General features: G+C 46.2%; 1 protein-coding gene, 1 non-coding gene and 1 pseudogene across 4 annotated transcripts; 1 reads left to right on the plus strand and 2 right to left on the minus strand.

The window, feature by feature from the left end:
* Nucleotides 1–30,699: 30,699 nt before the first annotated feature.
* Nucleotides 30,700–136,618, plus strand: LOC139277488 (sodium- and chloride-dependent neutral and basic amino acid transporter B(0+)-like). Of its 3 annotated transcripts, XM_070895996.1 has the most exons (10): nucleotides 30,700–30,986; nucleotides 33,129–33,261; nucleotides 54,286–54,426; nucleotides 65,940–66,168; nucleotides 85,295–85,420; nucleotides 107,950–108,068; nucleotides 124,811–124,910; nucleotides 125,913–126,022; nucleotides 129,372–129,542; nucleotides 136,305–136,618. In XM_070895996.1, the coding sequence occupies exons 1-10, from the start codon at nucleotides 30,733–30,735 to the stop codon at nucleotides 136,392–136,394; spliced, it is 1,473 nt and encodes a 490-aa protein (XP_070752097.1). In that variant the 5' UTR covers nucleotides 30,700–30,732; the 3' UTR covers nucleotides 136,395–136,618. The 3 variants fall into 3 exon arrangements, with proteins under 3 accessions (XP_070752097.1, XP_070752098.1, XP_070752099.1); XM_070895997.1 differs by lacking the exon at nucleotides 85,295–85,420; XM_070895998.1 differs by lacking the exons at nucleotides 107,950–108,068; nucleotides 124,811–124,910.
* A 46,891-nt stretch (nucleotides 136,619–183,509) lies between these two features.
* LOC139277757 (U2 spliceosomal RNA) lies at nucleotides 183,510–183,710 on the minus strand (annotated as a pseudogene).
* Nucleotides 183,711–184,114: 404 nt separating this feature from the next.
* Nucleotides 184,115–184,306, minus strand: LOC139277774 (U2 spliceosomal RNA). Its single transcript, XR_011596137.1, has one exon. It is a non-coding gene; the product is annotated as a U2 spliceosomal RNA (small nuclear RNA).
* Nucleotides 184,307–284,963: the final 100,657 nt, after the last annotated feature.

Here is a 284,963-nt window from a genome sequence, read left to right on the forward strand (position 1 = left end):
AAGTATCATTTGCCAGTCTATTCTAGCCAATTCACGCCTCATGCCATCGAAGTTAGCTTTCCTTAAGGACCCTAGTTTCTGAATTAACTGTGTCACTCTCCATCTTAATAAAGAATTCTACCATATTATGGTCGCTCTTCCACAAGGGGCCTCGCACAACAAGATTGCTAATTAGTCCCTTCTCATTACACATCACCCAGTCTAGGATGGCCAGCTCTCTAGTTGGCTCCTCGACATATTGGTCAAGAAAACCATCCCTAATACACTACAGAGAATCCTCCTCCACCGCATTGCTACCAGTTTGGTTAGCCCAATCTGTATGTAAATTAAAGTCGCCCATGATAACTGCTGTACCTTTATTGCACACATCCCTTATTTCTTTTTTGATGCTGTCCCCAACCTCACTACTACTGTTTGGAGGTCTGTACACAATTCCCACCAGCATTTTCTGCCCTTTGTTATTCCGTAGCTCCACCCATACTGATTCCACATCATCCAAGCCAATGTCCTTCTTTACTATTGCATTAATTTCCTCTTTAACCAGTAATGCCACCCTGCCTCCTTTTCCTTTCTGTCTATCCTTCCTAAATGTTGAATACCCCTGGATGTTGAGTTCCCAGCCTTGGTCACCCTGGAGCCACGTCTCTGTGATCCCAATTACATCATATCCATTAACTGCTATCTGTGCAGTTAATTTGGCCACCTTATTCTGAATACTCCTCTCATTGAGAAAAATAAGAGCTACAAATCTCAACAAAGGGTATTACTTACAACTATAGCTTTAAGATATGTTTGGACATATGAAAATGGTCAAACAATGGGAAACAAAAAGTGCACATGAATAATAAATAATTATCTGATAAAGTGATGTTTACAAGAATTAATTGCACAAACCTAGGTTGAAAAAGAACGTTTATTTTCAGCAGATTAATTCAGTTAAAAATGTTAACATATAGGCAATGTTAACTCTTACAGTACTCATGATGCAAGGCTGTATTCTCATACATATGTGAATGGCCTGCTGACAAATATGTAGCTCTGTTCAATGATATTGCTTAAATATATTTTACACTGAAAAATCACAGTAAGAATTGATCTGGTTTCATCTATGATGTAATCAGATGAATTTTTGTAGATGTGGGCATTGGTTAAAAAAAGGTTTTGGAGCTGACTTTCAGCCAATTGGAGAGAAATTATTTGTAATATGGACCTCGTCTCTAACGTGCATCTTGATAGATTCAGAAAAAAGCAAAATATTTACTACAAATGTTTGTTAAAATAATGGACAAGGAGGAGAGTTAAAGTAATGTTACAATTTACATTTGATTGGAAAATGACCCCGGCCAAAAATAATATGTTTCCAAAATGGGCCTTATTTCCTGGCCCAATTATAAGAAGTAGGTCTGGTGACGTCACCGGATGACGTGATTCCTGCCGGTATATTTAAAGGGGCCATGTTTGCTGAAAGTTCATTTTTCAGACATTAACCTGATGTGAGTGAGTGCAGTCTTCACCATGACATCAGAGAGGCAGAGATTAGAGCCTAATTTTTGTGATGAGTCAGTCCCTCCATCAGCTTGTGGAGGGAGTGAGAGGACGTAGGGAGGCTCCCTAGCAGACAAAGGCAGCGTGGCTTCACATAGCCCGAGATATAACAACAACTTCAGTAGTGCCTCGCATGTGGGTCCAGTACCGCCAAAGGTTCAATGATCTTCTAAGATCAGGAAAAGTGAGTATAAAGCTCCACTTACCTTGCTGCTGTGCCTGTCATCACATCCCCACCACTGTGCATTGCCAGCCATACTCCTGCACAATGTTACTCACCCCAAGATCCCTTGGACCTTAATCCATCCCTCTCTCTCTATTGACATTATCAGGTCCCCATCTTGCTTTCCAACCCTCACACTCAGCCTCATCACATGACAGTAAGTAACAGCACAAAAGGTGGAAACTTGATATCGCCAAGTTTCATGTATGAATACTTGGGGTTACTAGCCACCAGGTGGTGCCACTGTCAGAGGTCATTGGACTGTACGCACGTGTGTGCAGCCCAGGTATAAAAGGCAAGCCATCCTGAAATGTAATTTTTTTTCAGCCCGAATAAAGCAGAGCCAGGTTTCTCCCTGTGTTAGTTTACAGTATTCAGTCAATCGAGTTATTACAAACATAACATTTGCCGACGAGGTAACTTAAGAACCTTCGCATGCAAAAATGAGCACAATTGGAATTCTGGAGAGAATTGTGGAGGGAGAGGATTGGTCGGATTTTATTGATCACTTGGACCAGTACTTTGTGGCAAACAAAATCAAGGAACCCACTGACGCAGTTAAGCGCAGGGCGGTATTCCTCACGGTTTGCAGTCCGAAAATCTATGGACTCAAAGAATCTTCTCTCGCCTGCAAGTCCAACAGACAAGGACTATGAGGAAATTGTGTGCTCTGGTACATGATCATCTCAAACCAGAAGAAGGCATCATCATCTCACGATATCGATTCTACACGCACGTTCGTTCTGAGGGCCAGGATGTGTCGGAATTAGTTGCCGACCGAAGACGTCTACCTGGACCGTGTAAGTTCGAAAACACATTGGGAGACATGCTGCAGGACTTCATTGCAATCTGCATCAACCACGAGGGTGATCCTGCGTAAGCTACTGGCGGCGGAGACATTGGATTTGAGCAAGGCCATCAAGATTGTTCAGGCATGCATGACGGCGTACAAAAACTTAAAGCAGATATCGAAAAATCTGAACTCGGCAAGTACTGTAAACAAGATTGTATCATTGTTTGGCAGAGCTGCATATGGCAGGGCCTACTCGACAGCATATGCGAAACCTGTGGCTGCTCAAAGTCCGCCAACGGGAATTAATCTGATTTCACTGTGTTGGCGTTGTGGGGGCAATCATCGGCCTCATCAGTGTCTGTTTAAACAGTACATTTATAAAGACTGTTCGAGATAGGGACATCTCCAGCGCATGTGTCTGCAACTGAGCAAGCGTGCTACGAAACACCATGTGGAGGATGATGATCCGGATATGCAATCCGAGATACCAGAGGAGGAAGTGTATGGACTGTATTCGTTCCTAACAAAGAGCCAACCGATAATGATGTGAAACTTAACGGTGTGCTGGTATCGATGGAATTGGACATGGGTGCGAGTCAATCAATAGTGAGTCAGAGGACATTCGACAAGCTGTGGGATACTAAGGCTGTGAGGCCTAAGCTGAGTCCAGTTAATGCCATGTTGCATATGTACACTAAAGAACTCATAGCGGTGATTGGCAGTACAGTAGTTAAGATGTCGTATGATGGTGCAGTTCATGATTTACCGTTATGGATTGTTCCAGGCAATGATCCATCACTATTCGGCAGGAATTGGCTAGAAAAAATCAAATGGAATTGGAACAATATCAAAGCGTTGTCGTCGGAGGATGATGCTCCATGTGCTCAAGTGCTGAGTAAGTGCCCCTCGCTGTTTGAACCAGGCATCGGCAATTTCACGGGAGCCAAGGTGCAGATCCACGTGGACTCGGATGCAAGACCCGTCCATCATAAAGCTCTGGCGGTTCCATACATGAAGAGGGAGAAGGTCGAAATCGAACTAGACAGATTCCAGCATGAAGGTCATATCACCAGTTGAATTTAACGAATGGGCCAGCCCCATTGTTCCTGTGTTGAAGAGTGATGGCACTGGCAGGATTTGTGGAGACTACAAGGTTACAATCAATCGAGTTTCGAAACAGGATCAATACCCGTTACTGAAGGCTGATGACCTGTTTGCAACGCTAACCAGAGGGAAGTCGTTCACTAAACTGGATCTGACGTCCGCCTACATGACACAGGAGCTGGCCGAGACATCGAAGAAACTTGCGTGCAATAACACTCAAAGAACTGTTTATCTACAACAGGTGTCCTTTTCGGAATTTGCTCGGCTGCAGCCATATTTCAGAGGAACGTGGAGAGTCTACTGAAGTCCGTCCCTAGAACCGTCATGTTCCAAGATGACATCCTGGTCACAGGTTGTGACACTGCCGAACATCTGAACAAACTGGAAGAGGATCTACATCATCTGGACAAAGTGGGACTCAGACTGAAACGTTCAAAGTGTGTCTTCATGGCACCGGAAGTCAAATTCCTGGGGAGAAAAATTACTGCTGAGGGCATCAGGCCTACGGATTCGAAAATCAAGGTCATCAAAAATGCACACAAGCCTCAGAATGTGACGGAGCTGCATTCGTTCCTTGGTCTACTCAACTACTTCGGTAATTTCTTACCTAGATTGAGCGCCTTATTAGAGGCACTGCACATGTTGCTAAGAAAAGGCGAGAACTGGGTTTGGGGTGCATCTCATGACACAGCTTTTGAGAAAGCTACTAATCTGCTTTGCTCTAACATGCTGCTGGTACATTATGATCTGTGCAAACATCAAGTATTGGCCTGTGATGCTTCATCATATGGAGTTGGTTGCGTGCTCCAACAAGCTAATGAGTCGGGTAAACTACAACCTGTTGCGTATGCTGCTAAAAGTTTGTCAAAGGTGGAAAGAGCCTACAGCATGGTAGGAAAAGAAGCATTAGCCTGTGTGTATGGGGTTAAAAAGATGCATCAGTACCTGTTTGGTCTTCGGTTTGAACTGGAAACAGATCACAAGCCACTCATTTCGGAAAAAAAGGTATCAATACCAATGGATCGTCCCGCATCCAGATGTGGACGCTGACATTATCTGCCTATGATTATGTCATTCGCCATAGACTTGGCACTGAGAATTGTGCCGATGCACTGAGCCGCCTGCTGTTGCCCACACTGGAGGTGGAGACGCCACAACCTGCAGACCTACTGTTAGTTATGGATGCTTTTGAAAGTGAAGGAACCCCTATCACAGCTCAACAAGTTAAGACCTGGACCAGCCAGGACCCGATATTATCTGTTGTGAAACGTTGTGTCCTTAGTGGTGATTGGTCTGCCATACCCAAGCAAATGGGTGATGAGACCAAACCTTACAACCATCGCAAAGACTAACTATCCATTCAGTCAGATTGTTTACTGTGGGTTAATCGTGTTGTTATACCTAAGAAAGGCAGAAAGAAATTTGTATATGATCTACATACCGGCTTTGTCATGATGAAAGCCATTGCCAGGTCTCATGTATGGTGGCCTGGAATTGACTCTGATCTGGAATCATATGTGTATTAGTGCAACACTTGCATGCAGCTAATTAAAGCACCAGCAGAATCGCTGCTGAGTCTGTGGTCATGGCCATCTAAACCATGGTCCAGGATCCACATCGACTTTGCAGGTCCCTTCCTGGGAAAGATGTTTTTAGTTGTGGTGGATGCATATTCCAAGTGAATAGAGTGTATAATCATGTAATCCAGTACATCCACAGCTACCATTGAGAGCCTTCGTGTCATGTTTGCCACTCATGGTCTGCCCGACATCGTTGTAAGCAACAACGGATCTTACTTCACTAGTCTGGAGTTTCAAGAATTCATGAAACTCAATGGTATCAAACGTGAGGTCAGCACCATTCAAACCCGCATTTAATGGTCAAGCAGAGCGTGCTGTCCAAACCATCAAGCAGAGTATGAAACGTGTAACTCAAGGTTCACTGCTGCTGTGCCACGCGACATTTCTGTTAACGATCCTGTGTATGCACTAAATTATGGTCAAGGTCCCAAGTGAATCGCCAGTACTGTTATGGCCAAGGAGGGTAACAGAGTGTTTATCGTCAAGCTCAAGAATGGGCAAAAGTGCAGGAAACATGTTGATCAGATAAAGCTGTGGCACACGGATGAACCGAAACAGTCTGAGGCAGACACATAGTGACCAACCAACCTACCCTTAGTCATCAGAGGACTCCGCTGTCATCAATGAATCTGAACTTTCAACTCCTGACAAGGTCATTGCCACTCCCATCAGATCAGCTACCCAGCCCCAGTCATAACAGACTCAGAACACTCGCCCAAGGCTGGAGCTGAACTGAGACGATCAACTCTGGAGCGGAAAACCTCGGACCATCTCAATTTGTAAAAAGACTGTTACTAATATCTTAAAGGGGAATATTGCCATGTATATATGCTTGGGGTTACTAGCCACCAGGTGGCGCCACTGTCAGAGATCATTGGGCTGTACGCACGTGTGTGCGGCCCAGGTATAAAAGGCAAGGCATCATGTAATGTAATAATTTGGGGCCCTAATAAAGCAGAGCCAGGTTTGTACCTGTGTTTGTTTACAGTATTCAGTCTATTGAGATATTACATACATAACACCAAGCCACTCCATCATAATCATAAATGGTCCCTCGAATGAGGATGACTTGCTTCCACATGAGTTCACAGATGTTGCAATGAAGGACCCGATATTGCACAAAGTCTCCCTGCAAAGCTGTATCCCATTCCATAAATTACACTAATTCCATCAGTTTCAATCACCTTTTCTTCTTTCCCTCCTTGCAGGAAAAGATTGCCCACAATAAGAGGGAAAGGCAGAGAACGGCAGGAGGCCCTCAATCAATTGATGAAAGGCAACACTGAAGATAGCTGGATAGGTGGAGCTTCTGGAAGTAGGGGATGGAGAGATGGGCTCAATAGAAAAAGCTGGTGACAGAATTATTAACCATACATTTGCATGCCTTTCATCAGTCACTCATATGGGGTGTTATGTGAACAGAAAATAAATGGTCATGCAGTGTACAATGGTATATGTCTGCACGTGACATTTCTTGCATCTCTTTTATATAACTCGTCTTTACTCTACCACAGGTCCATCAGGAGCTTCCCCCACGCCCCCACCCTCCCCGCACTGTCCACAAGCAACAGCAGCAAGACTCCTCAGAGGAGCCTTCTGCCTCTGAGGGCACAGCATCACGTCAGACAACGCAACCCAGCACCAGTACAGATATGCACACCTCGGTGGGTCCTTCGTGATATAGAGTAGTATTGTCACTTGGTGTCACACAGATCACTTGAGCAAAAGCAAAGGTTCATAGAGGTCTCTTGTAGGAGGGATGTCAGTATAGACATGGGCTCTCATAGCCCCACTGAAGTGCAGCAAGGTGCTCTCCAGGTCCATGCTAGCTGGGACGTGCGGGTGGTCCATGATGGGAGGGGTCATGGATGTGGGAGCTCCTCTCCAAGCACTCCAACTTTCACCCTCTTGCCAGCCCCTCAGTCAGAGCCCCAGATACCTCCCTGGAGAGTGATGGTCAAGTCTGCCCCTGCATAGTCGCAGGAGGAGCAGACTTTGGCGGGGCCCTCACAGGCTCCAAAACCCAGAGGATGACCACCAAAGGCATCTAAGAAGTCAGAGCAGGGAGATGAGTAGGTTCCTCTACCTCTGCTGAAGCCACTGGGATAGCACAACGTAGAAGCACCCGGAAAAGAATGATGCCACACAAGTGGTCACAGGAGTATTCACTCGGGCATTTTTCTCATTACAGGTTGAACATCCCTTATCCGGCACCCTCGGGACCTGGCCTGTGCCGAATGAGGGATTTTGCCGGATGAAGGGAAGTCATCGGCCCGATGGGGGGGAGAAGGAAGCCCTGGGGGGAGAGGGGGGTGAGGGAGAGGTCACCCGAGGGGTCGGAGGGGGTTGCCCGAGGTCAGGGTGGGTGGGGGGCGGCGGTTAGGTGGTGTCAGCAGGCCCTGAAGTGTCAGTGGGCCGGCAGGCCTCGAAGTTGGGCTCCTCAACCTTGAGCCTAATTAATAATTTAGCATCCACAACCAGCTCCCTTTCTTGACCCATTAAGCTGAAGAGAAAAGTATTGGTCATGAACCTTTCCCCATCCATTGCCCTGGACTCTGCCTGGCTGTGACACCGCCCTTTCTTGTCTTTGTTCCACTGAATGGTCATACACACACACACACACACACGTTATTTGTAAAGGAACAGTGTAACCCCACAGATTTCTGGTTTCTTTTTCCATATTGCGGATAGTAAAATAAATGAAATTATGCTGCCGTTACTTCGTACAGTAAAAGAAACAACCACTTAACTTCCCAAGTATAGCTGCAGTGTCGAGCCACACCAAGGTATCCCATTGAGAAATGTTTCTGTCACCCCACTCAGCACGATTTTGGGCTTCTTACCCTCACTCTGTATACTCTGATCACACTCTTCTCCTGCTGAGCAAGTTCTCCACCCAACTGAACAGGCCTTTGGCTAATCCTCCCCTCCCCCACTACCTTGGCATGTCCTCACGTTTACTGCTGCGTTCTGCACATAAGCCACCCGGCGGCCGGGAATGATGCCGGACGAGGGGTGGTGCTGGATAAGGGAGGTTCAAACTGTATCACTATGATGTTTGTAATATATGCACCAATGTTATTAAAGAATTTATTTGTCACACTTTGTGGTCGCAGCCAAATATGTGGGATGGAATGGAGGTGGCATAGTGTACAGTCAGGGCTGATTTGACTTCCAGCAGTGGTGGTGAGAATGAAAGCAAGGGACTGGTAAGTGTTTCTTTGGTTTATGTTGTTGGCATGACCCCACAGTCAAATGTGGCAGCCAAATGTGTGACCTCCACAAAGTTAGTTGAACCTGGCATGTATGAGGGCATTCCTGGTGTGACGAGTAGCAGTCATGTATTGGGCTTAATGACACTGCCAGCTCCTCCAGGTGTTCCTCATCATCGCTGCCGACATTATGGTGCTCCTCCTCTTCCAATGAGGCTCTGCACTGTCTTCCTCATCGAGCGCTAGTCCTCGCAGCTGTGCGATGTTGTGCAGTGCACAGCAGATCATGACTATTCTAGCGACCCTCGGTGCATACTGAAAGGCTCCTCCAGATTTATCCAGGCATCTGAACCCCATTTTCAGCAATCCTATTGTTTGCTCGATTACACTTCTGGTTGAGATGTAGCTCTGATTTTATCGTCCCTCAGCCTTGTTTGTTGGCCACCTCAAAGATGTCATGAACCAGGTCTTGACAGAATAGCCCTTGTCACCAAGCAGCCAGCTGGAAAGACTGTTTGGCAGAGTGAAGAGCTAAGGGATGGTGGAGTGGCGCAGGATGTATGAATCAAGGCAATTGGCAGGGAACTTGATGCACACATGGAAGATGATCTTCCTATGGTTGCACACCAGCTGAACGTTGAAGGAGTGGAAGCCCTTGCGGTTAACAAAAGCGATTGGGTTGTGCTGAGGTGCCCTGATAGCCACATGTGTGCAGTCAATGACACCCTGCACCGGTGGGAAGCTAGCCAGAGCGGCAAAGCCGAGTGCCCTCTGTCATGCTGGCTTAATCTGTGGTAAAACATATAATTGCCCGACTTGTTAAAGAGGGCATCAGTGATCTGTGGGCAGCCAACTGCGAAATAACACAAATATCTGCTACAGATGCCAGAAAGAAGCCTGAGCCTGTCAATAGCCATTTTGACAGTGGGCCCGCCTCCAAACCCGCACTCGCAGCTCCGGTAAGATTCCGGCCGTAGTGTGTGAACGGAAACCAAATTTGCTACCCTGTGGATACAGCCATTCCCCAGAGCTGATGGCCTTAGTTTAGGTTAAATATGACTTGAAACAAATCCATCATGGAGGAGACAGCGGAGCTTCGAGCGGGGAGTTCGTGAGGCGGCCTATAAAAGGCCAGAGATTGAGGAGCCAGCGGGACTTCGAGCGGGGAGTTCGTGAGGCTAGCCGTTGCAGTTGCAGGGGCAGAAGGTAAACAAAGAAGTAGAAAGAAATCAAAAGGTGATGTCACAGCCAAGGGGGTAAGTGATTGGCTGGTGATTGGTGAGTAGTTTTTCTTTTTCTTTTCCTTTATCAGTTGGTAACCTTTGTTATTGTGGCCAGTTAACTTAATGTAAGGGTTAAGTCATGGCAGGAGAGCTCGGACACGTGTTAAGCTCCTCCTGTATTATGTGGGAAGTTGGGGACGCTTCTAGTGTCCCTCACGACTATATGTGTGGGAAGTGTGTCCAGCAACAGCACCTGACAGACCGCATTGCGGCACTGGAGCTGCGGGTGGATTCATTCTGGAGCATCCACGATGCAGAGGATGCTGTGAATAGCACGTTTAGTGAGTTGGCCACATCGCAGGTAAAGGTTACACAGGCAGATAGCAAATGGATGACCAACAGGAAGAGCAGTGGAAGGAAGGTAGTGCAGGCGACCCTTGTGGTCATCCCCCTGCAAAACAGATACACTGCTTTGGGTACTGTTGACGGGGATGACTCTTCAGGGGAGAGCAGCAGCAACCAAGTTCATGGCACCTGCTGCACAGGAGGGCAGGAAAAAGAGTGGGAGAGCTAAAGTTGTAGGGGATTCTGTTGTAAGGGGAATAAATAGGCGTTTCTGTGGCCGCAATCTACACTCCAGGATGGTATGTTGCCTCCGAGGTGCAAGGGTCAAGAATGTCTCGGAGCGGCTGCAGGGCATTTTGAAGGGGGAGGGTGAATAGCCAGTTGCCGTGGTGCATATAGGTACCAATGACATAGGTGAAAAACGGGATGAGGTCCTACAAGCAGAATTTAGGGAGCTAGGAGTTAAATTAAAAAGGATCTCAAAGGTAGTCATCTCAGGATTGCTATCAGTGCCATGTGCTAGTCAGAGTAGGAATCGCAGGATAGCTCAGATGAATATGTGGATTGAGGAGTGGTGCTGAAGGGAGGGATTCAAATTGCTGGGACATTGGAACCGGTTCTGGGGGAGGTGGGACCAGCACAAACCGGATGGTCTTCACCTGGGTGGGACTGGAACCAATGTCCTAGGGGGAGTGTTTGCTGGCACTGTTGGGGAGGAGTTAAACTAACATGGCAGAGGGATGGGAACCTATGCAGGGAGACAGAGGGAAGAAGAATTGGGGCAGAAGCAAAAGATAGAAAGAAGGTAAAAGTGGAGGGCAGAGAAACCCAAGGCAAAAATCAAAAAGGTCCATAATACAGCAAAACTCTAAAAGGGAAAAGTGTGTTAAAAGGACAAGCCTGAAGGCTCTGCCTCAATGCGAGGAGTATTCATAATAAGGTGGACGAATTAACTGCACATGCAGCAATTAATGAATATGGCTCCAGGGTGACTAAGGCTGGGAGCGCAACATTCAGAAGTATTCAACATTCAGGAAGGATAGACAGGAACGAAAAGAGGTGGGTAGCGTTGCTGGTTAAAGAGGAAATTAACGCAATAGTAAAGCAGAACATTAGCTTGGATGATGTGGAATCTGTATGGGTGGAGCTGCGGAATACCAAGGGGCAGAAAACGCTGGTGGGAGTTGTGTACAGACCACCAAACAGTAGTAGCGAGCTTGGGGACCACATCAAACAAGAAATTAGGGAGGCATGCAATAAAGGTTACAGCAGTTACCATGGGCGACTTTAATCGACATATTGATTGGGCTAACCAAACTGGCATCAATATGGTGGAGGAGGATTTCCTGGAATGTATTAGGGATGGTTTTCCAGACCAATATGTCAAGGAACCAACTAGAGGTCTGGCCATCCTAGACTGGGTGAAGTGTAATGAGAAAGGACTAATTAGCAATCTTGTTGTGCGAGGCTCCTTGGAGAAGAGTGACCGTAATATGGTAGAATTCTTTATTAAGATGGAGAGTGACACAGTTAATTCAGAGACAAGGGTCCTGAACTTAAGGAAAGGTAATTTCGATGGTATGAGACGTGAATTGGCTAGAATAGACTGGCAAATGATACTTAAAGTGTTGACGGTAGATAGGCAATGGCAAACATTTAAGGATCACGTGGATGAGCTTCAACAATTGTACATCTCTGGAGTAAAAATAAAACGGGGAAGGTGGCTCAACCGTGGCTAACAAGGGAAATTAAGGATAGTGTTAAGTCCAAAGAAGAGGCATATAAATTGGCCAGAAAAAGCAGCAAACCTGAGGACTGGGGGAAATTTAGAATTCAGCAGAGGAGGACAAAGGGTTTAATTAGGAGGGGGAAAATAGAGTATGCGAGGAAGCTTGCCGGGAACATAAAAACTGACTGCAAAAGCTTCTATAGATATGTGAAGGGAAAAAGATTAGTGAAGACAAATGTAGGTCCCTTGCAGTCAGATTCAGGTGAATTTGTAATGGGGAACAAAGAAATGGCAGACCAGTTGAACAAATACTTTGGTTCTGTCTTCACGAAGGAAGACACAAATAACCTTCCGGAAGTACTAGGGGACCGAGGGTCTAGTGAGAAGGAGGAACTGAAGGATATCCTTATTAGGAGGGAAATTGTGTTAGGGAAATTGATGGGATTGAAGGCTGATAAATCCCCGGGGTCTGATAGTCTGCATCTCAGAGTACTTAAGGAAGTGGCCCTAGAAATAGTGGATGCACTGGTGATCATTTTCTAACAGTCTATCAACTCTGGATCAGTCCCTATGGACTGGAGGGTAGCTAATGTAACACCACTTTTTAAAAGGAGAGGGAGAGAAAACAGGTAATTATTAGACCGGTTAGCCTGACATCAGGAGCGGGGAAAATGTTGGAATCAATTATTAACGATGACATAGCAGCGCATTTGGAAAGCAGTGACAGGATCGGTCCAAGTCAGCATGGATTTATGAAAGGGAAATCATGCTTGACAAATCTTCTGGAATAGTTTGAGGATGTAACTAGTAGAGTAGACAAGGGAGAACCAGTGGATGTGGTGTATTTGGACTTTCAAAAGGCTTTTGACAAGGTCCCACACAAGAGATTGGTGTGCAAAATTAAAACACATGGTATTGGGGGTAATGTACTAACGTGGATGGACAACTGGTAGACAGACAGAAAGCAGAGAGTCGGGATAAACGGGTCCTTTTCAGAATGGCAGGCATTGACTACTGGGGTGCTGCAGGGCTCAGTGCTGGGACCCCAGCTATTTACAATATACATTAATGATTTAGATGAAAGAATTGAGTGTAATATCTCCAAGTTTGCAGATGTCACTAAACTGGGTGGCAGTGTGAGCTGTGAGGAGGATGTTAAGAGGCTGCAGGGTGACTCGGACAGGTTAGGTTAGTGGGCAAATGCATGGCAGATGCAGTATAATGTGGATAAATGTGATCTTATCCACTTTAATAACTTAGGAACAGGAGTAGGCCATCTAGCCCCTCGAGCCTGCTCCGCCATGCAATAAGATCATGGCTGATCTGGCCGTGGACTCAGCTCCACTTACCAGCCCGCACCCCATAACCCTTAATTCCCTTATTGGTTAAAAATCTATCTATTTGTGACTTGAATACATTCAATGAGCTAGCCTCAACTGCTTCCTTGGGCAGAGAATTCCACAGATTCACAACCCTCTGGGAGAAGAAATTCCTTCTCAACTCGGTTTTAAATTGGCTCCCCCATATTTTGAGGCTGTGCCCCCTAGTTCTAGTCTCCCCGACCAGTGGGAAACAACCTCTCTGTCTCTATCTTGTCTATCCCTTTCATTATTTTAAATGTTTCCATAAGATCACCCCTCATCCTTCTGAACTCCAACGAGTAAAGACCCGTCTACTCAATCTATCATCATAAGGTAACCCCCTCATCTCTGGAATCAGCCTAGTGAATCGTCTCTGTACCCCCTCCAAAGCCAGTATATCCTCCCTTAAGTAAGGTGACCAAAACTGCACGCAGTACTCCAAGTGCAGCCTTACCAATATCCTATACAGTTGCAGCAGGACCTCCCTGCTTTTGTACTCCATCCCTCTCGCAATGAAGGACAACATTCCATTTGCCTTCCTGATTACCTGCTGCATCTGCAAACTAACTTTTTGGGATTCTTGCACAAGGACCCCAAGGTCCCTTTGCACCTCAGCATGTTGTAATTTCTCCCCATTCAAATAATATTCCCTTTTACTGTTTTTTTTTCCCCCAAGGTGGATGACCTCACACTTTCCGACATTGTATTCCATCTGCCAAACCTTAGCCCATTCGCTTAACCTATCCAAATCCCTTTGCAGCCTCTCTGTGTCCTCGACACAACCGGCTTTTCCACTAATCTTTGTGTCATCTGCAAATTTTATTGCACTACACTCTGTCCCCTCTTCCAGGTCATCTATGTATATTGTAAACAGTTGTGGTCCCAGCACCGATCCCTGTGGCACACCACTAACCACCGATTTCCAACCCGAAAAGGACCCATTTATCTCGACTCTCTGCTTTCTGTTAGCCAGCCAATTCTCTATCCATGCTAATACATTTCCTCTGACTCCGCGTACCTCTATCTTCTGCAGTAACCTTTTGTGTGGCACCTTATCGAATGCCTTTTGAAAATCTAAATACACCACATCCATCGGTACACCTCTATCCACCATGCTCGTTATATCCTCAAAGAATTCCAGTAAATTAGTTAAGCATGATTTCCCCTTCATGAATCCATGCTGCGTCTGCTTGATTGCACTATTCCTGTCTAGATGTCCCGCTATTTCTTCCTTAATGATAATTTCAAGAATTTTCCCCACTACAGATGTTAAACTAACCGGCCTATAGTTACCTGCCTTTTGTCTGCCCCCTTTTTTAAACAGAGGCGTTACATTAGCAGCTTTCCAATCCGCTGGTACCTCCCTCGAGTCCAGAATTTTGGTAGGTTATAACGAATGCATCTGCTATAACTTCTGCCATCTCTTTTAATACCCTGGGATGCATTTCATCAGGAACAGGGGAATTATCTACCTTGAGTCCCATTAGCCTGTCCAGCACTACCCCCCTAGTGATAGTGATTGTCTCAAGGTCCTCCCTTCCCACATTCCTGTGACCAGCAATTTTTGGCATGGGTTTTGTGTCTTCCACTGTGAAGACCAAAGCAAAATAATTGTTTAAAGTCTGAGCCATTTCCACATTTCCAATTATTAAATCCCTCTTCTCATCTTCTAAGGGACCAACATTTACTTTAGTCACTCTTTTCCATTTTATATATTGGTAAAAGCTTTTACTATCTGTTTTTATGTTTTGCGCAAGTTTACCTTCATAACCTATCTTTCCTTTCTTTATTGCTTTTTTTGAGGGCAAAAACACGAAGGCAGAATATTCACTGAATGGTGGCAGATTAGGAAAAGGGGAGGTGCAACGAGACCTGGGTGTCATGGTACATCAGTCATTGAAAGTTGGCATGCAGGCACAGCAGGCGGTGAAGGCGGCAAATGGTATGTTGGCCTTCATAGCTAGGGGATTTGAGTGTAGGAGCAGGAAGGTCTTACTGCAGTTGTACAGGGCCTTCCTGAGGCCTCACCTGGAATATTGTATTCAGTTTTGGTCTCCTAATCTGAGGAAGGACACTTGCTATTGAGGGAGTGCAGTGAAGGTTCACTAGACTGATTCCCAGGATGGCTGGACTGACATATGAAGAGAGACTGGATCGACTGGGCCTGTATTCACTGGCGTTTAGAAGGATGAGAGGTGATCTCATAGAAACATATAAAATTCTGATGGGATTGGACAGGTTAGATGCAGGAAGAATGTTTCCAATTCTGCGGAAGTCCAGAACCAGGGGACACAGTCTAAGGATAAGGGGTAAGCCATTTAGGAATGTAATGAGGAGAAACTTCTTCACTGAGAATTGTGAACCTGTGGAATTCCCTACCGCAGGGAGTTGTTGATGCCCGTTCATTGGATATATTCAAGCGGGAGTTAGATATGGCCCTTATGGCTAAGGAGATCAAGGGGTATGGAGCGAAAGCAGGAAAGGGGTACTGAGGTGAAGGATCAGCCATGATCTTATTGAATGATGGTGCAGGCTCGAAGGACCGAATGGCTTACTCCTGCACCTATTTTCTAAGTTTCTAATGCTTTCTTGTTTATAGCAGCAAGGTGATTTATTCATTCTTAGCAGTTTAAATGCAGTTCCCCTACCTACCAACAAGCCTGCATCAGGAGTACCTCTCTCAAAAAGCCCATCTTCCAACTGGCAGTTGCAATTTCATACCTGGAAATAACAATGAAGATTACTGGATTGCATATGGCAGAACAGCTCAGGAAATATTGGGGCTGAAAATGCCCACCGCCCGAAACGAGGCTCACCTATCGCTTTTTAGCGTGCAATACTACTGCAATGGTCGCCATTAGAGCAAAATTCAGCAATTTTGCTTTAAAAAAAAAGGAGCGATGCGGTATTGGTGGCGGGAATGGGCCCTTTACAATGGTGTGGGGGTGGAATGGCCAATTAGGCTGCGAAATTCAACTGATGCTCATTTACTGATAATGAGGCAGCTGCTCCCTGGCCGCCTTAAAGGGCAGGTTTTGCAGCTCGGCCCTGAGCACTGAGTTTGTGTCTTGTTTGTGAAGGAATGGCTAATGAAAGAGGTTTAAGGATGGCCAGCCGCTTCTCGTATGTTGAACTTGAGACCCTGGTTCAAGCTGTGGAGGGAAGGAGGCGTGTTCTCTATCCCGACACAGAAAGAGCCAGCCGCATCGTCTTTGCCAATTCGTGGAGAGAGATAGTTGTGGAGGTGTCGGGGCCCTCCAATCATGACGACACCGCCACCCAATGCCGCAAAAGGCTGAACAACATCATTCGACTGATGAAACTAAGTACATGTTCAACCAACTCCTCGCCTTCCATCTGCGAGACTCTCCTTCACCTCTTATTTCCCACCTTCACTATATAGTCAGTGAAGCACCATTTGATTGCTGATATCTGTGTCCATACTCGCAATGGAGAGTCCCTTTCATGTTACACATGCATGTAATGAACCCACACTTGTACTCATTGCTAAGGCCTCATGACACTGCTGCTCAGCAACCCTTCCTTGCTTTGCAGGCCAAAGTCTTCCACAACCGTTTGGAGCAACAGGTGGAAGCGAGGCCGATATCCAGCAGCTGACTGATATAGAAGCAGCAGAGTAAGTCTCCAGTCGTCTTGGTTAATCCTTGTCATTGGACTAAGACCTAGCTCTGTCAAGCCTATGTGGCGGCTGGTGTGCAACGGCCACCACACATTTTTTTTTAAAATCCACGCACAGGCATCTTCTTCCCTACACTATGTAGTTCAGGACCTGGAATATTAGGTCCTTCATTGAAACATCTGTGAACTCATTCTTTTTTAGCGTGGAAGCAAGTCATTCTCGTTTCGAGGGATTGCCTATGATGATGATGATGATGATATAGAAGAGAGGATGCAGCAGCTAGTGGGCCCACATGTTGCCTTTCCTGTGGCCGCCGGTCGTGTGGACCCTGCTGGGAACAGTATCAGTAAGTGAAGGCCTTCCTTTAATGTCATCTCTCCTTGAAAGTCCAAGCGCCTACCAGTCAATTACTTATGATTGTGTGCAAGTTGCTTGCTGCATGGTGCAATGCCCTATCTCACTCTGCTGGAATCTTTTGTGCCATTCATGATTGCAGATGATACCCCGTGTGTGAGCCAGAGAGAGACCGAGGCCTTTGAGGCGAGCCAGAGTCAGGAAGAGACGCTTGAGACGAGTGCGAGCCAGAGTCAGGATGAGACCCTTGAGGCAAGTGTGAGCCAGAGCCAGAGCCAGAAGGAGACCCATGAGGCGAGTGAAAGCTAGTGTCAGGACGAGACCCATGAGCTGAATGCAGACGTTGGTGGCATGTCCGATGAAGGTGAGGAAGAGGGGGACACTGCTGTCAGCACCGCACCACTACTTCCTACACTCGCACGCGCCAGCGCAGATACTGGGAGTACGCAGTCGGGTCAGTTAGATTTAGCAGAAGGGTCTGCACTGGGTGATGCACCAGAGCCTAGCAGGCTGCAGCATGATCAAGGGCAAAGGCAACCTTGGGTGCCATCTCTCTGGGAGGTGAGTTCACACGCGATTTCTGCTGCAGAGGACTCAGATGAGCCCATCGATGTGCCGCTTACGAAACAAGGGTGGAGGCCGTGCATTCGCAGATGTTGGAGACAATGGCAAGGGTGCCTGAGCGCCTGTCGCACGTGGTTGGGAGCATGGAGGAGTCTGCCCCCCACATTGTGGACAGCTATATGCACACCATGGAGCCCATCATTACCAATGTGCAAGCGATGGTGGACTCCCAGATTGACCATGAAGATCCAGCTGTGATGCCACGTGTCGTGGACGATATGGCAGCTGCCATTACTGCACAAACACAAGGGAACAAACGTCTGAGTGCTACTTTGGTGGCTTTTGTTTGACTGCAGGTCAAGTGATTAACACTAGATTCATGTGATCACAGATTCTGGGTGCAATGGAATGAACACCCTGATGCAATTAGCGGAAACCTGCCATTCTGACCTGGGGTGTGGCCAGTTTTTCTGAAGAGGTCCTGCTTTGGTGAAAGGACTTTTGAATCCACGTCAAAGATCGCAAATACTGCAGAATAAAATGGTTATGGAAGAAACATAGAAAATAGGTGCAGAAGTAGGCCATTTGGTCCTTCGAGCCACACATCATTCAATAAGATCATGGCTGATCATTCACCTCAGTACCCCTTTCCTGCATTTATCCACATTATACTGCATCTGCCATGCATTTGCCCACTCACCTAACCTGTCCAAGTCACCCTGCAGCCTCTTAGCATCCTCCTCACAGCTCACACCGCCAACCTGCTTAGTGTCTTCTGCAAACTTGGAGACATTACACTCAATTCCTTCATCTAAATTATTAATGTATATTGTAAATAGCTGGGGTCCCAGCACTGAGCCCTGCGGCACCCCAGTAGTCAATGCCTGCCATTCTGAAAAGGACCCATTTATCCCAACTCTGCTTCCTGTCAGCCAACCAGTTCTCGATCCACGTCGGTACATTACCCCCAATACCATGTGCTTTAATTTTGCACACCAATCTCTTGTTTGGGACCTTGTCAAAAGCCTTTTGAAAGTCCAAATACACCACATCCACTGGTTCTCCCTTGCCCAGTCTACTAGTTACATCCTCACAAAATTCTAGAAGATTTGTCAAGCATGATTTCCCTTTCGTAAATCCATGCTGACTTGGACCGATCCTGTCACTGCTTTCCAAATGCGCTGCTATTTTATCTTTAACAATTGATTCCAACATTTTCACCACTACTGATGTCAGGCTAACTGGTCTATAATTACCCATTTTCTCTCTCCCTCCTTTCTTAAAAAGTGGTGTTACATCAGCTATCCTCCAATCCATAGGAACTGATCCAGAGTTGATAGGCTGTTGGAAAATGATCACCAATGCATCCACTATTTCTAGGGCCACTTCCTTAAGTACTCTGCGATGCAGACTATCAAGCCCTGGGGATTTATCAGCCTTCAATCCCATCAATTTCCCTAACACAATTTCCCTCCTAATAAGGATATCCTTCAGTTCCTCCTTCTCACTAGACGCTCAGTCCCCTAGTACTTCCGGAAGGTTATTTGTGTCTTCCTTCGTGAAGACAGAACCAAAGTATTTGTTCAACTGGTCTGCCATTTCTTTGTTCCCCATTATAAATTCACCTGCATCTGACTGCAAGGGACCTACATTTGACTTCACTAATCTTTTTCTCTTCACATACCTATAGAAGCTTTTGCAGTCAGTTTTTATGTTCCCAGCAAGTTTCCTCTCATACTCTATTTTCCCCCTCCTAATTCCACCCTCACGCTTAATATTCTGTGATCTGTTGCGTTATTTCATTGTATTCCTCTAGATTTTGCCGTTATCTGGGCAGAAATCATGTGAAGAATTCAGGTAAAAGTATCAATATTTTCATCAAATATATGCACCTGTAATTCCAAAATTTTATTCCAAGTTGTCCTTACATTAGTGTAAAAGTTTCAGGGTTTTTTTAATTCATTCACAGGATGTCGGCATCACTGGCAAGACTAGTATTTATTGCCCTTAAGAAAGTGGTGGTGAGCCGTATTCTTGAACCGCTGCAGTCCGTGTGTTGAAGGTACTCCCACAGTGCTGTTAGGGAGGGGATTCCAGGGTTTTGACACAGCGACAATGAAGGAACGGCAATATATTTCCAAGTCAGAATTGTGTGTGACTTGTAGGGGAACTTGGAGGTGGCGGTGTTCCCATGCACCTGCTGCACATGTTGTTCTAGGCAATAGAGGTTGCAAGTTTGGGAGGTGCTGACTCAGAAGCCTTGGCGAGTTGCTGTATTGCATCTTGTCAATGTTACACACTGCAGCCAGGGTTCGGGGTAGTGAAGGGAGTGAATGTTTAAGGTGGTGGGTGGGGTGCCAATCAAGTGAGCTGCTTTGTCCTGGATATTGTCGAGCTTCTTGAGTATTGTTGGAACTGCACTCATCCTGGCAAGTGGTGTATTCCATCACATTCCTGACTTGTGCCTTGCATATGGTGCTGACTCGCCACAGAACACCCAGCATCTGACCTGCTCTTATAGCCACAATATTTATATAGCTGGTCCAGTTAAGTTCCTGGTCAATCATGATCCCCCAGGATGTTGATAGTGGGGAATTCAGCAATGCGAATACAGTTGAATGTCAAGGGGAGGTGGTTTGACTTTTTCTTGTTAGAGATTGTCATTGCCTGGCACTTGTGTGTCACGAATGTTACTTGCCACTTCTCAGCCCAAGCCTGGTCTTGCTGCATGCGGGCTTGGACTGCTTCATTAACTGAGGAGTTGCGAATGTAACTGAACACTGTGCAATCATCAGTGGACATCCTCACTCTGACCCTATGATGGAGGGAAGGCCATTGATGAAGCAGCTAAAGATAGTTAGGCCTAGGGCACTGCCCTGAGGAAGTCCTGCAGCAATGTCCTGGGGCTAAGATTATTGACCTCCAACAACCACAATCAGGTATGACCCCAGTCAGTGGAGAATTTTCCCCCTGATTCCCATTGACTTCAAATTTACTAGGGCTCTTTGATGGCACACTCCATTAAATGTTGCCTGGATGTCAATGGCAGTTACACTCACCCCTGGAATTCAGAACTTTGTTCATGTTTGCTCAGTGTTGTATGAGGTCTGGAGCCTAGTGCTCCTGGCGGAACCGAAACTGAGCATCAGTGAGAAGTTTATTGTTGAGCAAGTGCTGCTTGATAGCACTGTCAACAACACCTTCCATCACTTTGTTGATGATTAAAAGTAGACTGATGGGACAGTAATTGGCCATATTGGGTTTGTCCTGCTTTTTGTGGACAGGACAAACATGGGCAATTTTCCACTTTTTCCGATAGATGCCAGTGTTGTAGCTGTACTGGAAGAGCTTGGCTAGAGGTGTGACTAGTTCTGGAGCACGAGTCTTTAGCATGACAGCTGGGATGTTGTGGGGGCCCATAGTCTTTCCTGTATTCAGTGCACTCAGTTGTTTCTTGCTATCATGTGGAGTGAATCAAATTGGCTGAAGACTGTATTCTGTGATGTTGAGGGTCTCGAGAGGAGGCTGATATAGATCATCCACTTGGCACTTTCGGCTGAAAAGGTTTCAAATGCTTCAGCCTTGTCTTTTGCCCTGATGTGGTGCTGGGTTTTGTCATCATTGAAGACGGGGATGTTCATGGAGCCTTCTCCCATTAGTTGTTTAATTGTCCACCACCATTCATGATCGGATGTGGCAGAACTGCAGAGCTTTGATCTGATCCATTGGTTGTGGGATCGCTTAGCACTGTCTAGAACATGCTGCTTCTGCCGTTTAGCATGTATGTAGTCCTGTGCTGTACCTTCATCAGGTTGCCATTTCATTTCTAGGTATGCCTGGTGCTGCTCCTGGCATGCACTTCTACACTCTTCATTGAACCAGGCTTGATGGTAATGGTAGAATGAGGGAAAGGTAGGGCCATGAGGTCACATATTGTGGTTGAATACAATTCTGCAGCTGTGCCTCAGGAATGTCCAGTTTTGAGCTGCTAGATCTGTTTTGATGGTAGTGCCACATAACACAATTCTTAGTTTGAAGATGGGACTTCGTCTCCACAAGGACTGTGCGGTGGTCACTCCTACCAATACTGTCCTGGACAGCTGCATCTGCGACAGGTAGATTGGTGAAAATGAGGTCAAGTAGGTTTTTCCCTCGTTGTTTCTCTCACCACCTGCCGCAGGGCTAGTCTGGCAGCTATGTCCATCAGGACTCGGCTAGCTTGGTCAGTAGTGGTGCCATTCTTGATGATAGACATTGAGGTCCCCCACCCAGTGTCCGTTCTGTGTCCTTGCTACCGTCAATGCTTCTTCCAAGTGGTGTTCAACATGGAGTATTGATTCATCAGCCGAAGGAGGGTGGTAGGTGATATTAAGCAGGAGGTTTCCTTGCCCTTGTTTGACCTCAAGCCATGAGACTTCATGGTGTCCTGAGTCAATGTTGAGGACGTCCACTCCCTCCTGATTGTATACCGCTGCGCTGCCACCACTGGTCTGACTCTCCTGCCGATGGGACAGGACTTGCCCAGGGATTGTGATGGAGGAGTCAATAAGGAATTATGAGGAAACTTCCTGATTCAAGAGTGGTGAGAATGTGAACTTGCTACCACACAGTGGTTGCGGCGAATAGCATAGATACATTTAAGGGGTAGTTAGATATGTACATGAGGGAGAAAGGAATAGACTGATATGTCGACAGGTTGAGATCAAGTAAGTAGAGTGGGAGGACACTCGTGTGGTGCATAAACACCAGCATTGAGCCAATGACCTTGTGCTTTAAATTTTAAATAATTCTATGTAGATCCTCCGTAGTGTTATTTGTGATGGGTTGGAAGATACTGTAAAGTGTGACAGGATGCAAGTGACATTTACAGGATATGCACACCATATGCAAGACTTTTTAATATAGGTATTTGCAATAATTAAATTCTGATTATATTCTTTGAGTTAGAAGAAAATAATGTTAAAGTATGGAACAAGAAAACTAATTTGCACCATCATGGTTGTTGCCTGCACAGATCATGTGAAATCTGCCTTATTAATGGATTAAATCCCATTATAGATAAGCCTCAAAGAAGTCACAAAGAAGCTTTGTGAAATTCATCTTCAACTCCCAAAAGCGATTGAGCAAAGCTCCAAAAGTTAATCCGACATTACTAGTAACAATTATAAACAAGCAGTAACCACAAAATATTCAGTTGATTTGCCATATATTCTCTGGACTATCTATTGATGCGCCATTAATAATGACTTATGATATATACAGCATTGTGTTCTATCATGCTGGTGACTAGCATTATATTCACCCAGAAGAGTGCGTGGCTTCGAATTGAAATGACAACTGACGGTGCACTGGGTCAGATGATATTTAGACTTTTCTAGCATTGGCTGGCAGTTTAGATAGGTGATCTTGTATCCACATTGGAAATGCTCAAACTACCTGCTGTCTTCTGCACTGATAACATTTTGTGCTGAGATTTCTGTTTGTTCAAATTAGGTCACATGATTGGTTCGGCAAAATTAAACACTATTAGGTTGATTGAAAGTGAATATATATACTTATACTTTAGCAATAACTAGATTTATAGTCTAAAATGTATGCTTATCGAAACAAATAATTAAAACAAATAAATTTATTGGCCCTTAATTTGCGGTCAATGGCGAAGCAAAGGTGTTCGCCGGTGGCCCTGAAGTAAGCTGGAGAGCCATAAAGGTCTCGTCATCTCTGATGAGAAATTCGGCTTTTCAACGTTCAGTTTAGATCCGTGTACGTTAATGGGGAATCTCTAGCATGATCTACTGTGACATCAGCAATCTGTCTAAGCAGCCAATCACAATGCAAAATTCTCACAGACCGGGGATCAGGAAGTGAATAAGCTCCTTTTATTCGAACTTTTAAAAAATATTATAGAGCATTAAATAAAGATTGGGCTCTCATATGTGGAAAAAGTAAACCTGAAATAAGGATGTTATTACCCACCACAAATTCTGGGCCATTACAGATTAAAGGCTCAATTTTCCCCGGTCATTTGCGCCGTTTTTTTGGCGCGCGCCATTTTTTCTAGCGTATTTTTTTCCAAGTTTCACTCTGTGATCTGTGCTGGCGTAACTGACTTAGCTACGATTTTTCTGTGGCTTTTTTTTGATGCCATACGGGGGAGTTCCCTCATGTCTATGCCGGGTTTTTTTTATTGTTTACGGTATGGCCAACATTTTTTCTCTTAGGTTGGCATATCTGGCCACTCCCGAAAAACCTTCTGGTGAGTTAAAACCAGCACACATTCACAAATCTGCGCTGAAAGACGCTATTGTTTTTAAATTGAAGACTTTGGAGGTCAAGAACACTGTTAAAATCTGTAATAAAGTTCAATTTTTTTTTAACCTGTCAATGTAGAAGTGTAAATTTGTTGGATTTCAGAAGTTTTCTCTTTTTTTTTACTCACTCACACGCCACCAGTGAACGTCTTGAAACAAGGCTGGAGGGTCGTAGGTTTGGCTGGCAGAATCGGCCTAGCGCCCGGACACATGGGCTCGGGGTTTGGCTACAAAACAAGCCGTGAGGGGAGGGGGAGGAGAGAGAGCAAGGTGCCGATCGGAAGACTTGGAGCCTGGGGAGGGAGAGAGTAAAGTCACTCCAATTATTAAAGGCTGGTGGGGGGAGGGGCAAGGAGAGAGAGAGAGAGAGAGAGGTGCTGATCAGAAGGCTTAGAGCCTGGAGAGGGAGAAATCACAAGACTCGGGGCGGGGGAAGAGGAGAAGTCACAAGACCTTTGGGTGTGGTCCATTCATACAGACCTGGAGAGATACAACTGCGAACCTGTGCTACCTGCTTTCCTGCCATTTTGAGCTTCTTTCAAAGGTTAAATTTAAGTATGGGGCAATACTGACAATGCCATATCTTGTGCGAGCCTTCTGCATCATGGTGATACGTAGGAGACAATTGATTCAACTTCATTCCATCAGGAACATCAGAGCTTGTAGGGTGCTGGGCAGGAGACCTTACCCACCTCGGGTATATCAAGATAGGCATTCGTATCTCCACCTGAGTGATGCATACTGTGTCAGAAAGCTGTGTTTCCGCAAAAAAGTGAGATTTGTGACTTGGTCAAAGCAGACCTGTACCCTAGAAGCATCAGGAGGAATGCTTTGTCAGTTGAAGTGACGGTTACAGCTGCAGTTTCATTCTATGCCTTTGGATCATTTCAAGCTACAACTGGGGATGTGTATGCCAACATATCTCAACATGCAACATATGTCTCCATTTGCCAGGTCACGGCTGCACTGTGTGTGCATAGGAATGACTTCATAAATTTCCCCATGACCCCCCAAGCAATCCATGACCGGGCTGTGGGCTTCTCCAGGATTGCTGGCTTCCAAAAGGTACAGGTTTGCATTGACTGTATCCACATTGCTTTGTGAGCACCTTTTGAAGGATTCTGAGATGTACAGGAACAGAAAAGGCTTCCACTCCATTAATGTGCAGCTTGTGTGTGACAACATGCATCATATCATGTCAGTCGATGCAAGATACTCTGGCAGCACCCATGATGTGTTCATCCTACGTGACAGCATTATATCTGCCATGTTTCAGTAGCAGCCAGAAGGGTGTACAGCCTTGCTCACCTGGCTCATGATGCCCTTATGCGTAACCCGGACAGAAGCTGACCATCAATACAACATGTCGTACATGGCAACATGCAGCATCATTGAGAGGACCATTGGCATATTGAAACAACGTTTCTGATGCCTGGACCATTTCGGAGGCTATTTGCTGTACTCCCCTGAGATTGTCAGTCAGTTCACTGTTGTGTGCTGCATGCTGCATAACTTGGCCATCATGAGACAGCAGCACCTGGTAGTGGAAGACCCACCTGCGGTGAGAGTGGTTGATGATAATGATGTGGAAGATGCAGGTGATGAGCAGGGAGGAGGAGGAGGGCGACGAGGATGAGGAAGCCATGAAAGTGCCTGAGGCCGGAGCCGATGGCAGAGGAGGGCGGGTCATCGTGCTCCTTTAACGATTGCTCGAGCCTTGCACCAGCAGCTCATCCGTAAGCGCTTTACTGATGCCTGAGGGCTCAGTGACAACTATTCCACATGGACATGTTTACTGTTTGGAGCTGTTCCGTAATGTGTTGTGTTAATGGAACATGATTCAATTTTAATGTAAAATATATTTTATTCAAAAGTTTAAAATGTACTTAACTTTAATAAAATTATTCTTGTATTAAACTTTACTTTAATATCACCCTTTAAGATCACTAAAAAAAACTTGATCACTTACAAACTTACAAAAAACTTTTAATTTGAGAACAGTAACAATAATAGTAACAACAATAGCAGCAAAGAAAGGCTGCACCCATCTCTCATCCCCTTTGTTCTAATACCGCCCGCTGCTCTTGGCCTTGGACACTCTGCACCACCGCCAGCGGTGGTAGTGTTTCTGGGCTTTATACCAACTTATTCTTTCTAATATCTCGGGTACTGTGCACCTCTTGAGGGTGGGGGCATCAGGCAGCAAGGAGGGCCCGGCTTTGGGCTCTTCAAAGGCTGGTGTGGGGATTGGAGTGGGAGTGACAGTTGACTCTGTCAATGGGCGCGGGGTCTGGACATGTTCCCTTATTGCAGCAGCTAACTCCAACATGCCATCCCTCATGTGCCTGACAGTGTCTCAACAATCTGCACATTCTTTCCCTCATGTTGAGCAAAACTGTCTGAACTACCTGCAGTATTCCCTCCCTCATGGTCAGTGACGTGGTTTGCAGTACCTCTGACATTCCCTCCCTCATGGTCACTATTCACTCACTGATGGTCGCAGATATCGTCCCCATTTCTCGTGTCATTGCTGTTACTTCTCCCGACAGTCCTGTTACCTCATCACTCGCCCTACTGATGGCGTCCAGGAGTGATGGGGTAAGGTAAATGCTCTCCGCACTCAATGACATAATCTGAACCACATCTGTTAGATTCTGCACCTCGAGAGCGCAGTCGAGCTCTTCTTCCCCTCCTTCCCATGGGTGTGGCTCGTACCCCAACACTGGGACCTGCAGCCTGAGATGGTGGGGCCCTAGGTATGCCTCGCTGCACCACACCACTGGGACCTGCAACCTCGGAAGGTGGGGCCCTGGGTGTGCCTCGCAGCACCACACCACTGTGACCAGCAACCTCGGAAGGTGTGAAACCATGGCATATCCCACCAACACTCAAACCAATAGTCACGGAAGGGGCTGTCACCTCCATGAGTGACACCTCCTCCAAAGTCAGTACAACAGCGGGAGCTTCATCCAGCTCCATCTCCTCTTCACCCCCATGGATGGGTTGGAAAATGTTCTCTTCAAACTCGTCCGTGTCTGAATCTTCTGCATCGTCAAGGTTAGCCTCAAGTTCTGAAAAATATAACAGAACAGTCAAATGTTTTTTAGTAGTGGAGGGGGCAGGATGGGTGGCATGAGTAGGCTCACACAGCACAGACCATGCAGCAGGTTGATTTGAAGGGCCATGATGAAGTTGCAGGACTTATCCTCCCTCGAGTGTGGACCCAGCTTGTGCAATACTGATTGCTTTTTTCCAGGCAGGACCTATCAAAGCAGCCAACCTATCTTCCAAGGGTGTCAGTGGGTGCAGATTTGCCGGGCCTCCTGTTCGACTTCTTTCCCTTTTATTATGTGCCACCTTCCTCTACAAAGATGAAAATGCAACTTTTTAGAGAGGGTGTGTTTCTGCTGGGTGGAACATACAGATGGTCACATTTACAATTGCAATTCCATTGAACAAATGAAAATATTACTTGCACTAACTACTTGACCAAGGTACTGCCACTTTTTATACTGGCCTCCAGACCTCGTAGTCATCACCATTGCACAGTAATCTTCTGCAACTTGATTCCAGCGCTTTTTCATTTCTTTTGGTGGAACTTTTCTGTGACCTCTGCTGGTGTCCACCTCCTGCCACCTGTTCTCAATCACAGTAATTAGTACCTCCACTTCTTCCTGCGCTGTGTTGCATCTTGTATAGCTGTAGCTGCAATTTTTCCAATGCTCTCACGCAGCACTTGTAACACACACAACTGGCTCTTTAAAAATGGCCAAATCCGAGCTGTACTGAGCTTGTGTGTCCATTGGAACGATGTTAAGAATGTAACTTTTTTTTCTGTGCATGCGCAGAAGGTGCGGCTTTGTATTTTGCCGCAGACAGCAGGCTCCACCTCCCCCCTCCCCCCCGAGACGTCTGGACATGCTGCGCGGTGCCAAATTTGAATTATACAAGGAGGAAACTTTGGCAAAATATTTTGCTACATTTCTGGCCTAGAAAAACAGGCGTAACTCTGGCAATACGCCAGAAATTGGGGAAAATTGAGCCATAAATCTGGTATGTGGTAAACTCATTTCAGTGAAAACTCATTAAAAGTACTTATTCAAGAAAAAGGTATTGCAGGTACTTATAATATTTAAGGTGTCACACTTCTCTGTCACAGGCTGTGTCACACACAATAGTTGCTATTTTATAGTCAGATTATATCGCCTTCTGATTGTGCTTTCTGGGCATTAAGTACCCAAAAAGCATGCAAAACAACTAATTTTTCATACATTTTTTGTTCTCAGCAACTGAAATCCCAAAATAAGGGTTTAAGGAATTAAAAAAAATTTTATTTTACAACAGTATGATTACCTTTATCTGTCATCTCAATTTTTGTATACTTTAATGTCTCATTAAAGTTTTTCTTGAAAGTTGCAAACTCTCCCACATGTTTGTGCTTGCATGTAATGGGGAAGAATTCTGCTCGTCTGCTATAACTTCAATGGAAACATAGAAACATAGAAAATAGGTGCAGGAGCAGGCCATTCAGCCCTTCTAGCCTGCACCGCCATTCAATGAGTTCATGGCTGAACATGAAACTTCAGTACCCCATTCCTGCTTTCTCGCCATACCCCTTGATCCCCCGAGTAGTAAGGACTTCATCTAACTCCCTTTTGAATATATTTAGTGAATTGGCCTCAACTACTTTCTGTGGTAGAGAATTCCACAGGTTCACCACTCTCTGGGTGAAGAAGTTTCTCCTCATCTCGGTCCTAAATGGCTTACCCCTTATCCTTAGACTGTGACCCCTGGTTCTGGACTTCCCCAACATTGGGAACATTCTTCCTGCATCCAACCTGTCCAAACCCGTCAGATTTTTAAACGTTTCTATGAGGTCCCCTCTCACTCTTCTGAACTCCAGTGAATACAAGCCCAGTTGATCCAGTCTTTCTTGATAGGTCAGTCCCACCATCCCGGGAATCAGTCTGGTGAATCTTCGCTGCGCTCCCTCAATAGCAAGAATGTCCTTCCTCAAGTTAGGAGACCAAAACTGTACACAATACTCCAGGTGTGGCCTCACCAAGGCCCTGTACAACTGTAGCAACACCTCCCTGCCCCTGTACTCAAATCCCCTCACTATGAAGGCCAACATGCCATTTGCTTTCTTAACCGCTACTGAAAGCCAGATGTACTGTGGAAATTTGTTCCCGATATTTTTTTTCCAGAGCAATGACTTTGAGGGGGTAAGTTTAACCCTCCAAAATAGGTGGGTTTGGTTTGGTGGGAGGTTTAAAAGCCGGAAATTGGAAATCATAACCAAACCCGCCTCGAACCTACCTACTTCCGGTTTTAGCGGAGGGGGGAGGGGGGGGCGAGCAATCTGTTTGCAGGAGGTGGTCATTTAAATACTTTGTGCCTTCATTTTAAGTGATTCTATTTTTAACCACAGTTGGCAGGGTTTCCCTGGTTCGGGAAACCGGCAGGTGAAATGAGACGAGAAGCGTTGAGTCCACAAGTAACTGCTTTTATTATACTGCATGTGGGCCAAGAGGAGCAGGAGTGTTTCCTCCAAGCTTAACAATTTAACCAGTAAACCGGCTCCACTCCGACCGTCTGCTTTCCTCCCTCCACCCCTCCCCCTCAACTAGACCTACACGCTCTCAGCCCAGGACTTGCACCGCCTGACAAGCAGCCAGCCTGGGTGGGAAACCTGCACAGAATAGATACAATTGTTAGAACTAGTTCAGTAATGATGGCCGCGGCACCTTCTCGGCTCCGCTTTGCACCCCAACCCAACCTACCCAGCTCTTAGAACCAATCCTTTTCCCGAACTTACGGATCTGACTTGCCGACTTCCACTAGCTACATTGTTGAACAGCCAGAGGCTGTTCATCTTAGAGACCTGCTGCAGATATGGGTATGGCTCCGTGTGAGAGCTAGACCATCTCCTCCTTATTTTTCAACGGCCAATGAGAGCTTATTAGATGCCACCAGAACCGCAACACTTTTCAAGGCATGGGTTCATTCACTCTGGGTGAACCCATTCCAGAGGCATGCCCGTCACAAAAAATAAGAGAAATCTCCCCAGATTTCCTGCGGCTTCTCTGGGATTGTTTGCGTTACCACATTGGACAACTACAGATTTGGAGATCTCAACCCAACACCCTTTCGATCAGCTGAGGGCAACAGAGGCCATAGCCCATTCCTTCAGAATGGCGATCGCCTGTCTCTTGGGACTGACTGACCTGTGTTCACATGGCCTTCAATTTGAATATTGGCTGTTTTACCATTGGCTTGTATTTGTGTAAATAGTTTACCTTGACAAGTTAGTTCTATAAAATATTTTAACTTAAAGTTCTGTTTGCATCTTGATAAGTAAATTTTATTTATAATGTTATTTTACAAGTATCTCACATTTTACAGATTTCTGCAATATTACATCGGATGATGGAACTTGCAAAAATGGAACTGCTTTCTCTAAAGTTACACAAAGCTCAAGTGAGCATTACTGGGAGTAAGTAGAACGGCTGTGAATAGCTGCATTGAGAACTGTTATCTTTTGTGAGGTTGGCAAAACTAAAGCTATTTGAATTTGTGTAAAGTTTGGTTTAGATATTTATATTATATATCTACTCCAAAATGAGGTTAAAATAATGACCCTATCATTCTGAAATTATTAAAATAGACTGATTAATACTGTAGGTTTGCTTCAATAGTTCAATATAGTAAACCTTTTATTACAATTTAATTATCTTAGCCTTCCACCATGTTTTTCTGCGGTATTTTCTCTCTTTCGGTGGAAAACCACCCGGTGGGAATTTCATCGAAGTGTCCCGCCAGCAGTTTCGAAATACCACTGGGGAGTGGACCACTGGCGTGCAACATGAAAAAAATCCACTTCCGCCCGAGTTTGGTGTTAGCGGTGATCCGTAGTTGGTGGGAAAAAAACCGCCGAAGAGAAACTAGCCGGAGCAGCCCTTCAATCGGTGGTAGGTATGAAACCCTGTTTTTAAAAAAAAGGTAAGTGAAAGCTTTTTTAAAAATTCTTTTGCAGCGATTCACTGGAAAAGGATCCTGTGAATGTTTTGCAATTTTTTTTGTTTATTTGAAAAATATTTTTTGTTTTCCCTCCTCCCTATGCCCAACTTTTAGCCTTGGACTAAATTTGATGAGGATCGCATTTTCCGCTGAGAATCCACGTACAACGGGCGGATTGTTTTCCATCTTTTTGATTAATTTTCAGCCATTCTTAATAGAATAATCCTAGCGGTTTTTTGGGCAGTAAACCGGTGGTGCGGGCTTTTGATCAAATTCCAGCCCCATGTTTTACAGGAGTCTTACTATCAGCACTACATTGTAAATTAAGGGGGAGAAATTCCCCCGCACGGTTACTGACTCAGGGCGAGACCTCCTGCGCCAGGCACGGAAGTCCTGCCCCGCGACCTATATTCGGGTTACCGCTAGCGAGAAGAAGGTGTTCCACTTCCTCAGTGGAGCGGGTCGCAAAGCCTCTGCAAAGTTTGCAGCGCTAGGTGGCGGAATACTTAGCGCTGGTGCATAGACAGAGCCCTCCCCTTCAATAAAACCGAGGGCTAAGCTGCTGACTCTGTGGGCGGGAAACGAGGCCATCCCTGGACCACCAGGGAGTAGAATGCTGTGGCTGCAGCCCGGCTCACAAGCGGACTGACAGGCTGCTAGATCATGGCACGGACCCTGCGATTAACTATCAAAAAGGGCCACGACCGATAAGTCGCCATTTTTTTAACCCTTCCCCATCTCCCCTTATTGCCCCGCAAGTGGCGTACAACCTACAACATTTTCGCTCCTGGGCAAAAACGGGTCGCTGCGCACGGTGATGACATTGTCATAACCAGCAGAGCGGAACATTACCAGTAGGAGCGGGGTACTACCGGTTACTACCACCACTAAATTATGTGGAATTTCGCTGGGGTTGGTAGCAGCACCGTGCCCGGGCAAAATGTCGTAAGAAATCTGGAGGCGCTAATGCTTCAAATTTCTCCTCCAAGTCTTATTGCTAAAAGGATTGAAGCTCCAAATCAAGTGCTAATGACCTAGCTCAGTGGCGTTACACTCAAAGCGCTAAGCAATATCAGATGCAGTCTAATCACTAGTCATCACTGCCACAGGCTCTTTCTAGTTCTTAAAGGGGAGGTTCATTGATGCTGTAGAGCCACATTCTAGTATAGCACTTTGATATGTTGTGAGAATAAAAATGTCACTAATTTTTAGTAACCACGACACTCTAGGAGATGAAACAACCTTTAAATGACTCTACAGTAGTTGAATTCAATGTCAAACTGACAACAAAACAGTGAAACAGCACTAACCGGACATCTGCGATTCATTACACATGATCCCTTTAAGTAACACAACTGGAGCTGGCACCTGCCTGATTGAGGTCGCCTCTCTGTGTCGCTGTTGGGACAAGGCTCTAAGGTGGTGGGCGACAATGAATTTTGAAGATTGGACCCCTGCTGATGTCATCATCTGCCTGGCGCTGAAGTCCCTGGTGCTAACTCATAGCGGTGGCATTACTAGGCGGGGGGGCTGATTTGTTGTGCATCACTGGATTCTCCTCACCGCGGCGCAACTGCCAGGTGCTAACTGCAGGCGCTAAGGTGCTGAATAACTCCCCGCCCCCCCCCACCCAAAGAAAAAATTCTCAATTAATTGAAACCTTTAAATGGAACTAGATCAAAATCTGCTGAGGAAGGAGATTAATGCTTATTAATAGATCTGTTTGAATCACATGGGTGTCAGGAAGCGGTTATAAACATCTTGGGTTGGAGAGAGGAAGGAAGGGGTAAGAATCCATGATTGAGATATTTGTGCATGGGCTGTGGAAGGAATAGCCCTGATGAGCTAAATGGGCTTTTCTCATTCCAAGTTTTTTTCAGCACTGTGTTTCAACAAATTTGTTTTTCTTTAAAAAAAAATAAACAGAAGCATTAGAAACATGTTAAATTTAATTTGGATTCTGTGGTAACAATTTAACTTCTAAAAGCGGTACCAATGATCTGAGCATCTTTCAAATCTATTTGTATTTAGCTAAAAACTAACAATTGTCATTACATATTGTATTTACTGGTAACTGTGTAATGAACATATCCTTACATTGGATGTTTTTGTCATTTTATTTAGTAAAGTTGTTTTGCGTCGTTCAAAGTCAATTAATGAGACTGGTGACGTCATCTGGTATTTGGCCCTCTGTCTGCTTCTGGCTTGGCTGATAGTTGGGATGGTACTATGTAAAGGAATCAGATCTTCAGGAAAGGTAAAAGTAGAATTCGGATTCTGCTAAGAAAGTATGGATTCTTGCAACAATATAACTAATTTATATACCAAAAATAAAGTAATTTTCTTTCCTTCATTCTCTCTCATTCTATCTCTCTCCAACTCAATCCCTATAACTATCTCGTTAGCTATCTCACTCGCTCATTCTCTAATTCTTTGTCCATCTTCCTATTAGTTTTTCTACTCTTTCTATCTTTCTCTTGTTGTCATCTCTATGTCTGCAACTTTCTTTCTCACTTTATTTCTCTGTCTTTTTGTGTAAGTCTCTCTTTCACTGACTCTCCTAGGTTCGGCTTTGGAGGGATTGGAACAGTTGGGGCAGAGCTATGTGAGAAAAGGGAAGGTGGTCACTACAGATTCAAAATATTACATTAGATAGATTAATTTAAGTTATAGCAGAATACAAATGTGATGCATTTAAATGTTACAATTACTGCTCTATATATAATTTATATTGTATGCTAACCATTCCAATTAGCAAAGATGGCAATTTTAAATATTAAATTACGAGTTGATCTCCTGTGGCATTGCTTATGGACAATTGCAAAAAGATTTCTGTTCCTGTGACCATTTCTGCCCATTGACAAAATAGACGGAAATTATAGCCTACATATGTCTTTTTATTTTCTTGTGTGTGTCTTTATGGCCCCAATATTTATTGGGAGACAGGTGAGGGAGTTGGAGGTGTGCCGAATTAACGGCAAGACCTCCTTTAAATTTTTGACTTAGTTTCCTGGTTGACAGCTGCGATTAAGAGGCTGGCTTCCTGTTGGGCGGGAAGGCCTATGGCAGCAGGCTGTAGCCGGGGAGCAGAGGGAGAGATCATGGAGGGTTGGAGAGGACATTGGGTGACGGGGTTGGGGAAAGGCAGAGAGGATATCGTGGGCCATGAATAGATTTGTTGGGGGGGGAGAGGGGTGGCGTATGGTGGCGAGGACATTGTAGGTCAGGAGGAGATAGGTGGAAGGTGGAGAGGAGATTGCAGACCGTGAGTAGATCGGAAGTCTGACTGTGGCTGTGGGTTTGGGAGGGGTGCTGGTGGCGCCGATTGCAGAGAGGGAAACAGGTTTGCTTGGGGAGCCGGTCTGAAGTCCTCCTGATCCACAAGCAGTGCTGTAAAGCCACTTACCTGATGAATCTGGCCCTTCTTGCCTCCCTTCAGCTGTTGAGTTTCACGAACCCTGGGAAACCTGGTCCGCAGGCGTTAAATGTAAAATTCTGGTTAAATTTGAGGCACGCAGCCTCATTAAAATAATTAAATGATGAAAAACCGCTTCTGAAGAGCAGGTTAGTCACTCTCCCCCAACCCTCTATTAAAACTGGATTGATGACAGGTTTCAAATTTTGAATTTTTAACACTTCATCGGTCCTGAAGGGTTAAATCCACGCCCCCACCATGTCTCTACATGTTCCACTCTATGCCTGTCTGTCATAGTTGGATAATTACAAACATAGAAATTGATGGCACAGAAGCAGGTCATTTGGCCCATCGTGTCAGTGCTGGGTTTATAGTCTGCACTCAAATGCTCCAAGTTTATAGTCTACTCTCAAAAATGATTTTATGTTTACAGTTTGCTTATGTACATATAGAATAAAAGACTGGAATTTAAAGTCAGAAACTAGTTGACAATGGCGAAAGTGATGCGGCTGGAGGTAGAGACAGTGGCATAAGCCTCAAAAGGGTCAAAGAATTGAGCTAGAGAAGGAGGCCTGCCAGATCCTGGCCCCACCAATGCTCTTGATTCCCCATCTTCAGGGCTGTTGGACTACAGGACTACCATCCTGGTAACTTTATTGTGCTCATCAATCCCTGCAATGCATCCCAGATTGCCTTAATTCTCCCAGAATCCTGGACCAGGGAGAATCACTTTTCCAAATTAATAAATTGAATTTAGTATTGTTTGTTACTGGGCAGCAGTTGGAGTCCATCTCTGACCCACGAGAAGTGAAAGTGGATAGACTAATTTGCAGCTCGAGATCCATCTCGTTTTTTACTTCTGTCCCATCCAGCAGGCCGCACAGAATGATTTGGCGGGCATTTTGCCTACCACTGCTGTAGGTGGATTGGCTCTCAATGAGGGAGAGGTGGTCAAAATCAGTGATTATTGAGTGGTGTCACTTTCTAGAAAAAGATCTTATTGATGGTTGGGAGCCAGCTTCATTTCAGGAAAACTTCCATGAACTAACTAGTTCCTAACTGAGATTACTCTGTACTTTCCTCTAGCCCTATAACTCTCCAAGAAATCTAAGTTCCTCCAACTCTGGCCCCTTGTCCATTACTGAGTGGGCCACAAACTCCTTTGAGCACAGTCTTTCTCCCGTAGGCAAATTCTGCAGCAACAACTTTTACACGACAGCAACAGCAACCATTTAAAAGCATATATACAGTAATGCCATATTGCCACCCCACCATCTTAAATCATGAGACAATCAGATAAACTCTTAAAAATCATGAAATCAATTGCTCTTTTTTGGTTTGTAAACCTCAGTAGTAGCTTTATTTAATATCTAACCGGTCACAGCTTTTACAAAATCTATATTGCACGTGTCTCGTGTTAGAATTTGCTCCGACAAGTGTCCCATCAAATTTAATCATAACATCTCAGGGTCATTGTCTGATTAGGATATGCTAATGTTGGAGATTAGTTGGGACAATTGGGGAGTAGGATGAAGCAGATTGGTCGGCAATATCCCACGTGAGATGTTAATAGTAGATTGGTCGGAACAATGGAGACACCAAAGCTAATACATAGTAACTATTAGCAAGTTCGCATTAACTATCTGGGATTGTCCAGGTCATCTCTTCTTTTATAAATTCAGTCAGGAAACATCTGGTTGAATTGATTAGCAGTTAAACCTGCTTTCTGTTTGTTTCCTTTCTCGTGTTTGATCAAGTATCTGCCAAGATTCGCTTTCACAGACACATCTCTTTCCTCAGTAACTGTCTCCGCCGCTGACTTAATTCACGTGGATTCCAACTAAAATTCCGCCCTTCAGAGAAACATACAAACATAGAAAGTAGGGACAGGAATAGGCCATTTGGCACTTCGAACCTGCACCACCATTCAATATGATCATGGCTGATTATGCAACTTCAGTACCCCATTCCTGCTTTCTCTCCATATTCATTGATCCCTTTAGCCGTAAGGGCCACATCTAACTCCATTTTGAATATATCTAACAAACTGGCCTCAACAACTTTCTGTGGTAGAGAATTCCACAGGTTCACAATTCTCTGCGTGAAGAAGTTTCTCCTCATCTCGGTCTTAAATGGCTTACCCCTTATCCTTAGACTGTGTCTCCTGGTTCTGGACTTCCCCAACATTGGGAACATTCTTCCTGCATCTAACCTGTCCAATCCCGTCAGCATTTTATATGTTTCTATGAGATCCCCTCTCATTCTTCTAAATTCCAATGAATATAAGCCTAGTCGATCCAGTCTTTCTTCATATGTCAGTCCTGCCATCCCAGGAATCAGTCTGGTGAACCTTCGCTGCACTCCCTCAATAGCAAGAATGTCCTTCCTCAGATTAGGAGACCAAAACTGTACACAATATTCAAGGTGTCGCTTCACCAAGGCCCTGTATAACTGCAGTAAGACCCCCCCCCCACCAGCTCCTATACTCAAATCCTCTCGCTATGAAGGCCAACATGCAATTTGCCTCCTTCATCGCCAGCTGTACCTGCATGCCAACTTTCAATGACTGATGTACCATGACACCCAGGACTCATTGCACCTCCCCTTTTCCTAATCTGTCACCATTCAGATAATAATCTGTCTTCCTGTTTTTGCCATCAAAGTGGATAACCTCACATTTACCTACATTATACTGCATCTGCCATGCATTTGTCCACTCAGCTAACCTGTTCAATTCACCCTGCAGCCTCTTAGCATCTTCCTCACAGCTCACACTGCCACCCAGCTTAGTGTCATCTGCAAACTTGGTGATATTACTTTCAATTCTTTCATCCAAATCATTAATGTATATTGTAAATAGCTGGGGTCCCAGTACTGAACCTTGCGGTACCCCACTAGTTACCGCCTGCCATTCTGAAAAGGACCGTTTATTCCTACTCTTTGCTTCATGTCTGCCAACCAGCTCTCTATCCACATCAATACATTAACCCCAATAGCATGTGCTTTAATTTTTCACACTAATCTCTTGTGTGGGACCTTATCAAAAGCCTTTTGAAAGTCCAAATACACCACATCCACTGGTTCTCCCTTGTCCACTCTACCAGTTACATCCTCAAAAAATTCTAGAAGATTTGTCAAGCATGATTTCTCTTTCATAAATCCATGTTGACTTGGACTGATCCTGTCACTGCTTTCTAAATGCGCTGCTATTTCATCTTTAATAATTGATTCCAACATTTTCACCACTACCGATGTCAAGCTAACCGGTCTATAATTCAGTGTTTTCTCTCCCTCCTTTTTTAAAAAGTGGGGTTATATTAGCTGCCCTCCAATCCATAGGAATTGATCCAGAATCTATAGAATGTTGGAAAATGACCACCAATGCATCCACTATTTCTAGGGCCACTTCCTTAAGTACTCTGGGATGCAGACTATCAGGCCCTGAGGATTTATCGGCCTTCAATCCCATCAATTTCCCTAATACAATTTTCTGACTAATAAGGATTTCTTTCAGTTTTTCCTTCTCACACTCCCTTCATTCCCCAGTATTTCCGGAAGGTTATTTATGCCTTCCTTGGTGAAGGCAGAACCAAAATATTTGTTCAATTGGTCTGCCATTTCTTTGTTCCCCATTATAAATTCACCTGATTCTGACTGCAAGGGGACCAACATTTGTCTTCACTAATCTTTTTCTCTTCACATATCTATAGAAGCTTCTGCAGTCAGTTTTTATGTTCCCTGCAAGGTTACTGTCATACTCTATTTTCCCCCTCCTAATTAAACCCTTTTTCCTCCTCTGTTGAATTATAAATTTCTCCCAGTCCTCTGGTTTGCTGCTTTTTCTAGCCAATTTATATGCCTCTTCCTTGGATTTAACACTATCCCTAATTTCCCTTGTTAGCCACGGTTGAGCCACCTTCCCTGTTTTATTTTTACGCCAGACAGGGATGTACAATTGTTGAAGTTTGTCCTTGTGATCTTTAAATGTTTGCCATTGCCTATCCACCGTCACCACTTTAAGTATTATTCGCCAGTCTATCCTAGCCAATTAATGTCTCATACCATCGAAGTTACCTTTCTTGAAGTTCAGGACCCTAGTTTCTGAATTAACTGTGTCGCTCTCCATCTTAATGAAGAATCCTACCATATTATGGTTACTCTTCCTCAAGGAGCCTCGCACAACAAGATTGCTAATTAATCCTCTCTCATTACACAACATCCAGTCTAGGATGGCCAACTCTCTTGTTGGTTCCTCGACATATTGGTCTATAAACCATCCCTTATACACTCCAAGAAATCCTCCTCCACCATATTGCTACCAGTTTGGTTAGCCCAATCTATATGCAGATTAAAGTCGCCCATGATAACTGCTGTACCTTTATTGCATCCCTAATTTCCTGTTTGATGCCATCCCCAACCTCACTACGACTGTTTGGTGGTCTTTACATAACTCCCACTAGAGTTTTCTGCCCTTTGGTGCTCTACCCATATAGGACCCAAGCTTCCGAGCTGGGCGCCCGTTTTTCGCGCCTAAAACGGCGCCTAAAAAAACACCTCGTGATTCTGGAGCGTTCTGCAGCTCCTTGTCTGCCTGGCGTGGCGCCCAGGGGGGCGGAGCCTACACTCGCGCCGATTTTGTAAGTGGGAGGGGGCGGGTACTACTTAAATTAGTTTTTTTCCTGCCGGCAATGCTGCGCGTGCACGTTGGAACGTTCGCGCATGCTCAGTATGAAAAAAACATTGGCACTCGGCCATTTTTGTAGTTCTTTGTAGCTGTTTAATTTTTGAACATTTTTTTAATAAAAGCGCATTGCCGTCAGCACTTGCAGCCTTCTCACTGTCTCCCCCCCCGCCCCCCCCCCAGGCGGGAAGAACGGGCGCCTCCTCTCCCCCCGCGGGAAGAACACGCGCCTCCTCTCCCCTCTTTCCCCCCCCCCCCCCCCCCCCCCCCGGCAGGAAGAACGGGCACCTCCTACCCCTCCCCCCGCGGGAAAGAATGGGCGCCTCCTTCTCCCCCCCCCCCCACAGCGGGAAGAACGGGCGCCTCAGGCTGACTGCAGCATTCTCCCTGGCTGAAGCACTTTCACACAGGTAGGAAGATGGTTTATTTAATCTTTTCTTTGCTTATAAATGTTTATTCAGGTTGGATTTATTTGTATAATATTTGTAGAAGTATAAATAAGGATTTATTGTAGAATTTAATGAGTTCCCTTCTTCCCCCCCCACCTTGTTCTGGACGCCTAATTTGTAACCTGCGCCTGATTTTTTAATGTGTAGAACAGGTTTTTTCAGTTCTACAAAAATCTTCACTTGCTCCATTCTAACTTAGTTTGGAGTACGTTTTCACTGTGGAAACTTTGAAATCAGGCGTCAGTGGCCGGACACGCCCCCTTTTGAAGAAAAAATTCTGTTCCAAAGTACAACTGTTCTACCTGACTAGAACTGCAGAAAAAAAAATGTGGAGAATTGCGATTTCTAAGATAGTCCGTTCTCCACCAGTTGCTCCTAAAAATCAGCCGCAAATCATGTGGAAACTTGGGCTCATAGATTCCACATCATCCAAGCTAATGTCGTCCCTTACTATTGCGTTATTCTCCTCTTTAACCAACAATGCTACCCCGCCTCCTTTTCCTTTCTGTCTATCCTTCCTGAATATTGAATACCCCTGGATGTTGAGTTCCCAGCCTTGGTCACCCTGGAGCCATGTCTCCATAATCCCAACTACATCATATCTGTTAACAGTTATCTGCACAGTTAATTCATCCACCTTATTACGAATGCTCCTCGCATTGAGACACAGAGCCTTCAGGCTTGTTTTTTTAACACTCTTTGTCCTTTTAGCATTATATTGTAATGTGGCCCTTTTTGATTTTTGACTTTGATTTCTCTGCCCTCCACTTTTCCTTATCTCTTTTCTACCTTTTGCTTCTGCCCCCATTTTACTTCCCTCTGTCTCCCTGCATAGATTTCCATCTCCCTGCCATATTAGTTTAAACCTTCCCCAACAGCACTAGCAAATACTCCCCCTAGGACATCGGTTCCGGTCTTGCCCAGGTGCAGACCGTCCAGTTTGTATTGGTCCCACCTGCCCCCAGAACCGGTTCCAATATCCCAGGAATTTGAATCCCTCTCTCTTGCACCATTCCTCAAGCCATGTATTCATCTTAACTATACTGCTATTCCAACACACTCCTGGCTGGCCTCCCACATCCTACCCTATGTAAACTTGAGATGATCCAAAACTCGGCTGCCCATGTAACTCGCACCAAGTCTAGCTCACCTATCACGATGTGCTTGCATTGGCTCCCTGTTAAGCAAGGCCTTGATTTGAAAATTATCATCCTTGTTGTCAAATCCCTCCATGGCCTCGCCCCTCCCTTTCTCTATAATCTCCTTCAGCCCCACAATCTCACAGCCACAGCCCCCAAGATATTTGTGTTCTTTTAATTCTGCCCTCTTGAGCATCCTTGATTATAATTGCTCAACCATTGGTGGCCATGCCTTCTGTTACCTAGGCCCTAAGCTTTGGAATTTCCTGCCTAAACCTCTCCGCCACTCTACCTCTTTCCTGCCCTAATTTCTCCTTATGTGGCTCAGTGTCAAATATTTTGTCTCATAATGCTCCTGTGAAGCACCTTAGGACGTTTTACTATGTTAAAGCTATATAAATACAAGTTGTTGATTTTGTTGTCTCCTGTCCCATACCCAATTATGTATCAAGTTACCACCGTCCCTTTAATACCATGTGCTTCTATTTTCCAAATAAGTCTGTTATGTGGGACTTCATTAAACATCTTTTGAAAGTCCATATATACATCTATTACACTACCTTCATCAACCCCATCTGATACTTCATCAAACAACTCAATCAGGTTAGTCAGACACAATTTGCCTTTAACAAATCTGTATTGGCTGTCCCTTTTAATCCAGCTGAATCGCAGGAGCAGATTTAAAATCCCATCCCAAAATCAGATACACTGGATATTGTTGGTGGAAGGAAAACACTTGATGAACTAAATGACTTATTCTGTTAGTTTTTGTGTTATTGCACCAGACATTAATGATGAGAAACTAAAGCTGGAGTTAATGAGCACTTAGTTCGCTCAATTATCTCTTGGGTTATACCAGCACTTTTTCATTGAAGTGCATTCAAAACCATTTTCCTGAAGATGCAGTCATGTGTGACTGCTCAGCCAATCAGGTAAGTATTTCATAGGTTCCCATTAATAGCACTGAGACTCGCGCAACTACGAGTTGTCAGTGCTATTAATGGGAACAAAAGCAATCACACAAATAATAAAAAATAAAAAACACCACACATATTTAAATAAACTGCGGCCTATTTTAAGACTACAAATGCTTCCATCCCCCTCCATCCTTGGTATTCAGTTTTGATGAGATACTCATTCACATCAACATTCACAGTTCAGCACTCTCTCCTTCGGTTACACATCAACAGCTCATATTTGTCCGCATTACACCGCATGAATTGAAATCAGAAGCATAAAAAAAGCATGCCTGAAATGGTTCACCAAGAGATCGGGAAAGTTCTGAAACATCATGGGCCCTGAAATTCCTCTGGGGGTCTTCCCGCGGGCAATTGCCTCTTCGCTGGATATTTTTTATGAATTTACCTGGTGGTCTACGAGGCGCCCTGATTTCCGATGGGGAGGTCTTCACCTCCTGCGCTGCGAAGTGCGCTCCCATGCAGAGGGTCCAAACACAGAAGATGCAGTCATGTGTGACTGCTCAGCCAATCAGGTAAGTATTTCATAGGTTCCCATTAATAGCACTGAGACGCGCGCAACTACGAGTTGTCAGTGCTATTAATGGGAACAAAAACAATCACACAAATAATAAAAAATAAAAAACAGACCATACATATTTAAAATTAATTGAAATTAAAGTTATTAGGTCTTAGAAAAATAAAATATTTTCCCGAATTTTTAAAAAGTTTTTTTAGTTATGGTTAAAAATAAACTTAGCATAATGGGAGGGCTTTTAACAATAAACTCTACGCCTGCTTTTTCAGGCGCAAGATTTTTGAGGATATTTGCCGGGTAAGATATGAGTAAATAGCCCAATCTTGCCCGTAGAAATGTCCTCACTCCCGATCTGGCTACAATCTATCAAGCTCCACATTGCGCACTGAAAACCGGCTTTTCCGATACCTTCCCGGGTCCGAAGAAACTTTGTAGGGGCCCGGGACATCAGAAATTCTGCCCCCATCCATTTGTCAATAGTCCACATTTCGCAAAGCTGCAACGCGTCGCTATCTTCCACGTGACTTCAATTTCAAAACCGAGGACATTTTCAAGATTTTAAAACACCTTTGCATGTTAACGTTTGTGTACTTAAAATAAACATTCACGTTAAATATTCACGATGGTAAAGCTGTGATTTTTTTTTTTAAAGTTAACCTAAAAATTTATGTATTCCAAACATAAGATCATAAAAATTTAACTGTATTCACTTTCCTGCTCGCCGCGCACATTGAGATCTTACAGCGGTTCGGTGAAACGACGTCTGTCGCCCTAGTTACTGTGAGAGCTTTTTTCTCAACTTTCTACGATCAACAACCATCTCCCATGATGTTTGGTTCCATAAGTGCCGCTGCCGCTCAGTCCCCAGAACCAACTACACGTGTCTCTGCGGAAAAAGGTACCGACAGAATCACGAGACAATGCTTGGCGGGTGCCAGGGCTCCATATCTTGGCAAACAACTCTCCCAGTGAGGATTCCTGGGCCATTCTCTCATCCCTATGACTTTTTCCCACTCGTGCTTAGGTATTGAGTCATGCCCCCGCTGAGCTCACTGTGAATTTAAGTGCATGGGACCCTACAGATCACCGCGCACCCATGGACCTTACAGGGAACATTGCCCCTCACCCCACTTTTCACAACTGTGCTTTCAGTTGTATGGGTCCAAGTTCTGGAATTTCCTCCCTAAATGTCTCATCCTCTCCATCTCTTGTTCCTCCTTTAAGATGCTCCTTAAAACCTAGATCTTTGTCCAAACATTTGTCAATCATCAAAATATCTCCTTCTTTGACTTGGTATAACATTTTTGTCTGATTGCATTCCTGTGAAGTGCCTTGGGATGTTTTCCAACATTCAAAGTTCGGTATAAATGCAAGCTGTTAACGTAATGTTTCCTTCAACCTTTTTGAAGGTGTGATTTGAAGTTTCTTACTTGGAAGACACCATACCGTTATTGGCATTATTTCAACTCACAGCGTTCGTGAGTTGCTGGCTTTAGTTGTAAATCAGCCTTTATTAGATTATCCATGCCTTTGTTAGCTCTAGACGACTATTCCAATGCACTCCTGGCTGGCCTCCCACTTTCTATCGTTTGTAAACTTGAGGTCATCCAAAACTCAGCTGCACAACTTGTTCCGCCCATCACCAATGTACTTACTTTATTGGCTCCCAGTTAAGCAAGGAATTTTAAAATTCTCATCCCTATTTTCAAATCTCTCCATGACCTCGCCCCTCCTTATCTTTAACCATCTCCAGCCCAAAAACTCAGATATCTGCACCTATTCAATTCTGGCCTCTTGCGCATCTCTGATTTCATAGAATCATTGGCCCCGAACCTGGTGGAAGCTAAGTCCCGCACAAAGTACCACTGAGATACCTGATCGTACTTTGGGCAGAAGTTTCATGAAAAAGTCCTGGAAAGACCGCTCGGAGGCAAAAAAAAAGGACTTATGCCATGAATCTGGGTGGCAGCGGGCGGGAGCTCCCAACCTCAGCGGCAAATTCAATCCTCGGCAAAGTACTGCTGAGGATTGAGTCGGGCCCAGGGACGGGGGAAACAGATAAAATTTACATTTCTAAAAAATAAAAAAACAAAAAACTAGAAAACCTTCAGGGGACCCCATCCACCTGAATCACTAGAAAAAAAATAGAAGTGTACTAACCTTTTTTTGCAGGTCTTCATACTTACCACTGAGGGTAGACCTGCCTCCACGTGGCGGTCCTTTCCCCTGCTGCAGCGGAGGACCGCCCTGACCAAACTGGCAGCTCGACGGGCGGGAGGACACTTACACGCATTGCACGTCAGCGGGCAGTCCCCAGCGGTCTTTCTCCTCGCCGGCAGGAGGCCTCCACCAAACTCGCTCAGAGGGGAGACCGCCCAGAAAACTCGGCGGTACGTTTGGCCCCATAGAATGGTTACAGCACAGAAGGAGGCCATTTGGCCCGTCGAGCCCATGCCAGTTTTCACAAGAGCACATCAGCTAGTCCCACTCCCCCGTCCTTTCCCCGTAGCCCTGTATTTTTTTAAATTTCAGTTGCTTACCAATTCCTGTTTGAAAGCCACAATTGAATCTGTCTCCACCACCCTTTCAGGCAGTGCATTCCAGATCCTAACCACTCGCTGCATAAAAAAGTTTTTCCTCTTTTCGCCTTTAGTTCTTCTGACAGTAGCCTTAAATCTGTGCCCTTGGTTATTGAACCTTCTGTTAATTGGAACAGTTTCTCTCTACTCTGTCTAGACTCATGATTTTGAACACCTCTATCAAATCTCCTTTCACCCTCATCTGCTCTAAGGAGAATAACCCCACCTTCTCTAGTCTATCCACGTAACTGAAGTCCATCATCCTAGGAACCATTCTTGTAAATCTTTTCTGCACCATCTCCAAGGCCTTCACATCCTTCCTAAAGTGCGGTGCCCAGAATTGGACACAATACTCCAGTTGAGGCCGAACCACTGTTTTATAAAAGCTTGTGATAATTTCCTTGCTTTTGTACTCTATGCCTTTATTTATGTAGCCCAATATCCTGTGTAAATGTAGATTCTTTTCTCTCAATCTGGTTCAGTAAAATTACTGAGTCGAATACCTCTTGTGCTTTAAACAAAGCAGTCTTTATTTTACCGGCCGGCAAGACTTATCAGACAGAAGATATACTTTCTCGATCGAGCGTACACACTCCCTACGGATAAGTGAAGTTACATCGTAAAACGACAACAGTTATACAGTTTTGAAAATAGATAACAAAATACAATTAGATTGACATTCTAACTCAGCCACTCATTAGTCAATCTATATGAGATGTTTTTACGAAAGCTCAAGCATTGCCTCTGAATGTTTCAATTTAGTGGTGTGACTACCAGCTGAGACCTTGCAATTCTGCAGATTTATCCATATATTCATTTCATGTTACAATTTATGTTATTGGCAGGATTAGTAACTTGAAACCTTGAGAAAGACTGTTAACTGTGCTGATGTTGCACTATTTGCAATCTGACATTCTCCTGGCTATTCTTCCATGGCTTTATACATTTTCATATATCCAGTTTACTTTACTGTCCTTAATTCCATATATTCTGTTCAGATATCCACACCTGTATGTTTTTTTTAAACTGCTTTCTCAACCTGCCCTGCCAGCTTCAATAATCTCTCTGTTCATGCACCCCCTTTAGAATTATACCCTTTGGTTTATATTGCCTCTCCTTGTTCTTCCTATCAAAATGTATCACTTCACACTTTTCTGCGTGACATTAAATCTTAAGTCATTAATGTATATCAAGAAAAGCAGTGATCCCAGTACCGACCCCTGGGGAACACCACTGTAAACCATCCTCCAGTCTGGAAAACAACCATTCACCAGTAATCTGTTTCCTGTCACTTAGCCAATTTCGTATCCATGCTGCCACTGCCCCTTTTATTCCATGGGCTTCAACTTTTCTGTCAAGCCTTTTATGTGGCACTTTACCAAATGCCTTTACCACGTCAACCGTATTGCCCTCATCAACCCTCTCTGTTACGTCATCCAAAAACTCATTCAATTAGTTAAACACAATTTGCCTTTAACAAATCATGCCGGCTTTCCGCAATGAATCCATACTTGTCCAAGTGACCACTGATTTTGTCCCTCATTATTGTTTCTCAAAACTTCCCCACTACCGAGGCTTTGGTTGTCCTACCTTTTCCCAGCGGGGGAATGTCCCTCGACTGTAGCCGAACCATCTCCTCTTTAAAGGCAGCCCATTGTACGATTACATTTTTGCCTGCCAGTCTTTGATTCCAGTTTATCTGGGCCAGATCCATTCTCAAATTACTGAAATTTGCCTTCCTCCAAGATTGCTTCCTGTCCTTTTCCATAACCTTTCTGCCTGCACACTCTTATGCTGCAGGATGACCACCTCCTGAATCATGTATCCACGTATCTCGCAGCCTCACAGATGTACCACAGTGACGCCAGCTGCTGCTCAAACTCCGAAACCTGGAGCTTGAGCTTCTCCAGTTGATGACACTTCCTACACATGTAGTTAACCAGGACACGGAAAGCATCCTGGAGTTCCCACATGGCACAAGATTTGCATTCCATGGGACTGAAGTGCCCTGCCATGTCTCTACTTAATAGACTATTAACTAACTTAACAGAAATAAACTTGAGACTTAAAAAAAAAATCACCAACTACTGACCAATTAACTCCTTCCCTTGGGCTGACGTCACTTAGATCACTCCCTGACATTCGCGTTCCTTCCGGGCTCTTGGGCCTACCTTTATCTGCGGCCGCTCCTATCGCTCTCCTGCGGGTCCACTCTCATGTCTATTAACTTAGAGACCAGGGTTCTGTGGCTCCACTGCTTTTCAGTAAGACGTCCCAATTGCCTTCCTACTCTCCTGATTCCTGTGCTCACAAAATTCCTCCACTCCGCTTGCAATCCACTCAGTTTATGATCTCTCAGCTCTGTGCTCAAGCTCTGTACTTTTGCAAACTAATGCCTAATATAACCTTTTGAGAGTCAAACAATCTACAACTGCTAAATCAGCTAGCTCACAACTCTCTTAAATACAGCGATTTGCCAATTTAATTAAATCCTGTGTCCTCTTGTAAAAGGGGCGAAACCACTAGAACTTGCAAACTAACCAAAACCTTCAAAGAAAACCTAACAAATCAAATCAAAATTTGGTTTCCGGGGATGATGCACTCCAGTTTCTCCAGTGCCCACTGGTCGCAGAAGGGCTCGAGCATACCGGTAGAGACCGCTTGATCCTTCTCCACACAGCTGGCTCACAGCTTTTACCACCTACTCCAGCAACCACTTACAGATGGTAGCTTCTAACTGCCGCTGACCATGCAGTTTCTTTTATGTTACAAGACAAAGCCAAATTCCAATCTGATGATTACTTGCCTAATTCACCTACCAGTGAATTTTTTCTCTCCACCAAATCCTGCGCTCACAAAATTCCTTCACTCTGCTTGCGATCTGTTATGTATGTGAACCTAACCTATGTGGCAGACTTGCCACTAGGGGGCACATCTGTGGGAGACCTATGGGTTACCTTTGTACCCTGAAGCAAGCAGGTATACAAGGCAGCCCACCATGCTGCTGCCTCACTTTGGAGTTATATTAAAGAGACCAAGGTCACAATGGTTTGAGCTTACAACACAGCCTCATGGAGTTATTCTGAACTTAACAACCGGCAACGAGTTACAGGGCATGAACTTTCACACGGAAATGGCTGCCGTTGGTATTCTTGAGAGATTTGTTAAGGGTGATGAATGGGAAGCCTTCGTTGAATGTCTCGACCAGTACGTCGTGGCAAACGAGCTGGACATGCTGAGATGGAGACCAAGCGCAGGGCGATTCTCCTCACTGCATGTGGACTGTTGGTATATGGCCTCCTCAAAAATCTACTGGTCCCAGACAAACCAATGGACAAGACTTACACAGAACTGTGTGCACTGGCTCGGGAATACCTCCAGCAAAAGGAGAACATCGTAATGGCCAGGTATCACTTTTACATGCACCATCGCTCCGAGGGCCAGAACGTGACGAGTTTTGTCGCCGACCTAAGATGCCTTGCGGGACAGTGCTAATTTACAGGATCTTTGGGGGAAATGTTACGGGACTTTTTCGTGCTCAGAATTGGCCATGAGGCCATCCTCCGCAAATTACTGTCTGCCGAACCCTTAGATCTGAGCAAGGCCATCACGATAGCCCAGGCCTTCATATCCACGAGCGACAACATGAAACAGATATGTTCACAAAATCGAAGCTCACCGGCAAGTACTGTGCATAAAATAATGCCTCAGCAGGCAGAACTGTACATGGTAGGACCCACACGACCGCAGAGGCCAGGCCGAGGGTGATTCAGAGGCCGCTGTGGAGTGCTAATATGAATCCATTAACACCATGCTGGCGCTGCGGGGGCAGTCTTAGAGCCCATCAATGTCGATTCAAGCACTATGTGTGCAAGGGCTGTGGAACAATGGGGCACCTCCAGTGAATGTGCAAGCGACCTCGGACTCACCACGTGGCAGAGTCAGCAACGAAAGACTGATCAAGCGCGGATCACGCTGAACGAGCAGGAGAGGCAACACACCCTGAGGATGAAGAGGAAGTGTATGGGGTACAGACCTTCACCACCAAAAGCCCTCCAATAATGTTAAGTTTAACTTTTAATGGCATTCCAGTCTCCATGGAACTGGACATGGGGCCAAGTCAATCGATTATGAGCCAGAAGGCTTTTGAGAAACTGTGGAGTAACAAGGCACAGAGGGCAAATCTGAACCTGATTCACACTACACTGCGCACTTACACCAAAGAACTCATACTTTCACTGCCGCACTGCCGATAATAGGTATAATATGATGGAATGGTGCATGACTTACCACTATGGATTGTACCAGGTAATGGCCCAATGCTTTTTGACAGGAGCTGGCTAGGCAAGATCCGGTGGAACTGGGACGACATCAAAGCACTGCCTTCGGTGGATGATGACCCGTACGCCCAGGTGCTAAACAAATTCCCGGCGTTATTTGAGCCAGGCATCGGTAATTTCACTGACGCCAAAGTGCAGATCCATCTTGTTCCTGGGGCACGGCCCGTTCATCACAAGGCCCGAGCAGTCCCATATATGATGCGAGAGAAAGTCGAAATCGAGCTGGACAATCGAGTTCAACGAATGGACCAGTCCAATCGTGCCGGTACTAGAGCGATGGGACAGTCAGAATCTGCGGGGACTACAAGGTGACGATTAACCGAGTCTCGTTAGAGGACCAGTACCTGTTATGTATGCAACACCTTGTAACCAGCATTCTACTGCCACCAGAGGGCGCATCTGTTGGCGTCCCAAGGGATCCCAGCATCCCTTGGGAGCACTGCACATAAGCAGGCCTCCCATGCTGTGCCAGCACTCTGAAGTCAGAATAAAGAGATTACGATCACACTCAAGTCTACAGTACTCAGTCACATTGCTTTATTTGAGACATAACAGTACTCACTACCCAAAGCGGAGGACTTATTCGCAACAGTAGCAGGGTAAAGTCATTCACCAAGCTAGACCTAACCTCTGCTTGCATGACACAGGAGGTGTCTGAACCGTCAAAGAAGTTGACATCCATCAACACGCACAAAGGACTATTCGTGTACCACAGATGCCTCTTTGGGATTCGCTCCGCTGCGGCCATCTTCCAGAGGAACATGGAGAGTCTGCTGAAATCAGTTCCATGCACCGTGGTGTTCCAAGATGACATTTTGATCATTGGTCAATACACCACCGAACACTTGCACAACCTGGAAGAGGTTCTAAAGCGACTGGACAGAATGGGACTCGGGCTGAAATGCTCCAAGTGTATTTTCCTAGCGCCAGAGGTCGAATTTCTGGGGAGGAAGATCGCGGCAGACGGCATCAGACCCACGGACGCCAAGATGGAGGCCATTAAGAACGTACCCAGACCACAGAATGTGACAGAGCTGCGTTCGTTCCTGGGACTCCTCAACTAATTTAGTAACTTTCTACCGGGGTTGAGCACACTGCTGGAGCCCTTGCATCTATTGCTACGCAAGGGTGACGACTGGGTTTGGGGTAAATCGCAAGAGACGGCCTTTAATAAGGTCAGAAATCTGCTATGCTCTAACAAGCTACTTGTATTGTATGACCCATGTAAATGTTTAGTACTAGCATGTGATGCGTTGTCGTACGGGGTCGGTTGTATGTTACAGCAAGCAAATGTGTCAGGCAAACTGCAACCGGTGGCATATGCGTCCAGGAGTTTATGCAAGGCTGAAAGAACCTACAGTATGGTTGAGAAAGAAGCGTTGGCTTACGTATATGGGATTTAGAAAATGCACCATCTATTTGGCTTCCGGTTCGAGCTCGAAACCGACCACAAACCGCTCACCTCACTGCTCGCAGAAAGAAAAGGTATCAACATCAATGCTTCGTCCGCATCCAAAGATGTGCACTAACATTGTCGTCTTATGACTATGTATTCCACCACGGACCAGGCACTGAGAACTGCGCTGACGCTCCCAGTCGGCTGCCATTGCCCACCACCCGGGTGGAAATGGCGCAATCCGCAGACGTGCTTCTGGTGATGGATGCTTTCGACAGCGAGGAGTCACCCGTCATGGCTCGCCAGATCAGGACCTGGACTAGCCAAGACCCTGTGCTATCACTAGTAAAAAGCTGCACCCTCAATAGGAGCTGGTCGGCGGTTCCCGGGGAAATGCAAGATGAAATCAAGCCATTTCACCGACTCAAGGATGAATTGTCCATCCAATCAGATTGTCTCCTATAGGGAGAATCGCGTGATCTTGCCCAAAAGAGGCAGGGAAGCGTTCAACTTTGGCACATTTATAAAATAAATATTGTGCATTTTTTGAAACTTTTAAAGATAATACCCTGAAATGATGCACTTAACGCACGTCACATGGGCCTTAAAAAAAAAAAAAAAAAAACAGGCGCTTTTTATAGGTGTACAATGTCCTACACAGTACCCACCCAGGCATAGTCATAATGAAGGCTATCGCCAGGTCGCACGTTTGGTGGCCCGGCATTGACTCCGAATGGGAATCGTGTACACCAATGCAACATTTGCTCACAGTTGTGCAACGCACCCAGGGAGACCCTCCTGAGCCTGTGGTCATGGCTCTCCAAGCCGTGGTCCAGGGTAGATTTCGCTGGCCCCTTTCTAGGGAAGCTGTTTCTAGTAGCAGTGGACGCTTATTCAAAATGGATTGAATATATAACAATGTCATCATGTACGTCCACTGCCACCATTGAAAGCCTTCGGGCCATGTTCGCCACCCATGGTTTGCCCAACGTCCTTGTCAGTGACAATGGACCATATTTCACCAACTCTGAATTCAACGAGTTCATGACCTGCAATGGCATTAAGCATGTTAGGGCTGTCCCATTTAAGCCCGCATCCAACAGCCAAGCAGAACGGGCAGTCCAAACCATCAAGCAAAGCTTGAAACGCATAACGGACGGCTCCTTGCAGACCCGGTTATCCAGGGTCCTGCTCAGCTACCGGACGCGCTCCCCACTCGCTCACTGGGTTTCCCCTTGCAAAATTGTTAATGAAGAGCACTCAAAACCAGGCTCTCCTTAGTCCACCCGGATCTTAATGATCACGTAGAAACCCGGCGGCACAGGCATAACGTGTACCATGATCGCGCAGCGGCATCACGTGACATTGAGGTTAATGATCCAGTGTTTGTTCTAAATTATGGTCACTGTCCCAAGTGGATTGATGGCATTGTCTTAGACAAGGAGGGGAATAGACGGTTTGTTGTAAAATTGTTGAATGGGCAAACGTGCAGAAAGCACCTGGATCAGACCAAACTGCGATTCATGGACAACCAAGAACAGTTTGAAGAAGACTTTACCATCTACGATCCACCAACACACACCCAACCAGCAATTGACCTCACTGTCAACCACGAGGATGAATCCACCAGGCCGATCAGACCAGCCATGCTGCTGTGCAGCAATGATCTGACCAACTCACCCATGCCAGGACTTCAACTCAGGCGATCGACCTGGGAACCAGAACGCCAGATCGCCTCAACCTGTAAATAACTTGTACTTAAGATTTTGGGGAGAAGTGATGTTATGTATGTGAACCTAACCTATGTGTCAGACTTGCCACTAGGGGGCACACCTGTGGGAGACCTATGGGTCACCTGTGTACCCTGGAGCAAGCAGATATAAAAGTCAGTCCACCATGCTGCTACCTCACTTTGGAGTTATATTAAAAAGACCAAGGTCACAATGGTTTGAGCTTACAACACAGCCTAGTGGAGTTATTCTGAACTTAACACGATCCACTCAGTTTGCGACCTCCCAGCTCTGCGGCCGTGTCTTCAGCTGCCAATGGCCTAAGCTCTGGAATTTCCTCCCTAAACCTTTCTGCCTCTCTACCTCTCTATCCTCCTTTAAGACACGCTTTTGGTCATCTGCCCTAATATTTCCTTAAGTGGCTCGGTGTCAAATTTTGTTTGAAAACGCTTCTGTGAAGCGCCTTGAGAGGGTTCAATTTGTTAAAAGTGCTATATAAATACAATTTGTTGTCATTGTAGATTTGGTATGTGGACAGAGTAGTTCTTAGGATACAACCAAGGGTTTTTCCGCAAGATGATATCAGAGTTTCATTTGAGTAAACTAATTATTTTATCAGCCTGCCCATTCATCAAATGAAGGTCACCAATTTCACTGTGTCGATGTATGCAGAATCCTTTATGTTCATTAAAGTCCGGACTTTACTTAAAGTCCATATTTATGTCATATGGAAAATAGACCTTGGGTAACTCAGTGGCCAAATAATAATGATCAAAATTGCCATTGTAACCATTTCCTGATAAATATCTGAGTTCACAGATGCTGTTGATGGGAGCAAGGGATCACATTGGGTTGGTCTGATGGTGATTTATAAGAGCCAGTAAAGATTAAATAGTTTCTTTATTGTGTGTCAGATGCTATTATTTGATGAATGATGAAAGACTACAAGATATGGGGCCCAAAATTCCACATTGCCATTTTTTGGTGTTATTTCAGATTAATGGCCATTTTTTTTTTAGTCCGAAATAACGCCAAAAAAAGTCCAAAGTTTCACCAAAATTATTATTAATTTTGTCGCAGCGCAGAAACACCTTTGGTTTTGAGGGTGGAGCTTATTTTTTGCGCCGAAAAAGTGAGGCCCATTCTGCGTATGCCCAAGCATTTAGGTTTCCAGGGTAACGTGAGGCACAAGAGGAGTGATAAACTAGTTAGCAGCCTGTAATTAGTGGCATGCCGCAAGGATCAGTGCTTGAGCCTCAGCTATTTACAATCTATATTAATAGAAACATAGAAAATAGATGCAGAAGTAGGCCATTCGGCCCTTCGAGCCTGCACCACCATTCGATAAGATCGTGGCTGATCATTCCCTCAGTACCCCTTTCCTGCTTTCTCTCCATACCCCTTGATTCCTTTAGCCATAAGGGCCATATCTAACTCCCTCTTGAATATAGCCAATGATCTGGCCTCAACAACTCTCTGCGGTAGGGAATTCCACAGGTTAACAACTCTCCGATTTGAAGAAATTTCTCCTCATCTCAGTCCTAAATGGCCTACCCCTTATCCTAAGACTGTGTCCCCTGGTTCTGGAAGGTGATCTCATTGAAACATACGATTCTCAGGGGGATTGACAAGGTAGATGCTGAGTGGTTGTTTCCCCTGGCTGGTGAGTCTAGAACTAGGGGGCATAGTCTTAGGATAAAGGTTCATCCATTTAAAACTCAGATGAAGAGAAATTTATTCACTTCGAAGGTTGTGAATCTTTGGAATTCTCTACTCCATAGGGCTGTGGATGCTCAATCATTGAATAAATTCAAGGCTGTGATGGATAGAATTTTGGACTCTAGGGGAATCAAGGGGTGTGGAGATCAGGTGACAAAGTGGAGTTCAGATTGAAGCTCAGCATGATCTTATTGAATGGCAGAGCAGACTTGAGGGGTCATATGGCCTACTCCTACTCCTAATTCTTATCTTATATTAGCTTGAAACGCAATTGGATTTATACAATTTTTTTGATCAACAGTGTGTGGGAAAACTTAACAGCTTGCTTTTTTTGGTTAGGTGGTTTATTTCACTGCCACCTTCCCTTATCTGGTTATACTTCTGCTTCTTATTCGAGGAGCTACTCTGGAGGGAGCCATGAATGGAATTGAGTACTACATTGGAAGGCAGTCTGATTTCTCCAAATTGTCTGAGGCTCAGGTAAACATACCTATAGACTTCACCCATATTTTTCAAAGAATTATACAATTTGCTTTATTTTCTTGTGTCTTTTGTTGCATATATTATTTATAAGGTACGCGTTTCAGTCATTCTAATCTACCTCAGAAGTAAGTTTTAATTTGAGACCTCGGGACAAAGGAGAGCAGGACGCAAGAAAATATCGAGGATGAGGGAGGTGCCATTCAGCCACTCATCCCTCGAGTACTCTAATTTACCCAGCCCATTACCCTACGGCTTTTCAATGCCCCTAATGGTTTCATTGGTTCAAAGTTACAAACCTACTATTAGTCCCAAATGCTTTCTAAGTTTACTTGTGCAGGTTTTATGTGTCAGCTGTGGCTCAGTGGGTAGCACTCGCCTCTGAGTCAGAAGGTTGTGGGTTCATGCTCCACACCAAAGACTTGAGCACAAAAATCTAGGTTGGTACTGAGGGATTGCAGCATGGTCGTCCGTGCCGTCTTTCGGATGAGACGTTAAACAGAGGCCCCATCCGCTCTCAGGTGGATGAAAAAGATTCCATGGCACTATTTCAGAGAAGAGCAGGGGAGTTATCCCCAGTGTCCTGAACAATATTTATCCCTCAATCAACATCACACAAAAAACCCAGATTATCTGGTCATTATCACATTGCTATTTGTGGAAGTTTGCTGGGTGCAAAGTGACTATCACGTTTCCTACATTACAACAGTGATTACACTTCAAAAAGTGCTTCATTGGCTGTATAGTACTTTGGTACATCCTGAGGTCATGAAAGGCACTATATAAATGCAAGTCTTTAATCAATGTCATTTTCATATGTTGCTCATGGTTTTATTATACATTATGAAATACGTCATACTCAGTTTTAAAGTTAATTTGCTATTTGTTTGGCCAATTGCATCCTTCGACAAATTGCTAACTGCATCTTTTGGTCCTATTTTACTGTCATCTGCAAATTTAACCAGTTTGCAATATATGTAGATACAAATGTCATTAAGACTCAATAGGTGTTATGGATAGGGATATCTGGGAAAATAATTCTTAATTAACATTAACATTTAGCTTGCTAATAAGAACATTTATAAAGATGAAGCTCGGGCACTGTGATCTGATTTTTATTTGGGTAGATTTAATTATGGTCTGTTGAAGGATTAAAAAAAAGTCCCTCTTCCTGTAGCTGTTTCTCTGCTTTCCCTCTCTCTCTCTCTCGTTTTAATCTCATTCCCCCGCTGTGCCCAGGTGGTCGAAAGCACCCAGGTGCTTTGAAGCATTCAGGTTCATGAGCCAGATAATCTGCCCACATATCCCCCCTCAATTACAGCTGCATGTCATTACTCTTTATTACTGTTTCTCTGAATGTCTCCTTCCTTTCGAATGTCTCACACTTCGGTAGAACCTGTGTGAGATAGAGAAGTATTTTCTGTATTGATACCAATTTCTCTGCAGGACTCATACACCTGCTCTTTTTCTATTTTAGGTAATTTGTATCTTTATTAAAACCTGGGCATGAAGGAAGATAGCAGACAACATGACTCTAATTTTTATCTTGGAGTCGGGTGGGGTGCGAGCAGGTCAGGAACGCAATGTTTTTCTCAAGGCCTTGTTCAATGCGACTTTAACTAAACGACCCCACTTAAAGCAATCATGTGCGTTTCTCGGCTAAATTAAATGGAGCAGGTCTGAAGACGTTATCGATGACTCATTTCCAGTGCCGATATTTAAAGCAGCCTTGCACACAACTTATTTGAAGGTTGTTAAAGGAGAGATCAAGGTCAATTATAAATGTCTGAGTACTATCCCAAAGATGGATACACAAAGGCAGAGGGCTGCACCCAGATTTAGTTAAGCAACTTTACATATTCTGATGGAGAAAGTGAGAGAATGCAGAGAGGTCTTGTTCCCTGCTGATAGGTGCAAGAGACCGCCCAAAGACACCAAGAGGGCCTGATTGGAGATAGCAGAGGAGATCAACAGCAGTGATGTTGTCAGGATGACACGGATACAGTGCAAGAAACGATTCAATGATTGCATGAGGTCAGGAAAGATGAGTGCAATGCCATAATCACCTTTATGCTGAAGTGCCTGTCAACACATCCCCATCACTCTGCCTTCCCAAGCCTATTCCTGCACATCATTCCTCACACCAAGATACTTTCCAGGTCCACCCATCTCTCTCTATGGATATACTCGCATCCCCATCTGTCTAATCATCCCTGATGCTCACCCTCATCCTAATGCAATCATCGCAAGTAACATCACAGAAGGAGGCCATTTGGCATTATCACCTCACTTACTCATAGTCACCCTCTACAGGTGTAACCCATTCATTCCTTACACTCATTCCATCACTCTCACTCAAAGTTCTCTTCTTTCCTTCTTTGCAGGAGAAAAGAGCCCAGAAAACGCAGGAGAGGAAGAGAACCAGAGGTGGCCCTCTAGTATTCGCACAACTTACTCCAGCAGAGCAGTTGGTTCTAGAGATATCGAGTTGCAGAACTTCTGGCAGTGGGAGACGGAGACAGGGGGATGTCCCAGTAACCTGACAGAATTACTTTTCATGCAGCCACATGACATACAACAGTCACTCATGTGAGGACTGATGTCAGCAGCCAGTGAATTTTCAACATGTGCAGATACGCACACCTTGGTGTGTAACATAGAAACATAGCAAATAGGTGGAGGAGAAGGCCATTCAGCCCTTCGAGCCTGCACCGCCATTCAATAAGATCATGGCTGATCATTCCCTCAGTACCCCTTTCCTGTTTTCTCTCCATACCTCTTGATCCCCTTAGCCGTAAGGGCCATAATCTAATTCCCTCTTGAATATATCCAATGAACTGGCATCAACAACTCTCTGCGGCAGGGAATTCCACAGGTTAACAACTCTCTGATTGAAGAAGTTTTTCCTCATCTCAGTCCTAAATGGCCTACCTCTTATCCTAAGACTATGTCCCCTGGTTCTGGACCTCCCCAACATCAGGAACATTCTTCCCGCACTAATCTGTCCAGTCCCGTCAGAATCTTATACGTTTCTATGAGATCATTCTTCCCGCATCTAATCTGTCCAGTCCCGTCAGAATCTTATACGTTTCTATGAGATCCCCTCTCATCCTTCTAAACTCCAGTGAATAAAGGCCCAGTTGATCCAGTCTCTCCTCATATGACAATCCAGCCATCCCTGGAATTAGTCTGGTGAACCTTCACTTCACTCCCTCAATAGCAAGAACGTCCTTCCTCAGACTAGGAGACCAAAACTGAACATAATATTCCAGGTGAGGCCTCACTAAGGCCCTGTACAACTGCAATAAGACCTCCCTGCTCCTGTACTCAAATCCCCTAGCTATGAAGGCCAACATACCATTTGCCTTCTTTACCGCCTGCTGTACCTGCATGCCAACCTTCAATGACTGATGAACCATGACACCTAGGTCTCGTTGCACCTCCCTTTTTCCTAATCTGCCGCCAGTCAGATAATAGGCTGCCTTCGTGTTTTTGCTTCCAAAATGGATAACCTCACATTTATCCACATGGTACTGCATCTGCCATGCATTTGCCCACTCACCTAACCTGTCCAAGTCACCCTGCAGCCTCTTGGCATCCTCCTCACAGCTCACACTGCCACCCAGTTTAGTGTCATCTGCAAACTTGGAGATATTACACTCTATTCCTTCATCCAAATCGTTAATGTATATTGTAAAGAGCTGGGGTCCCAGCACTGAGCCCTGCAGCACTCCACTAGTCACTGCCTGCCATTCTGAAAAGGACCTGTTTATCCCGACTCTCTGCTTCCTGTCTGCCAACCAGTTCTCCATCCACTGTCTTTTGAAAGTCCAAATACACCACATCCACTGGTTCTCCCTTGTCCACTCTGCTAGTTACAGCCTCAAAAAATTCCAGAAGATTCGTCAGGCATGATTTCCCTTTCATAAATCCATGCTGACTTGGACCAATCCTGTCACTGCTTTCCAAATGCACTGCTATTTCATCCTTAATGATTGATTCCAACATTTTCCCCACTACTGATATCAGGCTAACCGGTCTATAATTACCCATTTTCTCTCTCCTTTTTTAAAAAGTGGTGCTACCCTCCAGTCCATAGGAACTGATCCAGAGTCAATAGACTGTTGGAAAATGATCACCAATGCATCCACTATTTCTATGGCCACTTCCTTAAGTACTCTGGGGTGCAGACTATCAGGCCCCAGGGATTTATCAGCCTTCAATCCCATCAATTTCCCGAACACAATTTCCCGCCAAATAAGGATATCCCTCAGTTCCTCCTCCTCACTAGACCCACTGTCCCCTAGTACATTCGGAAGGTTATTCGTGTCTTCCTTTGTGAAGACAGAACCAAAGTATTTGTTCAATTGGTCTGCCATTTCTTTGTTCCCCATTATAAATTCACCTGAATCCAACTGCAAGGGACCTACATTTGTCTTCACTAATCTTTTTCTCTTCACATATATTTATAGAAGCTTTAGCAGTCAGTTTTTATGTTCCCTGCAAGCTTCCTCCCGTACTCTATTTCCCCGTCTTAATTAAACCCTCAGTCCTCCTCTGTTGAATTCTAAATTTCTCCCAGTCCTCAAATTTGCTACTTTTTCTAGCCAATTTAAATGCCTCTTCCTTGGTTTTAACACGATCCTTAATTTCCCTTGTTAGTTGAGCCACCTTCCCCATTTATTTTTACTCCAGACAGGGATGTACAATTGCTGAAGTTCATCCATATGATCTTTAAATGTTTGCCATTGCTTATCCACCGTCAACCCTTTAAGTATCATTGCCAGTCTATTCTAGCCAATTCACGCCTCATACCGTCGAAGTTACCTTTCCTTAAGTTCAGGACCCTAGTTTCCGAATTAACTGTGTCATCTCCATCTTAATAAAGAATTCTACCATATTTTGGTCACTCTTCCCCAAGGGGTTCGCACAACAAGAATGCTAATTAGTCCCTTCTCATTACACATCACCCAGTCTAGGATGGCCAGCTCTCTAGTTGGTTCCTCGACATATTGGTCGAGAAAACCATCCCAAATACACTCCAGGAAATCCTCCTCCACCGCATTACTACCAGTTTGGTTAGCCCAATCAATATGTAGATTAAAGTTGCCCATGATAACTGCTGTACCTTTATTGCACGCATCCCTTATTTCTTGTTTGATGCTGTCCCCAACCTCACTACTACTGTTTGGTGGTCTGTACACAACTCCCACAAGCGTTTTCTGCCCTTTGGTATTCCACAGCTCCACTTCCACAGCTCCACCCATACCGATTCCACATCATCCAGGCTAATGTCCCTCTTTACAATTGCATTAATTTCCTCTTTAACCAGCAATGCCACCCCGCCTCCTTTTCCTCTCTGCCTATCCTTCCTAAATGTTGAATACCCTTGGATGTTGAGTTCCCAGCCTTGATCACCCTGGAGCCATGTCTCCGTGATGCCAATTACATCATATCCGTTAACTGCTGTCTGCGCAGTTAATTCGTCCACCTTATTCCGAATACTCCTCACATTGAGGCGCAGAGCCTTGTCTTTTTAACACACTTTGCCCCTTTAGAATTTTGCTGTAATGTGGCCCTTTTTGTTTTTTGCCTTGAGTTTCTCTGCCCTCCACTTATACTATTCTCCTTTCTATCTTTTGTTTCTGCCTCCATTTTATTTCCCTCTGTCTCCCTGCATAGGTTCCCATCCCCCTGCCATGTTTGTTCAACTCCTCCCCAACAGCACTAGCAAACACTCCCCCTAAGACATTGGTTCCGGTCCTGCCCAGGTTTGTACTGGTCCCACCTCCCCCCGCCCCCAGAACCGTTTCTAATATCCTAGGAATTTGAATCCCTCCCTTTTGCACCACTCCTCAAACCATGTATTCATCTGAGCTATCCTGCGATTTCTACTCTGACTAGCACGTGGCACTAGTAGCAATCCTGAGATTACAACTTTTGAGGTCCTACTTTTTAATTTAGCTCCTAGCTCCCTAAATTCATCTCTTAGGACGTCATCCTGTTTTTTACCTATATCATTGGTACCTATGTGCACCACGACAACTGGCTGTTCATCCTCCCTTTTCAGAATGTCCTGCAACCGCTCCGAGACATCCTTGACCCTTGGACCAGGAGGCAACATACCATCCTGGAGTCTCTGTTGCGGTCGCAGAAACGCCTATCTATTCCCCTTACAATCGAATCCCCTATCACTATAGCTCTTCCACTCTTTTTCCTGCCCTCCTGTGCAGCAGAGCCACCCATGGTGCCATGAACTTGGCTGCTGCTGTCCTCCCCTGATGAGTCATCCCCCTCAACAGTACCCAAAGCGGTATATCTGGTTTGCAGGGGAATGACCGCAGGGGACCTCTGCACTACCTTCCTTCCACTGCTCTTCCTGTTGGTCATCCATTTACTATCTGGCTGTGTACCCTTTACCTGCGGTGAGACCAACTCACTAAACGTGCTATTCACGTCATTCTCAGCATCGTGCATGCTCCAGAGTGAATGCATTCGCAGCTCCAGTGCCGCAATGCGGTCCGTCAGAAGCACACGTAGTCGTCAGGGACACCGGAAGCGTCCCTGACTTCTCACATAGTACAGGAGGAGCATAAAACATATCCAAGCTCTCCTGCCATGTCTTAACCCTTAGATTAACTTAATTTGGCAACAACAAGGCTAAAGGTTACTTACTGATAAAGAAAAAGAAGTAGAAAAACTACTTACCAATCACTTACCACCTTGGCTGTGACGTCACCTTTCGATTTCTTTCTATCTCTTTTTTGCCTCCCCACTGCAGCTGCACCGGCTGGGCTCCTCGACGCTGCCAGTGCTCCCTGCAACTGCTGAGCCTCTTGTAGGTCTCACCAACATCCCGCTCCGCCTCCTTGACGCTGCAGCTGCTCCCTGCAACTGCTGGGCCTCTTGTAGGCCTCACCAACGTCCCGCTCCACCTCCTCGACGCTGACGCTGCTCCCTGCAACTGCTGGGCCTCTTGTAGGCCTCACCAACGTCTCGCTCTGCCCCCTCGACGTTGCCGCTGCTCCCTGCAACTGCTGTAAGGTTGCAAAATTCATGGCAAAACCCCCCAGTGTTTGGACTCATTGGAAAGGAAATTTAATTTGGAACTATCAACCAGAAAGTTCAAAATCCTAAAGTGCGAAGAAACTACGAGTTTTCATCGATTTTGGGATTTTACAAGACAGATTGAGTCTGTGTGGGAAGGGCTGAAAACTAAAGAATAGCAATCCTTCAAAAGAAACCAGTTTTGATATTGAAACTGTCTGGGGTATTGAAGCTAAGCAAATTGTCTGGGGAATTGTGTAAACTCGAAAACCCTTCTCCTCAGGAGACATTAACATCGCAACAATCAACCCAGAGATAGCCAGCCATCACCCTGCGCAAGAAACCAATCCAGCATATACATAATGACAATGGCACATCCAGCACACATGGAAAACCCAGGCCTAGGCAGACATTGCAAATACCAAAGCTAATTTTTCCCCATCAAGAAACAAATTTAAAGGATCGACACATCCGAGACAGGTTAACATTAATGGGCCCGCCAAAATATGACAGAGATATCAAGCCTGCCAAAAATTAAACAAAGAATCGGGGTTGATTTGGTGCGAAGATTAGAACAGCTCCAAAAGTATAACCGAGGCCCTGTTTTAATGAATACTGGCAATGCATCAGAGGGAGAAAGGAGAAAGACCACCGCAACAGTTTTAACGAGCCTCTCCAGCCTCGACGACACTCCCGGGGCCACACTGCCCTGCTATCGAAGAAGAAGAAAGAACATCACCACGGCAGAGGAAACAGCCCCAGGAACTCCGGACATCGCCATCGCGGCAGCAACCGACCACAGTCAACGTGGTACCATCGAAAACACCGCGATCAACCAACTCCGAAACAAAACTCCTCAAAGAGGAAACCGAAGATTCGAAAGTTTCCACTCTACAATCTAGTCCTGACTATCAACAGGTGAAGCATTATTTAAAGAGACTTTTGAAACCTATTTCTAACAAAAGAAAGTGGGTACTCACCCCATAAGTCCAATACGCGCCCTACTGCATCAGCGGACACCACCCAACTGAAGACTACCCAGCGAGAAATCCTCTACGACGTTCGGGGTACAACAAGCAGAACCTACAGAGTCCAACGAACCCTGAAATCGCGAACCACCACCAACTGACAATAAAGGATTGGTGAGCATAGTCCCTGTTTGCCCTGGAGTTTAACCTAGTCAGAGTTAGGCATTGGGAGGTGGGGGGTGTATTATTTTCTGTAACTCGTTCGAATGTGTGATATAGTGTTCTTTATTTGAATGATTACAAGTTTGACATTGTACTTTCTTGTCTTTAATAAAATCAAAGTTCTTTGCACCAAAACAGTTGTCTCTTGCACTTTGTCACATCCCCCAAATAAATCCAAAGTCGAGAACCCAGGGAGTGGGAGCGATTCGAACCGCTCAGGAGGTCAGAGGTGAACCTGACACCACACACCACTCCCTACAGGTGAGACCTGTGTGAGATATAGTAGTATTGTCACCTGGTGTCTCATACTTCACAAGTGAGCAAGAGCAGATAGTGTTGACAGGGACAGCAGTGGAGACTCCTCGCTGAAGGGCACAGGACGCTGCAGGCTCTGCTCAGCTACATCTGGATGCTGAGCCTCAGGAGCCATCGAGAAAGTGGGTGATCTTGTAGAGGTAGCAACAATTGCATGAGGCTCTGGCAGCTTTTGCAGCTGCAATGTGTGCAAATGTCAAGAGAATGGAGAAGTCCATCTCCAATGTGAACACCACCATGTTGCAGGCGATGGCGACGAAAGGGTGGCCACCTGCATGAAGCAGCAAATACGCCAGTCACCTGAGTACATGCTTGCTGTGAACAACAAATGGCAGACTCTCATAGACCTCATCTCTAGGAGGGATATAAATATAAACTTGAGCCTTTATTGACCCACTGCTGTGCAGCAAAGAGCTCTCGAGCTCCTTGCTAGCAGGAAGTACGGCTAGCCCATGAGAGGGATGATGCTGAGAGGGAACATGGAAGTGGGGTCTCTTCTCAAAGCCCTCCCACTTCTCCCCCGTTGCCTCCCCCTCAGTCAGAGCCCCAGGTGCTTCCTCAGATCCCGATGGTCAAGTCTGCTCCTACACAGTTGCAGGAGGAACAGTCTTTCATGGGGCCCTCACATGCTCCAAAACCCAGAGGACTTCCACCAAAAGTGTTTAACGAGTCGCAGCAGGGAATGAGCCTGCCTCTACCTCTGCTGAAGCCATGGGGGGTTGCACTTCGTAGAACCACCTGGAAAGAAAAAAAACACAAAATTAAATGCACAAGGGTACGCACATGGGTGCATGAAAAAATGTTTGTGCTAAGTTTCAGTTATTTTAATGACACAGATTAATGTATTTCTTTGTACCACTTTCCAGTCTTGACCATTTTTGCCTGCTACCTTGGAAGTGACTTTGTCACTTGGAGTGAATGGTGAGACACTACTTAACCTCGATCATTCAGGGTTTCGGTGAAAGGAATGGATTGGTCATTGTAGTGTGCTTAATGGTGTTGTTGGATGGGGATGTTAGTACAGTATGTGGCAGCCATATGGGTGCATTGGAGCAAGTTAAGTAAATCTGGCCATGATGAGGCTATCCCGGGCAGCAATGTGGATGGTGCTGGTGCCATTTCCAACTCGGGTTCCTCTTGCTCATCTTCCACCTGTTCCTTTTCCTCCTCCTCCTCTGAAGAGGCTGTGTGCTTTGTGGCTTGTTCCTCGTGGAACTCCAATTATTGCTATGTTGTGCAGAGCGCAGCAAACGACGATGATTCTGGAGACCCTGGCTAGTAGGTACTGAAGATGCCTTAAATATCTGCTGCAGATCCCTGGAAGGAGCCTGAGGAGAAGTTGAGGGCAGCCACTGGTAAGGCATAGCTACTAGGTCCTCTGGGCAGCAGGTTTTGATCCAGCAAGCTACAAATATGTGACAACCTGGTGTGATAGCCTGAGCCCCTGAAGCACTGCTGCATATTGAGGAAGCTCATATACTTCCTGTATACCTTGTGTTGGGTGTAAAGCCTCTGGCCACTGCAGCACTGTGGAGCCACCCCCTCTTGTGGAGCATCAAGTAATTGAGGAGAAGACTGCTGGTGGAGGGGCTCATTTTGGTCTGATTCTGAGGACCAAGGTGAGATAGTATAAGTGGCACTCATGCTGATGTAATAGATGGCAGGTACAGTGGAGATCAGAGGGCCAATCACTCAACATTGTGATAGTGAGTAGCACTGTGGTGAGAGTGGCTTCCGAGGTTGCGGAAATTACCTGCAAACTGCTGACACCTAATTCTGTGAACAAAATGGAGTCAGCAAGAGCCTTTCCATGAGGCAAGTAATGAGGTATAATGTGAGAGTATATATGTGCTTTTCCCAGTTCTCCATGAATGAACTCTCACAATGGAGACTGAACCTCCACCTCCCCTTCACAGGCGAGGTTCCCGAGCTGCGTGAATCCTGTGCACCTGCAGTTAAAGTCAAAAGCTGGTATTTAAAACCCTCCTTGAGGGTCTCTCAACAAACAAGAATAAAGTCGCTTGCATCTGCTGTGATGTTCCTCCAAATGTGCCCGAGTTAAATGCGCGAGGCGGCAGGGTGATGGCCGGTTCCTGCCTTGCTGGCAATTTCGAGGATTTTTACTACTGATCCACCCCCAAACCCGCATGCTGGACAACAGGACAATTGCAGCCAATATATTAGGTTGAAGGTGACTTTTGGGGTCTATTGAGAATGGGTTGTGTAGAAATTGAGACCAGAATCAGTATATAGTATGTGGGAGGAAGAGGGTTGGAAAGAAGGTGTGGCTTGGGATTTCAAACGAGAGCAGCTAATCTGGGACCTGGATAGACTCTGGAGAGACTAGGTTGAGAACTGATGGTGTCTCGGGCTTGGGATAGCCTGTGTGATGAGGTTTGGGAACACTCGGGGAGCGCTGTGGGAACAGAAACCAGTGCAAAGATGATCGATGAGAGGTGGGGGAAAGGAAGCAGAGAATCAAAGGACTGGAAGCAAATATAGTGTGACTGTGTCTGTCTTTCTTCTCTATCACTATCTTTATTAGAATACTGTGTGCCTGCTGCAATTAAGAAATTGAACCACACTTAAAGTATGCTGAAAATAAAATATCTAAGCTTTCTGTTCTAAGCATTTGCAGCAATAATAGGCTGAGAACGAATGCTGATCTTGTTATTTAGACAAGACATCAGGGAAGGCGGGGAAGTGGAGTTGAGGCCAGGATCAGATCAGCCTTGATCTTATTGAATGGCGGAGCAGGCTCCAGGGGCCAAATGGTCTACTCCTACAACTATTCCTTATGTTCTTACATCAATGATCAGAGGTAGTTTCATTCAGGATGAATGAACTGTGCTATTAATCCATTCCTTTATTATTAATTGTTAAAATAATTTGACTTGATGTATAGGAAAGAGTGCAACTAAGATGTTCCACTTCTAATTTATTGTATCTTGCATTCATCAGGTTTGGAAAGATGCTGCTACACAAATATTCTATTCTACCTCAGTGGCCTTTGGGGGCATAACTGGACTATCATCTTACAACAGATTCAACAACAACTGTTACAGAGATGCAATCATTATCACTCTTGTTAATTGCTCTACAAGTGTGTTTGCTGGATTTGCCACCTTCGCCATTCTTGGGCACATAGCTTATGAACTACAGAAGTCTGTTAGTGAAGTTGCAACTTCAGGTATCTTTCAGAATCAACATACTGGGTTGAATTTCCTCAAGTGTTCTCCTACTTGACCGTTGCAGCAGTAAGGGTGTGGAAATCTTTTTGTGGAATAGGTATTTGCATATCCAAACCTGAGCATTTTTTCTTGTTTTGTACTAAGCCGTCAGATGCTGTAAATGTTTCTGTCACTTCACATATTCTTTCTTTTGAACCTGGTGTTATTCGAGATGCTTTTCCTGAGATTAGCACCTTAGCTGTACTTGACCGGAAGGCACAGGACACTAGAAATATGAACAGGGACTGGTAAAACAAAGTCTCTGCTCCAATAGCACTGAATCTTCTGATATGATCTCTACAGGCCCCCATACTTCTGTGCCTGACTGAAGCACTGCAATGTAAATTAATCACTTTTGTTGTGTTCGTTACATTAACACAATGTAGAACCTGGTTTCCTGTTCCAGCACCAGACATAAGCCAATCGGCAAGGTGCCCCCATAAAAAGAAGGCACTCTGAATTTTCAGAGTTGCTTGTGGACTGGGAAACCAGAGTCATTCGGAATTGCAGCCAATATGGGTTCTTGAAGTGGATGTCTTTCCATTGCAACTTGCTGGTTTTCTTTGAGGATGTGACAAACAATCTTGATTGGGATAAGGTTGTGGTGGCAGTAATTGGCAGTAAGGATGTGGCCTTTGATACACAGAAACACAGACAATAGGCGCAGGAGTAGGCGATTCGGCTCTTCGAGCCTGCACAAGCATTCAATAAGATCATGACTGATCATTTACCTCTACCCCTTTCCTGCTTTCTCTCCATACCCCTTGATCCCTTTAGCCGTAAGGGCCATATCTAACTCCCACTTGAATATATCCAATGAACTGGCATCAAAAACTCTCTGCGGTAGGGAATGCCACAGGTTAACAACTCGCTGAGTGAAGAAGTTTCTCCTCATCTCAGTCTTAAATGGCTTACCCCTTATCCTTAGACTGTGTCCCCTGGTTCTGGACTTCTCCAACATCGGGAACATTCTTCCCGCATCTAACCTGTCCAGTCCCGTCAGAATTTTAGATGTTTCTATGCGATCCCCTCTCATCCTTCTAAATTCCAGTCAATAAAGGCCCAGTCTATCCAGTCTCTCCTCATATGTCAGTCTAAACATCCCGGGAATCAGTCTGGTGAACCTTCGCTGCACTCCCTCAATAGCAAGAATGTCCTTCCTCAGATTAGGAGACCAAAACTGTACACAATATTTCAGGTGTGGCCTCACCAAGGCCCTGTACAACTGTAGCAATACCTCCCTGCCCCTGTTCTCAAATCCCCTCGCTATGAAGGCCAACATGCCATTTGCCTTCTTCACCGCCTGCTGTACCTGCATGCCAACTTTCAATGACTGATGTACCATGACACCCAGGTCTCGTTGCACCTCCCCTTTTCCTAATTTGCCACCATTCAGATAATATTCTGCCTTTGTGTTTTTTCCCCCAAAGTGGATAACCTCACATTGATCCACATTATACTGCATCTGCCATGCATTTGCCCACTCACCTAACCTGTCCAAGCCATCCTGCGCCTCTTAGTGTCCTCCTCGCAGCTCACACCACCACCAAGTTTAGTGTCATCTGCAAACTTGGAGATATTACACTCAATTCCTTCATCTAAATCATTAATGTATATTGTGAATGGCTGGGGTCCCAGCACTGAGCCCTGCGGCACCCCACTAGTCACTGCCTGCCATTCTGAAAAGGACCCGTTTATCCCGACTCTCTGCTTCCTGTCTGCCAACCAGTTCTCTATCCACATCAGTACATTACCACCAATACCATGTGATTTAATTTTTCACACCAATCTCTTGTGTGGGACCTTGTCAAAAGCCTTTTGAAAGTCCAAAGACACCACATCCACTGGTTCTCCCTTGATCACTCTACTAATTACATCCTCAAAAAATTCCAGATTTGTCAAGCATGATTTCCCTTTTATAGAAACATAGAAAATAGGTGCAGGAGTAGGCCATTCGGCCCTTCGAGCCTGCACCGCCATTCAATGAGTTCATGGCTGAACATGCAATTTCAGTACCCCATTCCTGCTTTCTCGCCATACCCCTTGATCCCCCTAGTAGTAAGGACTTCATCTAACTCATTTCTGAATATATTTAGAGAATTGGCCTCAACAACTTCCTGTCGTAGAGAATTCCACAGGTTCACCACTCTTTGAGTGAAGAGGTTTCTCCTCATCTCGGTCCTAAATGGCTTACCCCTTATCCTTCGACTGTGACCCCTGGTTCTGGACTTCCCCAACATTGGGAACATTCTTCCTGCATCTAACCTGTCTAAACCCATCAGAATTTTAAACGTTTCTATGAGATCCCCTCTCATTCTTCTGAACTCCAGTGAATACAAGCCCAGTTGATCCAGTCTTTCTTGATATGTCAGTCCCACCATCCCAGGAATCAGTCTGGTGAACCTTCGCTTCACTCTCTCAATAGCAAGAATGTCCTTCCTCAAGTTAGGAGACCAAAACTGTACACAATACTCCAGGTGTGGCCTCACCAAGGCCCTGTACAACTGTAGTAACACCTCCCTGCCCCTGTACTCAAATCCCCTCGCTGTGAAGGCCCACATGCCATTTGCTTACTTAACCGCCTGCTGTACCTGCATGCCAACCTTCAATGACTGATGTACCATGACACCCAGGTCTCGTTGCACCTCCCCTTTTCCTAATCTGTCACCATTCAGATAATAGTCTGTCTCTCGGATTTTACCACCAAAGTGGATAACCTCACATTTATCCACATTAAACTTCATCTGCCATGCCTTTGCCCATTCACCTAACCTATCCAAATCACTCTGCAGCCTCATAGCATCCTCCTCGCAGCTCACACTGCCACTCAACTTAGTGTCATCTGCAAATTTGGAGATACTACATTTAATCCCCTCGTCTAAATCATTAATGTACAATGGTAAACAGCTGGGGCCCAGCACAGAACCTTGCGGTACCCCACTAGTCACTGCCTGCCATTCTGAAAAGTGCCCATTTACTCCTACTCTTTGCTTCCTGTCTGCCAACCAGTTCTCAATCCACGTCAGCACACTACCCCCAATCCCATGTGCTTTAACTTTGCACATTAACCTCTTGTGTGGAGATTCATGCTGACTTGGACCAATCCTGTCACTGCTTTCCAAATGCGCTGCTATTTCATTTCTAATAATTGATTCCAACATTTTCCCCACTACTGATGTCAAGCTTAATGGTGTATAATTACCCATTTTCTCTCTCCCTCCTTTTAAAAAGTGATGTTACAGTAACTACCTTCCATAGGAACTGATCCAGAGTCGACAGACTGTTGGAAAATGATCACCAATACATCCACTATTTCTAGGGTCACTTCCTTAAGTACTCTGGGATGCAGACTATCAGGCCCCGGGGATTTGTTGGCCTTCAATCCCATCAATTTCCCGAACACAATTTCCTGCCTGATAAGGATATCCTTCAGTTCCTTCTTCTCACTAGACCCTTGGTCCCCTAGTACTTCCGGAAGGTTATTTGTGTCTTCCTTCGTGAAGACAGAACCAAAGTATTTAAACTGGTCTGCCATTTCTTTGTTCCCCATTATAAATTCATCTGAATCTGACTGCAAGGGACCTATGTTTGTCTTCACTAATCTTTTTCTCCACATATCTATAGAAGCTTTTGCAGTCAGTTTTTATTTTCCCGGCAAGCTTCGTCTCATATTCTATTCTCCCTCTCCTAATTAAACTCTTCGTCCTCCCCTACTGTATTCTAAATTTCTCCCAGTCCTCAGGTTTGCTGCTTTTTCTGGCCAATTTCTAAGCCTCTTATTTGGATTTAACACTATCCTTAATTTCCCTAGTTAGCCACGGATGAGCCACCTTCCCCGTTTTATTTTTACTCCAGACAGGGATGTACAATTGTTGAAGTTCATCCATGTGATCTTTAATTGTTTGCCATTGCCTATTCACCGTCAACCCTTTAAGTATCAATTGCCAGTCTATTCTAGCCAATTCACATCTCGTACCATCGAAGTTATCTTTCCTTAAGTTCAGGACCCTAGTTTCTGAATTAACTGTGTCACTCTCCATCTTAATAAAGAATTCTACCATATTATGGTCACTCTTCCCCAAGGGGCCTTGCTCAACAAAATTGCTAATTAGTCCTTTCTCATTACACATCACCCAGTCTAGGATGGCCAGCCCTCTAGTTAGTTCTTCGACATATTGGTCTCTCAAACCATCCCTAATACACTCCTGGAAATCCTCCTCCGCCGTATTGCTACCACTTTGGTTAGCCCAATCTATAAGTAGGTTAAAGTCGCCATGATAACTGCTGTACCTTGATTGCATCCCTAATTTCTTGTCCCCAGCCTCACTGCTACTGTTTGGTGGTCTGTACACAACTCCCACTCGTGTTTTCTGCCCTTTGGAATTCTGCAGCTCCACCCATACAGATTCCACATCATCCAAGCTAATGTCCTTCCTTACTATTGCGTTAATTTCCTCTTTAACCAGCAACGCTACACCACCTCCTTTCCTTTCCGTCTATCCTTCCTGAATGTTGAATACCCCTAGATGTTGAGTTCCCAGCCTTGGTCACCCTAGAGCCATGTCTCATGCCAATTATATCATATTTATTAATTGCTACCGGTGCAGTTAATTCGTCCACCTTTTAACGAATACTCCTCGCATTGAGGCACAGCGTTGCCCTTTTAGAATTTTGCTGTAATGTGGCCCTTTTTGATTTTTGCCTTGGGTTTCTCTGCCCTCCACTTTCACTTTTCTTCTTTCTATCTTTTGCTTCTGCCTCCATTCTACTTCCCTCTCCCTCCCTGCATGGGTTCCCATCCCCCTGCCATAGAATAGGATGTCCTGCTATGGGAAAAGCAGTAGTTAGGAACTAAATATAAAAAACGGCACCTCACGGATGGTGATCTCGGGATTACTTCTTGAGTCACATGCCAATTGACATTGAGTCAGCCAGATCAGCAAGATGAATACATGGCAGTGGGACACTGACTGCAGTACTGGGACAGGCTGGGCGGGTTGCACCTGAATCCGGGTGGAACACCGCGGTGTCCTAGCGGAAATGATAATTAGGCCTGTCGATAGGACATTAAATTAGCAAGACGGGAGTGGCTGGCGGGAGTGAGGGGGAGGGATCTGGTGAAAACAGCACATGTCTGAAGATCAAAAAAAAAATAGGAGATGAGAGTAACGGTCAGAGAACAAATGCAGCTATAAAACATAAGTGAGGGGATAAATAAAGTGAGGGGAACAATGAATAAAAATGAACCTAAATACCTGTACAGCAATGTGTACAGCATCTGAAACAAAACGGGGGGACTGGAGGAATACTTCGGAGTGAGGGGTCAAGTGTAGTCAGAATCCTGTTCTTCTTAGGCAGTACCTCGAGTCGCGGATGACTTGCTTCCACAATAACATGAGTTCTCAGGTGACTGAGTCCGATGCGGGATCTACAGTCTCTATCACAGGTGGGGCAGTTGGTGGTTGGGGAGCTTGATTTGTCATATGCTCCTTCCGCTGTTTGTACTTGGCTTCCGCGTGCTCCTGTCGAAGACACTCGAAGTGTTCAGTGCCTTCTTGGATGCTTCTCCACTTTGAGCGGTCTTGGGCCAGGGATTCCCAAGAGTCAGTGGGGATGTTACATTTTTTTCAAGCAAGGCCACGAGAGATGGCAAGTTGGCTGTGAATATGGGTTGAGGATGTCACATGAAGGGAGCGATTAAGGGAGAACAGGAGGGTAGAGAACCAGAGGAGAGAGAACATGATGAATTGAGATTGAGGTTGAAATCACCGAGAATGAGAAGTCGCTCAGTGCAGAGGCTGAGGGAGGAAAGCAGTGAGGATATATCTGATAAAATTTTGATCATACTTGGGTGGGTGGTAGAGATGAGAATTTTAAATGAGAGGTAAGAGGAGTGGAATAAGGTGAGATGTTCAAAGGAGGAGAAAGTAACGGCAGAGCAGGGGGACAGACCGAGGCAAAATTTGTTGATGACAACGCCACCACGGCAGTCTGGTCGGGGCAAATGGTGGAAGGTATAGCAGGCGGGGAGGCTTCATTTAAAGGTAATGTGTCATCATCCCTGAGCCAGCACTGATCCCTGTGGCACCCCACTAGTTATAGTTTGCCAACCTGAAAATGACCCATTTATCCCGACTCTCTGTTTTCTGTTAGTTAGCCAATTCTCTATCCAAGCTAATACATTGCCCCCAACCCTGTGAGCTCTTATCTTGTGCAGTAACCTTTAAGTGGCACCTTATCGAATGCTTTCTAGAAATCCAAATACACGACATCTACTGGTTTCCCTTTATCCACCCTGCTCATTACATCCTCTAAGATCTCGAGCAAATTTGTCAAACATGACTTCCCTTTCATAAAAGCATGCTGACTCTGCTTGACTGCATTATGTGTTTCTAAATGTCCTGCTACTACTTCCTTTAATGATGGACTCGAGCATGTTCCCAATGACCGATGTTAGGCTAACTAGTCTATAGTTTCCTGCTTTGTGTCTCCTTTCTTTCTTAAATAGGGGCGTTACATTTGCGGTTTTTAATCCGCTGGGACCTCTCCAGAATCCAGAAAATATTTGTTGATTACAACCAATTCATGCATTATCTCTGCAGCCACCCTTTTTAAGACCCTAGGATGTAGTCCATCAGGTCCAGGGGACTTTTCCACCTTTAGTCCCATTAGTTTGCCTAGTACTTTTTCTCTAGTGATAGTGATTGTTTTAACTCCCCCCACCCCGCAATAGCCCTTTGATTATCAATTATTGGGATGCTTTTAGTGTCTTCTGCTGTGAAAACCGATACAAAATATTTGTTCATAGTTTCCACCATTTCTCTGTTTCCGATTATTAATTGCCCTGTCTCATCCTCTAAAGGACCAATGCTTACTTTAGGTACTCGCTTCCTTTTTATATTCCTGTAGAAGCTCTAACTGTCTTGCTAGTTTACTCTCATAAGCTAGCTTCTCTCTTTTTTAATCATCATTTGCTGGTTTCTAAAAATTTCCCAATCCTCTGGCCTTCCAATGTTCTTCACAACATTATTTTAATTTACTTCCTTAGTTAGCCACGGATGGTTCATCCTTCTCTAAGTCTTTCTTTCTCACTGGAATATATCTTTGCTGAGAGTTATGAAATATCTCCTTAAATGTTTGCCACTGCTTTTCTACAGTCTTACCCTTTAATATATTTTCCCAGTCCACTTAATCCAGCTCTAACTCATACCTTTGTAGTTACCTTTATTTTAGTTCAGGACACTAGTTTGAGGACTAGCTTTCTCGCCCTCAAACTGAATTTGAAATTCTACCATGCTATGATCATTCTTCCCAAGCAGATCCTTCACTATGAGATCATTCATTAATTTGGCCTCGTTACACATTACCAGATCTAAAATAGTTTTCTCCCTGGTTGGTTTCACAACATATTGTTCCAAGAAACCATCCCGCACACACTCAATGAACTCTTCCTCCAGTCTACCTTTGCCAATTTGATTTGTCCAATCAATATGAAGATTAAAATCGCCCATGATTATTGCCATACCTTTCTTACAATCCTCTTGATTTATACTCTGTCCTACAATGTGGCTACTGTTTGGAGCCCTGTACAACCACTCCCATGAGTGACTTCCTACCCTTAATGGCCCCAAATTTCGTCCCGCGGCGAAAACGGCACACCTCCGAGCTGGGCGCCTGTTTTTCGCGCCGAAAACTGCGCCTAAAAAAAAGTCCGATATTCTCGAGCTCCTTGGAGTTCAATGTCTGCTTGGCGCGGCGCGCTCTTCGCAGCAGGGGGCGGAGCCTAACACTCGTGCCGATTTTCTAAGTAGCAGGGGGCGGGTACAATTTAAATTAGCCTTCGTGGTGCCGGCAACCCTGCGCGTGCGCGTTGGAGCGTGCGCACACGCGCAGTCTCACACAAACATTGGCACTCGGCCATTTTTAAAAATACTGCAGAAAAAGTGAAGATTTGTTTCTTGAACCCCTGCAAAAGCTTGTAATTTAATTTTTTTTGATATTTCTGTGTGTGAGGGAGTGCTTTTAGCAGCACTGCTGAATAAATCACCTGCTGAAATCAGTGAGTTCAGCTTTTCACTGCTAAACTTGCAGAACCGGTGCTGCATTGGTGCATGCAAATTAAGGACTGTGTTTGGAGAAATAAGAGTGCCAATTCAACTTTGCAATAATACGTGGGCCCCAAGGTTCCACATGATTTGCTCCTGATTTTTAGGAGCAACTGGTGTAGAACGGAGTATCTTAGAAATCGGAATTCTCGTCATTTAGTTTGCTCCAGTTCTAGTCAGTTAGAACAGTTTCACTTTGGAACAGAATTTTTTTTTCAAAAGGGGGCGTGTCCGGCCACTTTCACGAAACTTTGAAATCAGGCGTGTGAAAACTTACTCCAAACTAACTTAGAATGGAGTAAGTGAAGATTTTTGTACGCTCGAAAAAACCTTGTCTACACTTTAGAAAATCAGGCGTAGGTTACAAATCAGGCGTAAGGAATGGTGGGGGGGGGTTGTTTAAAGGAAAGTTTACAAACATTAAACACTTTAGTTTTACAAATAAAAAGCCATCATCAATAATAAATGATAAATACATCAATAAATCAATCAAAAAAAATTAATAAGAAATAATTTTTTTTTTTAAATCAATAAATAAAACGTTTTCTACTTACCGACTGCAGCACCGGGAGCCCTCCAACAGCGTGCTGGGATGCCCCCTCCCCCCCCCCCCCCCCAGTGTGTCTCTGTCAGTGTCTCTATCTCTCTGTCTATCTGTGTGTCTCTCATTCTCTGTCAGTGTCTGTGTTTCTGACAGCGAGGGGAGGGGGAGGAGAGGGGTAGAGGGAGAGAGGGGGGGAGCAGAGGGAGGGAAGGGGGAGGGATGGGGAGAAGGGGGGGAGAAAGGAGATTGGGGGGTGTGGGGGAAGGAGATTGGGGGGTGGGGAGGAAGGAGATTTGGAGGTGGGAAGGAGATTGGGGGGGTGGGGGGAAAGGGGAAGGAGATTGGGGGGGTGGGGGGAAAGGGGAAGGAGATTGGGGGGGGAAGGGGAAGGGAGGCTGGCCGGGCCTAAGACTTAGGGCAGGGCCCATCCCCAGCACCAGATTTACAGGTAGGTGGCGTTGGGTCGGGTCGGGGGGGTGGTGGGAGGGAGGTCGGTTCGGTTCGGGTTGGGGGGAGGGAGGGAGAGGGAGGTCAGGTCAGGGGGAGGGAGGTCAGGTTGGATCCAGTCCGGATGCGGTGGGGTGGGGAGCGGGTGTCGGGTCCAGGTGGAGGGGGGGGGGAGGAGTGGGTGTCCGGTCCGGGAGCGGGTGTCGGGTCTGGTCCGGGGGCGGGAAGCGGGAGTCGAGTCCGGAGGCGGGGGGCGGGAAGTGGGAGTCGAGCCGGGTCGGGAGGAAGCAGGAGCTGACCGTGGAAGGAGCCTTATTCACGCAGCCCCAGTGAGGCCATTCGGCCAGGGCTAGGGGCTGCGTGCTTCGGGCCCCTCCCACACAGTTTTGGGCGCCTGGAGTTACTGCACTTGCGTGCCCACTGTAGCGCGCATGTGCAGAGATCCCGGCACTGTTTTCAGCGCAGGGACCTGGCTCCGCACCCGACAGCTCCTGCTGCGCTGCACCGAGGGCCAGAGGACCTGCAAGGAGGTGGAGAATACGGTTTTTTTAGGCGCACTTTGTGGCGCGAAAAACAGGCGTCCAGGTCGGGACTGCGCCGTTCTAGGTGCGGCTCGAAACTTGGTCCTGTGGTGTTGACAATGCAGCACCCATTCTGCAAATTTAAATATAAAACTGTCGATGTGGCTGCCTCTCCCTGTCCAAATGGCCTCAGTCCCCCTCACAGCTCGAAGGCTGCTGCTGTATTTTCGGCTGCCATCGAGCCACTGACGCCGCCCCTAAAGCGTGGCTGAATGGCCTCAAGCACCATAAAGAGCTGCGTGTGTCAGGTGTTGATTCTTCAGCTGCCGGCCAGCCACTGACGCCGCTGATATCCTATGGCCAAATGGCCTCACGTCGGTCCGCTGCTGATTCTTCGGCTGCCGGCCAGCCAGCCACTGACACCGCTGACATCTCATGGTCGAATGGCCTCGGGTCCGTCCGGTGCTGCTTCTTCGCGGCCAGCCACGAAGAGAATGAAGGCCTGCCTCAAGCACTGCAGCTCAGCTCGAAGCTTGCTGCCGCCGCTGCCATCGAGACACTGACTCCACACCGCTGCCTGTCTCCAACATGAAAGGCCTGCCTGAAGCACTTTCACACAGGTAGGAAGATGGTTTATTTAATCTTTTCTTTGCTTATAAATTTTTATTCAGATTGGATTTATTTGTATAAGTATAACTAAGGATTGATTGTAGAATTTAATGACTTCCCTTCCCCCCCCCCACCTCGTTCCCTACGCCTAATTTGTAACCTACGCCTGATTTTCTAAAGTGTAGACAAGGTTTTTTCGAGCGTACAAAAATCTTCACTTACTCCATTCTAAGTTAGTTTGGAGTAAGTTTTCACTCACGAAACTTTGAAATCAGGCGCAAGTGGCCGGACACGCCCCCTTTTGAAAAGAAAATTCTGTTCCAAAGTGAAACTGTTCTAACTGACTAGAACTGGAGCAAACTAAATGTGGAGAATTCCGATTTCTAAGATACTCCGTTCTACACCAGTTGCTCCTAAAAATCAGGAGCAAATCATGTGGAAACTTGGTGCCATTATTTCTTATCTCCACCCAAACTGATTCTACATCTTGATCTTCTGAGCTAATATCATTTCTCACTGCAGCACTAATCTCATCCTTTATTAACAGAGCGACCCCACTTCCTTTACCTTTCTGCCTATCCTTATAAAATGGCAAATACCCCTGACTATTCAGTTCCCCTCCTTGGTCACCTTGTCACCACCTGTAATGGCAATCAGATCAAACCCATTTAGTTCTACTTGTGCCATTAACTCATCTGTATTGTTAAAAAGGCTGCGTGGGTTCAGATATAGAGCTTTCAATTTTGTCTTACGTGTATACGTTCTGTCCCTTCCTGTCACACTCTGGTTATCATTACCGTGCACTTTTGTCTTCTCCTTCCTCTTTTTACATTTCCGTTCATCGGATCTCTTCCCCACCATCCCCCGTCCCCCACCTCCCACTATTTAGTTTCAAGTGCTATATTCAGCCCGAGTTATTCGATTCGCCAGTACTCTGGCCCCAGCCTGGTTCAAGTGAAGCCCGTCCCAACAGAACAGCTCACTCTTACCCCAGTACTCGTGCCAGTGCCCCATGAATTGAAACCCATTTCTCCCACATCAATCTTTGAGCCACGCGTTTATCTCTCTGATCTTTGTAAATTTGCTCGCGGCTCAGGTAGTAATCCACAGATTATTACCTTTGTGGTTCTGATTTTTAATTTAGTCCTAGATGTTCATACTCCCTCAGCAGAACTTCTTTCTTTGTCCTATCTATGTCATTGGTACCTACGTGGGCCACGACAACTGGATCTTTCCAAAGCAGAGGAGATGACCTTAACCCTGGCACCGGGCAGGCAACACAGCTTTCGGGGCTCACGCTCTCAGCTGAAGAGAACAGTATCTATCCCCCTAACTATACTGTCCCCTACCACTACTACATTTCTTTTTATTCCCCTCACTTGAATGGCCCCCTCTACCACGGTGCTGTGGTCAGTTTGCTCATCCTCCCTGCTGTACCTGCACTTGTCCAAACAGGGAGCAACAATCTCATACCTGTTGGACAAGTGCAAGGGCTAAGGCTCCTCCACTGCTTCATCCTGGGTCCCCATACCTGCCTCATTCGGAGTCAGAACCCTCCTGTTTCTGACCACGGTCCAAATTTGAATTAATTAATCAAAGGGGTCTGACTGCCTCCTGGAACACAGATCTAGGTAACTCTCCCCCTCCCTGATGTGTCACTGTGTCTACAGGTCGGACTCTAGTTCATCAATATGGAGCCGAAGTTCCTCGAGCTGCAGACACTTACTGCAGATGTGGTCACCATGGACTTCAATAGGGTCAACCAGCTCCCACATGCAGCAGCAGTAACGCACCACCTGCCCTGCCATCTCTAATGTATTTAATTAATTATGTTTTCATATTTTGAAAGTTTAGATTTTTAATCCCAGCTCTTAGCTTAAACCAATGCCCAAGAAAAAGAAAGAAATATAGACCAACCAATCACTTCCCTGCTTTCATGTGATGTCAAACGTTCAATATTTTTATTCCTTATTCTCTCAGGTCAGTTGGTGCTGGTTGGGCTGACTCTCACTGCTCCGGCTGACTCAGGCTGCTTTTATCTCCCGATCGGCTGGTGTGTTCTCACACTGGTTGGGATACTTTCAAAGAGGTAGAGATCCACAAGGTAGCAAATCAGCCCTTGTATCTCAGTTGATATGGACACAGTAGGTGCAGAGTTCTGATTTTTTGTAGTTAATGCAATATAATTTCTGTTGTTTCCTAAGTCTTCTCATCCCATATAAAAGATCCCTATTCCAATATAACACCTCTCCCTCACAACTGTTCAATTTGAGTAGGAATGTGAGTACATTTTATAGGTGTCCTTAAATCATCTGCTCTCAGGGAATAAGCTATCAAATAATAATCCAAAAGCAACATTTTGAGATGTAGTTTGAGAAAGCTTGCATTTCTTTACCATTTGGTGGAGAGTTTCACTTTTCTAACACGAGTGTTTATTCATGGTCTCAAAGAGGCAGAAATATCAGTACAGTGGATCGTGAATGCAATGAGAGGCACATGTTTGGTGCCCATACTGTTACAGGCAGAGATAGATTCATCCTCAAGTAATTCACTTTGCAAATGCAGCTCATAGCAGCAAGCCTTCCTGTTTTTGCCACCAAAATGGATAACCTCACATTTATCTACATTATACTGCATCTGCCATGCATGTGCCCACTCATTTAACCTGTCCGAGTCACCCTGCAGTCTCTTAGAATCCTCCTCACAGCTCACATTGTCACCCAGCTTAGTGTCATCTGCAAACTTGGAGATATTACATTCAATTCCTTCGTCTAAATCATTAATGTATATTGTAAATAGCTGGGGTCCCAACAATGAACCTTACGGTACCCCACTAGTCACTGCCTGCCATTCTGAAACGGACCCGTTTATTCCTACTCTTTGCTTCCTGTCTGCCAACCAGTTCTCTATCCACATCAATACATTACCCACAATACCATGTGCTTTAATTTTGCACACAAATTTCTTGTGTGGGACCTTGTCAAAAGTCTTCTGAAAGTCCAATTACACCACAGGGCATTGGTGAGGCCGCACCTTGAATATTGCGTAGTTTTTGTCTCCTAATCTGAGGAAGGACATTCTTGCTATTGAGCAAAGATTCACCAGACTGATGTCTGGGATGACAGGACTGACATAGGAAGAAAGACTCGATCGACTCGGCTTATTTTCAATGAATTTAGAAGAATAAGAGGGGATCTCATAGAAATATATAAAATTCTGACGGGATTGGACAGGTTAGATGCAGGAAGAATGTTCCCGATGTTGAGGAAGTCCAGAACCAGGGGTCACAGTCTAAGGATAAGGGGTAAGCCATTTAGGACCGAGATGAGGAGAAACTTCTTCACTCAGAGAGTTGTGAGCATGTGGAATTCTCTACCACAGAAAGTTGTTGAGGCCAATTGGATCGATATATTCTAAAGGGAGTTAGATGTGGCTCTTATGGCAAAAGGGATCAAGGGGTATGGAAAGAAAGCAGAAATGGGGTACTGAAGTGCATTATCAGCCATGATCATATTGCATGGTGGTGCAGGCTCAAAGGGCCGAATGGCCTACTCCTGCACCTATTTTCTATGTTTCTATGATTTCCCTTTCATAAATCCAAGCTGACTTGGACTGATCCTGTCACTTACATCTTTAATAATTGATTCCAACATTTTCCCCACTACTGATGTCAGGCTAACCGGTCTATAATTACCTGTTTTCTCTTTCCCTCCTTTCTTAAAAAGTGGTGTTACATTAGCTACCCTCCAGTCCATAGGAACTGTTGGAAAATGATCACCAATGCATCCACTATTTCGAGGACCACTTCCTTAAGTACTCTGGGATGTAGACTATCAGGCTCTGGGGATTTAGTGGCCTTCAATCCCATCAATTTCTTTAACACAATTTCCCGCCTAATAAGGATTTCTTTCAGTTCCTCCTTCTCACTAGACCCTCGGTCCCATAGTATTTCTCTTCCTCTCATACTCTTATTTTCCCCCTCCTAATTAAACCCTTTGTCCTCCTCTGCTGAATTATAAAATTCTCCCAGTCCTCAGGTTTGCTGCTTTTTCTGGCCAATTTATATGCCTCTTCCTTTAACACTATCCTTAATTTCCCTTATTAGCCACGGTTGAGCCACCTTCCCCATTTTATTTTTTTACTCCAGACAGGGATGTACAATTGTTGAAGTTCATCCATGTGATCTTTAAATGTTTGCCATTGCCTATCCACCGTCAACGCTTTAAGTTTTAGGCCAGTCTATTCGAGTCAATTCACCTCTCATACCATCTAAGTTATCTTTCCTTAAGTTCAGGACTCTAGTCTCTGAATTAACTGTGTCACTCTCCATCTTAATAAAGAATTCTACCATATTATGGTCACTCTTCCCCAAGGGGCCTCGCACAACAAGATTACTAATTAGTCCTTTCTCATTACACATCACCCAGTCTAGGATGGCCAGCCCTCTAGTTGGTTCCTCGACATGCGGGATAGTGCGAATTTGCAGGATCTTTGGGGGAAATGTTGCGGGACTTTTTCATGCTTGGAATCGGCCACGAGGTCATTCTTCGCAAACTGCTGTCTGCCAAATCCTTAGATCTGAGCAAGGCCATCACGATAGCCCAGGCTTTCATATCCACGAGCGACAACACGAAACAGGTATCTTCACAGCATTGAAGCTCCCCGGTAAGTACTGTGCATAAAATAATGCCTTCAGCAGGCAGAACTGTACATGATAGGGCCCACATGACGGCAGAGGCCAGACCTAGGGTGACTCAGAGGCCGCTATAGGAGTGCGAATATGAATCCATTAACACCATGTTGGTGCTGCGGGGGCAGTCATAGAGCCCATTAATGTCGATTCAAGCACTATGTGTGCAACGGCTGTGGAACAATGGGGCACCTCCAGTGAATGTGCAAGTGACCTCTGACTCACCACATGGCAGAGTCAGCAGAGGTCGACCGATCCAGCGCAGATCATGCTGAACGAGCAGGAGAGGCAACCCAACCTGAGGATGAAGAGGAAGTGTATGGGGTACACACCTTCACCACCAAAAGCCCTCTGATAATGTTAAAAGTTAAACTTAATGGCATTCCAGTCTCCATGGAATTGGACACGGGGGCGAGTCAATCAATCGTGGGCCAGAAGGCTTTTGAGAAACTGTGGGGCAACAAGGCACAGAGGCCAAAATGAGCCTGATTCACACAACGCTGCGCACTTACACCAAAGAACTCATACTTGTTATCGGCAGTGCGGCAGTGAAATTATCATACGACAGAATGGTGCGTGATTTACCAATATGGATTGTACCAGGCGATGGCCCAAAGCTGTTTGGCAGAAGCTGGCTAGGAAAGATCCGATGGAACTGGGACGACATCAAAGCACTGTCTTCGGTGGATGACGCCCCGTGCACCAAGGTGCTAAACAAATTCCCGGCGTTATTCGAGCCAGGCATAGGCAACTTCACAGGCGCCAAGGTGCAGATCCATCTTGTTCCTGGGGCACGGCTTGTTCATCACAAGGCCGGAGCAATCCCATATATGATGTGAGAAAGTCGAGATCGAGCTGGACAGACTTCAATGAGAGGTAATCATATTGCCAGTCGAGATCAACGAGTGGGCTAGTCCAATCGTGCCGGTGCTAAAGAGCGATGGGTCGGTCAGCATCTGTGGGGGGCTACAAGGTAACGATCAACTGAGTCTCGTTACAGGACCAGTACCCACTATCCAAAATGGAGGACTCAATCGCAACGCTAGCAGGGGGAAAGTTGTTCACCATGCTAGATCTAACCTCTGCTTACATGACACAGGAGCTGGTTGAATCATCAAAGAAATTGACGTGCATCAACACACACAAAGGACTGTTCGTGTACCACAGATGCCCCTTTGGGATTCGCTCCGCTGCAGCCATCTTCCAGAGGAACATGGAGAGTCTGCTGAAATCGGTTCCATCCACCGTGGTGTTCCAAGACAACATCTTGATCACTGGTCGCAACACCACTGAACACTTGCACAACCTGGAAGAGGTTCTAAAGCGACTGGACAGAATGGGACTCAGGCTGAAACGCTCTAAATGTGTTTTCCTGGCGCCAGAGGTCGAATTTCTGGGCAGAAAGATTGCGGCAGATGGCATCAGACCTACGGAGTCCAAGATGGAGCTCATCAAGAATGCACCCAGACCACAGAATGTGACGGAGCTGCGTTCATTCCTGGGGCTCCTCAACTATTTTGGTAACTTCCTACTGGGGTTGAGCACTTTGCTGGAACCCTTGCATTTATTGCTATGCAAGGGTGACGACTAGGTTTGGAGTAAATCTCAAGAGACGGCTTTAATAAGGCCATAAGCCAACTATGCTCCACCGAGTTACTTGTACCATGTAAACGTTTAGTACTGGCTTGTGATGTATCGTCGTACGCGGTCGGTTGTGTGTTGCAGCAAGCAAATGTGTCGGGCAAACTGCAACCGGTTGCATATGCATCCAGAAGTTTATCCAAGGCTGAAAGAGCCTACAGTATGGTTGAGAAAGAAGCATTGGTGTGTGAATACGGTGTTCAGAAAGTGCACCAATATCTATTTGGTCTCTGGTTCGAGCTCGAAACCGACCACAAACTGTTTACTTCACTGCTCGCAGAAAGCAAAGGTATCAACACCAATTCTTCATCCCGCATCCAAAGATGGGCGCTAACATTGTCTGCATATGGCTATGTAATCCGCCACAGACCAGGCACTGAGAACTGCGCTGATGCCCTCAGTCGGCTGCCATTGCCCACCACCAAGGTGAAAATGGCACAACCCGCAGACTTGCTTCTGGTAATTGATGCTTTTGAGAGCGAGGGGTCACCCGTCACGGCTCAACAGATCAGAACCTGGACTAGCCAAGACCCTGTGCTATCACTAGTAAAATGCTGCATCCTCAATGGGAACTGGTCGGCGGTTCCCGGGGAAATGCAAGATGAAATTAAGCCGTTTCACCAGTGTAAGGATGAACTGTCCATCCAATCAGATTGTCTCCTATGGGGGAATCGCGTGGTTTTGCGAAAGAAATGCAGGGAAACGTTTATGCGTAACCTACACAGTACCCACCCAGGCATAGTCACGATGAAGACTATCGCCAGGTCGCACGTTTGGTGGCCTGGCATTGACTCCGAATTGGTGTCATGTGTACACCAATGCAACACTTGCTCACAGTTGAGCAACACACCCAGGGAGGCCCCTCTGAGCCTGTGGTCATGGCCCTCCAAACCGTGGTGCAGGGTCCACGTAGATTTTGCTGGCCCTTTTCTAGGAAAGCTGTTTCTAGTAGCAGTAGACGCTTATTTCAAATGGATTGAATGTGTAATAATGTCATCACGTATGTCCACTGCCACCATTGAAATCCTCAGGGCCATGTTCACCACGCATGGTTTGCCCGACGTCCTTGCTAGTGACAATGGACCATGTTTTACCAGCTTGGAATTCAACGAGTTCATACCCCATTTAAGCCCGCGTCCAATGGTCAAGCAGAATAGCAGTCGAAACCATCAAGCAGAGCTTGAAATGCATAACAGATGACTCCTTGTGGTCCCGGTTATCTCGGGTCCTGCTCAGCTACCAGATGCGTCCCACTCACTCACCGGGGTTCCCCCTGAAAAATTGTTAATGAAGAGAGCATTCAAAACCAGGCTCTCCTTAGTCCACTCGAATCTGTGATCACGTAGAAACCCGGCGGCAGCGGCATAACATGTACCACGATCACGTGCTGGTATCGCGTGACATTGAGGTTAATGATCTGGTGTTTGTTCTAAATTACGGTCACGGTCCCAAATGGATTGCTGGCACGGTCTTTGCCAAGGAGGGGAATAGAGTGTTTGTTGTTAAATTGTTGAATGGACAAACGTGCAGAAAGCACTTGGATCAGACCAAACTGCAATCCATGGACAACCAAGAACAATTTGAAGAAGACTTTACCATCTATGATCCACCCACACACACCCGACCAGTAATTGACCTCGCTGTCAACCACGAGGATGAACCCACCATGCCCGATAGTCCGATCAGACCAGTCGCGCTGCCATGCAGCAATGATCCGATCAACTCACCTGTGCCAGGACTTCAACTCAGGCGATCGACCCGGGAACGCAGAGTGCCAGATCGCCTCAACCTGAAAATAACCTTTACATAGGACTTTGGAGGGAAGTGATGTTATGTATGCAAACCTCACTTTTGTGTAAGACTTGCCACTAAGGGGCACACCTGTGGGAGATCGATGGGTCACCTGCGCACCCTGGAGCAAGCAGGTATAAAAGGCAGTCCACCATGCTGTTGCCTCACTTTGGAGTTATATTAAAGAGACCAAGGTCACTGGTTTGAGCTTACAACAGTCTCATGGAGTTATTCTGAACTTAACAGTTATATTTATATGTTACCATTATCCATGGATACCTTGCCTAACTGGTCATTTGTTAGTTTTGTCTATGACTGTCAGCTAGCTATTCAAATAGCACGCTGCAGCCGAGTCAGATCCTGTACTCATTCAACGTCCACTTACTCACATTTATAACATGGGTAACTTGTCTCCTCTTTTAGAGGTGCACAGAGAGGAGATCAAACTTTGGATTTTCCTGGTATGTATGGCTCAGCTATCACTGGATAAACTTAATGAGCTATCAGGAAAGCAATAACATTTATATTTTTCGAATTATTTTTTAGTGCAGAGTAAAGTTATGTTGTAATTTGTTTATGTTCATTTATTGTTGAACTTTTGTTATATCGTATGAAAACTACAAAACAAGATTTCAGACATTTCTGATGGGCTGATTTCTGTTTAAATTAAATAACATTAGTTTACAGTATCTCTTAAACATTGCTAATTACACCATATTAATTTTATCCATGGTTTAGGTTTTGGTTTAGTTTTTATAACCTACCCCAGTGCCCTTGCACTCCTGCCAATACCTTCGTTATGGTCCGTATTATTTTTCAGCATGCTGATCACTCTGGGAATTGACAGTCAGTTTGCATTAGTAGGTAAGAAAAATATTTAATTTTGTCTACCTGTTGCTCACCTTTATGAAAGGAAACTATATAATTAGATTTCGTGCAGTATTATTTAGTTGAACTACTTTTGACTGTAGTCTTTTTTTAAACATCCTCAGTGTTAAAATGTGCATTGCATCTATTGGAAGTGCTATGGAAATTGCTACGAGATTGGAAATTGAATAAATTTATCTCAGCATTGAGTACTGTTAGATTTCAAACACTAAGGGCTCTATTTTCACCACCATTGGGCGCCGTTTTTTTGGCGTCCGCTGCTTTTTTTGAGCAATCATGATTTTGCAATTTTCCTCAAAGTTTGTATGCCAGTGACGACTGTCAACGTCGGTTTATTGTACGCAAGATTTTTTGGTGCAGGTCTGGTTGAAAACTGATTTCCGTGCCGTTTTTGGCCCTTTAACCGATTTTCGATAATAACAATTTTTTTCAGGGCGGCGCACAGTGCCTTTAATTGCCGATCAGAAAAAACCTGTGTTAATTTAAGGAGATCGGCACTGAGTGTATTTGAGTTTTTGGAGCGAGGGAAGAAGACAATTTAAAACACAAATTCATGTTGATTTTTGCAGTGGGAACTCGGAAAATAACTTGGAAAGTTCATTTTTCCCACAGAATGTTTTTGAGAATGGGAAAATTGCGACTTCACCCCACCAGACCACTGAATCTTTGCTCACGGGGCTCTGGGCACGGGTCAGAGGAGTGCCGGCCAGCCGCAGGATCGCTCCTTCAGCCAGACACAAGTACAGGAGCTCGGCGCTTGGATTCCCCCCCTCCACTGAATCTCTGCTGACGGGGCTCCAGGCACGAGTCGGAGGTGTGCCGCCCGGGAAAGAAGCTTGTAAAGAAGCCTGGGGCGGGTGAAATCCAAGCGCCGAGCTCTTGTGTTTCTGTCCGGCCAAGGAAGTAATCCTGCCGGCATGCTCTCCAAAGTGTGCATCGGGGATGGCACAACACAGCAGCAAAACATAGCCATTTCGGCACAAGCTATAATTAAAGTGCCATAAATCTCTGTGCGTTGCGTCTCCATAGAGACAGAGCTTATTGTTGCGCATGCGCGCAGACCAGGTTGTGGTCTGTTCTGCTGGGGCATCACCCAGCAAAGGTTTGTGTGCTGTGCTTCAGTAAGTCTCACATTAACAAGAATAACAAGGTTTAAGAATAATAATTATGGGTGCATATTTTACTATGCCTCATGTAGTAAGGTTGGTTTACGTGCATGACGTGGAGGTGATGGCTACGACGACACCATCGTCGCACAAACCAGATCGCTCGGGCATTAATGGGGAGGTGGCCATACCCTGATCGAACCTACAGGAACAGGCGCTCATACCTACTCCTGAGTAAGGCAGACTCCATTCGCAGGCTGTGATTTAGAAAGGAGGTATCACCGAGATCTGCCAGCTAATCAGGTTAGTGGCAGGAGGACTGTCCTACCTGTGGAAGTGAAGGTCAGTGCAGCACTTGTTTTCTATGCTTCTGGCTCATTTCAGCCAACTGGGGACATATGCTGCATCTAGCAGCACGCCACACATTGCTGCATTCGATAGGTGACTGCTGCACTGTATGCCAAAAGGGACCAGTTCATCAATTTCCCTATGACCATGCAGGCAAAGCGAGACAGGGCTGTGGGGTTCTCCAGAATTGCTGGCTTCCCAAAGGTACAGGGTGCGATTGACTGTACCCACATCGCCTTGAGAGCACCTTTGGACGACTCTGAGGTTTATCGCAACAGGAAAGGGTTCCATTCCCTAAATGTACAGCTCGTGTGCGACGATCTGCATCAGATCATAGAAGTGGATGCCAAATACCTAGCTAGTATCCATGACACTTTCAATCCCACCCAAGAGCATTATATCTACCGTGTTTCATACAGTTGGCATACAGGTAGAGCAGGCGGTGAAGAAGGCAAATGGCATGTTGGCCTTCATAGCGAGAGGATTTGTTTATAGGAGGGAGGTCTTACTACAGTTGTACAGGGCCTTGGTGAGGCCACACCTTGAATATTGTGTACAGTTTTGGTCTGCTAATCTGAGGAAGGACATTCTTGCTATTGAGGGAGTGCAGCAAAGGTTCACCAGACTGATTCCTGGGATGACAGGACTGATATATGAAGAAAGACTGGATCGACTAGGCTTACATTCAATGCAATTTAGAAGAATGAGAGGGGATCTCATAGAAACATATAAAATTCTGACGGGATTGGACAGGTTAGATGCAGGAAGAATGTTCCCGATATTGGGGAAGTCCAGAACCAGGGGTCACAGTCTAAGGATAAGGGGACCGCGATGAGGAGAAACTTCTTCACTCGGAGAGTTGTGAGCATGTGGAATTCTCTATCACAGAAAGTTATTGAGGCCAGTTCGTTAGATATATTCAAAAAGGAGTTAGATGTGGCCCTTACGGCTAAAGGGATCAAGGGGTATGGAGAGAAAGCAGGAATGGGGTACTGAAGTGCATGATCAGCCATGATCATATTGAATGGTGGTGCAGGCTCGAAGGACCGAATGGCCTACTCCTGCATCTATTTTCTATGTTTTTATGTTTCTATGTTTCAGGAGCTGCCAGAAGGGCACTGCTAGTTGCTTGGAGACAAAGGGTACGGGCTCCCCATTTGGCTTATGACCCCCCCCCCCCCCCCCCTACACAATCCCCACACTGAGCCAGAGCGTCGGTACAACATGTCGCACAAAATGACACGGAACATCATAGAGCGGACAATTGGCATACTGAAGCAGCGTGTCCAATGCCTGGACCACTCTGGAGGCTACCTGCAACACACCCCTCACCATGTCAGTCAGTTCACTGCCGTGTGCTGCATGCTGCACAATTTGGCCATCATGAGGGGCTCTTGACATTGAAGATCTTCCTGAGGGGAGAAGGGGGGGGGGTGAGGGAAGAAGAGGAGGACTTGCTCACACTCCCCCTCTCATTCACTCTCCCTCTCTCCCCTCCCACTCTCTCCCCCTCCCACCCTCTTGGCCGATGTACTCTGGGTTTTGGAGCCCATGAGGGCCCCGCCAAAGACTGCTCCACCTGCACCTGTGCAGGGGCAGACTTGACTATTCTGAGACGAGGCAGCATGTGGGCTACTTACTGGGGTGGGGGGGAGGTGGGGCAGTCGGTGAAGTCAGAATGGTCGAAGCATTTTGGGTGAAGTCTCCACTTCCATGTCCCCTTTTGCCATCATCCCTCTCATGGCCCAACTGCAATTCACTGCTACCACTTTGCTGGAGAACACTTTGGTTCAGATCAGTGGGGCTCTGTAAGGCCAAGACTACGGTATCTGTTAACCTATTTAAGATAGCAGACATGTTGACATCCAGAGTCTGCATGACGGTGGTTAAAGCGTGCATGACTCATTTGATGTTCCACAGCGCTGGCCACTTTGTCCACTAATGTATGAGGCAGACTCCTCCATTCTCTCTGCAATTGTGGCGAGTCTACTTTTGAAGGCCTGTCACTGCATCACACATTATCTGCTGCTGTTCAATGATTGTCTTTTTCATCGACAGCCCCCATTGTACAGCAACTGTGTCCAGCTGAGCAGACCTTGGAGAGGGATGTAGGTGAATGTGCCACTGTACTTGCCTTCCCTAACCTGTTAGATCTTTAAACCGCTTCCTACACTGAATCCAGGAGCATGCCACTACGCTTCTGCTGCTGACCTCTTCTGCTACCTCCAACCATGCCCTCTTGGTTTCAGCTGCAGGCTTCTTCTTCCTGTTGTTAGGGAAGAGTATCTCTCTGCTACTCCTCACAACCCCCAACAGCACATCCAGGGAGGCGTCTGTAAAACAGGGTGGACTCCATTCTGACACTTCCAATTCTCTGTCAGCCAACTCCATCTCCTTCAGCTGCCACCTTTAAGTGAAAGGGAGAGATATGGTGATTTGCTAGCACAATTATCTCATCAACGCTATGCTGATGAGTGACAGCGGTGGCACTCTTCCCACCCCGACTTTCACACCTCTAGTGTGCAAGCTTCTCCTTACCGCCGCACTTCCGCCCCCATTATAATTTCCGGGCCGCTGGAAAAAAAAGGCCAATGAGCAAAATTTCGCTCAAGAGGCCACCGCATCCATCAAAAACAACTGAAACAGGGTAAGTACGCCACGTTTCCAGCAGGTGGGTGGGGTGGGGGGGCAACTTCGGCTCCTTTATGGCCTCCTCACAGCTTACTTTACCACCTATCTTTGTATCGTCAGCAAATTTGGCTTGAAGATACAGGTACAGAACATTAAAGGCAGCAGCAGCTCAAGTTGATAACGGTGTAAAAAAAAACTGAACAAATGCTAGGTTTTATCTCGAGGTGTAGAGTATAAAAGCCAAGAGGTATTAGTGAGACATCAGTTAGAGTATTGTACAAAGTATTGGCCGTGATTTCTCCTACCAAGGCGGATCCAGTGCAGCGGAGGAAGGTGGTGGGATGCGACTCTATTCCTGGATTTATCCTGTTTTGTGAAAAGAATTTTACGTTGATGGGGCTTGTTAAGTCTGTCCTGCGTGGTTCCTGGCCAATTAAAAGGAAGCGGATCTGATTATGTCATTTGATAACACGTCATCAGCCGGTTTCCCTTAAAGGGACCATGTCCACATTGATTTTGACAGTTGTGCTGTCAGTGTTCTACAGCAATAAGGTGCTGCAAACACTGACAAGCATTGCACAAAGTTGCACGGCTGCACCCATGCTCTCTCATGTCTCCCTCATATGCTTCTCTTCCCTTCCAATGGGTGGAAGAGACCTCCCAAGGAGACCAATGCAGCTAGGTTGCACATTGCACAGCAGGGCACAAGCAGGGATGTCATCAGGAGGACTTGGCTGCAGTGGCGCAAATCTTTCAATGATCTCAGATTACGAAAGGTTACTTCAAAGCAACACTTAACCTCATTCTGCTGTGCCTCTCATCACATCCACATCACTCTGCCTTCCCTACCCTACTCCTGCACATCCTACTCACACCAATTTACCTTGCATCTCCACCCATCCCTCTCTCTCTATCTACATTATCACACCCCCATCTCACGAGCCACTCCTCACACTTATCCTCATCCTTGTCCAATAGTACCAACTAACATCACATAAGTGTAGGGACTTGGGTCTTTTAGCCAATGTTCATGTAAAGTTTCCGTTAATGTGTTGTCAAACATTAAAATCTTTATTTTCAACACTTTGTCTTCTTGGACAGATTTGTGTGTACCTTTGGAAGTGGCTCAGTGAATTGTAGTGAATCGTGAGACATAACAATGGTGATGAGAGTGAAAGGGAATGGCTTGGGCTTTGCAAGGATGCTTTAGGGTGCTGGTATGGGGTGGAGCCAACCAGGTGCATCATGTGGCAATCGGTGCACAGCATCAAGTAAAGCAAATCTGCTTATCGTGAGGCAGTTCCTGACCTCCCGAGCAGCAATGTCGTCAGGTGTAGATTACCTGTGTCCTGTGCAGCATTAGGTGATTGCGAAGAAGGTTGATGTTGTTGGTGTGCTTGGTGATGCTGCGGTGCCTTGTGGTGTTGGTGTTGGGGATGATCGTGGTGAGATTCTGAGGACGAAGGTGAGATTTTTTTCAAGGGCACTGATGTTGATGGAATAGATGGCAGCTGAAGTTGAGATGACAGAAGCGATCTGTCACTGATGAGAGAGGTTACTCCAAGGAGGTGACAATGGATAGAGAGTTTACTCCAAACACTTCCAAACTACATAAAGTTCAAAAGTGTCTTCCAAATCATAAAGGCTCCAACTTCTAAGATTGGAAAGTGAACAGCTATGAAATGGTAGCTTTTATACCACATTTATAGCTATCTCCTATTCAGAAGAATGGAGAGACATTGTAAACCTGACCTACTTAGCTGACGTGATTCCCGAGCACCGTGAAACTCGTCAAAAAGCTGGAAAAATGGTAAGTACATGGTAAAATGCTGTTTATATACCTTTTAACAAGCTGTTAATGATGTCGACTGCCTCCCCCGCTGCTTGGTGTTGGTTCTGTAAAATGCTTACAGAGCCGCCACTTGGGAAACTTATGTGGAGGTGGGTTGATAGCGGGCTGCCATCACGCTGTCAATCTTTTCTATTTTGACAGCGGGCCCACCTCCGAACCCACCCTCTCAGCACCGGCAAAATTCCAGGCATTGGATTTCATATTACAGGAAGGAAATTGAGATTTTAGACAGGGTGCAACACAGATTCATCTCCAATCAGGAAATACAAATATGAAGAAAGACTTGGAAAACTTGGATTTTTTTATCGTTTGAACAGCCCAGATTTTGGTACGATATAATAGAAGTGTTTCAAATTATGTAAGGATGGGACAGGTTAGATAGAAACAGACTGCTTCCAGTAGCTTAGTGGTCATGAATAAGAGGGCAGAGATACAAGATTAAACGCAAGTGATTAGAACAGAGGATAGGTGAAATATCCTCAATGACAATCATTGGGGCATGGAATTTACTTTAAGGAACTAAAGTAAATTCCACTAAAGTAGGGCTAGACTTTCCACTTAGATCACTAGTGCCCAAAAAAATGGGTGATGTTCCAGCTGAGCGATGTTTCAGCCTTCATGATCGCTGCAATATCGCCCATTTTTGGCATCGCGACTTTCAGCTTTTTGGGGACGATAGCCCAGCAATGTGAAATGGGCCTCAGCGATGTGGAAGGCAAGGCTTCCCTTGCAACAACCTTCTGTGAATGCTTTTTTTTTTGTAAACAGCTTTTCCTGCGATTCGGGAGGTCGGGTCATCCACACATGCGCAGAAGGCAAAGGGAAGCGTAGAGAGAGAGGAGGAAGGCAGAGACAGAGAGGAGAGAGAAGAGAGAGAGAAAGAGCAGTTTGAGTAAAAATAATAGAGAAAAAGAGCAGTTTCAAATGTCTGATTCTGATCATAGCTTGCAAGATGTGGAGGGGGGGAGGAGGAGGGCCAAACTGTTCTCTGATGAGGCGAACGAGGTCCTAGTCGCTGAGGTGCACTCCTGGTGGGCCCAAATAACCTGGGGTGGGTGTGAGAAACCTCCACCCCGGGTTTACAGAAAAATATGGGGCGTGATCGCCAACGTAGTCTCGTCTGCATCCCATGAGGCCAGGGGATCTGACCAGTGCCGGAAGCACTGGAACAGCCAGGTTGCTTTGGATTTAAGCCATATGTATTACCATGTGATGCGTTATTATGTAACGTCTCTTGGTCTCATTTATTGTAGTACTGCTGCTCCTGCCTTCATATGCCAGCGCAGTGCAAGAATGTGTACCCTTCTACTCTAATAAGCTCAATTGTATTTTGCAGGTCAAACAACACCCATGCGCAGCGAGGCATGACCGGAACCTCGACCTACAACTTTGACTGTGGTCCTCACCACGGGTGGGGAGAAGGAGGAACACGATGAGGATGATGGACAGACAATGGAGCAGGAGGAGGAGGAAGTCTTGGAAACGGAGGAGGATGTTCCTAGCATCGCTCCGATGGAACAATCACCTGTGGGATCTACAGCCATAACGTCAGCTTCGACAGAAGAGGTAGCGGGAGAAAACGGCTTGCAGCCGGTGACGCCAAGGCAGATGTTAGTGCTCACACCGACCCCACGGAGGTCGCGTCAGCGAGGTCAGCACATGTCTCCTCTGGCCAATTGTATCGAGAACTTGACCAGACTGTGCAGGGAGAGTGTCGCAATAAGTCGCGAGATCCTCCAGGCGTTTGTGGTATATGCGAGGGACATGTCCCGGGTGTCTGCTCGCAATTCAGAGGATATACAGCAGATAATCCGGGAGATGCGTGCGCAGAGCGCCTCCGTCGATGCCTTGTGGCATGCGACAGTGACTGGACACGGCACTGCACTCCAAGGTGCCGTTGTACATACCACCAGCACCAGCACACAAGCGAGTCAGGAGGAAGCACTTCCTTCTGACTCAGGAGGTGATTCCACAAGAATGTCTTCCCCCCCCCCCCCCCCCCCCCCCCCGTGCACACGGCAGGGAATTTTGCCGTCGCCTGCTGCATGCCAGACTCGTCTCTGTACCAGGGGACCAAAACGAGTGTGGGTAAAGTTAAGACACGGTGGGGTAAAGAACCTGGTGGGAAACGTAGCCGCAGGTAAGGCGGGGGGTGCTTTATTGTTGTTTTACTGTTGTTGTTATATTGTTCATTGTTGTTTTTTACATTTATTGTTGGTTCACGTTGGGGTGGGGTGGGGGTAGGGGGCGCTGGTGGGGGGGTAGGTGTTGCAGTTAAAATATTCTTAAATTTTGTTAAATCATTAAAAAAATTTATTTCACTTTACAATTGTTGTGCAGTGTCTTCTAATAACGTAAGGTAAGGTAAAACGTGAATACAACTGTTGGAAAACAGTTGGCCAGACCAGGCAAGGATGAAACATAATGCAATTGCAACTGTTGTCTTTCTGTAACTGTAACTTTGACTGTCCCCAATGTAAGTTCATGCAAAGCATTCATTTATGAGCTGCTGGCACAACAGCTTTGCCGCCACGGGGTTTTTCCAGTTTTGCGGGTGGGGGACATGGATTCATCGCCAGGCTGATTGTCCTCCCCGAGGTCCTCACCAGCCTCCTCCTCCTCCTCCTCCTCATCTGCCTCTTCCACCTCCACTCCTTCCTGAGGTGGACCAGCAGTCCCATCTGACAATTGTTGTCCTCTCCTTATAGCTAGGTTATGCAACATACAGCACACCACAATAAACTCAGCGACCTGGTCAGGGTGGTGTATTATAGGCTGCCTCCAGAGTGGTCCAGGCATCTGAAGCGCTGCTTCAGCACTCCAATTGTCTTTTCGATGATATTGCAGATGGCTATGTGGCTTTCGTTGTAATACTTCTTGGCTTCCGTCTCGGGATTACGTAGGGGAGGATCATGAGCCAGCTGCCAAGGCCATATCCTTTATCCCCCAGCACCCAACCATGACCTTGCGGCTGACTGTTAAACAGATCAGAGATAGCGCTCTCAAGCACGATGTGCGCATCATGGATGCTGCCTGGAAATTTAGCATTTACTGCCATGATTATTTGGTTGTGATCGACAACGAGCTGCACATTCAGGGAGTAGAATCATCTTTCGGTTACGAAACACCTCCGCATCCTGTAAAGGTGCTTTCAGGGCGATATACGCACAGTGTGTGGCTGATATGCCGAAAATTGCGCTGGGCGATGTGTGGGCAATCACCTCAGTGATCACCTCGGCGATGTGACATGAAAGTTGGGCCGGCAATTTTTTGCCGATGTTCCGTCCCAACTTTCCACTTTTAAAACGAAATGAGCGATAGCCTGCCTTTTTGGCCGATAAATGGGCAATAGCCCAGCGATCTCAAGTGGAAAGTCCAGTCCTATTTCTATATTCAAGATTAGACTGGATAGGTGGATGAAGGAAAAGAAGTTGAAGGGATGTCGGAACAGGGTATGTATATATGATGAGACCTATTTGTTTCAGTGTAGGGTAAACAGTGACACAGACGGAGTGGGCCGGATGGCCAGTTTCTGTGTTGTAACTTCTGTGTATTTCTTAACCTTCGAAGAAAATAAAACAGTTTTTCAATATCTCCTCAGAACTAAAGGCCTGAATTTTCTTTACCTGGGTGGCTCGGATGCAGGTGGTCAGCGTGGCGGATCACGACTCTGTTTTTGCTTCCATCACGCTGCAGAAATCAGCGTTGCGATAATGGGGCCTATTAAGCCCACCCTGCATTAAGCATTACCTGGCCCTATTAAATGGTGGGGGTCTGAAGACATCATTGATAATGTGATTTTTCAAGGAGCCATGGCCACATTGCATCTGGAGGTTCGATCTGGAATGTGTAGTCACTGCACTGAAGGGTTTGATTGCTCCAAACACTTGGAGACATGACTGCACAGAGGGTGAGGACTGCACCCAGGTTCTCCGATTACTCCCTCCATATCTGATATGTCCTTACTATACAGTATAAATGCACACGAGGCCCATACTTGAGAGAAGGTCACTCTGTGACCAGTTACCTTTATTACCAAGACCTCAAGTGATGAAGGTGGGTGGAGCTTTCCCCTTTTATACCTGAAAGTCCAGTTTCGGAGTGTCTCCCACAAGTTCACCCCCTTGTGGTCAATGTTCTCAAGGTGTACAACTTAGGTCAGCTTATACATGGGTTACACTGATAGCTGAATACTTGACAGTATCCTTGTGGAGGGAGTCAAAGCACGCAGGTAGCTCCTCTTCCCTTTGGGCGAAAGAGAACTCCCTAAAAGAGACAAAAAGTACCTGGCTCCAAGTGGCAGAGGAGGGATGTGTTCAGGAGGACCTGGGTGCAGTGCCAGAAATGTTTCAATTATCTCATTAGATCAGGAAAGGTGAGTAGAAAGCCACACTCAACTTTATCCTGCTGTGCCTCCTCATCACTCTGCCTTCCAACCCTACTCCTGCACATCCTTACTCACACCAACATACCTTGCATGTCCACCTATCCCTCTCTATCTACAGGATCACATCCCCATCTTACTAGTCACCCCTCACACTCACTCAAGAGCCCCGCCCACTATCCAGGAGAACGAGGACACCAACTCCTCAGAGGAGCCTCCCAGTCTGTCACAAATCACAAGGGTAGCCACTTGGGTGTTTTATTTAATGCGAATGTCAGGGTACCATTAATGTGGTCAACCATAAAAATCTTTATTTTCACCAATTTCCAGACTAGAACAAATTTGTGTGTACCTTTGGAAGTGGCTTAGTGAGTTGCAGTGAATGATGAGACATAACGTTAACTGCAGCAATGGTGGTCAATTGAAAGGAATGATTTGGTCATTGTAGGGATCCATTATGGTATTGCTGTGGGGTGGTGCCAACCTGGCGCAGCATGTAGCAGTCATATGGGTGCGCTGAGTAAAGTTAAATAAATCTGGCCATTATGAGGCCATCCCTGGCTTCCCGGGCAGCATTGTGCTCGGGTGCTGATGGGACCTGGGCCGCAGGTTCCTCCAGCTCCAGCTCCTCCTCGGCCTCCAGCTGCTGATCCTCCTACTCATCCCCCTGCTCCTTCTCCTCTGAAGAGACTGTGTGTTCAGTACCTTGCTCCTCATGCAACACTAATATTCGCTGCTGCGCTATGTTGTGCAGGGCGTAGCAGATCATAACAATTCTGGAGCTTCTGGCTGGTCATCATCAACAACATCATAGGCAGTCCCTCGAAATTGAGGAAGACTTGCTTCCACTCTGAAAGTGAGTTCTCAGGTGGCTGTAAAGTCCAAAGCGGGAATTAGAGTCTCTGTCACAGGTGGGGCAGACAGTGGTTGAAGGAAAGGGTGGGTGGGGAGTCTGGTTTGCCGCACGCTGCTTCCGCTGTCTGCGCTTGATTTCTGCATGCTTTCGGCAACAAGACTCGAGATGCTGAGCTCCCTCCCGGATGGTCTTCCTCCACTTTAGGAGGTCTTGGGCCAGGGATTCCCAGGTGCTGGTGGGGATGTTGCACTTTACCAAGAAGACTTTGAGGGTGTCGTTGAAATATTTTCTCTGCCCATCTCGGGCTCGTTGCTGTGTAGGAGTTCCGAGTAGAGCGCTTGCTTAGGGAGTCTCGTGTCGGGTCGAGTGTGGTCAGTGCTTTAGTGCTGGGATGTTGGCCTGCGCAAGAACACTGATGTTGATGCGTCTATCCTCGCTGTGGATTTGCAGGATCTTGCAGATGCATCACTGCTGGTACTTCTCCAGCACTTTGAGATGTCTGCTATATATAATCCACGTCTCTGAGCCATATAGGAGGGCAGGTATCACTACTGCCTTGTAGAACATAAGCTTGCTGCAAATTTGGTGTCATGGTGGAAAGTCTGGAGGAGCGAAGAGCTGAGGAAGGGTGGACTGGTGAAGGGCGATAGTCATGGCAAATGCCAGGGAATTTGACACACACATGCATGATGATCGTCCTGCACAGTGAGGGAGTGGAAGCCCTTGTGATAGACAAAGACTCCTGGGACATGATGGCATGCCTTGATGGCCACATGTGTACAGTCAATGACACCCTGCACCCCTGGCAAACCAGGCAGAGTGGCAAAGCCGAGCGCCCACTCAGTAACACTGGCTTCATCAGTGGCAAAGTTAATATAATTGGCTAATTTATCAAAGAGGGCATCAGTGACCTGTGTGGTGCACCTGTGGGAGACCGACTGCGAGATGTCACAAATGTCTGCTGCAAGAAGACGTTGAGGGTGCTGGAGACTTTAACAGTCACTGGCAAGATGTGTCCACCTGCTCCTCTAGGCTGCTGGCCTTGCTCGAGCGATGTGCAAATGTCTGCGATGACCTGGCATGATAGCATGAGCCTCCTTTGGCACTGCTGCTCAGTCATGTTGAGGAAGCTTATCCTCTGCCTGTATAACTGATATATTCTGTACTACAACACAAACTCACACATACAAAAGATGGCTCTACAGGAACTTTTCATGACCCTTTATTGTATTTATATCAGTAGTTGTAATACCACAGTAGTCCACGTCCACTAGGGGGAGCTCTATGTTACACTTCTCCCCCCTTAATGAAAAAGTAATCATAACAAAATAATCATCATACAACATCCATGGTTATACATAACAAAAGATATGAACTTTTTTTGCCATATCTCCAAATCAAACTTAACCACTTGTTTTCTGTTTCAAAGAGGATACCTTCGCTCTTGAACAGAGCCTTCCAAACATAGTGTCAAACTTAGACTCGTAGGACAACCCTTGATCTACATTTTGACTCTCTACAACTTCAGACTGTTTGTCTGCCTGACTCGGACTCGGACTTAATTTCTGACTTTCACTTGGACTTTTAGTACATCTGATGGAGGATTTGCTAATGGTACTCTACTTGTAACAAGACTATCTGCTTCATCAGAAATAATCAAATCTTTCCCATTTTCAACTCCTTCCACATCTGTAGATAAATTTTGAACAAACCTAACTGTTCCATGATCAAACCTGTTGACAAAATATGTGCGAGGGTCACATATCTTCACGACTCTTCCTGGTAACCATTCATAGTGATGGTGAGAGTGAATAACCTTCTGATTCAATTTCATACTTGTCTCTCTTGCTCTACTTTTATCATGATTCTCCTTCTGTCTTAATTGTTTCTCTTCTACTGATTGTGTCAAGTTTGGCTTTAACAACAAGAACTTGGTTTGTGGCTGTCGTTTGAGAAACAACTCTGCTGGTGTTCTACCAGTAGTTGTATGAGGAGTATTATGATAAGTAATTAGAAAATTTGCCAATGTGTGATCCAACGACAACTGATGTTTCTTTGGATTTGGATCCAACATTTGCTTAGAGCATGTTTTACAATTTGTACTGTGCGTTCTGTTGCACCATCTGAAGCAGGGGTTGTATGATTGAACCTTGGTATGTTACACACCATTTCTGCTCATGAACTGTGCAAATTCTTCTGAACAAAATAGTGGCCCATTATCAGACACAATTTCTTCTGGGAGGCTATATGAAGAAAATAATCTTCACAAATTATCTAGTGTTTTACTTGTTATTTTCCTCATCGGAAACACCTCTACTCACTTCGAATGGCTATCAATCATAATGAACAATTGTTGTCCTTCTAGCTCAGCAAAATCTACATGTAACCTTTGCCACACCCTGGGAGGCCATTTCTGTGGCAGTAATGGTGGTTTCTTGCTTACCAATTGCAATGTTGTACACTGAATAATGACATACTCTATTTCTTTATCTAAACCTGGCCGCCATAAGTAACTGCATGCAAAACTCTTGGTTGACCACATTCCCAGGTGCTGGACATGAAGATCTCCTAACACATTTGGACTTGAACTTATTTGGAATAACCACTCTTGCATCCCATATGATACAATCTTTATCCACTGATAATCCATTCCTACGAATGAAGTATGGATGAATATCTTCCTCTGATACCTGGTTTGGCCAGCCATTTGATATGTAATCATACACCTTTGACATAACTGGGTCACGTTTGGTTGCTCTACCAATCTCCTCAGCTGTGACTGCCATTCATCAATGTATGAAAAATAGAACACTTCTTCTACCGTAGAGATAATGTTCTCAGGCTCTAGTCTTTTGAATTCTTGCTCAACCTTCTCCTTTAGTGCGTATGGTACGGGACATGGCTTGCAGTAAACTGGTCTAAAGTCCTTCTGCACTCTGACACTTGCCTTGAAGCCTTGGATTAGATTGCTTGTTTAATGGAACATCTTTGGATATTGCTTGATGTTGTCAACTTTTGATGCAAATTTTGTTTCCCTATGAAAAATATTCCAATCCAGCTTCAGTGATCCCAACCAATTTCTACCTATTAAGACAGACTTGTTTCCTGCCATGACTGAGAGGCAAGTTCTGAAACTGATCTTTGTATTTCACTGGTACGATGATACGTCCTACAACAGGGATTTGCTCTCCTGTGTAGTCTCGCTACTCTATCTTCAACTTCTTCAGTGGAAAATCACTCAACTTGTCCAGATATAGCGATTCGAGTACTACGCTCACAGATACACCAGTGTTGATTTCCATGGGTATCCTGGTTCCTGCAACGTCTACTTGGATGACAATACTTTGCGAATCGCTGTTCGATATCCTTGTGCTCCTGATGACGTGTATCTCCAGAACCTCCTTGTCATATTGCTTCTTGTCAATCTATGTAGTCTCTGGTGATTTCTATTTCTAGCATTGAACATCTGTTTATTCTTCAGTCAGCATGCCTTCATAAGATGCCTTATTTTCTAGCAGAAGAAACACTCTGCTTTCATATATGGACAACTTTGAGCAATGTGTTCTCCCAGACACCAATAGCATGAGCTCAATGTGCTGTTACCTTGTCCAGTTGCTGAGGCCTTGGGGCCCAACTGCTTTTTCTTCGAACTGTAGGCAATTCACCTCGGTTGTCTGATGACTGGAAATGGCACAAAATTCTCAGGAGTATTGGTCGGACATATCCATAGACATAGCTGTCTGACAAGTTAAATCAAGTCAAGTTAGGGGTTGTCAACAACTTTCTTCTGAATGTGGGATGAAAAATGAAGCAAACAAAGTGGTCACGCAATGCTCGGTCCTGAAAGTTTCCAAAATGACAGTGAATGGATAGCTTTTTTAATCCTACAATCTACTCACTGATACTCTCATCAATTGATTGATCTCATATTCTAAAATGATAACTTTCAGCAATTTCTGGGGCTCAGGACTGTAGTGCTGTTCTAACTTTGTTAGCATCTCCGTCAGTGGCATGTCCTTCAGCTTGATGGTAACAAGCACATTTTTCAGGGTTTCATTCACCTCGGGGCATATTTCAGTCATAACACCATCCTGTTATGGTTTTCATCATCAAGGACTTTGACAATACTATTTGCAGTGAAAAATATTTCTAGCCACTCTGCATATGCTCCAAATGTCTCTGTCACAATGGAACTCACCCAAGCATCTTATTATTCCCAGAGGCACAACCATCTGGATTCTGGCAGTTCAGATAAGTGTGCTTGAATTGTACCTTGGATATTTAGCTGTGCTGCAAAACAAAGAACCTCTCAAAGTCTCTCTATTTTAGGGACTCTAGAAATCCTATCCTCGTTTGCCAATGTGATATATTCTGTACAACATCACAAACACATACATATGCAAGATGGCTCTACAGGAACTTGTCATGTGACCTTGTTAGAGCAGTAGTCCACTAGGGGGAGCTCTATATTGCAATAACCTGTGTTGGGGGTATCGCCTCTGGCGTGATGCAGTCCTGCACTGATGCCCTCTGTTCTGTGCAGCATCAGGTGTGTAAGTCCTTAGATGCTCTAGCAATGACGCCACGAGGCAGTGTGTTGTACTTGAACTGTAGTGATCTTAGTCCTTTATTAGTTAACTCCAGAGTTAGGATCATACCTGGTGGCCTGCCTTTTATACTAGGCCAGGCACACCTGTACAGGTAACCGGCGAGTCTCCCACTGCTGTGCCCTCTGGTGGCACACCTTGTGATAGTACCAACAGTAGCCATGTAGGAAACATGACATCACTCCCCCCTGAACTTTCAGTGCAAATCGCCTCTGCATTGACCGTGCTCTGGGCTTAGCTCTATGTGGGCTCTGTCTGGTTGACCCTTGGCGGGTCATTTCAACATTGGGTGAGTAGTTGGTGCAGTAGCATGCTGGTGGTTGCTATTTGTGTGTGTGTGTCCCTGACCACTCTATTCTCCCTCTCCCCGCGCCCCCACATCGATTATGGTGGGGGTTCCTGCCATTCATGTACATTCAAGTTCAGGCAAGTAGGTTTGCATTTTTTTTTGTGTGGTTCCGTGGTGCGACAAGTACGTTAGATGCCTTATCGATGCAGTGACCAGTGCGTGAGGATGAGCTAGTTCCAGAGCTGCTGGGTTGTGTCCCTGCAGTCTGGTGGCAGCTCAGTGCCCGGTGCTGGCAGTGGGAACTCGGTTGGCTCGCATGGCCTGCTTTCGGGGCTGTTGCCACAGTCACTAGCTTCGGGACAGCTCACAGATGCCTGCGCCCTCCCTGTCCTTTCTTTGCTGCATTGGCTGCGTGCAGTTGAAATCCTGCATCGCACAGCTTTTCCTTACTTATGATGGACACTCTGTACGTCCGATCGCGATCGCGCGACTTTTCCTCGCTGGTTGCAAGTGCACAGTTCAGATCATCAATTACACATTTTACATAATCACGTGACTTTTCCTCGCTGGTTGGATGTACACAATTCAGATTATCAGTTACACATTTTACATGATCAGTTACACATTTTGTCTCTGACTTGCAGTTCTTATTACATTGCTTGAGGGTGTGGAACTTTAATTGTAGTGGGTTGCAGGCCTCCTTTTAAGAGAGCCTTGCTTTCTTTACCCCAATCTTCTCCGTTTGGTGCCACGTGTTGCTCCATCAGCGCCGCACCTCGTGGTCTGGCCGCGGCCATCTTTGTCTTCAGCGCCTCACCTCATGGTTTGGGTGCCATCTTTCCTTCATAGAAACATAGAAAATAGATGCAGTGGTAGGCCATTCGGCCCTTTGAGCCTGCACCATCATTCAATATGATCATGGCTGATCATGCACTTCAGTACCCCATTCCTGCTTTCTCTCCCTTGATCCCTTTAACCGTAAGGGCCACATCTAACTCCCTTTTGAATATATCTAACAAACTGGCCTCAACAACTTTCTGTGGTAGAGAATTCCACATGCACACAACTCTCTGAGTGAAGAAGTTTCTCCTCATCTCGGTTCTAAATGGATTATCCCTTATCCTTAGATTGTGACCCCTGGTTCTGGACTTCCCCAACATCAGGAACATTCTTCCTGCATCTAACCTGCCCAATCCCATCAAAATGTTATATGTTTCTATGAAATCCCCTCTCATTCTTCTACATTCCATTGAATATAAGCCTAGTCGATCCAGTCTCTTCATATGTCAGTCCTGTCATCCCGGGAATCAATCTGGTGAACCTTCGCTGCACTCCCTCAATAGCAAGAATGTCCTTCCTCAGATTAGGAGACCAAAACTGTACACAATATTCACGGTGTGGCCTCACCAAGGCACTGTACAACTGTAATAAGACCTCCCTGCTCCTATGCTCAAATCCTCTCGCTATGAAGGCCAACATGCCATTTGCCGCCTTCACCTCCTGCTGTACCTGTATGCCAACTTTTAATGACTGATGTACTATGACACCCAGGTCTCGTTGCACCTCCCCTTTTACTAATCTGTCAACATTCAGATAATCTGCCTTCCTGTTTTTACCACCAAAGTGGATAACCTCACATTTATCTACATTATACTGCATCTGCCATGCATTTGCCCACTCACCTAACCTGTCCAAGTCACCTTGCAGCCTCTTAGCATCCTCATACTGCCACCCAGCTTAGTGTCATCTGCAAACTTGGAGATATTACATTCAATTCCTTCGTCTAAATCATTAATATATATTGTAAATAGCTGGGGTCCCAGCACTGAACCTTGCGGTACCCCACTAGTCACTGCCTGCCATTCTGAAAAGGACCCATTTATTCCTACTATCTGCTTCCTGTCTGCCAACCAGTTCTCTATCCACATCAGTACAATACCATGTGCTTTAATTTTGCACACTAATCTCTTGTGTGGGACCTTGTCAAAAGCCTTTTGAAAGTCTAAATTAACCACATCCATTGGCTCCTCCTTGTCCACTCTACTAGTTACCACCTCAAAAAAATTCTAGAAGATTTGTCAAGCATGATTTCCCTTTCATAAATCCATGCTGACTTGGACCGATCCTGTTACTGCTTTCCAAATGCGCTGCTATTAAATCTTTAATAATTGATTCCAACATTTTTCCCACCACCGATGTCAGGCTGACCGGTCTATAATTCCTTATTTTCTCTCTCCCTTTTTTAAAAAGTGATGTTACATTAGCTACCCTCTCGTCCAAAGGAACTGATCCAGAGTCTATAGAATGTTGGAAAATGACCACCAATGCATCCACTATTTCTAGGGCCACTTCCTTAAGTACTCTGGGATGCACACTGCGGTGATCCTCTTCTCCCCAGGTTCTCCCTCCGAAGTTGGGAAGTCGCTTTTGTATTCGATTTTCTTCCTCGGGAGTCCTGCCACTGGAGCCTGGAAGGTGTGTTCGGGTCGTCTCGGCTGGATGATCGCCATGCAGTCATGCTGTGCTGGTCTGCTCTACGGTGCTGGGTCCACTCTCAGGTGAGGGCTTGCTTTGCCTCTGAGCGCAGAGGACTTCGATCGCTGGAGGGGTAAAGTCTTCCAGTGGATCTTCTCCATCCACCTTCTGCTGAACAGCATTGGTCCATCACCTGCAACAATCCACAGAGGTAACTTGTGCACCGCGTCATCATGGAGTACCTTTGCATTCGCACTACCAACGACTGGGATAATTTCATTGGTGTAGGTGCGCAGCTTTGCCTGAACCACGACCAAGTCGGTTTGTTCAGCCTGATTGTCCCATAGCCTCTCAAAGGTTCCTTGATTCATCACTGACTGGCTCGGCCCCGTTTCCACTTCCATGAAGACTAAAACTCCCTCTATCTCAACTTCCATCTTCAGCAGGGAACACTCAGTGGTGCAGGTAACATACTATGTACCTTCCCGCAGGACTGGGCTACCTCTCTGCCTATCGATTCATAATCCACGCCAGATTCATGGCCATCTGAAGTCTCTTCATCGACACAGTGAGTCATATTTCTCTTACACATTCACTGGAGGTGGCCCTTTGTGTGCAGCCTTTGCATACATAGTCTTTAAAACAGCACTGGTGAGCCCTGTGATTCCCTCCGCAATGCCAGCATGGTGCTACTCGATTAGCCCTCCTCGGCGGACTCTGATTTAAGGGACTCGGGGGCCTGTTCTCTCTTCCCTGAGAGGGTTCGCACTCTACAGTCCAGTCTCTAAGCTGTGCAACTCTGAGCACAGTACCTGCCGGGTTTGAGTCCTGAGGGGGAAACATCTGCCTAGAGCTGCAGGTCGAGGTCATGAATGACTGGCTCACAGACATGGCCTTCTGCAGTGTGACTGTGGTATCCGTCGACAGTAGCTTGTGAAGAAGGCCCTCATGGCCAATTCCAATGACAAAAATGTCCCGCAGAGCTTCGTTGAGGTGGGTGCCGAACTCGCACGGTGCCGCCAGTTCCTGAGGTCTGCGGTGTACTTTGTGATTTTCTGGCCTTCGGGCCATCGGTGGGTGTAGAACCGGTGTCTGGCTGTGAGAATGCTCCTCTTGGGCTTGAGTTGCTCCTGGATCAGGGTTACGAGCTCCTTGTACGATTTGGCCGTTGTCTTCGCTGGTGCCAGCAAGTCCCTGACGAGGCCATAGATGGTGGGCCCACAACTGGTTAGCAAGATAGCTTTCCCAGTGGCCATATATAAAAGGCTGGCGCTGCTCCCTGCATTTTTCCTGCAGCTGTCGCGCTGCAAAGATCATGTCCGTTGTGCCCTGTAGGGAACAAAATCAACACTGTGATTCCGGGAGGAGCCATCAGCCAATGGGAAGATTGTCGCTAGAGTTCTCCTCAACCGTCTTCTCCCTGTGGCTAAGGAGCTCCTCCCAGAATCACAGTGCGGATTTCGTCCTCTACTGGGCACAACGGACATGATCTTTGCAGCGCGACAGCTGCAGGAAAAATGCAGGGAGCAGCCCTTATAGATGGCCTCCTTCGATCTTACAAAGGCCTTTGACACTGTCAACAGTGAGGGTCTATGGAGCGTTCTCCTCCGTTTCGGATGCCCCCAAAAGTTTGTCAACATCCTTCGCCTGCTTCACGACGACATGCAGGCCGTGATCCTTACCAACGGATCCATTACAGATCCAATTCACGTCCGGACTGGAGTCAAACAGGGCTGCATCATCGCTCCAACCCTCTTCTCAATCTTCCTCGCCGCCATGTTCCAACTCACAATCAACAAGTTCCCCGCTGGAGTGGAACTAAACTACAGAACCAGTGGGAAGCTGTTTAACCTTCGCCGCCTCCAGGCCAGGTCCAAGATCACCCCAACCCCTGTCGTTGAGCTGCAGTACGCGGACGATGCCTGCGTCTGCGCACATTCTGAGGCTGAACTCCAGGATATAGTCAGTGTATTCACTGAGGCATATGAAAGCATAGGCCTTACGCTTAACATCCCTAAGATAAAGGTCCTCCACCAGCCTGTCCCTGCTGCACAGCACTGCCCTCCAACCATCAAGATTCATGGCGCGGCCCTCGACAACGTGGACCATTTCCCATATCTCGGGAGCCTCTTATCAGTAAAGGCAGACATTGATGCGGAGATTCAACATCGCCTCCAGTGTGCCAGTGCAGCCTTTGGCCATCTGAGGAAAAGAGTGTTTGAAGACCTGGCCCTCAAATCTACCACCAAGTTCATGGTCTACAGGGCTGTAGTAATACCCGCCCTCCTGTATGGATCTGAGGCATGGACGATGTAAAGAAGGCACCTCAAGTCGCTGGAGATATATCACCAACGATGTCTCCGCAAGATCCTGCAAATCCCCTGGGAGGACAGGTGGACCAACATCAGTGTCCTCGTCCAGGCTAACATCCCAAGTATTGAAGCACTGACCACACTCGATCAGATTCGTTGGGCAGCCCACGTAGTTCGCATGCCAGATACGAGACTCCCTAAGCAAATGGTTTATGCGGAGCTCCGTCATGGTAAACGAGCCAAAGGTGGGCAGCGGAAGCATTACAAGGACACCCTCAAAGCCTCTCTGGTAAAGTGCGACATCACCTGGGAGACCCTGCCCGAAGATCGCTCGAGGTGGAGAAAGTGCACCCAGGAGGGCATTGAGTTCTTCAAGGCTCAACGCAAAGAGCGTGAAGAGGCCAAGCGCAGACAGCGGAAGGGGTGCGTGGCAAACCAGGCCCACCCCACCCCCTCCTTCGACGAATGTCTGTCCCGCCTGTGACTGGGTCTGTGGCTCTCGTATTGGACTGTTCAGCCACCAGAGAACTCACTTTGGGAGTGAAAGCAAGTCTTCCTCGATTCCGAGGGACTGCCTATGATGATGAGCAAGATAGCTCAGCGCTTATCAGCCAGTGTGGCCAGGTCGTCTCCTGCCAGGTCGTTTACTGTGAAGAAATGTTCTAGGCTCTCCACAAAGGCGTCCCATTCATCACCATCGGCGAACTGCTGCAACGTTCCAAGGGTAGCCATTTCCGCGTGAAAGTTCGTAATCTCGTTGCCAATTGTAATGTCCTTGGATGCTCTAGCAATGACTTCACGAGGCAGTGTGTTGTACTTGAACTGTAGTGACCTTAGTCCTTTATTAGTTAACTGCAGAGTGAAGATCACACCTGGTGGCCTGCCTTTTATACTAGGCCAGGCACATCTGTACAGGTAACCTACGAGTCTCCCACTGCTGTGCCCTCTGGTGGCACACCTTGTGATAGTACCAACAGTAACCATGTAGGATACATGACAAGGTGGTTGAGGAAAAGGTTGGAAAGTTGGTGTTGCTGGTGTTGGGGCTCATCATGGTCCAATTCTGAGGACCAAGGTGAGCCAGTATAAAAGGCACTCATGGTGATGTTATAGATGGCAGCTCAAGTAGCAATCAGAGGTCCAATCCCACAGTGCTGTGATAGTGGCTAGCAATCTGGTAAGAGTGGCCTCCCAGGTTGCCGAAATGACCTGCAAACTCCAGAAACCTAAATCTGTGCACAAACTGAAGTGAGCAACTAATGAAGTGTAAGGTTTGTGTATTCATCTGGTATTACCAGCTGTCGATTAATGCCCTCGCACAATGGTAGTTTAATTAGGTCGCCAGCCTCTCTCGATCGCATCTGTGGCGCGCTGATAAACGAACCCTAGCTAAAGGAACGAGGAGGACAGATGACGGCGGGTTCCCGACACATTGCTTTTTCTGCAATTTTAGCAGGCAACCACCTCCAAACCTACATGCATGGAATGGGAAAATTCCGGCCTTGATCACATTCATGCATCTCATTCTGCCTTCCTTTGTTCATTGCTTTGGATTATGCACTGACTCATTAAGAGGAGTAAATTTAGATAGTATTTAGAAAAGTAATTGATTTACTCATGTCATTTGATATTTTGTCTTCGCCAGAAACAATTACAACAACCATAATGGATCAGTTTCCGGATTCTGTGCGTAAAAATTACCTTTTTATGATAATCATCGTTTGCACATCATTCTATCTCATTGGTCTCATATTTGTAACAGAGGTATGGAGTTCATTCATTTTTACAAAATTTCTTTCTACCTTTTTTGTACAATAGTCCTTTGAAAATAAAAATGTCATTAACATGTTATATAGTACTCATTAATATATTTGTAAAAGTGGGCCTCATATTCCTCTTTTATTGAAAATTGAATATATGGCTTTGAAATGTATGATTCTTGAGAATGATTTCATTTGCAGAATTGAAAAAATTGCAGTAGATGAACTGATCAATGATCAGCTACAATAATAATGCCTTAACACTTCTCAAGCAGCTAATAAATCATTTAACTAGTATAAATAGCAAAAAGTTTGTTCATCCAATAGTAAGGTTCACATTTCTTGCGAAAGTGGCTGAATGACAAGTAAGTAAAAGCTGATTTAACAGTCACACTGGCAATCTCTAATGAAGCAACACAATTTTTTGGAGGGGAAGACAATTAAGGCTAAATGTCACTGATAGAGGGAACTTGGCCTCATAGGAAAATACATTGCATTACATGGTCAAAATCCTGGAATGCCCTACTTAACACCATCATGGCAGCACCATCAGCATGAAGACAGCAATGGCTCAAGGAGAATGCTCATCATTACCTTCTCAGAACAACTAGGGATGGGTAATATAATGTGGTTTGGCCAGCATCGCACACATCCAGAGAACAAATGAAAAAAATAAAAAGGGAAGGTGAGAAAAGACAATCTCATAAATGCATATCAAGTACCAGTAATGTTTACTCCTGGGAAGGCCAAATAAAATAGAAAAAAAAAAACCCCTGTGACCAATTTCAGGAAAACTGTGGAGAAAATCTTTCCCAATCACTCTGAAATTCTGGCTGGAGCTTTTAAAATGTTGGATGTCTTAAGGAAAAAACAAAGGTAAAACATGATTATCTTAGAGGAGTAGCACAGGACATAATATGGGCATGAAGTAAAATGGCAGTTGTTAATAATTCAGATAAAAGCTATTGTATCAACACAAAGAGCCAATTTTCAGGTATTAGTGCAAATCAGTTCCAATGTTTAAGAACTGATATAAATCTTGCCAGAATGGTAATCAAATTTAGAGTTTCACTTAATTTGCATAATTATTTACAGCTCTACAGGCAGATTTGAATTGGTGCAGTTAGGTGGTTGTAAGGAGGGATGTTACTCAGAACATTCCTGCAGGAGTTCCTCCGGGTGGTGCCCTAGGCCCAATCATCTTCAATTGCTTCATAAGGTCAGAAGTGCAGGTATTCGCTGATGATTACACAGTGTTCAGTTCCAGTCACAACTCCTCAGATAATGAAGCTATACCTACATGCAGCAATACCTGGGCAATCGTCATGCTTGGGCTGATGAGTGGCAAGTAACATTCACACGACACATGTACCAGGCAATGACTATCTCCAGCAAGAGAAAGTCTAACCACCTCCCCTTGACATTGAATGCCATAACCATCGTCAAAACTCCCACTATCAACATCCTGGGGTCACCATTGACCAGAAACTTAACTGCACCAGCCACAGGAATACTGTGGCTACAAGAGCAGGTCGGAGGCTAGGTATTCTGGGGCAAGTGACTCACCTCCAAATTCCCCAAAGCCTTTCCGCCATCTACATGGCACAAGTCAGAAGTATGATGGAATACTCTCCACTTGCCTAGATGAGGTACAGCTCCAACAGCACTGAAGAAGCTCGATACCATACAGGCAAAGCAGCTCATTTGATTGGCACTCCATCATCACCTAAAACATTCACTCCCTCGGCCACCAGCACACCATGGCTATAGTGTGTACCACCTCAAGATGCACTGCAGAAACTCACCAAGTCTTCAACAGCACCTCCCAAACCTGCGACCTATACCACCTAGAAGGACATGAGCTGCAAGCGCATGGGAACACCAGCAGCTGCAAGAAGTTCCCCTCCAAACCACACTCCATCTTGACTTGCAAATATATCACCATTCCTTCATTGACTGGGTCAAAATCCTGGAGCTCCCTACCTAATAGCATTGGGAGTATGTTCACCATACGGACTGCAATGATTGAAGAATGTGGCTTCTGAAGGACAATTAGGGATGGGCAATAAATGCTGGCCTTACCAACGCCACCCACATCCCATTAATTAATTTTTAAAACTGCCTCTTCAAGGCATAATCCCCAGATGTCTAATGTTGCCTGACTGGAAGGAAGTGAGACAGATTTCACTCCACAGCTTATCCAGTCACTGGCAGTACCAATCTGTCCTCGCAATAAATAGCACAGTTCTGTATCTGGCTCTGTTGACCCACAACCTGTAAATGCAGTTTATTTATTATTAGATAGGTGCAACAGTGCCTTCAAATTTGTTTTTGCTGACTGATGATCTCCTTAATATGCTTTACCTTTAACTTTACCTCTGGAGATCCCCAAGGATTTATCCTTGGCCCCCTCATTTCTCATCCACATGCTACCTCTTGGTGACATCATCTGAAAACATGTCAGGTTCCATATGTATGCTGACGACACCCAGCTCTACCTCACCACCATCTCTCTCCACCTCTCCTCTGTCTCTGATTTGTCAATCTGCTTGTCCAAGTAGAGGGGGGTCAGCAGAAATTTCCTCCAAATAAATATTGGGAAGACCAAAGCCATTGTCTACGGTACAAGCCACCAACTCCATCCCTCTCCCTGGCAACTGGCTGAGGCTGAACCAGACCATTCACAAACTTGGTGTCATATTGGACTCTGACATGAGCTTCCAACCACATATCTGCTCCATCACCCTGACCACCTACTTCCACCTCAGTAACATTACATAACTCTACCACTGCCTCAGCTTATCTCCTGTTGATAGTCTCATTCATTTAATCACTCCATCATTGACTAGGTTCACCAGGAGAGCAGTCAGACAATTTAGAGACAATGGAGGGGTCAAAAGAGGTGGTGGTGAGGTAGAATTGGGTGTCATCAACGTACATGTGGAACCTGACACGTTTTTGGATGTTGTCACTAAGCAGCGCATGTAGATCAGAAATAGGTTGAATCCCTCACCATCAACAACCTGAGTCTCACCATTTACCAGAAAATTAACTGCACCAGTCGCATAAATATGGTGGCTACAAGAGCAGGTCAGAGGCTGTGTATTCTGCATCCAGTGACTTATATCCTGACCCCCAAAGCCTTTCCACCAACTAAAAGGCACATGTCAGGAATATGATGGAATTCTCTCTACTTGCCTGGATGAGTGCAGCTCCAGCAACACTGAAGAAGCTTAACACCATCCATGACAATGCAGCCTACTTGATCAGCACCCCATCCACCACCTTAAGCATTCATTCCCTCCACCACCGGCATAATGTGCCTGCATTTTGCACCATCTACATTATCAACTGCTTGCCAAGACATATTCGACAGCAGATCCCAAACTTGTGACCTCTACCACCTAGAAGGATATAAGCACATAAGAAATAGGAGCAGGAGTAGGCCATATAGCCCCTCGAGCCTGCTCCGCCATTTAATAAGATCATGGCTGATATGATCTTGGGTTCAGCTCCACTTCCTTGCCCGCTCCCCATAACCTTTCACTCCCTTATCATTCAAAAATCTGTCCATCTCCACCTTAAATATATTCAATGACCGAGCCTCCACAGCTCTCTAGGGTAGAAAATTCCACAGATTTACGACCCTCTGAGAAGAGAAATTCCTCCTCACCTCAGTTCAAAGTGGGCGACCCTTTATTCTGAAAATATGCCCCCTGGTTCTAGATTCCCCCACAAGTGGAAACATCCTCTCTGCATCCACCTTGTCGAGCCCCCTCAGTATCTTATATGCTTCAATAAGATCACCTCTCATTCTTTCAAACTCAAATAAGTAGTTGCCCAACCTGCTCAAACTTTCTTCGTAAGTCAACCCTTTCATCTCAGGAATCAACCTAGTGAACTTCCTCTGAACTGCAAGTATATCGCTCATTAAATAAGACCAAAACTGTAAAGTCCTTACTCTACAGCATGAAACCACACGAGACACATTCCAGGGACATGGCCACTCTGTGACCTTAACTCTTTATTACAGGACTCCAGAAGCGATGACCCTGCGTGGGACCTCCTTTTATATACCTGAGTGATCAGGTAAGGAATGTCTCCCACAAGTTCACCCCCTGTGGTCAAGCTGTGTATCTAAATTGAGTGTACACAGTAATACAGTGGTGTTACATTATAGTTACAAACATGACATCACCGCAAAGTCTTTCTGGGATCATAGGTTTTGTCTTTCAGGTGGTCTGCGCTCCCTCGTGGAGCGCCACAGTTGGGGCTCTGGTTGTTGGACACTGACATGGGTGTCTGTCAACTGTGGTGGTTCCGGCCTGACCTCGGGGACTGTGCATTCTTCTGATTGCTCTTGTTGCACGTTCACTAGAGGTAGTGTGAGCTCTATCTCATGGTCTTCTTCAGGTTTCTCCGTGTCTGTGCTAAACCTTTTTTTTACTTGGTCCAGATGCTTACGGCATATCTGGCCATTGTTGAGTTTTACCACGATGACCCTATTCCCCTCTTTGTCAATTACAGTGCCCTCAAGCCATTTGGGCCCCATGGTGTGATTGAGGACGAATACCGGATCATTTATTTCTGTACATCTCCCCCTCGAATTGCGGTTATGGTACTCATTTTGTGACTTGCGCTTACCCTCAACTATGTCGGTCAGGACTGGGTGGATGAGGGAATACCGAGTTTTGAGTGTCCATTTCATTAGTAGCTCTGGGGGCAGGACCCCCATGAGCGAGTGCGGGCAGGATCTATAGGCCAGCATGATAGGCGGCATTATAAGGAGTGTCCTTGGATCCTGAGCATACCTTGTTTAATGATTTGGACTGCACATTCCGCCTGGCCATTGGAGGCCGGCTTGAACGACACAGTCCTAACGTGGTTGATGCCATTGCCCGACATAAACTCCCGGAATTCATAGCTCGTGAAACACGGGCCATTGTCACTGACCAGGATGTCCGGCAAGCCATGGGTTGCAAAGATCGCACATAGGCTTTCCACGGTGGTGAATGACGTGCATGAATTCAGGATGTTGCACTCGATTCATTTAGAGTATGCATCTACTACAATGAGGAACATCTTCCCCATGAACAGGCCCGCGTAGTCAACGTGAATGCGTGACCATGGCTTGGTGGGCGAGGGCCACAGGCTGAGCGAGGCCTCCCTGGGGTCATTACCCAGCTGGGCACATGTCGTGCACCTGCGAACACAGTGTTCCAGATCTGAATCAATTCTGGGCCACCAAACGTGTGACTGGGCAATGGCCTTCATCATCACGATGCCTGGGTGCTCGCTGTGGAGTTCCCTGATGAATGCCTCCCTGCCTTTCTCAGGCATGACTACCCGGCTGCCCATATTAGGCAGTCGGCTTTGATGGAGAGCTCATCCATCTGCCTGTGGAACGGTCTAACCTCAGGGCATGCTCCGTGTGTGGGCGCCTAATCTCCAGTCAGGACACATTTCTTAATCAGTGGATCTCTGTTTGTCCAGATTCGATCTGGCAGGCTGTGATGGGGGAGCCTGCACTGTCAAAGACATAAACAGCCATGACCATCTCAGCGCTTTGCTCAGCTGCGCCCTCAGTGGTGGCCAGTGGGAGGCTGCTGAGTGCGTCAGCGCAGTTTTCAGTGTCGGGCCGGTGCAGGATGGAGTAGCCATAAGCAACTAGCGTGAGAGCCCACCGCTGTATGTGAACTGATGTGTTGGCATTGACAGCCATGCTGTCTGACAACAGGGATGTGAGTGGCTTGTGGACCGTCTCTAATTCGAACTTCCTACCAAAGAGGTACTAATGCATTTTTTTTACGCCATAGACACATGCAAGCGCTTCTTTCTCGACCATCCCATAACCCCGTTCTGTTTGAGAGCGCGACCTGGAGGCATAAGCCACGAGTTGTAGCTGACCCTCAGCAATTACCCTGCTGCAACACGCACCCAACCCCATAGGACGATGCATCACATGTGAGAACGAAACTTTTACAAGGGTCGTACAATGTTAACAACTTGTTTGAACACAGTAGGTTTCGTGCCCGATTAAAAGCCCGTTCCTGACAGTCCCCCCAAAACCAATCGCAACCCTTATGCAGGAGCACATGTAGCAGTTCCAATAATGTGCTCAAGTTCGGCAGAAAGTTCCCGAAATAGTTAAACAGTCCCAGGAATGAACGCAGCTCCAATGTGTTGCAGGGCCTGGGTGCTCGTCGAATCGCCTCTGTTTTGGATTCGGTGGGCCAAATCCCATCTGCAGTAACCCTCCTGCCCAGAAATTCAACCTCAGGAGTTAAGAACATGCATTTGGACTTCTTGAGTCGCAGGCCTACCTGGTCTAGTCGGCGTAGCACCTCCTCCAGGTTGTGGAGGTGTTCTTCGGTGTCTCGACCCGTGATGAGGATGTCGTCCTGGAATACGATCGTTCCAAGAATGGATTTAAGCAGGCTTTCCATGTTGCATTGAAAAATTGTGGCCGCTGATCGAATGCCAAATGGGCACCTGTTGTACGCAAACAGTCCCTTGTGCGGGGTGATGGTCAGCAGTTTGGATTCGTCGGCCAGTTCCTGGGTCATGTAGGCTGAAGTGAGATCGAAATTGGTGAACAGCTTGCCGCCTGCCAAAGTGGCAAAGAGATCCTCTGCTCTTGGGAGCAGGTATTGGTCTTGTAGGGACACCCGATTGATTGTGGCCTTGTAGTCGCCACAGATCCTGACAGAACCATCTGCTTTGAGAACAGGACGATAGGGCTCGCCCAGTCGCTGAATTTAACATGCGAGATGATGCCCTCTCGCAACAGCCGGTCCAATTCGCTCTCGATTTTTCCCCGCGTCACATACGGCACCGCTCTGGCTTTGTGGTGCACCGGCCTGGCATCCGGGGTGATGAGTATCACCCTACTTTAGTGCCTTTGAAAGTCCTGATGCCCAGTTGAAAAAGTGACTCGAATTGTTGTAGGACTTGTGAGCATGAACTTCGCTCTACCGAGGACACTGCGTGAACATCCCCCCATTTCCAGTTCATCTCGGCTAACCAGCTCCTCCCCAACAGTGCGGGACCATTGCCCGGGACAATCCAGAGCGGCAGCCAATTCACTGACCCATTGTGTGTGACAGCCAACATTGCACTGCCTAGCACTGGAATGATTTCTTTGGTGTAAGTCCGTAATTGTGTCTCGATGCATGCTAGTTTGGGTCTGCTGGCTTTGAGTGGCCATAGCTTCTCAAATTGCTGAACGTCCATGAGTGACTGGCTGGCCCCAGTGTCCAGCTCCATGCGTACTGGGATACCATTCAATAAAACCCTCATCATCATCGGTGGCGTTTTGGTGTATGAACTGTGAATATTCGCCACATGGACCCGCTGAACCTCGGCGTCTATCGATTTGCCCCAAAGTCATCCTGCCTTAAAGGACCCTTTTTTGGTCCATCTGCCTCATATATTAGTCTGGTTGCAGGCTTTCTGCACATGTGAGCTAAATGGCCACTGAGATTGTAGTTTCTGCAGACAAAATGTTGGAATCTGCAAGATCTGGCTGAGTGTTTTCCCCCACACCTCCAGCAGTTAAAGTTTCCATTGTTGGTGACAAAGGGACTGTGGCCAGGAATTCTGCACTGACTGTCCCTGTGACTGCTCTTAAGTACCCTATTCGTGGATGTCAATGGCCCCATCCCGGGCCGCATTGTCCACTGTGATGGCGTGAACGGCCATTCAGCCTGCCATTGTCTCTGTTGAGGTCCTGCTCTGGAGTCTATTGTTGCCTGGTGAATGTCGGACTGCCCCTGCCTGCCCGCGAGGCTCTGAGTAGCATTGATGATGTTGACTCCTTGATCCATCACCGCGTTAGAGGCAGAATTGCGCACGTAAATCATTTTCATCTCTTCCTCCACCGCCATGAAGGTTTGAGCTAACAACACCGCCACTTCCAAGATCAAGTCCTTGGTCTCAATTAACTTGCAAAAAATTCCCGCATGACCGATACCCTCGATAAAGAAGTCCCTCAGCATCTCCCCCCTGCAGGTGTCTGTGAACCTACAGAGGCTTGCTAAACACCGGAGGTCCGCTACAAAGTCCGGTATGCTCTGTCCTTCATGACATCGGTGGGTGTAGAATCTGTGTCGAGCCATGTGTATGCTGCTCGCCGGTTTGAGGTGCTCCCTGATCAGTGTGCTAAGCTCTTCAAAGGTTTTGTCCGATGGCTTTTCGGGTGCCAGTAAGTCCTTCATGAGCGCATTGGTCTTTGGCCCGCAGCTGGTCAAGAGATGAGCCCGTCGCTTGTCGGCTGCTGCATCCCCCAGCCAGTCTTTAGTAACAAAGCTTTGCTGAAGCCTCTAGACAAAATCGTCCCAGTCTTCCCCAACACAGTACCATTCCTCTGTGCTACTGGTGGTCATTCTCGTGGGTTGTGAATTCCCATTTCTCGTCGCCAATGTAAAGTCCTTACTCTACAGCATGAAATCACACGAGGCACATTCCAAGGACACGGCCACTCTGTGACCTTAACTCTTTATTACAGGACTCCAGAAGTGATGACCCTGCGTGGAACCTCCCTTTATATACCTGAGTGATCAGGTAAGGAGTGTCTCCCACAAGTTCACCCCCTGTGGTCAAGCTGTGCATCTAAGTTGAGTACACATTAATACAGTGGTTTTACATTATAGTTACAAACATGACAAAAACTGTACTCAGTACTCTATGTGTAGTCTCACCAATAACCTGTACAGTTGTAGAAGGACTTCCCTGCTTTTATATGCCATTCCCCTTGCAATAAAGGCCAACATTCCATTTGCCTTCCTGAATATTTGCCGTACCTGCATACTAACTTTTTTAGTTAGTTTCATGCACAAGACCACCAGGTCTCTCTGTACTGCAGCATTTTGTAAATCTCTCCATTTAAATAATATTTTGATTTTTTCTGCCAAAGTGGATAACCTCACAATTTCCCACATTATACTCCATCTGCCAAAGCTTTGCCCACTCACTTAACCTATCTATATCCCTTTGCCGATTCTTTGTGTCCTCCTCACAACTTAGTTTCCCACCTATTTTTGTATTGTCAACAAATTTGGCTAGAATACACTCGGTCCCTGCTTCCAAGTCATTAATATAGATTGTAAATAATTGAGGTCCCAGCACTGATTTCTCTGGCATCCCACTAGTTACAGTTTGCCAATCTGTAAATGACCCATTTATCCCAACTGTCTGCTTTCTCTTAGTTAGCCAATCCTCTATCCATGCTAATATATTACCCCCAACCCTGTGAGCTCTTATCTTGTGCAGTAATCTTTTATGTTGCATCTTATTGAATGCCTTCTGGAAATCCAAATACACCACATCCACTAGTTCCCCCTTATCCACCCTGCTCGTTACAGTAAATTTGTCAAACATGATTCCCTTTCATAAAACCATACTGACTCTGCTTGACTGCATTATGTTTTTCAAAAATCCTGCTTCTGACCCCTTAATGATAATCTCCAGCATTTTCCCAACAACGGAAGTTAGGCTAACATGTCTATAGTTTCCTGCTTTCTGTCTCCCTCCATTTTTAAATAAGGGTGTTATATTTGCAGTTTTCCGATCTGCTGAGACTTTTCCACACTCCAGGGAATTTTGGTAAATTGCAACCAATGCATCCACTATCTTTGCAGCCACTTCTTTTAAGACCCTAGGATTTATGCCATCAGGTCCAGGGAACTTGTCCGCCTTTAGCCCCATTATTTTACAGAGTACTTTTTCTTTAGTGATGGTGATTGTTTTAAGTTTCCCCTTCCCTAACGCCCCTCGATTATCTATTATTGAGATGTTTTTGGTGTCTTCTACCATGAAGACCAATACAAAACATTTGTTCAAAGTCTCTGCCATTTCCCTGTTCCACATTATTAATTCCTCAGTCTCATCCTCTAAGAGACCAACAGTTACTTTAGCCATCCTCTTCCTTTTTCTATACCTGCAGAAGCTCTTACTATCTGTTTTTATATTTCTTGCTAGTTTACTCTCATAATCTATCTTCTCTCTTCTTCTTATTTTTTTAGACATTGTTTGTTGGTTATAAAAAATTCTCAATCCTCTGGCCTCCCACTAATCTTTGCCACTTTGTATGCCATTGTTTTCACTTTGATACCATTGCTAACTTCATTAGTTGCCACGGATGATTCTCCCTTCTCTTAAAGCCTTTCCTTCTCATTGAAACATATTTTTGTTAAGAGTTATGAAATATCTCCTTAAATGTCTGCCACTGCTCATCAACTGACTTACCCTTTTAATTTATTTTCGCAGTCCACTTGAGCCAACTCTGCCTTCATACCTTTGTAATCGCCTTAATTTAAGATCAAGACGCTGGTTTGAGACTCAACTTTCTCACCCTCCAACTAAATTTGAAATTCAACCATGCTATGATCACTCTTTCCTAGAGGATCCTCTACTATGAGATAATTTATTAATCATGTCTCATTACACAGTGTCAGATCTAAGATAGCGTGCTCCCTGGTTGGTTCCGCAACATACTATTCAAGGAAACCATCCCGGAGACACTCTATGAACTCTTCCTCAAGACTACCTTGGCCAATTTGATTTGTCCAATCAACATGAAGATTAAAATTGCCCACGATTATTGCCATACCTTTCTTACAAGCCTCCATTATTTCTTGATTTATACTCTGTCTAACAATATAGTCACTGTTAGGGGGCCTATAGGCTATGCCCACCAGGGACTTCTTTCCTTTATTATTTCTTATCTCCACCCAAACTAATTCTACATCTTGATCTTCTGAGCTAATATCCTTTTTCACTATTGTACCGATCTCATCCTTTATTAACAGAACTATCCCACCTCCTTTTCCTTTCTGTCTATCCTTCTGAATATCCCTGAATATTTAGTTCCCAGCTTTGTCACCTTCCAACCACATCTCTGTAATCGCTATCAGAATATACCCATTTATGTCTATTTGTGCCGTCAACTCATCTATCTTGATACGAAAATGCTGTGTGCGTTCAGATAAAGAACTATTAATGTTGTCTTTTTACTATTTTTCCCTGCTTTGAGCCCACTTTCTGATACACTCTTATTTTTATATATTCTGTAACTTTCTGTCACACTCTGATTGTCATCTCCCCCATTGCTACCCTTCTCTATTGCCTTCTCCTTTCTCTTTGACATTTTTAATTTCCTCTCACCTGAACCCTCCCCTCCCCCACGATTCCAATCCTTTCTGGCTACAGCTGTGGTGCCAGAGGACTGGAGGACTGCTAATGTTGTACCGTTGTTTAAAAAGGGAGAAAGGGATAGACTGAGCAATTACAGGCCAGTCAGCCTAATCTCACTGGTGGGAAAATTATTGGAAAATTTCTGAGGGACAGGGTAAATCTTCATTTGGAAAAACATGGATTACTCAAGGACAGTCAGCATGGATTTGTTAAGGGAAGTTTATGTCTGACTAACCTGTTTGAATTTTTCGAGGAGGTAACCAGGAGGGTTGATGAGGGCAGTGCTCATGATATAGTGTATCTGGAATTTCGCAAAGCTTTTCATAAGGTCCCACATGGCAGACTGGTCAAGAAAGTAATAGCCCATGGGATCCAGGGCAAAGTGGCAAGTAAAATTGGCTCAGAGGCGGGAAGCAAAGGGTAAAAGTTGATGGGTGTTTTTGTGACTGGAAGGCTGTATCCATTGGGGTTCTGCCGGGCTCAATGCTGGGTCTCCTGCTTTTTGTGGTATATAATCAATGATCTGGACTTAAATGTTGGGTGTATGTTTAATACATTTGCAGATGACACTAACATAGGCTGTGTGGTTGATAATAATGAAGAAGAAAGCTGCAAATGAAGAAGAACAGTACAACATTTGCAGTCTTTCAGTCCTCTGGCACCACAACTATAGCCAGAGAATAGTGGGGGAGGGGAGGGTTCAGGTGAGAGGAAATTAAAAATGTCAAAGAGAAAGGAGAAGGGTAGCGATGGGGGAGATGACAATCAGAGTGTGACAGGAAGGTAGAGAATATATAAAAATAAGAGTGTATCAGAAAGTGGCTCAAAGCAGGGAAAAATAGTCAAAATACAAAATTAAAAGCTCTTTTTCTGAATGCAGGAAAATATCAATAAACTGGTCAGGTGGACAGAATAGTGGCAAATGGAATTCAATCCGGTAAGTGTGAGGTAATACATTTGGGGAGGTCTATCAAGGGAATACACATTAAATGGAATGACACTGAAAAGTGTAGAGGAACAAATGGACCTTGGAGTGCAGGACCACAGATCCCTGAAGGTAGCAGGTCAGGTAGATAAGGTAGTTAAGAAGGCATATAGAATACTTGCCTTTATTAGTCGAGGCATGGAATACAAGAGCAAGGAGGTTATGCTTGATTAGACCACAGCTGGAATACTGCGAGCAGTTCTGGTCACCACATTACAGGAAAGATGTGATTGTACTGGAAAGGGTGCAAAGGAGACTTACAAGAATGTTCCCTGGACTGGAGAATTTTGTCTATGAGGAAAGATTGGAGATGCTGGGTCTGTTTTCTTTGGAACAGAGGTAGCTGTGGGGAGACCTGATTGAGGTGCATAAAATTATGAGAGGCCTGGATAGAATGGATAGGAAGGAACTGTTTCCCTTGGCAGAGGGGTCAACAACCAGAGGGTATAGATTTAAAGTAATTGGGGGGCGATTCACTGAGAGGATGGTGAGGGTCTGGAACTCACTGCCTGAAAGGATGATAGAGGCAGAAAGCCTCACCACATTTAAAAAATACTTGGATGTGCACTTAAAGTGACGTAACTTACAGGGCTACGGACCAAGAGCTGGAAAGTGGGATTAGGCTGGATAGCTCTTTGTCGGCTGGCGTGGACACAATGGCTTGAAATGGCCCCCTACCGTGCTGTAAATTTCTATGATTCTATGGGCCCGAACTTGGTCAAAGCCAAGGCCCGCCCAAGTGCCGTCCAAAAGACCGCTGAGAGACCTGCCAGGGAGATTCTTCTAAAAGATATACTAGTACCGCCCAATGGCAAAAATCGACTTGCGCCGTGAATCTGGGCGGCAGCAGGCGGGAGCTCCCAATCTCGGCAGGAAATGCGGTCCTCGCCAAAGTGCCGCCGAGGATTGAGTCGGGCCCAGGGAGGGGGGAACTGCTAAAAATCTATATTTTTTTAAAAACAATGAAAAATCTTCAGGAGACCCCATCCACATAAATCGCTTAAAAATAAATAATAAAAGAAGTGCACCAACCATTTTTTTTGCAGGTCTTCTTACTTACCGTCTGGGTTAGACTTGCCTTCACGCAGCGGTCCTTCCTGCTGCTGCCACCAACTCCCGCCCAGAGGAATCTGCCAGTTCGGCAGGCAGGAGGTCACTTATGCAACTTGCTGCCAGTGGGTGATTCCCACCGGTACTCCCCTCCACCGGTGGCAGACCTAGAGGAATCTGTCACCGAGGTTAGACCACTGAAAAAATTCGGCGGCAACCGACGGCAGTGGGCAGTAAGGCCACCAAGTTCGGGCGCTATGATTCTATGGGTGACTCACCTCCTGACTCCCCAAAGCCTTTCCACTATCTATATGGCACAAGTCAGGAGTGTGATGGAATACTCTTCACTTGACTGGATGAGTACAGCTCGGACAACATTCAAGAAGCTCAACACCATCCAGAATAAAGCAATCCGCTTGATTGACATCCCATCCACCACTTTAAACATTCACTCCCTCCACCACTGGTGCGGCGTGGCTGCAGTGTACCATCAACAACTTGCACTGCAGCACTCCAAGCTCCCCTCCAAATCACACACCATGCTGACTTGGAAATACATTGTCGTTCCTTCATTGTCTGTATTGGTTGGAGCGAGTTTAATTTTGGACATAGTAGGTGTCATGAAGTACTCCAGCCACAGGGTGGCATTTTTCCGATTGGTCAGAAAAGAACAAAGAGAAAGCAAGACAAAAGAGAAAACCAGAAGCAGCAAAGTTTTTTTAGTTTACACTGTCTGTAATATTAGTGGTTAAAAATGAACCTCCTGCTGTATTAAACCTTCCCAGAAGTACAGTGATGTAAATAATTTCCTCTCATCCAATTATTCTGGAATTTTATTTATATGTGATGTACAAAAAGAGATAAGTAACGTCTCTTGATTACTGCTTGTATTTGATAATGTTGAGTTACAAGAATGTTAGATCTGTCTTTTATTCTTTGTCAACAGTTTTCACATTACATTATTAAAGGATTTGGATTCTGAAGCTCTGACTTTTGGTCATATTTCTTGGTGTAGTTTTGAAGCTAGCTGGAAAATTAGAGCTACGCTCGCGGTACGCTATGCTCTGACTGAAACATTGTCATTTGGTCAGAATCCTGTAACTCCCTACCAAACAGTATTGTGGAGTACCTTCACCAGCACCTTTTGAAAGGCAATTAGGGATGGGCAATAAATGCTGGCATTGCAAGTGATGCCCACATCCCGTGTATGAGTTTTTAAAAAAGCTTCCTTTAGGTTTTGCAAAACCTCCATTGAAACCATCTGTGAATCATTAATGTTGCTCCACCTCCATGCAACAAAAGCAGCTTGTGAATTTACTGGTAAATTCCTGACTGTAACTTCCATTATTGCACTTGCTGCTGAACTTGGGAAGGTAAGATGATTTAGGATGAATTCCAGGATTTTGACCCAGTGAGGATGAAGTAACATGGCTATATTTCAAAGTCAAGATAGCGTGTGACTTGGAGGAAAACTTGGAGGTGGTAGTGTTTGTTGTGTATACATGCCTGTTTACTGTGTGATGTCTGTAACACTGTTATGCAACATTGAATATACCCTTACACTGTACACACCTTACCTGTATACCAGAGGGTGCTCTGCTGGAGACCTACGGGTTACCTGCACACTGCAGGTAACCCAGTATAAAAAGGAACTCACAACTTGTTGTCCTCACTCAGGAGCTGCAAATAAAGGACTACAGGTCTATACAGTTTAAGTAACATACCCTGCCTCGTGGAGTCATTTCGAAAGGTGCCTACATACACTACAACTGGCGGTTGGGCTGTGCTGGGGCCCCAGCTGCTTACACTGTATATTAATGATTTAGACGAGGGGATTAAATGTAGTATCTCCAAATTTGCGGATGACACTAAGTTAGGTGGCAGTGTGAGCTGCGAGGAGGATGCTATGAGGCTGCAGAGCGACTTGGATAGGTTAGGTGAGTGGGCAAATGCATGGCAGATGAAGTATAATGTGGATAAATGTGAGGTTGTCCACTTTGGTGGTAAAAACAGAGAGACAGACTATTATCTGAATGGTGACAGATTAGGAAAAGGGGAGGTGCAACGAGACCTGGGTGTCATGGTACATCAGTCATTGAAGGTTGGCATGCAGGTACAGCATGCGGTTAAGAAAGCAAATGGCATGTTGGCCTTCATAGCAAGGGGATTTGAGTATGGGGCAGGGAGGTGTTGCAACAGTTGTACAGGGCCTTGGTGAGGCCACACCTGGAGTATTGTGTACAGTTTTGGTCTCCTAACCTGAGGAAGGACATTCTTGTTATTGAGGGAGTGCAGCGAAGGTTCACCAGACTGATTCCCGGGATGGCGGGACTGACCTATCAAGAAAGACTGAATCAACTGGGCTTGTATTCACTGGAGTTTAGAAGAATGAGAGGGGACCTTATAGAAACTTTTAAAATTCTGATGGGTTTAGACAGGTTAGATGCAGGAAGAATGTTCACAATGTTGGGGAAGTCCAGAACCAGGGGTCACAGTCTAAGAATAAGGGGTAAGCCATTTAGGACCGAGATGAGGAGAAACTTCTTCACCCAGAGAGTGGTGAACCTGTGGAATTCTCTACCACAGAAAGTTGTTGAGGCCAATTCACTAAATATATTCAAAAAGGAGTTAGATGTAGTCCTTACTACTAGGGGGATCAAGGGGTATGGCAAGAAAGCAAGAATGGGGTACTGAAGTTGCATGTTCAGCCATGAACTCATTGAATGGCGGTGCAGGCTAGAAGGGCCGAATGGCCTACTCCTGCACCTATTTTCTATGTTTCTATGTCATCAACTACAAGCTCAGCATGTTGAATCTCAGCATCTTTCATCAATTTACCGATGGGGAAGATTGGGATGCTTTTGTAGAAAGAGTGGAACACTCAAAGAGACTGGCTGCACTGTGCGGCTTTGGCGACCACCTAAACGAAGCACTAAGGGACTCTAAACCGACGAGAGCAGTGCACCGCATTGATACTTCTAAGGGCAGAAACGCTGCCCCGAGTCCCGCAACCCTGAGCCCATCACATGGGGCAAACCGGCTAGCCCCGTGCTGGCGCTGTGGAGGAAACCACAGGGCCCACCAGTGCCGCTACAAAGACTATGCATGCAAAGAGAAAAGGCACCTTCAAAGGATGTGCAGAAAAAGCTTTAGTCACCACATCTCTGATGAGGTGGCTGATCACCGGGGCTCTGACACAGATGAAGGTGAAGTTGCTCAACCCCTGGAAGAAGAGTATGGCCTGTGCTGGTGATGAACATGGACTTAAATAGTCAGGCAGTCTAGTTAAATGTTTTGAGATTTATTTTTGCTCTGTTGTATATCAAAGGAAAATTGCAGCAAAATAATTTGAAACTGTAATGAAGACATATTACTCAAACAGAATGTGTCAAAAGATTCTACAGTGTAGCCTAATGAAGACTAGCTGGTTTTTAGTTAAGCAAAAGTAACTGTCAGCAATTTACAGTATTTTGAATAGTATGGTTTTCATAGTATTTTTGCCAATATTATCTTTCTAGGCTGGGATTTACTGGGTGCAAATAATTGATCATTTCTCTGTTGGTTTGACTCTACTTCTAATTGCTACGCTGGAACTCATCGGTATAATGTGGATCTATGGTAAATATGATGCAATGCCATTAAAGATAAATAACATTCTTAAATGCGAGTGCTTTTTCATCTCTTCAGAGGTGGACAAAACAAATGGATAGGATAAATATGATTGGTGACTGACAGGTGTTAGTTTGCACATTCTGTCTGAAATTATATAGATTTTGTTGGTATGGAGCATCTTGCGGCGTGCCCCATTAGGTGGTCTTATTCGTGCACTTTTTGGTTTTGAAATGTTTTTGCCCACAAAGTTGCTGTTAGGGTGAGCTGATAATGACGCAGCAAGGGCAACCGAGTATTTTTGACCTCAATGAACAATGGGAAAAACAATGAGATTAAAGGACTGAGAAATAAACAGAGGAAGGATTGAGAATGAGGGTCAATTAGAGTGGATGAATTCAATGTCAAATCAGGTGCAGAGAGAGAAATATAAAAAGAGGGAAAGAGATAGAATTAAGAGAGAGAAAAAAGACAGAAAGGAAAAAAATCAGAAAAAAAGGAAAATTGTAAAATTTGCCATTTTTAGAATCTCTTACAATTCACAGCCTGAAGGAATGAGATTCCACACATAATTGTTTACTTTCTGGGCAAGAGAGATTGATTGGCAATCATTAACAATTATCACATCATTAAAACACTTAATTACAAGACTTAACTTTCTGTCGCGCATTTAATAGGCAATTAATGTGCAAATGCAACAACTTCATGAAAATCCTGTTAATTTTTCACAAAGCTAAAGAAGCGCAGGAAATCATCCAGTAACTTGTGGCAGTTCGCAATTCACGGGGTATCTCTTCCTCGCTAAAAGTTGCTGGTCGACTTGCGCATTAATAACAGCATATGTTCTTCAGACACCATTAGTTTATCAACAAAATCTGGCCGATTGAATAACTGTTTTGTTGCATGTATATTTGTGTAATACAGAATAAGATGCACAACCACAGCAATCAAGCTACCTGGAAGAAATTATGGAAAAGTAATTTTTTATTGGTGTTTTCTTGTTATTCACAGGGGGAAACAGATTCATAAAGGACCTTGAGATGATGATTGGTGAAAAGAGCTGGCTCTTCTGGCTGTGGTGGAGAATATGTTGGTTTTTTGTTTCTCCTGTCATGATAGCAGTAAGTATAGATTATATTTTTTAGGGATTTAGGGCTAGACTTTCCATTAGTTTTGCATTGTTACCGCCCATTTAACATTCATTTTAATACTGAGATGAGGTATAACGCCCAGATAGCGCCCATTTAGCAAAAAAATGGAAACTTACGCCCATTTATCGCTCACTTATTGCCCAGCGTTACTCTCAACATTTCGTTAAGGCCAAGAATTAATAATATTGCCCGCCCATTTTTTTCTGCCGTAAAGGTCAGAATAGTCGGAACTAATGCCCATAATATTCCTGAGCGTTACTTTCGGCATCTGGCACACAGATCGCCGAAAATATCACTCGCCGAAACAAACGCTGAGAAAAAGTTGCTCTCACCTGAACTAAACCCAGTGGTATGGACGCCATGTTGTAAATCGGAGGAGTTTTCATAAAAAGGCTTCTTCACCTTCTGGGGAGTTTTGATGTACTCTAGAGTTATTTTAAGGTGATTGGAACATTTGAACAAACATCTTATCATACTGTGGACAAATTTAATTTATTTTAGGTGTTTTAGTAGATAAATTTATTGTTTGTGAACAATAATTATAATACTGATATTGTAATGGAGCCTGTAATTTCTCAACCTGTCTTGATGACTATGCACATGCTGCAGACTAGAGATGGCAGAAGGTATAGTGAAGAGCATTATGTGCCCAATCAAATAGGTGGCACACTGAGGAAGAGAAGGATGAGAACTTACAACTGACACACTTGCAGGGAGAAGCAGTCTTATCTGAGAAAATGTGCAACAATGTTATGTTAAATAAAATAAATTTAATGTGTATTAATTAATGCTGAGAACTGTACAAAACACCCCACCCTATCCCACAACAAAATTAAAACATTTACATCATCTATTACATTTTTAACACTTCTAACAAGATTTCAGAGAACACAAATGCAAAAAAACAAGGTACCCCCTCCCCCAAACCTCCCAACATTTATTCCATAGCAACAACATCAAAATACTCTCACAACTACAACATGCACCTCACTTTCTTTACCCACCACCCTACCACCCCCCGCTTCTCCACCCCACTTCTACCCCTTCCCCTCCCGACTCCAAGCCGCCTAGCCGAAGTGCTCCTAAGGCGCTGTTTATTTGGGGGTGAGGGGGGGGGCGATGATGGCAGATTCGCTGGTCGGCCGGATGCTGGAGAGGACGGTACCGAGGAGGGAACAGCCTCCAAGCCAGAAGCAAAAGCTTCCTCCTGCCTAGCATGTGTCATTGGCAATGGTGGTGCAGCACCTTGGGGTTCAGTGCCACGTTCCGGGAACACTGGTAGCCCTGTAGCACCAGTGTTCCTGGCTATCACCTCCAGGGCCACCGCTATCCACGGCACATACTCTGTCATGGTCGTGGATATGGTGGCCAGCTGTTGGGATATGCCCCCATTGGCTGGAGGATCTGCTGACCTATGTCAACACTCCTCCTGGACAAATGGACCATGTCCCCGCTTAGATCTGCCACTCGTGGAGCAGTCCTGCTTCGTCGAACCAACTTCCGTGGGGTCGGCGGCGGCAAAGTGCTTGGGCCCGCTACCTCCATGGTGGAGAAGGACATGGCCGCAGGAGCACTAAATGTCATCGGTGTTGTAGATATGATGGAGCTTGTCGCTACAGGCTCCTCAACTCTGAACTGTCGTCAGTGGAGATGGCACCCTGCAGCTCCATGGGCAAGATTCGGGGCTCCTCACCACTAGACTGACGATCCCTGCCGACGCTGGATCCACACCTTGCCTCAGTGGTGTTGCCTGTGACTATGCTGTTGGCTGCGCTACAAAACATAAATGAGGTTATTAGAGGAGAAGGGGGTGCTAGGGTCATAGGATGATTCAAACGCTACACACAGCATATGTACGAGAACAGCACTACCACTATCAAAATCATCACAGGCATCACATTTAATGAACATAACCAAATTCTGCATTACAATGATTTTTATGAGCCCATCATTAATTACATAACACTTTCATCAATCATCTATCATATATTGTTTGGATATGAGTGGGTGTGGCATCTATTGACTTTACAGCAATGGTGTATACTTTACTCACGTGGCATCACATCAGGTTCTGCTGCTGCACGCATGGCCGACCGGGGGGTGGCGCCCCACTATTGCCAGCGCCCGCTCCTCAAGGTCTGTCAGCTCGCTGATGACAGGTGGGCCACCTCCCGTGCGCTGCTGCTAGGCGCTATTCTTCGAAAACTTCTTCTGCATAAGGTAACAACAGCACAACATGGCATAAGATCATTGCTAGGTACTGTCACAGATACTGATACAACACATAACTGACAGATGTTATAATTATTATCATTATTAACCTAAAGATGTACACCGTAAACGTTGGCTTTGAGTTAAACATTCCCGGTCTAACTGCAATACATCAGATCTGAATTTATTCACTTATTACACTTACAATTCCAATTATATAAATATAGAAGTAAATGTAAATAAATGTAATACTTACTCTGCCGGATCCGACAAGGTAGTTCCAGCGATTGCGGCACTGGTTGCCCTCACGCACTTCATACGTCACCGAGGAGACCACCTCACCTATCTTGGCTCAAATTTTCTAGTAAACCTTCAGGATGGGCTTCCCACACCCACCCCAGGTAAATTGACCCCAACGTGACTCCACCTTCTGCAGGAGGGCAGCATTTGCCTCATCGGAGAATCTCCAAGCTCGTTTTCATCCTCCCAATTCGACTTCCTCTCCACCTTCACTGCTTTCACCAGCCTCCTTGCCCTCCACATCGTGCTGTCTTGCCTCCTCCATGCCTTCCATGTAATTATTTTTTTTATTTTGCCAAAATTTCGGTGTCAACAAACTAAATAGTGCTCTAAATTCTTCTTACTCCTTCCAAAAATTTTTACTACCTCCCACAACAGCCAAATAAATGACAAAGAACCAGACAAGAACCCACACACGCTTTCTGTTCCTCTCTGCTCTCTTTATCTCTCTCTCCTCTTCTGTGCATGTATTAATGACCCCTGACCTCCTGAAATGCGGGAAAAGACTGTTGCCATGGCGTTGCTATGGCTGGCGACATTTTACGGCAGAAGAAAAAAAATTTACCGCTAACGCCCATTTCACATCGCTTCCGCAAATGCCCATTTTATAAAATGGAAACAAGGGGTTTTGAAAATGGGCGATAATCCGGGGATCTCAAAATCTATAATAAACGCCAACGCTGGAAATATCGCCCATTTTGGGTGATGTGCACAATAATGGAAAGTCTAGCCCTTGAGCTTAATAAAACAAACATCATAAACTCTTATCTCATTCTGTTTCTGATCTTTGTGGAATAATTTCAAACAGGGAATCTTAATCTGGACTTTAGCAGATGACACAGCACCAAAATACGGAAATCTTCAATACCCAAAGTGGGCAATAGATTTTGGCTGGTGTATAACTTTCTCCTGTGTTGTTTGGATCCCCATTGTGGCAGTTCTGAAAGTAAGAAAAGCTAAGGGTTCCACCTTGTATCAGGTAAGGAAACAGCTATATATATATATATATATATATATATTTAAAAAAACAATTATGAATTTCATGCTCTTTAAGTTGACATCTGTCCGCTCCAGCCTCGCGGCCCGCGGGACACAAAGAGCTCCGCGTGGGGCGGTGAGGGGTCGGCGCGCACATTGCCGGTTGCACGCCGGCCCAGAGCACTAATCGTGGGGCACAACGTTGCTGGGACACAGCTCCCCAAACCTCCAGGGCAATTCCCTGGAGGCGCTAATCCCCAGGCGAAAATGCCATTGTGCCTCCCAGTTGTAACAAACAGTTAAGAAAAATAATAAGAATTTTTAATTTGTTTTTTTACTGGGAATTTGGGGTAACAATAGTGCTGAATAGAAAACTAAATACTGGAGTGTTAGAAGAGAAGCAGGTCCATCTCAAGAAGGATGATACTAACTTTCAGGTTATAAGTCTAGTAGCACAAAATTGGGACTTTTTCGGCACTACGAGTGCTGTTTGGTTCCAAAATGGCGTCCAGAGCAAACGTACACATGCCTGATGTGAGTTGTGCTGGACAGAAATTGGCGAGGACATTAGCAGGCGCACAATGAGTATTTGCTGGAAGTATGCAAAGTAGGCAGATCATGACATCAATGATTTGATGCTAGTGCTGCTACTTTGAAGCTCAACGTTCAAGCTCAATGCCCTCTTTTAAGCTCACACTGCTGGACATACTAAGGACATACTAAGGATGTCTACACTGGAATCTGCCACTTTCTGCTGCGACAACTGCAACCTCAGAGCAGGACAAGGCATTGCTAGTGGCTGTGAACATGATTGTGGCCCTGAACTTCTATGTGTCGCGCTGAAGCTGTAGAGATTTGAAACATTTTGCAGTTTGCCATCCACTGTTGCGTAAGGGAGGCCACTGAGGCTCTCTATTCCAAGAGAGCTGACTACTTTTCATCCTCTTTTGCCAGAGAACAGCAGGCTGAGCGAGCACAATGCTTCATGAGGATTGCAGGCTTCCCTTGGTGCAGGGTGTGATTGAGTGTATGCACATCGCTTTGCGGATGCCACATGTTAAATCTCAGATGTACCGCAACTGAAAGGGATTCTATTCTCTCAACATCCAGCTGGTGTACATTGATACGCAGCGAAACATGCAGGTCAAAGTCTGGTATCCTGGCAGCAGTTATGATGTCTTCATTCTGTGGCAGTCTACTGTGCCATCTTCATTTGAGCCACCACAAGGGTGGCTACTGGATGGCAAGGGCTATTCATTGACAGCATGGCTCATGACTCCGGTGCACAACCCATACACATGTTGACAGCATGCATACAACAAAAGCCATGCTGTCACATGAAATATGAAAGCAGACCTTTGATGTGCTGAAACAACGCTTTCGTTGCCTGGACCACTCTGGAGGAGCCCTACAGTACTCAGCAGAGCACGTGTCAAGATTTGTGGTGGTCTGCTGCATGCTGCACAACCTCGTTTTCATCAGCGAGCAGCCCTTGACACCAGTTATATGGCAAACAACTGAGGAGCAAGAGGAGGAAGAGGAAGGGAGGAGGCAATACAGACAGTCCTTTTCTGGCTGGGCACTGTTTGTGAACAACTCACCTGACTGTGACACCAGTAAACGCAACTAATGCCCTTTAGGGAATTAGATCTGTCGTTTAACCCGGTCAGCTCTATATGCGACTTCAGACCCACAGCAATGTGGTTGACTCTTAACTGCCCTCTGAAATGGCCTAACAAGCCACTCAATTGTAACAAACAACTAGGAAAAACAATAAGAATAAAATTGGATGGACCACCTGACATTGACCTAGTTACCGAATTCGGACATGGCAAAGGCACACCCAGCCCAATCAACCCCGCAAAGTCCTCCCCACTAAGAACTGGGAAAGCTGTCCCACAGACCAGTCACGCAACAGCCTGACACATTCATATTCACAAAATCATATCTTTCACCCAACGTCCCAGACTCCTCCATCACCATCTCTGGGTATGTGCTGTCCCACCAGTAGGACAGACCCACCAGAGATGCAGCACAGTCGCATACAATCGGGAGGGAGTGGCTCTGAAAGTTCTCAACATTGACTCCGGACCACATGAAGTCTCATGGCATCAGGTCAAACATGGGCAAGGCAGCCTACTGATTACCACCTACCGTCCTCGCTCTGCTGATGAATCAGTACTTCTCCACGTTGACAGTACTTGGAAGAAGCACTGAGGATAGCAGTGCACAGAATGTATTCTGAGTGGGGGACTTCAATGTTCATCATCAAAACTGGCTCGGTATCATCACTACTGACCAAGGTGGCTGAGTCCTGAAGGACATAGCTGCCAGACTGCCTGCGGCAGATGGTGAGAAGAGCAAAATGAGGGAAAAACCAACTTGAAATCATCCTCACCAATCTACCTGTCAGAGATGCATCTGTCTATGACAGTATTGGTAGGAGTGACCACGCACAGTGCTTATGGAGACAAAATCCTGTCTTCACACTGAGGACACCCTGCATTGTTTTGTGTGGTATTACACCGTGCTAAATGGGTTGATTCAGAACAGATCCTGCAGGTCAAAACTGGGCAACCAAGAGGTGCTATGGGCCATCAGCAGCAGCATAATTATATTCCACCACAATCTTTAATCTCAAGATTCAGCATAGCCCTCACTCTGCCATTACCATCAAGTCAGGGGACCAACCCTGGTTCAATGAGGACTGTAGAAGAACATGTCAGGAAACCATGCGTACCTAGAAATTAGGTGCCAACCTGGTGAAGCTACAATGCAATACATGTATACTAAACAGCGGGAGCAGCCTGCTATAGACAGAGCTAAGTGATCCCACAACCAACAGATCAGATTAAAGCTCTGCAGTTCTGCCACATCCAGCCGCAAATGGTGGTGGACAATTAAACAACTAGCAGGAGGAGGAGGCTCAATGATGGTGGAACCCAGCACGTGAGTGTAAAAGACAAGGCTAAAACGTTTGTAACCATCTTCAGTCAGATATGCCAAATAGATAATCCATTTCAGTTTCTTCCTGAGGTTCCCACCATAACAGAAGCCAGCCTTCAGCCAATTTGATTCACTCCACATGATATCAAGAATCAACTGAACGCACTGAATACAACAAAAGCTATGGGTGCTGACAACATCCTGCTGTAGTGCGGAAGACTAGCCAAGCTGTTCCAGTATAGCTACAACACTCGCATCTACTCAAGAAAGTGGAAAGAATTGCCCTCCCCATGACATTCAGTGGGATCACCATTGCCGATTACCCCACCATCAACATCCTGGGGGTCACAATTGCAGAGAAACTTAACTGGACAAACCACATATATACTGTGGCTACAAGAATAGGTAAGAGGCTGGGTATTCTGTCGTGAGTGACTCACCTCCTGATTCCCCAAAGCCTTTTCACCATCTACAAGGCAGAAGTTAGGAGTTTGATGGAATAGTACTCACTTGCCTGGATAAGTACATCTCCAACAACACTCAAGAAGATGAACATCATTCAGGACCAAGCAGTCTGCTTGATTAGCACCATCCCCCACCTTAAACATTCACTCCCTCCACCAATGGTACTCCGTGGCTGCTGTGTGTACCATGTACAAGATGCACTGCAGCAACTCACCAAGGCTTCTTCAGCAGCACCTCCCAAACCTGGGACCTCAACTGCCTCGAAGGACAAGGGCAGCAGGTTCTGGGGTACACCATCATTTTCAAGTTCCCTTCCAAGTCACACACCATCCTGACTGGAAATATATTGCCATTCCTTCATCATCGCTGGGTCAAAATCTTGGAACTTCCTACCTAACAGCACTGTGGGAGTACCTTCACCACATGGACTGCAACAGTTCAAGTAGGTGGCTCACCACTACCTTCTCAAGAATAATTAGGGATGGGCAATAAATACTGGTCTTGCCAGTGACAGCCACAACCCCTGAATGAAAAAAAACAATTCCCCATTCACCAAACGTCCCACTGTTACTGACCATCACAGTGTCCGCTTTATCACAATGCAAAAATAAAATCCAGCACAAAATAAACATTCCAAACCAAATTTATAACCCAAAGAATGCCATATTGCATATGAACGTCAACTAATCGCCCTTGTGCATTCCTTTAGTGCATGGCTTCCATGTGCCTTTGTCTGTGCTAGTGGTCCTATGCAGTGCTACTCCAGTGGCTGCAGCACGGTTTGTGAAAGGCTGCTAACTTTCAGGGGTTGGAGACTGCAGGATGACCTTGAGCAGCTCATGGCCTAGAAGGCCCGGCTTTGGACTGTACCATCTCGGCATGGCTGGTAGCAGTCTTGGCTAACTGACCGGCTGGCTGACATGGCAACAAGCTGACCTTGCATCTCAGGAGTCTAAGCTTCTCCTGTAGCACCCAAACATTGGGTGGCTTCTGCTTGTGCTGCAATGGAAGATGAGACATTGGCCATCAGACTCTGCATCTTGATTGGGCCCCCAAGTGTGCTAATGGAGTTGTGCACTACTTCCATGCTGGAAAGGATAGGCTCCAAGCAAAGCCCACTGACAAGCTGGAGCTGGACTCCTCCATACCCCTTGAGTTTGCACGTAGGCTTTTTGGCAGGCCTTTCCAATGCACCAAGCATTTCAATGTGCATATCCATCAGTCTTTTTCTGTAGCCTGCCCCATCAAAGTGCTTATCCTGAATCCTCTGCAGTAGAACCCGTATGCGACCTCGTCCTCCAACAAGTTGGCACCTGCGCCAACCATGTCCCTTGCCCTGGCTGCAGGCCACTTGTGTCCATGTCTCACCACATGCAGATCCCACCTCTAAGCTATCCTCTAAATTACACGTAGTGTCTGCATCTTATCTGGTGGCTGCGAGTGTGAAATCAAGTGATGATGCTTCTTCTTCATCACTGTCTTCTTGCTTTTCCACATGTTGCTATTCCACCACTGTCTGGCCAAGTTATTGTTTTGGGGAATCTGGAACAAAGTTTGGGTTGTAAAGAAAGGTTGTAAATGTTGTGGTGAGGGAAGTAAGGGAAAGTAAGACGTTCATCTGCAGCTTATAAATCAGAGGAAATTGTGGGATGAGGGGCAAGTGGGATGTGAGAAGGAGGATTAGGTATGAGGATGCCGCAATCTTCTCTGGTTTCAGCCCCACAAAAGCCACTCCAATGATGGAGAGCACCTTCTCTTCCATGGGGGTAAGGACATACAGCTGCACCTGTCCCCCACCGGTTATGTCCTGCTGCCTCTGGTTGTGCACCACCTTGTCCTGAGAGAGGGAAGTATGTCAGTGAGTGTGGTGCAATCTGTTTGGATGATATGACTGCCATGGTTAAATAGCTGGCAGTGTGTGCAAGCTGTGGGATGTTGGTGTTGTAATGGATTTGCTTCATGGGTTCTTTGTTAAAGAATTTATAGCAACACATTGCTTTTAAGAACTAGTTGGTTTATTAACAAAAGGTTTAACAATCACACCACAAATTAGCAGTTCATCAACCAGGCTCACAAACACCTGCCTCATTGTGGATTGTGAACATCATGTGACTGGCTAAGCCACTCCCAACAACAGCTCTACACTCTTTTTTCATATCTTTTCTTTTAAAGGGTATTAGTGAACCAGATGGGGTTTTACAGCAATCCAATAGTTTCATGGTCACCATTGCTATCAGTACTAGCTTTTTATTCCAGACTTATTTAATTAACTGAACTCAAATTCCCCAGCTGCCATGGTGGGATTTAAACTCATGTCTCTGGACCATTAGTCTAGGCCTCAGGATTACTAGCCCAGTAACATTACCACTATGCTACCATTCCCCCAGCAACAGCTCTACCAACCTGTGAGCATACTCACAGGTGGATACATTACAGGTGTGAGGCTTGCATCAGTGCTAATTATGTGAAGGTGAGGTAAAGCAATGAATGTTAGGTAGAGTTCTGATTGATAGAGATTATTTGTAGATGAGTGATGGGGATGTGGTGCATTGAGCAGTTGCTGAGGCAAGTGGTGCAGTTGGTGGAATATAGCATTTGAAGATACATTCACAGACCTTGATCACTCGTGAGGTAATTGAACTTTTTGCAGCATTACATTCAGGTCCTTGGGGCTTGACTCCTGGCATTGACCGCCAAGGCTATCTGCTCCCATTGCCTTCTGAGAGTTTGTCTGGAGGGCCTCCTGGACCTCTGTGAATAGAGCACCTCACTCCTCCTTTCTACCAAGTCCTCCAGTGCAGCGTCGGAAAATCTTGTAGCCCGCTCTCTGCCATGTGGTCCCATTATTCACTCTTTCCCAGGTTAGAATTTCTTCAACCACGATTTTCAGCATCTGTTCCAGCCACCTTGCACTACCTCTTTAAAAGGTAGAGGCTGGCTTTAAGTAGTGGAGATTAACCTCTCACGATTCTGGACCCCCTGCTGATGCATGCAGGAATGAATAGTGATTAACCTTGGTTGCATGCTTCAATCATTTAAATGAGCAGGTAGCACAAAGTTGCAGTGCTGCCTGCATCGTAATCAACAAGCACAGGTTAACCATGCATCGCGATCCCCACACCTGTTTTTGGTTGTTATTCAATTTCGTGCCTTAGGCCTTTGACAGTAAAAAAGAGTCACCTAGTAAGGGCAGAAAAAGCCTTTATTACGATTTGATTGTTGAAAGGCCTTTGAGAAATCAGTTGGAATAAATTACAATATAATCTGATTAAGATTCTTTTTGGATTGGGTTCTATAATGGGCAAACTTCAAGTATCAATCATTATCAACCATTTTCTTGTACTTTTCACAGAGATTTATTACAAGTTGTAGACCAGCACCTGACTGGGGTCCACGTTTGAAAATGAACAGAGGAGTGAGGTACAACAATCAGTCTGACTGAATAAAAACTGCATTCTTCTATTATCTGTGGAATAAAAATCAGAATTTAAGGATTTTATGTTTAATTTACATCAACTTTGTAAACAATTATTTTGAAGACTGAGAAGTTGTAAAGAAGTTGTAATAGTTTACTTCATAAGACTGAGTATAAAGTTTTTTTTGCAAAATAGTTCAAAGTCAAACATTACAATATGTTTCTATTCAAAAGCATATTTATGATACAATTAAAGAGGCAGCAGAAAATAAGACCTGTTTAAAGTACTTTTTAATTAATTCAGATGGCTTGATCGTCACTCGTATTTATGATTAATTCATTCCGTCCCAGTCGTTAGCCACATTTTATGTTGGGTATATCAAATCGAGAGCTCTTCATATAGAATAACACATTACCAATTCTTTAGTTGGTAAAAATCCAGAATATTGATTTATGAAAATGTAAATAAAAAATGGATTCCCGTACAGAGGCTAAAATCTTCCCTAAATCTGCTCGTAATAAGAACATAGAACATAAGAATTAGGAACAGGAGCAGGCCATCTAGCCCCTCGAGCCTGCTCCGCCGTTCAACAAGATCATGGCTGATCTGGCCGTGGACTCAGCTCCACTTACCCGCCCGCTCCCCGTAACCCTTAATTCCCTTATTGGTTAAAAATCTATCTATCTGTGATGAGCTAGCCTCAATTGCTTCCCTGGGCAGAGAATTCTACAGATTCACAACCCTCTGGGAGAAGAAATTCCTTCTCAACTCAGTTTTAAATTGGCTCCCCCGTATTTTGAGGTTGTGCCCCCAAGTTCTAGTCTCCCCGACCAGTGGAAACAACCTCTGCCTCGATCTTGTCTATCCCTTTCATTATTTTAAATGTTTCTATAAGATCACCCCTCATCCTTCTGAACTCCAACGAGTAAAGACCCAGTCTACTCAATTTATCATCATAAGGTAACCCCCTCATCTCCGGAATCAGCCTAGTGAATCGTCTCTGTACCCCCTCCAAAGCTAGTATATCCTTCCTTAAGTCAGGTGACCAAAACTGCATGCAGTACCCCAGGTGTGGCCTCACCAATACCCTGTACAGTTGCAGCAGGACCTCCCTGCTTTTGTACTCCATCCCTCTCGCAATGACATTCCATTCGCCTTCCTGATTACCTGCTGCACCTGCAAACTAACTTTTTGGGATTCATGCACAAGGAACCAATCGTGGAGCAGTGGAGGCGTGTCCTGCACAGTAGGAGCTGTGAGCAGTGAGGAGAGCTGCTATCAACTTGAGCTCCTGCCTGGAGAGCCCTGAGACCAGCCAGGAAAAGAAGGAAGGAAGGGGTTTCACCACCAACTTTCACCCAGAGGGAGAGGAGGAAAAAGCAGAAAACTTTCCAACATTTTTACCATTCTGCAAAGAGTTGGAGAGAGGGGGAAAAGACAAACAACATCCAGTGTGGAAGGAGGGAGACTCTACTATTTCTACAGGTGGGTGTGGGTGCATTTCCCAAAAGACTTTGTTATATCGGTGGGGGGAGGAAAGAAGACCACTGAGGGCCGGAACATCGCGGGGGGTGTGTGTGTGTGGAAGTGTGTGTGGGGGCCTTGCTACAACTAGGCCCCACACAAAACTGAACCCCCCCCCCCAATTGCCTAGCCTGGGATAGCTGGAGCTACCAGGCTGAAGATTGTTTAATCACCCTATTAACATCGTTAGGAGTGTGTGCCTGGTGGCTCTAGCTGCCCCAGGTGAAGACGTCTTCTCCCCCCACCTGAAGACCAATCCAAAGACTGTGTTTGTGTGTTTTGCCATCTGGGGAGTGCACCCACCCACAGCTGCGAGGGGAGACCTGCCCTCGCAGTTCCCCCCCTTCCCACCCCCCTCTCTCTTTCTCTGTTACTCTCTGTTTCTCCCCTCTCTCTCTGAGAGCCCGTCCTCCTAATTTTTTTCAAAAAAACAAAACAATTGAGACAACTGAGCAGAGGGAGCAAGGCCTCTCCCCAATTGCCAACGAGGGGAGAGGTGCCTCGTTAAGGGCTCCTCTGCTCAGTTAAATATACAAGGCCAATAAAGACCATTAAGGCCTGTGACTTTGGGGTGGGTGTAGCCCTTAAAGGGACCCCGTGATGGCGACCCTATCCACGCCGGTGGCAGGGCCAGCGAAGACGTATGCGCAGGTGGCAACCGCTTCCACGGCACCTCCTGCGCCACCCGCTGCCCTGCCACCTTTCAGACTTATAACCAGGAAACACGGGGTCAAGAGCTACACTCACCCCACAATGAGCATCGAGGAGTGCGTGCGGGCGATGGCTGGGGTAGTCGGCCCCTCGGCCATTGTCGCAGCCTCCAAGATGTCTGGGAAGGCCGTGTTCTTCCTGGGGTCGGAGCGGGCGGTGTCCCTGGCCCTCGAAAAGGGGCTCACGGTGGGCGGGACGTTCCTGCCGGTGGACCCTCTCGAGGCCACCGCGCAGAGGGTCATCATATCGAACGTCCCGCCCTTTGTTCCCGCTGAGCTCCTCCTCCCTCACCTACACCAACTGGGGGAGGTAAGGTCGGGGATCAACCCCATACCGCTCGGCCTCAGGGAGAGCAGCTTGCGCCACGTGTTCTCCTTCCGCCGCCAGCTCTTTGTCCGGCTGGCGCGGGAGGAGACGACGGAGGGGAACTTTAATGTGGTGCACGAGGGGACTGCCTACCGCGTCTTTTGGACGTCGGACGGCGTGCGGTGCCATGCCTGCAGGGAGGTGGGGCATGTTCGTAAGAACTGCCCCGCCTCCAAGGCCGCCAAACCATCGAAGGCGGCCAAGGCTGGCGCCGCCGCCACCCCTCCCCCTAGTTGCGTCCGCGTGCCGGGAGCCGTAGGTGCGCGGGCATCGTCGGAGGCCTTTGTTTTCAGGGCCTCCGGCGGGGGGGAGGGAGAGCGTCCGACCGGAAAGAAGGCGCGGAAGAAGGCAAAACATCAAGAGGCGGGTCCCCTCAGTGCGCCAGATAATTTGACCACCGCGCTCAGCCCAACCCCGTCACCGGCGAGCGCGGGGTGCCCCGAGCCCGTGCCCGAGCCCTTGAACAACACCACAGAGGGGCCCGGGCGCGGGCAAGAAAAGGAAAAGGGGGGGGCGGAGCGGGAGGCCTCGGCAGACATGGAGGTCTCCCTGACTCCGCGCGCCCCCAGGAACAAAAAGAGGCACCGCCCCAATGAGGCGGAGGGGGAACAACATCCCTCCGCGGAGGAGGCGGTGCCCGCCGCGTGTCCCGCGTCCCCCACCAGCGCCCCCAAATTGCGCTGCAGGCGCGAGGAGTCTTTCCCCGGGGAGGGTGAGGCAGTCGAGGCTGCCCAGCCGCTGCCTCCTGGGGAGGGCGTGGAAGATCTGCCTGTCGTGGGGGGCGTGGGGCCAGTGGAAGAATGCGTAGCCGCCGGGTCGAGCGTCCCGGGGACCGAGGCGGGCGGGGCCGAAAAGGCCGAACCTGAGCCCGCCCAGCTATTATCCAACTTCCCCCGGGAGTCGCTCGACCCGGCAGAAATACAAACTATTAAGAAATTTAATGACACTGTAGATGCTGGGCCGGGGGTTGGCAGCAAGAAGGGGGAGGAACACCCACCCTTGCCTCTTGCTGTGGAGCTGGAGCACTTGGAGAGCCTGGGGATTTCCTATGGCCGGGTCTCTCCTTGTTCCCCGGTTCCTGGGGCGGAGGGGGAACCCCTTCCGCTGTCATTTCCCGACCCAGCACCATTTTTAAAAGAGCCCAGTGGGGACTCCTCTGCCGACGATCCTGGGGGTGGGATCGGGGCAGAGCCAGGGCCGGTTGGAGCGGCCGGTTCATTTGCCGTACCTTGTGCGGTCGATGGGCCGGCTGCTGGCGGCCACCTCCCGGAGGAGGACGGGGACTCGGTGGGGGACGCGGGTGAAGACCTAGAGACCACCGCCAGCGAGGCGGTGGATCTGCTCGCGGCCGCCGCCGAGACCATCCTCATTCCTGCAAAGGAACTCCGGGACTTTTTGGCCCAGAGCCGGGGTCGCTGCTACCAAGCCCGACTGGCCCTGGAAAAATGGTCCGAGCCAGAGCTGATCAAGGGGTCCGTCTGCGCCGCCGTTAAAACCTTGGCCGCGGGCGGGCCCTTGACAAAGGCGCAACACCTTGAGCTGCGCGAGCTCGAGGGACTCCTCGCTGGGCTGCGGAGGGAGCGGAGTTCAACAAAAGACTCCGCTCCCTCCCCCACAATAGGTTAAGGTAGAGGTTGCACTATGCTTTTGCCATGAAGATAACCATAGCCAGTCTCAACATCAACGGCGGCAGAGGGGCACGCCGTAGATTTGACAATTTTTCGCTCCTGCGGGAGGGGAAATATGCGGTGTGCTTCCTGCAAGAAACCCACACCGTTCCGGGAGACGAAGCCACGTGGCTCCTGGAATGGCAAGGAGAGGTCCGCATGAGCCACCTCACCGCCATTTCTAGTGGGGTGGCCATCTTGCTGGGCCCGCATTTTCAGCCGGAGATCTTGGGGGTCGAGGAGCCAGTGCCAGGCCGCTTTCTGCACGTAACGGTTCGCATGGGGGACGTGCCGCTCCATCTCGTGAACGTGTACGCCCCTCAGCCCGGCCCGCAGCAAACGTGCTTCTTTGAAGAGGTGTCCGCTCTTCTTGGCTCCGTCGACGTCGGCGACTGCATTGTCCTCGGGGGGGATTTTAACTGCACCCTCGAGGCGAGGGACCGCTCCGGTGCCCCGCAGTGCATGACGGCGATGGAGAAGTTGAGGGACCTGGTCGGGTCCTTCGACTTGGTGGACGTCTGGCGAAATCTCCACCCCGACTCCAGCGCCTTTACTTGGGTGAGGCCTGGAGTTGGATGGTCTAGAGTCGACCGCCTTTACGTGTCTCGGGCGTACGTTTCCTGCGTCCCGGCGGCCTCCATGCGGCCGGTGCCGTGTTCGGACCACCACCTGGTGTGGGCGGAGCTCGCTTCGCTCCGCGCGAGGACGGGGTCCGCGTACTGGCACTTTAACAACCGGCTGCTGGAGGACGTGCGGTTCCAGGACTCGTTCCGTCGATTCTGGTCCGACTGGAGAAGGAAGCAGGGGGGCTTCCCCTCCTTGAGGCTATGGTGGGACGTGGGCAAGGCTCACGTCCGCGTCTTCTGTCAAGAGTACGCGAGGGGGTCGACCAAGAGGCGGGCGGCCAGAATCGGGCGCCTAGAAAAAGAGGTGCTCGACCTGGAAGCCCGTCTTGGTCAAGTCGTCCAGGACCCGGCCCTGCGGACGCTGTACGAAGCGAAGAAGGCCGCGCTGAAGGACCTGCAGCTCGTCGGGTTCCGAGGCGCGTTCGTGAGGTCGCGGATCTGGTTCCTGCGGGATCTGGACCGCGGCTCCCCCTTCTTCTACTCGCTGGAAAAAAGGCAGAGTGTCCGTAAGCAGCTCTTGACGCTGCTGGCCGACGACGGCTCTCTCGTCTCGGATCCGGAGGGCGTCAACAACAGGGCCCGTGAATATTACGGGGCTCTGTTCTCTCCGGATCCGTCCAGCGAGGAAGCGCGTAGAGTTTTGTGGGAGGACCTGCCGAAGGTCAGCCCGGAGGGCGCCGAAAATCTGGAAGCTCCGCTAAGCATGGCGGAGCTGACCGGTGCCCTCGCCCAGCTCTCGAGGGGAAAATCCCCGGGGCTGGACGGGCTGACCGTGGAGTTCCACAGGGCGTTCTGGGACGTCCTGGGGAGCGACTACGCGCGGGTCCTGGGGGAAAGTCTGGCGACCGGGGAGATGCCCCTCTCTTGGCGCAGGGCAGTCATCGTCCTGCTGCCTAAGAAGGGCAATCTCCGCCTCCTTAAGAACTGGCGCCCGGTCTCCCTCCTCAGCACGGACTACAAAATCTTCGCCAGGGCGATGTCTGCTCGCCTTGGTGCCGTGCTGGACCACATGATCCACCCCGACCAGTCCTACACGGTCCCGGGCCGGACAATCCACGATAACATCCATCTGGTCCGGGACCTCATCCATTGTTCCCAGGAGGCTGGTCTGTCGGTCGCCTTCCTATCCCTCGACCAAGAGAAGGCATTCGACAGGGTGGATCACGACTATCTGCTCGGAACTCTGCGCGCTTTCGGGTTCGGGACGCATTTCGTCGCCCGGATCCGACTTTTGTACGCCGCCGCGGAGTGTCTAATTAAGGTTAACGGGTCCTTGACGGCGCCCCTTCGCTTTAGGAGAGGGGTGCGCCAGGGATGCCCCATGTCCGGCCAGTTATATGCCGTTTGCGTGGAGCCTTTCCTGCGCCTCTTGCGGACGAGGTTGACGGGACTGGCTCTGCAAGGGCCGGGCGTGGAGGTCGTCCTCTCGGCTTACGCCGATGACGTGCTCCTCGCAATAGAGGATCCCGCTGACCTGCGGAGGATGCGTGAGTGCCAGGAGATTTACTCGGCCGCGTCCTCCGCCAGGATCAACTGGGAGAAATGTTCCGGACTCCTGGTGGGTCAGTGGCGGGTGGACTCCCTGCCGGAGGAGCTCAGGCCTTTTGCCTGGAGCACGACCCATCTCCTCTATCTGGGAGTCTACCTTAGCCCCGACGAGGGAGCCTGGCCGGCGAACTGGCAGGAGCTGGAGGCCAAGGTCGCCGCTCGCCTAGGGCGCTGGACAGGACTGCTCCGAGTGCTGTCCTACAGGGGTCGAACGCTAGTCATAAACCAGCTGGTGGCCGCAATGCTGTGGTACCGGCTGGTCACTTTGACCCCTCCCCCTGCGTTTGTCGCCAAGATACAGAAGAAGCTGGTGGACTTCTTCTGGAACAACAGGAAGCACTGGGTCTCTGCCGCGGTCTTGAGTCTCCCGCTTGAGGAGGGCGGTCAGTCGTTGGTGTGCGTCAGCGCCCAGCTCGCGACTTTCCGTCTTCAGACCCTGCAGAGATACCTTTACGTCGAGCTCCCTCCTAGGTGGTGCGCTCTGGCGAGGTATTTCTTCCGCCAGCAGCTCGACCTCAATTATGACACTCAGCTCCTGTTTGTGAACTTGGTGGGTGCCAGGACCGCCCTCCGGGAGCTGCCTGTCTTTTACAGGGAACTCATCAGGGTCTGGAACAAAGTCTCCACCAAGCGCAGCTCTCCGCCGGCTGGAGTGGCGGCCGTCCTGCAGGAACCGCTGCTCGGGAATCCGTACCTCCACGGCCGAGGTTTTATGTGGCGGTCGGAAGAGAGGGCTGTGGCTGGTGAGGTGACCAGGGTCAGGGACCTGCTCGATGGCGGAGGAGCGGGCTGGATGGCGCCAGACACGCTGGCGCGGCGCCTAAATTCTGCCAACGTCCGCCACGCGGCCGATGCCATCGAGTCGCTAAAAACAGCTCTGGGCCCTGACTCCGTTAGGTGCATCGAGGAGGCTCAAGCACGTGGGGAGATCCCGTCCGAACTGACCCCCGTCCGGACGGAATTCCTCATCGGCGCCAAACCCCGGAACCTCCCTCGGGGGCCGGCGCCTCACAACTTGAGCCGCCTCGGGGAAATCCCCTCCGTGCCTTTCAGTTCCGCGCGGAGGGGTTTCCTGTACGGGCTGCTCCTGCACACCCTCAACTTTGCCATCCTCGCCGGCCGTCCGGACACGCCATGGCGTACCATCTTGCCGTCCGGAGGAGGCGGGGGTCCCCGATGGAGGGCACTCTACGCAGGGGTCCTCCCACTATTCATCGGGGACTTGGCCTGGAGGGTGGTGCACGGAGCAGTGCCGTGCAACAAATTTTTAAGCCGGTTCACGGACTCCCAGGCCGCCTGCAATTTCTGCGGTCTGGAGGAGTCCGTGTTCCATGTTTTTATTGAGTGCACAAGGTTGCAGCCCCTGTTGCATTATTTGAAGGGGCTGCTCCTGAAATTCTGGCTGCACTTCAGTCCCACTCTCCTGATCTTTGGGCACCCTGTGCGGAGGGGAGCGGGTAGGTCCGAGGGCCTCCTCGTAGGACTGCTCCTGGGCACGGCCAAGGGTGCCATCAGCCGGTCCAGGCAGCGGGCGGTCGAGGGGGTCGTTCAACCTGACTGCCTGCCTCTCTTCCGCTCTTACATCCGGTCCAGGGTGTCCTTGGAGATGGAGCACGCGGTGTCCACCGGTACGCACGCGGCCTTCCGCGAGAGGTGGGCACCGGAGGGACTGGAGTGCATCATCACGCCCGGCAACCAAATTTTAATTTGATTTTACGTTTTTAAGTTTAATTTGTTTTAATTGCCGGTGCTTTTAGTGTCCCCCTTCCCTTTTATAGGGGCACTGGGGAAAATTGTGATTCTAGTGCCCAAAAAAAAAAAAGAAAAACACAAAAAAAAAAAGGGGGGAAAAAAAAAGGGCCTTGTAAATGTCTGGAGTGTCACCCAGGTCGGGTGGCACCGTTTAATGTTTTATGTTTTCGCAGGTAAACTCAAAAGAGTTTCATGCACAAGGACCCCCAGGTCCCTCTGCACCGATACGACATAAGTGACTACCTAAATGGCTGCAAAATAACTGTACACCTTGACCTGTTTTTTTCCTTGTTGCTCAAAATGAATGATTCTACAAACCTGCAGCCACCCTCTAATCATGAGAAGTTGCAACTGTGTTCGTGGTCAACATCGTATGATGCCTTTTCTGTATCCTGAGAAGTGAAAGTGCCTCAGTCATGAACTAACATAATTGTATGAAAGTATAGTAACATGGGCACACTTTTATTTGGACAACCAGCTTCTCTACATGCAATAGATTTAATGACTAACATAGTGAGAAATACTCTTACCTACTTACATGATCAGTGCTTCCTTTCTGTAGGGCTCCAATCTGTTCAATATTTAATTATCAAATATACTGTACCTTTGAACAGGTCCCAGACTGACCTAGCATACAGGACAATGCACAACATTTGAAGTCACATTTGGACTGTTTTCTTGACTATGATAGGCAGGATATTTTCTCCCATTCTCCTTATTTTAGACAGATGTGGGGCAGGCAGAGATGGAAAATTGGCTGGGGAACTGTTCTGCCAACTTCCTACCAATTGCAGTCACTCTTGAAATTTTCAGCCAGCACTTAAACTTTTGAACACGTCTGCTTAAATATGGGCAGATGTATTCAAAGTGGACATAACCTAGTGGCTAAAGTATTGGTAATTTGTGGGCTAGCTTGAAAGCTTCCAGATATTTGTAAAAACCCAACTAGGTTCACTAATGTCACGTATGTATGCTTGGGTTTACAAGCCGCCAGGTGGCGCCACCGTAGGAGGTCATTCGGCTGTGCGCACGTGTGTGCGGCCCAGGTATAAAAGGCCAGCCATCTTGTAATGTAATCACTTTTGGCCCTAATAAAGTAGAGCCAGGTTTGTACCTGTTCGGAGTTTACAGTATTCAGTCTTTTGAGTTATTGCATGCACAACATTTGGCGATGAGGTAAAAAGAACCTTCGCATGCAAAAATGAGCACAATTGAAATTCTGGAGCGATTCGTGGAGGGAGAAGATTGGGCAGACTTTGTAGCCCGCTTGAACCAGCAATTCGTGGCCAACAACATGGAGAAAGAGGCAGACGCAGTTCGGCGCCAGGCGGTCCTCCTCACGGTTTGCAGTCCAAAAATCTATGGACTCATGAAGAATCTCCTCTCGCCCTTAGGTCCAATGGACAAGGACTATGAAACATTGTGTGCTATGGTACGTGACCATCTCAAACCAGATGAAGGCATCATCATCTCAGGATATCGATTCTATACGCACGTTCGTTTTGAGGACCAGGATGTATCGGAATTCGTTGCCGACCTAAGACATCTAGTTGGACCATGTAAGTTCGAAACTGCGTTGGCAGACATGCTGCGGGACTTCTTTGTAATCGGCATCAACCACGAGGTGATCCTGCGTAAGCTTCTGGCGGCGGAGACGCTGGATTTGAGCAAGACCATCACGATTGCCCAATCATGCATGACGACGGACAAAAGTTTAAAGCAGATATCATTGAAAAATTGGAACTCGGCAAGTACTGTAAACAAGATAGTATCGTCGTTTGGCAGAACTGCATATGGCAGGACCTACATGACTCCGTACGTGAAAATTGTGGCTGCTCAAAGCCAACAAGATTGAATCCGATATCACTGTGTTGGCATTGTGGGGAAAATCATCGGCATCATCAGTGTCAGTTAAACAGTATATTTGTAAAGGCTGTTCGAGTGTGGGGCATCTTCAGCGCATGTGTAGATGAAGGAATTGAATGTAATATCTGCAAGTTTACAGATGACACTAAGCTGGGTGGTGGTGTGAGCTGTGAGGACGATACTAAGAGGCTGCAGGGTGACTTGGACAGGTTAGGTGAGTGGGCAAATGCATGGCAGTTGCAGTATAATGTGGATAAATGTGAGGTTATCCACTTTGATGGCAAAAACAAGAAGACAGAATATTATCTGAATGGTGGCAGATTATTAAAAGGGGAGGTGCAATGAGACCTGGTACATCAGTCATTGAAGTTTGGCATGCAGGTACAGCAGACGATGAAGAAGGCAAATGGCATGTTGGCTTTCATAGCTAGAGGATTTGAGTATAGGAGCAGGGAGGTCTTACTGCAGTTGTACAGAGCCTTGGTGAGGCCACACCTGGAATATTGTGTTCAGTTTTGGTCTCCTAATCTGAGGAAGGACATTCTTGCTATTGAGCGAAAGTTCACCAGATTGATTCCAGGGATGGCAGGAGTGACATATGAGGAGAGACTGGATCAACTGGGCTTGTATCCACTGGAGTTTAAAAGAATGAGAGGGAATCTCATAGAAACATATAAAATTCTGATGGGATTGGGCAGGTTAGAGGCAGGAAGAATGTTCCCGTTGTTGGGGAGTTCCAGAACCAGGGGTCACAGTCTAAGAATAAGAGGTAAGCCATTTAGGACCGAGATGAGGAGAAACTTCTTCACTCAGAGAGTGGTTAACCTGTGGAATTCTCTACCGCAGAAAGTTGTTGAGGCCAGTTCGTTAGATATATTCAAAAGGGAGTTAGATATGGCCCTTATGGCCAAAGGGATCAAGGGATGAAGTGTATGGACTGTATTCGTTCCTAACAAAGAGCCAACCGATAATGATTAATGTAAAACTTAATGGTGTGCAGGTATTGATGGAATTGGACACTGGTGCGCGTCAATCAATAATGAGCCAGAGGACATTCGACAGGCTGTGGGATACTAAGGCTGTGAGGCCTAAGCTGAGTCCAGTCAATGCCAAGCTGCGTACGTACGCTAAAGAACTCATAACGGTGATTCGCAGTGCATTAATCAAGGTGACGTATGATGGTACGGTTCACGATTTACCGTTATGGATTGTTCCAGGCAATGGTCCAACGCTGTTCGGCAGGAACTGGTTAGAAAAAATCAAATGAAACTGGAACGAGATCAAAGCGTTGTCGTCGGAGGAGGATACTCCATGTGCTCAAGTGCTGAGCAAGTTCCCCTCGTTGTTTGAACCAGGCATCGGCAATTTCACGGGAGCCAAGGTGCAGATCCATGTGGACTCAGATGCAAGATCCGACCATCATAAAGCTCGGGCAGTTTCGTACATGATGAGGGGAAAGGTCGAAATCGAACTGGACAGACTCCAGCGTGAAGGGATAATATCACCTGTCAAATTTAACGAATGGGCCAGTCCCATTGTTCCCATGTTGAAAAGTGATGGCACTGTCAGGATTTGTGGAGACTACAAGGTTATGATGAACTGAGTTTCGAAACAGGATCAATACCCATTACCGAAGGCTGATGACTTGTTTGCAACGTTGGCCGGAGGGAAGTCGTTCACAAAACTGGAGCTGATGTTGGCCTACATGACACTGGAGCTGGTCAATATATTAAAGAAACTTACATGCATCAACACTCATAAAGGACTGTTTATCTACAACAGGTGCCCTTTTGGAACTCGCTCAGCTGCAACCATATTTCAGAGGAACATGGAGAGTCTACTGAAGTCCATCCCCAGAACCGTCGTGTTCCAAGATGACATACTAGTCAGAGGTCGTGACTCCGCCGAATATCTGAAGAATGTGGAAGAGGTTCTACATTGTCTGGACAAAGTGGGACTCAGATTGAAATGCTCGAAGTGCATCTTCATGGCACCGGAAGTCGAATTCCTGGGGAGGAAAATTGCTGCTGACGGTATCAGGCCTACGGACTCGAAAACCAAGGCCATCAAAAATGCACCCAAGCCTTAGAATGTGACAGAGCTGCATTCATTCGTTGGTCTACTCAACTACTTCGATAATTTCTTACCTAGATTGAGCACTGCACATGCTGCTAAGAAAAGGCGATAACTGGGTTTGGGGTACGTCTCAAGATAGAACTTTTGAGAAAGCTACTAATCTGCTTTGCTCCAACAAGCTGCTGGTACATTATGATCTGTGTAAGCATCTAGTATTGGCCTGTGATACTTCGTCATATGGAGTTGGTTGCGTGCTCCAACAAGCTAATGAGTCAGGCAAATTACAAACTGTTGCATATGCTTCAAAAGGTTTGTCAAAGGCAGAAAGAGCCTGCAACATGATAGAGAAAAAAGTACTAGCCTGTGTGTATGGGGTTAAAAAGATGCATCAGTACCTGTTTGGTCTTCGGTTTGAACTGGAAACAGTTCACAAGCCACTCATTTCATTGTTTTCGGAAAACAAAGATATCAATACCAATGTATCGTCCTGCATCCAGAGGTGGGCGCTGACATTATCTGCCTATGATTATGTCATTCATCATAGACCTGGCACTGAGAATTGTGCTGATGCATTGAGTCATCTGCCGTTGCTCACACCGGAGGTGGAGATGCTACAACCGGTAGACCTACTGTTAGTCATGGATGCTTTTGAAAGAGAAGGAACCCCTGTCACGGCCCAATAAGTTAAGACCTGGATTAGCCAGGACCCGATATTATCGGTTGTGAAATGTTGTATCCTTAGTGGTGATTGTTCTGCCATACCCCAGCAAATGTGTGAGGAGACCAAACCTTACATCGTAGCAAAGACAAATTATCCTTTCAATCAGATTCTATGCTGTGGGGTAATCATGTTGTTATGCCCCAAGAAAGGCAGAGAGAAATTTGTGCATGATCTACATAGCATGCATCCCGGTATTGACATGATGAAAGCCATTACTAGGTCTCATGTATGGTGGCCTGGAATTGACTCTGATCTGGAATCATATGTTCATCAGGGCAACACTTGCATGCAGCTTAGTAAAGCACCAGCGGAATCGCCGCTGTGTCTGTGGTCGTGGCTGTCGTATATGTAGGCACCTTTAGTAATGACTCCACGTGGCAGGGTATGGTACTTAAACTGTGCAGACCTGCAGTCCTTTATTAGCAGCTCCTGAGTGCCCACAACAAGCTGTGAGAGCCCTTTTATACTGGGTTACCTGCTGTGTGCAGGCAACCCCTGCGTCTCCAGCAACAGTACCCTCTGGTGTACCGGTAAGGTGTGTACAGTACAAGGGTACATTTAATGTGGCATAACAGTGTTACAGACATCACACAGTGAACAGGCATGCCTACACAACAATACTCCCCCCTGTGCATTTTTCATATCCTTGTTGTCATGACCGGGGGAGGTGATCAGTGATGGGCTATGGGGGGTTGTGGTGAGGGTTGTGTGGTTGCCAGGTGTGACCCCTGTGCCTGAGGCTGGCCTTGTACGTTTCCCCTCCCTCACACACAAACCAATAGGTATCACTGTTGTGGGATCCCTCGGGGAGGTAGCCACGGCAGCAGTGGGTGGTGTGTATACTCTGTGATGTGGGTAGTTGTGGGGTGGTGGGCAGGGCCACAAGACGGGTGGGCTCCTTGTCCATCAATGGGGTTGAGGATCAGGTCATCCCAGGGTTTGCCAGGGAAGTTGGAGGGTATTGGCCAACTTCCAATAACCCTGATGGCCAGGGGTTGTAGGGCTGGTCTGGTGCAGGTTGCCATTGGTGGTGGCTGGGCTGCCCATTGACCACTGTCCCTGTAGTGGGTCTGCTCCCACTGCCTGTGTGTGTTTCCTGCAAGGGGCATCACATTCGTTCCAAAGGTCCAGGCTACATGGTCAGGTAGCCTGCTGGACCTGGGGGTCTCCCACAGGGGGATTCCATTGGCATCAGCATGGTCCCTGTAGGACCCAATGTCCTTTGGCAGTGTCCGACTGGTATACATGACACCTTGGCCGTGATCACACATAGTCGAGCCTGCATTATACATTCTAGCATTTGCATCACTTTTGGGTGTCCTGCTTTCAACAGACATGGTTACATTAGGCATTTCACATTCTTTATCATTATTGTTCAGCATAATAAAATTGTTCTTAACCTTACTGATACCTGCATTCATCTCATTTGTCACATTGGTTAAACCAGCATCACAATTCATGGTTACATTGCATACATTTTTGTACTTGCACCCTTTTATTGCATCTTTAGCTTTAAAGTCCGTGTACTCAAATAGTTGGAACTTCCCCTTTAAATTTTTTTGGTTACCTTTAAGGGAGCCTTCAAATCCGATTGGCCGCTCAATGTCACATGATGCTCCTCCGTGTTGACTCGTGGCATGGAGGAGGCCATTTTGATTACAGGTCTGCTGCTTGTGGTGCTGCAGCCATTTTGTGGTCTTGCTGCAGGTAGGCTCTGATGCTCTTTTCTTCCACATGCTTGTGGTGCTGAAGCCATCTTATGGTCTTGCTGCAGGTAGGCTGTGGTGCTCTTTTCTTCACATGCTTGTGGTGCTGCAGCCATTTTGTGGTCTTGCTGCAGGTAGGCTGTGGTGCTCTTTTCTTCCACAGTGCCACTTCGCCTGATGTGGACCCGGTTCATCCAATTCCTGCCCAGCAGCACGGGACCGTTGCCGGCTACAATCCACAGGGGGAGTTTGTGCAACACGCCGCCCTGGGAGACCTGGACGTCCACGCTGCCAACGATTTAGATTTTACCTTTGGTATAGGTGAGCAGCTTTGCCTGGACAGGAGACAGTTTTGGTCGAGTGGCAGGATTCCTCCAAATTTTTTCAAAGGTCTTTTGGCTCATCACAGATTGGCTCGCCCCTGTGTCGATCTCCATGGAGACTGGGACCCCATCGATGTCCACTTCCATTATCCACGGAGAACTTCCGGTGGAGCAGGTAAAGATTCCATACTCTTCTCCTAGGGTTTGAGCAGCTTCATCTTCATCTGTGTCGGAGCCCTGGTGATTAGCCAACTCATCAGAGACAGTGAGTACAGCCTTTTCTGCACATTCTCTGAAGGTGCCCTTTTTCTTTGCAGCCCTTGCGTGCATAGTCTTTGTAGTGGCACTGGTGGGCCCTGTGGTTTCCTCCACAGCACCAACACGGGGCCATCTGGTTTGCCCCATGTGGCGGACTCAGGGTTGCGGGACTCGGGGCAGCATTTCTGCCTTTAGAAGTATCCATGTGGTGCACTGCACTCGCCGGTTTAGAGTCCTGGGTCAGTGTTCACCTGGAGCTGCTGGCCGAAACCATGTAGGCCTGGCTCACTTGAACTGCTTTCTGCAGGGTGACCATGATGTCAGCCAAGAGCAATTTGTGTAGGAGGCCTTCGTGGCCAATTCCAATGACAAATATGTCCCTTAGTGCTTCATTAAGGCGGTCGCCAAACTCACATGGTGCAGCTAGTCTTCTTAAGTGTGCAGCATACTTGGCAATTTCTTGGCCCTCAGGTCGCCGGTAAGTGTAGAACCGGTGCCTGGCTGTGAGGATGCTTTCTTTCGGTTTTAGTTGTTCCTGTATGATTGTTACAAGTTTCTCATAGCTCTTGGTGGTTGTCTTCTCCAGGGCTAGTAAGTCCCTGACGAGACCGTAGATGGTGGGCCCACAACTGCTTAGCAGGATGGCCCTACGTTTGTTCGGTAGTGTGGCCGGTATGTTATGTCCCTGTCCCTGTCCCTGTCGTTGGCTATAAAGAAGTGTTCCAATCTTTCCACAAAAGCATCCCAATCTTCCCCCTCTGTAAATTGCTGAAAGTTGCTGAGGTTAGACATGTTGAGCGTGTAGTTCGTGATCTCGTATTCCTGTCGCCAGTTGTCGTATTTGTAGGCACCTTTAGTAATGACTCCACGAGACAAGGTATGGTATTTAAACTGTGCAGACCTGCAGTCCTTTATTAGCAGCTCCTGAGTGCCCACAACAAGCTGTGAGTTCCCTTTTATACTGGGTTATGCCGTGTGCAGGCAACCCCTGGGTCTCCAGGAACAGCACCCTCTGGTGTACTGGTAAGGTGTGTACAGTACAAGGGTACATTCAATGTGACATAACAGTGTTACAGACATCACACAGTGAACAGGCATGCCTACACAACAGTGGCCACCTAAACCATGGTCCAGGATCCACATCGACTTTGCAGGTCCCTTCCTGGGAAAGATGTTCTTAGTTGTGGTGGATGCTTATTCCAAGTGGATAGAGTGTACAATCATGTCATCCAGCACATCCACAGCTACCATTGAGAGCCTTCGTGTCATGTTTGCTATGCATGGTCTGCCTGACATCATTGTAAGCAACAACGGATCTTGCTTCATCAGTATGGAGTTTCAAGAGTTCATGAAACTCAATGGTATCAAACATGTGAGGTCAGCACCATTCAAACCCGCATCCAATGGACAAGCAGATCGGCGGTCCAAACCAAGGTTCACGTGTAACTCAAGGTTCACTGCAAACCCACTTGTTACACATATTGCTTAGTTACAGGACAAGACCCCATACGCTTACCGGGGTCTCCCCTGCTGAACTATTAATGGAGAGGTTTCAAGACCAGGCTCTCCCTTATCCACCCTGACTTGAATAATCGTGTCGAATACAGACGTTAATGTCAGCAAGGGTATCAGTATCGTGCTACTATGTGACGCGACATTTCTATCAATGATCCTTTGTATGTACTGAACTATGGTCAAGGTCTCAAATGGATCATCGGTACTGTTACGGCCAAGGAGGGTAACAGAGTATTTATCGTTAAGCTCAATAATGGGCAGACATGCAGGAAACATGTCGATCAATTAAAGCTGCGGCACACGGATGAATCGGAACAGTCTGACGAGGACACATTCAGTGACCAACCAACCTACCCTCAGTCATCAGAGGACTCCGCTATCATCAATGAATCTGGACTTTCAATCCCTGATGTAGTCATTGCCACTCCCATCAGATCGGCTACCCAGCCCCAGCCATAACAGACTCAGAACACTCGCCCAAGGCTGGAGTTGAACTGAGATGTTCGACTCGGGAGCGGAAAGCCCCGGACCGACTCAATTTGTAAAAGACCGTTAATAATATCTTAAAGGGGGTTATTGTCATGTATTTACGCTTTGGTTCACTCACCACCAGGTGGCGTCACTGTCAGAAGACATTCGGCTGTGCGCATGTGTGTTCGGCCCAGGTATAAAAGGCCAGCCATCTTTTAATGTAATCACTTTGATCTCTAATAATGTACAGCCAGGTTTGTACCTGTTCGGAGTTTACAGTTTTCAGTCTTTTGAGTTATTGCATACACAACAACTAATGCCCTTCAAAGAAGGAAACGTCAGTCTCTTACCCTGTCTGTGTTCTCATGTGGCTCCAGTACCACACTACAGGGCGAATTTTCTGATCTTCTGCTCCCCATTTTTCACCCCAGAGCCGTGGCAATGGCGGCGGTGTGGTCTTCTGGGCGGTAAGTCAGCCCAGAAGTCGGGATCGTCGGGTCCGGTTTCGCGGCAGCGCAGAGTAACACCGTCCGGAAGAGCTGCCCTGGTGTGCAATGCCCCTGGTTACAACACTGGCGCGAGTTTTGACTTCAGCCTGATCCATATGCCCCAAAGCGCGCACCGCAGTGAACACCTGGGAAATCCGTCAGTCCAACGATACTGACTGCAACAAGGTAAGTAATGGACTCCTTAGGTAAGTGTGATTGTTTTTTCTTTTAATTTATTTTGCAATTTATGTTGTGGTGGCATAGGCATTGTTTTGGGTATGTTTTTGTTGGGGTTTTTTTAGGCTATTTTTTCCTCCCCAGGCGTCTCTCGGAGCGCTTCCGGCCCGGTTTTATAGCTCAGGATTTTCCCATGCTAGCGCCCAAGAGAGGTGTACATCGCCTCCCTGAGCATTGCATCCCCTGACTCAGGGCCCAGCTGCCCAATTTTACTTACTGAGGCGCAAACTGTTCCCGGGCGCAAACTTTATTGCCCCACCATCCTTACCGCCCAAAACCATCAAAGCCGAAAATCTAGCCCATTATGGCTAAATTTTAATGCTTTCTGATGTGGCTAGCAAGCCACCTAGCCGTAAAGAATCAGCAACACCCAAGGCATCATATCAGGGTCAGACTAAGTCCATTTTAGCCCAGTTTACCCTATTATGTCCTCCTCACCAACACCTGGAGGCTAGTGCGTAGTTGGTCATGTTGGACAGCCTACTCAATCTGAAAGACTGACATAATCACATTGAGAATCGTATCTGTCAGCCAATGGCATAGAATCCTCCATCACCAGTGCTGGGTATGTCTTGTCACAGTGGCAGCATAGACCTACGAATGATATAGAATTGGATGGATGTGGCCGTGGGCGTCATCAACACTGACTCTGAACCGCATGAGGTCTCGTTGTTTCAGGTAAAATAAAGTCAAGGAACTCTCCTGCTGATCACCACATACAACTCTTTTGAAGTGACGAATTAGCACTCCTTCATGTTGAGCATCACTTGATGGAAGCAAGGATTCATACGTTTGTTGGATGGAAGATTTCAGTGGCTCAGTAATATTACCACTCATTGAACTGGCCGAGTCTGAAGCATATAGCTACCAGACTAGTCCGGCGTCAGGTGGTCATAGAATCATTGAATGATACAACACAGAAGGCGGCTATTTGGCTCATTGAGCCTGAGCTGCCTCTTTGGTAGAGCTATCCAATTAGTCCTACTCCCCTGCTCATTCCCCACAGCCTTGTAAATGTGTCCATTCAAATATTTATCCAATTCCCTTTTGAAGGTTACTATTGAATCTGCTTCCACACCCTTTCAGGCAGTGCATGCAAGATCACAACTACTCAATGTGTGAAAAAAATGTTTCCACACATCACCTCTGGTTCTTTTGCCAATCACCATAAATCTGTGGACTCTGTTTACTGATATTTCTGCCACTGGGAACAGTTTCTCCTTATTTACTCCATCAAAACTGTTCATGATTTTGAACACCACGAAAAGAAATCTCTTAACCTTAGAATCGTAGGCCTAGGAATTGGATATGGCCTGTAAACAGGCGGTATCACAGGCCAGCACTATTTGCCTGCGCTCTTGAAAGTGGTGCAGGAAGCAGGCAAAATTCGAGCTGCCTGCTCATTTTAATGATTGGAGTGCTGATCTCAGCGCTAAATGCGCTGCTGGTTGGCTTAGCGCTCAACAGGGGGGAAAGGGGAAATATTGGGTGCAGGTTCTCTGCACTATTTAAAGGGGAGGCGCTTTGTTGCTGAAGCACCTCATTGTCATTGTCCAGCAAGCTGTGGCACAGCAACCAAGGGAGTGAGCAAGAAGGTTCACATATTCTGAACTGGAGGCCTTGGTCCTGGCCATTCAACGAAGGCGGGCTGCCTTGTACCCGCTGGGTGGCAGGAGGCCATTTGCAAAGGCTGTGGGAAGAGATAGCTGACTCCATCACGGCCATCAATGTAGTCCCAAGGACCTAGATCCAAGTTTAATGGCCTCACACAGCAGGTCAAAGTGAGTGAAGGCTTCAGCAAATGCCATATCCCACCATCTGCACCAGAAGCCTCACACACTGCTCAATGCACCACAATGCATAATGTGGATAAATGTGAGGTTATTCACTTTGATGGTAAAAACAGAGAGACAGGCTATTATCTGAATGGTGACAGATTAGGAAAAGGGGAGGTGCAACGAGACCTGGGTGTCATGGTACATCAGTCATTGAAGGTTGGCATGCAGGTACAGCAGGCGGTTAAGAAAGCAAATGGCATGTTGGCCTTCATAGCGAGGGGATTTGAGTACAGGGGCAGGGAGGTGTTACTACAGTTGTACAGGGCCTTGGTGAGGCCACACCTGGAGTATTGTGTACAGTTTTGATCTCCTAACTCGAGGAAGGACATTCTTGCTATTGAGAGAGTGCAGTGAAGGTTCACCAGACTGATTCCCGGGATGGCGGGACTGACATATCAAGAAAGATTGGATCAACTGGGCTTGTATTCACTGGAGTTGAGAAGAATGAGAGGGGATCTCATAGAAACGTTTAAAATTCTGACGGGTTTAGACAGGTTAGACAGGTTAGATGCAGGAAGAATGTTCCCAATGTTGGGGAAGTCCAGAACCAGGGGTCACAGTCTAAGGATAAGGGGTAAGCCATTTAGGACCGAGATGAGGAGAAACTTCTTCACCCAGAGAGTGGTGAACCTGTGGAAGTCTCACAGAAAGTTGTTGAGGCCAATTCACTAAATATATTCAAAAAGGAGTTGGATGTAGTCCTTACTACTAGGGGGATCAAAGGGTATGGTGAGAAAGCAGGAATGGGGTACTGAAGTTGCATGTTCAGCCATGAACTCATTGAATGGCGGTGCAGGCTCGAAGGGCCGAATGGCCTACTCCTGCACCTATTTTCTATGTTTCTATGTCCCCATCACTCACCTACCAGCTTTCTCTAGCTATCACCTCTCATATCTCATATCTCACAATAATGGCTTAACTTCACACTCACAACCTTACCACTGCTGCAACACTTACACCACATCTTACATCATGTACACCCTGACAGCTATTCAACTACGGCAGGCACATCACCCAAAACCATTACATTACACTCACTGACACACTTCCCTTTCTTTTGCAGACAAAGATGGCGCATAACAGGAGGGGCCAACAGCAGATGGGAGGCGGCCAAGTCACAATACAAAACCTCATCGACCTGGTGGAATCAGTGCTTGAGGGCCAGTGACGGATTCCATGGCCTTCGGAGAAGTTGAAGCCGTTGCAGATAATGATGTAATGGTCATAACTTCTTCTCACATCCCACTCCCCCTCATCCACAATCTCTTCTCACTTACAAGATACTGATCGTGTATAGATGGATATCTTGCTTTCTCTCCTCTCCTCACCACAACCCGACCCTTGTGCCTTTCCGCTTTCACATATCCAAGAATGGTCAGCAGGCCAGCTTGTCCCTGAAATTGTGGAGGAGAGTGATCGAGGCAAAGAAGAAGACATATCAGCACTATGTCTGACACTCACAGACACAAGCTCAAAAAATGGCACTGCGCGGAATTTAGAGGGTAGTATAGAGGTAAAATCTGCACATGGTGAGGCACCGGGCACAAGTGGGCTGCAGGCAGACCAATGGGAAAGGGTAGCTTGGGTGGCAGCTCCCCAGAGATGGAGTTAGCTCATGTGTTCTGCTGCACACAACTCAGATGATGACCTCATTGGGGCGACCTTCAGTAGAAGGGTGATGGGCATGTACACAAAAATGCTAGGTGCAATGGGATGGCTGCCCGAGAGCCTCTTGTCGAGGAGCATGGAGGAGTCCAGCTCCAACATTGGACAGGGCTATGTGCAGAGCTTGGAGTCCAGGATTTTCAGGATGGAATTGATAGACAGCTCCAGAAGAGATCTTATGGACACTGCCATGATGCTACGTGTCTTGGGCAATATCGCGAATCCATTGCAGCACAGGCGGAAGCGACCCAGCATCTCAGTGCTGCAGTGGAAGTGTGACTGCTCTCTTGCAGGTTCAGCTTGCTGCTGTGCAAGCTCAGACTGCTGCCATCATCGCTGGGTTTACAAGTGTCAAAAGGGGCTTGTAGGGTGTGTTAGCAGGTCAGCAATCTGTCCTCCAACAGATTGCTTGTGCCACCCTGATGGAGTGGCAGTGGATCTGTGGAGCATGAATGACAGCATTCATACTTCCACCACTGCCCTTGCCACTGCCTATCAGCCAGCCAGCCCAGACTGCTGCCACCATGCTGAGGTGGTCGTGCAAGGTCATCTGTAGTCTCCCCCACTGAAAATCAGCAGTCTTCGACCAGCCATGTTGTAGCCACTGGGGAGCACTCCATAGGAGCACTAGGGTAGGTAAAGGCATATGAACGACATCCTAAGGGAATGCACAAAGTTGATTAGTTAATATTGTAATTTTGACTGGATTCAGATAAATTTATGATTTTGTTTGGAATGTGTTTTTTGTGATGGCCCTCATTTCAGTTTTGTGCCAAGCAGGACACTTCAATATTCCATGACAGGGATGGTATGATCGGGAAGTGCTGAGCAACATGGAACTGGGGTTTATTTCACTGGAATCAGGATGAGGCACTCACAGACAGCTTGTCCAAATGGGGATTTGCTGCCTGCCTCCTCACTCCCTCCGCTTCCTCTTCCTCCTCATCCTCGTCCTCTATCTCCTCCTCTCCCGCCTCCTCCTGAGGTGGTCCCACAATCCCTGGTGGCTAGGGCTACGCCCTCATGAGGGCTAAGTTATGGAGCATGCAGCAAGCCAACATGAAATGGGGCACCCACTCAGACGAGTACCGGAGGGCTCCTCCCGAACGATCAAGGCAGCAAAACCGTTGCTTCAGCAACCCGATGATCTACTCAATTAAGTTCCTGGGGGCAGCATGGCTATCATTATATGAGTGGTGGCCACCTGTGGTGGGGTTGCGAAGGGGAGTCATCAGCCAGGTGCAGAGCGGATAGCCCTTGTTTCTGAGCACCAACACTCAGTTTGATGTCGAGGCTGGAAGATTGCTGGCACACTGGACTGGTGCAGGATGAAGACATCATGACTGCTGTCAGGATAGCCGGCATTCACCGTTATGATGCGCTGGGTGTGGTCCCACAACAACTGTACATTAAGTGAGTGGTAGCCTTTGCAGTTACGGAACATCTCAGGATTGGAATATAGTGCTCTCAAAGCCACATGTGTGAGTTGATGGCGCCCTGCACAATGGCTGATGACTGGCAAAGTCACATGCATGCTCGCCCTGCACCTCTCTGTTCAGAAAGAAGACAATGAAGTCCCTTCTCCTGGAGTAGAGAGCCTCTGTGATCTCTTAGATGCAACGATGGACGGTGAACTGGGAGATGTTAGCTATGCCTCTTGCTGCAGATTTGAAGAATCTGCTGGCAAAGTAATTGAGGGCCACAGTGACTTTGAGGGCCACTGGGGGATTCGTGATCACCCAACTCTGAGGCTGCACGTTTGGTTGCAGGAAGAGTTCTGTGACCACCTCCTTGAAGCAGAGCCTCCTAATACACTGCTTCTCATTTAAGTGGAGGTAAGAAAAGATCTCAGAAGATGCTTGGTGGTGGGTAAGCCCTCGTGCCCCTCCTCCTATGAGCATCTTCTCCTCTTCTTCGTTGCCTCCGCTTTCTCTACTGAAGATAGTCGAGCTCAAGGGAAATTACAAGTAGAGCCGCCAAGACTGTGAGCAAGTGGTGTGAGCAGAAGCCTTTGAATGAGAATCAAGGCGCTCACCACTTGCAGCAACATTCCCTGTGACCTCAGGAACTTTAAACAAGTTTTGAAAGCTGCAAGAATTGCAGAAACTTAGACAGAGCCAGATAAATTTAGAAACCATGTCAACTGCAAGTTATTGTTGATTAAGCTTCTGAGGGCTCCTCGCTGCTGCTGAGCAGCTGTTAATCAGCTGGTCATGATTAAGAGAAGGTGGTAAATGGAGCGGCGACGTCGAAAATGTCAGATCATGCGTAAAATGAACATTGCACACTCATTGACTTCATGATAGGAAAAGGGTGGCTCAAGTAAATGTTGGTCCCTTAGAGGATGAGACCGGGGAATTGGTAATGGGGAACATGGAGATGGCAGAAACTCTGAACAAATATTTTATATCAGTCTTTACAGTAGAGAACAACTGGTCTATAGTTTCCTGCTTTTTGTCTGCCTCCTTTTTTAAATAGGGGCCTCTATCATGATTCTCTTTCTGTCTTTATTGTTTCTCCTCTACTGACTGTGCCAAGTTGGCATTAACAACGAGAACCTGGTTCATGGCTGTCGTTTGAGAAAAAACTCTGCTGGTGTTCTACCAGTAGTTGTATGAGGAGTATTACGATAAGTAATTAGAACATTTGCTAATTTGTGATCCAGCGACAACTGTCGTTTCTTTGGATTTGGATCCAATATTTGCTTGATGAGGGCACGTTTTACAATTTGTACTGTGCGCTCTGCTGCACCATTTGAAGCAGGGTGGTATGGTGAAATTTTGGTATGTTTCACACCGTTCTGCTCATGAAATGTGCAAATTCTTCTGAACAAAATAGTGGCCCATTATCAGACACAATTTCTTCTGGGAGGCCATATAAAGAAAATAATCTTTGTAAATTGTCTAATTGTTGTTATTTTACGCATCGGAAACCCATCTACCCACTTCGAATGACTATCAATCACAATGAATAATTGCTATCCTTCTAGCTCAGCAAAATCTACATGTAACCTTTGCTACACCTTGGGAGGTCATTTCCATGGCTGTAATGCTACTATTGGTGGTTTCTTGCTTTACCGATTGAAATGTTGTACAGTGACTAACGATGTACTCGATATCATTATCTAAGTCATGGCCACCATAAGTAACTGCATGCAAAACTCTTGGTCAAGCACATTCCCAGGTGCTGGTCATGAAGATCTCTTAACAATTTGGATATGAACTTATTTGGAATAACTAATCTTGCACCACACATGATACAATCTTTATCCACTGATAATTCATTTCTACGAATGAAGTATGGATGAATACCTTCCTCGGATACCTGGTTTGGCCAGCCATTTGCCATGTAATCATATACCTTTGACATAACTGGGTCACATTTGGTTTCTCTACCAATCTCTTCAGCTGTGTCTGGCAGCTTATCAAAATAGAACGCTTTTTCCATATTGGGTGTAACTTGTAATGGGGATGGCAACCTAGACATAGCATCAGCATTACTATCAAACTTAGGAACAATAACAATGGCTATAGCCCAATTACTTAGATCTACCTTACAGATAATGTTCACAGTCTCTAGTCTTTTGAGTTCTTGCTCAACTTTCTCCAAGAGTGCATATGGTACATGACGTGGCTTGCAGTAAATTGGTCTAGCAACCTTATTTGCCATGAAACCTTGGATCAGACTGCCTGTTTCGTGAAACACCTTTGGATACAGCTTGATGACATTATCCTTCGATGCAAATCTCATTTCAACATGAAAAATTTCATTCCAATGCAGCTTCAGTGATCCCAACCAATTTCCACCTATTAAGGCAGGCTTGTCCCCTGTCACCAGTAAGAGGCAAGCTCTGAAACTGATCCTTGTATTTCACCGGTATGGTGATACATCCTACAACATGCTCTCCTGAGTCACCTTGCAACTCTATCTTCAATTTTTCCAATGGAAAATCTCTCAACTTGTTGAGAATTAGCGATTCCGGTACTATGCTCACAGATACACCAGTGTCGATTTCCATGGGTATCCTGGTTCCTGCAACGTCTACTTGGATGACGATACTTTGCGAATCGCTGTTAGATACGCTTGTGCAGTGAAAAACATTTCTAGTCACTCCACATACGCTCCAAAAGTTTCTAGGTCGCGATGGAACTCACCCAAGCGCCCTATTATTCCCTTAGGCGTGGCCATCTGGACTCTTGAAAAGTCAACAGTGTGTTTGAAATTTACCTTAGATTTTTAGCTGTGCGGCAAAACAAATTACTTCTCAAAGTCTCTTTGTTGTTTGGCTGAATGATCCACCAACAAAAATTTCAGCTAGGGAATCCAATTATCCAATTTCATCGCCAATGTGATATATTCTTTACGACATCACAAATTCACACATTCTACAAGATTACTCCATTACATCAAGTCACCTAGTGGAATACTGTGGTAAAGCAGTAGTTGCTTTACCACAGTATTCTACTAGGTGGAGTAGTAGTCCACTAGGTGGAGCTCTATTACATCCCCCACCAACAGCATCCTGGATGTCACCATTGACCAGAGACTTAACTGGACCAGTCACATAAATACTGTAACTACACAGAGGCTGTGTGTTTTGTGGCAACTGCCTCATCTCCTTACTCTGCAAAGCCTTTCCAGCATCTACAAGGCACATGTCAGGAGTGTGATGGAATACTCTCTACTTGCCTGGATGAGTGAAGCTCCAACAACACTCAAGAAGCTTGACACCATCCAGGACATAGCAGCCCATTTTATTGACACCTCATCCACTACTTTAAACATTCACTCCCTCCACCACCGGCGCACCGTGGCTGCAGTATGTACCATCTACAAGTCTTGCCAAGGCTTCTTCGGTAGCACCTCCCAAACCCGCGACATCTACCACCTAGAAAGACAAGGCAGCAGGTGCTGGGGAACACCACCATTTGCAAGTTCCCCTCCAAGTCACTGACCATCATGATTGGAAATATATCGCTGTTCCTTCGCTGGGTCAAAATCCTGGAATTTCCTACCAGAAACTTAACTGGACCAGCCACATAAATAATGTGGTGAGTACCTTCACCACATGGACTGCAACAGTTCAAGAAGGTGGTTCACCACCACCTTCTCAAGAATAATTAGGGATCGGCAATAAATGCTGGTCTTGCCAGTGACGCCGACAACCCATGAATGAATTTAAAAAAACAATTGCCCATTCACCAAACATCCTACTGTTACAGACCATCACAGTGTCCACTTTACCTCAATTTTTTATTCTATGTTACTTCATCAAAGACCTCAATCAGACATGATTTGGCTGTCCCTTATTAACCCATGCTTCTTAAAGTGAGAATTAATTTTCTCCTTGACAATGGTCTCTAGTGATTTTCCCACCACTGACCTTAAACTGATTGGCCTGTAGTTATCAGGTTTATCCTGCTCCCATTTTTTTGAACGGATGTAACATTTGTAGTCCTCCAGTCCTCCGACAACACAACAATATGCAAGGAGACATTTTTTTTAATTCATTCGCGACATGTGGATGTCGCAGGTAAGGCCAGCCTTTATTGCCCATCCCTGATTGCCCTCGGGAAGGTGGTGGTGAGCCGCCTTCTTGAATACAACTGAGTGGTTTGCTAGATTATTTCAGAAGGCACAAAAAGATTTGTTGGGTTTCCTTTTATGTTGCCTGTTAATCTTTTCTCATATTCTCTCTTTGCCCTTCTTTTATCCTTTTTCAATTTCCCCCTGCATTCTATATTTGCCTGGTTTTTGATTGTATTCTGTACCTGATATTTGTCATGAACCATCTTTTTCTGTTTTATTTTAATCTCTATTTCCTTTGTCATCCAGGGAGCTCTAGCTTTGGATGCCCCCTTTGCTCCTGATAGGAATATGCTAGGTATGTACCTGAACTTTCTCCTACCATTCTCGAATGCCTACCATTACTCATTTATTGTTTTCCTGGCCAATCTTTTTTTCCAGTCCACCTGTGCTAAATCCCTTCTCAAATCACTGAAATTGTCTCAATTCAAGTTGGGTGTTTTCACCTCTGATTTTCATTTTCCGTTTACATAAAAACTTTAAACATAATTATATTCTGATCAATATTACCTAAATGTTCTCCCACTGAAACACACTCTACTTGCCCTACTTCATTCCCCAGAACGAAAGCCAGTACTGTGTCATCCCTCATTGGGCTGGAAACATTCTAATTAAAAAAGCTCTCCTTCTTAGGAATTCTTCATCCTCCTTGCTCTTTACTCTGTTTCTTTCCCCCAATTTATATTTGCGTAATTGAAGTCCCCTACTATTGCTGCTATATTATTCTTAAGAGATTTGCCTACAGATTTGTTCTTCACTCTCCTCACTATTAGGGGGTCTTTAGTAAACATCCAGCAATGTATCAGCTCCTTTTCTGTTCCTAAACTCTAACCTAATAGATTCAATCTTTGAACTTTCTAGCATATCATCCCTCTGTAGAACTGTAATATTATCCTTGATCAACACTGCCAGCCCCCTCCTTTCTTTTACCCATTCCTATCCCTCCTGAATACATTGTAAACAGAAATATTCAGTTCACATTCCTGCACATGTTTAAGCTAAATCTCCGTTAATAGCCACTATATCATAAACCAGTGTGGCAGCTTATGACTGTAGCTCACCAACCTTATTTTTAAGGATGCAACTCGTGGCAACTGTAATGTCCTTACACAATACTACAAATCCACACGAGGCACATTCTATGGACAAGGTCACTCCATGACCTGAACCTTTATTCACAGGACCAAGAAGTGATGACCCTGCGTGGGACCTACCTTTATATACCTGGATGACCAGGTGAGGAGTGTCTCCCACAAATTCACCCCTGTGGTCAAGGTGTGCATTTCTTACGTATATACAATATTGCAGTGTTGTTACATAAAGGTTACTTACATGACATCACCTCCCCCTCAACATCTTATTGGGATCATAGGTTAAGTCTCTCTGATGGTCTGCGCTCTCTCGTGGAGCGCTGCAGTTGGGGCTCTGGTTGTTGAGCCTTGGTATGCGTGTCTGTCACCTGTGGTGATTCCGGCCTGTCCGGGCTGACTGCAGGGACTGTGCATGCTGCTGAATGTTCTTGTTGCTTGTTTACTGGCGGTGGTGTGAATACCATATCATGATCTTCCTCAGGTTCCTCAGTGTCCATGCTGAACCTTTTTTTTACTTGGGCCAGATGCGGCATATCTGCCCATTGTTAAGTTTAACCACAATGACCCTATTCCCCTCTTTGTCTATTTCAGCACTCTCAAGCCATTTGGGCCCCAAAGCGTGATTGAGAAAAATACGGGATCATCAATTTCTATACATCTCCCCCTTGAATTTCAGTCATGGTACTCGTTTTGGGATTGGCGCTTGAGCTCAACAATGTCGGACAGGACTGGGTGAATGAGGGACAGCCGAGTTTTGAGTGTTGATCCCCGTGAGCGAGTGCGATCAGGACCTATAGGCCAGCAGGAGGCGCGATAGGCGGCATTGAAGGGAGGGTCCTTGAATCTGGAGCATGCCTTGTTTTATGATTTGGACCGCATGTTCCGCCTGGCCATTGGAGGCCGGCTTGAACGGTGCTGTCCTGACATGGTTAATGCCATTAACTGGCATGAACTCCCGGAATTCGTAGCTTGTGAAACATGGGCCATTATCACTAACAAGGATGTCCGGCAAGTCGTGGGTCGCAAAGACCACACGCAGACTCTCCACGGTGGTGGATGTCGTGCACAAATTCAAAATGATGCACTCGATCCATTTCGAGTACACATCAACCACAATGAGAAACATTTTCCCCATGAACGGGCCCGCGTAGTCTACGTGAATACTTGACCATGGCCTGGTGGGCCAGGGCCACGGGCTGAGTGGGGCCTCTCTGGGGGCATTGCCCAGCAGAGCACACGTCGTGCACCTGCGAACAGAGTGTTCCAGGTCTGAATCAATTCCTGGCTACCACACAAGTGACCGGGCAATGGCCTTCATCAGCACGATGCCTGGGTGCTTGCTGTGGAGTTCCCTGATGGATGCTTCCCTGCCCCTCTGGGGCATGACTACCCAGCTGCCCCATAGGCTGCCCCATAGTAGGCAGTCGGCTTGGATGGAGAGCTCAGCCATCCGTCTGTGAAACGGTCTGACCTCCTCAGGGCATGCTCCGTGTGCGGCGCCCAATCCCCAGTCAGGACACATTTCTTAATCAAGGATAGGAGGGGATCTCTGTTGGTCCAGATTTTGATCTGGCAGGCTGTGATGGGGGAGCCTGCACTGTCAAAGGCATCGACAGCCATGACCATCTCAGCGCTTTGCTCTGCTGCCCCCTCAGTGGTGGCCAGTGGAAGCCTGCTGAGCAAGTCAGTGCAATTTTCAGTGCCGGGCAGGTGCCGGATAGTGTAGTCATACGCAGCGAGCGTGAGAGCCCATCGCTGTATGCGAGCTGACGCATTGGCATTGACAGCCTTGCTGTCTGACAGCAGGGATGTTAACGGCTTGTGGTCCGTTTCTAATTGGAACCTCCTGCCAAAAAGATACTGATGCATCTTTTTCACCCCATAGACACATGCAAGTGCTTCCTTCTCAACCATCCCATATCCCCGTTCAGCTTGAGAGCGCGACCTGGAGGCATAAGCCACAGGTTGGAGTTGGCCTTCAGCATTGCACTGCTGCAACACGCACCCAACCCCATAGGACGATGCATCACATGTAAGAACCAATTTCTTACAGGGGTTGTACAGGGTCAACAACTTATTCGAACAAAGCAGGTTCCGCGCCCGATTAAAAGCTCGTTCCTGACAGTCCCCCCAAAACCAATTGAAACTCTTATGTAGGAGCACGTGTAGCAGCTCCAACAATGTGCTCAAGTTCGACAGAAAGTTCCCGAAATAGTTCAAGGGTCCCAGAAATGAACGTAACTCCGATGTGTTGCAGGGCCTGGGTGCTCATCGAATCGCCTCCATTTTGGATTCGGTGGGCCGAATCCCGTCTGCAGCAACCCTCCTGCCCAGAAATTTGACCTCGGGAGCCAAAAACACACACTTAGACTTCTTGAGTCACAGGCCTACCCGGTCCAGTCGGCGTAGCACCTCCTCCAGGTTGTGGAGGTGTTCCTTGGTGTCACGACCGGTGAAATACGATTGTTGCAGGAATGGATTTGAACAGGCTTTCCATGTTTCTTTGAAAAATCGCGGCCGCTGATCGAATGTCGAACGGACACCTGTTGTAAACAAACAGTCCCTTGTGCGTGGTGATGGTGGTCAGTAGTTTATATTCGTCGGCCAGTTCTTGGGTCATGTAGGCTGAAGTGAAGTCCAACTTGGTAAACAGCTTGCTGCCTGCCAGTATGGCGAAAAGATCCTCCGCTCTCAGGAGCGGGGGTATTGGTCTTGTAGGGACACCCGGTTAATACTGGCTTTGTAGTCGCCACAGATCCTGACCGAGCCATCTGCTTTTAGGACAGGAACGATGGGGCTCACCCAGTTGCTGAATTCAACAGGCGAGATGATGCCCTCTCTCAGCAACCGGTCCAACTCACTCTCAATTTTCTCCCGCATCATATACGGCACAGCTCTGACTTTGTGGTGCACTGGTCTGACGTCCGGGGTGATGCGTATCACTACTTTGGTACCTTTGAACGTACTGACGCCAGGTTGAAATAGTGACTCAAATTGCTGTAGGACCTGTGAGCATGAACTTCGCTCCACAGATGACATGGCGTACACATCCCCTCATTTCCAGTTCATCTCAGCTAACCAGCTCCTCCCCAACAGTGCGGGACCATTGCCCGGGACAATCCAGAGCGGCAGCCGGTTCACCGATCCATTGTGTGTGACCGCCAACATTGCACTGCCTAGCACTGGAATGATTTCTTTGGTGTACATCCATAATTGTGTCTCAATGCGTTCTAATTTGGGTCTGCTGGCTTTGAGTGGCCACAGCTTTTCGAATTGTTGAACACTCATGAGTGACTGGCTGGCCCCCGTGTCTAGCTCCATGCGTACAGGGATGCTGTTTAATAGGACTTTCATCATCATAGGTGGCGTTTTGGTATATGAGCTGTGAATATTTGCCACATGAACCCGCTGAACTTCAGCGTCCATTGATTTGCCCCAGGCGTCATCCTGCCTCGTAGACCCCTCATCTGGTTCATCCGCCTTTTTTTAGCCTGGTTACAGGCTTTCTGCACATTCTGGCTAAATGGCCACTGAGGTTACAATTTCTGCAGATGAACTGTTGAAACCTGCAAGTTCTGGCAGCATGAACTGAGATTCCCATTGTTGCGAACAAAAGAGGCATTTCTCGCTGACTGTCCCTTTGACTGCTATTGAGCACCCTGTTAGTGGGTGTCAATGGCCCCATCCCGAGCCGCATTGTCCACTGAGGTAGCGTAAATGTCCGTTCAGCCTCCCATTGTCTCTGTTGGAGACTTACTCTTGGATCTATTGCTACCTGGGGTGTGTCGAACTGCCCTTGCCTGCCTGCGGGGCTCTGAGTCGCGTTTGATATTGATTCCCTGATCCATCGCCACGTTGGAGGCAGAATTGCGCGCTTATATTATCTTGGTTTCCTCCTCCCCGCCATAAAAGTCTAAGCCATCAACGCCGTCGCTTCCAAGGTCAAGTCCTTAGCCTCAATTAGCTTTCCGAAAATCCCAGCATGACCTCAATAAAGAAATCCCTTAGCATCTCCCCCCTGCAGGCGTCTTGTGAACTTACAGAAGCTGGCCAAGCGGTGGAGAACCGCAACGAAATCCGGTATGCTCTGTCCTTCCCAACGTCGATGGGAAGAGAATCTGTGTCGGGCCATGTGTACACTGCTCGCCGGTTTGAGGTGCTCACCGATTAGTTTGCTGAGCTCTTCAAAGGTTTTGTCTGCCAGCTTCTCGGGTGCGAGCAGGTCTTTCATGAGCGCGTAAGTCTTCGGTCCACAGCTGGTCAGCAGATGAGCCCTTCGCTTGTCAGCCGCTGCGTCTCCCAGCCAGTCCTTCGCGACAAAACTCTGCTGGAGCCTCTCAATTAAATCATCCCAATCCTCACCAACACAGTACCATTCCTCTGTGCTGCCGGTGGCCATTCTCGTGGGTCATTGATTCCCGTTTCTTATTGCCAATGTATTGTCCTTGCACAATACCACAAATCCACATGAGGTACATTCTATGGACAAGGTCACTCCATGACCTGAACCTTTATTCACAGGACCAAGAAGAGATGACCCTGCGTGGGACCTCCCTTTATATACCTGGATGACCAGGTGAGGAGTGCCTCCCACAAGTTCACCCCCTGTGGTCAAGGTGTGCATTTCTTACGTATATACAGTATTGCATTGTTGTTACATACAGGTTACATACATGACATCAACGACCGGAAGCATTCTGCGCATGTGCACTTCCGGGACTTTTACGAATTTAAATGTGCAACAAAAATAAAGACTTGCGCATGCGCAGATGTTGACCGGGACTCAACAGCTGTGTCCATCTTGTTCCACCTGGAGCTGGGGTGGAGAGAAAGAGAGACACAGTGGAGGGAGAGAGAGAGACAGCATGCGTGCCGTGGACGCCGACTCTTTTTGCGCATGAAGATTTGATCCGCTCGTGCATGTGTAGTACGATAAATGAGGAAGCTGCAAGTGGGGCCGAAATGGACCATGTTACCGAGCTGTTGCTCGCGTCTGAGTCCCTAAATTACCTATTGAACATCAATGACTGTCCTAAAGGAGCCTCCAGGACTTTTGCCTCGAATATCGCAGTGATTAACTGCACAAACATTTTTGCAGCCTCCTGTGGGAGAGGAAATTGGAGGTGGGAGAGAGAGCGAGACTAGGGCAGAGAGACAGAGTGAGACTGGGGCAGAGAGAGAGAGAAAAAAAGAGAGACTGGGGAGATAGAAACTGCGGCAGGGAGAGAGAGAGAGATTAGATCAGAGAGAAAGAGAGCGACCTCAGAGAGCTGTGGTGACTGGGTCATTGAATGTATTTAAGGTGGAGATAGATAGATTTTTGAAAGATAAGGGAGTTACAAGTTACTCGCGGGCAGGGAAGTGGAGTTGAGGCCAGGATCAGCTCAGCCACGATCTTATTGAATGGCGGAGCAGGCTCGAGGGGCAGAATGGGCTACTCCTGTGCCTATTTCTCATGTTCTGATGTTGAAGGGAAAAAATGTACAGGGCTATGGGAAAAGAGCAGGGGGCTGTATGTAATGGAACCAACCAAGGGGCAGGCTATCTTAGATCTGGTCCTATGTAATGAGACAGAATTAATAAACAATCTCCTAATAAAGGATCTTCTTGGAATGAGGTTCAATAAGATCAGAGAGCTAAACTCGTGGCTTAAAGACTGGTGTGGGAGAAATGGGTTTTGTTTCCTGGGGCACTGGGTTAAGAGGGAGCTGTTCCGTCGGGACGGACTCCACTTGGAATGTGCTGGGACTGGGGTCCTGGCAAACCAAATAACTAGGACTGCAGAGACAGCTTTAAACTAATTAGTGGGGCGGCGGGGGAGGTGGGGGGGAGGGTTTAGGTGAGCAGAAACCTAAAAGCTCAAAGAACAAGGTGAAGGCAATAGAGTGGGGTAGCACTGGGGGAAATGAAACCCAGGGCGTGACAGAATCTATAAACATAAGAGTGTATCAGAAACTGGGGCCATAGCAGGAGAAAATGGCAAGAAAACACATTTAAAAGCTCCTTATCTGAATGCATGCAGCATTCATAACAAATTAGATGAGCTGTCAGCACAAATAGTTACAAATAGGGATGATCTGGTAGCCATAACAGAGATGTGGTTGCAAGGTGACCAACACTGGGAACTAAACATTCAGGAGTACTTGACAATTCGGAAGGACAGACAGAAAGAAAAAGAAGGTGGGGTAGCTCTGTTGATAAAGGATGGAATCATTGCCAGAGTGAGAAACGATATTGGCTCAAATGATCAGAATGTTGAAACAGTTTGGGTGGAGATAAGGAATAATAAAGGGAAAGGGAAACAGTCACTGGTGGGTGTAGTCTATACGCCCCCCAACAGTAGCAACTCTATTAGTGGGAGTATAAACCAAAAAATAGTGGGGGCTTGTAAAAAGGGAACAACAATAATCATAGGTGATTTTAACCTCCATATTGATTGGACAAATCAAATTGGTCAGGGTAGCCTTGCAGAAGAGTTCATAGAGTGCATAAGGGATGGGTTCCTTGAGCAGTATGTAACGGAACCAACCAAGTGGCAGGCTATCTTAGATCTGGTCCTGTGTAATGAGGCAGGATTAATAAACAATCTCCTAGAAAAGATCCCCTTGGAATGAGTGATCATAGCATGGTTGAATTTCAAATTCAGATGGAGGGTGAGAAAGTTGGCTCTCAAACCAGCATACTAAGCTTAACTAAAGGAGACTACAAAGGTATGAGTGCAGAGTTGGTTAAAGTGGACTGGGAAAATAGATTAAAGTGTAGGACGGTTGATGAACAGTGGTGTACATTTAATGAGATATTTCATAATTCTCAAGAAAAATATATTCCAGTGAGGAGGAAAGGGCATAAAAGAAAACATAGCTATCCGTGGTTAACTAAAGAAATAAAGGATGGTATCCAATATAAAACAATGGCATACAAAGTGGCCAAAACTAGTGGGAGGACAGAAGATTGGGAAGCTTTTAAAAGCCAGCAAAGAATGACTAAAAAAATGATTAAGAAAGGGAAGATAGACGATGAAAGTAAACTAGCACAACATATAAAAAGAGATAGCAAGAGTTTATACAGGTATATAAAACAGAAAAGAGTGGCTATAGTAAATGTTGGTCCCTTAGAGGACGAGACTGGGAAATTAGTGATGGGGAGCATGGAGATGGCAGAAACTCTGAACAAATATTTTGTATCAGTCGTTACGGTAGAGGACACTAAAAAAATCCCAACAGTGGATAGTCAAGGGGCTATCTATAAGTCGGGAGGAACTTAATATAATCACAATCACTAAGGAGATGGTATTCCGTAAGATAATGAGACTAAAGGCGGATAAATCCCCTGGACCTGATAGCTTGCATCCTAGGTCTTAAGAGAAGTAGCGGCAGGGATTGTGGATGCATTGGTTGTAATTTACCAAAATTCCCTGGTTTCTGGGGAGGTCCCAGCAGATTGGAAAACTGCATATGTAATGCCCCTATTCAAAAAAGAAGGCAGACAAAAAGCAGGAAACTATAGACCAATTAGTCTAACATCTGTGGTTGTGAAAATGTTGGAGTCCGTTATTAAAGAAGCAGTAGCAGGATATTTGGAAATGTATAATTCAATCAGGCAGAATCAGCATGGATATATGAAGGGGAAGTCATGTTTGATAAATTTGCTGGAATTCTTTGAGGATGTAACGAACAGGGTGGATAAAGGGGAACCAGTGGATGTGTATTTGGACTTCCAGAAGTCATTTGACAAGGTACCTCAAGATAAAAGTTCACGGGTTGGGGGTAATATATTAGCATGGATAGAGGATTGGCTAACTAACAGAAAACAGAGAGTCAGGATAAATGGTGCATTCTCGGGTTGGCAATCAGTAACTAGTGGAGTGCCACAGGGATCAGTGCTGGGACCCCAACTATTTACAATTTATATTAATTACTTGGAAGGAAGAACCAAGTGTTATGTAGCCAAGTTAGCTGATGATACAAAGATGGGAGGAAAAGCAATGTGTGAGGAGGACACAAAAAACCTACAAAAGGACATAGTCAGGCTAAATGAGTGGGAAAAAATTTGGCAGTGTGAGGTAATGCATTTTGGCAGAAAAAAAAATCGAAGAGCAAGTTATTGTTTAAATGGAGAAAAATTGCCAAGTGCTGCAGTACAGCACAATCTGGGGGTACTTGTGCATGAAACACAAAAGGTTAGTATGCAAGTACAGCAGGTGATCAGGAAGGCCAATGGAATCTTGGCCTTTATTGCAAAGGGGATGGAGTATAAAAGCAGGGAAGTCTTGCTACAGTTATTCAGGATATTGGTGAGGCCATGCCTGGAATACTGCATACGGTTTTGGTTTCCATATTTAAGAAAGGATATACTTGCTTTGGAAGCAGTGCAGAGAAGGTTCACTAGGTTGATTCTGCAGATGAGGGGGTTGACTTATGACTTATGTGTAGGTTGGGCCTCTACTCACTGAAGTTCAGAAGAATGAGAGGTGATCTTATCAAGATGTATAAGGTTATAAGGGGACTTTACAAGGTGGATGCAGAGAGGATGTTTCCACTGATAGGGGAGACTAGAATTAGGGGGCATAATCTTAGAATAAGGCACCGCCCATTTAAAACTGAGATGAGGAGGAATTTCTTCTCTCAGAGGGTTGTAAATCTGTGGAATTCACTGCCTGAGAGAGCTGTGGAAGCTGGGTCATTTAATAAATTTAAGAAAGAGATAGACAATTTCTTAACCGATAAGGGAATAAAGAGTTATGGGAAGCGGGCAGGGAAGTGGACCTGAGTCATGATCGGATCAGCCATGTTCGTATTAAATGGCGGAGCAGGCTCGAAGAGGTATATGGCCTACTCCTGCTCCTATTTCTTATGTTCTTATGACTGGAGCAGAGAGAGAGTGAGACTGGGGCAGAGAGAGTGAGAGGCTGGGGCAGAGAGAGTGAGAGAGAGACTGGGGCAGAGAGAGAGAGAGACTGGGGCAGAGAGAGAGAGAGAGAGAGAGAGAGAGACTGGGGCAGAGAGAGAGATGGGGGCAGAGAGGTCAACTGAGGCAGAGAGAGAGTGAGACTGGGGAGGGAGAGACTGGGGCAAAGATAGAGAAAGACTGTGGCAGAGAGAGAGAGACTGGGGTAGAGAGAGAGAGCGCGAAAGACGAGGGCAGAGAGAGAGAGAGAGAGATGGGGGCAGAGAGAGAGGGAGAGAGAGAGAGTGGGCAGAGAAAGTCTAGGAGGGAGAGAGAGACTGGGGCAGAAAGAGAGAGCGACTGGGGCAGAGAAAGAGAGACGGGCAGCGAGAGAGAGAGGAGCAGAAAGAGAGAATGGAGCAGAGAGAGAGACTGGGGAGAGAGAGAAACTGGGGAAATGTAGAAAGTAGGTACAGGAGTAAGCCATTCGGCCCTTCGAGCCTGCACCACCATTCAATATGATCATGGCTGATCATGCAACTTCTGTACCCCATTGCTGCTTTCTCTCCATACCCCTTGATCCCTTTAGCCGTAAGGGACACATCTAACTCCCTTTTGAACATATCTAATGAACTGGCCTAAACAACTTTCTGTGGTATAGAATTCCACAGGTTCACAATTCGCTGAGTGAAGAAGTTTCTCCTCATCTCGGTCCTAAATGGCTTATAGCTTATCCTTAGACTGTGACCCCTGGTTCTGGACTTCCCCAACATCGGGAACATTCTTCCTGCATCTAACCTGTCCAGTCCCGTCAGAATTTTATATGTTTCATGAGATCCCCTCAGTCTTCTAAATTCCAGTGAATATAAGCCTAGTCGATCCAGTCTTTCTTCATATGTCAGTCCTGCCATCCCGGGAATCAGTCTGGTGAACCTTCGCTGCACTCCCTCAATAGCAAGAATGTCCTTCCTCAGATTAGAAGACCAAAACTGCACACAATACTCAAGTTGTAAGACCTTCCTGCTCCTATACTCAAATCCCCTCTCTATGAAGACCAGCACGCTATTTGCTTTCTTTATTGCCTGCTGTACCTGCATGTCTACTTTCAATGACTGATGTACCATGACATCCAGGTCTCGTTGCACCTCCCCTTTTACTAATCTGTCACCATTCAGGTAATAATCTGCCTTCCTGTTTTTGTGGATAACCTCACACTTATCCACATTATACTGCATCTGCCATGCATTTACCCATTCACCTAACCTGTCCAAGTCTCCCTGCAGCCTCCTTAGTGTCATCTGCAAACTTGGAGATATTACATTCAATTCCTTCGCCTAAATCATGAGTGTATATTGTAAATAGCTGGGGTCCCAGCACTGAACCCTGTGGCACCCCACTAGCCACTGCCTGCCAGTCTAAAAAGGACCCATTTATTCCCACTCTTTGCTTCCTGTCTGCCAACCAGTTCTCTATCCACGTCAACACATTACCTCCAAAGCATATGCCTTAATTTTGCACACTAATCTCTTGTGTGGGACCTTGTCAAAAGCCTTTTGAAAGCCCAAATACACCACATCCACTGGTTCTCCCTTAACCACTCTACTAGTGGATAAGGGAGAGAGAGACTGGGGCAGAGAGATAGACTGGGGCAGAGAGAGGGAGAGAGACTGGGGCAGAGAGAAAGTGAGAGAGTGGGGCAGAGAGAAAGTGAGAAGATAGAGATGGGCAGAGAGAAAGAAACTGGGGCAGAGAGAGAGAGAGGCACCATTGCATCTTTTCAAGAATAAACAGGTCAGGTCACCTGACAAATTCCTGTGTTAATGAAGCTATCTTGCAGTCTGTGTGTTGTGATGTCGTAAGGGCTATATCACATTGGCAATGAAAGATAGGATTCCTGGAAAACCTAGCTGAACTTTTTGTTGGTGGATGATTCCAGCCAAACAACAGAGACCAGCTAAAAATCCTAGGTAAATTACAAGCACAGTTGGCTGAACTGAAGGGTCCAGATGGCCACATCTATGGGAATAATAGGGTGCTTGGGTGAGTTACAATCCAACCGTAAGACTTTCAGAGCATATGTGGAGTGGCTAGAAATGTTTTTCACTGCAAATATTATCATCGAAATCCCCTATGATGAAAACCGTAACCGAGTGGTGTTGGATAGAAAATGGGCTATTTTCCGAACTAAAGCGGCCTCGAGGTGTATGAAACCCTGAAAAACTTGCTTGTTCCCGTCAAGCCAAAGGACACATCACTTACGGAGATTCTAAGGAAGTTAGAACAGCACTACAGTCCTGAGCCTGTGGAAATTGCTGAAAGTTATCATTTTGGAACACTCGATTAGTTAATTGATGAAATTATCAGAGTACATAGTAGCATTAAAGAAACTGTCATTCGGAAACTTTAAGGACCGAGCATTGTGTGACCACTTTGTTTGTGGGATGAAAAATGAAGCGATCAGAAGAAAGTTGTTGACAACTCCTAACTTGACTTTTAATTTAGCTTGTCAGAGAGCTATGTCAATGGACATAGCCGACCAATATTTCCGAAAATTTTGTACCATTTCCAGTCGTGAGACAACCGATGTGAATCGCCTGCAAGTTAAAAATAAAAGGCAGTTGGTCCCCAAGGTCTCAGCAACTGGCAATGGTAACAGAGCATTAAAGTCATGCTATCGGTGCCTGGGACAACACATTGCCCAAAGTTGTTCACATATGAAGATAGAACGTTTCTTCGCATCTTGCAATGGCATGCCGACTGAAGAGTAAGCCAACTTTCAAGACTATAAGTAGAAATCCCCAGAGAGTACATAGGATTGAAGAAAAGCAACAGGATGAAGAGATACATGTCATCAGGAGCACGGGGTATCTAACAGCGATTCGAAAAGTATCATCATCCAAGTAGATGTTGCAGGAACCAAGATAGCCGTGGAAATCGACACTGGTGCATCCATGAGCATAGTACCAGAATCGCTATGTCTCAACAAATTGCGTGATTTCCCATTGGAGAAATCCAAGGTAGAGCTGCGAGGCTACCCAGAAAAGAACATTCCTGTGGTAGGTCATATCAACGTACTGGTGAAATACAAGGATCAATTTCAGTGTTTGCCTCTCTTAGTAGTGGCAGGAGCCAAGCCTGCCTTACTAGGAAGAACTTTGTTGGGATCACTGAAGTTGGATTGGAGTGAGATTTTTTGTGTTGAAACAAGATTTTCATTAAAGAGGGAGAAGTGTAATATAGTTCCACCTAAAGTACAACTGCTCCACCTAGTGGACTACTGTGGTAATGCAACTGGGAGGGTGATGGGAATAGGTTGTGCGGGGTGGGGGAAGTGAACGGGGGGGGACAGAGGAGCTTACTGGCATAGTCTCAGGGGTTGGCCATTTCAGACTGAGATGAGCAGAAATGTCTTCACTTCGGGGGTTGTGACCACACTTGGAGTACTGTGAACAGTTCTGGGCACCACACCTTAGGAAGGATATATTGACTTTGGGGGGAAATACAGTTTAGCTTTACCAGAATGATACCTGGACTTCACGGGTTAAGGTAGAAGGAGAGATTACACAAACTCGATTCAATTTGAATTGAATTTGATTTCAATTTCAATTTGGTGGTAGTTTGCAAGGATGGGAGGGGGTCAAGGGTTTGTTTTTGGAGGAGGGGGATGACGATGGCAGATTTGAGAGAGAGTGGGACAGTACCTGAGGAGAGAGAACAGTTCACAATGTCAACTAACATGACAGCCAGAAAAGAAAGTTGGGCGGTCAGCAGTTTGGTGGGAATAGTTTCAAGGGAGTAGGAAGTGGGTCTCATGGACAAGATGAGCTCGGAGAGGCCATGAGGGGAGGTCGGAGAGAAACTGGAGAAAGATGTGAGGTCAGGGCTAGGACATGTGGGATCCTTGGAGGTAGCTTGGCCCAGTAGCTTGGGGAAGGAAGGGAAGAGGCAGAGGGGGCTGAACGGATGGTCTCAATCTTAGAGACAAAGAAGTCCATGAGCTCCTCATACTTATTGTTGGAGGTGAGGGTGGAGACTGGGGAGAGGGGTTTAAGAAGGTGGTTCACAGTGTACTATGAATTTCACATAGAGAGAGGTCCTGTGGGAAGAAGGAAGGAAGGAGGACAGTAGGAGTATGTTTGCGTTTGTGTGTATGTATTGGCACATGTGGCGGAGCCTGGTCTCCAGTCATCTTGGATCCCCTTGCCACTGGACCAAGACCTTGCTCCATTAAGCAAGTGTGCTGGCTGAAGTGCAACGGCCACCACACATTAAAAGAATTCACACACAGGCACCTTCCACCATTTAAAATGAGTTCATCAGTCACCTGAGTACTCATTTTTAGCATGGAAGCAAGTCATCCTCGACCCCGAGGGACTGCCTATGATGATGATGATGATGATGCAACTAATGCTGTAAATAATAAATAAGTCACATCACCTGACAAGCTCCAGGAATTAACGCAGTCTATGCATTTGTGATGTTGTATGAGGAAGCTAGACATGGGGTCGAAATGAACTATGTTACCGAGCTGCTGCTCGAATCTGAGCCTGCTGGGACTTTTGAGTTACCTATCGAATATCAATGACTATACTAAAGAAGCCTCCAAGACTTTTGCCTAGAATATTGCAGTGATTATTAACAAGAACATTTACAATGCCTTCGCTGGGAGAGAAAATCGGAGGTGGGAAAGGGAGACAGACTGGGTCAGAGATTGAGAGCGAGTTTGGGACAGAGAGAGAGACCGAGGGGAGAGAGAGAGAGAGAGAGAGAGAGAGAGAGTGAGTGGGTCACAGAGAGAGAGAGAGAGAGAGAGAGAGAGAGAGCCTGGCTGAGAAAGAGAGAGACTGGGCAGAGAGAGAGAGAGAGAGAGCCTTGCTGAGAAAGAGAGACTGGGGCAGAGAGAGTGAGACTGGGGCAGAGAGAGAGAGAGAAAAACAGAGACTGGGGCTGAGAGAGATACGCAAGAAGAAAGAGAGATGGGGAGAGAGAGCAACTGGGCCAGTGAGATAGACTGGGGCAGAGTGAGAGAGAGACTGGGCCAGAAAGAGAGAGCGACTGAAGAGAGGCTGGGGCAGTGAGAGAGTGGGCAGATAAGGTCTGGGGGAGGGGGTTGGGGGGGGAGAGAGAGACTGGGGCAGAGAGAGAGACGGAGCAGAGAGAAAAAGACTGGTGCAGAGAGAGACTGGGGCAGAGAGAGAGAGAGAGAGAGAGAGAGAATGGAGCAGAAAGTGAGACTGGGGCAGAGAGAGAGAGAGAGAGAGACTGGTTGTGCATGCGTAGTACGATAAATGAAGACGCTGGAAGTGGGGCCGAATCGAACCACGTTACCGAGCTGCTGCAGGAGTCTGGGGCTGCTGGGGCTTTTGAGTTACCTATCGAATATCAATGGCTATACTAAAGGAGCCTCCAGGACTTTTGCCTAGAATATTGCAGCGATTATCTACACGAACATTTACAAGGCCTTCTCTGGGAGAGAAAATTGGAGGTGGGAAAGAGAGACAGACTGGGTCAGAGATTGAGAGCGAGATTGGGACAGAGGGGGAGGAGGGAGACCGGGGGGGGGGAAAGAGAGAGAGAGTGAGAGAGAGAGAGAGAGAGAGAGAGAGAGAGAGATAGATAGAGACTGGGGCAGAGAGAGAGAGAGAGAGAGAGAGAGCCTAGCTGAGAAAGAGGGAGACTGGGCAGAGCGAGAGAGAGCCTGGCTGAGAAAGAGAGAGAGAGAGAGAGAGAGCCTTGCTGAGAAAGGGAAAGACTGGGGCAGGGAGAGACTGGGGCAGAGAGAGTGAGAAACAGAGACTGGGGCTGAGAGAGATACGTAGGAAGAAAGAGAGATGGGGAGAGAGAGCAACTTGGCTAGTGAGATAGACTGGGACAGAGTGAGAGAGAGACTGGGCCAGAAAGAGAGAGCGACTGAAGAGAGAGGCTGAGGCAGTGAGAGAGAGTGGGCAGAGAAGGTCTGGGGGAAGAGAGAGACTGGGGCAGAGAGAGAGAGAGAGAGAGAGAGAGAATGGAGCAGAGAGTGAGACTGGGGCAGAGAGAGAGAGACTGGGGCAGAGAGAAACTGGGGCAGAGAGAGATGGAGAGACTGGAGCAGAGAGAGAGAGAGAGAGAGAGAGAGAGAGAATGGAGCAGAGAGTGAGACTGGGGCAGAGAGAGAGAGAGACTGGTTGTGCATGTGTAGTACGATAAAAGAAGAAGCTGGAAGTGGGGCCGAATCGAACCACGTTACCGAGCTGCTGCTGGAGTCTGAGGCTGTCGGGGCTTTTGAGTTATCCTATCGAATATCAATGTCTATACTAAAGGAGCCTCCAGGACTTTTGCCGAGAATATTGCAGTGATTATCTACACGAACATTTTCATGGCTTTCTGTGGGAGAGAAAATCGGAGGTGGAAGAGAGAGAGAGACTGGGGCAGAGAGAGAGAGAGAGAGACTGGGGCAGAGAGAGAGAGAGAGAGAGAGAGACTGGGGCAGAGAGAGAGAGAGAGAGAGAGACTGGGGCAGAGAGAGAGAGAGACTGGGGCAGAGAGAGAGAGAGACTGGGGGGAGACAGAGGAAGAGACTGGGGCAAAGAGAGATTGGGGCAGAAAGAGTGACTGGGGCAGAGAGAAAGATTGGGGGAAGAGAGAGAAAGAGTCGGGGGGGAGAGAGAGACTAGGGCAGCGAGAGTGACTGGGGCACATAGAGAGAGTCTACGGCAGAAAGAGAGAGAGCATGGGGAGGAAGAATCTGTGGCAGATAGAGAGAGAGAGAGAGACACGGGAGAGAGACACTGGGGCAGAGAGAGAGAGAGAGACTGGGGCAGAGAGAGAGAGACAGGGGCAGAGAGAGACAGGGGCAGAGAGAGAGATGGTGTGAGAGAAAGACTGGGGCAGAGTGCGCGAGAGACTGGGTCAGATAAAGAGAGAGAGTGGGATAGAGATGGGAAGAGAGAGGGGACGGGGGAGAGGTAAAGAGCACGGAGAGCCCTGTGGGGAAGGGAAATGTAATGCATGTAGATAAGGTCTGCCCACCACCAGGGGGCACCACCGTCGGAGGTCCTAGGATCATAGGTACACACATGCTGGGCCCAGTATATAAGCTGAACTTCATCTTTGTATCTTCACTTCTGGAAGCCATTAAAGACTGACCAGGTTACACCTAGTCACTGGCTCACAGTATGGAGTTCATTGTATCATTTCATACACACTGGAAAGAACATGATCCAGGCCTAAAGGGGGCGGGGGTTGGGAGCGAAAACTTGATCCGGATGGCAAGATGGATCACTTTCTTCTAATCCCACCGACTTTACACCCACACCACATTCTCCCTCTCCTCTCCCTACACCTGCTTGATTTGTCAGAAGCCTCGGTAAGTGTGGCAAGTGACATCATTAATGTTATATATGTGGACTTGTATTTATTCAGTACAGCCACCAGAGGGCTCATCCCCTGGAGTCCCAAGGGATCCCATAATCCCTTGGGAGCACAGGTATTTAAGGAGGCTTCACAGATTGGAGAGGCACTCTGGAGACCTGCAATAAAAGACTAAGGTCACACTTTACTTTGAGCTTACAGTGTTCAGTCTGACTCTTTCTCCATACAATACAACTGGCGACGAGATACAGATAGCGAACCCAAAGATGCAGAGAACAGTGGCTATCCTGGAGAAATTCTCGGAGAGAGATGATTGGGAAACTTTTCTGGAGCGACTCGACCAATACTTAGTGGCCAACAAGCTAGATGGGAAAGAGAGCGCTGCCAAACGAAGGGCAATCCACCTCACCCTCTGTGGGGCACCAACGTATGGCCTCATGAAGAATCTGCTCACTCCAGCGAAACCCATGGAGAAATCATATGACGATTTGTGCACCCTGGTCCGAGAGCATTTGAACCCGAAGGAAAGCGTTCTGATGGCGAGGTACTGGTTCTACACCTACAAAAGGTCTGAAGGCCAGGAAGTGGCGAGTTATGTCACCGAGTTAAGACGCCTTGCAGGACATTGCAAATTTGAAGGACATGTGGAGCATATGCTCAGAGACATTTTTGTACTTGGCATTGGCCACGAAACCATACTTCGCAAACTTTTGACTGCAGAGACCCCAACCTTGAGTAAGGCCATAGCGATAACCCAGGCGTTCATTGCTACCAGTGACAATACGAAGCAAATCTCTCAGCACACAAGTGCTGCTACAAGTACTGTGAACAAAGTGATGTTGTTTTTAAATCATACCGTACAGGGCAGGTCACACATGCCTGCAGCTGCATGTCCGCAGATGTCTGAGTCTACCATCAAAGGTGATGAATGCTAGGCCATTAACACCTTATGCCAATTCAAAGAGTACGTTTGCAAGGGATTTGGAACAATAGGACACCTCCAACAAGTGTGCAGGCGAGCTGCAAAGCCTGTTAAACCTGCAAACCACCATGTTGCAGAGGAGGACAGATCCATGGAGGATCACGATGAGCCTCAGATCGAGGAGGCAGAGGTACATGGGGTGCACACATTCACCACGAATTGTCCCTCGATAATGCTGAATGTTGAACTAAATGGACTCCCGGTGTCAATGGAGCTGGACACGGACGCGAGCCAGTCCATCATAGGCAAAAAGACTTTTGAAAGGTTGTGGTGCAACAAGGCCTCAAGGCAAGTCTTAACTCCAGTTCGCATGAAACTAAGAACCTGCACAAAAGAACTGATTCCTGTAATCGGCAGCGCTACCGTACAGATCTCTTACAATGGTGCGGTGCACAAGCTACCACTCTGGATGGTGCCAGGCGATGGTCCCACACTGCTCGGCAGGAGCTGGCTGGGAAAGATACGCTGGAACTGGGAGGACGTCCGAGCGCTATCGCCCGCTGACGACACTTCGTATGCCCAGGTCTTAAACAAATTTCCTTCACTGTTCGAACCAGGCATCGGGAAATTCCAAGGAGCAAAAGTGCAGATCCACCTAATCCCGGGGACCCGACCCATCCATCACATGGAGAGAGCAGTACCGTACATGATGAGAGAAAGGGTAGAGATCGAGCTAGATCGGCTGCAAAGAGAGAGCATCATTTCACCAATCGAGTTCAGCGAGTGGGCCAGTCCTATTGTCTCAGTCCTCAAGGGAGATGGCACCGTCAGAATCTGTGGCGATTACAAAGTAACTATCAATTGTTTCTCCCTGCAGGACCAATACACAGTACCAAAGGCCGACGACTTCTTTGCAACGCTGGCGGGAGGAAAGACGTTCATGAAGCTGGATCTGACTTCAGCCTACATAATGCAGGAACTGGAGGAATCATCGAAGGCCCTCACCTGCATCAACATGCACAAAGGTCTTTTTGTTTATAACAAACGCCCATTTGGAATCCGATCAGCAGCGGCGATATTCCAGAGAAACATGGAAAGTTTACTGAAGTCGGTCCCGCACACCGTGGTCGTCCAGATCGACATCTTGGTCACAGGTCAGAACACAGTTGAGCACCTGCAGAACCTGGAGGAGGTTCTTAGTCAACTCAATCACATGGGGCTCAGGTTAAAATGCTCGAAGTGCATTTTCCTGGTGCCTGAAGTGGAGTTCTTGGGAAAGAGGACTGCGACGGACAGCATTAGGCCCACCAACGCGAAGACGGAGGCAATCGAGAACGCACTGAGGCCACAGAACATGATGGAGCTGCGGTCGTTTCTGGGACTCCTGAACTACTTTGGTAACTTCTTATTGGGTCTCAGCGCACTGTTAGAACCACTGCATGTCTTACTACGAAAAGGAGGCGAATGGGTTTAGGGCAAAAGCCAATAAAATGCCTTTGTAAAAGCGAGAAAATTGTTATGCTCAAACAAATTGCTTGTGTGTGTGATCCATGTAAGTGTTTGATACTAGCATGTGGTGACTGCAACCGGTTGCTGATGCATCCAGGAGTCTGTCTAAGGCTGAGAGGGCCTACAGCATGACTGAAAAAGAAGCGTTAGCGTGTGTCTATGGGGTAAAGAATACCTGTTTGGTCTAAAATTCGATTGGAAACTGACCATAAGCAACTTATATGCCTGTTTTCCGAGAGTAAAGGGATAAATACCAATGCATCGGCCCGAATCCAGAGATGGGCACTCATGTTTTTTTTAATGTTTTATTCGTTGCCAATCTTTCCAATTCTTTGTCAGATCAACTTGTCAGATCATAAACGCCAAAGGTCACCTTGGGCCCAAACAAGGATCACTCTGCGCCAATGATTTTGCTCTTAGCCAAAAGGCCTAGAGTCAAAGCTGCACCGTTCCTGGAAGTACTGCAATACCAGGTTCGTGCCATGGAGGTGGACGGGGCAGGCCCCCCACCCACCTCCTATTTCCAAAAAGCATAGGAGAACCACCTTCCTGATCCAGAGAGAACCACTTTCTGGTCATGGTTACTCCCCTGTCAGGTCAGTTACGCATGATTTTAGCCAAAAGGCCAATGGGCGCTCATGTTTTTTTTTAATTTATTTTTTTATTATTTATTTATTCGTTGCCAATCTTTCCAATTCTTTGTCAGATCATCTTGTCAGATTACAAACGCCAGAGGTCACCTTGCACACATCAAGGATCACTCTGCGCCAATGCTCTTAGCCAAAAGGCCTAGAGCCACTGCACCGTTCCTGGAAGTACTGCAATACCAGGTTCGTGCCATGGAGGTGGGTGTGTGCCCCCCACCCACCTCCGTGGAGGTGGATGGGTCAAGCCACCCCACCCACCTGGGCGCTCATGTTTTTTTTAATTAAATTTTTCGTAGCCAATCTTTCCAATTCTTTGTCAGATCACAAACGCCAGAGGTCACCTTGCACACATCAAGGATCACCCTGCGCTAATGCTCTTAGCCAAAAGGCCTAGAGCCCAAGCACCGTTCCTGGAAGTACTGCAATACCAGGTTCGTGCCATGGAGGTGGATGGGTCAGCAACCCCACATTTCCAAAAAGCATAGGAGAACCACCTTCCTGATCCAGGGAGAACCACGTTGGGGTCATGGTTACTCCCCTGTCAGGTCAGTTACGCATGATCTTAGCCAAAAGGCCGAGAAGCGATGTGCGCTCATGTTGTTCACATACAACTAAGCCATCTGCCACGGGCCAGGCACAGAAAACTGCGCCGATGCTCTCGGTAGGCTGCCATTGCCCACCACGTGGGTGGAAGTGGCGCAGCCCGCAGATCTAGCCATGGTTATGGAAGCATTTGAGAGTGAGCAATCACCCGTCACTGCCTGGTAGATCAAAACCTGGACAAGCCAGGACCCCTTATTATCTCTAGCTGTGTGCTTCACGAGAGCTGGTCCCGTGTACCAGTGGAAATGCAGGAAGAGATAAAGATGTTCCAGCGGTGCAAAGATGAAATGTCTAGACAGGCAGGCTGCCTTTTGTGGGGCAATCGAGTAGTGGTCCCCAAAAAGGGCAGAGACACCTTCATCAATGACCTCCACAGTACCCACCCAGGCATCGTAATGATGAAAGCAATAGCCAGACCCCACGTGTGGTGACCCGGTATCGATGCGGACTTAGAGTACTGCGCTCACAGATGTAATATATGCTCGAATTTAAGTAATGTACCCAGGGAGGCGCCGCTAAGTTTATGGTCTTGGCCCTCCAAACCGTGGTCTAGGGTACACATCGACTATGGAGGCCTGTTCTTGGGTAAAATGTTCCTTGTGGTTGTAGACGCGTACTTCAAGTGGATTGAATGGGAGATAATATCGGCTAGCACGTCCGCTGCCTCTACTGAAAGCGGGCGGGCCATGTTTGCCACTCATGGCTTATCCGATGTCCTGGTGAGCGGGCCATGTTTTACCAGTGCTGAGTTCAATGAATTCATGACCCGTAACAGGATCAAACATGCCACATCTGCCCCATTTAAACCAGCGTCCAAAGGTCAGGTAGAGAGAACAGTGCAAACCATCAAGCAAGGCTTGAAGCTTTACTGAAGGCTCACTGCAGACTATCCCGAGTCCTGCTTAGCTACCGCATGAGACCCCACTCACTCACTGCGATCCCACCTGCTGAACTGCTCATGAAACGAGCACTTAAGACAAGGCTCTCGTTAGTTCATTCTGATCTACATGAACTGGTAGAGAGCAGGTGGCTTCAATAAAGTGCATACCATGATTGCGCAAATGTGTCACGCGAGATTGAAATCAATGATCCTGTATTTGTTTTAAATTATGGACAAGGTCTTAAGTGGCTTCTCTGCACTGTCATGGCCAAAGAGGGAAGCAGGGTGTTTTGGGTCAAACTTTCAAATGGACTCCTTCACCGGAAACACTTGGACCAAATCAAACTGAGATTCACAGACTATCCTGAGCAACCCACCTTGGACCCTACCTTTTTTGATCCCCCAACAGACACACCAGTGGCAACTGGCACCACGGTTGACCATGAAACAGAACCCATCATCCACAGCAGCCCTGCAGGGCCCAACACACCAGACAGCCCAGCAAGGCCAGCTGCACAGCAGCCCAGCGAGGGCCCAACAAATGATTCAACAACACCAGCTTTCACACCGAGACAATCAACCAGGGCAAGAAGGACCCCAGATTGACTCACATTGTAAATAGTTACACTATTGACTTTGGTGGTGAGTGTTGTTATGTTGTAAACTTGTATTTACTCTGTATAGCCACCAGAGGGCTCATCCTCTGGAGTCCCAATGGATCCCATCATCCCTTGGGAGCACAGGTATTTAAGGAGGCTTCACAGGTTGGAGAGACATTCTGGAGACCTGCAATAAAAGAGTACAGTCACACTTTACTTTGAGCTCACAGTGTTCAGTCTGACTCTTTCTCCATACACTACAATTAAACTGGACAAAATCTGGTCATCATGACACTGTCACTATTCATTTCATACCCAATAACAATCTGTGACCCGCACACACAATGCCCCATCTATGGCTGGGGGTGGGGGTAGGGCGGGGTGGTCAGGAACTTGTTGGGGGCAGAAGCTCATGAATCCATGTAGGTGGGGGAAACTTTAGCAGTGGAGAAGGTCAGTGTAATGTATTTGCTTCATGAGTTCTTTGCTTAAGAGTTCATAGCAACATATTGCAATTAAGAACAATCACACTACACATTACCAGTTCATCCACTAGGCTCACAACCACATGTCTCATTGTGGATCCCCTAAACCGAACTGATTGGGGTTTCATTGAGTCTTGAACATCAAGTGACTGGCTAAGCCACTCATAATTCAACAGCTCTGTGCATACATTACAGCCAGGAACCTCGGGGACACTGGGTGGAGAAGGACAGCAACTCAGGTGGGGCAGAAGGACAGGAACTTGGGTGGCAGGGGAGGTCAGAAACTTGGGCTGGGGGGTAAATGTCAGGCACTTGGCCAGTGGGGGATGGGGCAGGAACTTGTTTTGATGGGGTGAGAGAAGGTTGTAACTGTCTGTTCCAAGTGAGCTCTGTTCTGTCTGGAGTAGGCAGTCAGAATGGCTCGAATTACACTTTGCAAATTCACTGATTATGTAGGCAGGATGGTTCTAATTACACATTCCGCAGATACTGCTAGGTGTGTCTTATCCTCCAATCAGAGCTTTAGGTTTTACAAATAATCGCGCCCAACAAAATATGAGTACAGAGGAGGTGTAAATGGTTACAGCTGAATCTCTCTTCACAAATGTTCTGTGACCTGCTGACTGTTTCCAGCATTTGCAGTTTTTATTTCAGAATTCCAACTATGCTTTCCTCCTCCTTTGCTATCCCCCCCAATGCCACCCCCCACCTAGCCACCAATCACTCCACCCCTGGGCCTCTATCAAATACAAACTGAACCAATTTCACAACATTATGTAAGTGTGAATTATTCCTTTCTCCAGTCTGTAGCTGATGCAACTTGCAACAATAAATCTAAATAAACTTGGTACAGTAATTTGACTTGTAGTCATAATATATAATTAGTTTAACAAAAAGTATGATTGTATTTAAGGGCATTGGTGACCAAGAGGGGATAGATGGAAGACTGACACTTCCATTAGTTCTTGGAGGGGTGGTTTCATTTTATTTACATCCTTTGCAGCAGAGAAATCGTGACTGAATGCCCCACCCCTCCGAATGTTTCTGTAATATTAATGGTGTTCCCCCCCACGCACACCTTTCCACAATAATGGCCCGGAATTACCTTGATGAAAGCTGTCCACAATTTGATTGTATTGCTATCAAAAGGAGATTTCCAGTGTGGAACAGCAGTGATGTCATCAAGCTATCTAAGCATTGAAGAATTCTCACAGACCGCAAACCAGGAACTAAAAAGCAACTTTGATCATTCCCTTTTAAAAATGTTTACAGAGAGCGAAATAAAGATTGGGTCATATACATGAGGTTAACGTAGAAACTGAAATGTTAGAAACAAACTTATAAAAAAAGAATTTCAAAAAATTATTTTAAAAATCTTGTAATTGGAGAAATTTGACATTCCACAAATATAACATTTATTTTTCAGGGCCAGAATGGTTGTTCAGCAATCAATACGGTGTCAAAACCCTAGTTACACCTCTTTCAACAAGGCTTAGCTTTTTATCAAATGTTTAACAGTGATATTAAAGCAGAAAAGGGAAAGCAGGGAGGTCCTGCTGCAACTGTATAGGGTATTGGTGAGGCCGCACCTGGAGTACTGCATGCAGTTTTGGTCACCTTACTTAAGGAAGGATATACTAGCTTTGGAGGGGGTACAGAGACGATTCACTAGGCTGATTCTGGAGATGAGGGGGTTACCTTATGATGATAGATTGAGTAGACTGGGTCTTTACTTGAAGTTCAGAAGGATAAGGGGTGATCTTATCGAAACATTTAAAATAATGAAAGGGATAGACAAGATAGAGGCAGGTTGTTTCCACTGGTCGGGGAGACTAGAACTAGGGGGCATAGCCTCAAAATACGGGGGAGACAATTTAAAACCGAGTTGAGAAGGAATTTCTTCTCCCAGAGGGTTGTGAATCTGTGGAATTCTCTGCCCAAGGAAGCAGTTGAGGCTAGCTCATTGAATGTATTCAAGTCACAGATAGATAGATTTTTAACCAATAAGGGAATTAAGGGTTACAGGGAGCGGGCGGGTAAGTGGAGCTGAGTCCACGGCCAGATCAGCCATGAGGTGGAGCAGGCTCGAGGGGCTAGATGGCCTACTCCTGTTCCTAATTCTTATGTTCTTATGTTCTGATTAAAGTTTCATCAGTTCAAGTGATTTCATTGATTGCAGTCTATGAGGAGTTCAACCACGCATCCTGTGGTGGAGCAGGTAATGACTGACCGCAACTTCAGGATTTCCGTGTTTATCTGTGCATGCGCTAAATCCTGAAGTTACAATCAGTGTCAGAGGGGTAATGACGGTGAATGCTGACAGCCAATATGCATTGCACTTGAATATCATTAGAGATTCCCCTGACAGGTGTAAGTCATACTGTAGCAATTAAACTCCAGGGTCTCCTTTTGTTACTGGTTAATATATCCAGCAACAAATGTTCCAAAATAAATCTGTCTAAGCAGCCATTACATTGCAATTGTAACTGAATGTTAAACGCACATAACAGGCAAGAATCCCAAAGAATCTGCACCTTGAGGGAGCCAGTCCGCCTCTGTCGGACCGTACGGTAATTACACTGCTTGATTTCTGAATGCAGCTCATTCATTTCCTACTAGAAACGCACATACAAAGCAAGTCAGCATCACTAAAAGATTGTCAATTCACAGGCTGCAAGAAACATATTGAGCGGTGTCTCCGTGTTTATACTGCGTTGTTTGTTCAGATCATAGGCTTAGGCAATGCCATCAAACATGTATACAACTTTAAATTTTTGTGTCGAGCTCTCCACACTATGTTCCACAGTTTATGGATCCTCAAGTTTGCTTTTCAGTTCCGCGCGGAGGGGTTTCCTGTACGGGCTGCTCCTGCACACCCTCAACTTTGCCATCCTCGCCGGCCGTCCGGACACGCCATGGCGTACCATCTTGCCGTCCGGAGGAGGCGGGGGTCCCCGATGGAGGGCACTCTACGCAGGGGTCCTCCCACTATTCATCGGGGACTTGGCCTGGAGGGTGGTGCACGGAGCAGTGCCGTGCAATAAATTTTTAAGCCGGTTCACGGACTCCCAGGCCGCCTGCAATTTCTGCGGTCTGGAGGAGTCCGTGTTCCATGTTTTTATTGAATGCACGAGGTTGCAGCCCCTGTTCCACTATTTGAAGGGGCTGCTCCTGAAATTCTGGCTGCACTTCAGTCCCACTCTCCTGATCTTTGGGCACCCTGTGCGGAGGGGAGCGGGTAGGTCCGAAGGCCTCCTCGTAGGACTGCTCCTGGGCACGGCCAAGGGTGCCATCAGCCGGTCCAGGCAGCGGGCGGTCGAGGGGGTCGTTCAACCTGACTGCCTGCCTCTCTTCCGCTCTTACATCCGGTCCAGGGTGTCCTTGGAGATGGAGCACGCGGTGTCCACCGGTACGCTCGCGGCCTTCCGCGAGAGGTGGGCACCGGAGGGACTGGAGTGCATCATCACGCCCGGCAACCAAATTTTAATTTGATTTTACGTTTTAAAGTTAATTTGTTTTAATTGCCGGTGCTTTTAGTGTCCCCTTCCCTTTTATAGGGGGCACTGGGGAAAAATTGTGATTTTAGTGCCCAAAAAAAAAACCAAAAAAAGAAAAACACAAAAAAAAAAAAAAAAGGGGGGAAAAAAAGGGCCTTGTAAATGTCTGGAGTGTCACCCAGGTCGGGTGGCACTCTTTAATGTTTTATGTTTTCGCAGGTAAACTCAAAAGAGTTAAACTCCAGGGTCTCCTTTTGTTACTGGTTAATATATCCAGCAACAAATGTTCCAAAATAAATCTGTCTAAGCAGCCATTACATTGCAATTGTAACTGAATGTTAAACGCACATAACAGGCAAGAATCCCAAAGAATCTGCACCTTGAGGGAGCCAGTCCGCCTCTGTCGGACCGTACGGTAATTACACTGCTTGATTTCTGAATGCAGCTCATTCATTTCCTACTAGAAACGCACATACAAAGCAAGTCAGCATCACTAAAAGATTGTCAATTCACAGGCTGCAAGAAACATATTGAGCGGTGTCTCCGTGTTTATACTGCGTTGTTTGTTCAGATCATAGGCTTAGGCAATGCCATCAAACATGTATACAACTTTAAATTTTTGTGTCGAGCTCTCCACACTATGTTCCACAGTTTATGGATCCTCAAGTTTGCTTTTTATTGTCCTACTATAGCATAATGAGTTTTGAGATATTTTAGTAAATGTGAGCCACATCCAGTGATAGAACTTTGTACAAGTATAGCAAGGGCACATGCAATGCAGTTGTAGGGTCCCAATAGAGTTAGACAGTTACGTAGCAGTTTCACATAATTTAGTTTTACGCATGTGTGCAAGCTGCAAAGTGTTGCAAATTAACCACGGTCGGTTTAAGGTAAAAAAAAATATTCAAGTATCAGTGCTTGGTGTGTTTAAACAAACTTCGAAAGAGCAAATGGAATTTGCATGTTTTTTCAGAGAAACAATTGGGCCTGCTCTGCCATTGAAAATGATAGAAATGAAAGAAGATGATTGTCCATGGAAAATGTACAAACAGATTTGACAAGCTCAAACTGTTTTACCAGTCTTTTTACCTAATTATAGCGAACATTGCAGCAGTCCTAGTCCTATTAACATTGCTTTGATTTCTACCAATATTATTCAACAACTATTTCCGAATGGTTTCCAAGGGAAACTATTTCCACTTGTTGAGGAGTCTAGGACCAGGGGGCATAGACTAAAAATTAGAGCCAGTGAAGTTAAGAAACACTTCTATATGCAAAGGATAGTAGAAGTTTGCAACACTCTTCCGTAAACTTCAATTAATGCTAGGTCAATTGTTAATTTTAAATCTGAGATTGATACATTTTTGTTAACCATAGGTATTATGGGATATGAGGCAAAGTGGGTACATGGAGTTAGGTCACTGATCAGCCATGATCTAATTGAATGGCAGAACAGGCTCAAAGGGCTAAATGGCCTACTCCTTTTCCTATGTTCCTATGTAATGAGCTGCAACAATATCTACCTGTAGCTGCAACAGCAGTGTTTCTCGTCGGTCTCAAGAAGATATCCATAATCTTAATGGATTCAACAACAAGGAACCAGTGCAGACTGATGAGGAAGCAGATAGATGAGGAAGCAGACAGCAATGATTCGCAAATGGACAACATAGACCAACATGTAAGTACATAGGAATTATATCAACAGGAATAGACCATTTAGCCCCTCGAGCCTGCTCTGCCATTCAATCAGATCATGGCTGATCTGTAAATCAACTCCATTTACCTGCCTTTGCTGCATATACCTTGAAACCCTTAACTTTCAGAAATCTATCAATCTCAGTCTTGAAAATTACATTTTACCCAGCATTCACAGCCTTTTGGGTGGATAATTCCAGATTTCCACTACCACCTATGTGGAAAAAGTGCTTCCTGGTTTCACTCCTGAATGCCCTTGCTCTAATTTTAGAATTATGCCCCCTTGTTCTGGATTCCTTCCAACAGAGGAAATGGTTTCTATTTATCTAGCTACTTGAATCCATTTATCATTTTAAATATCTTGATTAGATCACCCTTCAGCCTTCTAAACCGAAGCCATTACAAACCAAGTTCATGCAACCTGTCCTCATAATTTAACCCTTTAAGCTGTACCTCCAAGGCTAATACATCTTTCCTGAAATTTAATGTCCAAAATGAATGCAGTACTCTAGATAGGGTGTGACCAAGGCTTTGTACAACTGAACCATCGCTTCCTTACTTTTTTGCATTCCAACCCCCTTACATTATAAGTCAACATTCCATGTCTTTTTGATTGCTTTTGCATCTCTTGCATTAGCTTTTAATTATTAGTGCACAGCTCCTAATCTCTCAATATTAAGGAAATAATCTGACTTGTCTTTCTCAAATCCAAAGTGAAATTCCATCTGCCATAGTTTATGCACTCGCTATGGCCCCTATTTTCGCCACGATTGTGTGCTTTTTTTTTGGTGTGCGCCCTTTTTTGGCGTGAAATTCTCCATTTCCAACTTTCGCCAATATTTGTACACCAGCACCGACTATATGCGCCAGAGTTAAAAATGTTGGCGCAATCACGAGTGAAAACGGAATCGGGCGCCGTTTTTGTGCAATTAAGTGATGTTGGCCGTCCACGATGTTTTTCAGCGCGGCGCATTCTGCCCAAAAGCCCTAAAAAAAAATCTTCTGTGAACTTAAGGAAATTGGTCCGAGTTAATTTTGGAGCAAGACAATGTAAATAACAAATGTATAATTGTTTCGGAGGGAACTGAAATAACTCCGGCTGGGTTCTTTTTCACCCAAATGGCGACTGTCCACCCCAACACAATCGTTGCTGACTGGGCTCCAGGCACGGGTCGAAGGAATGCCGGCCTGGCAGGATTGCAAGCTCGGCCGGACACAAGCACCAGAGCCCGGGCTGCTTTTGAAGCCAAGCGTCAAGTTGTTGTGCTTGTGCCGTGTAACTTCAACTCGCAGGGGGGGCATTCGGCCCAGGATTGCAGCGGGTACAGCGGGGGGAGCAGTCCTTTCTGGCCGGGTTTACAGCGCGGGAGCAGGCTTCAGCTTGCTTCGGCTGTCAGTGTGTCTCTGGTTGCCTGGCAACCTCAGCTTTTTGCGTATGCCCACAGAGTTTTTGGCACACACTTGAAGCTCCGCCCCCAGAATTAACTCTGGGCAGTGGGGCGCCAAAATTATATTTTACTTTGGGGAAAGTTGAGATTTTTTTTGCCACAATCGGGTGCCAAAAATCGGGAAAGTGCAAAATAAGGGCCTTTAGTCTGTCACTATCCCTTTGTAATTTCCTGCTCCCATCTACACAACTTACAATGCCTTCTTAGTGTCATCTGCAAACTTGGATGTACAGCTCAATATTTCTTCATCCAAGCCATTACGGGGAAGACATAACTAACCGGCTAGCTTTAATTATATTTTGTATACTTTAATTTACCTTGAAATTTTGTGCCCCATGTTTGGCAACTTTCTCCCAACTCATTTTTCGTTTTTGGGCACACAAAAGTATGTCTATCATTTCAATCAAATCACTATTGATAAGAGAGTCCATTTCTGCAAAAGGAACGGTTACATGTATTTATGGCTGGTTACTAATGGCATCACAAATTCATGGAAAAGTTAAATAAACCAAATGCAACAAGACATCTAAAATGAGTTCATCCACAAGGTGAAGCACCAAATCGGATGCAATGACAATAATTCTACAGAGTTGTGAGGAACTTATTGATACATTTTGAGTTCTTGCAGAAGAGAAAGGAATGGACCCTGAAACAGTTAAAGGTGCTAGTGGATTGAAAAAACGTCTCTCACAGATGGAAATAATCACAGCGATGCTCTTCAGTGAACAGCTATCTTCAGTCAAGAATTATCAAGGAACAGTAGTCAGTTGATTTAGGGTTATGGGGAACGGGCAGAGAAATGGAGCTGAGCCCAAGATCAGATCAGCCATGATCTTATTAAATGACGGAGCAGGCTCGAGAGGCCAAGAAGCACATGTGTTGTAGATATTGCCTCTGGCGCACTGCAGCCCTATGTTGACCCCCTCTCTGCTGTGGAGTATCAGGTCATTGAGGAGAAGGCTGCTGTTGTGGTTGCCGTTGCTGCTGGTGGTGTGGCTGCTGTCGTTGGTGATGGGACTCATCTTGGTCTTGGGGAGTTCTAAAAGGGGATGACCCGGGCTGACATCTTTTTAATGATTGCCGACTCTCGGGTGGGCTCTACGATGGCAGCCCTAGTGTGGTCCAGCCCACCATCGTGCAGCTCGGCACTCCGTTTTGGGGCCATGCTGCAGGCCCGGTCACACGCTGCCCTGGTGGCCTAGTGGAGGCCTACATGTCTGTACCCTGCTCGATGTGTTGACAATTACAGTAACTATATCGAAATAGCCAGCCTCACTTCTGTTACTACACATAGGGGCCGAAATTACCCCTTTGCGAAAGGCCAGCTGGTGCTAACGGGGCAATAAGTGGTTTGCACCTGAGGCAGAGAGTCAGAATTGCCCCCGGAATGCCACAGGCGAATACGGCTTTGTGCTGCGCTCTGTTATTGGCACCCCGGGCGGCAGCGCACATGCTGATGATGTCATCGCCGTGCGTGCCAACCCCTTATCACCCCACACCGCCACCTGTGCGCCTGCAGTCAGTACCGCGCATTACTACCGACAGTTTTGCAGGCGGCGAAGCTGTTGGGAGCTGGGGCGCTGTGGCCTCCCTTAAAAGGGAGGGCATAGTGCCGTGGACGCCATCTTAATTTAATTGTCGGCCGACTCCAGAATCGACCCGACAGTGGTGGCCGCTGGTTCAACTGTGCCGTCAATGGGCAGCCCAGCACCCCCTCTTGGTGCTAACTAGTCACAAAATGGATTTTGCCCGGGCGCAGCACAAAAATCACCCTCACTGAATTGGGCAGGGGGTTTGCAGATCCCCCCGCTGGGCCGCGTGCGGAGATAATGACTTTATCTCCATGCACATCGCCCCTTTACTGCCTCGGAAGTTAAATTATCCAGCGCAACCTACCTTATCACCTAGTGATGACATCGACAACTTCAGCTGTCGAGTTGCAATCGGGAACTGGATGCAGCAGCGTTATTTAAAGGCGTCATCTTGGAAACTATTTTCTGTCGGCCATTACATTTTTCTGATTTCCAACAGTTAGGCCGAGTGGTCGGTGGACTAATAGCAGCGATTTTTACCTCAGAGTCTTCTGCCTCCTAACTTTTCCCCTGCATCATTTAGGGCAGTTATGAAGTTCAACCGTTTCTGTCACTTCATGGGGGCTGTACTAGCACTCGACCTCCTGCTCCAACGTCACTGTCAGAGGATGCTTAGACGAAGACAAAGGCACCGCCAATTACAGAGGGAAAGGCATCGAGAGAGAGAGAGAGAAGTGCAAAGAGAGAGAGAGGGAGCCCAACAGGGAGTGGACCATGGAGCAGGCCACAGAAAGAGGCAAAGGGATAGCCACAGCCAAATACAGGCAGTAGGACATGGAGAACTAGAGGCAGCAGCACAGGGAGAACCACAGCATGTTGCCAGAGGAAGAAGGTGCCATAGGGCTGGCCACAGGAGGCCTTAATCTACCAGGGTATTCTGGCAGCAGTTCTGAATGTGGGTGCAATCAATGGCATGCTGCACCATGGGAAGCCTGCTATCCTGGCAAAGCCAAATGCATGCTCGAGCTGCTTCTCTCTGCTCATGGATGTAGTCCCTCCTCAATCTGTACAGAGCATCTGTGATCTCGCGGTTGGAGCAATGGATGGTAAATTGGGAGATATTGGAGATTTCACCTGTTGCTCCCTGAAAAGATCCATTGGTGTAGTAATTGAGTGTGATGGTGACCTTGACAGCCACTGAGAGAGCTGTTCTCACCCTGGTATGAGTCTCGAGGTCTGGTTGCAGCAGATGGCAGAGCTCTGTGACCACATCCTTGCTGAAACACAGCCTTGCACACACTGCTCCTCAGTGAAATTGCTGGTTTGGCCGGGCCACCAACAGGCAGCCCAGCACCCCCTCTTGGGTTCGTTTGAGGGCACTGCAGCACAATCCGGAGATCTTCCATAACCGCAAAGGCTACCACTCACTGAATGTCCAGTTGATGTGCGACCACACACGCAGAATACTCACTGTGAATGCCTGCTATCCTGGCAGCAGCCATGATGTCTTCATTCTGTGCCAGGCAAGTGTGCCTGCTCTGTTCCAGCCCCCAAATGAAGCTCGTGGCTGGCTGCTCGGAGACAAGAGCTATCCGCTATTCACCTGGCTCATGACGCCCCTCCGCAACCCCACCACTCCTGCAAAGCACTCGTGCAATGAGAGCCATGCCGCCACCAGGAACCTCATTGAGCAGACCATCGCAGTGTTGAAGCAATGGTTCCGCTGTCTTGACCACTCAGGAGGAGACCTGAAGTGTTCACCTGAGCGGGTATCCTTATTCGTCGTTGTCTGCTGGATACTGCACAACTTGGCCATCATGACAGCCATTGCCACCAGGCATAGCCGCACGACCTCAGGAGGAGGACGAGGACCAGGAGGTAGTCCAGGAGGAAGAGCAACAGCAGGGGGATGAGGAGGAGCAAGAACAGCAACAACCGTGATGAAGGAGGCAGCAACTCCATCACTATCCTGCAAGGGAGGTTCACCATCGCCTCGTCAAAGCTCATTTGCAGTAATTTCCATCCCACTTCCCAGTTCCTTTGGGCGTCTCCATTACAACATCAATTTGCCCTTCCATACCAAAGCCCCAAGACTGAAATGAGAGACAACAGCAAACATTAAACATTCCAATCAACATTTATCAAACAGCAATAAAATGTGTATCTATTCATTGCCCTTGTGCATTTCCTTATAGACCCTCTTTCATTGGCCTATTCTAATACTCCTCCATGGTGTGTCCCATGTGTCTGCAGCATGGCTGGTGGAATGTTGCGGTGTATCAGGGCCAGAGACTACAAATAGCCTTGTAGGACATCCTCTATCTGAAAGCCCAGCTATTGACTTCACCAACTCAGGCTGGGCACTGACAGTCTGGGCTAGCTGGGGGACAGGCAGCGATAAGTGCAATGGCAGTGGTAGGATCAGGAATGCTGATATCCTGAGAGAGGATAGCAGGTTCCTGCTCCACTGACACATTGCCACTCCCCCGGGGAGCACCTCAGCATACCCAGATTGTTGGGCTGCTACATCACCATGTGATCCACAGTCGACTGTGGTGGACCCAGTGCCAATGGCAGCAGTCAGAGCTTGTGTGGCATGCAGCTGTGACAGCATGACAGCACCAAAACATTGTGTGGTATCAAGCTGAGACTGTAGGAGAGCAGTCTGAGCTTCGATGCAAGCAACCATTAACTCCATTGCACCACCAAGACATTGCATTACTTCCACCTGGGCCACAATGGAAGCTGCCACATCGCCAATGACACGCGTCATGAGGTCTGGATCCACATGGTCTCTCTGGGAGTCCACGATCCTCTGTAGACTCGCAATGATGGGCTCCATGCTGTGTACAAAGTGAGCGGTGGACTCCTTCACGCTCCTTACCAATTCCAACAGGCTCTCAGGCACTCTTGCCATTGCACCTATCATGTCGGAGTGAATGCCTATCAAATGGACTAAAGGATAAGACAGTAGATGAGCAGTGGCAGACATTTAAGGAGATATTTCATAACTCTAAGCAAAGATATATTCCAGTCGGAAAGAAAGACTAAGAGAAGGATGAACCATCCATGGCTAACTAAGGAAGTAAAAGATGGTATCATATTGAAAAGAAAGGCATGGAATGTTGTAACGGTTAGTGGTAGGTCAGAGGATTGGGAAATGTTTAGATACCAGCAAAGGACGACTAAAATAATAATAGAGAGAAGATTGATTGAGAGTAAACTAGCAAGAAATATAAAAATAGACAGTAAGAGCTTCTACAGGTTTATAAAAAGGAAGAGAGTAGCGAAAGTAAACATTAGACCCTAAGCGGATGAGACTGTGGAATTAATAAAGGGAAACAGGGAAATGGCGGAGTCTTTGAACAAATATTTAGTATCAGACTTCACGTTAGAAGACACTAAAATCATCCCAATAATAGATAATCAAGGGACTATAGGGAGGGGGCAACTTAAAACAATCACTATCACTAGAGAAAAAGTGCTAGGCAAACTAATAGGACTAAAGGTGGACCTGATGGTCTGCATCCTAAGGTCTTAAAAGAAGAGGCTGCAGAGTTAGTGGATGCATTGGTTGTAATCTACCAAATTTCTTGGATTCTAGAGAGGTTCCAGTGGATTGGAAAACCACAAATGTAACACCCCTATTTAAGAGGAAGAGGACAGAAAACAGGAAAATATAGACCAGTTAGCTTAACACCTGTCATTGGTAAAATGCTGGAGTTCAGTATTAAGAATGTAATAGCAGGACATTTGGAAAATCATAATACAGTCAAGCTGAGTCAGCAAAGGTTTATGAAAGGGAAATCATGTTTGACAAATTTTCTAGAGTTCTTTGAGGATGTAATGAGCAGGGTGGATAAAGGGGAACTAGTAGATGTAGTGTATTTGGATTTCCAGAAGGCATTCAATAAAGTGCCACATAAATGGTTACTGCACAAGATCAGTGCTGGGAACTCAACTATATACAATCTATATTAATAACTTAGATGAAGAGTGTAATGTAGCCAGATTGGCTGATGATACAAAGATAGAAACATAGAAAATAGGTGCAGGAGCAGGCCATTCGGCCCTTCGAGGCTGCACCACAATTCAATATGATCATGGCTGATCATCCAACTTCAGTACCCCACTCCTGCCTTCTCTCCATATCCACTGATCACTTTAGCCATAGGGACACATCTAACTCCTTTTTTGAATATATCCAATGAACTGGATATCCATAGGTTCACAATTCTCTGAGTGAAAAAGTTTCTCCTCATCTCGATCCTATGTGGCTTGCCCCTTATCCTTAGACTGTGTCCACTGGTTCTGGACTTCCCCAACATTGGGAACATTCTTCCTGCATCTAACCTGTCCAATCCCGTCAGAATTTTATATGCTACTATGAGATCCCCTCTCATTCTTCTAAATTCCAGTGAATATAAGCCTAGTTGATCCAATCTTTCTTCTTATGTCAGTCCTGCCATCCCGGGAATCAGTCTGGTGAACCTTCACTGCACTCCCTCAATAGCAAGAATGTCCTTCCTCATATTAGGAGACCAAAACTGCACACAATACTCAAGGTGTGGTCTCACCAAGACCTCCCTTCTCCTATACTCAAATCCTCTCACTATGCAGGCCAACATGCCATTTGTGTTCTGAACTGCCTGCTGTACCTGCATACCTACTTTCAATGACTGATGTATCATGACACCCAGGTCTCGTTGCACCTCCCCTTTTACTAATCGGTCACCATTCAGATAATAACCTGCCTTCCTGCTTTTGCCACCAAAGTGGATAACCTCACACTTATCCACATTATACTGCATCTGCAATGCATTTGCCCACTCACCTAACCTGTCCAAGTCAGCCTGCAGTCTCTTAGCATCCTCCTCACAGCTCACACTGTCACCCAGCTTAGTGTCATCTGCAAACTTGGAGATATTACATTCAATTCCTTTGTCTAAATCATTAATATATATTGTAAAAAGCTGGGGTCCCAGCACTGAATCTTGCAGTATCCCACTAGTCACTGCCTGCCATTCTGAAAAGGACCCATTTATTCCCACTCTTTGCTTCCTGTCTGCCAACCAGTTTTCTATCCACGTCAATACATTACCCCCAATACCATGTGCTTTAATTTTGAACACCAATCTCTTGTGTGGGACCTTGTCAAAAGCCTTTTGAAAATCCAAATACACCACATCCATTGGTTCTCCCTTATCCACTCTATTAGTTACATCCTCAAAAAATTCTAGAAGATTTATCAAGCATGATTTCCCTTTCATAAATCCATGCTGACTTGGACCGATCATGTCTCTGCTTTCCAAATGCGCTGCTATTACATCTTTAATAATTGATTCCAGCATTTCCTCCACTACCGATGTTAGGCTAACCGGTCTATAATTCCCTGTTTTCTCTCTCCCTACTTTTTTTAAAAAGTGGGGTTACATTAGCTACCCTCCAATCCATAGAAACTGATCCAGAGTCCATGGAATGTTGGAAAATGACCACCAATGCATCTACTATTTCGAGGGTCACTTCCTCAAGTACTCTGGGATGCAGACTGTCAGGCTCTGGGGATTTATCAGCCTTCAATCTCATCAATGGTCCCCAACACCATTTCCTGACTAATTAGGATTTCCCTCAGTTCCCTCAGTTCCCCCTTCTCGCTAGACCCTTGTTCTCCAAGTATTTTCGCGAGATTATTTGTTTCTTCCTTAGGTGAAGACAAAACCAAAGTATTTGTTCATTTAGTCTGCCATTTCCTTATTCCCCATTATGAATTCAACTGATTCTGACTGCAAGGGACCTAGATTAGTCTTCAGTAATATTTTTCTCCACATATCTATAGAAGATTTTGCAGTCAGTTTTTATATTCCCTGCAAGCTTAATCTCATACTCTATTTTCCCCCTCCTAATTAAACTCTTAGTCCTCCTCTGCTGAATTCAAATTTTCTCCCAGTCCTCAGGTTTGCTGCTTTTTCTGGCCAATTTATATGCCTCTTCCTGGTGGGATAGCAAGTTGTGAGGAAACATAGAACATAGAAAATAGGTGCAGGAGTAGGCCATTCGGCCCTTCGAGCCTGCACCACCATTCAATAAGATCATAGCTGATCATTCCCTCAGTACCTCTTTCCTGCTTTCTCTCCATACCCCTTGATCCCTTCAGCCGTAAGGGCCATATCTAATTCCCTCTTGAATATATCCAATGAACTGGCATCAACAACTCTCTGCTGCAGGGAATTCCACAGGTTAACAACTCTCTGAGTGAAGAAGTTTCTCCTCGTCTCACTCCTAAATGGCCTACCCCTTATCCTAAGACTGTGTCTCCTGGTTCTGGACTTCCTCAACATCGAGAACATTCTACCCGCATCTAACCTGTCCCATCACGTCAGAATCGTATATGTTTCAATGAGGTCCTCTCTCATCCTTCTAAACTCCAATGTATAAAGGCCCAGTTGATCCAGTCTCTCATATGTCAGTCCTGCCATCCCTGGAATCAGTCTGGTGAACCTTCGCTGCACTCCTTCAATAGCAAGAACATCCTTCCTCAGATTAGGAGACCAAAACTGAACACAATATTCCAGGTGAGGCCTCACCAAGGCCCTATACAACTGCAGTAAGACCTCCCTGCACCTATACTCAAATCCCCTAGCTATGAAGGCCAACATACCATTTGCCGCCTTCACCGCCTGCTGTACCTGTATGCCAACTTTCAATGACTGATGAACCATGACACCCAGATCTCGTTGCACCTCCCCTTTTCCTAATCTGCCGCCATTCAGATAATATTCTAACTTTCCGTTTTTGCCCCCAAGGTGGATAACCTTACATTTATCCACATTATACTGCATCTGCCATGCATTTGCCCACTCACCTAACCTGACAAGTCACCCTGCAGCCTCCTAGCGTCCCCCTCACAGCTCACACCGCCACCCAGTTTAGTATCATCTGCAAACTTGGAGATATTACACTCAATTCCTTCATCCAAATCATTGGTGTATATTGTAAAGAGTTGGGGTCCCAGCACTGAGCCCTGCAGCACTCCACTAGTCACTGCCTGCCATTTTGAAAAGGACCCATTTAGCCCGACTCTCTGCTTCCTGTCTGCCAACCAGTTCTCTATCCATGTCAGTATATTACCCCCAGTACCATGCGCTTTGATTTTGCACACCAATCTCTTGTGTGGGACCTTGTAAAAAGCCTTTTGAAAGTCCAAATACACCACATCCACTGGTTCTCCCTTGTCCACTCTACTCGTTAAATCCTCAAAAAATTCCAGAAAATTTGTCAAGCATGATTTCCCCTTCATAAATCCATGCTGACTTGGACCGATCCTGTCACTGCTTTCCAAATGCTCTGCTATTTCACCCTTAATAATTGATTCCAATATTTTTCCCACTACTGATGTCAGGCTAACTGGTCTATAATTACCCGCTTTCTCTCTCCCTCCCTTTTTAAAAAGTGATGTTACATTAGCTACCCTCCAGTCCATAAGAACTGATCCAGAGTTGATAGACTGTTGGAAAATGATCACCAATGCATCCACTATTTCTAGGGCCACTTCCTTAAGTACTCTGGGATGCAGACTATCAGGCCCCGGGGATTTATCGGCCTTCAATCCCATCAATTTCCCTAACACAATTTCCCGCCCAATAAGAATATCCTTCAGTTCCTCCTTCTCACTAAACTCTCGGTCCCCTAGTACTTCCAGAAGGTTATTTGTGTCTTCCTTCGTGAAGACAGAACCAAAGTATTTGTTCAATTAGTGTGTCATTTCTTTATTCCCCATTATAAATTCACCTGAATCCGACTGCAAGGGACCTACGTTTGTCTTCACTAATCTTTTTCTCTTCACATATCTATAGAAGCTTTTGCAGTCAGTTTTTATGTTCCCGGCAAGCTTCTTCTCGTACTCTATTTTCCCCCTCTTAATTAAACCCTTTGTCCTCCTCTGCTGAATTCTAAATTTCTCCCAGTCCTCAGGTTTGTTGCTTTTTCCGGCCAATTTATATGCCGCTTCCTCGGATTTAACACTATCCTTAATTTCCCTTGTTAGCCACATTTGTGCCACCTTCCCTGTTTTATTTTTACTCCAGATAGGGATGTACAATTGCTGAAGTTCATCCATGTGATATTTAAATGTTTGCCATTGTCTATCCACCGTCAACCCTTTAAGTATCATTTGCCAGTCTATTCTAGCCAATTCATGCCTCAAACCATCAAAGTTACCTTTGCTTAAGTTCAGGACCCTAGTTTCTGAATTAACTGTGTCACTCTCCATCTTAATAAAGAATTCTACCATGTTATGGTCACTCTTCCCCAAGGGGCCTCGCACAACAAGATTATTAATTAGTCCTTTCTCATTACACATCACCCAGTCTAGGATGGCCAGCTCCCTGGTTGGTTCCTCGACATATTGGTCCAGAAAACCATCCCTAATACACTCCAGGAAATCCTCCTCCACCGCATTGCTACCAGTTTAGTTAGCCCAATCAATATATAGATTAAAGTTACCCATGATAACTGCTGTACCTTTATTGCATGCATCCCAAATTTCTTGTTTGATGCAGTCCCCAACCTTACTACTACTACTGTTTGGTGGTCTGTACACAACTCCCACTATCGTTTTCTGCCCCTTGGTATTTCGTAGCTCCACCCATACTGATTCCACATCATCCAAGCTAATGTCCTTTCTTACTATTGCATTAATTTCCTCTTTAACCAGCAATGCCACCCCGCCTCCTTTTCCTTTCTGTCTATCCTTCCTAAATGTTGAATACCCCTGGATGTTGAGTTCTCAGCCTTGGTCATCCTGGAGCCATGTCTCCGTGATGCCAATTACATCATACCTGTTAACTGCTATCTGCGCAGTTAATTCGTCCACCTTATTCCAAATACTCCTCGCATTGAGGCGCAGTGCCTTCAGGCTTGTCTTTCTAACACATTTTGCCCTTTTATAATATTGGTGTAATGTGGCCCTTTTTGCTTTGTGCCTTAGGTTTCTCTAGGAGGATACAAATAATCTGAAAATGGATATCGATAGGCTATGTGAGTGGGCAAATAATTGGCAGATGGAGTATAATGTGGGAAAATGTGAGGTTATCCACTTTGGTAGGAAAAAAGCTAATTATTTTTTAAATGGAGAGGGATTATACAATACTGTGGTACAGAGGGATCTGGGGATCCTTGTACATGAAACACAAAATGTTAGCTTGGAGGTAAAGCAAGTAATTAGGAAGGCAAATGGAATATTGCCATTTATTGCAAGGGGGATGGAGTATAAAAGTAGGGATGTCCTGCTACAACAGTACAGGTGAGGCCACACCTAGAATACTGCGTACAGTTTTGGTCTCCTTATTTAAGGAGGGATATACTTGCATTGGAGGCAGTTCAGAGAAGGTTCACGAGGTTGATTCCTGAGATGAAGTGGTTGTCTTATGAAGAAAGGTTGAGCAGGTTGGGCCTATACTCATTGGATTTTAGTGGAATGGGAGGTGATCTTATGGAAAAGTATAAGATTATGAGGGGGATTGACAGGGTAGATGCAGAGAGGACGTTTCCCTCATGGGGAATCTAGAACTAGGGGACATAGTTTCAGAATAAGGGGTTGCCCATTTAAAATGGAGATAAGAAGGAATTTCTTCTCTCAGAGGGTCGTGAATCTGTGGAATTCTCTGCCCAGAGAGTTGTGGAGGCTGGGTCATTGAATTTATTTAAGGTGGTGATAGACCGATTTTATGAACAAGAAGGGTGTCAAGAGTTATGGGGAGCGTGAAGAGAAGTGGAGTTGAGACCAAGATCGGATCAGCCATGATCTTATTAAATGTCAGAGCAGGCTCGAGGGGCCAAATGGCCTGCTCCTATATCTTATGTTGTTATGTTTTTATCCCCATCGAGGCCCTCATCTGAGATTTGTGCAGCAGAACTCACATATAAACTAGCCCTCCAGGGAGATGGCACCCGACGTTCCCTTTCCCCTTGACCATGCTGCAGCCCACTAGACCCCAGTACATCACCCAGTACAGACCGCTGTACTAAACTATAATAAAGGACATAGAAACATAGAAAATAGGTGTAGGAGTAGGCCATTCGGCCCTTCGAGCCTGCACCACCATTCAATATGATCATGGCTGATCATGCAACTTCAGTACCCAATTCCTGCTTTCTCTCCATACCCGTTGATCCCTTTAGCCATAAGGCCCACATCTAACTCCCTTTTGAATATATCTAATGAACTGGCCTCAACAACTTTTGGTGGTAGAGAATTCCACAGGTTCACAATTCTCTGAGTGAAGAAGTTTCTCCTCATCTCGGTCCTAAATGGCTTACCCCTTATCCTTAAACTGTGACCCCCTGGTTCTGGACTTCCCCAACATCGGGAACATTCTTCCTACATCTAACCTGTCCAATCCCATCAGAATTTTATATGTTTCTATGAGATCCCTCTCATTCTTCTAAATTCCAGTGAATACAAGCCTAGTCGATCCAGTCTTTCTTCATATGTCAGTCCTGGCATCCCAGGAATCAGTCTGGTGAATCTTCGTTCCACTCCCTCAATAGCAAGAATGTCCTTCCTCAGAGACCAAAACTGCACACAATACTCCAGGTGTGCTCTCACCAAGGCCCTGCACAGCAAGACCTTCCTGCTCCTATACTCAAATCCCCTCGCTATGAAGGCGAGCATGCCATTTGCTTTCTTTACTGCCTGCTGTACCTGCATACCTACATTCAATGACTGATGTACCATGACATCCAGGTCTCTTTGCACCTCCCCTTTTACTAATCTGTCACCATTTAGATAATAATCTGCCTACCTGTTTTTGCCACCAAAGTGGATGACCTCACACTTATCCACATTATACTGCATCTGCCATGCATTTGCCCATTCACCTAACCTGTCCAAGTCCCCCTGCAGCCTCCTAGCATCCTCCTCACAGCTTGCACTGCCACCCAGCTTGGTGTCATCTGGAAACTTGGAGATATTACATTAAATTCCTTCATCTAAATCATTAATGCATATTGTAAATAGCTGGGGGCCCAGCACTGAGCCCTGTGGCACCCCACTAGTCATTGCCTGCCATTCTGAAAAGGACCCATTTATTCTCACTCTTTGCTTCCTGTCTGCCAACCAGTTCTGACAGGGTAGATGCAGAGAGGACGTTTCCCTCATGGGGAATCTAGAACTAGGGGACATAGTTTCAGAATAAGGGGTTGCCCATTTAAAATGGAGATAAGAAGGAATTTCTTCTCTCAGAGGGTCGTGAATCTGTGGAATTCTCTGCCCAGAGAGTTGTGGAGGCTGGGTCATTGAATTTATTTAAGGTGGTGATAGACCGATTTTATGAACAAGAAGGGTGTCAAGAGTTATGGGGAGCGTGAAGAGAAGTGGAGTTGAGACCAAGATCGGATCAGCCATGATCTTATTAAATGTCAGAGCAGGCTCGAGGGGCCAAATGGCCTGCTCCTATATCTTATGTTGTTATGTTTTTATCCCCATCGAGGCCCTCATCTGAGATTTGTGCAGCAGAACTCACATATAAACTAGCCCTCCAGGGAGATGGCACCCGACGTTCCCTTTCCCCTTGACCATGCTGCAGCCCACTAGACCCCAGTACATCACCCAGTACAGACCGCTGTACTAAACTATAATAAAGGACATAGAAACATAGAAAATAGGTGTAGGAGTAGGCCATTCGGCCCTTCGAGCCTGCACCACCATTCAATATGATCATGGCTGATCATGCAACTTCAGTACCCCATTCCTGCTTTCTCTCCATACCCGTTGATCCCTTTAGCCATAAGGCCCACATCTAACTCCCTTTTGAATATATCTAATGAACTGGCCTCAACAACTTTTGGTGGTAGAGAATTCCACAGGTTCACAATTCTCTGAGTGAAGAAGTTTCTCCTCATCTCGGTCCTAAATGGCTTACCCCTTATCCTTAAACTGTGACCCCCTGGTTCTGGACTTCCCCAACATCGGGAACATTCTTCCTACATCTAACCTGTCCAATCCCATCAGAATTTTATATGTTTCTATGAGATCCCCTCTCATTCTTCTAAATTCCAGTGAATACAAGCCTAGTCGATCCAGTCTTTCTTCATATGTCAGTCCTGGCATCCCAGGAATCAGTCTGGTGAATCTTCGTTCCACTCCCTCAATAGCAAGAATGTCCTTCCTCAGAGACCAAAACTGCACACAATACTCCAGGTGTGCTCTCACCAAGGCCCTGCACAGTAAGACCTTCCTGCTCCTATACTCAAATCCCCTCGCTATGAAGGCGAGCATGCCATTTGCTTTCTTTACTGCCTGCTGTACCTGCATACCTACATTCAATGACTGATGTACCATGACATCCAGGTCTCTTTGCACCTCCCCTTTTACTAATCTGTCACCATTTAGATAATAATCTGCCTACCTGTTTTTGCCACCAAAGTGGATGACCTCACACTTATCCACATTATACTGCATCTGCCATGCATTTGCCCATTCACCTAACCTGTCCAAGTCCCCCTGCAGCCTCCTAGCATCCTCCTCACAGCTTGCACTGCCACCCAGCTTGGTGTCATCTGGAAACTTGGAGATATTACATTAAATTCCTTCATCTAAATCATTAATGCATATTGTAAATAGCTGGGGGCCCAGCACTGAGCCCTGTGGCACCCCACTAGTCATTGCCTGCCATTCTGAAAAGGACCCATTTATTCTCACTCTTTGCTTCCTGTCTGCCAACCAGTTCTCTATCCACGTCAATACATTACCCCAATACCATGTGCTTTAATGTTGCACACCAATCTCCTGTGTGGGACCTTGTCAAAAGCCTTTTGAAAGTCCAAATACACCACATCCACTGGTTTTCCTTATCCACTCTACTAGATACATCCTCAAAAAAATCTTTGCCAAGCATGATTTCCCTTTCATAAATCTATGCTGACTTGGACTGATCCTGTCACTGCTTTCCAAATGCACTGCTATTACATCTTTAATAATTGATTCCAGCATTTTCCCCACCACCGATGTTAGGCTAACCAGTCTATAATTCCCTGGATATTCTCTCCCTCCTTTTTTAAAAAGTGGAGTTACATTAGCTACCCTCCAATCCATAGGAACTGATCCAGAGTCCATGGAATGTTGGAAAATGACTACCAATGCATCCACTATTTCTAGGGCCACTTCCTTAAGTACTCTGGAATGCAGACTATCACACCCTGGGGATTTATCGGCCTTCAGTCCCTTCAATTTCCCTAACACCATTTCCTGGCTAATAAGGATTTCCCTCAGTTCTCCCTTCTTGCTAGACCCCTCGTAATTTCGGGAGGTTACGCGTGTCTTCCTTAGTGAAGACAGAACCAAAGTATTTGTTCAATTGGTCTGTCATTTTCTTGTTCCCCATTATGAATTCAACTGATTCTGACTGCAAGGGACCTACATTAGTCTTCACTAATCTTTTTCTCTTCACATATCTATAGAAGCTTTCACAGTCAGTTTTTATGTTCCCTTACTCTCATACTCTATTTTCCTCTTCCTAATTAAACCCTTAGTCCTCTTCTGCTGAATTCTAAATTTCTCCCAGTCCTCAGGTTTGCTGCTTTTTCTGGCCAGTTTATATGCCTAATACTAGTATCTGAGCTGGTGCCTGCAGGTGAGAGAAGCAGTGCTTGGCTTCTCCTCCTTCTCCCCTTCCTCATCGTCGTCCCCCTCTCCTTCTCCCTCGTGACTTGATTGAAGAAGCTCAGGCACAGGTTGCTCATCTGCTACATCATTATCTGAAAGCATAAATGGTACAAGAGTCGCAGTAAGGTGAGGACAGGGGCGGGGCAGGAATGAAGCAAGGAAGGCAAATGGAGGCTGGGTCATTGAGGAGCTGGAAAGCACTATGGCCTTCTGGTTTGAAGGGGAAGTGGGTTAAGAATAGGGGTGAAATATACTATTGTTGCCCTCAGCGAGGTCAATGTCTCTGCCGGCCACGACGCCTCAGTCAGCTGGCGCAGTTCAGCTCCCCCACCCCCCTCCAGTTCACTGCTGCTCCATTCTGTTGTGTACCATCTTGGCCTGAAAAAGAAAGGAACCTGTGTGAGTAAGAGTCCAGTTATGTATATGGACGATATGCCTGCCGTGGTTAAGCAGCTGTGAATTTAGGCAAGGTTTGAAAGGAGGATGTGATTGTGAGTATGCACAGATGGTTGATGGTTGCCTGCGGGTTAAGTGTTGGTTTGCAGAATGTTGGTTTCCAGACTGAGGCTCAGAGGCTGATATGTAAGAGTTGTGCAAACATGTACTCACCTTGACCACCCGACTGAGCTTGTTGAATTTCTTGTGGCTCCGCGGCCACCTCTGCCCACATGGCCCTAAAACCTGTGGCATTGGCCTTCTCCTAGACTGATGGAACAGTGCCTTCCTCCTTCTCTCCACTGCTCCCACCAATGTCTCCAACGCAGGTCATTGAAACAATGTATTGGAGCAGCCATCACAGACCTTCCTTGCAGTGCTCAGTCAACTCCAGCAATGATGAAAATGACCAGCTACTACCTGAAATGACATCCCCTTTAAGAACTGAATGAGCAACAGGCTGATTATCACTAAATGAAAGTCAGCTGAAATTGGGTGCAGCTCTAGTAATAGCACCCTTGCAGCATCCCCATGAGGCCATTAGCATCTCAGATATAGTGGGCTCAAGTTTCGGGTGGAGTTGCTCCAATTTCCTTGGAGCAACTAGTTTAGTTTGGATATCTTAGAAATTGCAATTCTCGGCACTTAGTTTGCTCCAGTTCTAGTGAGTTAGTTTAAGTTCATTTTAGTTCAAGTATTTTTTTTCAAAAGGGGGTGTGTCTAGCCACTTAAGCCTGTTTTGTAAGTTTCGGCAGCGAAAACTTACTCCAAACTAACTTAGAATGGAGTAAGTATCCACTTTTGTAAGTTCTAAAAAACCTTACCTAGAGTTAAGTTTAGTGCAAGCATAACCAGAGACGGGGGTGGGAAACATTAAACACAAAGGACACATCAACATCACAACAGTGGGGAGGGAAGTTGGGGGTGTGTTGGGGTGGGGGGAGTTGTGAGGGGGTGGTAGTGTGGGGGGGGGGTGCTGAACGCGGCGGGGGGGGTGTGGGGGCGCTGACCGCGGGGAGGAGGCTGGACAGAGGCACCCCTGCTCTCTCCTCCGGCCCTTTGATCATTTCGAGTGCTCCCCAACCCATGCTCCTCCATCCCTTCCCACACTCCTCCATCCCTTGCCATGCTTCTCCCCCACCGATCACTTCCCCAGTGCCCCCAACCCACGCTCCTCCATCCCTTCCCAAGCTGCTCCATCCGTTCCCACACTGCTCCATCCCTTGCCATGCTTCTCCATCCCTTCCCATGCTTCTCCCTCACCGATCACCTCCCCAGTGCCCCCTTCCCACACTCCTCCATCCCTCTCCGATACCCACAACATTCAAACACAGACTGGGGAAAAATGCCCTGCTGAGCCATTGCACATGTGTGCATGCTCCAACGTGCCTGCGCAACGCTGCCAGCACTCAGAAGAACGCTGATCCCTAGCCCCGCCCCCCTGCTGGCTGCGATCGGCTTGCTCCGCCCCAGGGAGACTCTGCTGCGCCATGCCACGCTCCAGGACGACCGGAGAATTCCCCGGTAAGATTTCGGCGCACTTTTTTTCCCCAGACAGGTTAATTAAATCACAGAGGTGCGCCGTTTTCAGCAGCATCGGAAACTTGGGCCCAGTGTCCCTTCATTTCTGAGGCAAAAGTGCCCAATTTACCACAATTTTGCAGCCCATCTTGCCGGGTGCTAAAGGTTCAAATAGATAAAACTTAGCACCCCAAAGGTGGCGCTACCCAATTTTGCCACCGAGGACATGGGGCTAGAAATTTGTTGCAGCCAAAATATAGGCAGTCTTTAGACTGATTGTGGTTAAGTAACGCTGCCTGAAAATCATCTCGGCTGCACACAAAATTCATCCTCACTCATTAAAATGATTGCAGTCATGGTTCTCGTCTAAAAACCCAAGCTCGTTGGCATTATATAAGAACATTGATTAATTCTAAAGTACTATTGAACCTTAAGGGTATGACTGCCTCCTGGAGAAAAGTGTCCAGGTAACTCTCTCCCACCCTGATACATCGCAATGTCTGCAGCTCGGACTCCAGCTCAACACCTCTGAGCCGAAGTTCCTCGAGTTGCAGACACTTACTGCAGATGTAGTTGCTCGGGATCGCAATGCTCCCAGCTACCACATGCAGCAGTTATGACACACCACCTGCCCTGCCATCTCTAACCTTGTTTTATTTATTAATTAGTTCGTTAAATCTTTGATTCAATCGATATTTTAATTTTGTTTAATTATTTTATGTTTTAAATTATTAATTTAGTAAGTACTGGCCAGTTACAATTTCTCAGCTGTTTATGTAATGCGGTCCCTAACCTAGAAAGCAAAGAAAAGCTGTAATACTCACCAATCAATCACCTACCTGCTCTTCTTTGATGTCACTCTTTGATCTTTTTTGTTGTTGTTGGTTTTGAATCGGAGCCTCGCCACTCTTTTTATACCACTGCCGCTCTGTTCCTTCCAGTCTGCAAAGATGGACCAATATCGAGTCAGTCTAATTGCAAGTAATGATTGCCACTGGTTTTTTTCACTACTTAAAGGGGTGGTTCATTGATGCTGAAGCACTTCATTCTCAGCATTGTTGGGTGTGCAGCTACCCTCAGCAACCATAAGAAGGATAAGGAGAAGGAGCACTTATTTGCAAATGCTGATGGCAGATCGCCGCCCCAGAGAGAGAGCCTAGAGGTTTTCTGTTGAAGCTTTGAAGGCATTGGTTTTAGCGGTGGAGAGAAGGCAGGTTATCCTGTACCTGCCAAATGGCAGGAGGCCCTTGCCACAAGTCTACTGGACTATGTGGATGGAGGTGGCACACCACGTCACAGGCAGCATAGCGCTGGTGTGAGCACAGGGCCCACTGCAGTGGGACGAGGGGCCATCACTATGCCACTGAGGAGCGGGATGCCGTGGCAGCTGCCCGGCACAGAAGCGAAGTGCCGGACTGCACCATCGCGGCACGGATCCCCGAAATCGTCAGTGAAAGGCCGGACCGATAAGTCGGTAATTAAAAAAATATGGTGGCACATACTTCCCCTTTACTTTTTGCCCTGCGAGCGGAGTGAAGCCCGGTTCGCGACTCATGAGGCAGGCGCGAACATTGTCCGTGGCAGTCTTACGGGGCGCTACCCAATTTACACTCCAGGACGAAAACGGGTTGCTGCACATGGCGATGACGTCATCATCGCTTGGCGCAGTGGCTGGGGCGCTACTGGTGGGAGTGGGGTGCTGTCGGTTTGCGCCTCCACTAATTCCCATGCAATTTTGCCCCCCCTCACCCCCCCAGTGAGAAATCTTTTGTGCAAACAATGCAAATTTCTCCCCCAGAACTTTAATATTATATTAGCATGCTGAATAAGGTACGAATAATGCACATTTATTTATGCTGTACAGCTGATTGCATTGATGGATTTTCTGCTTCACATGCAAGCTGGGAGCAAAAATTGGGAAGTTGTACAACCTATCCCATATTTTAATGGTCAGATAATTATAGGCTGGGGTGTGCAATTGATCAATGTGCACCCAGCATGTGCCAAGAATGTTATGGTACAACATCTGCCCTGATGTATGTTAAAATTAGTGGAGTTTTGGGGCTAAGGATTGGATTGTCCGCTATTGCAGATATGGCAGCTCTTTGGTCTGTTACAAAGATGCATTCTTGATTCTAGCCAATTTTCTGGCCTTGGGGTCATTTCAATAATTTTGGCAGGTTCCCTGACTGCTACAGGAGAGTCCACCTGGAGGTGCACAGGCCTTAATAGGCTGCCACAGTGTGAGGTGATTTGTTGGTTCTCTACATCCGGTTGTACTTTTAAAGAAAAAAGTAGTAACATTTCACAGGCTTTCCAGGCTTTAAATTTTAAATGCCCCCCCTTCCAGAGTAGCTTTGGATACCAGGGACGTACAGAACAACATATTTCAATGATTAAAATATCATTTTATTTCTGGTGTAAAATGGGAAGACCATAAAGATTGGCTGAAACCCATGGAACAGGGTCCCGACCCATTTTGTGTCCCAGTTCCATCAGAAATTCAGCAGGGGGATGGCAAACAATCCTGGCCTGGGTGCCGCTCTCTGGTGTTATTTTGAAGATCTTGGCAATCCCATCCTCCTGCTAAGCTACCTTTTTTGGTAGAAGTTCTCCTTCGTAATATGCTTATAACTTTTGGGCATTGATGTCCAACTTTATTGTTTTTTGTGTAGGTTGTTAATTTGCTTTCAATAGTCCTGTGGTGTTTGGTGCTTTAAAATCTACTTTGCTTTTTTTTTTAAATCATGGTGCAGAAAAAAAACAATCCACCAGGAGTAGGCCAATGTCATTTCTGTTCGGAAAATGAAATATTTAAATGTATAAAACTGTTTAAAACACGCAATTCTGACTTCAAAAAATGTGGCTGCCTCTGTCTCTTTATGTACTCCATGGTATGCTACTATAATCAGTGGAAAACAGTGGCACTATCATTAGCACTTCATAGCACACATAGGTATGAGTGGTTGGTGATGATCCCTTTAAATATCGTCGCTGGATCCGGCTTCCTGCTGCTGCACGCCACCTGTACCTGTCATTGCTTTCTCCTGCTGGTAATTGCAATGGCCAAAGAAAAGTTGAGAGATTGTGCATGAAGTGAGCATGCACACTCACTGACGTTATGATCTCCATGATTACAATGTCCCTGGCGAGCGAGTTTTGCGACAGCGATACCGGCAACATGGATTTGGCATGCACCGCTGGAACTGCCATCAGCTGGCAGTAGGGCGCCAACCGGCATTTTTGTGCCATCTCGTGGCACTAATGTCTGGTCCTAAACACACAAATTTCTCCCCCGGTATTTCTAACTCTAAAATGGTCTCCACTTGTGTATTTTGTTTATCGCGGGGCAGCTATGACATTATTGGTGTGTGGTCAACTTCCGCTAAAATAAATGGCATTCTCTAAGTTTCACCCCAGTTTCTAATTTTGTTTTTTGTTAGTGAACAGCTTCAAATTTGGGAAGTTCAGTGACGGGCATATAGAAATTCCACCAAGGTGCCTATTATCTATCAAAAATACAGGAGCATGTCTCAGGCACCTGTTGCAGCAAAGTGTGCTTAGCAGCCTTTGGAGCAGCTAAATTGTGGGGTGGGGGGAGATTTTTTTTACATATTTTTAAATCATAAAAGTAAGGCACCCTGGGGAGCTGATGTAACTCCTGAATAAAATCTGCCCAACATCTCTAATAATGCAGTACTCTATTGAGCTCTGCTGTGGTGGAGCTCATAGACACAACGCTCTGACCTAAGAGACAAGTTCGACCAACTGAGCCAAGGTGATCAATTGTCACTGCAGATAATGTAACTGATTTATGAACCAGATTCACACCAAGATATTTGTTTTGGAAATCGCAAACAATGGAAATAAATACATTTATTTACCTTTTTTATGGTGAAACCTAGAGAAGGAGTTCAATGTACAACACCAGGACAATAATGCACAATTCTGTCAAAATTGAAAAGAATAAGCTAAATAAGATAGATCACGACATACCCTAGTAATTTCCATATTTTTTGTCCCGAACTTTTGGTGTGAGATCAGCAGAAACCCTGGAGAAATGATATAAATGGCTGTCACACTTTTTCCATCACAGTTGGCCACACATCTATTTAGATATTTTTCAAAGTTATTTAAAGAACGATTGCAGGATAAATTTCAAAAGCTCTATTCAAGTTAATTTATAATTGTGTTTTTAAAACAAGGATTTTGTGACTATGATTATGAAAAAGAGAAACAGAAACAGATCACAGCATAACCAAACAAATCATTGCTACTTATTTTTGAATTTAAAACTTCTTTCAACAGTTTTCTGGTTGCAAAAAATCTACAAGTGTGGGTAGTATAATGAAGCATGTGTTATCGTGTCGTTCATGATTTCACCCTGTGTTTAAATAAAATATTGGGCCAGATTTCCTACCTGTTCATAATCAATAGTGCAAAATCTAGCCCATCCACATGTTGCGCTCTTTTGGAGCTTACACAAGTTCCCTACTGAATTTTAACAATACTACGTTCTCCTAGAAGTAAGCTAAGTCTGTCAATGCCCCTTTAGATGAGAGCATGTAAATATATCCCTTTAATAATTAGCAATCAATCATTTGGTCCTTATTAACAAATGTGACTTAGTTTCCCCTGACAATAAGTTGTGGCAACTACTGCACAAATCTAAGATCTCTTCAAGCTGTGCTTCTAAGGAAAAAATCATATTTGATGAATGAAATAATGACAAGAGGACATTATTAAATTCCCAGAAGTACCCTTAGCCTAGGTATCGAGACAAAGGCCAGCTTCAGACCATAGAAATAAGTTTGTTTTAAAGTATTTAAATAAACATTAACATTAATATGTGTTAAAGACAATCCATAAAAAAACAAACGTAATAAGTGAAAATCAGAGGAGAGACACAGAGAGAGAAGCAGCAACTTGAGGACTGCAGGGAGAGGTAAGAGAACCATATGCTCCAACTTACCATGTGCAAAACCCTGGGGGATCTACTGCTGAGGGTGATTTTCCAAAGGGATTTTCCTGTTTATCTGCCCTAATGGTGTTTATGCCATTATTCCAGGGTTTCTGTGGTTCTTCTGACAAAGTAACAGCGGGCAAGGGGGAGAACCCTTATGACGTTCAGCAATAACTTGTATTTACATAGCATCTTTAACATTCCAAGGTGCTTTACAGGAGCATTATCAAAAACAAAATTTTCCACCATAAGGAGAAATTAGGGCAGATGACCAAAAGTTTAGTCAAAGAGGTAGATTTTAAAGAGCATCTTAAAGGAGGAAACAGAGGTAGGGAGCTTTAGGGAGGGAATTCCAGAGCTTCACCTCCCCCATCACGTTGTAAAATAAAATCACAATCAGGTCTATAAGTATAAATTAAAAACAGCTAATGATCAGAAAATACTGTACAATCATGCTGCAGTTCTATCAGGAGATGGCACTGTTGCCCATAGAAACATAGGGAAGTACAGGGCCAGAAACATTTATTGCAGGCCTTCTGATTGGCTGAATAGATTTAAAAAAAATATTCGTTCATGGAATTTATTGCCCATCCCTAATTGCCCTTGAGAAGGTGGTGGTGAGCTGCACTTCTTGAACTGCTGCAGTCCTTGTGGTGAAAGTACTCCCACAGTGCTGTTATAGAGGGAGTTCCAGGATTTTGACCCAGCGAAGATGAAGGAACAGGCGATATACTTCCAAGTCAGGATGGTGTGGAACTTGGAGGGGAACCTGCAGGTGATGGTGTCTGCATGCGCCTGCTGCCCTTGTCCTTCTAGGTGGTCGAGGTTGCAGGTTTGGCCTGAAGAAGCCTTGGCGAGTTGCTGCAGTGCATCTTGTAGAGGGTGGTGGAGGGAGTGAGTAATAATAATAATAACTTTTATTTATATAATGCCTTTAAAGTAGTGAACTGCCCCAAGGCGCTTCACAGCAGTATTACAAGACAAAAAGTAATTAGCTGTAGTCCTTACTACTAGGGGGATCAAGGGGTATGGTGAGAAAGCAGGAATGGGGTACTGAAAGTTGCATATTCAGCCATGAACTCATTGAATGGTGGTGCAGGCTCGAAGGGCCAAATAGCCTACTCCTGCACCTATTTTCTATGTTTCCATGTTTCTAAAACAGATAAATTTGACACCGAGCCACAAAAGAAGAAATTAAGGCAGATGACCAAAAGCTTGTTTAAAGAGGTAGGTTTTAAGAAGTGTCTTAAAGGAGGAAAGAAAGGTAGAGAGGTGGAGAGGTTTGGGGAGGGAGTTCAAAAGCTTGTGACCCAAACAACTGAAGGCATAGCCAACGATGGTTGAGCAGTTATAATGAAAGATGTTCTAGATGGCAGAATTTGAGGAGCACAGACATCTTGTGGAGCAGTGAGGCTGAAAAAGATTACAGAGATAGGAAGGGGCGAGGCCATGGAGTGATTTGTAAACAAGAATGATAATTTTGAAATCGAGGCATTGTTTAACCGGGAACCAATGTAGGTCAGAAAGCACAGGGGTGATAGTTGATCGTGACTTGGTGCGAGTTATGTTTAATGTGAATGTTTAAGGTGATGGATAGGGTGCCAATCAAGCGGGCTGCTTTGTCTCGGAAGGTGTCGAGCTTCTTGAGGATTGTTGGAGCAGCACATGCAGGCAAGTGGAGAGTATTCTATCACAAAGTCAATGCTTCAGGTCGATGATCCTTCGTCACAACTGAAAAAAGTTAAGAGATGGGACAGGTTTTTAAGCAAGTGTAGGGGCAGGAAAAGGGGGAGGGGAGGAAAGAACAAAAGGGAAGGTCTGTGATAGGGTGGAAGGCAGAAGAGATTAAGAGACAAAAGGGATGATGATGAAAAGCAAAAGGAGATGGTAATGGAACAAGTTAAGAAACAAAAGATGAGTCTAGATACGGCGTAAATGGAAATGGCAGAATTATCAACAGCTGCCATGGGAAAGAGAGAAAAAACACAGACAAAAATAAAAAAAATAATAAGGGCAGGTGTTATGGTCTGAAATTGTTGAACTTGATGTTGAGTCCAGAAGGCTGAGTGGAGCGAATGTTACTTGTTACTTATCAGCCCAGCCTGAATGTCGTCGAAGTCTTGCTGCATATGAGCATGGACTGCTTCATTATCTGAGGAGTTACGAATGGCACTGAACACTGTGCAGTCATCAGCGAACATCCCCACTTCTGATCTTATGATGGAGGGAAGGTCATTGATGAAGCAGCTGAAGATGGTTGGAGCTAGGACACTGTCCCGAGGAGCTCCTGCAGCGATGGCCTGGGGCTGTGATGATTGAACTCCAACCACCACAACCATCTTCCTTTGTGCTTGGTATGACTCCAGCTAGTGGAGTGCTTTTCTCCTGATTCCCATTGACTTCACTTTTACTCGAGCTCTTTGATGCCACACTCGGTCAAATACTGTCTTGATGTCAAGGGCAGTCACTTTCGCCTCACCTCTGGAATTCAGCTCTTTTGTCCATGTTTGGACCAAGGCTGTAATGAGGTCTGGAGCTGAGTGAACCTGGCGGACCCCAAACTGAGCTTCGATGAGCAGGTTATTGATGAGTAAGTGCCGCTTAATAGAATTGTCGATTAAACCTTCCATCACATTGCTGATGATTGAAAGTAGGCTGATGGGGCGGTAATTGGTTAATTAGTTCTTCTCTCAGTATCATGTCACTTCTAACCAACTTTTAATCAATTTGTAAACTTTTAATCAACTTTTAAACTTTTTAAACAATTTGGGAGAACTTTTAAAACTTACATTTTAGACCTTTAATCAAAATACTTTTAAACACCTATTATTGATATACATCTTTGACTTTATAACAACTTTTAGAAACTTTTAAAGTAAATTGTGAATTTTTATCAAAGGGACCCCTGCACTGGTCCGTTTCTACCTTGGCCCGGAGGGATCCCTGAACCTTAAACTTTTAAATTGATTTTTAATTCTTCTTTTAAAAGAAACTTTTAATCAATCTTAACTTTTAAACAATTGGGGAAACTTTTATAACCTATTATTGATCTACATCGTAGACTTTTTAACAACTCTTAGAAACTTTTTAAACAAATTGGGCATTTTCATCAACTTTTAACTTTTAAAATAACTTTGGAAGTGACCTTCCAAATGCCTGTCCCCCCAACCAAGCCTCGGGCCATCTTCCATCAATGGCGCTACTTGGCGCCGAGCTTGTGGCCAACACCTCGCCGTAGGCAATTAGGCTTTATACAGCAGTGCCTGGTCTCCAGTTGTCTTGGACCCCCTTGCCACTGGACTAAGACCTTGCTCAGCTAAGCCTGTGTGGTTGCCGGTGTGCAGCGGCCACCCCACGTTAAACGAACTCGCGCACAGGCATCTTCCACTTGGTCAGTATGAAGTTCGGGACCTGGAACGTCAGGACCCTCATGGACAATACCAACAGCAACAGGCTGGAATGCCGCACTGCCATAGTTGCCCGGGAACTCAGACATTTTGACATCGACATCGCCGCCCTAAGCCAGACCCAGCGGGCAGGGGAAGGCCAGTTGAAGGAACATGGTGGAGGTTGCACCTTCTTCTGGAAAGGGAAACCAAAAGCAGAACGCCACCTTCATGGAGTCGGCTTTGCCATCAAAAATGAACGGGTCGACCACCTCAAAGACTCCCCCTGTGAGGTTAACGAATGCCTCATGACTCTCCGTCTTACCCTATCCTGGAACCAATGCGCCACAGTCATCAGTGCATACTTCCCTACACTCGATGCAATGGAAGAGGCTAAAGACGGTTTTTATTCCAACCTCGAGACATCCTTGTTCCGCGTCCCCACGAGCAACAAATTGATCCTCCTGGATGACTTTAATGCCAGGGTCGGCAAAGATACAGCCCTCTGGGGAGGTATGATTGGCAGAGAGGGGGGTAGGGAAAGTCAATTCCAGCGGTACCCTACTCCTGATAAAATGTCTAGAACATGAACTCCTTATCACCAACACCCTGTTCCACCAGAGGGACAAATACAAGGCATTCTGGCAACACCCGCGCTCCAAACACTGGCACCTGCTTTATTATGTCATAGTCCGAGCCAGGGATCGCAAGGATGTGCGCATCACTTGCACCATGACAAGAGCCGACGACTGCTGGACGGACCACCGCCTAATCCGATCCATCATCAACATTAACATTGCCCAAAAGCAGAGGGGACAGCAGAAGCAGTTCCGCAAAAAAGTTAATGCTGGGGCACTTAGAGACCCAGCTAAGAGAGCCCAAACAGCCAGCGCCTCACAGCCAATCTGGCGCGCCTTGATGACCCTGAGATGCTGAATGCCCACAGAGCCTGGTCTGCCCTCCAGGCCTCTATAACCTGTCACTTGGTCACTCAACCAGAAAACATCAGGACTGGTTTGATGAAAATGATCAGGAGATCGAAGAATTAATAGATCGCAAGCACATTTCTGACCCTCAAGTAACAACCCAACTCGGGAGCTGCAAAACAACATTACAAACGGCTCAAGGCTCAGGTCCAACAAAAAACCCGGGACCTAAAGAACAGATGGTGGATTGAGCACGTGAGATACAACAACTGGCTGATAGTCACAATATGCGAGGATTCTTCACTGCAGTCAAGGCCGCCCACGGTCCAAACTCCCAAGGACCCACCCCACTACTGGCCAAGAAAGGGAAAACACTCATCAAGGACACCGAGGCTGTCAGGGCCCGATGGAAGGAACACTTTGAAGATCTCCTCAATCGAGACTCTGCCTTTGACTTGAGTGTTCTCAACTCCATCCCGCAGCATGCGACCCGCCACCAACTCAGTGAAACTCCAACATTGCATGAGATAGGCAAAGCTATAAAACAGCTCAAGAATAACAAGGCCACGGGTGCAGATGGAATCCCTGCTGAGGCGCTAGTATAGCGGAGAGGCGCTGTTGGCGCGGGTACACGACCTCATCTCTCTCATCTGGAGGGAGGAGAGCATGCCGGGAGATCTCAGAGATGCAGTGATTGTGACCATTTTTTAAAAAGGGGACAAGTCCAACTGCGGCAACTACAGGGGAATCTCCCTGCTATCAGCCACTGGGAAAGTTGTCGCTAGAGTTCTCCTTAATCATCTTCTCCCTGTGGCCTATGAGCTCCCCTGGAATCACAATGTAGATTTCGTCCCCTACGGGGCACAACAGACATGATCTTTGCAGCGCGACAGCTGCAGGAAAAATGCAGGGAGTAGCGCCAGCCCTTATACATGGCCTTTTCGATCTTACAAAGGCCTTTGACACTGTCAACCATGAAGGTCTATGGAGTGTCCTCCTTCGTTTCGGATGCCCCCATAAGTTTGCCAACATCCTTCACCTGCTTCACGATGGCATACAGGCCGTGATCCTTACCAACAGATCCATTACAGATCCAATTCACGTCTGGACCGGGGTCAAACAAGGCTACGTCATCGCTCCAACCCTCTTCTCAATCTTCCTCGCCATCATGCTCCACCTCACAAGCCACAAGCTCCCGGCTGGAGTGGAACTAAACTACCGAACCTACGCCGCCTCCAGGCGAGGTCCAAGATCACCCCAATCTCTGTTGTTGAGCTGCTGTATGCGGACAACGCCTGTGTCTGCGCACATTTCGAGGCTGAACTCCAGGATATAGTCAATGTATTCACTGAGGCATATGAAAGCATGGGACATCCATAAGACAAAGGTCCTCCACCAGCATGTCCCTGCCGTACAGCACTGCCCTCCAATCATCAAGATTCACGGCACGGCCCTCGACAACGTGGACCATTTCTCGTATCTCGGGAGCTTCTTATCAACAAAGGCAGACAATGATGCGGAGATTCGACATCGCCTCCAGTGTGCCAGTACAGCCTTCGGCCATCTGAGGAAAAGAGTGTTTGAAGAACAGGCCCTCAAATCTACCACCAATACCCGCCCTCCTGTATGGATCTGAGGCATGGACGATGCATAGAAGGCACCTCAAGTCGCTGGAGATATAGCACCAATGATGTCTCTGCAAGATCCTGCAAATCCCCTGGGAAGACAGGCGCACCAACATCAGTGTCCTCATCCAGGCTAACATCCCCAGTGTTGAAGCACTGACCACACTTGATCAGCTTCACTGGGCAGGCCACATAGTTCGCATGCCAGATAGGAATCTCCCTAAGAAAATGATTTATGTGGAGCTCCTTCATGGTAAACGAGCCAAAGGTGGGCAGTGGAAATGTTACAAGGACACCCTCAAGGCCTCCCTGGTAAAGTGCGGCATCACCACTGACACCTGGGAGACTCTGGTTGAAGACCGCCCGAGATGGAGAAAATGCATCGCGAAGGGTGTTGAGTTCTTTGAGTCTCAACGCAAAGAGTGTGAAGAGGTCAAGCGCAGGCAGCGGAAGGAGCGCACGGCAAACCAGTTCCCTCGACGAATGTTTGTCCCACCTGTAACAGGGACTGTGGCTCTCGTATCGGACTGTTCAGTCATCAAAGAACTCAATTTGGGAGTGAAAGCAAGTCTTCCTCGATTCCGAGGGACTGCCTATGATGATGATGTTAGTGAGCTGTAACTGGTGGCCAAATTACAAAGCTTAATAACAACATTGTGGAACAAAAAGCTGTCATGTATCTTACACTACTGTACATAACTGTATCTTACCATGCTACACATGACTGTAATTAGAGATGATCTGTAACCACAAGCTTACCTCAGCACCAAGGGTGCACTTGCAGGATACACTGGATACCTGTCCCAGACAGGTATATAAGGACAGGCCTCAGGCAAGTGTGGCATTCGAGAGCTGTGTAATAAAGGTGCAGGTCCTGAGTGACCTTGACTTCAGTATGTGCCTTGTGTGAATCTGTACTGCAGGGACAGGACTTTACAAAAACAATATTCTACAAATGTTGCAAATCTGAAAGAAAAACAGAAAATGCTGAAATAACTCAGTAGGTCAGACATCTGAGGAAAGTAAAAGGCAGGGATCATTTTTCAGCTTGTTGACCTTTCCCTCGCCACAGATGCTGCCTGATTTGCTGAGTTAATTGAATGCATGGAAACAATCCATGCACAAGATCGGGAAGGCCCGAGGCGTATCCGATATTGGGCCATGGGTCTCATTTAAATGAGACTTGTGGTGCATGCTGGGTTTCCCCAAGCAATTCGCTGGCAAATTGGCACTGGATTGTCTCATTGTCAAATTGGCTCATTGCATCGCTCTCGGGTAGGTCCTTGCAGGGGGTGAGAGGCAATCGAGAACAGGATGATTGGGAGGGAGCCGGAGCAGGGCAGAGGTGTTCAGGAGCCCGGACACTGTCTACAGGTATCGGTATGGCTAGGCTCGGCATGATCGCCCATGGTTTGGAAAATTCCCTGTTCTGGCACCGCTCAGGTCCCGAGGATGCCGAACCAGAGAGGTCCTACCTGGACACACTTTGTGATATCCTGAGGATGAGATCAGATGCTATACGAATGCAAGTTCTTTACTTCTCTACTGAAGGCCTGCACCAGAGCTTCGGTGGATTCAAGTAGTTGAAAGGGGAATGGAATGTCAGCCGTCCACAGTACCTGGGAGTAAATCAGGAAGATCTTCTGGTCTCAGAAAAGTTGCCATGCTCCAAGTTGCTTTTATCTTTCATCCTTTCAAAATTTTACCTTACAGAGCATTTTAACAACATGAAAGCCTGTTTCTGCTACAGAGGGACAACTGCTCGTACATGTTCCAAATGTATAAGCATGCCCATCTATTTCCATACTGATGATATGAAAATACGTTTGCTTGCTGCATCGCTGCAGGAGTTCCTCAGGGCAGTGTCCTAGGCCCAACCATCTTCAGCTGCTTCATCAATTACCTTCCCTCCCGAAGTGGGGGATGTTCGCTCGCTGATGATTGCACAGTGTTTAGTTCCATTCGTAACTCCTCAGAACATGAAGCAGTCCATGCCCGCATGCAGCAAGACCTGGACGACATTCAGGTTTGGGCTGATAAGTGGCAAGTAACATTCGCGCCACACATGTGCCAGGCAATGACCATCTCCAACAAGTGAGAGCCTAACCACCTCCCCTTGATATTACCATCACCGAATCCCCTACCATCAACATCCTAAGAGTCACCATTGATCAGAAACTTAACATGCTGTGGCTTCAATAGCAGGTCAGAAGCTGGATATTCCGTGACGAGTGTCTTACCTCCTGACTTCCCAAAGCCTTTCTACCATCGAAAAGGCACAAGTCAGGATTGTGATGGAATACTCTTCACTTGCCTGGATGAGTGCTGCTCCAACAACACTCAAGAAGCTCGACACTATCCAGGACAAAGCAACCCACTTGAATGGCACCCCATCCATCACCTTCAACATTTACTTCCTCCACCACTGGCGCACCGTGGCTGCAATGTGTACCATCCACAAGATGCACTGCAGCAACTCGCCAAGGCTTCTTCAGCAGCACCTCCCAAACCCAGGACCTCGACCGCCTCGAAGGACAAGGGCAGTAGGTTCTGGGGTTCACCACTTGCAAGCTCCCCTCCAAGTCCCACACCATCCTGATCTGTGACCTCTCACACCCAGAAGGACAAGAGCAGCAGGCGCATGGGAGCACCATCATCTACAAGTTCCCCTCCATGTTACACGCCATCCTGACTTGGAAAAATATCGCCGTTCCTTCATTATTGCTGCATCAAAATCCTGGAACTCCCTCCCTAACAGCACCACCACCACCACAAGGACTGTAGTGGTTCAAGAAGGCGGCTAACCACCACCTTCTTAAGGGCAATTAGGAATAGAGCAAGGGGTGAGGTGGGGGGAGGGGGCTGGTTGATGGAATAAGATATTTACCAGTAGTCTCACAAGCCCTCAGATTGTTTTAGGCAAGGCCTGTATTATCAGGTGCACAGCAAAAAGAAAAGCTCCTCCAAAATGTAATATATATAGCTCCACCATGTGGACTACTGTGGTAATGCAGCCATTGCTGTTTTCGCAATAAAGCATCAGGGACAGGTCGCCTGATAAGTTCCTGGAGTTAACAGGCATCTTAGAGTCTGTGTGTGTTTGTGAGGTCATATGAAGGATAGGTTTACGGTTACTTTATCATCACCACAAAACCCTACCTTACCATCTGACTTAGGTACAACAACAATGAGTGTAGCCCAATTAAATAGATCTATAGTCTCTAGTCTTTTGAGTTCTTGCTCAACTGTTTCCTTGAGTGCATATGGTACAGGATGTGGCTTTAAGTAAACTGGTCTAGCTTCCTTCTGTACTCTGACATTTGCCTTGAAGCCTTGGATTAGACTGCCTGTTTCACAGAACACCTTTGGATACTTCTTAATGACATCATTCTTCGATGTAAATCTCATTTCAACACGAAAAATCTCACTCCAATCCAGCTGGAGTGATCCCAACCAATTTCTTCCCAGTAAGGCAGGCTTGTCTCCTGCCACCACTAAGAGAGGCAAGCTCTGAAATTGAATTTAAGGAGCTAGGAGTTAAATTAAAAAGTAGGACCTCAAAGGTAGTAATCTCAGGATTATTACCAGTGCCAAGTGCTAGTCAGAGTAGGAATCACAGGATAGCTCAGAAGAATACGTAGCTTGAGGAGTGGTGCAGAAGGGAGGGATTCAAATTCCTGGGTCATTGGAACCGGTTCTGGGGAAGCTGGGACCAGTACAAACCGGACGGTCTGCACCTGGGCAGGGCCAGAACCAATGTCCTAGGGGAAGTGTTTTCTAGTGCTGTTGGGGAGGGGTTAAACTAATATGGCAGGGGGGTGGGAACCTATGCAGGGAGACAGAACGAAGTAAAATAGGAGCAGAAGCAAAAGGTAGAAAGAAGAAGAGTAAAAGTGGAGGGCAGAGAAACCCAAGCCAAAAATCAAAAAGGGCCATATTGCAGCAAAATTCTAAAAGGGCAAATGGTGTTAAAAAGACAAGCCTGAAGGCTCTGTGCCTCAATGCGAAGAGTATTTGTAATAAGGTGGATGAATTAACTGCACAGGCAGCAATTAATGAATATGATACAATTGGCATCACAGAGACATGGCTCCAGGGTGACCAAGGCTGGGAACTCAACATCCAGGGATATTCAACATTCAGGAAGGATAGACAGAAAGGAAAAGGAGGTGGGGTAACGTTGCTGGTTAAAGAGGAAGGCAGGACAATAGCTTAGATGATGTGGAATCTGTATGGGTGGAGCTGCGGAATACCAAAGGGCAGAAAATGCCAGTGGGAGTTGTGTACAGACCACAGATGTTGAAGGAGTTGAAAGTTGGAATGAATCAATTATTTCTGATTCATCAGTTAGTCTTATTACAAGTACAGTACCGGAGAAAATCAGAATTTACATCTGAGTCCGAGTCAGGCAGACAAACAGTCTGAAGTTGAAGAGAGTTCAAATGTAGATCAAGGACATTCCTAACCTAGAATGAGTCTAATTTCGACAACATGTTTGGAAGGTTCTGTTTGAGACCGAAGGTATCCTCTTCGAAACAGAAAGCCTGTGGTTACGTTTGGTTTGTAAAAATAAGTCCATATCTTTTGTTATGTATAACCATGCAAGTAATGTATGTTGATTGTTTGTTATAATTACTTCTTCATTAAGGAGGGAGAAGTGTAATATATAGCTCCACCTAGTGGACTACTGTGGTATGCATCCATTTCTGTTTTCACAATGAAGCATCAGAGACAGGTCACCTGATGAGTTCCTGGAGTTTACAGCCATCTTGGAGTCTGTGTGTGTTTGTGAGGTTGTAAGAATATATAACGAACCACCTTAAAACTATGCTGCCTCGTAATTGACCCCTCTACCAAGGGAAAATAAACCCTTGCTATCCACTATATCCAGGCCCCTCAAAATTTTACACACCTCAATGAGGTCTCCTCTCGGCCTCCTCTGTTCCAATGAGAACAAACCCAGCCTATCCAATCTGTCCTCATAACTAAGATTCTCCATTCCAGGCAACGTCCTAGTAAATCTCTTCTGCACCCTCTCGAGTGCAATCACATCCTTCCTATAATACAGTGACCAGAACTGCATGCAGTACTCCAGCTGTGGCCTAATCAGAGTAAAGAAGTTCTCTTGAATGCGTTTTATGAATTCTGCACTCTCTAAACCCTTCACTATATTTGTCCTAATCAATATTAGGATAGCTAAAATCCCCTACTATTACTGCCCTATGGTTTTTGGACCACAGAAATCTGCCTACATATTTGCTCCTCTATCTCCCTCCCACTGTTTGAGGGTCTATAATACAGCAGTGTGATCACCTCTCTTTTATTTTTCAATTCGACTCATATGGCCTCATTTGATGATCCCTCTAACATATCATCCCTCCTCACCACTGTAATAGTTTCTTTAATCAATACTGCACCACCCCCCCCATCTTTACCCCCTCTCTGTCTTGTCTAAAAGTCCTGTAACCAGGAATATTGAGCTGCCAAATTTGCCCCTCTTTCAGCCATGTCTCTGTAATGGCTATAATGTCATACTCCCAAGTGTCTACCTGTACTCTTAGCTCTTCCGGTTTATTCGCTATACTCCTTGCATTAAAGTATATACCATTTACATAAGGAAGACCTCCTTGATTACTACCTACTAACCCTTGTTTCCTCTATCTTACAGATTAATTTTCTAATTTCTTGCTATCCAATTTCAGCTTTACTTCCTTCCCTATTTAATTTGTTCTCAGGTTCCCATCCCCCTGCCAAGCTAGTTTAAACTCTCAACAGCACTAGCAAAATTCACCATGAGGATATTGGTCCTGGCGCTGTTGAGGTGCAACCTGTCCGGTTTGTACAGGTCCCATCTCCCCCAGAAGCGGTCCCAATGCCTCAGGAATTTAAAGCCCTCCCTCCTACACCAACTATCCAGCCACGCGTTCATCATCTCTATCCTTCTATTCTTATACTCATTAGTACGTGGCACCGGTAGTAACCTGAAGATTACTATCTATGAGGTCTTACCCTTTAATATTTCTCCTAGCTCCCTAAATTCTGCCTGCAGGACCTCATCCCTCTTTCTACCTATGTCGCTGTCCCGATATGGACCACAAACTCTAGCTGTTTACCCTCTCCCCCCAGAATGGCCTACGTCCGCTCTGTGACATACTTGACCCTGGCACCAGGGAGGCACGATACCATCCTAGTGTCACGTCTACAGCCAAAGAAATACCTCTCTATTCCCCTAACTATTGAATCCCCTACCACTAGGGCTCTTTTATTCTTCGTCCCTGCCCCTTGTGCAGCCGAATCACCCATGGTGCCTTGGACTTGGCTCTGGCTGCACTCCCCAGTGGCATCATCGCCCTCACCGGTGCTCAGAAGAAAATATCAGTTGGAAAGCGAAATAGACTCACGGGGACTCCCGCACTACCTGCCTAGCATTCTTACTCTATCTGGTGGTCACCCACTTCCTTGCTACCTGCATGCTTTTAAGCTGCGGGGTGACCACCTCCTGAAACGTGCTATCCACGTAGCTCTCAGCCTCGCGGATGCACCGTATTGACTCCAGCCACCACTCAAGCTCTGAAACGTGGAGCACGAGCAGTTGAAGCTGGAGACACCTCTTGCACACATGGCTGTCTAGGCTGCGCGAAGCATCCAGGATGTCCCACATGCCACAGGATGTGCAGTCCACAGGACTGAGCTGCCCTGCCATCCCTTAATTAGACTTATCTAATGAAAAAGAAAAAGAAAAAGAGAGAGAGATACTTACCAATCAAACAGCCAACCACTTACCTGCCCAGACGAGAGCTGTGAGCTTCTCACCAGAAGTGAACTCCTCGCATAACTCTGGGCCCTCCTGCTCCTCGGACTCCTGGCCTCCCAAACTCTGGCCTCTCGGACTCATGAAGGTCGGGACCGCTAGGGTCGGGACCGCTCGGCGCTCGAATTTTAGTGCAGTCCGTGTCAAAAGGAACAATAGGATCTGGAAATTTAGATGCTTAAGTCACAAAAATTACCAATATAAGTTGAAAATAGAGTTAAGATTAACCATGTTCTCCCATGCCCTGTCTGAGAGCACCTCACGCACTGAGAGCACCTGGCGTGCAGCTTGAGCCCGCAAGATTGTGAGAAACTCTGCAAGATGATGTTTGTAATGTAAAAAGTGTAGCAAAAAAATCAAATAGCTTTTTCCCTCCTTCATAACAAATTCATGCTTTCCTCTCCCCATAATTAGTTTCCACATACATCTATTTCATTTTGGAAGTGCAGGAAGCTGCACCCCTTCTGAACATTTCTACAGGTTGCCTCAATGCCACTGCAGATAACCATGATGCACATCTCTGCAGTACAGGAATGAGCAATATGGACAGATTCTCACACGCCCTAAAATGAGCCATCTGCTGATTAAATTAACATCTTTTGTAAGTTTATGACCTCCACCTCTCCACGTTCAAAAAGCATAGCTGCTGTTGAAAGGCTTTGGAGTTTTTGGATTATGGACCTTCTAGTCTTGTTCTTTTAAGACTAAATAAGGCCTATGGAGCTGGCACTGCCAAGGAGATGCTCGCTCAGGAAGCATGAGGTGGATAAGGGAATGGATTTAAAACCATAGATTAGCAGGATAGACAAGGGACTGATAAACAGCGAATCACAAGGACAGCTGCTTTGCTGAACTCTAATTGTATTAATCACTCAATCTATAACATCACAGAATGAAATGACCATTATATTATTCTTCACTGCTTTTGTATGAAATAAAACAACAACTTGCATTTATATAGCACCTCTAACATAGGAAAATGTTCCAAGATGCTTCACAGGAGCGTGATCAGGCAAAAATTGATTTTGAGCCAAAGAACAAGACATTAGGACAGGCAAGCAGAAGCTTGGTAAAAGAGGTAGGTTGTAAGGAGCATGTTAAAGGAGGTGGAGAGGTTTAGGGAGGGAATTCCAGAGCTTAGGCCTAGACAGATGAAGGCATGGTTACCATTCTTATTATGACAAAAAGAATGAGGCCAGAGTTGGAGGAACGCAAAGTGCTGTAAGGTGGGAGGAGATTACACAGATATGGAGGAGTGAGGCCATGAAGGAAATTGAACATGAAAATGTTAAAATTGAGGCGGTGCCTGAACGGAAGCCAATATAGGTCAGCGAGCAGCTTGGGGACAGGTGACTAGGACTACCAAGAGGAACGACCAATATGGGAGAGAGTAAAGTATTTACTGGGGACGATGGCATCAAAATTTGCAGGGCTACGGAGAAAGAGCAGGTGAGTGGGACTAGCTGAGATTTGGCATGGAATCGATGGGCCATGATTCTATGATTCTATGATTCCATAAAGGTGGAGGTGAGGGAATGATTGAGCAGATTGGTAGCTGCAGAGGTATTGTGGCGAATGGCGGGCCAAAGGCTAAACAGTTGGAAGTTTGAAAGTGAATTCAGGGAACAATTTTTGAGGGGTGGATGCAAGAGGAAGTGAGGTTGGAAGGGAGAAGGGGAAGATGAGTGGTGAGGCATACAAGGAAGTGACTTAAGATGGCCTTGCCTATTATTGAGACAAAAAGAATAGAGACCACATGAGATGGCAAGGTAGTCGGTTGTCAAATATGGGTCGAAGCGTTTAGATGGAGGGAGAGTTATGGGAGGACAGGAGGGCGAGGAACTCAAGAGAGAGGGTAAGGTGAGTTGAGATGTACTTATGAGATGAAGGTTGGTGTTGAGTCCTTAACTCTTAAACATAATCACACGAGGCATGTACTGCAGACACAGTCACTCTGTGACCTTCACCTTTATTACCTGGACCAAGGAGTGCTGGCCCTGCGGGGGACCTCCCCTTATATACCTGAATCTCCAGGTAAGGAGTGTCTCCCACAAGTACACTCCCTGTGGTCAAGGTGTGCATTTCTAGTAAGTATGTACAGTATGTAGTGGTTACATGAGGGTTACAATTGTATAAAGGTTACAGTAGTATGCTGGTTACATACATGACAGTTGAAACCACCGAGAGTGGTCTTATTCACAAGTGAATGGACATTCTGGAGAGATCAGTGGAGAGGGGTGGTGGCAAATGCCTTAAAATACTGTAAATTCCAGTATAAAATGTTTGATGTTCACCTGTAGTTTGTTTTAAGTTGTTTTTGGTCATCTTATCTCAATGATAGTAATTTAACTGTCAGGTTTCATGTTATATAGTGTAGAGAATTGCATATCACTCACTTGGGATAAAATGGTTACCTATCTAACATCTACTTGTCTTACATTGGCAGGTTGATTGATGGCTTGGGAAAATATAATTCACAATGATTACACACCCCACGATCTTAGCGGCAGACTTCATATAAATAAATTTATGCAGAGTCCCGCCTGACAACTGGCCAGATTAACTACCTGGCTGGCGGGCGGGAGTGTGAAACTTGTGTCAGGAGGCTGCAGCCAGGGACCCTTGGGAACGGTCTCAGCAGTCAGTGGGGTGTGGAAGGCTCTGGACAGGGATCAGGTGGAGGGGAAGGCTTTCGGCAGAGATCAGGAGGGTGGAAGACTCTGGGCAACTTTGGAAGGTGGGTGGGGTCGAAACCTCTGCCAAAGATAGGGAGCGGGTGTAGCCAGGTGCAAAGGAAGCCCAAGGCTTCTTTGTGAGGCTTGGAGGAGCACACCTGCCACTCCTGGCCACAAGGAAGCCTAAAATAAAACGTTAAAACATACCTTCTATTTGCCCAGAATCCAGGTCCTGACGGGTTTAGCTGTGGATGTCCTGCTCCCCTGCTCAAAAGAGCAGGAACATGATGGAAAGGCAGCAGGATCAGAGGGAGTAAATGGCCCGCAATATTTTATCTGCGCCCTTGCCCAGTTTCCACCAGGCGGGTGCGGTTAAAATCGGGGCCAAATCAGCAGCGTGAGTTATAGGCCTGATTCTAAATCGCCTTAGTCGACCCACAATTAAAATGGCATGCACGTCTGGATTATATAATCACGGCTAAACTTTACCATTACAGGCAGGTTAAAATGGTGGGGGACTGAGGGGGGATGGGGGGGGGTGGGAAACGGGGGAAACATGTCGGGAAGGCGAAGCAATCCTCCCCAAACTCTGTCTTATTTCCCCGCCCACAACATTCCTGCAAGTCAGAAGGTTAAAATTGCCCCTGCAGTTCATGGTTTCTGGTTTATATTTATATAAGAAATATCTCTACTTTCAAGAGTCACATGCCTGGATATGAGTGAGAAACACTGCATTAGAAGTTGTACTTCACCATACTGATGTATGTCGCCTCCTGCAACAGGCCCTGCTGCCTGCTGGCTCAGGTGGCCATACGTTGTCAGTGGCCGTCAAAGTCACCACCACCCTTATTTTTTTTTGCCTCATGCTCTTTTTAGGCTGTTACAGGGGACATCACCTGTATCTCCCAGCCTGCAGTACACAGCTGCATCAAGCAGGTTGTCATGCCCTTTTTGTCAGAGCCGAACTATTTGTCATGGATGCCAACACTCAAAATGAGAGAGCTCTGGATTTGCAGCTTGTGCTGGCTTTCCCCGTGTCCAGGGTATTTATAGAATACACGCATGGAGCCATCAAGGCACCAGAAGGCAAATTAACAGCTTTGGTCAACAGGAAGGGCTATCACTTTATTAATGTCCAGCTGGTGTGTGATCGCTGCGGAAGGTTCGTACAAATCTGTGCCAGTTTTGCAGGCAGCTGTCACAACGCCTTCATCCTACAAAACTTATCCATCCCGCCACTATTCCACCCCTTTCAAGAACTAAAGATAATGGCTGCTTGAGGACAACGACACGTGGCTAATGACACCCCTATAGTTCGGCTGCTGCCAATGCAGTTTGGCCTAGCTGGCTTCCTGGCACCATTGCGGGTATTGGTTGGGGAATGTTGAGTGAGTAGATGTGCTAACACCCTGAGGGAGGGGAACATTACCACTCTAGTGTGCCTCGCCCATTCCCATGGGGCTGAGGGTCAACAGTTCTACTGATCTGCAAGTGCACTTATTGCAGCAGACGACTTCTTGAAAACTCCTTGCTATTCGGTCCACCAGACTCTCCAAGGTGAAGCCCAGTGTCTGGATGCAGCCATTTGAGCTTCCACCGAACCTGTGAAGACTGGTAACATCGACTCCTGTTGCGAGGGCCCAGCTGAAGTGTCCTTGGAGCTGACCACAAAAGCTGGAAGTGACTCGTCCATACTTTAAGCCATGACGATAAAGGTCTGTGACAGGCATTCCAATACCTTGTATAACTGCTTGTGCGCGACAAGCAGATTTTTTTTTATAGTTGGGCCTCTGAATTCTGCATCTCTGTCCCCTCCAGCAGAGCTGATAGAGGATCTCACCCTATGGTGAGCCATCTCCTATGCTGTCCCTGTCATCACTGTCTGCTCCTGCTCAAACGTGCTGGGTATGTCACCATATGCAGACTTTGCTAAATCACTGTCTAACCCACAGGGGGTGCCAATCTCTCCTCACAAGAATTGTTCTCCTCTGAGGTGCGGCCTTCTGTGTGGTTTTGCTGCTGAAAGCGGTCAATGCAATTTCCCTTTAAGAGGTGCATTCCTACTTTAAAAAGCCCTTTGAAGGCCTGCCAGAAATTATGGCCAGAAGCTGGGCAGGCTTCCAATTTCTGGCACAGTTGGGTGGGAAGCCCATCAGTCAAATTTAAATGGAGCTCTTGAAATAAAATGTCCCAGATCTGAAATATGTGTGTTTTGCACTCAGCATAGCATACCCCTCTACCCGCTCTGGGTTAAGGTTGATTCCTATGTTAATAAATGCATCATGAACATTTACTGACTAATACAAAGCGGCACGACAGCTTTTTTCTGAAATCAATTTTTAATGTATTTTCATTGCACCCACTAATTGAAAAACTATTTGTTACCAGTGTTCTGATTGCCAAATTGTGCCAGATCTGTGTGCAGTTTTGCTCGTTACAAACCTGATTAAGACACCCCAAAATCCCAACAGCGAGGAAACCTTTATACGATCGTGCCATGGTGGATTTGAAGGTGAAAGGCCAGAATGCTCATCCATTCTGCCGACCATTTCTTCTGTAATTGTGAAGTAAACAAGTTCCACCAATTGCAATGTAAACAATTTAATTTTATTGAGAAGCAAAAAAAAGTAACAGTATTGAAAAAGTCCCCAAAATATGCCAATACTTTTGAAAACAAGCACCAGTAAACAGTACACCTTGATGTCATCTAGCAATATCCAGCTAGAATATCCCAGAACATTCTGTGAGAAGCCACTCCATTTATTCCATTTTGCTGAGTTTCCAGCATTTAATGGAACTGAACAGGTCCTGATAGTTCAGTAATTGAACAGGTTCTGATAGTTCCGATGTTTCACCATGCAAACTCAGTTCATATAGAATTTGATCATGAAATTAAAAGTAAATGGCATCACATGTCAACGTGAAATATTCTATAAACTAAACTCAGAAATGACCATTGCTTAAAGCACACATCAAAAAAGAAAAATCTAATGCAATTATGTAACAAGAAATTGTAGTAATTGAAACCCCTCAGTCTTCCCTTCCACTTACAATAAGACTTTTAAAAGATAAGCTTATCATCTAACCATTATTTCATTTATCTGTTATTTTCTTTTCATCGCTTCACTCGAATGGGCATTGGCCCTTCACCGAGGTTTCTCAATAAAAAGGAAGCATGACTTTTTATGATTCATGGGGCCCGAAATTGATGCACTCACCGCCTACTGCCACCCACTGCCGCTCACATTCCTCTGCTCGAACTGCCCAGTGCCCAGAAGTTCGATCATGCCCAAAAGTGGACGCACAGGGCGCACATGGCATGCACTTGTTAGCTTTGACTCAGACAACACGTAATATTCATGCTGTCTGCTCATTGTCATCACTCAATCATGTAGCCAGCATGAGCCATGCTATTTATTGGCTGCACGCCTCGATGGGGGGCTGGATATCAGGCCTCGCTGATGCACTTGAAGGCAGTTAGCAATCTTAAAGAGTACTCTGACTGCAGGCACCAGAAAAACACTTGTGAATTGGGGAAATGGCTGCTAAACCTGCAGATCTTGCCCCATGGTTTATGATGCTGCTTTGGAGGCATTAGTCCAGACAGTGGACAGGAGGAAGGAGATTCTCCTTCCCCCAGGTAGCAGTAGGCCTTTCAGACACCAACGCCATTGCCAATGGGAAGATTTGACAGAGCAAGTCAATGCCAGGAGTTTAGCTCCCAGGCCATGGCTACAATGCTGGAAAAAAAAATCAATGACCTCACTCGAATTGTCAAGGTAAGAATACTGCTCTCTTACTCTCTGCTCACATCTCCACTACTTCCAGCCTCACTGGTTATAATGTTCAAAATATTCCCCTCCCCCATTTACCTTCACTCTCAAGCCCCACACAACACTTCACAACACCTCACAGTACCCACAATTCTAATCCTCACTTTCCCACAACTCACATCTGACACATTGTATACCAGCTATTCCCTCCTGGCAGGCACATTCTCTGAACACATCATAAAACTCTCAATAATACACTCTTTCTTTCTCACAGGAGAAGGTCACATACAACTCCAGACAGGAAGCTGCCAAGCTCACCTACACATCTTCTCCACCTCCCACTTAAAGAACACTTGCTGGCAATCATGGGCAGGGGCTGAGTCATGGCCATGGTGACTGGCAATGCTGGAGAAGACCTCATTCGTTATCCTCTTTTTAATTCTATCACACTCTAAAAACTCTGCATAACAAACTGCAGATGCTTTCCTCAGACACTTCTATCTGTTATGTATGCAAACCTCACCAATGTGTAAGACTTGCCACCAGGGGGCACACCTGTGGGAGACCTAAGGGTCACCTGTGCACCTTGGGGCAAGCAGGTATAAAAGGCAATCCACCATGCTGCTTCCTCACTTTGGAGTTAGATTAAAGAGACCAAGATCACAATGGTTTGAGCTTACAACAGTCTTGTGGAGTTATTCTGACCATAATACTATCCCTCTGCTATCTCTTCACACTGAGCTTTTTCATTTCAAGCGCTGAAGATGTGGACATACCTCTCCAATGGAGGAAGAGAAGGCCAGGCTTTCTGATGATTGAGCCGTCATACGATCCGACCCTCGCAAGCGCCAGCTCAGATACTGGCACTATGCATACTTTAGAGGCTAGGCTAGAGGAGGAGTTTTCACATGATGAATCACCGGGCACAAGTGTGCAATAGCCCAAATCAAGATGCCTTAATTTGCAGCTGGGGCCTCAAGGCCTGGAGCTACTCAAGGTCGTCCTCCACAGCCAGTTCAGCATGTGGTGAGTCAGGTTTTGGGGCACACGAAAATCGGGAAAGTGTCCTACATTAATTGAAATAAGATATTTGTGACTTCAAATACTTCTGCTGTGCATTCGTGATGCTAACGGAGAAGCTTGGTCCAATATAGTGGACGGCGAATTACTGGCTGGAATTGTGCGCGTGAGCGCGCTTCCTGCCTGCCCTATTGGATGTTTAGGAGGCTATTTAGTGCCTGTAAAATGGGTGTGCATGATCAAATTTCTAGGCCTTGGTTCATTAACTGTGCTATATGTTGAACTTGGATTTTAATTCTGTGGTTTACAATGATAAAGTATGCTTATCGTCTGTACAAAGTTCTTTTAATTGTATTGGATATCTTTTGGATGGTTTCGCTGACAAACTTCACTGAGGGTTTTAAACATTGGTTCCATTTGATTAAGATAGTTGAAGTCATCACTTTTTTCAGTATTGGTGAGTGTGTCAAGAGATATTATACTGCTAGATCTCCCTTCATGCGCATAAACATAAGGTTCATGATGGTCTTGAATGTCTTCCCTATCATTGTAGAAATAAACTCTCTGAAAATAAATATTAGATATACACTGTTAAAAATATTAATAACATTAAACAAATACACCAGACTTGCAAGAAAGACGAAACATTAATTTTCTGTTATGTTTGTGTACTATACCATAGTTAATCTACAAAAATAAATCTATACAAAAATACATTTCTATATTGCAAGGGTAAGTATCTGTCTTCCTCATCTATAAGCATCTTTGATCATGTGTGTGCAATGCTGTTCTATATTTCTTTGATATAATTGTTTTAATTCTATGCACACTCTGTAATGTGGTAAAGATTTGTTTCTGTAATTTTGCTAAGTAAATTCATTAACGAGTACAATTTCACCGTTTAGTGTGGCATCCTACGAAATATCTGGCAACATTCTATACTATAGAGGGTGTATTTCCGAGGGGATTTTCCCACTTGTCGGCTGTAAGATGGCCAGAAGAGCTGCAGAAACCATGGAAAAATGGTGTAACTACCTACTATGTGGTCATATTCCACAGCTAATAGACATGCAGTGTAGGTTAACGGGAGTTGCAGTTTATTGCATGGTGATGTTTCCTGTTATAGAAAAATTGATAAGGTAAGTGAAGGAAAACTATCTTTGTTTGCTCAGCATCAGAAACTAAGCATGTGAAGCATGTTATCTTGTTGTGGGTACTGTGCAGTTGCCAATGAGAATAATATGCTCATGAAGATGGAGAAACATGCTACAAGTTCACCTTGCTGTGTTCATGAAATCACCATGTTTCTTTTTAGACTTCTGGGACTCAATTGACTGTAAAAACTGATGTTGAGATTTGTATAGTGAAGATCCCACTTCCAATGGACAGTGGGAACCAAGTGGCAAAGGGAAAACTGGTAAGGAGTTAAAAATGTAAAGCCTTACAGAATTTCTAGAATAGACTTTGTTACAAATAAAGTCAGTGGCCGGAGTTTTCCCTACCTGGGTGGGCACGGTGCAGTTGGTGGCCATGGTGGATCAGAGCCCGTTGCTGGCTTCATCCATTTCAAGGACACCCTCAAAGCCTCCTTGATAAAATGCAACATCCCCACCGACACCTGGGAGTCCCTGGCTAAAGACCGCCATAAGTGGAGGAATGAATCCGTGAGGGCGCTGAGCACCTCAAGTCTCATCGCCGGGTGAATGCAGAAAACAAGCGCAGGCAGTGGAAGGAGCGTGCGGCAAACCAGACCCACCCACCTCTTCCCTCAACGACTGTCTGTCCCACCTGTGACAGAGACTGTAAGTCTTGTATTGGACTGTTCAGTCACCTAAAAACTAATTTTTAGAGTGGAAGCAAGTCTTCCTCGATTTCGAGGGACTTCCTATGATGATGATGCCATCCGGCTACACAAAGCTACTTTACGTCAATAGTGCTTATTAAGCCCACCCTGCACGTTGCCCGGCCCAATGAAATGATGCAGATCTGCTGACATCATCCATGATGTGTTTTCAGCCTGGATATTCAAAGAGGCCATAGCCACATTACATTTGCACTAAAATAGTGCAGTCAGTGTACTACAGCATTGGAGTGCTGCAAACACTTTGGAAATAACTCCACAGAGGCAGAGGGCTGCACCCAGGTTCTCTGGTGACTCTCTCCATATGATGTGGAGGGTGTCAGAGTGCGCAGGAAGGTTCTCTTCCCTTCCAATAGGTGGAAGAGACCTCCCCAGGATACTGAAACAGCCTAGTTGGAAATTGTAGAGGAGGTCAACAATTTTAGATCATAACCATCATTCTCGTTTTCTCTGGCAGCAGATGCTGGTAATGGGTCTGCTTTTGCCATTTACAGCTCCTCTGGACCCATCTTATGTTTCTTTATTGTACCATTACCTTTCCCTTTTGCCTTGCACTATCATCCATTTTGTCATTTAATACTTAATACAATTTTCTCATCCCTCCTGTCCTCACACTGTGCAACTGGCTCCTGCATCTGTTTGCACCAGACGTAAACATTTTCAGGGTAATTAATGTGCAGTAGGTGGGCAATTATTCCAACTTTTCACCAGCACATTGATTTGAATGGGTAGGAGAAACGTGCAGCGAAGCTGATGTGCAGTCTGAACTTGACAGACCGCAAGTTTGGGATTTAGCGCATATGCAAATGCATGCGGAAATCCTGAACTTGCCGTCAATTTCAAAAGCGGTATGACGGTGTACTCTGAGAGTACGCTGTCATACTGATCGCGAATTCAGGGCGGTTAAGTTGCAAAGGTGCATGTGCAATCTGTGGGCCTGATAAATGGCAGGATCTCTCCTCATGATTATCTGTAGTATATGCTGCTGTAGTACCCAGACCAGTATCTGCACGCAACCAGCAGGCTCAAGTTATGAGACTACACTTTGCTGTGTGTTGTGCTGAGGGTAGTCCTAAGAAACGATGTGTAGACATGTTTGGATAAGTACATATATCTCTACTCCACAGGCAACAGATTTTGGTGTTATGAGCAACAGATCAAGTTTAAGCAATTCTTGTAGGAGGTTCAGTGGAATTCATGGCCCCATTGAAAATGTGGGTTTGCATTAGATTGAAAATGATACTATCTGTCTCAGTTCATACCTCAAAGCAGAGACTACCTGCTGGTGGTGGGCTCTCATCTTCCAGCATCATCTTTGAACTGGAGTCAGACTGGGACTTGAACCCTGAGTTAAAAGCACCAAATTTGTACAACAAGCAAAAATGGAGTTGTGCTGGCCCAATGCGCAGACACATCTGTGTCCATAGTTCAGATGGTGGGACACGTTACAGGCACAGAAACAACTTGCTGAGAGAGGTTGATCTGCAGTATGCTTGGCTGGGGAATGCAAAATCGGATAGGCAGCTTGCCGTATAAAGGAAAGTAATGGTGGCAGAAATGTTTTTTACAATGACACAGCAGAAATATGTCGGCAGCACTGCTCCATTTGATGCTGAAGAACTGGAGGTGCTTCTGTAGGAGGTGCTCTACTTGAGGCTGAAGGCCACCCTCTAATAAAAACACAGGTGCCTGTTGCATGGAGGGAGTTAGCTGACAGAGTCAATGAAATCACCCTGGTTCCATGAACTTGGCTGAAATAAAGATAAACTTGAGCGTGAAAATCACATTTGCATATATTTATTTTGGAGCCCCTTTAAGCACGGCACAAACCTAGAATGGGAATTCCGTACGCTCTGTGAGGTTTCGATTCAAACATTCTGCATAGCCATTGCCTTTTTGCATGCAATTTTTCATTGGCACTTTTTGTGGAGTTGGTAGTCAAGGAGCAGCAAACAGATAGTGATGGCAGTAAGTGGAGGCAGTAGAGACAGAAATCTTTGCTCAAGTTCAAGTTCAGGTCCCAGGGTGTTGACTGCTGTGGCCAATACCTCTCAATGATCATTGAGCCTCATGAACTCAGTTGCATTGCATGTTTGGAAATCCCAATGGAATACCCATCCTTAGCTCTTTGTTGCACAACATGTTGCCGAACATGGACAGCACAACTGTCAAAATCAATGTGGACATGGTACCTTTAAGGAAAGTGGCTGATGACATATCATCAGACCCACTTCCTTTTTATTAACTGAGCACCTCACAAGGTGGGCTTAACAAGCCCCAACAGCGTAAAATTATTTTTGCAGAGTGGGATGGAGCCAGAAGCAGGGTCACAACTCGTTGTCTACCCTGGTCGCGCTGGACTCGCCTCGGTAGGTGAAATTGTGGCCTAATTGTTGATCACTTTCTGAGTGAAGTAGAATCTCCTGACACCAGTTCTAAAGTTACCTTTTATTGTTTGAACCTGTTCCCCCTTGTCCTTCAACAAAGAGATTTGGAAATCCAACTACACAAACCTAGACAGGTACAAAAAACAATCAAAAAGGCTAATGAAATGTTGGCCTTTATCTCAAGGGAATTGGATTACAAAGGAAGTTATGCTTCAGTTGTACAGAGCACAGTGGATGTGAAATGTGTTCAACGTGCCTATTCAAAATGGGTGTCACGCTCCTTGACATAATACTATGGTCCACATGAACAAAAGGGGCTTCCATTATATCAAAATCAGTGGCTAGGAACACCGAGTCATACAGATCAATGCCTACCTCCCAAGCAGCAGTCAACATGTTTTCAGACAAAGAGAATGGCTCCTTGGAGAGCAAGGCTTCCCTCTTCAGCAGAGCTAATGGCTCCCTTGTGCCAGCCATGGACAGAAGCAGAGTGCAAATACAGTAAGACCCATGAATCATTATAGATCATACCGCTGACAGCTTGAAGCAGAAATTCTAATTGCTTGGCAGATCAAGGTGGCTTATCATATATACCCCCCCCCCCTCAAAATCAGGACTATCAAGATCTTCAACATCTGCTGTATGCTGCATAACTGCAAAATAACGAGATCTAATAATTGTGAAGGAGAAGCAGGCCTGTCTGCAATCAAGAATAGAGAAGGTCACTCACCATGTGGATATCACTGCAAAAACACTTGTATAGCCAGGAAAACTATTGTAGTAGCACACATGCAAGACATATTCAGCAAAGTGCCTGAGCTGCTCCTTTAAGGAAGCTGCTTGTTCGTATGTAGATAATCAAGTGGCCCAAAACAACATAATTACTTTGTAACTTGCACTAACTCAACGACCATTAACATCTATTTGAAGTGATTCCATAGTGGAGGGAGTAATTGTGGCGGTTGACTGGTCGGAGGGAGTCCTTTGGAATTCAGAAGGCCATGGTCCTCTGAATGCTAATGAGATGTCCCTCCGACTGCTTCCACCGCATCTGCTGCTACAGTAGCTGTCTGATCGTATCTGCACCCTGACAGATCTATTGCCATTTGTACAGGGGATTTAAATATTCCAGATGTAGCACCTCCTTGAGATACAGCAATCTCATCTATGCCTATTTCAAGGGCATATAAACTGGTCATGTCTGAGCCTGGTCACAGCACCTCTCATGAATACAGATACTATAGAGACCCTGGATTCAAATGCACAACAGGCTTTTTTGTCTGGTTTCCACATGCACTACTATTGGACACTCCCTCAACATTTCCCATGATTTACAAGAGAGCAGACCTGAGGACAGCAATGAAGGTTACAAAGCTATTCCTCATGGGCTTTGCATCTGATCCCCAGACAACTGTGGTAGACCCAACAGCGATGGCAGCAATCAGAGCTCGCGTGGCATCCAGCTGAGACTGCATGAGAGCAGTCGGAGACTCGATGCCGCCATCCATTCACTGCATAACAGCACTAAATCGTTGCGTGGCGTCCAACTGAGACTGTATAAGAGCAGTCTCACTTTCCATGTCTGCATTACAGCATTAAGATGTTGCGTTGCTTCTGCCTGTGCTGCCATGGAAGCTGCCTCATTACCCATGACATGCGTCATGAGGTCTGGGTTCCCATGATCTCTCTTGGAGTCCACCATCATCTGCAGACTGGAAATGATGTGTTCTATGGTGTGCGCAGAACTCTGTGCAATGCTGGAGGCAGACTCCTCCACACGCCTTATCATTTCGGAGAGGCTCTTGGGCATGCTTGCCATTGCACCGACCATGTTGGAGTGCTTGGCCATCACCCTTCCTGTGAACGCTTCCCCATCGAGGTCCTCATCTGAGTCCTGTACAACAGAACTCACATGCGACCTCTCCCTCAGGGGAGTTGACTCCTGAGCTACCCGTTTCCCTTGGCCTTGCTGCAGCCCACTCATTCCCGGTGCATCATCCAGTGCAGACCCCTCTACTAAGCTAATCTCTAACGACCATGCAGTGCCAATCTCTGAGCTAGTGCCTGGTAGATAAGCAGTGGCAGATATTTAAGGAGATATTTCATAATTCTCAACAAAGGTATATTCCATTGAGAAAGAAAGAGGATCCGAAATTGCCCCCCTCCTTAAGAGGTGGTAATGGAGCGGATAGGCCTTACGGACCAGGAGCGGACGAATGGCCCTGAGTGGAGCTGCAGTGTTGGCTTCCCTGTAAAGTCCTTACACAACACCACAAATCCACATGAGGCACATTCGATGGACAAGGTCACTCTGTGACCTCCACCTTTATTCACAGGACCAAGAAGTGATGACCCTGCGTTGGACCTCCCTTTATATTCCTGGATGACCAGGTGAGGAGTGTCTCCCACAAGTTCACCCCCTGTGGTCAAGGTGTGCATTTCTCAAGTATATACAGTATTGCAGTGTTGTTACATGAAGGTTACATACATGACATCACCTTCCCCCAAAGTCTTATTGGGCTCACAGGTTAAGTCTTTCGGATGGTCTGCGCTCCCTCGTGGAGCGCCGCAGTTGGGGCTCTGGCTGTTGAGCCTTAGCCTGCTTTTCTGTCCCCTGTGGTGATTCTGGCTTGTCCGGGCTGACCGCAGGGACTGTGCATGCTGCTGATTGTTCTTGTTGCTCGTTCATTGGTGGTGGTGTGAATACCATATCATGATCTTCCTCAGGTTCCTCAGAGTCCATGCTGAGCCTTTTTTTTACTTGGTCCAGATGCTTGCGGCATATCTGCCCATTGCTAAGTTTAACCATGATGACCCTATTCCCCTCTTTGTCTATTACAGTACCTTCAAGCCATTTGGGCCCCAAAGCGTGATTGAGAACAAATACGGGCTCACCAATTTCTATACATCTCCCCCTTGAATTATGGTCATGATACTCATTTTGAGACTGGCGCTTGCCTTCAACAATTTTGGACAAGACAGGATGAATGAGGGACAGCCGAGTTTTGAGTATACATTTCATAAGGAGCTCCGCGGGCGGGATCCCCGTGAGCGAGTGCGGTCGGGACCTATAGGCCAGCAGGAGGCACGATAGGCGGCATTGAAGGGAGGGACCTTGAATCCTGAGCATGCCTTGTTTTATGATTTGGACCGCATGTACCACCTGGCCACTGGAGGCTGGCTTGAACGGTGCTGTCCTGACATGGTTGGTGCCATTACCCGACATGAACTCCCGGAATTTGTAGCTAGTGAAACATGGCCCATTATCGCTAACAAGAATGTCCAGCAAACCATGGGTCGCAAAGACCGCACGTAGACTCTCCACTGTGGTGGATGTCGTGCACGAATTCAAAATGATGTACTCGATCCATTTCGAGTACGCATCAACCACAATGAGAAACATTTTCCCCATGAACGGGCCCGCGTAGTCTACGTGAATGCGTGACCATGGCCTGGTGGGAGAGGGCCACGGGCTGAGCGGGCCTCCATGGGGTCATTTCCCAGCTGGGCTCACGTCGTGCACCTGCGAACACAGTGTTCCAGATCTGAATCAATTCCTGGCCACCAAACGTGTGACCGGTCAATGGCCTTCATCAGCACGATGCCTGGGTGCTCGCTGTGGAGTTCCCTGATTAAAGCTTCCCTGCCCCTCTGGGGCATGACTACCCGGCTACCCCATAGTAGGCAGTCGGCTTGGATGGAGAGCTCATCCATCCGCCTGTGAAACGGTCTGACCTCCTCAGGGCATGCTCCGTGTGCAGGCGCCCAATCCCCAGTCAGGACACATTTCTTAATCAAAGCTAGGAGGGGATCTCTGTTGGTCCAAAATTTGATCTGACGGGCTGTGATGGGGGAGCCTGTGCTGTCAAAGGCACCAACGGCCATGACCATCTCAGCGCTTTGCTCCGCTGCCCCCTCAGTGGTGGCCAGTGGAAGCCTGCTGAGTGCGTCAGTGCAATTTTCAGTGCCAGGCCGGTGCCGGATGGTGTAGTCATATGCAGCCAGCGTGAGAGCCCATCGCTGTATGCGAACTGACGCATTGGCATTGACAACCTTGCTGTCTGACAACAGGGATGTTAATGGCTTGTGGTCCATTTCTAATTCGAACCTCCTGCCAAAAAGGTACTGGTGCATCTTTTTCACCCCATAGACACATGCGAGTGCTTCCTTCTCAACCATCCCTTATCCCCGTTCTGCTTAAGAGAGCGACCTGGAGGCATAAGACAGGTTGGAGTTGCCCCTCAGCATTGCATTGCTGCAACACGCACCCAACCCCATCGGACGATGCATCACATGTCAGAACCAATTTCTTACAGGGGTCGTACAGGATCAACAGCTTATTTAAACAGAGTAGGTTACGCGCCCAATTGAAAGCCCATTCTTGACAGTCCCCCCAAAACCAATCGCAACCCTTACGCAGGAGCATGTGTAGCGGCTCCAATAATGTGCTTAAGTTCAGCAGAAAGTTCCCGAAATAGTTCAAGAGTCCCAGAAATGAACACAACTCCGATGTGTTGCCGGGCCTGGGCGCTCATCGAATCGCCTCTGTTTTGGATTCGGTAGGCCGAATCCCGTCTGCAGCAACCATCCTGCCCAGAAACTCGACTTTGGGAGCCAAAAACACACATTTAGGTTTCTTGAGTCGCAGGCCTACCCGGTCCAGTCGGCGTAGCACCTCTTCCAGGTTGTGGAGGTGTTCCTCGGTGTCCCGACCCGTGATGAGGATGGATTTGAGCAGGCTTTCCATGTTTCTTTGAAAGATCGCAGCCGCTGATCGAATGCCAAACGGGCACCTGTTGTAAACAAACAGTCCCTTGTGCGTGGTGATTGTGGTCAGTAGTTTGGATTCATCGGCCAGTTCCTGGGTCATGTAGGCTGAAGTGAGGTCCAATTTGGTGAACAGCTTGCCGCCTGCCAGCGTGGCAAAAAGATCCTCCACTCTCGGAAGCGGATATTGGTCTTGTAGTGACACCCGGTTGATAGTGGCCTTGTAGTCGCCACAGATCCTGACCAAGCCATCCGCTTTTAGGACGGGAACAATGGGGCTCACCCAGTCGCTGAATTCAATGGATGAGAAGATGCCCTCTCTCAACAAACGGTCCAATTCGCTTTCAATTTTCTCCTGCATCACATACGGCACAGCTCTGGCTTTGTGGTGCACTGGTCTAGCGTCCGGGGTGATGCGAATCACTACTTTGGTACCTTTGAACGTCCCGGCACCAGGTTGGAATAGCGATTCAAATTGCTGTAGGACCTGTGAGCATGTACTTCACTCCACAGATGACACTGCGTGCACATCCCCCTATTTCCAGTTCATCTCAGCTAGCCAGCTCCTCCCCAACAGTGTGAGACCATTGCCCGGGACAATCCAGAGCGGCAGCCGGTTCACTGATCCATTATGTGAGACAGCCAACATTGCACTGCCTAGCACTGGAATGATTTCTTTGGTGTAGGTCCGTAATTGAGTCTCAATGCGTTCTAGTTTGGGTCTGCTGGCTTTGAGTGGCCATAGCTTTTCAAATTGTTGAACGCTCATGAGTGACTGGCTGGTCCCCGTGTCCAACTCCATGTATACTGAGATGCCGTTTAATAGGACCTTCATCATTATGGGTGGCATTTTGGTATATGAGCTATGAATGTTTGCCACATGAACCCGCTGAACTTCAGCATCCATTGATTTGCCCCACGCGTCATCCTGCCTCGCAGAACCCTCTTCTGGTCCATCCACTTCATAAATTAGCCTGGTCGCAGTCTTCCTGCACATTCTGGCTAAATGGCCAGTGAAGTTACAATTTCTGCAGGCGAATTGTTGAAACCTGCAAGTCCTGGCAGCATGTCTGCCCCCACACCTCCAGCATGAACTGAGATTCCCATTATTGTGAACAAAAGAGCTGTTACCAGGCATTCCATGCTGATTGTTCCCTTGACTGCTCTTGAGCACCCTGTTAGTCAGTGTCAATGGCCCCATCCCAGAATATATTGTCCGTTCAGCCCGCCATTGTCTGTGTTGAAAACCTGTTCTGGGGTCTATTGCTGCCTGGGGTGTGTCAAACTGCCCTTGCCTGCCTGCTGGGCTCTGAGTCGCCTTTATGATATTGACCCCCTGATCCACATTGGAGTCAGAATTGCGCGCATATATTATCTTGGTTTCCTCCTCCCCCGCCATAAAAGTCTGAGCCAGCAACGCCGCCGCTTCCAAGGTCAAGTCCTTGGTCTCAATTAACTTTCTGAAAATCCTGGCATGACCGATGCCCTCAATAAAGAAATCCCTTAGCATCTCCCCCTGCAGGCATCTGTGAACTTACAGAGGCTGACCAAGTGCCGGAGGTCTGCAACGAAGTCCGGTATGCTCTGTCCTTTCCGACGGCGGTGGGTATAAAATCTGTGTCGGGCCATGTGTACGCTGCTCACCGGTTTGAGGTGCTCACTGATTAGCTTGCTGAGCTCTTCAAAGGTTTTGTCCGCCGGCTTCTCGGGTGCTAGCAGGTCTTTCATGAGCGCGTAAGTCTTAGATCCACAGCTGGTCAGTAGATGAGCCCTTCGCTTGTTGGCCGCTGCATCTCCCAGCCAGTCCTTTGTGACAAAGCTCTGCTGAAGCCTCTCAATGAAATCGTCCAGTCCTCACCAACACAGTACCATTCCTCTGTGCTCCTGGTGGCCATTCCCGTGGGTCGTTGATTCCCGTTTCTCGTCGCCACTGTAAAGTCCTTACACAATACCACAAATCCACACGAGGCACATTCTGTGGACAAGGTCACTCTGTGACCTGCACCTTTATTCACAGGACCAAGAAGTGATGACCCTGCATGGGACCTCCCTTTATATCGCTGGATGACCAGGTGAGGAGTGTCTCCCACAAGTTCACCCCCTGTGGTCAAGGTGTGCATTTCTCAAGTATATACAGTATTGCAGTGTTGTTACATGATGGTTGCATACATGATATTCCTCACCAGGCTAAACCTGCCAGTAAAAGCAGCCAGGGCCAGAAGAGGCCAAGATAATAAATATTTTAATTCTATTTTAGTTTCCTTGTGTTCCAAGAGGAGCAGGAGTATCCCTCCCATCTCCACAAGGTAACCTTGGACCTTCTCTGCCCGGACTCCCTCCCCCGACCAGAATTCCCCTCCTGGAGCACTTAAATTGTGCCAGGGACCCACGCCCTTCCCGATGACTTTCTGATTGTTACAATCAGCCGAGCCTGCCTTCTGCTGCTCTCATACAGGCACACCGCGTTCCCACGTTCCCATGTGGAAGTTCATTATGCTGCATCAGTTAATCCGGCATTCTTCTTCTGGTACAAGCCATTTGTAGTCGGTATGCACCTCTCCTTCTTCCAGACCTGTAATACACCCGTTTAAAATGTGTTGCTAATCCTTTAAATAACGGGTCACATTGTTCGCATGCCCTTCACAAGACTCCCAAAGCAAGCGCTCTACTCGGAACTCCTACACGGCAAGCGAGCCCCAGATGGGCAGAGGAAATGTTTCAAGGACACCCTCAAAGCCTCTTTGATAAAGTGCAACATCCCCACTGGCATCTGGGAGTCCCTGGCCAAAGACCGCCCTAAGTGGAGGAAGAGCATCCGGAAGGGCGCTGAGCACCTCAAGACTCGTCGCCGAGAGCATGCAGAAATCAAGCGCAGGCAGCAGAAGGAGCGTGCGGAAAACCAGACTCCCCACCTATCCTTTCCTTCAATGACTGTCTGTCCCACCTGTGACAGAGACTATAATTCCCGTATTGAGCTGTCCAGAACTCACTTTTAGAGTGGAAGCAAGTCTTCCTCGATTTCAAGGGACTGCCTATGATGATGAAATAGCTGAAGCAATGTAATGACATTCCTCAAAGATATGTGCCAGTCCCTACAGGCAAGCTTTTGCATGGCTGGGGGCTTGACTTGAATAGTTAATTAGGTGAGAACCGAGAAGTTCTGGTGTGAATGGGTGTGTGCTACATTTTGGGATTATATCCCGTAACCAACTTGTCAAAACAGGATTTGTACTGTATTTTCATATCTGTAAGTCGTCCCCAGGCTGTTACTAGAACTTAACTGTCGCAGTTCTAAGTATTAATTATACATCCAATCATTAAGGATGTTAAAAATTAGTTTTTAATGCAATTTAATAACCAACTTTTGGGTGTTTTTACTTTTCATTTTTAACATTGAAAACCAAGCGGAAAAGTTAGAGTCCGAAAACCCTCGGAAGGTTTGGAGAAAATCGGTTTGGATTTTGAATATCAGTAAACCTTAAAGAAGCAAACAAGAGACTAGCAAAGCATAGATAAGCTAAATGACAACCAGCAATTATTTACTCAGGCCACAGACACCACTTTTGTGGGCTGCCATGGCAGTTCCAAAAGCTCAAGTGTATGTTTTCTATATAATCTTAACTTACCATTAACTCCATGGGGCTGCTTAGCCCAGCGGCGAAGATGCACTGGTGATTTTGATGGCCTCATTTACATCGAGTGGGGGCACCAAAGTGGGCATTCAAATGCAGCAAGGGAAGTGTGGGTGGGGGCGATCGCGGTGGTTGGGGGGAGGTTGTGGGGTAGCAGAGTCGGTGAGACTCTGTTGCACAAACAAGTAAGTTCAAACTTACCTTTGCTGGGTCTCTTTACCTCTATCGCCTGTGGAACTGTTCGGTAAGGGCACAGCAAATGCAAAAAATCAGTTCTCTCCTAAAATGGTAATCAGGGGTCCTATGTGTGTCATAGGACACACATTTTCATAATAAAAGGGACAAACCATCTGAAACGGGCAGGCGCTTCCAGTGATAGGGCCCTTTCAAATTGGTGGTGGCTACAACAGAGGCACAAAAAAGGTACTGCACCACCATTTTAACTGTATTATCACCCATTTGCGCCAAGTTAAAATCAGCCCCCATAAGTCTCAGTTTATCAAATATCTTAAATATATTCTTAATTTGTCATGTATTCTATAAGGAATAAACCTAGGCATTTCAGGCTTTCAGTGAAATTTCATGAAACCAATGATCCAGTTCCAATGAGGTTCCCTATAATTCTGTGTTATAGGATCCAAAACATTGAAATAATTTATTCCTATTTTTAATGAGGATCAAGTTTGCAGCAGTTGCATGCAATCTCAATTCCACAGTTTAGTAGATGGCAGCAAAACACTTAGGTTACCCACTTGGTAAATGCTTTTCCACTTTGATATTTCTGAAATTGCCAATATTTTTGAGTGTTTTGGGTTTTTTTAATTACAATGCCTGTTTTTAAACAACCTAGCCTAGAATTTCTGCTAGTTTATGCTAGTAATACCAGCACAATTTGCCTGAAATCGGCCAAACCAGCATAAAAAAAATTGCAGAATTTTAAGTGTAAGTTATGTTGAGTGTAAGTCGAGTTTCTGCGAACTTTAATGCTGGTTTGCAAAACATTGTTCTGGAAGTCAGCCCCGCCCAAAAACTAGTCACACCCTCAGATTGAGTTATTGAGCATGGTGAGTTTCTGATGATTGCACCCGTTTGAGGAGGCTCTTCAAATTAAACTGGCTTTTTTAGGCCCAAAGGCACTAGTAGCCAAGTTGTAAAAGATTTTAAATACTAAAAAAATATTTAATTTACTAAGAAACTGACTAGTATATGCCAATGAAACTATTAAATAGTTCAATATAGAATTTTAAAGTAATTTTCAGTGATTTAAGAATCAGGTTACTTACAGGTGGTGGACTAGACACTACAAAAAATGCTTATTTTTTGTGATAAACCCATTTTCACCTGTATTAATAAAACTGCACCAGGTTACCACTCTTGCATCAAGGAATTTTTTAGGAAAAAAATATACAATTACGTTCTATTATGCTGCTCAATTGCAGTGGTTCATGGAGGATTTTACCTTTGTGATTATGGAAATGAGTTTGGGCGGAAACTTGAACCATAGCTTCACTTTGGAAAACCAGCACAATTTCAAGCTCCTTTTGCGCCCAGATTCTCGATTGTGCCCAAAGCAGAAATTCCACCCTCGCGCCCCCCCCTCCCCCGCCCACAGCCCCCCATGCATAATAGCACCAAATAAATTATTTCAAGTTGCTTCACATTCAGAATTTGGCTCAGAAAGTTGGGTCCCAGGATGTGCGCACATCATACTAGTGACCTCATCATGCACTTGGCATTCATACGTCAACACGCGACGTGAATAATGATGTCACTAGCATGATGCATGATAATCTTGGGATCCACTTGGAGCAGGGAGCATTCTTGTTTTTGAATGCGAAAAGTTGGCAAAAATAATGTTTTTATCAATTCACCAACCTTTAAATAACCAGGATTTATTGGGGAAGTCAGTGAAAAATAATTTGGAAGGTCTCGACCAATAATGTTATTTTATTTTGGCTGGTTGATAATTATAGAAACTTCAAATTATAACTAGTGTTAACAATACTGTAGTACAGACATTTTAACATTCTTTTTAAGAAAGAAAGAAGGACTTGTATTTCTATAGCGTTTTTCGCGACCACCAAACACCTCAAAGCCCTTCACAGCCGATTAAGTACTTTTGGAGTGTAGTCACTGTTGCAATGTGGGAAACACGGCAGCCAATTTGCACATAGCAAGCTCCCACAAACAACAATGTGATAATGACCAGATAATCTGTTTTTGTTATGTTGATTGAGGGATAAATATTGGCCAGGGCACCGGGGAAAACTCCCCTGCTCTTCTTTGAAATAGTGCCATAGAATCTTTTACGTCCACCTGAGAGAGCAGATGGAGCCTCGGTTTAACATCTCATCTGAAAGACGGCATCTCCGACACTGCAGCACTCCCTCAGTACTGCACTGGAGTGTCAGTCTAGATTTATACGCTCAAGTTCCTGGAGTGGGACTTGAACCCACAACCTTTTACAGGGGTCGTACAGGGTCAACAACTTGTTTGAACAAAGTAGGTTTCGCGCCCGATCAAAAGCCCGTTCCGGACAGTCCCCCCAAAACCAATCGCAACCCTTATGCAGGAGCACGTGTAGCGGCTCCAACAACGTGCTCAAGTTTGGCAGAAGGTTCCCGAAATAGTTCAACAGTCCCAGGAATGTATGCAACTCCGATGTGTTGCAGGGTCTGGGTGCTCGTCGAATCGCCTCTGTTTTGGATTCGGTGGGCCGAATCCCATCTGCAGCAATCCTCCTGCCCAGAAACTCAACCTCAGGAGCTAAGAACACACATTTAGACTTCTTGAGTCACAGGCCTACCCGGTCCAGTCGGCGTAGCACCTCCTCCAGGTTGTGGAGGTGTTCCTCGGTGTCTCGACCCATGATGAGGATGTCGTCCTGGAACACGATCGTTGCAGGAATGGATTTAAGCAGGCTTTCCATGTTTCGTTGAAAAATTGTGGCCGCTGATCGAATGCCAAATGGGCACCTGTTATAAACGAACAGTCCCTTGTGCATGGTGATGGTGGTCAGTAGTTTAGATTCATCGGCCAGTTCCTGGGTCATATAGGCTGAAGTGAGGTCCAACTTGGTGAACAGCCTGCCGCCTGCCATTGTGGCGAAGAGGTCCTCCGCTCTCGGGAGCGGGTATTGATCTTGTAGGGACACCCGATTGATGGTGGCCTTGTAGTCGCCACAGATCCTGACAGAGCCATCCGCTTTTAGGACGGGAACGATGGGGCTTGCTCAGTCGCTGAAGTCAACAGGCGAGATGATGCCCTCTCTCAACAGCCGGTCCAATTCGCTCTCGATCTTTGCCCGCATCACATACGGCACCGCTCTGGCTTTATGGTGCACTGGCTTGGCGTCCGAGTGATGTGTATCACTACTTTAGTGCCTTTGAAAGTCCCGACGCCAAGTTGGAATAGTGAATCGAATTGTTGTAGGATTTGTGAGCACGAACTTTGCTCCACAGATGACATTGCGTGAACATCCCCCCATTTCCAGTTCATCTCGGCTAACCAGCTCCTCCCCAACAGTGCGGGACCATTGCCCGGGACAATCCAGAGTGGCAGCCGATTCACTAACCCATTGTGTGTGAGGGCCAACATTGCACTGCCTAGCACCGGAAGTGTAATGTCCGTAATTGTGTCTCAATACGTGCAAATTTGGGTCTACTGGCTTTAAGTGGCCATCGCTTCTCAAATTGCTGAACGCCCATGAGTGACTGGCTGGCCCCAGTATCCAGCTCCATGCGTACTGGGATACCGTTTAATAAAACCCTCATCATCATTGGTGGCGTTTTGGTGTATGAACTGTGAATATTCGCCACATGGACCCGCTGAACCTCGGCATCCATCGATTTGCCCCAAAAGTCATCCTGCCTCAAAGAACCCTCTTCTGGTCTATTCGCCTCATATATTAGTCTGATTGCAGACTTCCTGCACATTCGAGCTAAGTGGCCACTGAGATTGCAGTTCCTGCAGACAAACTGTTGAAATCTGCAAGATCTAGCTGAGTGTTTTCCCCCACACCTCCAGCATGAGTTAAAGTTTCCACTGTTAGGAATAAAGGGACTATGGCCAGGCATTCCGCGCTGACTGTCCCTTTGACTGCTCGTAAGTACCCTACTAGTGGGTGTCAATGGCCCCATCTCGGGCCTCATTGTCCACTGTGATGGCGTGAATGTCTGTTCAGCCTACCATTGTCTCTGTTGAAGTCCTACTCTGGGATCTATTGCTGCCTGGGGAGTGTTGGACTGCCCCAGCCTGCCTGCAGGGCTCTGAGTCGCATTGATGGCGTTGACTCCCTGATCCAACTTTGCGCTTATATTATTTTCGTCTCTTCCTCACCCGCCATGAAAGTTTGAGCTATCAATCCTTGGTCTCAATTAATTTGTGGAAAATTCCCGCATGACCGATGCCCTCGATAAAGAAGTCCCTTAGCATCTCCCCCCTGCAGGCGTCTGTGAACTTACAGAAGCTGGTCAAACGCCGGAGGTCCGCTACGAAGTCCGGTATGCTCTGTCCTTCATGACGTCGGTGGGTGTAGAATCTGTGTCGGGCCATATGTATGCTACTCGCAGTTTGAGGTGCTCCCCGATCAATTTGCTAAGTTCTTCAAAGGTTTTGTCCACCGGCTTTTCGGGTGCTAGTAAGTCCTTCATGAGCGCGTATGTCTTTGGTCCGCAGCTGGTCAAAAGATGAGCCCTTCGCTTGTCGGCAGCTGCATCCCCCAGCCATTCTTTCGTAACGAAGCTTTGCTGAAGCCTCTCGACAAAATCGTCCCAGTCTTCCCCAACACAGTACCATTCCTCTGTGCTACCAGTGGCCATTCTCGTAGGTTGTGAATTCCCGTTTCTCGTCGCCAATGTAAAGTCCTTACTCTACAGTATGAAACCACACGAGGCATATTCTGGGGACAAGGTCACTCTGTGAATTAACTCTTTATTCACAGGACTCCAAAGACAATGACCCTGCGTGGGACCTCCCTTTTTATACCTGTGTGATCAGGTAAGGAGGGTTTCCCACAAGTTCACCCCTTGTGGTCAAGGTGTTCATCTAGGTTGAGTGATACAGTGGTGTTATATTGTGGTTACATACATGACAGGTATCACCCATTTTGAGGCGTTAACCCTGACTGGTCGGTAAGTGTAGCGCCTTGTGAAATCTAACGCCATCTACCGTGAAATTAGGTTTCAGCGCCCCAAGAGGGAAATGGATCAGTAAATCAGTCGTTACATATTTTCTCTTAGGGCGGTGAAGGGGAAAATTGTAGCGATAAATTACCAGCGCGAATGTGGATGTGGCGATGCTTGTAAGACATTCCGGTGCCAGCCGTTTCTTAAAGGGGATGTAAGATGATTCTGTGCACCCGCAGTTTCTCCATCTCAGTCTACATGGCTGAGACAGCAGGTCGCCAGCGTACCCACCGGTTTTCCAACGTGGCCCTGGAGGCTTTGATGGAGGCTGTAGAGAGGCGATTGGATGTCCTGCAGCCGGAGAGTGGCAGGAGGCCACTGCCGAGAGTTTTTCAGCATTTGTAGAAGGAGGTGGCTCAGCACGTGTTGGCACGAAGCACGTTGCCCAGAACTGCGACCCAATGTCGCAAGATGTTGAACGACCTCACTCGGGTCGTCGGGATGCGTACCCTTTCTATTAACCTCACAATGCCATAATGTGAACCTCACTGTCTCACACAATATACAGTCTGTGCAGAACCTGCTCCTTCACTATGTGTACCAGCCCATGCTCTTTGTTGCTGAAGAGAGCTGTAAAGTTCCGCCTCAGTTCAGCAACCATACCGTGGGCCTCGATGCGTAGCTCTTCCTCTTGGTCCTTACTCAGCCCCATCCCTCCTCTTACTACCTTTTAACTTTTTATATGCGTTGTAAAAATGCTAGCCTTACCGTTAATCTTAGCTGGTAGCCACTCTGAGCAGCAATTGAGTCAAATGGACATCTGCACACTTCCATACAGTAGCAGCTATTCAACTCTGTAAGGCACATGTGACAAGACGATTAGCTGCACACTTACTCACAACTTCTTCTGTTTGTTATTGCAGGCGAAACGCGCTCGCAACAGGCGCGAACAACTGCGGATCGGAGGAGGGGAGCCCGAATTCCACGGCCTCACGGAGATGGAAGAGCGAGTGTCCGCCCTCATGGCGCACAAGTGGGTGTGGTAGCCGTCGGGGAAGCCAAGCCCCCTAGGGTCAGTGATGGTATGTTCATCCCCTTTCCCTTGACCATTTACCCCTGAAACCACATGCCTTGGCCACTTTACAGATAAATGTCCTATGTCACTTCATTTGTCCCTTCCTGCCCCCTCCCCTGCTGCTAATCACACTTCTGTCGCTTTGTGCTTACAAATAATAAGTCAGAAGCGCAATAGCCTGTCTGTGAGGTGTCCACCTCCAACGACGGGGGAGCCGAGGAGGAAGGGGACGACAGTTCTGCGCCACTCCTGCAGGATCCATCTGCTCTTGACAGTGGGGACACCACCTCGGTGCACAAGCCGATCTTCCTGGGCTTTGACAAGCCTAAGGCTCCTCAACTCAGTGGCCTGCAGCAACGCCCAACGCGAGGGGAAGCTCGGAGCCATCTCCCTGGAGGGTGAGTCGGCGCCCAAGTTCTGCTGAGCTTACTCAGATGTGGACCTGGATTTGGAAGGTATGGTGAGAGAGTCTCAGGGGATGCCCCACAACCTTATAATTGCATTTTCAAGGGTCCCGCAGATCATGGATGCACTTGCTGTGAGGTTGGGAGAGGCCACCTCAAACATTGCTCGCACCATACCTCTCCACATTTCCGGTTTTGGCATCATGGTTTTGACTGAAACGTGGCTCATGGGTGGCAACACCATGCCCTTCACTGCAGCCTTCCTACCTGGCTATACTTTCCATCATCTAACCTGCCCAAACTGCCACATGGCAGACGGGGCCTCGGCTTAACGTCTCATCTGAAAGATGGTGTGTTCCGGTTCTTGTATGAGTTATAGTTATAGTTCCGGTGTGAGCTTCTAAACAAAAGGAAAGGGAGTCCCTGGCACATGGGTGGCCGGCGGGGGGGGGGCGCGGGTGGGAGGGCGTGGAGGGCTCTTGCTAATGTGTGAGAATTGTAGTTAAAGGTGGCCTTTTCAGGGTCCTAGATAGCATGGCCCTTGCAGCAACTAAATAGCACATTAATAATACTGCAGACTGGGAAAGACCAAGCAAGCTCTGAATTCAATGAGGTCGCCCCAGAACTTCCAACGGTTTGAGTTGGATCTGATGCAAATGTCCTTGTGATCAGTTTAATCTCTCACTTACACAGTCTGAAACACTGTAGAATAAAAAAAATAATAATTCTTGGTCTTTGGGCATCACGAGAAAAGCCGGCATTTATTGCCCATCCCTAATTGCCCTTGAGATGGTGGTGGTGAGTCGCCTTCTTGAACCGCTGCAAAATGTTTTGAATTCTTCCTAAAAGTATATTTTTAAGTTATTAAATGTTGCATTGAATTTCATGAATGCGAAAGAGAAGGCAGAACTTGCCTTTATATAGGGCCTAAAATTGCGGTCGGAGGCTTCCTTCGTACGAATGCCTCCGACCCGAAAAAAATCTACGAATCTACCTGTTGGCCCCAGAGAAATGTCGGAGGCCTAGATTTGCTGCGCAGCCCATGGGCACCTGCCTTCGAGGTACCTAAGTCCAAGCTGGAGTCATGTGAGCCTGGACCACCAATCACAATGCAGTATTCTCATTGATAATAATGGGAACTCCGTTTGTTTCCCTAAAACGACCCAAATACAGCATAATAAATAAATAAAACACCTCACATATTTAAAATAAATATTAAAAAAAACATTTGGGGGAATTTTTTTTAATGTGTTTTAATAGTGTTAAAAAATAAACTTACCTGAATGGGCAGGGTTTTTACTAAAAAAGAATGTGTATTTAAATGTCATTTTTATATGTTTAAAAACTCTTACGCTGGTAAAAGTAGGCTATGCGCCTGCTTTCACCAGGCGCAAAAGTTTGAAGGAGATTCGCTGGGCAAGAGATGGGCAAATTGACCAATCTCTCCCGCGTGAATGTCCGTCTCCCGGGGGTGCGTTCGATCTGTCAAGAGAGACCTTGACAGATCGGAAAAGCCGGTTTTCGGCGCATTGCGCCCCGAAAACCAGCTTTTTCAAGGCTGTGCCGGGTCTGTGCGCACTTCGTACAGACCCGGCGAGGTCAGAATTTTGGCCCCATAATGTTCATCATAAACTTCAAAAAGGGGTTTGGATAAGTTACCCGATGGAAAAATAATTGCAGGGCTACGGCAAAAGGGCGGGGGAGTGGGACTAGCTGAAGTGCTCTTGCAGAGAGCTGGCATGGGCTCAATGGGCCGAATGGCTTCTTTCTGTGCTATGACCATTCTATGATTCTATGAATGGCCTCCTTCTGTGCTGTTCTGCTGAAGTCATTGAGCATTGCAGCCATGTCCTAGGAGTGAAGCTCCTGGCATTGACTTCCTCAGCAATGTCTTCCCACGGGTGCAACGGTGTTGCCTGGGGGCTTTCTGCCCCTGGGGGGAACAGGACATTCCTCCTCTGTCCACTACCTGGACCAGAGGCTCCAAAACAGCATCAGAGAACCTGGAAGCCCAATCTGCAGGTCTAGCAGCCATTTCTATCTTCACAAACATTCCCTCCTGTCTACAGCCAGAGTGTATCTATAACCAAAGTGCACCTCCCCTTTAAGATGCTCGCTGCCTTTAAGTGGTGACAGACACCCGATATATTGTCCTCCTACAATGAATACCGCGGGTGGTACTGGCTGCTCACTTGACTAATTACGATGAGCTGGCAGCATCAATGTCACATGGTCTCTGTGCCCAATGGTATAGTCATGGTTAGGGTCACCAGCTCTGGTTGGATGTGTTCCTGGAGGTTTTATCACTTGATTTATCGCCTCTAACCGCCCACCCAGTCAAACAGCCTTTTTTCCCCATCTTGAATATTTATCTCTTGTTCAGAATACTAAACGCTAAGAATCAGCAATACAATTTAAAGAACTTAATTTAACATATAACACAACAGTTTGCACCAGAAAGAAAGTAATAGCTTTTCAAACAGCCTTTTTCTTATGAGCAGAACCCAGGACAAAGAATTGCTGAAGTTGTTTGTGTTGGGAGAAGAAGGTTCCTCTCCTACACTGTCATGGATACCCCACGTGCTCCTCCTGCAAGCCCTTGTAGACTGGGATGGTTTATACGGTTTTCTTTCCAAAATCTACGATTGAATTATCATACCATTCATGGAGTATTTTAAGCATCAAAACATCTCTTATCTGGACCGCTGAAGAACAAATGAAATGAGTGCATATGCTTTGTTCTCCTGAAGCTTGGAACTTGGAATCATAGAAGTTTACAACATGGAAGGAGGCCATTTCAGCCCATCGTGTTTTTTAAACTTTCTGGGATTGAAGGACAGGTCTAAATTCACCGATTCAGATTCAGGAGCAGGAGTAGACCATCGGCCGTTCGAGGCTGCTTTGCCATTCAACAAGATCATGGCTGATCTGGCCGTGGACTCAGCTCCATTTACCCGCCCGGTCCCCATAACCCTTAATTCTCTTATTGGTTAAAAATCTATCTATCTGTGATTTGAATACATTCAATGAGCTAGCCTCAACTGGTTCCTTAGGCAGAGAATTCCACAGATTCACAACCCTCTGGGAGAAGAAATTCTTTCTCAACTCAGTTTTAAATTGGCTCCCCCGTATTTTGAGGCTGTGCCCCCTAGTTCTAGTCTCCCCGACCAGTGGAAACAACCTCTCTGCCTCTATCTTGTCTATCCCTTTCATTATTTTGAATGTTTCTATAAGATCACCCCTCATTCTTCTGAACTCCAACGAGTAAAGACCCAGTCTACTCAATCTATCATCATAAGGTAACCCCCTCATCTCTGGAATCAGCCTAGTGAATCGTCTCTGTACCCCCTCCAAAGCTAGTATATCCTTTCTTAAGTAAGGTGACCAAAACTGCACGCAGTACTCCAGGTGCGGCCTCACCAATACCCTGTAAAGTTGCAGGAGGACCTCCCTGCTTTTGTACTCCATCCCTCTCGCAATGAAGGCCAACATTCCATTCACCTTCCTGATTACCTGCTGCACCTGCAAACTAACTTTTTGGGATTCATGCACAAGGACCCCCAGGTCCCTCTGCACCGCAGCATGTTGTAATTGCTCCCCATTCAAATAATATTCCCTTTTACTGTTTTTTTTCCAAGGTGGATTCGCCCATTCGCTTAACCTATCTAAATCTCTTTGCAGCCTCTCTGTGTCCTCTACACAACCCGCTTTCCCACTAATCTTTGTGTCATCTGCAAATTTTGTTACACTACACTCTGTCCCCTCTTTCTGCACTGTCCCCATATCCCGTACTTCCCATAGTATCCAAAAATCTATTGATCTTGGTCTTAAATATATTTAACGACTGAGCATCCATAGCGCTCTGGGGTAGAGAATTCCAAAGATTCACAACTATTTGAGCTTCGAAATTTCTCCTCATTTCCGCAATAAATGGCCGACCTCTTATTCTGAGATGTGACCCTAGTTCTAGACTGCCCAGTCAGGGGAAACAATCTTTTTTAGCATCTAGCCTGCCAAGCCCCTTAAGAATTTTATACGGTGCAATGCAATCACGTCTCATTCTAAACTCGATGGAATATAGGCCTAGATTACTCAATGGGGTGAAATTGGCCTCCATTGTGGCTCCCATTAGCGCCTCCAGGGGGCGATAACAGGGCGCAAATGAGTTTGCAACTGGGCACGGCGAATTGAGTGAAGCCTGCAAAATTCCCTGACGATTTTGTGCTGACGTTAAGACTTCGCACCTCGGTCCCTTGTGCCCCGGTGATCGTGACATCATCCAGTGTGCAGCATCCGTTAGCGCACCAGATGAGGACTTCCCTCTCACCCCCTGTCTGAGCGCCTGCCGTTAGCAACTGATGGCCGCTGGAGGAGCGGAATTTAAAGGCATCAACATCCAATTTATTTTTACTCATCAAAGAATACTGCCTTGTCAGGCAAACAAGCGTTTTGAGCGATTTCAGCGTTTTTCTCTTGAAGGATTCTTCTGCGTCAGAAAATTATTCACTTTCATTTAGGTGAGATTTCAAAGTGCAACAGTTCCATACTTTAATGGGGGCTGTACTGGCACTGGACCTCACCCTCCAGTATCAGCGTTGGAGGCAACAGAGGCAGAGAGAAAGATTGCAAAATGTGGCCAGAGGGAGGAGGGCCAACTGGACTCTCAACGAGAGGCCTTAACCTCCCAGGATGTTCTGGCAGCAGTTCTCCTGCATCAATTTTACTGAGGAACAGTATCTTAGAAAGCTACGCTTCACCAAGGACGTGGTCACAGAGCTCTGCCACCTCCTGCAACCAGACCTCGAGCCTCAGACCAGGATGAGCATGGCTCTCAGTGGCAGTCAAGGTAACCGCCGTCCTCAATTTCTATGCCAATTTCTATGCCTTCAACTGTGCAACAGGAGACATATCTAACATATCGCAGTTCACCATCCATTGCTGCACCCGCAAGCACACAGATGCTCTGTACAGAAGGAGAAGGGAGTACATTTCCTTTCCCATGACCAGAGAGAAGCAGCATAAGCGTGCATGTGGCTTTGCCAGGATAGTGGACTTTCCCATGGTGCAGGGTGCCATTGACTGCACCCACGTCACTTTGTGGGCACCGCATAACAATCCTGAGGTATTCCATAACCGCAAAGGTTGCCACTCACTGAATGTGCAGCTGGTGTGCGACCACACATGTCGAATCCTCACCATCAATGCCCGCTAATCTGACAGCAGCCACAATGCCTTAATCCTGCACCAGATCGGTGTGCCAGTACTCTTTTCCACCACATCAAGCCTGCAGCTGGTTCTCGGAGACAAGGGCTATCCGCTCGCCACCTAGCTCATGACTCCCCTCCGCAACCCAACACACGTGGCCAGCACTCATAATGGCAGCCTTGCTGTGACCAGCGACATCATTGAGCAGACCATCAGCGGGCTCAAGCAACGGTTCCGCTGCCTTGACCGCTCGGGAGGACCCCCCAGTACTCGGCTGAGCGTGTGTCCCTTTTTGTTATCATCTGCTGCATGCTGTACAACTTGGCCATCATGAGGTTACAGCCGTTGCCACCGGGTATAGCTCCACCACCTCAGGAGGAGGAACAGGGAGACGAGGAGGACGAGAAGCAGGAGAAACAGACGCATGAACAGCTGAGCTAGAGGAGGCAGCCACTCAATCGGCCTTTTGGAAGGGCAGTCCGTGACCACCTCATCTGGCTTCAGATCCAATGAATTTGAGGATAGTTCCTGGTTGCTCAACTGGTCCTCATCAATCCATCACTTTGTCATTCCATACCGTACCCCAAAGTGGAAATGAGACACAGCACTAAATCTGCAACATTCCAATAATAAATGTATCCAAATTCACTAGCCCCATATATACAATAATATTGAGTAACCACCCTTGTGCAAACCTTACCTCATCTCTTAACAGTGCCCTTTCCTAATCTACTGCTCCTACGTACTGTGTCCCCAGTGGCTGTAGCAGGGCTGGTGGAAGGCTGCTGAGTGTCAGGGCCAGAGACGACAGATAGCCTTGCAGCACGCCATCAACCAGCTCTGGGCCTGGAAAGCCCGGCTCTAGACTGCACCACCTCAGGATGGGCAGCAGAAGTCGGGACTGGCTGGATGACGGGCAGCGACAAGTGCAATGGCAGAGTGGCTAGATTGACTTCACTTGACATTGCACATGATGTGCCAGGTTGGGGCCATCCCAAACCAACACCATAAAGCATCCCTACAATGGCCAGGCAATTTCTTTCATACTCATGACCATTGCAGGGGCTAACATAATTTCTCACTATTCACTGCAACTCACTAAGCCACACAAATCTGTCCAACAATGCAAAGTGTTGAAAATAAAGGTTTCAATGTTTGACAGTACATTAATAGAAACTTTACATTAACATTGGATAAAACACCCAAGTGGCCACTCTTGTGTGTTGTTAGTAGGTATGATTGCACAAGGATGAGGGTGAGTGTGAGGAGTGGCTAGTGAGATGGGGATGTGATAATGTAGTTAGGGAAAAAGGGATAGGTGGAGGTGCAAGATAAGTTGGTGTGAGTAAGGATTGCATGAGTAGGGTAGGGAAGGTAGAGGTATGGGGATGTGTTGAGAGGCACAGCAGAGTGAGGTTGACTGTGGCTTTGTACTAAGATTTCATGATCTACTGAGATAATTGAAAGGTTTGCGGCACTGCATCCATGTCCTCATGTCCAGATCCCTGCTTGTGCCTTCCTGTGCAATGTGCAACCAGGTTGCAATAGTCTCCTGGGGAAGTCTCTTCCGCCCATTGGAAGGGAAGAGTACCTCCCTGCATACTGTGACTCCCGTTATAACCATATGGAGGGAGACACGGGAGAGCCTGGGTGCAGCCCTGCACCACTATGCAGTGCTTGTCAGTGTTTGCAGCACCTCAATGCTGTAGAACACTAACAGTACAAATGTCAAAATAAATTTGGTCATGGTCCCTTTAAGGAAACCGGCTGGTGACGCATCATCAAATGACATCACCAGACTCACTTCCTTTAATTGGCCGGGACCCTCGCTGGGTGGGCTTAACAAGCTCCATCAAGAGAAATTTATTTCATAGGCTGGGATGGAGCCAGCAACAGGGTTGGAATCCGTCACTGACATCACCGCCGTCAGCAAAATTGTGGTCAAAGTGGCTAAGTAGCACTACCTGAAAATTGTCTAGAATGAACGTAAAATTCATGCTCACTGCTTAATGATTGCAGTCATGATTCTAGTCTAAAAACTCAAGTTCATTGGCAGTACACTGAAAAGATGGATCAATATCAGGGGCAGTCTAATTACAAGTCATGATTGCCACAGGATTCTTTCACTACTTAAATGGTAGGTTCATTGATGCTGCAGCATCTCATTCTCATCACTGTTGGGGGGTAGGACGACGACGATGATGACGGCGGCGACGCAAGTGTCCCGGACTATGTCGAGGGAAGTGGCACTGTGGTCCCCAGGACCCACATCCAGTGCAGGAAGATATTTAATGACCTTACACATGTGGTCAGGGTGAGCGAATGCTACAAACCACCATCTGGACCACAAGCTTCACACACCTAGCAACACTCACACCCGCATCTCACACCTTGCACACAATGACAGCTATTCGACTGTGGCAGCCACATCACACAAATACATTGCTCCACATTCACTCGCACACTTTCTCTTGCAGGCCAAGGTCGCTCACAATTGGAGGGAAGAGGTGCGGACAAGTCGGGAACATTGAAGAGCTGAGCCAGCTGGATAATAGAGTGCTAGAGATCATTGGGTGCCAGATCATGGGCAGAGTGGCCATCGGTGATGTTGACCCCCTTGGGGATTATAACAGTATGTTCATTTCTACTCCTTCTTCACACATCCCTCTTCCCCCTCAGCCCACAATCTTTTCTCATTTTCAAGCTACACATGCTGTATGCATGCATTTCTGCCTTTCCACCCCCCCACCTCCCCTCACCATAACCTAACTATTCTGCCTTTCTGCTTCCAGATAATCAACAAGCACCTGAGCAGCCTGTCCCTGAGGGTACCGCAGAGAGTGAGACGGGAGAACAGGAGGAAGAGCACATTGCGTCTCTGCATCACTCACTCACAGACACCAGCTCAGATATTGGCACTACGCACTCTTTAGAGACTAGTGTAGTAGCGGGATCTGCACAGGGTGCAGCACTGGGCACAAGTGGACTGTAGCAAGGCCAGGAGGAAAAGGTAGCTCGGGGGCCAGCTCTGCAGAGGGCGAGTTCGTGTGTCATTTCTGCTCCACAGGACTCAGATGAGAACCTTAGTGGGGAGGTCTTTAGAAGAAGGGTCATGGGCTTGCACATGGAAATGATAGCCGAGAGCATGCAGAAATCAAGCGCACACAGCAGAAGGTGCATGTGGCAAACCAGGCTCCCCACCCACCTTTTCTTTCAACCACTGTCTGCTCCACCTGTGACAGAGATTGTAATTCCCACATTGGACTGTACAGCCACCTGAGAACTCACTTTTAAAGTGGAAGCAAGTCTTCCTCGATTTCGAGGGACTGCCTATGATGAGATCAGTGCAATAACAAGAGTGGCCAAAAGCCTCTAGGTACTGATAAGGAGCGTGGAGCAGTCTGCCTCCAACATTGTACAAGGGTCTGCGCACACCAGTCTGCAAATAATGGTACACTCCCAGAGAGACCATGGTCACCCAGACGTGATGGCGCATATGATGAGCGATATTGCTGCTTCCATTGCAGCATAGGCGGAAGTGATATCCTGCAAGGCGTCTTAACCCGGCGACATAACTCGCTACTTCCTGGCCTTTAGACCTTAGCAGGATATTGCGAATTTGAAGGACATTTGGAGCACATGCTCAGAGAATTCTTCGTACTTGGCATTGGCCACGAAACCAGACTGCGCAAACTTTTAACTGTCGAGATACCAAACTTGAGTAAGGCCATAGCGATAGCCCAGGCGTTCATTGCCACCAGTGACAATACGAAGCAAATCTCTCAGCACACAAGTGCTGGTACAAGTACTGTGAACAAAATGATGTTGTTTTCGAATCGTAACATACAGGGCAGGTCACACATACCTGCAGCTGCAAGTCCGCAGATGTCTCAGAGTCCACCATCAAGGGTGATGAATGCTAGGCCATTAACACCTTGATGGCGCTGCGGGGGTGAACATAAGAACATGAGTAAATGAGTTGACGGCACAAATCATTACAAATGGGTATGATTTGGTGGCCATTACAGAAACGTGGTTGCAGGGTGGCCAAGACAGGGAATTAAACAGACAGGGGTATCTGACAATTCGGAAAGATAGACAAGAATGGAAAGGAGGTGGGCTAGCTCTGTTAATAAAGGATGATATCAGGGCAGTTGTGAGAGAAGATATTGGCTCTAATGAACAAAATGTTGAATCATTGTGGGTGGAGATTAGAGATAGTAAGGGGAAAAAGTCACTGGTGGGCGTAGTTTATAGGCCCCCAAATAATAACTTCACGGTGGGGCGGACAATAACCAAGGGAATAATGGAGGCATGTGAAAAAGGAACTGCAGTAATCTGGGGATTTTAACCTACATATCGATTGGTCAAATCAAATCGCATGGGGTAGCCTTGAGGAGGAATTCATAGAATGCATACGGGATTGTTTTTTAGAACAGTATGTTACAGAACCTACAAGGGAGCAAACCATCTTAGATCTGGTCCTATGTAATGAGACAGGAATAATAAACGATCTCCTAGTAAAAGATCCTCTCGGAATGAGTGATCACAGTATGGTTGAATTTGTAATACAGATTGAGGCTGAGGAAGTAGTGTCTCAAACGAGTGTACTATGCTAAACAAAGGGGACTACAGTGGGATGAGGGCAGAGTTGGCTAAAATAGACTGGGAACACAGACTAAACGGTGGCACAATTGAGGAACAGTGGAGGACTTTTAAGGAGCTCTTTCATAGTGCTCAACAAAAATATATTCCAGTGAAAAAGAAGGGCGGTAAGAGACGGATAACTAGCTGTGGATAACCAAGGAAATAAAGGAAAGTATCAAATTAAAAACCAATGTGTATAAGGTGGCCAAGGTTAGTGGGAAACTAGAAGATTAGGAAAATTTTAAACGATGGCAAAGAATGACTAAGAAAGCAATAAAGAAAGGAAAGATAGATTACGAAAGTAAACTTGCGCAAAACATAAAAACAGATAGTAAAAACTTTTACCGATATATAAAATGGAAGAGAGTGACTAAAGTAAATGTTCGTCCCTTAGAAGATGAGAAGAGGGATTTAACAATGGGAAATGTGGAAATGGCTGAGACCTTAAACAATTATTTTCCTTCGGTCTTCACAGTGGAAGACACAAAAACCATGCCAAAAATTGTTGGTCACGGGAATGTGGGAAGGGAGGACCTTGAGACAATCACTATCACTAGGGAGCTAGTGTTGGACAGGCTAATGGGACTCAAGGTAGACAAGTCCCCTGGTCCTGATGAAATGCATCTCAGGGTATTAAAAGAGATGGCAGAAGTTATAGCAGATGCATTCGTTATAATCTACCAAAATTCTCTGGACTCTGGGAGGTACCAGCGGATTGGAAAGCAGCTAATGTAATGCCTCTGTTTAAAAAAGAGGGCAGACAAAAGGCAGGTAACTATAGGCCGGTTAGTTTAACATCTGTAGTGGGGAAAATGCTTGAAGCTATCATTAAGGAAGAAATAGCGGGACATCTAGATAGGAATAGTGCAATCAAGCAGACGCAACATGGATTCATGAAGGGGAAATCATGTTTAACTAATTTACTGGAATTCTTTGAGGATATAACGAGCATGGTGGATAAAGGTGTACCGATGGATGTGGTGTATTTAGATTTCCAAAAGGCATTCGATAAGGTGCCACACAAAAGGTTACTGCAGAAGATAAAGGTACACGGAGTCAGAGGAAATGTATTAGCATGGATCGAGAATTGGCTGGCTAACAGAAAGCAGAGAGTTGGGATAAATGGGTCCTTTTCGGGTTGGAAATCGGTGGTTAGTGGTGTGCCACAGGGATCGGTGCTGGGACCACAACTGTTTACAATATACATAGATGACCTGGAAGAGGGGACAGAGTGTAGTGTAACAAAATTTGCAGATGACACAAAGATTAGTGGGAATGCGGGTTGTGTAGAGGACACAGAGAGGCTGCAAAGGGATTTAGATAGGTTAAGCGAATGGGTTAAGGTTTGGCAGATGGAATACAATGTCGGAAAATGTGAGGTCATCCACCTTGGAAAATAAAACAGTAAAAGGGAATATTACTTGAATGGGGAGAAATTACAACATGCTGCGGTGCAGAGGGACCTGGGGGTCCTTGTGCATGAAACTCTTTTGAGTTTACCTGATAATAAACATAAACATTAAAACCATGCCACCCGCCTGGGTGACACAGCAGACATTTTCAAGGCCCCTTTTTTTCCTTCTTTTTTTTTCTCTTTTTTTTTGTGGTTTTTTTTGGGGCGCTAAAATCAAATTTTTCCAGTGCCCCCTATAAAAGGGGAGGGGGACACTAAAAGCACCGGCAATTAAAACAAATTAAACTTTAAAACGTAAAATCAAATTAAAATTTGGTTGCCGGGCGTGATGATGGACTCCAGTCCCTCCGGTGCCCACCTCTCGCGGAAGGCCGCGAGCGTACCGGTGGACACCGCGTGCTCCATCTCCAAGGACACCCTGGACCGGATGTAAGAGCGGAAGAGAGGCAGGCAGTCAGGTTGAACGACCCCCTCGACCGCCCGCTGCCTAGACCGGCTGATGGCACCCTTGGCCGTGCCCAGGAGCAGTCCTACGAGGAGGCCTTCGGACCTACCCGCTCCCCTCCGCACAGGGTGCCCAAAGATCAGGAGAGTGGGACTGAAGTGCAGCCAGAATTTCAGGAGTAGCCCCTTCAAATAATAAAACAGGGGCTGCAACATTGTGCATTCCATAAAAACATGGAACACGGACTCTTCCAGACCGCAGAAATTGCAGGCGGCCTGGGAGTCCGTGAACCGGCTTAAAAATTTGTTGTCCTTGTGCATGAAACTCTTTTGAGTTTACCTGCAAAACATAAAAACATTAAACGGTGCCACCCGACCTGGGTGACACTCCAGACATTTACAAGGCCCTTTTTTTTTTTCCCCCTTTTTTTTTTGTGTTTTCCTTTTTTTTTGTGTTTTCCTTTTTTTTTTGTGTTTTCCTTTTTTTTTTTTTTTGGGCACTAAAATCACAATTTTCCCCAGTGCCCCCTATAAAAGGGAAGGGGGACACTAAAAGCACCGGCAATTAAGACAAATTAAACTTAAAAAACGTAAAATCAAATTAAAATTTGGTTGCCGGGCGTGATGATGCACTCCAGTCCCTCCGGTGCCCACCTCTCGCGGAAGGCCGCGAGCGTACCGGTGGACACCGCGTGCTCCATCTCCAAGGACACCCTGGACCGGATGTAAGAGCGGAAGAGAGGCAGGCACTCAGGTTGAACGACCCCCTCGACCGCCCGCTGCCTGGACCGGCTGATGGCACCCTTGGCCGTGCCCAGGAGCAGTCCTACGAGGAGGCCTTCGGACCTACCCGCTCCCCTCCGCACAGGGTGCCCAAAGATCAGGAGAGTGGGACTGAAGTGCAGCCAGAATTTCAGGAGTAGCCCCTTCAAATAATAAAACAGGGGCTGCAACATTGTGCATTCCATAAAAACATGGAACACGGACTCTTCCAGACCGCAGAAATTGCAGGCGGCCTGGGAGTCCGTGAACCGGCTTAAAAATTTGTTGTCCTTGTGCATGAATCCCAAAAAGTTAGTTTGCAGGTGCAGCAGGTAATCAGGAAGGCGAATGGAATGTTGGCCTTCATTGCGAGCGGGATGGAGTACAAAAGCAGGGAGGTCCTGCTGCAACTGTACAGGGTATTGGTGAGGCCACACCTGGAGTACTGTGTGCAGTTTTGGTCACCTTACTTAAGGAAGGATATAATAGCCTTGGAGGGGGTACAGAGACGATTCACTAGGCTGATTCCGGAGATGAGGGGGTTACCTTATGATGATAGATTGAGTAGACTGGGTCTTTACTCGTTGGAGTTCAGAAGGATGAGGGGTGATCTTATAGAAACATTCAAAATAATGAAAGGGATAGACAAGATAGAGGCAGGGAGGTTGTTTCCACTGGTCGGGGAGACTAGAACTAGGGGGCACAGCCTCAAAATACGGGGGAGCCAATTTAAAACCGAGCTGAGAAAGAATTTCTTCTCCCAGAGGGTTGTGAATCTGTGGAATTCTCTGCCCAAGGAAGCAATTGAGGCTAGCTCATTGAATGTATTCAAATCACAGATAGACAGATTTTTAACCAATAAGGGAATTAAGGGTTATGGGGAGCGGGTGGGTAAGTGGAGCTGAGTCCACGGCCAGATCAGCCATGATCTTTTTGAATGGCGGAGCAGGCTCAAGGGGCTAGATGGCCTACTCCTGTTCCTAATTCTTATGTTCTTATGTTCTTATGTTGTAGGTGTAGATCGGGTTCAAATGCTCTCGGACCAGTGTGCACAAATCGTCGTACGATTTCTTCATGGATTTTTCTGAAGTGAGCGGATTCTTCATGAGGCCATACGTTGGTGCCCCACAGACAGTGAGGAAGATCGCCCTTCGTTTGGCAGCGCTCCCTTGCCCATCTTGCTCGTTGGCTACAAAGTATTGATCGAGTCGCTCCAAAAAAATTTCCCAATTATCTCCCTCCGAGAATTTTCCCAGGATGCCCACTCTTCTCTGCATCGTTGGGTTCGCTATCTGTCTTGTCGCCAGTTGTTATGTATGGAGAAAGAGTCAGACTGAACACTGTGAGCTCAAAGTTAAGTGTGACCTTAGTCTTTTATTGTAGTTCTCCAGAGCGATTATGGGATCTCTTGAGACTCCAGGGGATGAGCCCTCTGGTGGCTGTACAGAGTAAATACAAGTTCACATATATAACAACCCCTTTACCAAATTAATTTGCCCGGAATGTTGTGGAAAACCAGGTCTTCATGCAACCTTATCAGCCAGCAAAAAGGTAAGTTTTAAAAAAAAGACTTAGCTTGGAGCTGCTGGAGGGCTCCTCCCAGTTCCACATTAAAACCACCACTCACCCCACCTCCCCCGAATGCTGCTTCAACCTTACCTCCCTCTCTTAATTGCCACCTCAACCTCTCTCTCAGTTTCCCATCCCTCTTCTGACCAACCTGCATCGCCAGCAGTGGTCCAGCGAATTGCCTGAAGATGAACAGCAGGCGTGTGCAGCTCGCTGGTCTGATGTAAATGAAGCCCCAGACCTGATATCTGGTGGGCTTCAGATCTACTTGTTCGGGCCCAGGAATTGTTCCCTGTGTCCAGTTCACGCCGGCACGCTGGCACAAACCAATTTCTCGGTCATGGACTTTCCAGGAATCACTAAATAGCAATCAGGGTGGGAACACTAACTGATCGTCTGATCTTTTCCCCTCTCTAGCCCAGTAGAATTAATGCCAATTGCAGCATCAGAGATTAGTTAACTCAGCACAGACTGGAGGTTGAATCTGGGACCTACTGGTCTATATGACCTGGTACTTTTTTTAATCTTCATTCCTGGGATGTGGGCATCGCTGGCAAGGCCAGCATTTATTAGCCAGCTCTAATTGCCCCTGAGAAGGTGGTGTTGAGCCATCTTCTTGAACCACTGCAGTCTTGGTGGTGAAGGTACTCCCACTAGATGTTGCCATTAGACCAGTCCAGCAAGTAGCTTAATTCTGATTTAAGTGCTTAATTATTGTTCGCCAGTAGACAGAGGACTACCTAGTTGAATTGTTTGCTGAATAGAGGGTGTGCACTCAAATGTCAATTTAAACAAATATTTCTTATTGGCTTTTGGGAGGTACAGGTGTTATCAAAGGAGATGAATGGTAGGCTACTGAGTTGTTAGATTTTGTGAATTAAAAATAATGTAGTTAATTTCTACAAATAGTAGCACCACAAGATGAAATATTGGTTGTGAAAGTAAAATAAATTGATGCTTTGCGGCAACTTTACAGGCAAGTCCTTCCTATCAAATGCATAGTGTCGAAATCTCGACCTCCGAAAAGAATGACTCCGACACTTACAGCTCCAGTAGAAGTTTCCTTTTTAATTTACTTGCTCGCAAGGGGTAGGTCACACTCAGTCAAGGGTTAAGTGAACACCTCCGAAATGGTTCAGTTTAACAAGATATTTATACAGTAAAACCAAAGTTATGGCCTCTCCCTGTGTATTGCTCTGTCTCACACTCAGTGAATACAGATAAAGAGTTAATTACTATATCCTGGACCTGACATGGTATCCAGATATTTCCTTTTGTCAGGGTTATCAGTTGGCCAGCCGGCCATTACTCCATGAGTCATAGGTAATGGGCTATCACCTGTCTTGTATTGTGTCAGGATTGTTCCAATTTCCTGGTCAGTTTATCTGTTTGCATCAAATGGATGAGGTCTCGGAAAGAAGATAGTGGCTAGAAGATAAGGGTGGGGTGACATGGAACTCCTGTAGTGTAGACAATAGGAGAGCACCATGGGGGGGGGGGGGTTACTTGTCTCAGCATGACTTGTCTCCTAGCTGTCTGATGGCCATCAGCCATCTCAAACCAGGTTTAGCTGTTTATGCAAGCTGACTGCTAAAATGCAGAAAGTTCTGGAAGGGCCAGGACTTCATTTTGATCAAAAGGCACACAAATACCGTATGGTATCAGCTTAGATAAAAATACATTTCCACATTCCCCCATTTTATCCTTCACAAGGACAACTCAATCCATTCTGATCTTGTACAGTCTCTCCATTTTCATTTCCACACAAGAGCCTTCAGCAGTTGTTGCTACCATAACTCTAGCCGTGGTCTCGGTAGGTAACATAGTTTCTCCCACCCTGGCACAGCAACACTTAACGATGACAAATAATAGATACAGGGCGAAGACTATCAGCAGGAATATGATCAAACCCTGTCCCACAGATTTCCCCAGGGCTCCCAACCATCCTGATGTTTTCAGCTAGACTGCCGATATCTTCTGATTTATCTGGGATATACGTACAGCATTCTTCACCTATTAATGCGCATGTTCCTCCCTCCTTGGCTAGGAGATAATCTAAGGCCATACGATTTTGGAGAGCCACTGTTCGAATAGCTACCATTTCGTCATTTATCCCTTCAAAGGCTTGGGAAGTTGCGTTGGCTACTGATTCCACTAAGTTAGCCAGTTCCCGTAACTGCCATTCGGTCGATGCTATTCCATAGGGTGGCACCATTACCTTGAATATTCCGTTTAGCCACGTCAAATCCCGTTTAAATCTATGACTTCCATAGGCCTCCCTTAGAGTCCTTACTGATCTGATAAGGGGTACCACATATCCTAAGTAACAGGACCCTGTCCAGTTGGCTGGTAACCATGGGTAGGCTTTATGGCCACAAATAAAGTAGGTGCAATTATAGGACGTCAGCTCCTGGTCCTTTTGCACTATCCCTACTCGAGTGGTCTCACCTTCCCACCCTTCACCTGGGGCTTTGTTATGGACCATTGTCCAGCCAACGGTTGCTATCTTTCTCTCAGTGGGATTAGTTGTGGCTTGCCATTTAATCATTTGGGAACACTTGCTGCGTCCCATTTCTGGTCCTTTAGTCTCATTACTCACTAGGCATATTATACCTTCGGGATTTTCTATTCTGGGAGTAATGCTTAGGAAGGGAGGCTGATGGTTATTATCATAATTGGGCTGGTACCATCCCTGGAAGGCTGTAAGTTTATACCCTGCCGACCTCCATTCTGTTTGCTCCTTCGTTTCTGGCCCCTTAGTTAGTTTTGTCCTATTTTGCACTGTCAACCATTCTACCATTTCTGATTCGTTAAAGGGGACAGATCTCAGGGGAATACCCCCTTTGGAGTGGACAGGTACATGGGAACATATCCAACAACTCGACAAGTTTCTTTCTTGAGCATACCTATGACTCAGTGCCATAAATACGTTTACGTGCAATTCCCTTCGGTGGCGGGTCTGTACCCCTGGTGTAATCAATAATGTGAAGTAAAACCCTGTCAAGCCCAGCACCATCAGTCCCCATAGTCCATACAGTTCCTTATTCAGTCTTCCTTTTTCTGTTCCTCTGATTCCTTCGTCCCTTCCTCCTGGTCGGGTGCCCGTTTGCAATGGGATGCGTGGATCCATGTTGGTCTTTCCTTTACCTTGATTGCAGTATTGGTCGCCAGCAAGACCTGGTATGGTCCTTCGAATCTTGGCTGTAGACTGCTTTTTCTTTTAAAAATCTTGATGTAAACGAATTCCCCTGGCTCCAGGTTATGACACTTCCTTTCCGCTGGCTTGACTTGGGCTTCCTTTACCTGTGAATGAAAGCTGGAAATACATTTGGTTAGTGCAATACAATAATTCAACATATTTTCCTCCATTTTGTGGATGTCCATCTGTTTCGCAGTAAATGGTGCTGTAAAGGGTAGTCGTTGGGGACGTCCCATAACTATCTCATGCGGTGACAGGCCTGTTGTTCTGTTGGTTGCAGATCGCATTACCATCAAAGCTAAGGGCAGCAGTTCTGTCCATTTCAGTCCAGTGTCATTGCATAGTTTTGCCAGCTTATTTTTAAGCATTCCATTATATCTTTCAACAAGTCCAGCTGATTGTGGATGATAACTGCAATGAAAACGTTGATTAATCTGCAAAGCTTTACACATTTCTCTTATAACAGTTCCCGTGAAATGTGACCCGTTATCACTGGAAAGCTTAGCAGGGATTCCGAAGCGCGGTACAATTTCTTTTAACAAACATTTAGCAACAGTAGTGGCATCGGCCTTTTTACATGGAAAGGCTTCAATCCATCTAGAGAACACATCTACAATAACTAATACATACTTGAATCCCATACACATAGGTAATTCAATAAAATCCATTTGTAAATGTACAAAAGGCCCGACTGGATTTGGGTGGGAGGCAGATTCTACTTTTTCCGTCTTACCCGGATTCATTGTCTGACAGGTAATACAATTTTCACAGATTTGTTTTGCAATTGCCGAAATACCTGGTGCATACCAAGTTGCCAAAATATAATCTGCCAATCCCCCTTTGCCTGCATGTGTGAATGTATGAACACATCGGGCAATCCATGGAAGTAAGATCTAGGGGCCAGCACGCGGCCGTCATGGTGAACCCATATTCCTTCTGGATTTTTATAACATTGATCCTTCGTCCAGGTCACCACCTCCTCCGTACTGGCCTGTGTCTGAAAGGCCAGCACGTCATTAATAGTGGGTGGCGGGTCTGAGCAATTATTTTTCCTTAGTGGGAACAATGACACCTGCATCCCCCCTTTTGACAGAGCTGCTGACTTAGCTGCATTATCAGCTCTGGCATTCCCAAGTGCCACCTCATTCGACTGGCCTGTATGTGCTTGGCATTTGATAATGGCAAGTTTCAAAGGGCATTGAATGGCTCGCAGGAGATTTTCCACTTGTTCTGCATTTTTGATAGGGGTTCCTGAAGAAGTCAGGTACCCGCGAATCTTCCAAATTTGTCCATAGTCATGTGATACCCCAAAAGCATACCTGGAGTCAGTGTAGATATTAACTGTGTGTCCTTCAGCCAGAATACAGGCTTGAGTTAACGCAAACAATTCGGCTTGTTGGGCTGAAAAGGAGTCTGGAAGAGAGGCTGTTTCGACAACATTAAACTGAGTTACAATTGCATAAGCCGCTCTAGGTTGGCCCCTATCATTTCGTAAGGCGGATCCGTCAACATAGTACACTGGATCAGGATTACACATTGGTACATCTGTTAGATTGATACGTGGTTTAGTCACTAATTCGATTACTATTTCACATGAATGGGGTTCGCCGTCATCTTCCGTGGGGAGTAGAGTGGCTGGATTTAAGGTAGTGCATCTTTTGATGATAAGGTTCGGATTTGATAACAGTTCGACCTCGTAGTTAGTGGTTCTTGCGGAGGTTAGGTGTTGGGTGGCACATTTAGTAAGTAAAATCTCGACAGAGTGTGGGATATACAAAATGGTCTGATGATTTAGAGTTATTGTCTGAGCCTGTTGCATAGCATAATAAGCTGCTGCCAACGAAGGAAGACATCCTGGTAGTCCGCGTGCCACTGGGTCTAGTTGGGTACTGAAATACGTTACCGGTCGCTGCCTGTCCCCTTGTAACTGAGTCAAAACAGATTGTGCAAAACCCGACTTGTGATGCACAAATAAGTTGAATAGCTTAGTGTAATCTGGTAATCCCCAAGGCTGGTGCTGAAGTGAGGGACTGCTTAAGACTCTGGAAAGCATTCCGGGATACTTCATTCCACATCCTTCTTTAAGCATTGTGAGAATATAGTACATTCATTCACAGCTCGTAGGTCATGGACAAACCTCCATTTGTGTGGGCTTCTGAACCGGACAAATCTGTGTGTTACACGGACTTCTCATTTATGCTTATAGTGATTCACAGATCACAGAATGTAAAGTACTTGTTTTCTAATCTTATTAAAAGGCTTCCAAGCCCAAGATTTTTCCAATACACCCAAAATGTTGATCACGGAGATCACCTGAAATATCTCAAAATCCCAATTCAAATATTGTACTGCCACTCTTTATAAAAAACAAATCCTCTTACTGAGCTAGAAGCTTTTGTACCAAGATTTTACACCAAGGACAATGAGCCTGCACCTCGAGAGACCCACAAAGGCTTTTTTTTAAAAAAAAGGCATTACAACTTTCAACCACTGGGACCATGTCTCAACAAACCTATTCTTTGTGCATTTCCTAGCTCCGTAACTTCTCATCCGAATAAATCCACACCTACGCTTCTAACTTAAAATGTCTTAAACTTCCCACATGCAGGACAACACTATGAAGGGTTAAAAAACTTCATTTTGGGTGGAGCTAAAACAAACAGGCAGCTCCACAACCTTTCCAAACAGGTTTCCAGACACAAGAAAAAAAGACAGAAGCACTCTCATTCAAAGACAAGACATTCACGCACTCTCATTCAAAGACAAGACATTCACAAGTCTCTCTCCATTCAATAAAGCTTTTTCTTTTACTAGCTTTATTTTTTTTTCATAAGTCACTATCAGGTTTTCTTTTTTTTTTACATTTGATTTACTTCCTCTGTTAATTTTACATGGGCTTGAAGAATCGGAACCCAGGCCTTTTCTATTATTTTCCTTTTTTTTTACCTGGATCTCTGTTTATAAGACACTCCTCTAGACATGTTGTTCTCTCTAAATTAAATGAACCATCGGGTGGAAATGGCCTGTTTTCACCCTTAGTCCACTTTACCGGTTTTTGTTTCTTTGGTCAATTGAAGACTGACCACAATTCTGGAGCATGACATAGGCTGGTGTGCCTTTTGTGGTGTTTTAACTTGCTCCGGCATCTATTCTGGATGATTTAAGATTTTCCACAGTTTCTGATCTCACAATCCTTTCGGCCAACCGAGTTCTCTACGCCCACTTCTCCTGGCCGTTACGTGGCCTGAAAAGGCTCTTAATTCGGGCTCAGTCTGGGTGTGTGAGATATGTTAACACGAACCAACCGTAGTTGATCAATCAGTTACTGTTTCTTTTCTTAATCAATCCTTGTGTTTTTTTTTTCGAATCACAACTTTCCCTAGTGACTCTTCCAGTTTCTCTAATGGCAATGACTCACAAAGGTATTGCACACAACAGTAATACAAGGACAACAAACAATATTCTCAGTCTGCGTTGTACGCCACTACAGACCAAGTCCTTAACTTATCCTAATAAAAAAAATGATAAAACTTATGGTTCCATACCCAAACTCTTTGATCGATTGCGCTTTCTTTTTTTTTCTGTACTCTTATCACATAAGAACCCCTTCCGAATTAAAAACAATAAAAATCTTATCACATAAGAACCTTCGATCGATTAGCGCTTTCTTTTTTTTTTAATAGTCTTATCACATAAGAACCCCTTCCGAATTAAAAACAATAAAAATCTTATCACATAAGAACCTGGAACCCTTTTCGATCGACTCGCGCTCCCTTACCTACTGAAACCTTCCCCGGGCTGTCTCGAGATTTTTTTCCAGAACCTGTTCTCTTCTGCTGGCGAGCTGAGAAAGAAATGGTTATAAAAAAAATACCTTTAACTTTTAAATGCCGAGTCTTGTAGATGCAGTACCTCAGCTGTGGACAACAGATTACATCTGCGATTCAACAGTGAAGAAACCTCTTGTGAGCAAAGGCTCACCTTGTTTGGCCACCGAAGCCTTTCACTGGAGAGGCACTATGCCTGTATCCGTTTTACTCACAGGACAGAGAGTATGCATCTCGGTGGAACCTCCAATAACTGTCGAAATCTCGACCTCCGAAAAGAATGACTCCGACACTTACAGCTCCGGTAGAAGTTTCCTTTTTAATTTACTTGCTCGCAAGGGGTAGGTCACACTCAGTCAAGGGCTAAGTGAACACCTCCGAAATGGTTCAGTTTAACAAGATATTTATACAGTAAAACCAAAGTTATGGCCTCTCCCTGTGTATTGCTCTGTCTCACAGTCAGTGAATACAGATAAAGAGTTAATTACTATATCCTGGTCCTGACATGGTATCCAGATATTTCCTTTTGTCAGGGTTATCAGTTGGCCAGCCGGCCATTACTCCATGAGTCATAGGTAATGGGCTATCACCTGTCTTGTATTGTGTCAGGATTGTTCCAATTTCCTGGTCAGTTTATCTGTTTGCATCAAATGGATGAGGTCTCGGAAAGAAGATAGTGGCTAGAAGATAAGGGTGGGGTGACATGGAACTCCTGTAGTGTAGACTTTAGGAGAGCACCATGGGGGGGTTACTTGTCTCAGCATGACTTGTCTCCTAGCTGTCTGATGGCCATCAGCCATCTCAAACCAGGTTTAGCTGTTTATGCAAGCTGACTGCTAAAATGCAGAAAGTTCTGGAAGGGCCAGGACTCCATTTTGATCAAAAGGCACACAAATACCGTATGGTATCAGCTTAGATAAAAATACATTTCCACATTAGTTATTGCAGGTATTTCTTGCCCAGCAAATGTATAGTTAAAAGACCATTATAGTCATGAAAAGATTCTTTTTATAAAATGTGTTTTGTTTGCCAACACATAATCCATTGAAAGAAATCACATCAATCTTCATCCCTAAGTTATTTGCCCATAAGGCTGGGCGAGCATTATTACCTTGAGTTTCGGGAGACAGAGAAGCGTGTAGAAACTTGCAACTGTGTATTTTTACTGTGTAGGTGTGCAGCTAGTACAGAGGGTATGGCATGGGCCTGGATACTAATTGCCCATTTATCTAACTTTTCCCTGCCATCTTAACTGATGAGTTATCAGATTTGAGACAGACGCTCGCTCCAGGCAAGCGGAGGCCTCATTAACATTGAAAATCTGTGCTCTGGTGACATGAGCGGGACTCCAAAGTGATTTCAATTGAAAATTGTAGAAGCCCTGCCCAATCCCATACCTGCCAATAAAACCTGGTGGGATTGGTGTGTGAGATGTAGAAAAAAAGGGACTCTCAGCTGCAGCTTGTGAAATCAAAGGATCGTCTTACTCTCTTGTTTGCTGGGATAGTTTCCAACTTCCAGAGTGCCACTTTGACTCTTTTTTTGCCTTCCCACCCTTAGTAAGCTTTAGTCCTCATTATCTGCTGGATTCTTGCTACTTTATTTTGGATGGAGGAAGAATGGCATAGGGAACAGCATCGGTTGCCTCAGCACCTTCAGCAAGCACCACCAGCTGTGGCTGGGGCTCTCAGTAGACAGCAGGTGAGGGTAGGGGGGGTGGCTACATGCAGGAGGCCATACCCACCGTACTGGGTGCACACAACAAGAATCAGCTTGTTGAACTGATGTGAAGAGCAATGCAGGAGGAGGGTGCACTTCTCCAAGTAGGCAATTGTAGACCTCTGCATCTTCCTGCAACCGGGCCTGCTATCTGCTGCAGGAGGTCAGGATTTGCCAGTGGGCCTCAGTGTCACCATAGCCCTGATTTTCTTTGCCACTTCAGGCTGCTGCAGGGGACATCAGCCGCATAATCACAATCTGCAGTTCAGAAACTGCATTAAGCAGGTCACTGCCATCTTGTCCTCTCGGGCTAAGCAATATATCACCTTCCCCAATGACCTCAGCAGTCACCCTGAGAGCACACGGGGCTTTGCAGCTGTGGCTGGCTTCATTTGCATTCATAACGTCATTGACTGAATACACCAGCCAACAATATTTGCTAATAGAAAAGACTATCATTCCAGTAATGTGCATCTTAGTGGCTGACCACAAGAACATCATGATGCAATCTTTGCCGGGAGCTACCACGATGCATTTATTCTGAGACAGTCTACCACACCCGCAATATTCAACCCAGTGAGGAAAGTGACAAGAATGTGCTGCTGAGGAAACAGGGATGCTGCCTACAGATGTGACCAATGACACTCCTGCACAACCCCACCACACCCAAGCAGCACAGCTATAACTGAAGCCAGCGGACCACCAGGTTCATTACAGAACACACCATCGTTTTTCGGATGAGACATTAAACTGGGACCCCATCTGCCCTCTCAGGTGAATGTGAAAGATCCCATGGCATTATTCCGAAGAAGATCAGGGGAGTTAACCCTGGTGTCCTGGCCAATATTTATCCCTCAATCAATATAATAAAAACAGATTATCTGGTCATTATGACATTGCTGTGTGTGGGAGCTTGCTTGTGCGCAAATTGGCTGCTGCGTTTCCTACATTACAGCAGTGACTACACTTCAAAAGTACTTAATAGACTGTAAAGCACTTTGAGACGTCTGGTGGGCATGAAAAGTGGTATCTAAATCTGTCTTTCTTTTTATAGGGATACTGAAACAATCTTGACTGGTCAGGTGTGGGGGGAGGGTGGGGCTTCCTATAATATGCCCAGATAGAGTTTCCTGCATCATAGTGGTGTGCTGCATACTGCATAACCTCGCAGTACAGAGAGGCCTGCGTTTGGAGGAAATAGCTCTCAACAAATGAGGCGGGCAGAAGAAGAAGGGGCACCTCACCGTCTTGGAGGCAGAGATGTGATGGATCCACGATTCCGCTGAGCTGCTCATGCCCCGGTCCTAAGAACTTATACAGAGCCCCTCTGCTGAACAGTCCTTGTTACATCCTTCATCATTCCCTTTATCCTGCATTGAAGAAACTTGAAATAATTCAGACAACTTTTATATTATGACATTCTGACAATGCTGACTTAGATGCTGCCATTAAACACACCGCAGATGTAGTATATGTGATTAATTTAATGTCAATCATGATAATTGCCTTGCAAGTGGTCAACTCACAGAGCTTTTCATTAGAGAAGGCTTAAAACTCTACTGCTGGTCCAAGGTGCTCCCCTAATGGACTCAGCAATATTGGTGGAAGGCTATTGTTCCTCATGTTGGGACCCTTTCTTTTCACTTTGCAATAATTGCATTAAAATAGAATCTGCACTGACATGGTGCTTTGTTATTTCATGGTTAGAATCATACAGGAAAGGGTGCATTTATTTGGTGGTAATTTAGTCACTTGGGTGATGATTATTGGCTTGGTCATGTAGAGGTAAAGACAGCTGATGTATTGACATGCTGTAGCATGGGTTGTAGATTGAGGGAATGTCTCTTTATTAGAAAGTGGGGGAGAAAGAGGCAGTTGGTGGTATCAAAAGTAGCCCATGTTTCATAGAAAAGTTCAGTGATGGAAGGTGTCCTGATGTCTTTGCAGCAATCACTGAGGATTCCTTTGTGTGCAGATCATTGTAATTGTCTCCTCCATATAGTTCTGCCTCCAATAGAGCCAGAGTCTCCTCACCAGCAATGTCACAACCCCATCCTCACTTAATATAAAGTTGTTTTTAAGAGGTTGATGCTCCTCCCAATGACTAATCATGTAGAGGCATGTACCTCACTGCAATATTCCTCTGCTGCTGTTCAGGCCACGCTTACTGGAATCATTATCCATAGAAGCAGGGGAAGGCTTCGTCATCTAGAGGCTATCTGTTGATGTGATATTTTTCCCTGAAGAGGTCAATGAGGACCGAATTTCGAAAGATGTTGGGTTAGAATTTCCCCAAAGCCTGTTAGCGCTCGATTGCCGACCAAAAAAACCGCTAAGGCTGGGAAGATTATTGCAGGTGAAAACTTCCTGAAAATGTTTTTTAAATCCGCCCAGCGAAAAACATGGGCCTTGCACCCCCAATCTGGTTGAAAAAATGCAATTTAGGGTAGATTGGGTGGTGCCTAAAGAAAATGGGCGAAAAATTTAAAAAATCTATAAAATGTACCCCGAGGCTATGGGTTGGGCCCAACACCTAAAAAAGAATAAAAATAATTTTTCAACAAACCTAACTAAAACAAATCCAAAAATCATTCCCAAGGCACTTTAAAATTAAATCAGCCCAACAGATTTTGAAAATAAATAGTAAAAAAACAATCACTTACCTTTTTCTTGTAGACCTACTTACCCATTACCCAGCTCCACTGATCCTCGAGGGCGTTTTTTTTAATACTTACCAACGGGACCCGCTCAGCCAGAAATTGCACCAGGGCAATCTGTGGACGGTGCAAGCCGGCGGTCCTCTCCCCAGCGGGACTTCAAAACCGCTGGCTTACCTCAGCTGGGGAATTTTTCGCCGATCTGGTTCTCGCCCAAAACGGCCAATACCGCCGAGAAACCAGGCAATGAACCAGTGCAAATTCTAGCCCATTGTCTTAATGCATATCGTGCATTGACCTGTAGGGTATTCTGCATATTGTCACACATATAATCTGTACTTCGAGGGAATGGAAGCCCTTCCTGCTGCGTTAGTTAATGGGGTGTTCTGTGCGGGCCTATAAAGCAGCGTGTGCACCAGCTATTGCATTTTGAACCTTGGAGAAGCTAGCAACCCTACAAATGTGGACAGCAATGTATTGCTGCTGCCTTGCTGTGATACCACAGGTGATGAAGTCACATGATAAACGCATGCCCATACTGCACTCTGGCTGATATTGGAGAATTGCTCATGACTGCCTGAAATTAACCTGTATCATCATAGAATCATAGAATCATAGAAGTTTATAGCACAGAAGAAGGCCATTTCGGCCCATTGTGTCCATGCCGGCCAACGAGAAGCTATCGAGCCTAATCCCACTTTCCAGCTCTAGGTCCGTAATCCTGCAGGTTACGGCGCTTCAGGTGCACATCCAAGCACTTTTAAAATGTGGTGAAGGTTTCTGCCTCTACCACCCTTTCAGGCAGTGAGTTCCAGACCCCCACAACCCTCTGCATGAAGAAATTTCCCCTCAAATCCCCTTTAAAGCTTCTATCAATCACTTTAAATTTATGCCCTTGATTGTTGATCCCTCTGCTCAGGAAAATAAGCCCTTTTCTATCTACTATATCTACGCCCCTCATAATTTTTTCCATCTGAATGTTCCCGATGTTGGGGAAGTCCAGAACCAGGGGTCACAGTCTAAGGATAAGGGATAGAAACATAGAAACTAGGTGCAGGAGCAGGCCATTCGGCCCTTCGAGCCTGCACCGCCATTCAATAAGATCATGGCTGATCATTCAACCTTTCCTACTTTCTCTCCATACCCCTTGATCCCTTTGGCCGTAAGAGCCATATCTAACTCCCTTTTGAATATATCTAACGAACTGGCCTCAACAATTTTCTGCGGTAGAGAATTCCACAGGTTAACCACTCTCTGATTGAAGAAGTTTCTCCTCAACTTGGTCCTAAATGGCTTACCCCTTATTGTTAGACTGTGACCGCTGGTTCTGGAACTCCCCAGCAACAGGAACATTCTTCCTGCCTCTAACCTGTCAAATCCCACCAGAATTTTATATGTTTCTATGAGATCCCCTCTCATTCTTCTAAACTCCAGTGGATACAAGCCAAGTTGATCCAGTTTCTCCTCATATGTCAGTCCTGCCATCCCAGGAATCAATCTGGTGAACCTTCGCTGTACTTCCTCAATAGCAAGAACGTCCTTCCTCAGATTAGGGGACCAAAACTGAACACAATGTTCCAGGTGTGGCCTCACCAAGGCTCTGTACAACTGCAGTAAGACCTCCCTGCTCCTATAATCAAATCCTCTAGCTATGAAAGCCAATATGTCATTTGCCTTCTACACCGCCTGCTGTACCTGCATGCCAAACTCCAATGACTGATGTACCCTGACACCCAGGTCTCATTGCACCCCCACTTTTACTAATCTGTCACTATTCAGATAATATTCTATCTTCCTGTTTTTGCCACCGAAGTGGATAATCTCACATTTATCCACATTATACTGCATCTACCATGCATTTGCCCACTCACCTAACCTGTCCAAGCCACCCTGCAGCCTCTTAGCATCCTCCTCACAGCTCACACCGCCACCCAGCTTAGTGTCATCTGCAAACTTGGAGATATTACATTCAATTCCTTCATCTAAATCATTGATCTATATTGTAAATAGCTGGGGTCCCAGCACTGAACCCTGTGGCACCCCACTGGTTACTGCCTGCCATTCTGAAAAGGACCCGTTTATTCTGAATTTCTGCCAACCAGTTCTCTATCCACGTCAATACATTACCTCTAATACCATGTGCTTTAATGTTGCACACTAATCTCTTGTGTGGGACCTTGTCAAAAGCCTTTTGAAAGTTCAAATACACCACATGCACTGGCTCTCCCTTATCCACTCTACTAGTTACATCCTCAAAAAATTCTAGAAGATTTGTCAAGCGTGATTTCCCTTTCATAAATCCATGCTGACTTGGACCAATCCTGTCATTGCTTTCCAAATGCGCTGCTATTTCATCTTTAATAATTGATTCCAACATGTTCCCCACCACCGATGTCAGGCTAACCGGTCTATAATTCCCTGTTTTCTCTCTCCCTCCTTTTTTAAAAAGTGGTGTTACATTAGCTACCCTCCAGTCCATAGGAACTGATCCAGAGTCAATAGAATGTTGGAAACTGATCACCAATGCATCTACTATTTCTAGGGTCACTTCCTTAAGTACTCTGGGATGCAGCCTATCAGGCCCTGGGGATTTATCGGCTTTCAATCCCATCAATTTCCTGAACACAATTTCCTGACTAAGAAGAATTTCCTTCAGTTCCTCCTTTTCGTTAGACCCTCGAACCCCTAGTATTTCCGGAAGGTTATTTGTGTCTTACTTAGTGAAGACAGATCCAAAGTATTTGTTCAGTTGGTCTGCCATTTCTTTGTTCCCCATTATAAATTCACCTGATTCTGTCTGCAAAGAACCTATGTTGGTCTTCACTAATCTTTTTCTCTTCACATATCTATAGAAGCTTTTGCAATCAGTTTTTATGTTCCCTGCAAGCTTCCTCTCATACTTTATTTTCCCCCTCTTAATTAGACCCTTTGTCCTCCTCTGCTGAATTCTAAATTTCTCCCAGTCCTCAGGTTTGCTGCTTTTTCTCGCCAATTTATATGCCTCTTCCTTGGATTTAACACTATTCTGAATTTCCCTCGTTAGCCACAGTTGAGCCACCTTCCCCTTTTTATTTTTACTCCAGACAGGGATGTACAATTTTTGAAGTTCATCCATGTAATCTATGAATGTCCGCCATTGCCTATCCACCGTCAACCCTTTAAGTATCATTTGCCAGTCTATCCTAGCCAATTCACGTCTCATACCTTCGAAGTTACCTTTCCTTAAGTTCAGGATCCTAGTTTCTGAATTACCTCTGTCACTCTCCATCTTAATAAAGAATTCTACCATATTATGTTCACTCTTCCCCAGGGGGCCTCGCACAACAAGATTGCTAATTAGTCCTCTCTCATTACACAACACCCAGTCTAGGATGACCAGCTCTCTAGTTGGTTCCTCGACATATTGGTCTAGAAAGCCATCCCTAATACACTCCAGGAAATCCTCCTCCACCGCATTGCTACCAACTTGGTTAACCCAATCTATATGTAGATTAAAGTCGCCCATGATAACTGCTGTACCTTTATTGCACGCATCCCTAATTTCTGGTTTGATTCCATCCCCAGCCTCGCTACTACTGTTTTTCACCCAGAGAGTTGTGAACCTGTGGAATTCTCTGCCACAGAAAGTTGTTGAGTCCAGTTCGTTGGGTATATTCAAAAGGGAGTTAGATGTGTCCCTTACAGCTAAAGGGATCAGCGGGTATGGAGAGAAGGCAGGAGTGAGGTACTGAAGTTACATGATCAGCCATGATCATATTGCATGGTGGTGCAGGCTCGAAGGACCGAATGGCCTGCTCCTGCACCTATTTTCTGTGTTTCTATGTTTCTATCTCAATGAAGTCTCCCCTCAGCCAAGGAAAACAAACCCAGCCTATCCAATCTGTCCTCATAACTAAGATTCTCCACTCCAAGCAACATTCTCGTAAATCTTCTCTGTACCCTCTCCAGTGCAATCGCGTCCTTCCTGTAATGCGGTGGCCAGAACTGCACGCAGTACTCCAGCTGTGGCCTAACCAGTGTTTTATACAGTTCAAACATAACCCCCCTGCTCTTGTATTCTATGCCTCGGCTAATAAAGGCAAGCATTCTGTATGCCTTCTTAACCACCTTATCTACCTGGCCTGCTACTTTCAGGGATCTGTGGACATGCAAGATAGACTTCTCAGTATCCTATCATTTAATGTGTATACCCTTTCCTTGTTAGCCCTCCCAAAATGCATTACCTCACACTGCTCTGGATTAAATTCCATTTGCACTGTTCTGCCCACCTGACCAGTTGATTGATATCTTTTTGCAGTCCACAGCTTCCTTCTTCATTATCAACCACACAGCTGATTTTAGTATCATCTGCAAACTTCTTAATCATACCCCCTATATTCAAGTCTGGATCATTGATGTATTATCACAAAAATCAAGGGACCCAGCACTGAGCCCTACGGAACCCCACTGGAAACATCCTTCCAGTCGCAAAAACACCCATCAACCATTATCCTTTGCTTCCTGCCTCTGAGCCAATTTTAGATCCAACTTGCCACTTTGCCCTGGATCCTATGACATTTTACTTTCATGACCAGTCTGCCATGTGGGACCTTATCAAAAGCTTTGCTAAAATCCATATACACTACATCATACACTTTGCCTTCGTCGAGCCTCCTGGTTACGCCTTGAAAAATTCAATCAAGTTAGTCAGACACAATCTTCCCTTAATAAATCCATGCTGAATGTCCTTGATTAATCCATGTCTTTCTAAGTGAAGATTTATCCTGTCCTTCAGGACTTATTCCCATCATTTTCCCAAGACTTAGGCTGACTAGCCTGTAATTACTTGGTCTATCCCTTTCTCCCTTCTTAAACAAAGGTACCAAAGTCCTCCAGTCCCCTGGCACAACACCTAAAGCCAGAGAGGATTGGAAAATGATCATCATAGCTTCTGCTATTTCCTGTTTTGCTTCATTTAACAGCCTGGGATACACTTCTACTTTCAAAGCGGCTAAACCCCTTGATCTCCTCT

This window comes from Pristiophorus japonicus, chromosome 12 (assembly GCF_044704955.1).
Source record: "Pristiophorus japonicus isolate sPriJap1 chromosome 12, sPriJap1.hap1, whole genome shotgun sequence".
Classification (NCBI taxonomy): Eukaryota; Metazoa; Chordata; class Chondrichthyes; family Pristiophoridae; genus Pristiophorus; species Pristiophorus japonicus.

Bases quoted from the DNA above. Each gene is read 5' to 3' on its own strand.
- LOC139277488 (XM_070895996.1), top strand. From the start codon at position 30,733: ATGTTTTTCTGCGGTATTTTCTCTCTTTCGGTGGAAAACCACCCGGTG. The intron at 124,911-125,912 runs GTAAATATGATG...TGTTATTCACAG, and splicing joins CGGTATAATGTGGATCTATG to GGGGAAACAGATTCATAAAG. The intron at 129,543-136,304 runs GTAAGGAAACAG...TACTTTTCACAG, and splicing joins AGGGTTCCACCTTGTATCAG to AGATTTATTACAAGTTGTAG.